This window comes from Elgaria multicarinata, chromosome 2 (assembly GCF_023053635.1).
Source record: "Elgaria multicarinata webbii isolate HBS135686 ecotype San Diego chromosome 2, rElgMul1.1.pri, whole genome shotgun sequence".
NCBI lineage: Eukaryota > Metazoa > Chordata > Lepidosauria > Squamata > Anguidae > Elgaria > Elgaria multicarinata.
In genome coordinates, this window is record NC_086172.1 from 95,285,026 (window position 1) to 95,573,383 (window position 288,358).

General features: G+C 42.0%; 3 protein-coding genes across 5 annotated transcripts; 2 read left to right on the forward strand and 1 right to left on the reverse strand.

Annotated features, from left to right (window-relative positions):
- Positions 1 to 219: 219 nt before the first annotated feature.
- On the forward strand, positions 220 to 53,987 carry RRAS2 (RAS related 2). The gene is made up of 6 exons (XM_063117240.1): positions 220 to 603; positions 45,118 to 45,205; positions 46,140 to 46,242; positions 46,704 to 46,812; positions 49,438 to 49,556; positions 52,620 to 53,987. Exons 1-6 carry the CDS (start codon positions 499 to 501, stop codon positions 52,705 to 52,707), a joined length of 612 nt encoding a protein of 203 aa, XP_062973310.1. The 5' UTR covers positions 220 to 498; the 3' UTR covers positions 52,708 to 53,987.
- Positions 53,988 to 73,549: 19,562 nt separating this feature from the next.
- TUB (TUB bipartite transcription factor) lies at positions 73,550 to 222,818 on the forward strand. 3 transcript variants are annotated; one of them, XM_063117244.1, is made up of 12 exons: positions 73,550 to 73,781; positions 183,565 to 183,616; positions 185,134 to 185,296; positions 195,757 to 195,894; positions 203,435 to 203,599; positions 206,183 to 206,304; positions 207,376 to 207,567; positions 210,048 to 210,160; positions 212,107 to 212,221; positions 215,257 to 215,355; positions 218,857 to 219,028; positions 220,760 to 222,818. In XM_063117244.1, exons 1-12 carry the CDS (start codon positions 73,726 to 73,728, stop codon positions 220,891 to 220,893), a joined length of 1,521 nt encoding a protein of 506 aa, XP_062973314.1. In that variant the 5' UTR covers positions 73,550 to 73,725; the 3' UTR covers positions 220,894 to 222,818. The 3 variants fall into 3 exon arrangements, with proteins under 3 accessions (XP_062973314.1, XP_062973315.1, XP_062973316.1); XM_063117245.1 differs by having other exon boundaries at positions 195,760 to 195,894; XM_063117246.1 differs by lacking the exon at positions 195,757 to 195,894.
- Positions 222,819 to 238,481: 15,663 nt separating this feature from the next.
- On the reverse strand, positions 238,482 to 255,146 carry RIC3 (RIC3 acetylcholine receptor chaperone). The gene is made up of 6 exons (XM_063117248.1): positions 254,996 to 255,146; positions 247,786 to 248,027; positions 246,285 to 246,363; positions 243,253 to 243,346; positions 241,143 to 241,291; positions 238,482 to 239,773 (listed from the first exon to the last, which is right to left on the reverse strand). Exons 1-6 carry the CDS (start codon positions 255,144 to 255,146, stop codon positions 239,265 to 239,267), a joined length of 1,224 nt encoding a protein of 407 aa, XP_062973318.1. The 3' UTR covers positions 238,482 to 239,264.
- Positions 255,147 to 288,358: the final 33,212 nt, after the last annotated feature.

The window sequence follows — 288,358 nt, forward strand, 5'->3', positions numbered from 1 at the left end:
TAGAGAAATGTACGTGCGGGCCCATGTGGGAGGGGGAATAGGGCTCTCCTCAGCCCCCTAGTGCGTGTGTAAACAAGATCGCTCTTACCAGGCAGTGCTCCACTTCTTGCGGGAAAGGGAAATCCCCGCCCAACTGATGAATATTCATATTTATTTGCATACCTGCCCCCTCCTCTCGACGGCCATTTGTAGCCGAAGCGGGGCCGCTGGTGCTTTCACTCTGCTAGTAGCAGCCGCCGCGCAGCCAAGGAGGCGTCGGCAGCGCCAGTCTCCACTCTCTCCGAACCGCGGGCTGCGCTCCCGCCGCCTCCCTTCGCCGCTGTTGATTCGCCGCGCACCAGCGGCCGGGCCTGTGGCGGTGGCAGTCGCCTTAGCTGCGAGGCGGAAGCGGCGAGAAGCAACCCACACCGCCGGGCAGGGAGGCACCCGCGGAGCCGGCGGCGGCAGCAGCAGCAGCGGTGCGCTTTGCTCGCCTCGCCTGGCCTGGGCTCCTCCTCGATGGCCTCGGGCTGCAGGGACGGCCCAGGGCAGGAAAAGTACCGGCTGGTGGTGGTGGGCGGCGGCGGCGTGGGCAAGTCTGCGCTCACCATCCAGTTCATCCAGGTGAGGGGCCCGGGAACGGGGTGGCGGCGGAGGCGGCTCTTGCCTTTCTCTGCGAGCTCTCCGAGGGTGGGGCAGCAGCAGCAGCAGCTCCGCCAGGCGGCTGGAGCCCCCTCCTCTTCCTCTGCCGGGCGCCGAGGCTGGCCGCGCCGCCTCTGGGTGGGGTGTCTCCCGGTTAGCCCCATCCCACCGTGGAGAGGGAGTCTGAGTGTACTCTCCCTCCCTCCCTCTGAGCGAGGGAGGCCTGGCGTGGGGGTGGGGGGGTCTACCCCTTTCGTCTTTGGGGGAGAGGATCCTGGCGCTTTGGCGTCTGCCCGGGGGGCGGGAGGTGAGACGAGAGGGAGCGGCTGAAACGGTTCTGGGCCCTCGTCCGCGAAGCCCTTGGCGTGTGGGGCGCGGGCACTGGGTCCTCCTTTTGCTGTGCTAATTTGCGAACCGTAGCGGTGGATCCGAGGGTTGTAACGCGAGACGCTTTCAAGACCAGGCGTGCTCAACCTGGGTCTAAGAGGGGTAGTTCAGCTTCTCGCCCCTCCAGGGCGCCGCCACTGTTGTGTCTGGCGCTGCAAATGTCCGCACGCTTACTTGGGTGCAAGGCTTCGCTTTACTTCCGAGGAAGCGTGCTGCGCGCGTGACCGGCGGTGCAAGAGCGCGAGCGAGGTGCGCTGATGCTTTTTCGTAGCTTCGGGCTCCAAGTCTCTGTTGGAACGAAATCTCTGCTCTCTGATGCCTTTCCAGGAATCTTGGCTTGCAACAGGTCGGTTCCCTTAATCGGTGCCTAGAAACCAGCAGCCTTTGTAGCCGGCGGGATTTTTGCGTGTATAATAGGTGTTTAACTTTGCTTGCAGCCGATGAAAGGAAATTCGTCCACGTAAATACAACGGGTTAAAAAAAATCCGCTCCCTTCTTAATTGTTTCTGGCACTGAAGCTGGCCAGATGACTTGTGCAAGGACTTGTCCCCCCCCCCCCCCGTTAACCCCTCTTATGGGAAGTACTTCCTATGCTCTAGTTGATCAATAGCACGGTGAAAGTATTGGAGTCTGGTTGAGAGAATATGCTGCCTAAGAATTGTTTCCTTACTCTTACTCCTGTTTACTCCATAGCTGCCTTATGGCAGTGCATGTGATTGTGTGTGGGAAAAGCTTTCATGCAATTTAACCCCAATTCTTTAAAGCTGTTTATTGGATGAAGTCTGAGAGAACTGAGTAGTCTGAATGAAAATGCAAATCTGGGTGAGGAGGTTATAAAAGGAATGAGGTTCTAGTTCATGACAGCTGTTAGCCTTTTCAGTGATACTCCTTACATATACCTCTCTCTTATACACAGTTGTCTTATTAAAGAACAATTCCTGAAGAAAAATTGAAGCCAAGCACTTGCATTGCCCTGTCCTGGAGACGGGGAAAGTGTTAAGATTACTAATTGTTTCACAGATCATGTATGAGGGATCACCAAATCCATCTCTAGCTTCTCGCTCTAAAACCTGTAGACTAGAACTACTGTTTAAGACTGCAAGCCTGTGTACATTTTCCTGGGAATCAGCCCCATTGAACACAGTGGTACTTGCTTCTGGGTAAGCATGCATAGAATTGAGCTGTAAGTGTATCTGACAATTCTTGTGTTCTGGTTCTCTTCTGATGTCATTTGGGATGCCAGACTAATGAAACTGAAACTGAAAGCCAAAGTGCAATCATAAAAGTATCCATTTACATCTCAGTCCTGCTTTGGGTTAAAGGGTTGTTTATAGCTATCTCTCTACACATAATGTTGGGTTTGTTTATCAGTTTGAATGTCTACTGTCTTCTGCTGCTGCTGCTGCTGCTGCATGGTAGTGATGATCTGAATAGCTTGCCTTCTCTGAAATGCTGGGGTTAGAATAATTGTAATCCTATTCTATTAGGCTTATTGGTGGATCTTTGCCAGTGGATGAAGATAATTAGTTTATCCTTGCATGGCTGAAGCTACAGTTCACAGATTACCATCCAGACTTTGTATAGTTTCCATAGATAGCGCTGTCTGGATGCTGACTATGGCTGTATATGCCCTGTGTGGTTTTAAAGTCTAGAGAGGTGGCCATGTTAGCCTGTTGTAGCAAAAACTGCATTCTGTGGCACCATAAATACTAACGTAGCATGATATAAGCTTTTGTGAGCTAAAGTCTACTTAAATGCATGACTTGGTCTCTGAAGTTTTTTTTTTTTCATCCAGTAAAGCCAAAATGTCACAGGACACTGGTGGGTGTGTCATACCCATTTCATTTGCACCCTGCAGAGAATGAGCATCTTTAAAATGAGATGAGGACAAGTGATTAGCCATGGTTGTAGACCAAAAGTATAGTTCCACAACAGTGCCAATGCTTTGCCTTCAGTGATATTGGCATAAGGTCAGCTAAAGAGTCATAGAATTTTTAATCACTGTCTCTTAAAGTTCAGTTCCTTTGGGGAAAGAGAAGGACTTGGGTGTACATAAATGGAAAAGAGAAAGTCTTCTCTCCCAATTGTAGAAGTTGTCATGTTGCAAACTTTTAAATGTTCTTGTCTGTTTATTCATTCATTTAGGAATATAGTGTTTAAAGTTAGTATTCATCTTTGGAAATCCTGAGGTTTATCTTGATTTTACAGATTGGGAAATGGATTCTGTAAACAGCAGGCTTTTGTCCAAGGCCTTCTAGGGCTGGACTGGGGACTACTTGGCTACATCTGACTGACTGCTTAGGCCTGTTCAGGTGTTCTCACTCTCCCTAGTGCAAGTAACATTTAGAACAACCACACTAGCGCCATCTCTCTCCATCACTATTCTCAATGCCTTTAAAATCTCTAATTTACCCACCTGCTTTTCTCAAGATACATGTGATTTCAGATGGTCACAGCAGCTGTCTAGTTACTGGGTAGATTACTTGCATCAATTTAATTACTGATATTTTGAACATAACAATCTCATGGTCAGTCAGAGTTGCTTTACAGGTAGAAAGTGCTCGGGTCCAGGTTATCTGAAAGACCGTATTCTCCTTTACGAGCCTGCCTGTCCTCTGACATCTTTAGGGGAGGACTTTCTCTCTGTCCTGTCACTGTCACAGGCAGGCCTGATGGGAACACGGGAGAGGGCCTTCTCGATGGCTGCCCCCAGGGCTTTGGAACTCCCTTCCCAGGGAAGCTAGACTGGCTCCCTCCTTGCTATGCTTCCGGAGGCAGGCAAAAACATTTTTGTTCTGGCAGGCCTTTGGGGAATAGTCTGGACCTCTGCTTATGTGTTGTTTATGCATTTGATTTTTTTAAAATTATTTGTTTTTTCAATTTTTAATATTGCAGCATGTTTAATTATATTTTTTAACTTTTGTATATATCTCTCTGTTTTAACTGTACATGTTTTAATTTGTAAAGCTGCCTTGAGTCCCAGTGTTGGGAAAAGATGGGATATAAATATAATTATTATTAATAATAATAAGTGGAAAGTGAACTATTCTATGTTTCTTTATTTTTTTTAAAGGAGAACTAAAATGCGTGCATTAGGTTTCAGTACATATTCTTATCAGCTGTGTAGAATTGGCCCAGAATTCCTTCAGACAGACATCATAGTTGACTTCAAATTTGTATGCCTCGCCTTAGCCAGTTGAAGTAGTATAAATAAAATTTGCTGTCTAGACTTGAATTTAATATGTCTAATCTTACTGCTGACGTGATGTCAAGTAGCACATGGTGCAAATAGAGGGTGTGAATTCATGGTACTGTGGTACAAGAAGAACAGATTTAGTGGTGAAATGTTCTGCCTTGCACCAGGGCAGTTCTTACTCAGGCTGCTGGTTTTATTGGCAAGCAAATAGAAATGTGTTGTCCTTCCATAACTGCTTGAGCAAGAGTCTGAGAATGTGGCTGGTAAGGTGATTGCAGTTTCATATCAGTTGGGGAGCTACAGTAGTTAGTAGATGCCTTTTCAGTAACCAGTTCTCCTGGCTGATCAGCTGTGAAATAACATGTTTTCGAGTGTCTTTGTCTTGTCACTCACTGGTGAAGCACTGGGGGTAGCTAACAAGATTTAATTGAACATGATGACAGTTAAGCTTCAAATTTATTCACACTACTTTCAATAAGTGGCACAAGCCAGAGATAGTTGACACAGTGTCCTCCAGATAGTTTGATGACAAGTCTCATAATCATTGGCCACACTAGCTGGGGCTGATTGGAGCTGTAGTCCAAAATATCTGGAGTATATTTGGTTGCCTACCCTTGGCAGGCCACCTGTGGGAGTGGGATTTGGTTGAGGGCATCATGCTCCCACACCCACTATAGGACTTTGTTCTGAAAGTGTGCCTACCAGTGTAGCTATACTCACTTTGGCAAACCCTGCTCTGAACCACACTGAAGCATGAGTGTGTGCATACGTGTGTTTGCAGTTGCTAGTAATGGCAGTGCTTAGACCCAAGCTGCACATTTTGAATGAAATAATTGTTGTGATGAAGCTCCTGTGATGTCTCAGCTGAGCTTCTTTCTCTCTACAAGCACTGCCCTCTCCCGCAGTCAAAAGTACTTAAATATTGCAAGGGAAATGCCTGATAGCATGCTGAGTAGCTTCATAGTAATAGCAGAGGAATCTAGATCAAAATGTATATCCTTAATTATGCCAAATGTTTCCACAAGCCACTCATTGTCCAAGTCGCAGGACCCTTCATAGTTGATGTTGAAGCAGTATAAACATTCATTTAATTCCTGCAGTAAGCCAGCGTTGTTTTAGAGCTAGATAAACTTATCACTACCATACAAATTGACTCCAGCTCCTTTTTTTAGGAAAGAGAACTGGGAGGGGAAGGAGGAAAGAGCCACTGTCATCTTTTCTGGCAAGAAGGCAAGAATGAACTAATGGTGTGAAATCTCTCTGGAATGAGTAAAACTTGGCATTTATTAAGCAGTGTCCAGATCCAGATTATAACTTCTAATAATGCAAGGGATATATTCACCATTAGGTGCACTTCGTGTTGCTGGAGTCAGAGGTAGATATGCCTTTAGTATATTAAATGTTGCACAGATTGCAAATTCCGTTATATGTGCAATCTGTTTTAGTGGTGGAACTCTCTAGCTTCCAACTTGTCCTCAAAGTATGTGCACATGTGCATGCTAGCAACCCCAATCAGATCTTTCCTTGCTGCACTTGGTATCAGGGTCACTGGGAGTGGAGAGCCTTTCCTGAACCATCTCACCTAGTGATTCCAGTAATCCTGTTATGGATTGTTCTTTCGTCACTGTTGCTACCGGTGAGGAAAGCATGATCCACAGGGGGGAGAAGACTAATGATCAGTAGCAGCAGAAGTGTTAGTGGTCATAACTACAATAATACAGTCAGTGGAAAATTGGGGGATTCAATGTCAAGACACCCTCAGGGAGCACAATTAAGGCCTTCAGGGCTACAGGTTGCGCACCCTTGGTGTTTCTTTGGTGAGATGGAAGGGGTTTAATAAGTTGATACAGCGCAATGTTTATAGTGTTCCCTTTCAGCCCTCTATTCTAGTAGATTTAAACATTCTCTAGGCTTAGGCTGTTGGTCTTGCTCAGTTCAACAAGTACTCTTAATTAATTGCACTTGAGGCTGTTGGTACCATCTCCCTTATGCTAGACTTGCATGCCATTTCTCATCAGAGGTACTTCTGTTACTTTCTTTTGCTGTGAAGAGTAGGAATTCCTGTTGGTACACAGCATGCAGTCTAACATCTTGCCACGGTCAATGATTCATGGTTGTTGTAAAACACAAGCTTGTTTTGTTCTTGTCCATTGCAAGTTAAGCCCAGGAAGATTCTGAAGGTGTGTAGATCCTTGTATACTAATTAAGCAAGTATTTCCCAAATTGAACATAATAGTGTCCTGTGAACTGCTAACATGCCAGAAGTAATTAAGACTCCAATTCAATACTAATTGGGAAGTAAGCCTCATTGGATGCAGTGGGATTTGCTTCTGTATTTTATTTATTTTTATTTATTTATTACATTTTTATACCGCCCAATAGCCGAAGCTCTCTGGGCGGTTCACACAGTTTGTATAAATGTGTTTATGTTTGCACTGCACTTGTTTCCCCTGTGAGTTCAAACTACTCCACCCACAAAGGAGGATGGCTGTGAGTTCTGCTCTTCTGATGTTGCCTTACTCCATTCAAGGAAGCACATTTAGAGCAGTGATGCATGTGGAAACACAGGGGATGGGTTCCTCTGAAGGCAGGTAAATCTTCTTTACTTGCACCCACTCTCTGTATTTCGGCAAAGTGATCTGTGCTTGCAATTTTGATTCAACAAAAAAGTGTTTTTCTGTTACCCCAACTTTGGAGGAAAACATTGAATTAACACTGCTGTGACAAGGTTAGTTCTTTCAAATTGAGGGGCTGAGTGCAAAGCTGCTTAAGATGCAACTGGCTGCTGAACTTCTTGGAAGACCCAAATCCCAGCAAATTGCTTAGAAAAGCAATCTGAATAAACTGCTTTAGCCTGGAATCAGGTAGAAATGAGTTGCTTTGTGTTGTGAGTTGTGAGATAGAATTGTGTGCAGCTGCTGCTGCAGAGCTTCCCCCCCAGCTGTCGCACACTGGCCTGTCACAATATACTCTGCATTCTCTTCCCACTTAACCCTCTTAACATTCTGTGTCCAAAGGAATGGAGCTTAGTGCATCCTTAGCCATTTCTGGCGTTTTAAAAATATTAACAGTTGTTTGCTCTCTAGATCTTTTAGGCTTAGGTTGAAGAACAGTCTGTAGCTATTAATTATTCTAAATGTGCCAGAAATATACTGTCAGTGTATAAACAGTGTTACAAATGTGTTGCTGCATGTTTCATTCTTTATGTGGTATGCAGAACAGGAGTTAAAGAAAAAGGTCATTGTCTTTACTTTATTGAACAACTCCAGCTAATTTTGGTGTAGATGAACCTTCCTGACTATAGTGAATCTGCCTTGCCAAGAAGCAGAACATTTCAATTATATGAAAAGCCTTTTTTAAAAAAAATTAAAAAAGGTTTTTTTGCCGCTTAACTTAAATTGTGATCATCATTATTGGTGCACTGTAGCATACTCCTAATAATAATAATAATAATAATAATTTCTTGCCTGCCTCTCCATTTTGATTGAGGCGGGGAACAGCAATAAACGATAAAGTACATAATACCCAATTAAAACAAAATATACATTGTTAAAAACATCTTAAAAAACATCCTAAAAACATTTTAAAAACATCTACACAAATGAGATGCTGTTTTTTCTGTTTCTGAAGCAGTTAGTAATGTATATTTATTTATTTATTGCATTTCTATACCGCCCAATAGCCGAAGCTCTCTGGGCAATTTACATATGCATCAACTCTGTTGGACTATTGAGAAGAATGAAACACATTTCTTGGGTTTAAAAATATATATTTCGTACCTTTCATTTGGCCTTTTTAAAGCACGTTGTTTTTAAACTATAAACTGGGGTGGGTGGTTTTTTGGATAGATTTAGTGTAATATGGTAGAGGAAGTGGTAAAAACTTGTTAAAACATAGCTAAAAATATCAGTGGGAGTTTTGGGCTGTGATCCATGCCTCTCATAATGACACTATGACAGCCCATATCAAACAGCACTGATGAAAATACTTTAATTAGTGCTGTTTAAAAAATAAATAACAGCTCCCAACATCCCCAGCCAGTCCAAAACGTCTGGAGGGCACCAGGTTGGGAATGCTGACATATGAGTTGCCACTCAAACTTGGGTAACTATGGCAATAGCATCAAAGAATCATTATTAAAGACAAAATGAAAACTTCTGTAAACCGCCCAGAGAGCTTCAGCTATGGGGCAGTATATAAATGCAGTAAATAAATAAATAAAATTATCAGGCATATGGAAGGGCATGTCCTGCTGAAGAAGAATCAACATAGCTTCTGCAAAGGCAAGTCCTGTCTCACTAATCTTTTAGAACGCTTTGAGAGTGTCAACAAACATGTAGATAGGGGAGATCTGGTGAACATTGTTTACTTGGACTTCCAAAAGGCTTTTGATAAAGTTCCTCACCAAAGACTCCTGAACAAACGTAGCAGTCATGGAATAAGAGGAGAGGTCCTCTTATGGATCAGGTAACTGGTTAAAGAACAGAAAGCAGAGAGTAGGAATAAATGGTAAATTCTCCTGATGGAGGGAAGTAAATGGTGGGGTCCCACAGGGATCGGTATTGGGATCAATTCTTTTCATCTTGTTCATAAACAATGTGGAATTAGTAGTGAACAGTGAAGTGGCCAAGTTTGGTTGTTAAAACACAAAGGGATTGTGAAGAGTTCCAAAGGGATCTTTCCAAGCTGAGAGAGTGGACATCCAAATGGTAGATGCAGTTCAATGTAAGCAAGTGTAAGGTGATGCACATTGGAGCAAAAAAAACACAACTTCAAGTATAACCAGATGGGATCTGAGCTGGCTTTGACCAAACAAGAAAGAGATCTGAGAGTTGTGGTGGACAGCTCGATGAAAATGTCAACCCAGTGAGCAGCAACTGTAAAGAAGGCAAGCTGCTTGTTAGGCATTATAAGAAAAGGAATTGAGAATAAAAATGACAGTATCATACTGCCTGCATACAAATCTATGGTGCAACCACACTTAGAACACTGTGTACAGTTCTGGTCACCAACTAAAATGATTAAGGGGCTGGAGCATCTCCCCTATGAGGGAAGGTTATAACTGGGATTGTTTAGCTTGGAAAAGAGGAGGCTAAGGGGAGGCATGATAGAGGTGTACAAAATTATGTATGATGTGGAGAATGTGGAAAGGGAGATATTTTTCTCGCTCTCTCAAAATATTAGAACCTGGGGTCATCGTATGAAGCTGATTGGTGGGAGATTCAGGACAAATAAAAAGAAGTACTTCTTCACACACACATAATTAAACTATGAAATTCACTACCACAAGATGTAGTGATGTCCACCAATTTGGATGGCTTTAAAAGGGGGTTGGATAAATTCCTGGAGGAGAAGGCTATCAATGGCTACTAGCCCTGATGGTTATTTGCTACTTCCAGTATATGAGGCAGTAAGCCTATGTGCACCAGTTGCTGGGGAGCATGGGTGGGAGGGTGCTGTTGCACCATGTCCTGCTTTGTTGGTCCCAGGTCAACAGCTGATTGGCCACTGTGTGAACAAAGTGCTGGATTAGATGGACCCTTGGTTTGATCCAGCATGGGACTTCTTATGTTCTCATGTTGATGTTGCATTGGGGAGAGATTTCTAATAAGCTAGTATCAGAGGGCACAGAGCTTGCAGGTAATATTTCATGCTTAGGATTGCCACAGATATACATATATGTGTTTTGCATTGTACCAGTTGAAAAATCAGATATTTCTCATGTTCAAAACCTGTATATAAGTGTTTGTGGTCTTACTATAGTCAGTTTATATTAGAATAAAGCAAGGTATGAATTACATGCTTTAATCTCACAGGACTACTGCTGAATGAAAAGAATCCTGATTGGTTTACAGATTCTTGAGGACTTGGCATGTTTAGAAATGATAGCAAATTTGGAAAGAAATGGTGTGCCATTCTAAATGAGTGCTGCCAGAATTGCATTAACTTATTATAGATACCTCTCAAAAGGTTAACACCCAAGTAAAACAATCGAGAGATGAACAATTAGGAATTCTTCTTTAAAATAAATTATTCAATTCTCTCCAGAAATCAATTATAATTCATCTTGTATTCTTTTCTCTGTTCTTGCTGAATACTGCTCAAACACAGCTGAAATCAAGGTGAAAAGTTCCAGTTTGGCCACTCCACCCTCCACCCCCAAGGAGGCAGGTGCCAGAGTGGCTATGCTGTGTCCTCATAAATGACTATCCTGCTTTGAGGTCTGGTTGTTGAGCATGGAGTGTGGTTTCCTGAAAACAATGGTGATTTTACAAAATCTAGAAGGTACAAATGGTGTGTAGTGCCAGTGTGCAAGAAGGCAATGGAAAGCATTCCAGGGAAAATATTTGTGTGTGTTCTTATGGAAAACAAGCAACTAAAAAGTTGTTCAAGCTGAAATCTGTGTTTGCATGTCACAGCCATTTCAATGTTAGCACAAATAATATATAAAAAGGTTTATCATCCTCCAATATTGTTGGTTTTATACATGTTTTATTTTTCGCTCCCTTTTAAAAAAAGCATTGGCTATGTGGAGAAGGGAGGGGAAGTGAAAAGTATAGCTGGTTAGTCCCCCTGTCCTTTTTTGTTTTTGTTTTAGCTCTGGATATAGCTGTGAAGGGCCTGTCAGGGGCTAGGGCTGGTGAAATCTGCCCCTGGCCTCCAAGAAAGAATAAATGTCTTGAAAATGAAGGGCAGCCATTATATACTCAAGTGTCTGAGGTAGATTAGGCCTGTTCCCCTTATAGAGGCCTAGCAGCAGTAGTAGTGCAACTGCTTATATCTGCTCCTTACAAGGCACTCAGCACCCCTTCCCTTATGAGGTACAATATTGAAGGGTGATAAAAGCCAAACACCACCATTGAGGCTGAGCAGTTTTGAACTAAAGGGAAGCAAAATGAAGAAGGAGGCCACTCTCTGATAGAAACAGACAGAAACAGACATACTATGACTGCTAAGAAATGAGGCTTAAGTGAGAAACAGGCCTAATCAAGTTACACCAGAGATAAACAATGTGGTGCCTTTGGGCACCAATGTGCCCTAGACACCTTTCTTGGTGCCCACCAAGGTGCCCTGATCCTCAGACAACACCTTTGTCTTACATACCATCCTTTCATCAGGTTACCTTTACCATGCCTCCCAGGGCAGCTATTTTGTGATAATGCACAGGACAGTTGATCAAATTGCAGGATGTGCCCTCAGCCCCCAAAGCTTATCTCCTTCCAAGTTACACCATTCAAATATAATGGTTGCCCTTTATTTTCAAGACATTTCTCCTTCCTTGTCAGAGAATAGGGCCAATTTCACCAGCCCTGCCAGCTGATAGAAGCCCTTCTCAGGTATTTCCAGGAATAAAGGCAGTCTTTTGATCTTTGTAAACCACCCAGAGAGCTTTGACTATGGGGTGGTACATAAATGAAATAAATAAATAAATAAATAAATAAAATAAAAATAAAAGGGGCAAGGACAGTGGCAAACCTCTGTTCACTCCCCTGGCCTTCTCCATGTAGTCTTCCCTTTTTAAAAGGCAGAGACAAAACAAAGCAAAAAGTAAACCTTCTCCTCTATACTGGCATGCTAAATAATAGGGTGATTGTTTGCAAGAATTTGAGTTACAAAACCAGCTCTAATACTAACTTTGTAGTCTTCACTCCTTTCATTTCCACTCCTATGTAATCTTCATTGCCACCAAAGAAAGGTGCTATTTAACTATCTACAAATGGTAGATTTCCGGAATCCTTTTTCAGTCATTTCAATGAACCAGCGCAAAGCAAACAAGCCCCAGACTCAGTCAGTTCTTTCTACATAACTGTGCAGGAGAGAACAGTGAAGTTGAGCAGTGCTGATGTCATAATCGCCTTAACCAATGGGAGAGCGTTTTTGTTCTGCTTGGGAAATCTGAATCTTTAAACAAGTACTGCAGGTAGGACCCAAAAGAATCATAACACTAACTCCTGGTGAGCTGCTTAATGGAGCAATGCTATTAAAAGTGTAATATGAGATTCAGGAGAAATCCTTATTGGAGAGGATAAATAAAAATACTGCTGCTAAGGATGTGGAACAGTGGATAATTACAATGGAAAAGGTGCCTTCTTGTTGCTGGTTGGACTTACCTTTACAACACACGCTATATGTCCTAGAGATTTTTGTATTTAACAGAACTTCATTCATGAATCAGTAAAATATGTTGGATTACAGCTAAATAGAGCCTTGTTGTACCAGGGAAGGTACATATAATATCACATGACATTCCTCATGATCTGTCCAACTATAGTAAGATGATAACGAGGTACTAGTTGCACATAACACCACAACATCTATTTCAAAACATGAATTGGTTTCTCGCTTTCTTGTTATAGATGCAAGAATGTTGCACATGGCTGTTCACTTGTACACTTTCTGGAAAGTGCTTTGAACTTTCCAGAAGCAAGATCTGATAGTGAATGGACAAAGCTGTGTTTTTTCATGAAAAGGGAGATAAATTGTTTGGTAAACCATATTCTTACAGGGCAATCTTTACCATGTCCACTAGGAAGTGGTCTCCAATGAGTTTAGACTAAGCATGCATAAGATTGCAGTATTAATTGACCTGAGCAAACTGTAGAACATAGGCAAAGAGTTTGCATGTAATGACAACCCATTAGCTTAAAAACTGATGAGTTGTTGTTCATGAGTGGGAGAAAGTGGGTGCACTGTCTGCAGTGTACCTGTCTCTTCTGCTTCTATTCTACAGCCCATAATCTGCTCCTTCATAGGTTGTGGACCGTGATATCTGAACCTGGACTGCTGGGTTGTTTAGGTGCTAAACATCTCAGCAGTTAACCCACCAAAAACCTGAAACCCATGGTCCGAATTTCCACACAAGGTCTGATGTCATGATGAATTTGGGAGGCTTTCAGAACGCCTCCAAAGCACAGTGGAAGGGCAAACTGTCACTTCTCCCCTTTCCAGCTCTAAGCCAAGTAGGACTAGGGTTATCCAAGTCCTTATGGGGAGGGGGTATGTTTACCGTGCAGAATGAGGATAGAACACACTATATATTGAAACCACTTCCCTTCTGGTTTATCTGCTATCTTCCCAGGAGGCTGCATTCCATGCATTTTATAGCTTACTGCAATGTGTCCTTCTATTACTCTTTTAACATGTATTGCAGATGGTTTGGAGATTTGGGGATCCTGCCTTCGTGAAGAGGCCTTTCATTGTTAGGAAGGGAAATTGATAAGGATAGCAAGAGAATGCTGCAAGTCTGTGCTACTTCGTAGTAGGGATGTGCTCCGCTTCTAATCGGACCAGCGAATTAGAAGTGGAGTGGGGTGCTTCACCTCCCCTTAAGGCGGAGGTGAAGAGGATTGGGGGGCCGGCGGAGCGTGGCGAAGAGGATCGAGGTGAAGGTGGATCCTTCGCCTCGATCTGGAGCTCCGCTGGAACGGTAAGTGGGGTTTACCAGGCCCTGCCGCTGTCGCTGTCGCCCATGTGGCGACAGCGGCAGGGCCCGGTAACCCCCCCTCTCCCTTACCTGCCTCCGTCCGCGGTCCGTCGGCTTCTTCAATTGAGCCCGCGGTTCAACCAGGAAGTCTGGGCCGCACTTGCGGCCCAGACTTCCTGGTTGAACCGCGGGCTCAATTGAAGAAGCCGACGGACCGCGGACGGAGGCAGGTAAGGCTCCCCTCCCCCTTGGTCCCTTACCGGGCTCTGCCGCCATCGCCACACGTGCGGCGACGGCGGCAGGGCCCAGTAACCCCCACTCCTCTCCCGGCCTTACATGGCCCCACTCCCCTCCACTGCGGAGCTCTGATTCGGAGCCGGAGCTCTGCGGTGAAGAGGAGCGGAGTATGGGCGGAGCAGCACGGAGCAGGCCGAAATTTTCGGATTGGCTTGCGGGGCGGAGCGGGGGGTCCGTGCACACCCCTACTTCGTAGCATGTTCTTTGTGGCTAGCAATGCTTAACAGCTGGGGAAGTAAATTTGTATTTGTGGAACTTGTAACACAGCTCTGAATGTGTCCGGATTAACTCTCAAAGCTAAATTTGACTTAAAATATTGCTGCAAACTCTTATATATTCCTGAAAGCTAAAACTATTTTAAAACATGATATAAAGTCGATATAACAGTTATTTTTGAGAGGATAAATTGCAATTGCCTTTCTACTAGCCAACCTGGGACTCAGTAGAGGGAGCAAGTTGGCCGTTCTACCTTGAGGCAAAGTTGATGATCTGCATAAATAACTAAAGATCGTAGAAAACACCCTATATGTGCTTGGCTGCCATTCAGCTAAATGGCGTTTCAGTGCACATATCTGTGTGCTGGGTTGCAATGGGGCAATCAATTGTAGACTTCGTTACACAGATAGTAGTGTTTATCCTCACAAAACCACAGCACTTATCTGAATGCAGGGGGGCAGCTGTTGCAGTGCTTTAACAGTTTGTTTTCCTGGCCTATAATTACAGCAAACCTGCTGTTAGAGAGAGGACAGCAGGAAAAACAATCCTCTTCTCCTTCCCCCACTTCTCCTTGGTATAGTTATGGACGATCAATCTGTCAAGAGGCTCGGCTTCTACCCACATTTATGAAGTAAGGAGATAATATAGCAATTCTTGACCCCATGTATCTTCTGGAATGTCATGGTGTGGAAGAGAATGAACTTGCCTCATTGCAGCAATGTGTTAAAATACCTTTCTGAAAAGTGCAATATATAGAAAACATTTTTTGGATAATGGCCCTTGAGTATGTGATGGATAAGAGATGTGCCACAAAGAGTTCTTTATCTGTGATAGCAACGCTCCTGTAGGAGTTTCTTGGTGGGCAATTGGAGGGAGAAGTGAAAGTGGGTGACACGGATACAGAAGGCATTGCTGAAAAGGTATAAAAATGGTGAAGACAAAATTACCCAGTTCACATGTAATGGTGGCAGATCTTGAATGAATTCACCTATGATTTGTCTGGTTGCATGTGTGATCTCCTTCTGCTTTGCACAATCAACTTCCAATTGGCCCTATCATAGATTGTTGCATGATATGTGAATCTAGACACTATGGGTTGTTCATGGGTTAGACAACCCATAGTTAACATACGATTAGTTCTGAGTTTAAATTTGGGTTATTTAACTCACAAATAACCTATAGTGTCTAGGTTCATACATCATGCAGCATGATTAGACTGATTGGAGGTTGATTATGCAAAGTGGAAGTGGGTCATTCACATTGTGGAATAGAACAATTTCTGTTGTCCGTGCCCAGCAGAGGATACCCTTAACTGTATCCTGTCATATCAACTAATGAACACTGAGAAAATCTGTCTAACATTAACATGAAAACAATGTAGGTGCCCTTTGAACTAAAATTCATTTTAATGTGGCCTTCCCCCGCTTTGTGCCCTCCAGATGTTTTTGACCACAACTCCCAGAATTCCTGACCACTAATAGGGGCTGATGGGAGACATTGAAAGCACAACAGTAAAAGAAATACAGGGCCAACCACTTAAAACTGTTTTAAACTCTCATATATCCCTGCCCAGACCATAAGTTTGTCTTCAGCTGTCCTTTTCCAGGAGCCCACACCAAAGGAAGTGAGGATGAGTGGCTACTAAGAGGACTTTTTCTGTTGTGGCACCCCCGTTGTGGAATGAGCTTGCCATAGAGGCTCACCTAGCTCCTAAGTTGTGATCTTTTTGGTGCCAGGTAAAAACCTCCTTATTTTCCCAGGTATTTTATTCTTTTCAGTTTCTGTTGTTTAAAATCTGTTAAAGTAATTAAAACTTCGCAGTGCTGCTACGTTTCATTTTTGGTTTTGTTTTATTTTGAAGCATTTAATGTTTTATATTATATTTTATATTTTTAATTGTTGTGAGCCACCCAGGGAGCTTCAGCTATTGAGCAGTACAGAAATGTAATAAATAAATAAAATAAACCTTCAGCAACAGGCCAGCTTACATGCCAAAGCTCTGGCTGAATAAAAATGTTTTTGCCTGTTGGAGGAAAGGCAACCTAGCCTCTCTCCACAGGGAGTTCCAGAATCTGGGAGAGGCCAGCAAGAAGGTCCTCTTTCATGTCCACACCAAATGTGCCTCTGATGGCAGCCATACTTAGAGGGGTACTTCCCCAGAAGATCTCAAAACCTGGTCAGATCCATATGGGACAGGACAGGGTTTCAAGTAGCCTAGTCCCAAGCCAAATAAGGCTTTACGGATCATAAGCAGTACTTTGAATTGTGCCTGGAAACAAATTGGTAGCCACTGGAGCTTTTGTAACAAGGGAGTCATGTGCTCTCTTTAACCAGCCCCAGTCAGCAGTCTGGCTGCAGCATTCTGGACCGGCTAAAGTTTCCCAATAGTTTTCAGAGATAATACCACTGTTTATATCACACACCCCTCTCTAAACCCCACTGTATTGGATATTTTAGCCAGTCTCCAGTATTCTATTCTTGGCAAATTGCTGGAGTGTGTGGTAGCTCCTCAGTTCCAGGGGTTTCTTGATGAAGCAGACTATCTAGATCCATTTCAATCTGCCTTCAGGACTGGTTATGGGACAGAAAATGCTTTGGCAGCCTTGGTGAATTATCTATGGCAGGACCTGGAAAACTGTTGTTCTGATTGACCTTTTGGTAGCTTTTGATACTATTGACCATGGTATCTTTCTGAGGTGTCTGTTTGAGATGGGACTGGGAGCAGCTGTTTTACACTGACTCCAGTTATTCTTGGAAAGGTGATTTCCAGAGGTGGTGGTGTGGGATTCCTGTTTGACATCTGGAGGGCACCGGGTTGGGGAAGACTTCTTTAATATATGTAGCTGCAAGTTTGTGGATGTTTTGTCACTTGCAAAAATAAGCAACCCTAGTTTTGTGGCTTAAGTGCACACATCATGGTTCACCAGATGTTTCAACAAAAATAGCACTTGAGATATATATACCCTGTATGCATTTTTTAAATGGATACTTGTATAGAAAGTAAACATGCTAAAAAACTGTAGACAAGCACATCTAAATTTCACACATTGAGGTTCTCGTTAGTGTTGTAAAATTACTTTTGATGCATTTTAAAGTAATTTAATTTTGAGTTCAGTCATACGTATAGCCAGCTATGTAGCTGCTCTGGCAAACTTCTGACAAACAGAAGTTCTATTTAGCTTGAGAGTCACTTACCTTGGGGCTATGTTTTTCTGCTTTACTCATGGGAGTTGTCTGTACATAGTAGCAAATGTGTTATCTCCCAGGTCATTATGACTCTTTGCTGTAGAAATCTCTTATGTGCTGACTACTCACACACTCATACATAACTATAACCCATCGTTTATTTAGTCCATGGATTGTTGAATTCTGCTTGTGATGTGCACAAGCAACCCAGAAAGCAAGACCACAGTTTGTTGTAGGTTGGGTTGTTTAAACCATGGGTTGCCATTACATGTGAACCCAGGACCTTGGGATGTTCATGGGTTGTTTTGCTTGGCTACAGGGACAGTAGGCAAGAGTGGTCCAAAAAAGGAGCCATACTGCATGCCAGTACTATAGTATTGCAAAGGCATTTAGGATACAGAGAGGGACTGGGCAAAAGAGGAGGGATGCCAATAGCCCAGGGGTTGAGAAAACAAATTTCAGTTTGTTAGATCGCCTGCCACACAAACCCTGGGTAAGGCAATAAACCATCAGGTAAATAAACCATTTGTTAGTGTTATGTGCAAACTAGCTTATTGAGTCTTTCTAGAAGAATATGTGAAAATAAGAGCCCCATTGTTCTATAACTTAATTATTTCTCGTTTTCCTGCTTTTCTTATTTTTATTGCCTTTTCAGTTAGCTTAGCCCTTGATGCCAAATACCTCTGGCCAGGACACATTACATCAGTGCTCCAAAAGGACCATCATACCAGATGTCAATGAACTGCCACACAGGGACTGACGAGTAGTCCGCCGTAGTGTTTGCAGTAATCCTAGACCAGTTGTATGGCTTCCACTCAGTTATTAGATTCATCTAATGTTTTTGTAGTTTAATATGAATAGTAGTTTTGTATGTGCATTTGTTAAAATAGTCAGTGACAAAATTATTGAATTTCTACACCTAGAAGTAATGATCCCAAAGATTATATGCTATGCTGCATGAATTTAGTATTTGCTAGCAGTCAGTTTTTGCTAAGTACTAGCCAATCCAAAATTTAGAAGGTGGAGGGCTTTGGGTATTCTGTCTCTTTAAAGAAACACAGAGATCACTATTCATTTAACGAAATAAATCCCATTCCCAGTTACAAGTTAAATAGCATGCTTTCATTCTCATGGATGATTTGATAAGGTACTGCTTTGTAAACTTGCAAGTTTGAATACTGAGCCATCTTAAAAGTAATTGTAGTATTCACATGCTTTTGCATCCATGCATTGTTTGTTATTCACCAAGCAGATGGTGACCATTCATACTTCCTTCTTGCAGTGCCTTAGGAAGGCTTTCATGCAGTTTATTTGTAACCTGAGAATAATTCTCATGTGAGAACTTATTCATGCAAATAACAAGAAATGAAAATAAGTGGGGACAGAAGGTACCGGAGGGGAAGCACCGTGCTGGAAACCACCCCCTGCAGAACGTATCTGAATGTGCATGTGCTATTAATTCATTTTCTCTTAATTCAATGGCATATCCTTGCCACCTGAACTCCTGAAGAAGGGGAGTCTCTAGTGGAGTCTTGCAATGCAAGTTTCATATATGGCTTATTTCTGGAGTCTAGTCTTATCTCCTTGCAGCTCTGAAATTCATATATAGTTGACATTGCTTTCTTTTTTTTATATAAATGCAAGGTTATGTTACTCTTTATTTCTATGCAACCTTTCAGCCAAAAGCCCCCCAAAGCAACTACAAAAATATTCAAATACAATATTAAAACAATACACTAAATAAAAGTTCCAAGCAAAAATCTCACAGCAACTATTTAAAAGTAAATCCAAAAAACTGAAGTCCGAGCACACCTTCATATCCAAAAGGCAAAAATTAAGGAGAGCTGGAATAATCCATGGCTCTTTATAAGGTTTCCAGACAGGTGGGATGGAGCAGAGCAGATGAGATTTTTTTTTTGCCTTGGTTGGAACAGTGTCTCAACCCTGAAGCAGTGCCTCCCAATTTTCAGCTCCAGCATTGCTTTTTAGGACTCCAGGTGAGAGGGTGGGGGAAGCAGGCAGAATAGCTCACCCTTGATAGAACAGCACCTCTCCCCTGAAAATTCATTTGGGCTGTTCAGATATATCTGAGAGGCATTTGATTTATTTGATTTATTTATTGCATTTCTATGCGGCCCAATAGCCGAAGCTCTCTGGGCGGTTTACAAAATTAAGACAATTCAAGTATAAAACAACAGTATAAAACCATAATATAAAATACAATATAAAAGCACAACCAAGATAAAAACAGCAGCAATGCAAAAATACAAATTTAAAATACAAATTTAAAACAGAAAGTTCAAATTAATTTATAGACTGTTAATACTGGGAGAATAAAAAGGTCCATGGTTTAATCAATTAACCCATGCTTTGCAGGGATGTGTCCCACTTCCAGTTTCTGTTTAAAACCCCCCAGCTACGAACACTCCATTCATAGGGTGTTAGCATGAGTTATTTGTGGGTTAAACAACCCAAAGTTAACCTAAGAACAAATCATAGGTGAATTTTGGGTTGTTTAACTCACAAACATCCCATAATTTGGACATCACCCTAATGACCTATGAATGAGCTGATTGAATATTGTTCTTTTAAAGTGGAAGTGGTGCACGGGAGACAGCATGATCATTTTTGCTCAACACCCATGAGTTGGGTTGTTACATGTGAATCAGGTCACAAGTTTAAATAGGGATGGAGGTGGGCATTGCTGCCACATTTACCTTGTAAAAAGTTCCCGTCTTTAACTTGCCCCAATTCATATCAATGCTCTTCCTCAGTGGAGCTAGTTAATGAGATTTGGCCGGGTGGCAGGGAGCTGTAGTCAATATTTACAAGTGTTCCCATGACATTAACTTTGGCCATGGTGGAAGTTAATGGTGTCCAGTGCTGAAATATCTATGTAATGGTAAACTGAACTTTTGGTTCAGCCAAAAGTTGGCTGAACCAAAATGGTTGTCCAGCAATCTTGTGCATGTATATGAATTACAGTGTTGTTATTGGTGATGTTCCCTGTCCTCACCTTGCCCTTTTATTCTGGAACTTGGTAGATGATAGGAGAAAGTGGTGTGTTTAGATTTCTACACCACCTGCATGCAACCTTCCTGTGCATATGTTCGAGCATAATAGTTTTACTTCACAATTATTTGTATGTGGCTAATTGTATATGGGTAAAAAAATTTTTTTTATATAAACAAGAAGCATACATATTTTGTTTTTAGATGATAGATAGATGTATACATTATCTGGCATTCTGTCGCAATATAGAGTTTGCCATCCACAGTTTTAAGTATTAATAATATTTTCTAAAACTAAAAACTCAAGCCAAAGATCCCAAATTTCACTTTCAAAACTCAATCTTATGTACAAGAACAAAAGTATACAAAAACATAGAATCATAGAATAGCATAGTTGGAAGGGGCCTACAAGGCCATCGAGTCCAACCCCCTGCTCAATGCAGGAATCCACCCTAAAGCATCCCTGACAGATGGTTGTCCAGCTGCCTCTTGAATGCCTCTAGTGTGGGAGAGCCCACAACCTCCCTAGGTAACTGATTCCATTATTGTACTGCTCTAACAGTCAGGAAGTTTTTCCTGCTGTCCAGCTGGAATCTGGCTTCCTTTAACTTGAGCCCGTTATTCTGTGTCCTACACTCTGGGAAGATCAAGAAGAGATCCTGGCCCTCCTCTGTGTGACAACCTTTTAAGTATTTGAAGAGTGCTATCATGTCTCCCCTCAATCTTCTCTTCTCCAGGCTAAACATACCCAGTTCTTTCAGTCTCTCTTCATAGGGCTTTGTTTCTAGACCTCTGATCATCCTGGTTGCCCTCTTCTGAACACGCTCCAGCTTGTCCGCGTCCTTCTTGAATTGTGGAGCCCAGAACTGGACGCAATACTCTAGATGAGGCCTAACTAGGGCTGAATAGAGAGGAACCAGTACCTCATGTGCTATACTTCTATTAATGCAGCCCCAAATAGCATTTGCCTTTCTTGCAGCCATATTTCTGTTGGCTCATATTCAGCTTGTGATCTACAACAATTCCAAGATACTTCTCATTTGTAGTATTGCTGAGCAAAGTATCCCCCATCTTGTAACTGTGCATTTGGTTTCTATTTCCTAAATGTAGAACTTGGCATTTATCCCTATTAAATTTCATTCTGTTGTTTTCAGCCCAGCACTCCAGCCTATCAAGATCACTTTGAAGTTTGTTTCTGTCTTCCAGGGTATTAGCTATCCCACCCAATTTTGTGTCATCTGCAAATTTAATAAGCGTTCCCTGCACCTCCTCATCCAAATCATTAACAAAAATGTTGAAGAGCACTGGGCCCAGGACTGATCCCTGCGGTACCCCACTCGTTGCCTCTCCCTGGTTTGAGAAGATTCCATTGATAAGTACTCTTTGAGTCTGATTCTGTAGCCAACTGTGAATCCACCTAATAGTTGTTCCATCGAGCCCACTTTTAGCTAGTTTGTTAATCAGAATATCATGGGGCACTTTGTCAAAAGCTTTGCTGAAGTTAAGATATATGACGTCCACAGCATTCCCACAGTCCACAAGGGAGGTTACCCAATCAAAAAATTAGATCAAATTTGTCTGACAGGACTTGTTCTTGACAAATCCACGTTGGCTTCTAGTGATCACTGCATTGATTTCAAGGTGTTTACAGATTGACTTCTTTATAATCTGCTCCAGAATTTTCCCAGGGATGGATGTCAGACTGACTGGTCTGTAGTTCCCTGGTTCCTCCTTTTCGCTCTTTTTGAAAATAGGGACAACGTTAGCCCTTCTCCAGTCATCCGGCACCTCACCCGTCTTCCATGATTTTGCAAAGATAATAGACAAAGGTTCTGAGAGTTCTTCCGCTAGCTCTTTCATTACTGTAGGATGCAGTTCATTGGGCCCTGGAGATTTGAACTCATTCAAGGAAATTAGGTGTTCTTTGACCATTTGTTTATCAATCTCAAACTGCAATCCTGCCCCCTCAACTTGTGCTTCACTTTTTCCAGGGGGGTCATAGACCCGCTTTTGGGAGAAGACTGAGGCAAAGTAGGAATTGAGCACTTCAGCCTTTTCTTTGTCGTCTGTTATGAATTTGCCATTCTCATTAAGCAGTTGAACCACCATTTCTTTCCTCTGTCTTTTACTACTCACGTATCTGAAGAAAGCATTTTTATTTCTTTTAGCATCCCTTGCTAACCTCAGCTCATTCTCAGCTTTGGCCTTCCTGACGCCATTTCGGCACTTCTGCGCCACCTGTCTGTACTCTTCTTTTGTAGCCTGGCCTTCCTTCCACTTCCTATATGTATCCTTTTTTGTTTTCAGGTCATCTCTAAGCTTTTTGTGGAGCCACATTGGTTTCCTCTGTTGTCTTCTATCTTTTCTCTTTGTTGGAATTGTTTGTAACTGTGCCTTTAAAATTTCCTTTTTTAAATACTCCCACCCATCCTGCACTCCTTTTCTCATTCGGCTCACTTGCCATGGGACCTTACTTATCATAGCTCTGAGTTTATTAAAATCAGCTTTCCTAAAATCCAGGGTACGTGTATGCCTACACTCAACTTTTGTCTCCTTCATAATCAAGAATTCAAGTATGATGTGGTCACTTTCCCCCAGAGTTCCGTAACTGCTACTTTATCCACTAAGTCATCCCTACTGGTCAATATCAAGTCAAGGATTGCCAATCCTCTAGTTCCTTCCTCCACTTTCTGTAGGAGAAAGTTATCACCCATACATGTCAGGAATTTCTTAGAAGGGCTGCTTTTGGCAGTATTGGTCTCCCAACAGATACAGGGTAATTGAAGTCCCCCATCACTACTACATCACACTTCCTTAAAACACTGGCAATTCGTTTCTCAAAAGTTTCGTCCTTGTCTTCTCCTTGATTGGGTGGTCGGTAGTAGACTCTGATTATCATTTTCTTTTTATTCCTTGCCCCATTTATTTTAATCCAGGTGCTCTCGATGGGGCTCTCAGTCTGATCCTCCTGTATTTCTGTGCAGGGATAGGTATTTTTAACATATAGTGCAGCTCCACCTCCCTTTCTATTTCTTCTGTTCTTTTTGAACAAGTTATATCCTTCAATTGATAGCAATTGAAGGATATAACTTGTTCAAATAACGGACATAAAGTTATAACGCCTTCAAGTTATATTGAAGGATATAACTTGTCCACACAATGGACATAGGCCTTTCAATAGATTCAAAGGAAAGGATTACCTTAGTGGTGGCTCTTGTATTACATTACAAAAGAATAGTTTTTCAGAGTTTTCCGTTTCCTTCAGCTCTATCTCTGGGCAAGCATCTTGGTTCAAACTATACAGAGAACCATTTGTTTCGAGCAAAAGTCTTTGTGAGCTTAACATTCAAGATGGAAATGTCGACATTTCATATTTAGGAGCATATAACATGGCAAAAAGTGTGTCAGTAGATATTGTTACAATTGGGCCTGGGTTATCTAGATTCACATCTCCCGTTCAATGCATCGGTAGCTTTGGGAAAGCTTTGTATATGGCTAAAAACAATGTATGCATTTTTGAACAAGAAGCATACAAATTTTGTTTTTAGATTATTCAGATATATCTGAGTGGCATTTGATGGCAAATCACAGGTTAATTGATTGTATCGTATTGATTAATGCAAAACAGTATCAATCTTTTGGAATTTAACTACAGCAGGTTTCTTTTTTTAATGTCCTGCAATCTTTCAAAGAATGGTAAAGTGTGTGTGTATTTTGTTTTTTGCTGTGTTTGTATGGTTTACAGTAGATAAAGGTTTTTGCACAATTTTGTGGTAAGCAAGCATTTGTGTTTTTTAACAGCAGCATGTAACATGGGGGATGAGGGAACCATTCAGTAAAAGAATAAAGCTTCTTGATAACTCTCAGCCTCAGTGTGTGTATGCTCTTAGTCATTGAAATGCTAGAGTAATCTCTCTGATTTGTATATTTATCTCACTATTGTCTGTCTTGTGTCATCAGACATTGTTTGAACACCTTTTGTTAACTTAATCTCTGTGGTTACAGTCAGTTGAGCAAAACCAAACCCAGCAAACAATAACCAACTACTATTGAGACTTTAAATATTCTGCATTTAGATCAATACAGTTTTCTACTAGTGCTCAGTCATTCCAGATATGACAGTTATTCAGGGGTGTATAAAAATATAAAAAGCAAGCATTGGCAATAACTAATCTGTTCTGATTGGAGCATAATAGGTAGGATTCAGTGATCTTGGTGATGACTAAACTATTCGCTGCTATTTACGCTGCCTTTAAGAGTAAAATTTAGCATATGAAATTGTACTGTTTGGCATATTTATTCCATTTTCTGAGCAATTTTATTTAAATATTTTTAAGCTGCCTTTTAGGGTAAAAAGCTTCTCAAGAGGGATTACATAAAATAATTCTTCACATGTTTACTCAGAAGTAAGACCTAGACCTGGTTCAAACGTAACAACCCAGAGTACAGGTTGAATATGGCCTAATTCACTCATAACGACAGCCAAGACTAAACTATTTATTTATTTATTACATTTCTATGCTGCTCAATAGCAGAAGCTCTTGCAGGCTCAATGTTTGATAGTGCTCCCCCGAATAGACCTATTAAGAAGTAAGTCCCATTGAATTCAGTGGGACTTCTAGGTAAGTATGTGTAAGGTTGCAATCTTAGTTTTTGTACAAGCAAACTTGCAGATATACTCAGCGCTAGAAAAAGAGTGCTATCTAACACATGTATCTTCATTACTGCCATCCGAGAAGTAGGGAAACAACTGAAAATAGAAACCACATTTGTAGTAAACAAGTCTTGTTCACAGTACTGAGGACTAGCAACATATTTGGATATAAAGCTAAATTTTGTAATAAAGCATTGAACTCTCCAGCAGGTGTGAACACCCTGTGGTCCTCCAGATGTTGATGTACTGCAACTCATCAGATCTAGCCAGCATAGTCAGTGGTCAGAAATGGCAGGAGCTGGAGTCCAATAACATGTGGAGATTGCTAACCTTTCTCTGTTGGGTAGATACAGGAATTTTTATTCATGCTATCAATTATCTTACACAAAATTCTTCGTACTCTGCGTTTTGAGTGAGTAAAACCTTATTTTAAAAGTCAGAGTGTTCATTCAAAAAGAGGATTTCATATGAGGTTACTGTTCCCCAAAATTTCTAATCTTTCATTTGGAGCTGATGGGAGTAGGAGTAGAACAATGTGTCAGAGAGAGAAAAAACTTCTTGCTGAATTTCCTCCCCACACACACCTTCCCAGGGTTTTTACATAGCTACCGAAGACTCTTTGGTCCAGTGTAAGCAGAAAGTGAGGGAGAGAAGGAAGCATTTTTTTTCTGATTTCTCCCTTCACCCCAAATCTGCTCCAGAGGCTTGGAGGACCCATTGGAACTGTATGGGAGATGGCCTGGGTGGTGGTGGGAGGTGCAGAAGAAATGTATCAGCTGATGAAATAAATCATATTTTATTTATTATATTTATGCATGCTACCTTTCTGGGTAGAAAGACCCTTCAGGGTGGTTTACAAAGTAGAAATAAACATACAGAAGTGAAATACCAGCAATTACATTTTCAAAAAATACCCAAGTAAGTTATTCTTATAAAGTTCTCTGTTCCAAGGGAGATTGTGTCTAGTTTTCAACAAGAGGAGCTGTTCTTGTTCTCTTCAATGCTACTTGTGTGATGAGGTTATTTCTCAGATCTGTTCTCAAGTTACTCATTAATTTAGTTAGAAATAAGTCACTTTACCAAGTGCCTTTACATTCCAATTTTTAGAAGTCTTCAGAACTCATGTCAGGTGGCTTCTAGTAGACTTCATTTTGGAGGGAGACTGGAGCAGGCAGGCACCATCGGGGCCTGCTTCAGTTGGATCCCCCCCCCCCAGGGCTAACATCTTCACCTTGTGGGGAAGAAGGAGCTGTTGGTTTGCCCCTCCATTGGGAGATGAGAGGATGGAGCAGGGCCTTCCCACCAGCCTAAACAGTCTCCTTAATTTCTTTTTATTTTCTCCCTCTTCCCTCCCCATCCACTTTTCCTTGTGTGTCACGTCTTTTTTTTTAGAATGTAAGCCTGAGGGTAGGGACTGTCTTCTTTATTGATACATTGTAAGCCACTCCGAGATCCTTTTGGCTGAGGTGCGGGATAAAAATACTCTAAATAAATAAATAAATAAAATAAATTTCGTCTTATAACTTCACTGATGCCCTGTCTGGTTCTCTACTCATTTTTACTAGATTTAAAACTGACTGGAATCACACATCTTTGTATGCAGTGCATCCATTAGCTACGGTATTTTGTATATAGGTGGGATATAAATTGAACAAATTAAATATAAGTAATAATAGATAAGAATTCCAGCTTTCAATTAAAACCGTATATTATTTTTTAATCTTTCATTGCTGCTATGAACCTTAGGCAGTGTTTCTTGGAAGGGTCTGAGACTGGAGGGTGGATGTTGAAGCCTTCCAGTAAGTAGACCCAAATAACCTTTTCAACAGCTAAGGCCCTCCTACACCTCTGTTGAAAGTCACAGTGGTTCTCTTGACAAAACCAGAAGTGTAAGGTGTACTCACTTCTCACAGCTACTTTCTTAGACTGAAATTCCACAGTGGTAATTAACTTCTCACCATAACGATACACTTATTTATTGCTGAGACCTTAAAGCAGAATCTCACACTCTTCAAAACAAGTCAGTAATTTCCAAATGTTCTCAAGGCTTACACTGCAAGCTTAAAAAAAATCCTTACTGTACAGAACATGAACAACCCCTTCAGAGTGAAACATCTGCAGTGAATAGTTTGATGTATTTTACAGTGCAAGTAGCATACCAGTTCCTCTGCAAAAGATGTAATGTCCAAGACAGTTTTTCAAAGGCTATGTTGTGAGAACAGCACCCAAACATGCATATAGAACGTCCAGCTAAATGCTTTCTGAAAGGTCTTTGCACAATTATGCTTTGCCAGCATCTCATGACTGGTTTTCGGTAGGCAGCAATAAATATCTCAAGGCAAATACTTTCAAAGCATGGAGTAGACTGAGGCTCTTGACGTAAGTTTCCCTGCTGGCTGACGACTGGCTTGTTCTGTGTAGAATACAGCATTGATGGTGAAATGGGAGAAAGGCATATAACTACATTCCTAGGGGTATTTATATTTCAGAAGCCTCATTGTACATGGTTTCGAGTTCTCTTCACTGAAGAGATGGCAAGCCCATCCAGTTTTCTGAGACTAAAACCCCCAATGCATGGCAGGAAACACTGTTTTGTTCCATCAACATTTAATTAATTAATTAATTAATTTATATCGCATCCTTTCAGTAACTTGTATCAGATTCAAAGTACGCAATTGCTCTAGTTTTACCACCAACGTGCCTCTGATAATAACAGTTGCTAGGGTCAACAGTGGGAGAGGGCTGTGGCCCTCATGTCCTGCTTGTGAGTTGGCCACTGTTGCCCTCATGTCCTGCTTGTGAGTTGGCCACTGTGGGTTAGTGGATTAGTGGATGAAATAGGCCTTTGGTCTGATCCAACAGGGGTCTTACGTTCTTACTCTTGTTTGGTCATGGCCACACATCTACCCCACTATGTAATCATTGGTGCTGAGTTTGGGACTTGATTCTAAAACATCCAGCTCAGCTATAAGGACTTGCCTGAGCCTTCCAGTGATGATTCTGTCAGCACTAGTTCACCATCTAGTACAAATACAACTCTCAAGATGGTTACAATAGGTAAATATATTATCCAGCCTGAACCATTTGAAGTAACTCAAACTCTGTAACTAAATGAGAGCCAGTGTAGTGGTTAGAGTATTGGACTGGGAATCAGAAGATCCAGGTTCTAGTCCCCACTTGGCTGTGAAGCTCACTGGGTAATTTTGGGCCAGTTGTTGATTCTCAGCTTAACCTACCTCACAGGATTGTTGTGGGGATAAAATAGGAGGACCATGTGAGCCACCTTCCGTTCCTTCCAAGAGGAAAAAAGACTGGATAAAAATGTAATAAATAAATGCTGCATTTTGGATAAGATGGATATTGGATTCTTTTGAGTTTTGAAGTTTTGTGTGGAGAAACAATTAAGACTTTACATTTCACTATAGGTAATATGTCCTATATTCAGAAGCATTAGTCAGCTTCTGCCCTGACGAACTGCAACTCCCAGCAGCCTCAGCCAGCCTGGCCAATAGTTGGAGATAATGGGACTTTTGTCCAAATCATCTGGAGGGTACCTGGTTGAGGAGAGCTGCAGCATTGGGGGCAAATGGTGAATGCAGCATCTTCCATATCTCTTCAGAGGAAAACTAACCAGATGTCTCCTCTATGTGGAACGAGAAGCGACTGGGGTTGCAGAGAACCATGGAATGGTACAAGTGACTAGTGTTCAACATTGTTCTTCATGCCCTATGTGTTTTAAACTTTAACAGGCTTCTAACTAAGCACCCTCTAATTCTCCTAGTGCTCAAGCAGGGCTGTTGCATGGTAGGGACAGATTTTAAGAAAAATAAGAATAGTTTTAAGACTTTAGATCCAAAGTGTATTAATCCTTATGTCACCTGTGTGGGGAATACTTGGGTAAATAATTGCCTTGAGCTAACTGGGTCTGGGTAAATTTCACTTTGTGCACATACCCTTGCATAAAACCCACCCCCCAGTGTAGCTCAGCAGATTCTCTGGCAAGCTGGTTATGCCTAAATACCCTGAAGTGTAATCTCAGACTACTTTTGCTCCTTCCTGGTAGGAAAAGGAGGCAGCAGGGATTTGCCTTGGCTAACTTTCTCCTTCCTTTTGCAGGGTTGTGGGGGAGGCTCCTAACTTTAAAAAGCAGCATAGAAACTTTGTATGTAAGCAAGTACATTATAATAATTCCCATATCTCTGTCTCCAAATCATCCTTTTAATTATCCCCTTTTCTGTTGTGTCTTCCAGATTATTATTATTATTATTGCCACAAGAACACATCTCTGGATCTTTAAAGCACCTAATATATTTCTAGCAATTGTTCCAGAGATGATCACTTCAACTGCTGGGGAAACCATCCTGAAATTATGTGGCTTCTCATTACAATAAACATTTAGCAAATGGTTTCATGCTAAACGATAACCTATGAACTCCAGAGGAAAGATGCTGCTGCCTCATGTTGTAGTTGGATGAGGCTTCCTTTCTAAGCTCTGCCCACTATGCAGGCAGGCAATGCAGTTCCCACCCATAATTTATGTGTGTTACTGTTCTGGAACATCTTCTGGAAAGAAGGAAGGAAAGAAGGAAGGAAGGAAGGAAGAGAATGGGAAATGACAGTGGAGAGGAGGGCAGTAGGCAAAGCCCCTAAACGGCTTGGGTCCAGGCTACCTGAACGATCAACACTACTATTATTATTATTATTTATTTATTTATTTATTTATTTATATAGCACCATCAATGTACATGGTGCTGTACGGAGTAAAACAGTAAATAGCAAGAGCCTGCCGCATAGGCTTACATTCTAAGAAAAAAAAATCATAATAAAACAATGAGGGGAAGAGAATGCAAACAGGCACTGGGTAGGGTAAAACTGACCAGACACTAAAATCAGCTTCAGCAACCTCCTCCAGGAGCCCTGCCAAAGGAAGTGAGGTGGGTGGCTACTGGGAAGAGGGCCTTTTCTGCTGTGGCACCCCAGTTGTGGAATGAGCTTCCCAGAGGGGAACATTTTGCTCGTTTTGGTGCCGACCTTTTAATTCTCCCAGGCGTTTTAGTTTTTCAGTTTGTTTTTGTCTGCTACTGTATTTCGGGATTTTTTTTTATTTTATTTTTTGCTGCTAGCCTCTCTTTGATTATTATTTTTATATATTTTAGTTTTGAACTTTGTATTTTATCATAATATTTTATTGTTTTGTATTTTATGGTTTTAATTCTGGTGAATTGCCTAGAGCGTTTCAGCTATTGAGCCATATAGAAATGTAATAAATAAAATAGCAAGAAAAACAGAGGGGGAGAAAGATGGATAAATGGAGGTGCATTGAAAAGAATGGTGATAAAGGGAAACCTCCCCCTTCCCCAAACTTAAGAATGATGCTATTAATGATTATTATTCTATTTCTTAACTCCCCCATCAATCTCTAGCCTCATGCACAAAAATGTAGTTCCCGCTGCACTATTTCACCCCTACTACATGAAATATGTCTAGCTGCACATTAGAATAGACTCTGGTTCAAGCCAGCATTTTTGAAATTCCATTGAGGCTAACTGGTGCTAATATAAAAGATTATTGACATAATCATGTTTTGGCCCTTATGGTTTCAAAGCAAGGCAATTACAACCAAAAATGAGATGTTTGCTTTATCTGTAGACTTGAAAGCAGGCAGAAGTGGTGGAGCAAGCTTTACATGCTCTATAGATAAAATACAGGGATGGGGAGGGCTAACTCCTGCTAGCACCCTGATCCCTAAATGAATGTGAACCTAAAATTGTGCACCTGATTTATTTATTTTTTAAATAGAAGAACTTCCTTTTCCTTCCTAACCTACATCTGTCAGGTACTGGTGATCAAAACATCTAGAGCTTTTGTGTGTGCCTTTTCAAAGCTGTAAGCTTGGTTAGTTCTCAGTTTAAAACTTAGTGAGGCTAGATTTCTGCTTTAGTGGAATCAAATTGCCCTTGATATACTTTGCCAAGAGGGATGGTGAAAGTAAACAGACTGCTTTCATAGCTCCTGTAGCCCGATATTCATTTGAGTAGCATCCTCAAGGTGTGTCTTTATCTGAGAACTTGACTTTAATAATGGTGTATAAAGGATATTTTTTTGGTCATTGGATATGTATTTTAAAAGGTGTTTCCCAAATACATTCCTAGTGCCTTAGTTTGCAAAGTGAATACTCATGACTGCCTATTGCTCACCTCTTCTTCTTGCCTTCCCTGAGATAGTCACTGGCCTGGTTGCCCGGGACAAGTAGGAATTTCCATTAGATTGGGAAGGTTATGTAAAGTTGGTGGGCGGGGGATGATGACACACTGGTTCTTATTCTCTCGATTGCACCCACCCCTTTGAAGCTGTTAATGCATTTCAAACAATGCGGGCAGGTTGGTCTAGTAAAACTTCATGAGCACTTACTTTCAAGGGTGCTCAAAAATATATTTCAGAGAAGTAGAATGTTGATTTCAGTTTGTTTGAATTAAACCGTGAATAAAACATTGAATTATATACTGACAAGTATGTATCTGAAGCAAAGGATGCATTCACAGAAAGGGAACTCGAACTTGTGTGTGCTCTGGTTGGAGTGCTTCCCCATGAAGAAGACTTGGGTTCAGTTTTGGCTTCTGATTTGGTTCCTGTGCCATCAACCTGAAGATCGAGGGTGAGTGGGAGGCTGTATTCCCACTTCCCAGGAAGAACATCATGGCAGGGGAAAGACCAACCTGGCCTCATGCATCAGCCAGAGAAGCAGCAGCAGCAGGGAGCTTGTCCCCCCCATCTGCCCCCCCCCCATAAAACACCTTGAAGAACTTGGTAACTAAGAAGTAGTGCCTGAGTTGGGGGTTTTCCTCCTCTCTCCCAATCCTTTTTCCTTTTGTATTGCATCTGTTTTTTCAGTTTACGGTTTAATTTTTTTTACAACTAATCTTTATAAGCTGCTCTGGGAGCTTTTTCTGGCAAAAGGGTAGGATTAAAAGGCATTAGATAAATATCTGAATACAGCCATGAAAGTAATTCTGTTTACCAGCCTGAGAAAAACCTGGAAAATGCAATTCTATGTGCTGATCCTCTTTGTGAGAGTCATAATAGTAGCCCTGGTTGGAGAAGTGTGTTCTGCTTTTCTGACACCCCTTCCTAAATCAATTGGAAGTGGGCCTATAGCCAGGGCTGGGCTGAGGTGGGAGCTGCTGCCCCCTCAAATTTTCTCTGCTCCCCTAATTAGTTTTACAAATAGGTTTTTTTTAAAAAAAATACAATTTTGTCTTTAAAAGACCTGCAAACCAGATGAGCTGCCTCCATTTTTTTGGTGCCCCCACCCCCTTGAACTTTTAGGCTGGCTACAGGCCTAATTGGAACCTTGGCAGCCTCTTGCCATTCTGTGAGTTGGGTTGGAGCGGGCTAAGGAAGCAATATAGGGAATGGTTGTCCCAGCTTTAAATCACTACCAGAGCACAAAACAGAAACTTTAAACTGGTTTTTTCCCCCAGTGCATAACCCTAATTATGGCTTTCTTCTTACAAGTATATTTAAACTGTCTTTTAAGCTGTCATAAAATGGTGAGAGATGTGGACTTGAGGTAAGACACAAACACACGCAGTTGTGGTTCTTGCAATAGAATGAGCCTGATTTCCCAGAACTCAGGTGCCAAGTTGTGATAGCTTGTCTCTTGCCTTGCTCTCATGCTGATTTGAAAAAACAACATGCAAACATTGTGGCACATTTTTTGGCAGGCTGCACACTGTTTGAAATCCCCTTTACTTTGAAGTTGTCTTAAAATATCAAAGGTAGGTTGTGGTGCTTACTAGCTCTAAAGTATGGGTTTTCCTGCCATTTCCATGGATTGTACTTTTAAATGACAAAAAATTCTGCTTGAACCAATATGCTTTAAAATATTTCAGTGTGTGTTTTGGTAAGGGCCCTGTGAAGTCATCCTAACTTAGCTTAGTTTAGCTTTTGGGCAATTACGCATGTGTCTTCTGGTTGCATGCTGCTGTGACAGTAACTTTGCTTGAAGATGAAAAAAGGCTTATTTTATGGCAAAGCTCTTGGGTGGAGTAGAAGAAGTAAACCTGAGAACAATGAGAGAATCACTTTGTTTTTACGTAGACTTTGATCTGGAGTTGGATGAGTGTAGTGTTAATATAGCTATCCATTGCGTTGAAGCTGAAGTATTTCTGAGTCTCAAGTAGAAAATGATAAAAGAGTGAACGGTAACTGTAGCTAATGGAGAATATGCTAGTGTTGGTGAGAACAAAGTCGACATGGTGGATTAATAGAATATATTAAGTAGCTTCAAACTGTATTGAAGCTACTTAATATTTTATTCTGTTGGTTTGGGAATATTATATGTGCTCATATTCTTGTGTTGTTTTGCTGGTCTTGTGACCGTAAATAAAATTCATCATCATAGCTTCAAACTGTATAAATTAAGGAAAACAAAGACTTGAGTTTAAGCTAAATTTCCTACTTCCTAAACTAATTTAAGACGTTTTTCTTAAAATTAGCTCAGGCTTGAAAATAAGTCCACAAAGATTAGCTTACAAAATCTTTCTTTTTTCAAGTAGGTTGCCTACTGATGCATAGGTGAATATTTAAAGCTGTATTTTTGAAAATAGCTTCAACCAGCCTTCCCAATTAGATATTCTCCAGATGTGTTGAACCATATTCTCCAGATGTGTAGGGCTATCCTTACCAGCTGGAGGCCATGCTGGAGGGCCGCAGAGTAGGGAAGGCTGACTTAAACCTTCAAGTTTAAGACTTTAGCTGTTCTGGGATTACAGAATGAAAAGGGAAGGAACAGAGGCACAGATGGGGGACGACCACAATGGCCTCAGTTTTGCATAAGAACCTTTCATTGATTGTTTCTCCTGCATTGATTGCAACTTACCAAAGATGAAACAAATTCTCTGTCTGGTGTGAAGAGCTTAGCAGGTGAATATGCATATCTCCCTCTTTCCTTGAGACAACCCACCACCACCTTTGTATTTAAGGTAGAATTTAAGATCATAGAACTCAGACCAGAACTTTGTTTTCAAAGGTCAGCTCAAGAAGTTACGAGATAAAAGTCCCTCAGGTAAAATGCCATTTTTTATTTCTAAAATTTAACCGTAAGCCATGTTTGGGCTGTTTTCTCCGAAGGCACATGCCACTTGTACAGTAAATGCAAATGGTTACTAAGAGTTTGTATCACATCTTTCTCTCTGACTGGGTTCACATGACAGGACAGCCTACCACGGGCAGCCAGCCATGGTGGCTCGTTGTGTTGTCTGAAGCCAGTGCGCTGTCTGCATGGTGGCTTAATTTTCGCAGACAAGGCACCCTGAGAATCCATGGCTTGATGTAGGGTTGTTCATACCCATGGTGGCTGTCATGTTAATAATTATAATAATAATTAATAATAATAATAAATTTATTTGTTATCCGCCTCTCCCTCTGGATCGAGGCGGAGTACAACACAAATGCAAACATCATATAACTAATTAAAACATTTAAAACTAATACATTATTAAAAGCAACACATTATTAAAAGGCAAATTTAAAATTCAACTCCGTAGGCCTGCTGGGGTGGTGTATTACATTTATATACCGTCCCATAGCTGAAGCTCTCTGGGTGGTTTACAGATTGAAAACATTGAACATTTAAAAACTAATATACAACATTTAAAACCATAAAAAGTATAAAAACAGACTACATACCAACTATACAGGAGTCAGTTAAAAAACCTCAACATATGCTGTTAAATGCCTGGGAGAAAGGTCTTGACGTGGCCTGTGTAAGGCTTTATAGGTTAAAATCAGCACCTTGAATCGGGCTCGGAAACATACAGGCAGCCAATGCAATTGGGCCAGAGTCAGTCTTATATGTTCGAACCTTCTAGTTCCTGATATGAATCTGGCCACTGCACTTTGCACAAGCTGCAGCTTCTGAATTGTCTTCAAAGGCAGCCCCATGTAGAGCACATTATAGTAAACTAACTTGGAGTTTACCAGGGCATAGACAACTGAAGCCAGGTTATTCCTGTCCAGATAGGGGCATAGCTGGGCCACCAACCAAAGTTGGTAGAAGGCACTCCATGCCACCGAGGCTACCTGAGCCTCAAGTTCTAGGAAAACCCCAAAGCTATGAATCTGCTCCTTCAGGGGGGAGTGCAACCTCACCCACAACAGGTTGAACACCCTCAACCTGGTCAGCTGAACCACCGACTAACAGCATCTCAGTCTTGTCTGAATTGAGTTTCAGTTTATTAGCCCTCATGCAGTCCATTGTTGCAGCCAAGCACTGGTTCAGCACATCTACAGCCTCACCTAATAAAGATGAGAAGGAGAAGTATAGTTGCATGTCATCAGCATACTATATTCCACCCAACGGTTTCATGTAGATGTTGAACAACGGGATAAGACTGACTCCTGCAGGACCCCATATTGGAGAATCCACAGGGCTGAGCAATGTCCCCCAAGCACCACCTTCTGGAACTGACCCTCCAAGTAGGAGCAGAACCACTTCAATGCAGTACCTCCCACTCCCAACTCTGACAGTTATCCCAGAAGAATACCACGGTCAGTGGTATCGAAAGCCCCTAAGAGATCAAGGAGAATCAACAAAGTCACACTACCCCTGTCTTTCTCCTGACATAGGTCTTCATACAGGGTGACCAAGGCTGTTTCCATGCCAAAACCAGGCCTGAAACCCAACTGAAATGGATCCAGATAATCAGTCTCATCCAAGAGTGTCTGGAGCTGGCCTGCAACCACTCAATCAAGGACTTTGCCCAGGAATGGAACATTTGCCACCGACTTATAGTTATTAAGATTTTCCGGTTCCAGGGAAGATTTCTTCAGGAGTGGTCTCACTACCGCCTCTTTCAGACAGCCTGGGACCACTCCCTCTCACAGAGATGCATTAATCACTTCCTTGGCCCAGCTGGCTGTTCCATCCCTGCTAGCTTTTATTAGCCAAGAGGGGCAAGGATCCAATACAGAGGTGGTTGCACAAACATGTCCAAACACCTTGTCCATGTCCTTGAGCTGCACCAACTGAAACTCATCCAAGAAAACAGGACAAGGCTGTGTTCTAGATACCTCGCTTGATTCACCTGCTATAACACTGGAGTTGTAAGTCCTGGTAGATGCCAAAGATTTTATTCTGCAAGTGCCTACAAATTCATTACGGTGGGCCTCAGATGGTTCTACCATGTCCTTGGGGCCAGCATGTAATAACCCCTAGACAACTCTGAAAAGCTCCACTGGAAGGCAGATTGATGATTAGGTAGTGACAGTAAGGAATTATTATTTTTTTGCTGCCCTCACTGCCCCTGAATATACCTTACTATAGGCACTTACCAGTGTTTGATTGCATCCACTAGGAGTTCTGCCCTCAAGCCACGTTCTATTTTGTTTCATCTCTCTCAGCTCTGGGTGTACCATGTAGCTGTAGGAGCTCTACTCAGGAGAGAGTGTTCAGAAGCAATCATGACAACTGCCCGGGTCATTTCTGCATTCTACAAATCAACCAAGGTTTCAACAGGAGCGCCAGCCCTATCTGCTGGAAAACTCCCCAGAGCTCTTTGGAAACCATTTGGATCCATTAGTCTCTGAGGTTGGTCCATCTCTGGTAACTTCCAAATTAGATTACTGCAATGCCCTCTACATGGGGCAGCCTTTGAAGATGGTCCGGAAGCTGCAGCTTGTGCAAAATGCAGTGGCCAGATTGATAGCTGGAACAGGGAGGTTTGAGCATATAACACCAATTCCTGCCTGCTTGCATTGGCTGCCTATATGTTTCCGAGCCCAATTCAAGGTGCTGGTTTTAACCTATAAAGCCCTACATGGCTTGGGACCGCAATACCTGATGGAACGCCTCTCCCGACATGAACCTACCCGTACACTGCGCTCAACATCTAAGGTCCTCCTCCGAGTGCCTACTCTGAGGGAAGCTCGGAGGATGGAAACAAGGGAGAGGGCCTTTTCAGTCGTTGCCCCCCGACTGTGGAATGATCTCCCCGATGAGGCTCGCCTGGCGCCAACATTGTTATCTTTTCGGCGCCAGGTCAAGAATTTTCTCTTTTCCCAGGCATTTTAACAGCATTTAACAACGTTAAGTTTGTTTTTAATGGACCCCAGAATTGTTGTTTTAAATGGATACTGTTGTTTTTATACTGTTTTTTATGGTTTTTAAATTTTGTATACTTTTAATGTTTACTATTTTTAATTGTTGTAAACCGCCCAGAGAGCTTCGGCTGTGGGGCGGTATAGAAATGTAATAAAATAAATAAATAAATAAACCTTGATAGAACCTTCTATCAAGACTACAGGCCTTATTTCTCCACCTCCCTTACTGTCCCAGCTGCCTGGTTGCAATGAGTGATTTGAGCATCAATGGAATTGTATTTTTTTGAGGAGTAGAGCTGTGCTGGGGAATGTGTTGCAAATCAGCAGCTTTTAGAGCCACCCTGGTCAATTTTGTAGCTACCAGTTGTAACCAGGGGTCAAGTCTGGATTAGTAGGAAAGTTGTTTATCATGTTACAAGCTTTTATTTTTTTTAAAGACTGGTTTTGACACTAGGGTATACAGTCATAATGCTCCTGCAGCCCACAAAACTCTATACTTTTTACTGACTCATGCTAACCTTTGAGAGCAGCAGTACTCAGCATCCCACTCAATAGTTTGTTTTGCCATTTGAACATCTATATTTCTGAGATGTGAGATGCTAATGTGAGATGTGCATTTCACAAGAAGATATTGCCAGAAGATGCATTTTAGTCAATTCAACTGGCCCTGAAGCATCTTTTTCGATGCTTAAAAGGAAATGTACTCACTGTCATTCCACTGAAGTAGACTTCAGTGACAATATTTGCAGCTTCCCCCCCTTGCCTAAGAAAATTGTAAATATATAATTTAATACAGGGGCTAGGGTCATATACTAACACATTCATAATTGAAAATTTTAAGTTAAAGAATTCATTCTAATGGTTTAGGAAAACTAGCCAAATTTATAACAGTTAGGCTTGGTCTCACTTTCAGTGTTTGTGTTTGAGTGTATGTGTGTGTGGACTGAATCTATAGATGCAGGAGCAGGATTTCACCCATTGTTCAACATTTTCAGCAGAAGGTATGAAAGGGCTCCACATGTGTACAGCTGTGTGTAGGCTATTAGGAACCCTGCGTGAGTAGGATTCTCGATCACACCGGAGAGTCCAATCTGAACAACAATATGCACATTGAGACATCTCTCAGATTTTCCATTGTGTGGCAGTCCAGTAGTGGGATTTGGTTTCCCTAGGTTGTCCCCATGCATTTACATTGACCTGTTTGGCACAATCAAAACAGCCCAGTGTGGGTAGTTTAAGCCACAATGAGCTGTGGCAGCTGGCACTTTGCATATTCAAAGTGGCCCTATATGTGTATATTCATGGAGGGGGGGGGAACGGGTAGTCTCCTTGATTTAGTCTGTTGTTCGGTTTTGGGGATTTGCATAACTAAAATGCTTTAATTATTCTCTGGCTGGATGCTATAATCGAGTAAGGTCTCTAACGTAATTGCTCAAACTTGAGGTCAGTGATGTACTGCATGTGGATAAACAACCTGAAGCTCCTTGTAAACAAGATGGAAGACTTTTGATTGAGGGAGGATTCTGCTGAATTTGGTTAGTTGTTCAGCCTATATTGGACAGAGTTGCATTCATTCTTAAGAATTGGGCATGTGGTTTAGGGAGTATGTCTGGATCCAACAGCTGTGAAGGGAGTCACTTTTCAGCAGTTTCAGATGGTACACCTGCTTTGGTATCTACTGGTTGGTTTATTAGTTGGTATACTTGCTTTCTGGAGGAACCAAACCTGGCCACAGTGATCATCCTCTAGCTGTGGCCTGATTGGACTATTCTAGTGTGTTCTACTTGGGGCTGGCTTTGAGAAGTGTCCAGAAACTTCCATTGGTTCAGAATATGGCAGCCAGATTAACTGGTAGACAGCAGATAATCGTTCTGTTCAAGCTGCACTAGTTTCCAATGTGTTATTCAAAGAGCTCATCATAACCTTTACATAACTAATTCAAAGAGCTGATCATAACCTTTACAGGCTAAAAAGTCTGGGGCCAAGGTACTGTTTTAAAGACCACCTCTTTCCATATGAATCTACTCTCTGCTTGGGTGCTTTGACTAAACAAAGTCCTTTTATTTGTCTCCTTTCCTTCTGAAGTGGTAGGGACATAAGATAGCATCCTGGCCAGGAGGAGGCAATCTGGTACCCTCCAGATATTTTAGACTACCGCTCCCACAATCCTTGACAAGTGACAGTGCAGGCTGGGGCTTCTGGAAGGTGTTTGGTTGCCTGGCCTTGGCAATTGCAGCACCCAGACTGGAATGCCTACCTCCAAGGGATCTGTACATTAAGAGCAGCCTTCCCCTTCATGGTGCCCTCCAGGTGTGTTGGACTAAGACTTCCAGCCAGCCATGTTTTAGCCACTTGCTGGCAGGACCGCAGCAAAGTGACATTTGGCTCTTCAAGAGAGTGTTTGGGCTAACTTTAATTGTGCTCCTGAATTGTCTTCAGTGGCTTTGTTCCTTCTGTCTCTTGGTTATTTTAATTTTTGTTATTATAAGCCAGCTTCAGGGTTATTATTGGAAAGGTGTGGTATAAAGGTTTAAATAGAACTTTTCATAGGAAAGCATCTTTGTAATATTGACACATGTTGCATAACACATGGAGTTCTGTCAATAGCATTCTTAAAGCGGCTTTGAAGTTGTCATTTGACTAATTCAAGAAGTTACAGTCTGAAGAATGTGTAGTTTCCTCATTACCCTACGAGTATTACTCTGAAATGAAAGCTGTAGTAGAAACATCTGCTCATATCCCTGTTGGTCTGAGAATTCACAGAACTGTTCAGCTCTTCTGGAATCATTTGACAGGTCTGAAAAGCTGTTAAACATTTTCTTTCCTGTTTATCTGCCCAAAGTCATGCTATCTCAAACGGCATAATAGCTTCTTTTATTCAGCTCCTAAATTGCTGACTCATGTCGAGATGCATTTGTAGGTACTGATTTTGTTATAGCTTATATCTCTGTTGTACTGAGCTCCTTCTTCAAAGCCTAGGTCTACCATCTGCAGAATACTAAACCTGAGGGAGGGAAAGTGTATTTCTGCTTTGGGCAGAAGACAAGAGCTGAAGATCTTTCTCTGCTTAAACATTCTGTAGAAAAGTGCATGGAACTGTCATGGTTAGGCAGTTTCTAAGACTGGAAGTTACACATTTTACTCTTGGTGAGAGGATTGCAGCCTATTCTTTTGGATTTAGAGTTCTGTGACCAACAAAACATCTAAAACTGCTAGATGCTGTACAGAAATTAAAATAGTTCCTGCCTGTAGGCTTACAATGTAACAGGAAAGTTGAGACATTTTATGGTGGAAAATGAGGTCCATCGGACTGGGGGAGCCAGGGTGAACAGCTAAATGTAAAAACAGGAAAGGAGGCTAAGGTTATTGGGCATTACAGTGATAGAGAGCTGCATGAAAGAAGGACACAGACCAGGAATAGAGAAGGTAACCTTAAGTTTAATTGGAAGGTGTGGTACATGCAGGGTGATGGATTCAGGGAAAAATTCACACATAGAAGAGCAAATAGAGCTACAGCAGCAAGGTTATGGAGACATCTGAAATAAGGATGAGAAGTTTTCAAGTGAAGAAGATGGTTCAAAGAGTAAGATTTATCCATCCAAGTGGAAAATATCTAACAGCAGCGTTTAAGAGAGAGGCTTAACAGTAGAAGGAGGAAGAGGAATGCTACAGTCAATGCAGGAAACAAGTGAGCAAATGAAAACATTGGCAGTGTCCATTGGGCATAAGTAAAAAGGAGAGGAAAGAATCCCATTTGTCTCAATTATGAGCTTGAGAAAAAACAAAAGCAACACTTTCAAAATAAAGAAAAAAGTGATGTTGAGAGAGATTGAGGGTTATGAGGGAAAAACAGAGGCTCTGATTTTCATCATTTTGTCTTAGTATTGTTGAAATGGAACTACTATAATGCTCCCAGGCTGCCTTTTGAAGGGTGTTTGAAAGGCTTGCCACAGAATGGTGGCCTCCTATCTCCTAATTGTGGAAGCAGTTGGTCGAGTACTAAAACATCTGCGCTGGTTCCTTATTGTCTACTGGTTACAAAGATGTGGATAAGTTTCATAGTTCGCATTGTGTGAAACAGCTTGTTGCCCTATATTCTGCCACTGTTTCTAATATCGTCACAGGGCAAGCCTATGTATGAGATCTATAATGTTAGGGTACACTGCTTTGTATTGGGTTCAGCTAAGTGCTGTTTTTTTTAAAAAAAATTTAAAGGCCTTCCTGCAACTCAAAACAACTTGTGGTTGCCGTAGAATCCTCTTATCCAGGTTCATATGTGTGTGGAGTTTGGGATATAGAGAGACTCAGAATGTAGACACTTGTACTTCATGTTTGTATGGCTTTTTGTAACATGAATTAGAAGAAGGCTGGGGTTGACTGACAGCCAGCCACGTTAGGAAAGTCCCTGTCTAATAATTTCAGTGCTGAACTAATTCGGTCATTCATCCAACATCTGCTCTGAGTAGTTTAGTCAAACAACTTTGTTTAAATGACTCATTAGCACTGATTCACTATTTATGGAGTCATAAAAATGAAGCTATAAAAAGGCTTTGTAGTTACAGTCCTTTGGCTTGGGGAGGAGGGGCTATCGCCACCATCTTTCCTAGTCAAATAACTTTAAGATCATTGTGACCCATTCCATTTCCACCTGCCCAAGTTATTGACTAGTTCTGTTGTTTTGCCCTTACCTTTATCTATTTAATGAGTGCCCAATAAAAATAAGGTCAATAATAATAATAATAATAATAATAATAATAATAATAATATCTTACCTGACTCTCCTGGATCAAGGCAGGGCACAACACAAATACATAACAACATAGAATATAATTGATTAAAAACATATAAAACTAATACATTATTAAAAAGCATCTTAAAATTCAACTGGGTAGGCCTGCCAGAAGAGATCAGTCTTTATGACTTTCTTAAATTCCGGAAGACTGTTATGTTGACAGTCTTGGCAGGCCATTCCACAGTCTGAGAGCGGTAGAAGAGAAGGTCCTCTGTGTAACAGTTGTCAGCCTAGTTTTTGCTGATTGGAGTAAATCCTTCCCAGAGGACCTGAGCGTGCTGGGTGGATTGTACAGGAGAAGGTGATCCACAGGTAACTTCGACCCAAACCATGTAGGGCTTTAAAGGTAATAACCAATACTTTATACTTCGCCCAGAAACTAATTGGCAGCCAGTGAAGTGATTTTAAAGCTGGTGTAATATGGTCACCCCTAGATGTACTTGTGACCAACCTAGCTGCCATATTTTGCACTAGTTGAAATTTCTGGACTAGACACAAAGGTAGCCCTATGTAGAGCGCATTGCAGAAGTTGAGCCTCGAAGTTACCAGCATGTGTGCTACCATCTTTAGGTCTCTAGATTTAAATGATGATGATGATGATGATGATGATGATACGAATTAAATTCCAATAAAAATAGTCAACAATATAAAGCTGATAAAAATGCCCACACAGTATGAAATATAATATCAGATATATGAGGTGAACCCACATTGCAGTGACTAAAGTAATAAAACACTAAAATATTTTAAAGAACATTTTAAAATCCTGGAAGAACATTAAAGTCAGCCTGGTGCCAGAAAGACAGCAGTACGGACTTCTTATGGGAAAGCATTAATCTCATTTCATCTCCATGATCTTCTTTTTCGGGTTGTTCCTTGCTTTGCAGCCTGGTTTTGATGTAGAACTCTCAGGCTTGCTTCGGAGGTAGGTAAGGGTTGTACTGCTTTTGCACAGGGGTCATGTTGGCCATGGACACTATCACACCCAAAGTAAAATAGATTATTAAATAAATAAATAAAGGCAACACTGTACTGTCCTGGTACTCATTTTTAGTGTTGTCCTGCCTTGAATGTCAGGATGGGAAGGAGAAGTGGTTTCTCCTCTGGAGAGCTTGTGCCAGGTCCTAGAAACATGAAGCTGCTATTGTTCAGCATCGGGGAGGCATTGCAGTGTTCTCACTGGACCTCACAATCTCACACACAAATGGAGAATAGATGGAGGCAGGAAAGGGAGCTCAGTCTCTTGGCATGGGGTGCTTCACTCATTGGTATGGATTCTGTGGAAAATTTTGAACTAGAAAATTGTCTGGTTCCCCAAATTGATTGAGATCTTATTTAGCATGCCACATTAATTTTATGTGCTTTATAAATATCTGAAGTTTGTCCAATAGTCAGACGTATTTGAACTGAAATACCTGTTTAGGGAGGGAAAAGCTGCAATGTGCACTTAGTGTAGTATAAATGTTATATTCAAACAAATGCAAAGCTTTACTTGGGCATCTAGTTTTATTGGAATATTCACATTTAAGCTTTAAGAAAAAAGCAAAAGCACTGAAAACTCTGAAGAAACTTATTTTAGGGATCTAGGAAGCTGCTTTATACCGAGTCAGAGCGTTGATCCATCTAAGCCCAGTATTGCCAACACTAACTGGCAGCGGCTCTTCAGGGTTTCATGCAGGAATTTATCCAGCCCTACCTGGAGACACCAGAGATCCAAAGCAGGACTCTACCATTGAGCTGTGGCTCCTCCCCTTAGCATAACACAATAGCTGTGCACAAGTATATGTGCTTCCTAGGGATGGTCAACTGGAAAAACCCACAACTTTGATTTCATATTTGGCCAATACTGTATTCATTCCAGTTTTTCAATTTGACATATATGTCAAATTGGAGAGCCAGTGTGGTGTAGTGGCTAAGGTTTTGGACTGGGAGTTGGGAGATCTAGGTTCTAGTCCCCATTTGGCCATAAAAACCCATTGGGTGACTTTGGGCCAGTCACAGGCTCTCAGCCCAACCTACCTCACAGGGTTGTTGTTGTGAGGATAAAGTGGAGAGGAGGAGGATTATGTATGCCACCTTGGGTTCCTTGGAAGAAAAATGATGGGATATAAATGCAATAATAAATAAATAAATAAATAAATTGTATTCATTCATTCTCTTATTGAAATGGGGGGGGGGGAGAATCCACCCCACATCACTGGCTTCACTTCAGTAGTAAAACCAGCCCTTCTCAAAAGAAGACCCTAAACTGCAGTCTGAAAAAAGGGTGAGTGGGATTTTATAGTGTTGCCCAATTGCCCTTTCTCTAGTACATAATTGGTATTAACCTCAGTGGAACAAACTTCTGTGCCACTCCGATATTTGGATAGCAAGTTTGCCTTGCATAAATTCCACTCCGGTTCTCTGTACTGAATTCCTAATTAAATGTAAAAAAAGAGAAAAGAAGGACATAATTACAACAATGGTTTTTCTTTCCCATTAACCTAGGATGTATCTGCAAATGGGTTTTTGCTGCTTCTTCCACCCTGATCTTCATAAAACAGTGTAAAATTTTCATGTCTAGAAAGTATGGCAGCTTCTTACTGCACAGCAAAATAAAACCTCAAAAGTACTTAGCTTTAGATAAATGCCCTTAGACTAGATAAATTGTGTGACACGTTGCACAGAAGCACTGCTTTCCTGATCATTTAATGCATGTGTTTTAGCCATAATCTAGTTATAATATAGTCACTAGATTCTGGTGTGTTCAACAACGTAATGTGAATTACCCTACTAAGAATGTATCCCAACTCACGAGGTGGTAGGCTGCCAAATTCTGAACCTGCTAATGGTTCTGTACCACCAGTAAGAGTGGTCGTCTAACCCAAGAAACAGAAGTTCATGAATGTCCACAATTCAGGAATGTTCACAACACATAAACGTGGTGCGTTTATACAGCATCACTTGGCAGCCTCATAGTTGCATTAAGCAGTAAGGAGAACAAGATTGCCTCCAGGAAAGCACTGCATGATTAGTTCTAATTCAGCTAATTGTGGGTAGCTGTGATATGAATATTCTGCGTTCTAACCCACTAAAATGCAGTTGGTCATGCGAACATAGTTGCTCAGAGGACGATTGTATTAATTCTCTTTGAGGACTGACATTATTGATGAGGAAGAATGACTTGATGGATCTGAGGGATTGGAGAATAACTCTGGGTTTCAACATCCTTTTCTTCTTTTCTCTCTGCAGTCCTACTTTGTTACCGATTATGATCCGACAATTGAAGATTCTTACACAAAACAATGTGTGATAGATGAGAGAGCAGCAAGACTGGATAGTAAGTTTTCTTTTTTGTTGTTGTTCATGTTTTTGTCAGACTGTTGAATTTGTTTTGGCTGCAGAATGTGGGAAGGATCCAATAGTGATCATGTGCTACCACTTGATTATCATGCTAGTGTAAACCAATGCTTGTGCAGTGTTGCTTGTGAGTGCGACAGAATTCCCGGGAAACCTGTTGGGCTGAATTTTGACATTTCACTTTGATTTGTGATAGCACAACGTCAATAGCAGTGCCACACAGCCACTGTAGGATCCTTCCCTGTATGTTTGGACTCTTGTCCATACTGGTGCTGACTCTCAATTTCCTTAACAACTATTACATGTTATAAATATATAACTATCTCATGTGATGTTGAAGGCCTCCCTGCCTTTGTGGTAGAGACTTCTACATTGTCGTATGGCCCCAGGGAAAAAACAGATGTATGTACATGTGTGCGTGCATGTGTGTACTATACGTGTGCTTTCCAGTTTGCCTAGAAAGGGGTGGTGGTGTCATTTTTAAGATTAAAGAAAGCATGCAGCAGATGGGGGTAAAGCCTGCCTCCTCAGCCTTCCCACATGTTGTGGCTTTAAGACTTTTCCTTGTGGCTCACTTCCGTTTTTGAAGCTGGGCTGGGGAAAATGCTTTAAGACAGTGGAGTGTGTTGGTGAGTCATGGGAGGGGCAGGTGTTGGTCCCATTTCTTACATGCTCTGATTAATCTTAAAAGGGAACCATACCTCACCCCTGCCTTATGACCTAACTATCACACACATTTGTTTCCTATCCATGCATCTGTGAGGATGTGAATATCTCAGAAACTTGGTCACCAAATAAGGCAGCCTTAACTAATGTTTGGAGCATGGCAGGATGGAGGTTATAGCACAAGGAGAATGTGCAGCTTCTCTTGACGTACTTCATCTTGGGAAGTAAAATCAACCTCTCAACTCTAGTCCTAGACACAGCAGGCCAAGAAGAATTTGGAGCCATGCGGGAACAGTACATGAGGACAGGTGAAGGCTTTCTGCTCGTTTTCTCGGTCACAGATAGAGGAAGGTAAGGCAAAAATGAAATCCTCTGAAATATATATCAGTACCATAGAATGTACTTACACAGTGGCAATAACTAGAATAAGTAACATTGACATGTATTTGGCTATGGCTTTCAGCATCCTGACTTAATGCTAGACTAGGGTCCAGAGAACCATTCAGCTAGTTCTACTTGCCCAAGAAGACTGTGGACTTGTGTTCCTTGAAAAGTGGGGATTTCAAAAGCACTGTTGGATATTTCATAGTGAGCTCCATTTAAAAGGAAAATTTAAAAAATTCTACTGGACAAATACAAGCTCTTGGGGTACCAAAGAGTATGGACTGGGTGGCGGCGGCTGCTTTCAGTTCATGTCTCACCTCTGCCACAAACGTCTTGCGTGGCCTTCGGCAAGCTTTCCCCAAAGTTGGGACTTCATAGCATGCAGTTGCTATTCTAACGGATGTGTTTTCCTTTCCTCACTCCTTCAGCTTTGAAGAGATCTATAAGTTTCAACGGCAGATTCTTAGAGTAAAAGATCGTGATGAATTTCCTATGATTCTAGTTGGTAATAAAGCAGACTTGGACCATCAAAGACAGGTAACATATGTGACAGTAGTTAAATTCTAAAAAGACCTTGCATCCCCTTCTTACGACCATAGCTCGGTGGTAGAGTATATGCTTTGCAGGCCAAAGGTTCAATCCTTCGCATTTCAGGTGAGGGCTGGGGAAGCTTCCTGTTTGAAACCCTGGGAAGCTGCTGTTAGATAGCGTGGGCAAAACAGAACTAGATTTAACCTGGTGCTCTTTACTTGTTATAAGACAGCTTCCTATGCTGACTACTTTAAGCGGTTGTAATATGGCATAGGTGGAAGTTGACCATAGCAGCATCTGCTACAATCAAATCGATTTGGCCCTCCTTGTTAAACCTTGGGCAGAATCACTGCTGTGGTTTACCCTTAAAAAAAAAAGGACCATTTTTAAAGGGAGGGGGCATTGCATTGATGAACAAATTCCTTTCAGCAATAGCATCTTTCATCCAGATGCCCTAAAGGAGATCAAGCAGTCCAGCTTTACAGGAATGTTGCCAAGATAAAGGCATCTTGAACTGAAAACAAGTAGTGGATAAAAATTGTAAGGCTATGGGATAGGAAACTGGCTTACCTAACTTACTGAAGCATTTTTACATAAACCAACTTCTCTGAGTAATGCCATATGAATGTGATTCAGGTCAAAATCTATGAAGATGAGACACCGATCCATGACATCATTATCAAGGCATTAGTCTCTTTCCAATTATGTTGACAACACTTCCCGTACCAACAATGACTCACCATGTTGGAGAGTGCCCAGAAGATCATCCTCTGTTAACAGAAGTAGCAAATCTCTCCAGAACAGACACTAACTAGAAACTTACTATTATTTATTACATATTTATATTGCCCAACAGCCAAGGCTTTCTGGGCAGTTCACAATTAAAACAGTTAAAAACACAATATACAAAGTCAGAATTTAAAACTTCAAAAAAAATGTTTTTAAAAAATGTCACATAAAACCAGGAAAAGGTATAATCCAGAGAAGGCTTGTCTAGAAAGATGTGTTTTCAGGAGGTGTTTAGAAGATGTTATATTTTTCACCTCTCGAACTGCACGCAAGAGGGCTTTCCAGAGGGTGGGTGCTGCTACAGAGAAGGCGGGCCGTCGAGGTTCTTCGTGACAGCATTCTGTTAGTCTTGGAATGATGAGCAGGACCACCTCTGATGATCATAAATGTTGTCTGGTCGTGTATAAGGGAAGGTGGTCTGCTAGATATCCTGGTTCCAAGTTGTTTAGGGCTTTTTAAGAAAATAGCATGACCTTGTACATGGCTCGGTAGCTAACAGGCAGCCAGTGCAGTTCTTTTAACACTGGTTTTATGTGGGCAGAACTAGGCATCCCGGTGAGCACCCTAGCTGCTGTGTTCCGCACAAGCTGCAGTTTCCAAATCACACATGGGTAGCCCACATAGAGCGCATTACAGTAGTCTAATTGTGAGGTTACCAGTGCATGAATGACCATGGCTAGGCTATCCCTATCCAGGAACGGGCCTAGCTGGCAAACCAACCCAAGTTGATAATGGGTGCTCTGGGCTACCGAGGCCACTGGGGTCTTCAGTGACAAAGATGGATCCAGGATGCACTTTTGAACAAGTATATATTTTTTATCTGTTTGGATATTGCAAACAGGATTCAAACAGTTAGTCTACTTGCAGCTTTAAAGTACTTTACGCGTGAGTGAATGATCAAGGCTATTCCAAAACCCAGTTGTGGCAGTACTGAACTGACATCTGTGTACTATGCTTAGCTTTGTTCTTGTACCTCAGGGATGGCCAGCTTGTAGGCCAAAACATCTGGAGGGCCACAGCTCTCATCAACCATCGCCATTGGCTATGCCAGCTAGGACTGATGGGAGTTGTGGCCCTCCAGATGATTTAGTCTAGAAGTTGCCCAGCCCTGTGATAGCTGAACCCATCATGGTACACATTGTGCTGTAATTTAATACAAACAACATTCTGCACAAATTCATGTGGCTCCAGGTAATTTGATTTAGGGAAGTGTGTGATTGCACTCGAGCTGCAGTAATACAATCTCCAGATTCAGATACCATATGTTACTAAATACCAGGTGCTGGGAGCAATAACAGAGTATTACAATCTGCCCAGAGAATGGCCATTATTGGTGGATTAAAAATATAATAAATAATGATTACCTTCATGCCATGCTTGTGGGGTTTGCAGAAGCAATGGCCTGGCCACTGTGGGATATTATGTTGGACTAGACAGGCCATTGGTCTAATCCAGCAAGGCTCTTCTTATGTTCTTAGTGTTCTTTCCCATCAATGAGGCATTATGGCTACTGGGCTACGCTACGGCATATGGTTGTAACACTTCTGTGTCACAACTCCATCTTCTAATTTTATGTAGAAACAAACTAGATACTTGGTCTGTGTCTTTGCTTTGTTAAGCATTTAGGGTATTGGACTCAATTTTTTAAAACAGCGTTTCTATTTAAAGCAACATGTTGACAAAGATCACAGTTGATCGAGCATTCGATGCATGGCATTGCATTTCAGCAGTGTGCAAGAAACTGCTGTATGTGATGACAGAGCATGCATTAGGTAGGTCAGCCAATTGGAACGTATCAGTAGATTGCTGAATATCTATCATATCTCTTATCCTTGTTTTAAGATAACACAAGAGGAAGGACAGCAACTAGCACGGCAGCTGAAAGTAACATATATGGAAGCATCAGCAAAAATACGACTGAATGTAGACCAAGCTTTTCATGAACTTGTCAGAGTTATAAGGTAAGTTTCATACTGTAAACAAGATTCCCACCCACCCTGTTTTCATCCCAAAGTTGGGGGATGGAATTTTGGGATGAAAACGGAGGACGCATCACTCCCCTCTTCCCAGAGTGAAGCGATCCAAATCAGGAGCGTGCATGTTTACACTGAAATAAATAAGCCAATCAGGCATAGCAGAATGCTTAGTTACAGATGTTGAGCAATTATTTTTAAATCTTGTGTAATTGTAGCCATATCAACAGTGTTACTGTGTTGGGGTTATTTATCAGAACCATGTCATAGGAAATGTAACGTTGCCTAGAACCCCAGCATGAATTATCCTGTATAATTTCTGTACTCTTTAGCTTTCTAGACAATGCATTATATCCACTTCCTCCAGTACTACACGTTTTCTTCAGAACAATCATGTTTCAGTTCACTATTTAAATACATTTTCTAAAAGAACCTACTTATTACTTCTGTTAGCCTGGCATACTTCGGAAAGCTAAAGTGAGCACTACGTTTGGCCACAAATCTATCTGGATGGAAAGGGATCCTTTCAAGATTCAAAGCCTCCTGTCTTTACTAGTAAAATGCAAAGGCAGGAGTAGACTGCCTGGAAAAAAAATTAATTGGGAGGGGAGGGGGAATTGAAACAAATTGGGAGAATATATATTAGATTTTTCAAAAATCCTTGAGAAAAACTGGGCATTGTAAAATTTGTCTTGACTCCACCGTGGCTCATTGCCCATTCCTCCATGATGGGTTGGCATGTCTGGGTTCAGATGACATGCCCGACCATCATGGGTACAACAGCTCCAAGAGCAAGCCATGGGTTGTTGCCCACATGCAAGCTGCGCTGTGGGAATTGTTCTGGGTTTGAATGACACAACAACCCACCATGGCTTGGCACTCACTTGTTCAACGCTTCCCCCAGTCTTCAGCTATTTGAGAAAGGGAAGATCTACCCCACCTTTTTGTGGCTCCCATTTGGAGCACTTACTGCTGCGGTTGCTCTAAATGGAAGCTTTAAAAAGTCAGAGCGAGGGGGAGCCTAGATCTTCCCATTCTTGAGTAGCTGGAGACTAGGGGAAGTTTTGAATGGAAGCAGGACACAGACAGGTGCCAGTTAAGCTCTTAAAACCCCAAGGATCACCTTGTTATGCTAAGGGGGCGATATTGTCCCCACCTTCATTTTGATGCACTTAACCTCTCCTGATCTTTCCCACTTTTCCAACCTTGCGCTGTCAACAGTGCTCAAAGTCGCCTGCATACAGTTTCCTCTTGTCAGTTTCCTTGTATGTTTCCTACTGCATTTTTCTTCCCTTTGACAGCAGAAAGCATTGACAAGGCAAAGCTATACACATTGGACAGCCACAAGTGCTCACTTGCACATCTCCAAGAGACCCATTTTAAAAAATAAAATAAAATAAATTGTGGGGCCAAAACCTTAAAAAAAACAACCCAAAAACCTGGAAACTGAAAATGGGGTAACGATCAGAATGGGGATGGGGATGGGATGGGCAGACAGGACGGATTCTGCCATGAAGGACACTGTAATACTGGCTGGAGGTCCGAGGGGAAAGGAGGAGGAGAACAACCTTGGTGAGCACACAGTGGGTTGTGCCCCATACAACCCACACCATGAAGCTAAGGTCCTCTTCCGGGTGCCTGCTCTGAAGGAAACTCGGAGGACGGCAACAAGGTAGAGGGCCTTTTCAGTGGTGCCCCCCCACAATTATGGAACGGTCTCCCTGACGAGGCTCGCCTGGTACCAAAAATAACTTTGTTATTTTTTCGGCGCCAGGTCAAGACTTTTCTCTTCTCCTAGGCGTTTAACAGCATATGCTGAGTTTTTTTCTTAACTAACCCCAGAACAGTTGTTTTTAAATGGAGATTGTCTGATTTTATGCTTTTTATGGTTTTAAATTTTGCATAGTGGTTTTAATTTTTGTGAACCGCCCAGAGAGCTTCGGCTATTGGGCGGTATAAAAATGTAATAAATAAATAAATAAAAATAAATAAATAAACAAACAAATATTTGTTTTCAGTGCTCACTGTTTTTAATCTTTGTAAACTGCCCAGACAGCTTCAGCTATGGGGCAGTATATAAATGTAAATAGTAATAATAATAATAATTAATTGCGGAGTGGATTGTCATGTTGTGTGAAGGTGGGCATAGATTGGTGAGGGGTTTTGTTGAACTATGGGTTGTCTTTGAAATGTGGGTTTTGTGAGCCCAGCCATCCTAAAAAAACACCCCAACATTGTTTGTTAACTGTGTACAACCCACAGTTCCCCACCCTGCAACAAACCATGGTTCATTCATGGTTAACAAACCATGGTTTGTTAGCGTGGCTGGATTCGCACAGTACAACAACACACAATGGTTCATTGACAACCCACAGTCAACCCATACTCAACTTTGAGTATGGGTTATCCTGTAGAATAAATCCAGCCATTATGCTAGTCAAAGAAATTGGGAATATTAAAAGGAAAATAAGTTACAATGAGACATTACAAGTACTGCCAATAACAAATTTTCCACAAAGCATGAAGCAGCCAGCTAAAAACATCATTCTGGGTTAATCCCTCTGGAGCTGGAATGATCGCTTTTATGCACTTTTATCATAGGGTGCAAATGGCAGATCTGTAGCTCCAAAGGCTGGATTCCTTAAAGCTGAAATTTGCTTCCATCTTGAGTCCTATAATGATAGCAAGAATTGAGAACTTGTGGCTCTGCCGCTATTGCTGGGCTGCAGCCCCCGACAGCCTTGGCTAGCATAATGGAGGGGGCGTAGCTCACTGTGGTAGAGCACCTAATTTGCATGCAGAAGGTACCCAGCTTTTCCAGGTAAGGTGAGGAATGGAATCCTGCCTGAAACCCCGGGGAGCTGCTGCCAGTCAGTGTCGACAATACTGGGCTAGGTGGACCGGACTCAGTATGAGGCAGCTTCCTATATTCCTCTCCCTGTTCTAAACAGATTTTTAACAGAGAAATTTGTGGCCAATTGAGAACTTAAGTGAGTGCAAATTGTATTGAGCTGAAGGCTGAACTTAATCTGCAGTTTTGTTCCTTCATAGGAAATTTCAAGAACAAGAATGCCCTCCTTCTCCAGAGCCAACAAGGAAAGAAAAGGACAAGAAAGGGTGCCATTGTACTATCGTCTAAAAATCCTTTGAACCAAGCTATTGACTGCCAGATTAATTCTCTTCACCTACCTTTCTATGTGTCTCGGTGTTTTGTCTAGCCTTATATGTGCATGTTGTATAAAATGGTCACCAAAGTAGCCTTAGTCTAGAAGAACCAGACTGACCCAGTCCTAGAAGACCTCTTAGTCCTCTCAGGTCAGATGTCAAAACACTAAGGCTTCTTTTAATATTCCTGATTTCTTTCTTCTGTTGTGTAAAGAAGCTTGCACCTTGTGGAGTTTTATTCACAATAGAGACGAAACAATCTTAGACAAGGTATTGAAGTCAAGCTTAAAAGTTGCTGTATGAGTATCCCCCCCCATGCACACACACACACACACACTTGTGACATCTTTGTTAATCACACTCAAGAGGGAGTCCTCTAATCAAAATGTAGAGTATTTTTTTAAAAAGCGGATTTGGAGGTTTTACCCTTTGATTAGGCTAGACTTCAAAATTCAGCTTGCCTTACAGGAAGCCAATACACTGAATTTCATTGTCAGGAGAGTTCTGTGTTTCAGCTCTTGTTTATGCTGCAGCTTTTTTCAGTGGTCAACAGTCTACTGTATTTATTTTATGGCTCCAGTAACAGCTACAGGATTATAACAATTAAACTATGTGGCCAAATACCTGGGCTCATTTCTGGACTTGAGCATTTCAGTTTTAGAAGATTTTACAACATGGTTTGGAATAATAATAAAAAGTGTCTTCCTTTTGTATCTCCAGGTAAGGGATTCAAGAAAACTAAACCTGTAGCTGATTTTGTTTTTTGTGTAATATAAAAAGATGAATTTGCTCTTTTCATTGTCAGATGATTAAATGTTTTTTGCTATATACTTTTATACATTATTTTCTTATCAAACTAGTTAACAAGTATTTTTATATGTTTGTAAGCAAATATGCTTTCATGGCATAACTTGTGTATATGTAAAGATGAGTATTTAATTCTCACAGTACACTTTTAACTGACAAAATTAATGCAGGTTTTGCAGAACTGTGGTAGAACTTCTTTTCTGTTCCAGTTGTATCCAGCAGTGGCCAACCATGTGCCTGCCCAATGTATCTGTGAAGTGTCATGGTTTTCCAAATTGCCTTCCGTATCCTTTTACAAATGACTGATCGATATGTGACAATTAAACTGTACAAACCTTTCACTGAATGTTCAGTTCAGTTGTGGATTCTGTCAGACTTTCAATTATGCAAACTGTGGCTAAGCTATTCAGGACTATCCTGTGACATTAAATATTGAGTGGTATTGATGATTTGTCATCTTCCTGAAAGTGTAAAGCTGTTCTATGCGGTTTGGTTATTAAACATACCTTTGTATAACTCCAGGTCCCAGAATTAACGGTGTTGGTTTATGGATCCGTGGTGGGGAGGGGAGGAGACTAGTAGCTAAAAGGGCAATTTTACACAATGCTCCAGAAATGTTGGACTGCATCTCCCATAATTCCCAGCTAGCATAGAAGATGCAGTCCAATACACCTAGAAGTCACTGGTTTGGGAAAGTCTGTAATATAGGTTGCTGAAATTGCTTGAAAAGCTGACTAATCAAAACATAACAAATCCATTTAACATAAAATGATGCAACATGACTTTTTAATTATGCTGTGAGATTCCTGATGACTACTAAAATGTAACTTGAACATCAGAATGTTTAAACAGCACACACATCCTATCACACATGGAGGCTGTGTAAATGTTTCTACCCCAGTTCAGTTGCTGGTGCTGCACTTACATGGCCATGTTCAGAGAATCTGTAATCATACCAGTCAGGTTACTTGAGAAAAGAGAGTTGGGAACTAGATTTAGTCCCGCCTGCTTTTCCTTGCATAATAGCTGATTTAGCATGCATACATATGTACAACTAGATTGAGGTCTAATTGCAGATTACTGTTTGAAGCTTTTCCCTATTTGCAAAACCCATAATCTCACTACAGTGGTAATAGGATTTCCTTAAGATAACATTGCACAAATTGGTGTGTTAAATTTATGAACAGTTAAAAGGCATGTGGTCTGGAATGCAATGAATTCCTCCTCATGTGCAGACTTAACAAAACATGTCTCTTGCTTAGCAACACCAGCTTGATGAAAGCATAGAGAATGTATCCAGAACCACATAAATCAGGTCCAACTTCGCAAGTGCGCCTGACATCTGAGGGCTTTGCCATGTTGCAAAATTGGGGACAGCTAGAGCAGTGAATGTCCTCAAGCAGGGTATGTTTGGATGAACCTTCTCTTTCTTCTGGAGTTAGCTTTGAGGAGACTTTGGGTGCATATACTTTCTTTCCAAACCTTATTTGTGGTCCCTCTCTCACTGAACTGAAATAAATGAATTGAGGTTTATCTTCTAGGGTCAGAAGATCATGATTTTGTAGTTCTCTTTTTCTTGCAGTGAGAGGAGGAGGGTCAGTGTGGGATCCCCAAACCCACTTTCCAGAGAGAAAATAATATCTGAACAGACCTTCACTTTAGAGAAAATACTGACGCAGTATGGAAATCAGCTAAAGCGTATTACCTAATGGTATCTCTAGTTTGTTTACTTTTTGCTGAAGTCCAAAGTCTCAGAATAGTAGCCTCGTTCTGTGATCTGCCTAATTTTACACATGGATATCATTAAAAATTAGATGTTGTGTGACTGTGGGAGAGATGAATAATATCTGTTAATAGTCGGAGCTGTCGTGTAAAATATATACGCTTGCGTAACTACTGTAAATGTTAACACTATTCCAACCCCCTTTGCCAACTTCACATACATAACTAGGAAGGCACTGCAGGATAGCTCTGGTTTGTACTCCTGGTTTTTGATGTTAAGGTCATCTGGCAACTTCTTGTTCAATTCCTTTTCTAAAGAGGTTGTTTTTGTTTTAATAGAATCCATTTTTATTTCAGAGACTTACTTTGCTCCTGAGTTCCATCAGGTCTGCACCTTTCAGTTACATTGTGAAATATGAAATGTTTTTTCCCCCCCTAGAGCCGGGAACTGGGTGCATTGTAATAGGAAAATGACTAGTTGGAAGTTTTAGGCAGGAATCTGTTTGGCTCCTTTCCCTTTTGTAGCACTCAGTGCACTCTGCTATTACCTCCCAGTGGTTGTGGCAGGCACCACTGCCGTTTAGGTTGCTCAGTGAGGAGTAGAGACAGATGTCCAATCGTTCTGTTTCCAGTGCTCCTTCAGCTGGCCAGAAAGAGCAACTGGTATCCTAGTTGTGCTCTTTCCTCGGCAACCACAGGAACCGGCTGCGGCTTCGCTCAGTCGCTTCGTACAGGGTGGGAGAGAGAAACAGCCAGGAGCCCAGCTGTTAGTGCCAGGCAACTGTAGCAGCACAATAAGTAAGCGGGAATCGGCTGTCTCCTGAAGGAAGCCCAAGACGGTCAGTTGCAAGCCTCACCAGAGACCCGAGCCAAAAGTTACAATGAAAATTATGTTAACGGGCAAATGGCTTCATTTCCGCTCTGCATGCCCAAGGGGGGATTGTTAAGATAAAAAGCGCTCTGTAGAAGCACAACTATTTCCTCTACACCTGCCTTGTTTTTCAGATTTGGCACTGGGCCAGAGTTCACATCTTTTCACTGAAGTGCCAGTTGCTACCCACTGTTTGGTTCGTGGTGCCGGCTACGGTTGCCAGATACTTTTTGGTCACAGTTGCCAGATACTTTTGGGTATACAAGGTACCCAGATTCTCTGAAGCAGCATTGTGACTGATTGTTGGATGGATTGTTATTGGAAATGAGAAATAGCAGAACAGGCACCTAGAGGTGGAATTTGTTCAGGTTCCTAATTCCTACCCTGTTCTCTAAGGAAGGTATGGACCAGCCAAGGAGGATCTAACTTATTTTTGCTAGCTTCTTTTTACTTAATTACATTTACATCCCACCTTTTTTCTTCTTGCAAGGAACCCAAGGCAGCTTACATAGTCCTCCTACTCTCCACAACAACCCTGTGAAGTAGGTGAGGCTCAGAGTCAGTGCTTGGCCCAAAGTCACCCAGTGAGCTTCATATTTGAATGGGGAGAGAACCCAGTCTGACACTGTAACCATTACAACACACTGGCTGTCAGCCAGGATGACACTTGCCTCCAACTTGTACCTGGTGCTGGATCCAGCCATACTGCATCAAACCAAAGGCACATCTAGTCCAGTACTCTTCCCACAGTGGCCTATAGGGAGCCCACAAGTGGCATTTGAATGCAATAGCACCCTCCCACGAGTGTTCCCTAGCAATGGTACACAGCGGCATACTTCACAATTAGTGGCAACTGATAGCCTTATCCCTCATGAATGCATCTAATCCTCTTAAAGCTGTCCAAGTTGGTGGCCATCACTATCCTCAATAGTTCTGCTGGTGTTACTTCTGTCCTTTTTCCATGTCAACTGTTCATATCCATCAGTATAAGTGCAACGTCTTCCCCTCTTTTGTTAAAGGAAAAGAGCTAACACTCTACTTCATAGTGTGGGGTTGACTGCGCACGTAATAGGACACAGATAAGTCATTTTCCATTCTAGAGCTATGAGGAAGGCCAAGGTGATTTGCTCTAAGTGCCAATAAGTCTGCTAATGCAATACAGTAAGCCTTTAAAGCTTTTAAAACCTATAGAAACTAGAAATTCCATGGAATTCTAAAATTAAGATGGAATTAGGTGTTATGAATTAGGCAGCTGTTGCCACTCCATGTACTTTACCTAGTGATTTCTAGTGGCAACCGTCACCAGGTGCAAATTTTATGGGACTCTAAGCTGGTGGAAAGAACACCTTATCTGTATCTTCTACAAAAGTACACAAAGATTAGTATTTGTACGTATGCTGTTTTGAGTTTATGATGTTCAGCAGTCTGGCTGTTCAAAGAAAAATACTGAAGAAAGGATTGGGATAAAATTAACTGGTACAATTGTTGGAATCATTTTGAGCTCTGCAGCAAAATAGAAAAAAGAAACTATTTGGATACTTACATTGAAATTAACAAGGGCATCAACATATCTCAAGAGAAAGTGGTTCTGTTCATGAACTACCTTCCTCCCCAGGCTTACTTATTCCAGATTTTCTATGCTAGGTCTGTGTGTGTGTGTGTGTGTGTATGCACTTTACACACATACCTACTGCTCTCTATATTAAAGGAACGTTAGCAAAGAAAATGCCCTATATTTCTCTGTTGGTGATGGTAAAACTAGTTCACTTTGAAGAGGGGTGATTTCTTATTTTTCTCTAGAGTCTTCCTGTTCTACTTTGAGTGATTGAAGAGCCCTATCGTAGTTTGTCGAATATTGTATCCCAGTGTCTCTTTGGGCCCTTTTCACATGACACCAGCATTCTGCATAGCCCATAATAATTGCAGAGTACTATGGAAATTGTTTGTGCTTGCCTGGCCTTTTCGAGGGTGTGTGTGTACACACACACACTGTCGCCATACTATTTCTCTTCAATTTACCACCAATGTAGGTCTATCTCAGCTGCAATTGTGAAAATACTGGGACAGCTTAGTAGAACAGTTCTGCAAGGAAGAAAAATGTTTGGATAAAGGGACTTCTTTTTTTTTCTTTTTTGAGATTTGTTGTTGCCTGACAAACTTTCAGTGGAAATTCTTTTTTAAAAAAAATCTCTTTTCAGTACTGCAAATGGGGCCTCCCAATCCTTTTGTTCAATATTTTTCTTTTCTTTTCCATGCACCAATGGTTGAACAGGTGCTGCTGTTTTGAGATTATCATGTATATTCAAAGATTAGTCCTTGTATCTGTTCTCAGACAATCAGATGACTTGATGTATTTCTCCTTTGTTCCTTGAGTGGTCCCCCCCCCCCACTTAACAAGATGAACTACTTCAAAAATGGAATCTGCCTGTCTGACAAATTAATAGAACTATTAAGGGCGGAACATGTGAAAAGCACCAGTCAGCAGCAGTTTAGATGGAAAATCGCAATCAAAAGCTGGGGGCTGTCTAAATGCCATCTTTGCCCTGCAGTGCTTGCAAATTGACGCTGCGTTGGTTACATGACACAGCCGCTGATTAGCTGTGGGGCACAGAGACAAAGATGTGCAACAGAAAAGTCAGGAACTTACCCTGATTTTTCCTGCTGGAGTGAGGTCAGCCATCTGTCCTTGTTCCGGCGCCACAATGGGGGCGTTCCCAGGCAAGGCAACCTCCCATTGGTCACTAGAAGCCAGGCAAGGGGGAGGGGAGGGGCCCGGCCCGGATGGCCACCAGAAAGCCCGTGCTGTGGGCATTATTCGCCACCACCCTGCAGCAGCAATACTGCAGGGTTTGGCAGCAGAGCGGCGTCAACACTGCACCATAAAGGCAGGGCCCTACATTAGGATATTTTCCAACAAAGCTACGCTTTTATTAATATTAAAAGTGTGTTAATGATAATATTTATTTCTTACCTGTCTCTCCCTCTGGATTGAGGCGGGGAACAACATTGAATACAAAAATATAAAATACATAAAACTGATTAAAAACATAAAACCAATACATTATTAAAATCTCAAAATCTTTTAAGACATTTTAAAATTCGACTGGGTAGGCCTGCCAGAAGAGATCCATCTTTATAGTGTTTTTAAATTCAGAAAGACTGTTTAAGCTAGCGGATCTCTCCCGGCAGGCCATTCCACAGTCTGGGAGTGGCAGAAGAGAAGGTCCTCTGGGTAATGGTTGTCAGCCTAGTTTTCGCTGACTGAAGTAAATTCTTCCCAGAGGACCTGAGTCTATGGGGTGGATTGTATGGGAGGTGGTGGTCCCGCAGGTAACCTGGACCCAAACTATGTAGGGCTTTAAAGGTAATAACCAACACTTCATACTTTGCCTGGAAACTAATTGGCAGCCAGTGAAGTGATTTTAAAGTTGGTTTAATACGGTCACCCCGGGTGTACCGGTGACCAACTTGGCTGCCATATTTTGAACTAGTTGAAGTTTCTAGACTAGGCATGAAGTTGTAGTTCAATGCATCTGGAGAGTGCCAAGTTGGAGAAGACTGATGGATACAGATGACAAGCAATCTGATCAGTATTCCTTTAGGGGACCAGTTAGGCAAGCAAGCAGCATTCTGAACAGATGAGTATATAACTGGATTCATTGGCCAGTGCCCTCAGAACACACAGCCTGGGCCTGTATGTATGTGTGGGTGTGTATGGGTGTGGGTGTGGGTGTGTGTATATTATATATATATATATACACACACACACACACACACTGTCCTGAAGCTGGTATGGTGTGAAAACAGAAGGTCTTTTACAGTAAAGATTCATGAAACTCTTTCGTAAGGAGTAGGTGCAGGCAAGATGGACCTGTGGTCTGATCCAGCATGGCTTTTCTTTTTAAGTTGAGGGGGCAAGGAAAGGAATTCTTAACAATGCCCTTTGTGGTCCTTTGTCTATCCTACATGAGTACTATGTCTCACATTTTACACCCTTCCCTTTGGTGAAACCAGAAGTCTCCTACGGAAACTACAGCACAATACATGCAACTGCATCCATGCATATTTGTTACTTTTGCCTTAATTCTCCTCCTGTCAAAATGTAGATTGTAGCCTCCTTGAGGCAAGGAGCTGTCTTTTTGCTGATTTTGTTGATGTTGTATAAAAATAAACTGAAATCACTGGCTTGCCTGATTTTACAGAAATGCTGGTAAAATCTTCTTCCCCACTGCTCCCCATTGGTGTTTTCATTTTGTACAGTATGTCAGCTAATCACCCGGATCTACCGAAGGAAAAACTCCCTCCCTGTGTATGTGTTTTGTTTTGTTTTTAATGCTATGATGTTCAAAGAATGTAGGAAAAATGACTGAAATCTGAAGAATTAAATCCTTGAAGGCTTTAGCTGTGTGGAATGAGGAGTGTTTTTCTCTTCATCTTGTTCTAGTGTATTCTGTCAAATACAGAAGTTAAAACTTCTGGACTCGGGAATAAGCTCATAGTGCTAGTTTGAAGGAGACTTTTAAGTGTGATGAGATATCCTGACCTTTCCAAACAGTTGCAGATGACCTCTGGCACTAACCGCTGGTGTGCTTTTATTTATTTATTTTGTTCTTGTTTGCTGTACTTTTCCCTAATGAACTGGGAAAATCTAAAGTTGTTCTACATTGTGAATAGTTAGGTCACCAGTTTAACTTCAGAGACTAATAAAGAACCTGAGTGAATGTTCAGGTTCTCAATGTAAGTTTCACTAAATAAGCTGGTACAATAGCTGTGACCGGCAGCTTTAGCAATAGTTCCAAAGCTCAAGCTGAAAAAATGCCTCAGTTTCAATATATGGGCATGAGGAAGGATATATTTGCCAACTCTACCAGATGAAATATTGCTGAGGAGAATCGGGCTTTATTACAACAGTTGCATATCTAGGCAGTGAAATTAAACTGGTAATTAATGTGAATTATGTTTACATGTGAATTCACCTGAATACAATGCTGAGAGGTGTGTTTTTTAATGGTTCTGTTTAATTATAACTGCTTGACTAATTGCCAAGATGGCTCCCCGCTATATATTCATCCAAACTCATGGCCTTCAACGTAGCTTTTTCAGATTGCCCTATTTTCTCAACAGTTCTGTCTTTCTTGTTGGACGTTGTGAACTGGCAACCCTAGTTTCCAGAGCTGCTTCATGAGTTGCTTCTAACAGAGCAAGCACTTCGTTAGGAGCTGGAGCTGCCGTCACACATGAATCTCATGAAAGGCCAGCATAGGGCTGTGCCAATGGCACCACCTCCAAGGCAGACAGCCTCAGTGTCAACACATTGGGCATGGTTGTATCCAATGTTTGTCCTACTTAGAGTAGACCCAATGAAATGAATGGGACTAGCATTGCATACAACCCCATGTGTGTAGACCAGAACATGTGCTGGAACTTTGGTTATGCACAGTTCTAGCTCACATGAAAAACTTATGCATGTAGGCCAACCTGATGCCTTCCATATGCTTTGGACTTCAACTCCCATCTGCCTCAACTAGCCTGACCAATGGGCAGGAATGCTGGGAGTTGTAGTCCAAGACATCTGAAGGGTACGAGGTTGAAGAAAACTGATGGCTGCTTTCCCTTTGTGATGCCCACCCCCCAATGTGTGGCTGCCTGGATCAAGGGAAGTCATGTGACCTGGGGGGGCAGGCCCAGTGGCCTGCCCTTTTGGTACCTAGTGTTGAGGCTGAATTTGGAATGGCAAGCATGATTGCATGTGGGTCTGTTTTGTTCTGTGTCACAAGCACCGAAAAGCCACTGCCAACCGTACACTCACAGTGCATGTCCATGCAGAGACACAATGACCCTGGTCAGGCAATGCGCCAAGCCATGGTGGTTAAGCATTTTGAGCTAAACGTTATGGCTTAGTGTGCCATGTGAACCATTCCTATCCATAGTGGCTACATAACTATGGTTCAAACATGCTCACTAACCCTTTGCTGCAAGAGGGTTAGCAGCCTAACCATGGTTTAGTGTGTAGCCTGAAGCAGGCCCAATATGTTTATGACCGTGTCCCTCAAGCCCACTGTGGCTGGCGTCATTTGAGTTCTTTCCTCCTGCTGTACCTGCCATGCGAGTGCTTGCTTGAACCCAGATGTATTGGTGCTCCTACAAAGGAATAAAAATACCAAAAGTAACAATTGTAAATTGTAACAATAATGGTAGAACAATACAACTATAAAAATGGAGTAGCAGAATAAGAGGTTTTTAAAGGCCTCGAGGGCAGAGAAGAAGTCTTCGCCAGATGCTGAAAAGAGATGAGTTCACCTGAAAGTTGTCACCCCAGTAGCACCTGCATAATAGCCAAAGGCAGCTGGGGACACACACACCTGGAAAACAACCTCCAAAGTTTATCTTGACATACAGCAAGTTCATGTGCAGAAGATGATCCTTCTAGATACTTGCGCTCAGATTTAGACTGGCAGCCGGTGAAACTGTTTTCAAACCAGTGGGTTATATTCCCATCAGCCAATCCCAGTTAGTAGCTGTGCAGCTGTAGTGTAAACTAATAGTAGTTTCTGAGCAGTCAGATCACCAACTCTAGAACAAGAGACCATTCCTGACATACCCACAGGTTCGTCTGTCCAAAACTGAAGGCACTTCAGCGAGGGCAGGGGGAGATTTTGAGAACCTTGTCCAAAAAGGGTGAAAATTCATCTCTATTCTCAGCTTCAGTGCCTCCATGTGACATCATATGGCTGTGCTCTGTCTGTAGGAAGTCCCTTGCTTTTGTTTGCATTCGGCACTTTCATTGCCATGAGAACAAGTGGACGGATTAGTCAGCAGACAACACCTTTATGCAGTTTGATAAAAAGGGCTTACAAGGACAGGACAGTCGAGTGGGGATGGGGGAACCAAAGGCTAAAGAAAGGGGATTATTTCATTCAGACGTCCCTCATAAAGGTCTTGCAGCAGGTGTGATCTATAGACCAGACACTGATGCAGGAGACTGGGTAGAATAGGGCATTGTAAGTGTATTTTGTCCCTGCCCCGCCCCCAGCCAATCACAGCTGCCTTTGTCTTATTGCTTAGCTACAGCATTCTTTGCATTGTAGAGTGTGCCGGGAACTCTGACTCAATTGTTTTCTTTAACTGTTGACAGCTGAATCAACAGTTTGTCCAGCAGAGGGGGCCTTAAACGTACTGCAGGCAGGCAAATTTTCGCATAATTACATAGGGGGAAGCAGCTTGGACGCCTGTCAGATTTGGCTGAATATTTCCAGTGCTAGTGAACAGGAGTGGGAGAGGGGGAGGTGCAGGCTGGCAAGTGAGGGTAGGGAGTATCTTCCATTCAGATTCTCTCTCCCTCTCTCTCCCTCCCTCTCTCTGTGTGTGTGATGGAGCTGCCTTAAAAACAAAAGGTCTTGTTGCTTGGGCAAGGCAAGGAATGGGATCAATTCCTTATTTTTTTAGGAGAGCCGTTTCTGTGCTGTTCAATAGCTTAGGCATAGGCATGCATAAGGGGTGTGCCGGGTGTGCCCAGGCACACCCTAATGTCTCAAGCAATAAGTGCTGGATTGCGGGGGTCATTGAGTGGGGATCCAGACACAGTGGGAACGGCCCTCCAGCTGCCCTGATGCCATGCCAAAGAACCGCAGTCTCCTAGAGAGCATCATTGCTGGTGTTTGAAGAACATCTCATTTCCCACAGTCAGGCAAGCTGAATACAGAGTAGGGCATCAGTGTCTACAGTGTGTAATAAATAAATGAATAAAAATAATGTCCATTGTGACTGAGTATTCAATAAATGTTCCTCTTTTTTAAAAAAAAATCCCCTGGTGCACACCCTGATGAAATGTGCTGTGCATACCTATGAGCTTAGGTTGCAGACATATTCAGAGTTGCTCTTCTGCAGTTCTCTATCGTATCTAAGCCGCCTGCAGTAGTGGTGCAGCTAGGGCTGGACTTCGGGGCTGAGGTACAGGGCCCCTGCTGCCTAGGGGCCTACCAAGTAACCATCCAGAGAGCAACAGGTGACAAGCAGGGTCAGGCATGTGGAAATAATTGTGAAGCATGGAATGGCAGGGAGGGGAGAACTATCTGAACCAACGTATGGTCACCTAACTCTAACTAGACTGAGTTAGCAAATTTTTCAAACGTTCTGCCTGCAGTTTATTATATATATATATATCTGAAGCATCAGATTATTTTGTCAGATATATATATATATATATATAGAGAGAGAGAGAGAGAGAGAGAGAGAGAGAGGGGAGGAAGGAAGGAAGGAAGGAAGGAAGGAAGGAAGGAAGGAAGGAAGGAAGGAAGGCTGTTTTCCTGCCACTTAAGAAATTGTCTGCCTCGTAATTATTCTCCAAATTTAAATCTGGTGTTGTAATATTGCTGCTTCTCTCCAAACTCAAACCTGCTAAGGGGTTCTTCTTCCTAGTCACAGTGGTATCAATCTCTGCCTAATTGACATGTTCAGTCTTCTAGACTATTTGGACAGTAAAGGAAATGTTTGTGACAAGTCTGAGCAGAATAGTGAGCCCTACAGATTTCTGCAAGTGAACCAGAAAGCAAGTATGTGCATTACCTGTACAAGTCTGGAGCCTGTTGCATTTCAAGATGGTGGCACATTATGCTGGTTTGTTGCCATCAGTGAAGCTATCAACAAGCTTTGACCTAAAAAGTAACTCCACCTGCTCATCATCCCTGTAATATAGAGAGGGAAGAGGCAAAGGTTGGAAAGACTATCAGTACAGTGATAACATTACGAGTAGACCCATCTCAGCTTCCTGTGGTTTGCTGTTGTACTCATGTCCTTCTTGTAGTTCCCTGGTTGACAGCTGGTTGGCCACTGTGTGAACAAAATGCTGGACTAGATGGACCCCTGGTCTGATCCACCATGGCTCTTCATATGTTCTCACATTGGTGGAAGCTTCCAATGTTAGCCTCAGAGTGAAACAATAACTGGCTTGCTTGGCCTAGTTCCACTGAAATGTTGGCCATTCTGATACTAGCACATATGTGGCTTCATCCAGAAAAAGTTTGGGTGCCTGTCAAATTCCTTTGTACAAATTCAAATGAAATTAACCTTTTCCTTAAGAGCGTTCCTTGGACAGAAGGTGAATCTTGAGCACCAGCACCAAGCTCGACATGCCTGTGATTTTCTCTTCTTCCTCCGCTTCTTCCTCCTCCTCGCTTTGTAATCTAAAAAAGCTTCACTGGCTACTGAGTCAAGAAGAGCCTTCGGGGGAGTGTTCAGCAGTGTGTAGGACTCAGGAGAATGAAAGAAACACAAGAATGATTTCATTCCCTGGCAGGCACCAGCTGAAAATAATAAAAGTGTGTGTCATGTATCATGAGAAAACACAAAAGCACCGGTTGTGTTCACAGCGTGATGCATTATTTATAACTGCACTCCTGGAGAAATTCTAGATCAGTCTGGATCTCATTCCATGCAGGTGGCTAGCCTGCTGTAAGTTATTGATAACAATATGGAAGGATGCTGGTGAAGGAAGCAACCAGGTGTTTGGCCTCTCTTCTCTGATTTTCCAAGTCAAACATTACTAACCATACCAGTTCTGGAATATAAGGAATTAACCCTTGGAAGTAAGCCACATTGAACTCTGCGGGATTTACTTCCCAAGTTGGGGGATTGTACCGCAAAAGCTTCTTCTCACTGGGGCAGCTGTTATTTGACCATGATCAAAATAATAAACCCAGGAAAGCAGACTATTATATATAGGGCCTGTTCAGATGCTTCGCTAAGCCTTGGTTAGGCCGCTAACCCTTTTCCAGGAAACGGTTAGTGAGCAAGTTGAAACCATGTTTATGTAGCCACCATATTTAGGAATGGTTCACACGACACTGTAAGTCATGGTTTGCATGACATGCTAAGCCATAGTATTGAGCTCAAAATGTTTAATTACTATGGCTTAGTGTGGCATCTGAACAAGGTCATAATATATTGGTATTTGTATCTGTTCAGCTTTATTTATCACATTTCTATCATGTGTTTGTTTCAAGGACTTCTAAGTAATATTTTAGCCTCATGACAGCCCTGCGTGGTGTGACGAGGCTGATGTTAGATTGAGCTGCAAGGCTGGACAGAGACCTGAGCCTGGATTTTCCTCATTCAAAACCAACACCATGTTCCTAAACATATGTTAAGAGTACATACAAGATTCGGATGTCAGATTTTTAAAGTTCTATTGTACTTTGGGCATTTCTAGCTTGTAATGCAAGCAAAGATATGAGCTAAGAAGCAGTTCACATTTCGCAAAGTATAATTTTTATAAAGGCTAGGTGCTCTCCTTCCTCACTGTGTTGCTCATGTTTGATTGATATTATTTTATTTATTTTTTATATTCTTTTATTACATCTTTCTCACACATTTTTCCTCTTGTAAAGAGCCCAAGGTGGCTAACATTGTCCTCCTCCTCTCCATTTCATCCCCACAATAATCCCACAATGAGGTAAGTTGGGCTGAGTGGGGGCTAGAATCTGGGCCTTTCCAGCCCTAGTTCAGCACTCTACCCCTGACACCATACAGGCTCTCATTAGATTGCAAAGAAGCCATCTAGCAAATGCCTCTCTTGAAAAGCTTAGCTTAAGGTGTGATCCTATGCCTGTTTAGGCAGAAAGAAGCCCTACAACTGAGAGTTGTAAGGCTTCTTTCCATTTAAACATGCAGAGGATTGTGCCATTAATTGTCTGTCATAAGGATTGAGAGATCCCACCTAGACTTTCAAAGATGGGAGGCAGCAGGAAAGGAGCTTGCAGCTCCCAATCTATTCCTACTTTTTCCTTTCTCCTGTTGGTTCCCAAATTGTTGCAGAAAGGAGAGTGTCATTTTATCCCCACAGCAACACCCTACTTATAACACTGGGAGGCTCCAAGATGAAGCTAACTAGGACAAACTCAACGTTGGGAGGTCGGATTTCAAAATAGACATGCCTGTTTAGAAAATGGAGCAAGTTGCTTAAGAGAAGTCATAGACACAAAACTGGGAAATAGATATGCCTCAGTAAGGTACAATGGCAGAAGCTGTTCGCCCACTGCTGAAATCATGTGATGTCAACGATGTCACACTCGTATTCTTGGCTTTATATTTGATTCATCTCTCTCCTTTATTCCTCATATCGAGGCAGTAGCTAAATCTTGTCGTTTCTTCCTGTATAATATTGCCAGGATTCGACCATTTTTGTCTGTCTCTTCTGCCAAGACTCTCATTCACGCACTGGTTATCTCTCGGTTGGACTACTGCAACCTCCTTCTCTCTGGCCTCCCCTCATCTCACATCAGTCCGCTGGTCTCTGTCCACCACTCTGCCGCTAAGATCATCTTCCTGGCCCGCCGCTCTAACCATGTCACTCCGCTTCTGAAATCTCTTCATTGGCTTCCAATTCACTCCAGAATCCAATATAAACTTCTCCTGTTGACCTTCAAAGCTCTTCACGGTCTAGCTCCTGCCTATCTCTCCTCTCTCATCTCACACTATTGCCCCGCTTGCGCTCTTCGCTCCTCTGATGCCATGCTTCTCGCCTGCCCAAGGACCTCCACTTCCCTTACTCGGCTTCGTCCTTTTTCCTCTGCTGCCCCTCATGCCTGGAACGCTCTTCCAGAACACTTGAGAACTACCAACTCAATCACAGCTTTTAAAACTCAGCTAAAACTTTTCTTTTCCCTATAGCTTTTAAACTTTGAGTTTGTTCTGACTCTATACTGTTAGCTTCACCCTACCCGGTGCCTGTTTACACTTCCCCGTGCCTGTTTGCATTCTCTTTCCCTCCTTATTGTTTACTACAACTTTATTAGATTGTAAGCCTATGCGGCAGGGTCTTGCTATTTACTGTGTGGTCTGTGCAGCACCATGTACATCGATGGTGCTATATAAATAAATAAATAAATAAATAATAATAATAAGGAGGGCAGCTTAAAATAGGGAATCTTCTGCTCAACCTGCAGGCCTCCAACCACCTGGTGACTTCTATTTCCTATTTGAAAACTTCTGCATTTGGCAAGTTGTAAACAGCAGGAGTGGGCAACCTGTGGCCCTCCAGATGGTTTGGATGACAAGTCCCATCAGCCTTAGCCAGCATAGCTAATGGTGAGTGATAATGGGAGTTATAGTCCAAAACATCTGAAGGGCCCACCCCTGTGTACAAGAACAAGTAACCCTAGGGTGACTATATGAAAAGGAGGACAGGGCTCCTGTATCTTTAACAGTTGCATAGAAAAGGGAATTTCAGCAGGTCATTTGTATATATGGAGAACCTGGTGAAATTCCTTCTTCATCACAACAGTTAAAAGTGCAGGAGCTATACTAGAGTGACCAGATTTAAAAGAAGGTAGGGCACCTGCAGCTTTAACTGTTGTGATGAAGAGGAAATTTTACCAGATTCCCCTTATATACAAATGACACCTGCTGAAATTCCCTTTTCTAGGCAACTGTTAAAGATACAGGAGCCCTGTCCTCCTTTTCATATGGCCACCCTAAGTAACCCATTCTGAGTCATCACCAATGTGTGCCCTCCTACTGTAATGCAACAGGCATCTTAATTGTATGGGATATGCTTTCAAAAGGTTGTCGAGATTGACCAATTGATTTGTGGATAACTTAAAATGGTCTTCCTCAACCTGGGACCCTCCAGATGTGTCGGATTACAACTCCCAGCATCCCCCAGCCAGCATGGCCATGATGATGGGAGTAGTAGTCCAATGAATCTGTAGGGCACCAGGTTGGGCACCATGCGCAAGTTATTTTCAAGGCCCACTAGAGTTTATACCCTACAGCCAATATCAATCTTTCCCAGCTTGGGGCTCTCAAGATTTTTTTTTTTTTTAAAGTCACCCAGTGAGCTTCCATGGCTGAGTGGGGGACTAGAACCTGGATCTCCTGACTCCCAGTCCAACACTCTAGCCACTACACCACACTGGCGTAGATGTGTTTGTTTGTTTATTTATATTTACACTATGATTGTCATCTGAGACCTTCCTTCAAGTGCTTCCATCGATGGAGAGGATGCCAACAAGGGAGAGTGTCTTTTCTGTGGTGGACCCCTGAGAGTCCACCTGGTGTCAACATTGTCATCCTTTCAATGCCAGATTAACACTTTCCTCTACCTCCCAGGCATATGATAAGGTTTTAACCAGTGGTTATTTATTGTTTTAAATTGTTTTGTATTTACATTATTTTTATATTATGTTTTATATTGTATTTTTAAGGTTTCAATTAATCTCTGTGAAGTTTTGGCTATGGGGGGTGGTATAGGAATGTGATAGATAGATTTGTATACCGCCTAACTGCCAAATGACCTCAGAACAGTTTATTATTATTATTTTTTTATTATTTATTTATATAGCACCATCGATGTACATGGTGCTGCACAGACCACACAGTAAATAGCAAGACCCTGCCGCATAGGCTTACAATCATAGAGCTCAACAACAACAAAATTACAAATGAAACAACAATATCAACCCCAAAACAAAAACAAAAAATCACCTATTAAAATTATACAATATTAAACAATAAAACGTTTTAATTTTTTTAAAAAATATTGAGGATCCAGTAGGAAAATCAACAATCAAAGATTAAATGCCTGCTTAAGGAGGAGGGTCTCAACCTGGCATCTAAATGTGCACAACAAAGGTGCCAGGTGGATCTCCCCGGGAAGGGAAAAGTCTATAGATAAATCTGTTTCCTTGGTAGCTACTACCTGCTGTGCCACTGTGGGCAGTGGCAACACCCAGAGAGGAACCTGTAAAGATTGTCTTAACAATTGGGCAGGAACATGCAGGAGAAAGTGCTCCTTCAGATAGGCGGCTCCTAAGATGTTTAGGGCTTTACAAGTCAGCACCAGCATTTTAAGTTGGACTAAGATTACAACTCCCATAAGCCCCCACCAGCGTGGTCAATCATCAGAGATGTTGGAAGTTGCAGTCCAAAACACCTGGAGGGCATTACAGCCTATCACAGCCTTCTCTAACCTGGTGCCCTCCAGATGTGTTGGATTACAAACCCCATTATCCCAAGCCAGCAAGCCTATATCCCCTGTATTCACCCATGTTTCTCAGACCCAGTAACACAAACCCCAATATGTGAAGCCTTCTATGTGCACAAGAGTACGAGGAGCTGCATTAATTCCCTCTCTCCTTCCGCTCCAGGTTCTGTGGAGCCGAGCTATTGTCATTAACAGAATTAAATTGTATGCTTGACTTTCCTTTTTGCTAATGGGATCTAAAAAAAACCCCAGTTCCAAATTCTGTAGTCTTGCGTGTGGACTGCCTGACCCTTAGGCTGTGCACTTCCCCTTTCCATCAGTGATGACTGGCAATCGTCACTGGCATTTTCAGGAAGGATCATCAGTTGCTGTGGAAATCGACCAAAGAACGGCAGCACGGTTTAATCTCCTGAAAATGCCTTGGGAGAAATGCGTTGCATGATCAGATTAGCATCCATGATACTCTGAGTGATGCCCAGCGAGATCCAAATTGGACTCATCATTTCCATCCACTTTTTGCAAACAATAACACGCCCGGCAAAGGGAGAACAGAAATGGTACAATTTGGATCTCCATTAGCAGATCCAAATTCGACCATTCTTGCTGAATAGGAGTTGGTGCCATTGTGGAGAGAGCAGTAAATAGGGCCTGTTTGCACGAGTTGTTTACTGAGTCCCCGCGTTGATTTGAGGCTTCCGCTATGTGTGTCCCAGCTGTATTCTTCTCAGTCAGAAACTCCTGAGGATTGGTGTTGGTGCACTCTTACAGTGCTGAAAGCTGTACCGACATGAGGATGGGTTGATTTCCACGCACAGACACACAGAAATAGGCAAAATTCCTGCAAAGAAGGGCTGTCACTTTCTCCGGAGTGGGAGAGGCTTAATTTGATGTAGGGCTTAGCAGACTTATGGTATACATATACATATGGTAGGGTGACCATATGGAAAGGAGGACAGGGCTCCTGTATCTTTAACAGTTGTACAGAAAAGGGAATTTCAGCAGGTGTCATTTGTATGCATGCAGCACCTGGTGAAATTCCCTCTTCATCACAACAGTTAAAGCTGCAGGAGCTCTGCTCTCCTTTGTATCTGGTCAAAAGGGCAGGGCTCTTGCAGTTTTAACTGTTGTGATAGAGAGGGAATTTCACCAGGTGCTGCATGCATACAAATGACACCTGATGAAATTCCCTTTTCTATACGACTGATAATATTTCTATACAACTCTGGCGGAGTTGCTTTCTCCCGAGGAGACCATTTTTACAACTGAGCAATTTTTCTTACAGGAGGCCTGCTGGCTTGTCACTTGAGGTGATGGCGCTCCTGAGGGTCAGGGGGTTGCTCTGTCTTTGCTCCAGAGTCAGAGTCCCCTCCTACTGTCTTGATGCCACAGTTATTGCAGAGCCTGGGGAGGTGTCTGGTCATGTTTTCTGGGATCAGTTCCAGTTGGGGCTGCCTGATGATGTGGACAAAACATTTGAATCAGTCTGTCCCACCACATGTAAGCTTGATCCTTGCCCATCTTGGATAATACGATCCAGCAGATGTGGATTGATTGGGTGGGTCCAGGGCATGGAAAATGCCTCACTTTGTCAGGGGGTGGTGCCTGCTGCCTTGAAAGAGGCTGCAATGCACCCTCTCCTGAAGAGGCCCTCCCTGGACCCAGAGGTATGTGAGAACTACCATCTCATTGCTAATATCCCTTTTTTGGTCAAGGTGCTTGAGTGTGTGGTGGTTGGGCAGCTTCAGACATTCTTGGAAGAAACTGATTATTTGGGCCCATTTCAGTCTGGTTTCAGGCCAGGGTACGGCACTGAAACAGTCTTGGGACTTCTCTTGACACTGGAAAAGCCCCGGAATGGATCTGCAGTGGTGTTAGGTCATTTATATGACACAGCAGCCATTGCAGAGCCATCCCAGGGCTTTCCTCTGAAGCTCTGAATTTAAAAAGTTGGGGACTTATCCCAACTTTTTAAATTTGGAGTGAGGCAATGACAGCATCTGCCTCTCTACCTTGCTCTGAAGCTGCATTGGAGGCATGCCACAACCAATGCTGACCCCGATTGGTCACATCTGCTGGAGAGGGACGGGGTGGGTCAGTGAGCCAAATGGCCGCTGGACTGCCTCCCCACCTCTACGTATCCTCCAGAGAGAGGCAAAGATCTGCCACATCCTTTGGGGAGAGCCAAGATCAGCCCCGTCCTCTGGGGACAGCGAGGTAAAGGGGGTGTAACTGGGGAGGGAAGCGCCAAGCTGCAGCGGTGCCCATCCAGTGGTGTGGCAGACTGGCTCTTCCTTCCCTTCCTCATTACAACCCCCATGCTGTCTCCTTTATGTGGGGACAACACAAAGGAGCGCAAACATGGGAGCTTGAGGGCTTGCGGCGCCAATGCACCACAGTCAGGACATGACCTTGGTTGCTCCGACTGATGACCTACTCCGGGTGAAAGTCAGGGGAAGGGCTACCCTGTTGATCTTCCTGGATCTCTCCATGTCACAGCCAGGTCACAGGAACACCCAGGATTTAATGTGGAGGCACGGGGTCACTTTGCAGAGCAAGTGCCTGGGAGCTGCCTTAACTAAAAATAACAGAGCGAAAGGACTCTCCAATACTGCAGCTTTTCCAGGCACAAGCAGCTGGTTGGGAGCATGCTGGCCACGATATCATGGGCCACAAATGGCCTCTCAAATGCACCCAAGCCACAGGAAAAATCCCCAGGTCACAGACTTCTCCACTGTGGGGAGAAGTACTGTATCTCTATCAGTAATTACTTCCAGCTATACATATACATTTATGAAAATCTCTGTCCTCTTTCCTCCTCTTTTCAGTGGTAGATTTCTTCCTTTTGGGCAGCGTGCAAAGAGCAACCCTAGTTCTTACTGGAGCAACGAAAGTAATGCCTTTGCTGCAGGTCTCATTTTACTCAGTCCAGAGTGCCTCAGAATGGTCACTTAGCAGCAAACAAACAGAGTGATCTGCATGAAGGTAAACCCCGGAACAAGTTGCACTTGGAGGTTGTGGTTCATTACAGCTGTATGCAGAGGACTTCATTATTGCATGTCTATCTGAAGACAGTGTTTGAAAGATCTAGGGACTTTTCAATTGGCCAGTGAAAAGTGATGTAAAAGAGATGGAGCTGTATCTGTGGAAACAGGGATAAATAACAAAGGCACACTGTAGCAGGAGATGCATCCCTCCAATCAATTGCTGCAGAATTATACAACGGCCTTAAAACACATTGGCATATGCCTATTGTCTTCTGACTAAATATTGCTTTCCCACACAAACAGCTGAAATTATATTCCAGATATTGGTGCAGAATGTATGGATCACAGCTCAGGAGGAACCCCCTGCTCTTGAAAAGACAATGGTACATTCCTTTGATTGTGAAGCTCTACTAAATTGGTTGCTGTGCATTTAATTCTAGCCGCACCTTTCTCTGCTTAGAGGTCTCGTGCAGCATCCTTCCGATTGGTCTGGGTTTTCAGAGACAGGTGTCTCCATTTTTTATTTTTTATTTATTTTGGGGAGAACAACAACTCTTTCAGCTGCCCTTCTCATTCGACAACCAGGCAGACTGCAGGAGAGTGCAGGCAAGTGCTGAGCTGCAGAGAATGGATGGCGTGAGTGGAAACAGGACCATGTCTTACAGTCGGTGGAGTTATGACAGGTATTGTGCATCACATCCATTAACATCTCCCCCCTACACACACACATACACTATTAGATTGGGAAATGATGCGAGGTGATTCCTAAATTGATTGCTGCCTGTTCATTAGAGAAGCTTAAAACCTCTTGCAGCTGTCTTATAAAACCAGACTTGACTTTAGGCAGGTACTTTCCTTCATTACCTACACAGACCCTTTGGCATTTCGCTTGGACTGTCAATGTTAGATTACCTGTTTGTTCCCCTCTTGTCGGCTTTTCTCACTTCTTGGTTGTAATGCCAGCGGTGAGAAAGTTCCTAGAGATGTGCTTATATTTCCCTGTCTTCCACCGAGGTGGTTTCCCCAGGGCCAAGCGCAAGGAAACGCTGCATGTTTAATTATGACTTGCAAGAAGGTGCTATAAAGTTCATTTGAAAAATTGGCATTAGATGATCTGTGGGTAAATTTAGGGTGACAAGTCAGGTAAGGAGAAAACTGTGACCGATTTTCTGATGAGGGCTTTGCAAAACGTCCACGGAGCTGTGAGAGGGGAAAAAGCTCACTGTGATGTTCCTTTGAGAATGCTAATATGTCATTACAGTACATCTTGCAACAAAAGCCATTTCAACCCCTGCATCACCCCACCCCCAATAATTCTGGTAACATTTTCTGTTCTAGCTAGCAACATGGATGTAAGTAAAATTATACAAATAATCCAACAAAGGGGTTTCTTTTTCAAGGTTTATCAAGTTTTAGGTTCCTTTTAAAAAAGTAATTACATCTATAAAGTTAGGTTCTCCCTATATAGCAATAGATATATCATAAAAGGTCAATATCTGACAGTGGTAAAGCCAAGTGCTGCCTCCCAGTATGCTCTTGGGTGTTGAGGTTGCAGTGTGTGCTTTGTAAAGTGAAGTGAATGACAGTCACACAGCAGCCAGAGGCAAATGAGTGACTAACCTTTTGTACTCTTTTGAAGAGGTGTAGGGGAGTGTACAATAGCTGTAGCACGTATAGCTGTCGTCTTGTTACCATCTTTCCCTGGCCTGGGATCTACTTGTTTCTTTTTGATAAACTGGCAAGCTTCTATCAGCTGCAATACACTAATGTAACAGCAAAGGTGATAGCAAAATAGCTTTCGGCTAGCAATAGGGTTGAATTTCACCTTGTTTATTTGCTATCAGGCTGAAGAATCATTGATCATTGATGGGTGCTGTGTGTTGACAACCACTTTTTTCTCTCTCTCTCTCTCTCCAACCCACCCCAACCCTGCTTTTTGTTCTGTAGGGCAGGACCTCACCTGCTTTTAGCTGCTTTGGTAGGGGTAGGGAGGGCAAAAAATATGGTCCATATATGGTTCTGTCACCCCATATACTGTGAGGTTGAGAAATGGTGCAGAGGTCTTCCTTGCTTATTAGAATTGTCCCCCCACATACATCCTGCTTGACCAGTGCAACTTAGATAGATTCTTTCTAACATTTGAAGCAGCTTTCTGCTGAGGACTAAAACGATGGGGCTGAAAGAACATGTTGCATGTTGGACAATCACTTAGAGCAAAAGGTGTTAGAAGAAGAACAGTGGCTGGATTAGCACAGAAGCACTCAAAGAAATAAGCAGGACCTGTGCTTGTTAAAACCTTGTTTGGATTGATGATGTTTTTACTCCTAAGGGTTCTCAAGTTTGTTTCCCCCTATTTATTTGTTTAGAAAGCCATCAAATAGGAGAGTACTATATATACACCTCAATAGTATATTTAATCAATAGTATATAATTATACAGTTGTGTGTGTGTGTGTGTGTGTGTGTGTGTGTGTATATATATATATATATATATATATATATATATATATGAGATGTACAGTAAATAAGAGTATATAACATCTGTGTAATACAGATGTTCTTTTTGCATATGTACTTTTCCTTAAACATAGCAGTATCAAATATAATGTTGGAATGATGAACTGAAACAATCCCTTCTGCCCCCTGAATGCTCTATCAAACAGTAAGAAGCAGAGATTCTGTGCTTTAACGTTACCTGGATTTTGTAGGTAATACATCAGTCCACATATTTGTACGTAATGACACACCTGAGTACATGTGCTTCATACCTGTGAAGCCCTTGCTGCTAGCTGGAAGCTGTAATTATGGAGCTGGGTGTTATGATTATTGGTACTCAGGTGGGCCACCCATGATGTAGATGTTAAGTAGGACTGCAGCAAACACTTTCTTCTTTTGATATTCCATTCAAAAGTAGCATATTTAACACTGCCAAACAAATTCTTGGGCGAGGAAGGGGGCTGAATACTTAATTTGCCAAGCGTTTGCATTGTTTCAATGTTTTTCCAGTGCCCTTTTGCTCTTCTGGATGTTGCTTCATAGCAGTGCTGTTTTACATTTTTCTTCTTCCCCTATTAACCCTTTGATCCAATGCAATGTACACATATTAGCTGTCCACATTACATATTGACAAACTGAACAGAAAGCATCAATGAGAGTGATGACAAAAAACATTCCACACAAGCCTATGCCTAATAAGACAGCAAAAAGTCCTACAATTCCCAGCATGCCCCAGCCAGTCAAGGTGGCTTGAGAATGCTGGAAGTTGTAGGACTTTCACTGTCTAAACAGGCATAGGCTTGTGCCTTTAATCCCCCTTTCCTATCCACATATTTACCTCATTTTTCCACCCATCCAACTCTGCTGCCGGAACTATACCATAGTTTTGTTTGCATAAATGATTGCAGTAACACCTATGGCAAATGAAATTAACTTAGGGTAGAAGAAAAGTGGAACATAGAAAAAACAGCACTGAAATGGTATTGAAGCCATTGAACTTGTGCTGAGTAATATTACTGAAAGTAACTAAACTCAAAGTTACGTTCTTTGGCCACAAAAAAGAACCTCACATGGGGTAAGAACACGCTGAGGGATAAACCCCATGAGGTAGAACAGTAGTAATCTAATCCCAGTTTTTGATCCCACTTAGCCAAATCCCTTTGGTGATTCAGGAGAAACCTAGGGTGGTAATGTGTTCCGATTGACAGATAGCATTCCTCTATTTGAAGATGTCCTGCATTTGAAGGGCAGTTCAGTCCAAGCCTGGTTTAAAGAAAAAGAGTAATTTAGGATGCAAACCTATGCATGTTTAGACAGAAAAAAGTCCTACAATTCCCAGCATAACCCAGCCAGCATGATAAAGCGGGGCCCTTGAAGTTACCCACGGACGATAGATTGAGCTATGGAGAGATGTACTGTATTTCTATGTAAGTCATAGTAATCATTTCAAAATTAGGTTAGCATATGTCAATTTTATGCAAATTTAGAGTAGCAGATGTCAATTTTATGTAATTTTATGGTCCTCTTTTTTGTAATGAATTTCCTCTTTTGGGGGCTATCTGTAAGTAGCCATCCTAGCTGATCCATAGTGCTGAATGTCAGTGAAGTCCAGACGGAGGACTACAGATGAAAATGCAGGCGAGGCTCTGGGCTGGGAGGGGGTGGTTGTGGTAGAGCAGATCCCAGAAGGGTTATCTTGTCTGGGGATCCCACTCCCTCAGAAGGGGGGCTGAATGCACCTGAATTAGGAGCCATGCAAGCCGACTATATTTTTCATGTTGACCCTAGGCCAGACTCAGACATTGACCTGAGCAACAACAGTCTTCGGCCAGATCTACACCTTGTGTCAAATCATTACGAATGTGGAATAAAATGCAGGAAATGACACTATGAAAACAGTATATGGAATGTGATTGTATCCCATGAGTTATCGGTGTACTTCAATACTGCTATAAAGCAGTAGTGTAGATCTAGCCTTCAAATGGTGGAGAATCAGGCCCATGTCTTCTGCTCCTCCAATCATATTCCAGAATTTGTGATGCAGATGCTCCTATACAGAGGCCAAAACATGCTCACCTTCCCCCTTTTAAGGTTAAATTTCATGTGAACCAGGCCATCACATCTATATACACGGAGCTCCCATATCATAGGTCACATGATGTTCGCGGTGTAGCTGAGGGACACGTACAGTACCTATCCTGTACCCATGAAGGCTGTTGCCACACTTGTAAGTGCTTGTACCAGGCAATCATTTACAACTTCTTAGGACCTGATCCTGGACAAATTCCTAGGCCTTTACTATTAGATGAATCCGTGTTTTCCTCCCAAGCCTATCTTGACTTTGTATTGAGGAGACTGTCTGCCTCTCTCCCAGCTTGCCAGCAACTTGGCATCATCAACTTCACTGTTACTAGGCTCACCATCTTGGCTTACATTAGTTACTCTTTACCAGCTCACACCTTGAGACTCTTTCTAAATGTTCACTGTTTTAACTTTTGTAAACCGCCCAGAGCGCTTCGGCTATGGGGCAGTATATAAATGTAATAAGTAAATCAATCAGTCAACAGCAAACATATTGTAGACTGCTGTGAGATATTTGAGATTTATATAAGGTGGGGCTGAGGCTTCCGAGTTGCCTTGTACCATGTCCTTACGATTCCCCAGGTCTGGCAGGCATCTTGACATTGGATAGCTTCACTTATCATGATATTTTGTTATGTCAAATGCTCTGTTATGTTCAACATGTGGATATGACAGGATAAATTCTAATTTATGGCGAATGGCTAAAATAATACTACTGCATTGCAATGATACATTAAAATGCTTTGAACATTTTTTTTAAAAAAATCGCCTCCTTTCTCTGCTTGCAGTCCACCCCCCACCCCACCCCAATATTGCTGTCAGTGGTAAAGAAAAATGAAACTGAGTTTTATCAGCATCACACTGAGGCTGCTGCAGGCCTGTAACTTTTCTACTGGATATTGTTTTCATGTGCAATAAGCAGGGGCACTCCATTTTCCATCTCCATCTTGCATCCTTTTACATCCAATCTTTTACCGTATTGCAACTTAATATTTGTAATCTTTTTATACCAACACATTTGGAAAGGTTTGTAATATATTCTAATATATGCTGGCAGTTTATACCACCACTGGGCGTTGTAGATTCATACTTTTCTGATGTTCCATTGCCCACAATTATTTATTCAAGAAAAGAGTACATGCCTATAGGTCTACGGTATGATTGTGTGAAGGCCTGGATAGCATGTGTGAAATTTAAAAAGTCCATTTTCAAAAATATTGCTAGTGTCTTTAAAAAAATCTTGGTTTGATCGGATAGTTTAATTGTTGACTCAATTAAAACATGGACTTTAGAGAACAAGTTACAGTTTTTCATTCATCAAGAGTGATGTTGAGAAGATGAGCGTGGATTATTGCTAGTTTATGACATCTATTGCCAAGGGTACAGAGTGTGTGTGAGAGAATACAAGTTAATAAAGTTTGGATCCTTTCCCAGTATTACTCATTCAAGCAGCATTAATGTTGGACTCACCATGGACTCAAACTGATTTCACACTTGCCACTTAAAAAACACTTGCGTCTCTCTCCTGCTGCTTGTCTGCATAGAGCTCTGTGATAGAGCACATGCTTTGCATGCAAAAGGTCCCAGGTTCAATCCCTGGCATCTCCAGGTAGGGCGGAAAACCCTGGAGATCCGCTGTCAGTCAGAGCTCGATGGGCTAATGGTCTGTCTGACTCAATATAAGACTCCTATGTGCAAAAGACAGAAATAAAAGTTTCTGGCCCTGTTCAGATGACACGCTAAACCATGCTGCTTAGCCACAAAATGGAATGCTTAACCATGGTTTACGGTGTTGTCTGACACACGTTTTCCCTAGCCATCTGCCCTGTTAACAACATTGTGGTTAGGCTCACTAACCAAGTTATGCAACATGGTTAGCGGCACTAACCATGGCTAACGGTGTCATCTGACATGTGTCTGCGGTTAAGGGAGCATGGTTAAGGGGTTAAGGCATAGAGCTTCCACTACAGAGTTGCCTAACTAGGCAGGGCCACTGTAGGCTTTAGGGCTGCTCTGGACTACTGATTGATACGCTCACTGCAGCTGCCATTTTGTGTTTCGCATTAGTTTTTTGAAGCGTTTTTTTGCTCTTCTTAGCAGAGCATGCTTACAGTAGAGCATTTTAAATCCCCGCTTGCAATTTCTCCATATGAAGCATCCATTTCTCCTACCTTGTTGAAGCGCCATTACACCCCTCAGGTTCCGATTACTGTGGTGGCATTGCCTGATGGTACAGCTAGCATAGCTGTCCCAGAAGACTTCCACCTCCCCTGTGAGGCACCTTGCACCCGCCTTTGCCTTCCTTCCCAGGGGTTGCACAGGAAGGAAGTCAGGTGTGATTTCTCCCAGAGGTTGCTCGGTCCTCCACGTATTCAGACACTTTAAAAAAAGTTAAAAGAAGGAACCGGGGGGGGGGGGAAGGAAAGGAACGGGGCCATCCCTCCCCCCCTTTTTAAACGTAAACAGCCAAATCTGTGCAGCTCCGCATGGGGGTTGCCCGGTCCTCCCAAATAGGTTGGAGGTTGCCCAGTCCTCCCAAATTTATATTTGTTTCTGTGGCACTCCACAGATTTAAAGCATAAAATAAAAAAGGGGGGAGGAATGGCACTGTTCCTCTCCTCTCCCCCCCCTTTTTATGTTTTTTTTTTAAAATTGGCTTTTTAACAGCTGCGGATCTGCCTCCACTGCCCAAAAAAGTTGGGGTAAATGCCTGAATTTCTTGGAGTGGATTTTCCAGGGTTTGCCCTTGGATGGCTTCGCATTTGTGGCTGCATCATCTGTAATTTTTTAAAAAAGAATCTGTCCTAAGATGTGAAAATGCACATTTTTAGCACAGTAAACAGCCATATGGACAACCCCCGGGAAGGAAGGCAAATGTGGGTGCAAGGTGCCTCCCTGTGCCAAAGTGCCTCCGTATAGCTGGGGGCCTAGAAGTGCATATCCTGAATGTATTTCTTCTGCTTGGTGCTTTATTTAGTTATCTACCCTTCAGTGCTCCCTCTGGTTAGTTATAATAAATTTATTTAAATCCATTAAAAGAGTTTGTTGATTTTTACCTTGGGCTTCAATTTGGATGGTATAAACTATCATAATATTGTAATTAAAGTATAATGTTTTTGTTGAGTACTTGTTATTTTAATTTGGCTTTAAACACTCTAGGATCCATTGATGAAGGAGCATTTCCAGAAATATAAATAGAAATATATACATATATAAATGTAAACAAACAAGCACAGCCCCCTTGCCCAGGTTTAGCCCCATGCCTCCCCCCACCCCGGGAATTGAGAAGTCTATGTCCCTGTAAGGCCTTTTCGGCTTTCTTGCTGAAATCCCCCCAAACAGAAAACTTAATAAAACCTTGTGAAATCTCCTAAGAGCACTATGGGTAGCTTAGCAACCATGCGGTCTTGCACATGGAGAATATTTTAGTGAGATATTCCCTTTTAAAACAACCCAGCCAAATGGCAAGTTATAAAAAGCAGTTTATTTGGGGAAAGGGGTTAAAAAAGAAAAGAAAAGTTGAAGGAAACAACCACACATGCAAAATTCCAAATAAAATCAATAACATTAGTCTGACTTAGCTAGTTAGATGTTATCAATGGGCCTGCTCAAACAATACGCTAAGCCATGGTTAGGACACTAAGCCTTTTGCAGCAAATTGTTAGTGAGCATGTTTAAACTATGGTTATGTAGCATGATGGTCAGGAACAGTTTACACGACATGCTAAGTCATGGTTCACATGACACACTACACCACAATGTTTATCTCAAAATACTTAAGTACTGTGGATTAGCATGTTGTCTGAACAGGGTTTATTTGAGAAGAGTCATGGGTATCAGAGCATTTGCAGAGTGAGTTGCAGAGAAGATGGTCAGAGAGAGTGCATCTTTGGCCTCCTGATTGGATGCCCATTTCTGATGTCAGTGGTCTAGGCAGCCAACTAGAAAATATTTATATGCTAGGTCTACCTGCTTAATAACACTGAGCATATATATCCAAAGAGCTGACTGGCTTCACATGCCTACAGTTTTGTGGGAAAGGGATTATCTTCTGGATGCACAAAGCCAGGGTGCATGTTTATTCAGGCGTTCTGAAAATCCCAGAAAAGATGGCAATGTTGAGCTACAACAGAATATAGGGGTTTGCCAGTTATTTCCATCATGGACAGGCCACCAGGCCTGACCCAACTTATCTTGCTCCCTGAAATGAGATACACGCTGATTTGCACCCCTTCCTGACTGTGAGGCTCTTTCGTGAACTCACCCGTGGCCCGGGAGAGCTTTCTCAAATTCTTGTGGCACCTGCCCAAACTGTTGCAATAGTTTGGGTGCATTCTTTCAGGGTCCAGCCACAGCTGCAGTCAGGAAGGTGGGAGGCCCATGATGGGTAGGTGCACAGGTGCTCCAGAGAGCCCTGCCACCCATTCTCTCACTGTGGGAAGTGCCACAGCAGGAAAGTGAGCTTCTGCATAAAAGCGGCAGGAGGTGGTGGTGGTGGTGGGCCCTTCTGGTGGGGTTGTGGCCCAGTTCGCCACTCCCCCTGCTCGGCTGTCTGATGTGGGCACATCGGTCCATGTCATGGCAGGACCACTGTGGCTCACCAGCCTAAACTGATGAAAGGCACTCCTTGCCACAGAGGCTACCTTGGTTTTCAGTAACAAAGCCAGATCTAGGAGAACTCCCTGACTGTGAACTTGATCATTTAGGGTGAACGCAACTCTATGCGACTGGGCTAGGTAGACAGAGATATAGATTGATACACTAGTGCATTGATGCCAATGTTACAAAATATCCAGTATGGAACCATGTACTCTGAATGGCCCTGTATGAATGAATGGGTTAATATAAAGCCACAGTGGGAGAGTGGGTAGAATATTGGACTAGGTTGCAAACACAGGAAGCTGACTTATATGGAGTCAGGCCATTGGTCCATGTAGCCCAGTATTGTCAACACTGACTGGCAGCAGCTCTCCAGAGTTTCAGGCAAGAGTTTCTCCAGCCCTACCTAAAGATGTTGAGGATCTATGGCCCTACCTGTAGCTCTATCACTGAGCTACAGCTATCATAGGTTCAAATTCCTGCTCAGCCACAAAGCTGGCTCGGTGTTCTGATAACCAACCTCACAGAGTTGTTGTGTAGGTTGGGAGGAAGCAGCTACACTTTCTTGAGCTCCTGGGGGAAAAGCAGGATATAAATGTAGTGCATGATTAAAAGGAAAAGATAGGCAGATGCACCTAAGTATATTGTGTAGCGTTGGCTTTAGTCCAGCCACATTATGTCATAGCAGTCATAAGAACATAAGTGCCATGCTGGACCGAGGGTCAATCTAGTCCAGCACTCTGTTCACACAGTGGGCAACCAGCCATTGGCTAGGGATGAACAAGCAGGACACAGTGCTACAGCACCTCCCAACCATGTTCCTCAGGAACTGGTGTATACAGGCTTACTGCCTCTGATAATGGAGGTAGCACATAACCATCAGGGTTAGTAACCATTGATAGCCTTCTCCTCCAGGAATTTATCAAACCTGCTTTTAAAGGTATCCAAATTGGTGGCCATCACTACACCTTGTGGTAGCGAATTCCATAGTTTGACTGTGCACTGTTGTCAAACGAGATATGAGTTGCAGAGGTTTGGTATAAATATCAAGGACTATCTTTAGGCACTGAAGTTCAAGCCTAATTGTCACTAAGGTAGTAGAGGCCAGGGGTTCCCCTTCAGAATGTGGCTGGGGGCTCATGAGATTGATTGAATGTTCCTCTGTAGAGAGAATGAATGATCCTCCAGAGAGACAGACACAGACAGCGAGAGAGATCCCTCTAGCAAAGCCAGCACCCTGACATACTAGTTTTCCATTTCCTGGGATTCCATGAATTGATTGCATGGGTTGATTGTATGGGGAACATGCATGGATCAATTGCATGGATTGATTGTATAGGGAGCACGCAATCTCACGAGGCCCTTATTTTTACCACCTTGGTGAGAACTAGGCCAGCCTTAGTTCGATCTCCTCCTGTGTTGCACATTCAACACACATGTCAACCAGCTTTCCCAGACTACAGCAACAGAATCTGAGTAATACTATGTGTGGCATGTTGTGTTCATGAATATATCTTCAGCAGGGCTGAGTGTGTTTCTATGCCATGTAATTTCTGCACCTCCAATTTTAAAGCTTAGGATCAGCTACTTTTCACTGTTGAGAAAATTCTGTACATGATGCTTTTCTGGGACTTGTTGACTTGTGCTATGAGCTTCCCATTCCGTCTGCATCAAAATGCCCGGCGTTTTACTTACCACCACTGTATTTGTCCTTGCTGCATCTTATGGCAAACAGGGCCTGATCTACACCAAGCAGAATATAACACTTTAAAATGGTTTGAAAATGGTATATGTAATGTGTCCTGAACAGTTGTCATAACCATTATAAGCAGTAGTGTAGATCCTGCCCTGGTGCAGAGTTACATGATCTTGGCTCTGATGAGAACAGAAGAGTGAAGAGGGGGCGGGGAATCCTCCTTCCTCAACCTTGAAACATGGAGGGCAACCATCAGCACCACCTTCTCCAGCCTGGTGCCCTCCAGCCAGGGCTCACAGGGTCGCAGCACTGGCACTTTTTGATTTGCAGGGATTCTGATGTCATTTGCCACCCCCTCTCAGAATTCCCTGTTCCTTCTGAGCTTAACTACAATCCTTACAGTAGCTGGCAGTGGCGGAGGGGGGGGGACTATTCCCCCTCCCCCAGCAATAATATATTGCTTCCTGTTGTAATGCAAAGAATTTTGGGGTGGCCTGGTCTTGAATGGGCTATGAAGACCCAGAAGACTCTGGGGAGATGTAAACTAATCAAAACAGCTGCCTGCATTTGGTATTCTCCTTGGGCTGGGTGGCTAAGGGCTGCCATGATGTGTATCTGCACCACTGCCTCCAGATATGTTGGGCTACATGGTGCTATCATTCCCAGCCAGCAAGGGAAAGATGTGGATGGGAAAGGCTGCATCAGCACAACATGGGTTTCAAGAGCTTAGGATATTCCATGGCAGCGCAATGTGGCTTATAGCTTTCAGTGTCAAAGCTGTATGACCTGCTGCTACTGCTGCCTCTGTAGCTAAGGAAGTTGCCCAGTGCCTCATCACAATTCTGTGGCAAAGCCATTTGCCCATGAGGAAGACTGCTTTGTTACAGAATTAATATGATAGATTGGAAAGTGATAGCATAATCATTCAAGACTCTGTGTTATTACTGTGTTAGCTCTTTTGTACTTCTCTCTAGATTTCTCCAAGGTATTTGCCTCCTCCACCTTCTTCCTTCTGTCACCTTCTCTTCCATTCTTCCATTTTCTACATAAGAGCCTCTTGATCAGCAGCATAAATGCATAGCAAGAACTAAGAGTAATCACCCAGAGCATTTCAGTAACAATTACCTCTGCGTAAGACGATAGGTTTTAGAATGAACAATATGTCTGTCTGCAGATCAGCTCATTTTTGTTCACCATTTTCCTGTACAGGCATTGAGCCGTAGACTGTGCCGTTCCCTGTATTAAATATGTGCCATTCCCAAAGTATATTAACTGGAAGCAAGCCAAACAAATACAGACTGTTATGTGAATACACAGTCATTTCCAGAAACCATGTTCCCTTCTGGCAAGGTACAGATGCTGTCATAGCTAGGCACAGAAAGTACCTGCTTGATTTTCATTACTCTTCATTTCCTCTTTAAATAATACACATCTCAAACTAACAAGCTAAGGAAGAATTGCCAGGAAGCATTTTTTTAAATCAGAAATATTTGGGTAATGTGCTGCTCTTTTAAAATCAGTGTAAACTTCTAACCCTTGATTAAACATGGCAGCTCTCAAAGGAAATGGCTCATCTGGAGTTGCTCCCCAAAGGACAATAGTCAATAAAACCAGAAGTGTAGGCCTATATAACTTCACAGGCCCTCTGAAATGCGAAACATGGCCTCAGATTAAGGGCAAGTTCAGTAGCTGTCCCCAGTCTCTGAAACACTCTCCCCACATGAGGTTTACCTGTCTTGTTCTCTTGGCTTTCTAGTGGTGGATAAAGACTTTCCTTATTTCAAAAGGCTTTTGCTGCCATAGTAATTTAATTGTTTATCATTGCTGCCAATATTTATTTAGCTGTTGCTACCTGCCTATTTATTTAGTGTTTTTAATGTTATTATGCTGCTGTGGGGTGCTTTAACTGTAGGGTGACCAACTCTCTGGTTTTGCCCGAATACCTCCGGGTTTCTGTGCCCTGGGGGGGGCTCCAGAGGGGATTTTGAAATTGCTATAAAACCTTCGGGAAAGGCGTGGGTGGTGGGAGCAGGTCATGTGTTTTCCAGGCCTTGGAAAAGTGCATAGATTGGCCAAGCATTAGCCTGGCAGATATCCTCCAAGCCATGCTAATGGTATGGGCTATCTACAGTATGTACTTTCCAGAGGTCTGGAAAATACACTCTTTTTCCAATATGCCCCCGTGTCAATCAAGGGATGAAAGGGCCTCTTAATGCAAGCATTAAGAGGCCCTTTCATCCCTCAATTGCCCCTGGGGGTCAGAGCAGGGCGCACAGATCACCTTTGCCATTAGTGCGGCTGTGAGGATATCTGCACATGTGAATGGGTGAATCAGCCATGCGAATGGGTGGCTGATCTGCACAGTTTCCATAGGCCTGGAAAACGCATGCCCGCCCACACCAATCGAGGCTGAAAGGATCTCTTAATGCTTCCTTGTGCTCTGACCTGCTGCCTCCTGAGCTGATGACTTCTGGGAAAGCTGGGGAATCCACCAAGCACCTTTTGCCTCCATTTCTAATCTTTCTTTACCTAATTGTTCTTGACTGCATATTTCCATTTTTCTGTTTGGTCTAGTACTGGTGTACCCCCTCCTAATCACAGAGTTCTTTAGTTGTTGTTTCTCCCCCCTCTAATCCAGGACCTGTTTTCTTTAGAAAAATGGAAAATAATAGGTTTTCTTTGCTACTGATATTGTATGATGACAGCAAAAAGAGCTACCACAAAGAAATTTGTAAGCAACTAAAAATACATGGTAATTTCAGATACATTGAATGTCTCACTTGTTCTTTATTTCAGTGATTTCAACACAGGTTTGTCTTAATTGTGAGCTGTAGAATCAGACATGTGATCAAGGGGGCAGGATGGGGGCATCCTGCCCTTGGGGGCAGGATGGGCCCACCCCCTTGGGGCCTGAGTGTGTTGGGTGGGCACACCTCCTTGAGGGTGGGCCGTGTTATCCTCCTTTTTTGTTTCCAAAATATGGTCACCCTATTTAACTGTTATTTTATACATGCGCTTTTAACATATTTCTTCGCTGACTTTGAACAGCATTGCCTGGTGGCTTACAATATAACATTGTAAAATTCAGTTCCAAGAAATTATAAAATCACCTTAAATTTAAAGAGTGATTTCATCTATTGCTTTAGTTCACAGGCAGTACCACACAAGCTTTTTTTGCAGTACCACACAAGCTTCAAACAAGAGGCTTCTTGAGTACATCATGATGGACTGCATTTGGTTGGGTGGTTCACAAACTCTATGGGCCTGCAGCATTGGAAACTGGACACAAGGCTGGCCTAAGACCTTTTATTGCTTGAGATGAAGCACAAGATGGTGTGGGTGGGTGTGTCCCCATTCCACAAACAGAAGGCAACCAGATTGACAGTTGAATCTTATTTCAAGTCTGGCAAAGTCTAGATTAGGGGACACGGGGCAGGCTGGAATTATTAATAACAGCTATCCTGATTTGTAGCCATTGTGGCTCTGTCTATTTCTTTGGAATGCTAGGCCTTGGGAGATCTGCTTAGCTCTCTCACTCCAGAAAAATGAGGCTCTCTGGGGCAATTGGGACTGGGCCCCAATTTACTGGGAAGCGAAGGCCCGGATCAATGCTGGGAGGGCCTAGAAGGATGCATTCTCAGAAGTCTGGGAATGCCTCCTTCAGCCCCCCCCCCCCAGCTGATCCAGGCCTTCTCCTTGGCCTGGCATGGTTGCACCAGGCCAAGGAGAATACCAGAATGGCACTGGGAGGAGGATGTATTCCAAGAAGTCCAGGAATGCCTCCTCCAGCCCCTCCCCGGCTGATCCAGGCCTTCTCCTTGGTCCGGTGTGATCGCACCAGCCAATGAGGAGACCAGATTGGCACTGAAGGGGGAGCTGGAAGACGCATTCCTGGAAGTCTGGGAATGCATTGTTCTCGGCCCTCCCTGAGCTGATCCTGGCCTTCTGCTTGGCTGGTGCAATCGCGCCAGCCAAGTAGAAGGCCAGATCAATGCTGAGGGTAGAGCACGCATTCCCGGAAGTTCAGGAATGCATCCTCTTTCCCCTGGTAAATTTGGGCCCAGCCCCTGTTGCCCCAGAGATCCCCGTTTTTCTGGAGGTCTCCAGAGTTTTCTGGGTCTTCTGGTCACCCTATTTAATGAGCTGTGTAAGTGAACATGGATAGGATACTGTCATGCAATAACAATATCATCCTGTACAATACAACTCTATTCCTGCAATTGAATAGTATCAGTAGAAATGTTTTTATAACCTTCTGCCAGTTTGATGTGACCAGGAAATTTTACAGGGTTTCATGTGTCACATTTTCTGTGACTAACAAATTTATTATGGCATACGCTTTTCAGATATCTGTGAAAACAATCCATTGATATGTGATAGCTGTTAATGTGCTTCTTCCAAGGCTGCATGCTACAAAGCTGAACTGAGAGGGATAGGATTTGTCACAAGTTAGCTATATTGCATAATGCATATTATGGACCCAGTCCAAAGACATTTACATATTTCTCGTTGAAGTCAACAGGATTTGGTTTCACTGATTCCATTGCATTTTCTAGCAGCTGGTGTTTTGTTTTGTTCCAGTACATTACTTAGTACTGTGACAATGGTGCAAACCCACCATAAAGCCAATACAGGGAGACAGAAGGTCTGGGCTGTGAGATCTACCCAGTAAAATCAAATGGTTTTCAGAACTGAAAAACTGAAGATGAATTTAGCTTTGTTTGATGTAATGGTATAGAGAACTAGAAATGGTGGGAGAAATGAATATTCAAATAAGCTCTTAAAACAACGTTGACTGTAGAATCTGAGTCTGCATCCTTATTTTTAAGGGAGTCTAAATACCAAATCCTAAAAGATACAGGCTAGTCTTGAAATGTTTAGACAGAAAAATCCCCACAATTCCCAGCATTCCCTAGCCTGGGAATACTGAGAGCTGTAGGAGTTTTTTCTGCCTAAACATGCATAGAATTAAGTTGCACTCCTATGCACACTTACCTGGAATTAAGTCCCATTGAGCATCGGAATAAACATGTACAGGATTGCACTATTAAGCAGATAATACTGATTGTCTCCTGTGTTTGAAGAATGCTCGGGTATAAAAGTGGCTAAGGGAGCAATTCTGTGTCCCCTAGACAGCATCTGGGGGGGACAGGATTATTCAGTTTCCTGGCTCTGAGCTCATAGACTCGTCTCCGAGCTGGGAGCCAGGAAACTGTGCTTCCAAGCCCTCCAACATGGAGAGAACTGCAGTGGCAATTTCTTCATGCCTGCAAAACAGAGCATGGAGATGGGGAAAAGGAGGGGTTCCTGTGGGCGGGGAGGGGAGGAGACTGGTGGTGTGGGACTGTGAGCTATCCCCAGTTGTCCTTCCCACCCCTCCCCAAAGCCTCTGCTAGATGGGCAAAATTGCCCGTCTAGCTAAAATGCAGGGTGGCTGGAAAATGGTGGTGAAGATCACCTCCCTGCTGCAATTGTCCAGCATTGGATACTTGGCAGCTTCTGAGTTCAGAGGCTGCCAACTGTCTTTATAGGGTTGTGATCTAAACTAGCCTTCTAGAACAGAGTAGTTTCTCCAGAAAAAGTATATATTGGAGGGGTGAAGTAGGGGAGAGTCACATGGGAGAGTGTTAGTGGAAAACAAAGATTTGAATCCACATGTAGTATTTATTTATGAATTTATTTAAAGCATTTTAACTCTGCTGTTCAGCCAAAACATCTCCCAGATCAGTTTACATAAAACCCATCACAAAAAAGACAGTCCCTGTCTGCAGGCTTACAATGCAAAAGGAAAAAAGACACAACACAAAAAGGAAAAAAAAGCAATGAGGAGAGAAGAGGAAAACAAGCAAACTGAGGCACCAACTCTACAGTTACACAACTGATGTTAGAATGACCAGATGGAAAGGAAACAGCCCAGAATTGAGAATAAATCTGCACCTCTTTATTTCAGGCATCCTTCAATGTTCCTTATGACTTTTTTTTAAATTAGCTTATTTGAGTCTTTTATGCATTCTCTAAGAATCATTCATATTTAATGCTCAGACTGTTTCATCGTTGGTAGATAATTTACAAGATACTAAAGTGCTTTTTAAAATGATGTTTTCATATGTTTTCACTGACCTGCACAAGGTGTTCAGTATTAAAGAAACCACATTGGAAAAATACTGAGGAGTCTTGATTAACGGGTATAATAAGAGGAACGTGAAATGCTACTCCCCCCCCCCCCGCCCCGTACTTCCTACCTGCAAACTGCCTGTCCTTCCTTCCCCTCAATACCTCACTCTAGGGCATCCCTCGTGAGGACAGGGAAATGGCTGTGGAAACCACTTGTGGTATAGCAGCCCAGGCAATCCCCAGAGCCATCTCCCTGCTAATGACTTGCTCTTACAGAGGACCCATCAGAGCGAGGGGCGAGGCAGCTGCCTCTGCCTGCCCTGTACCTCACTCTGACCCAGGCATCAGATGGGCACCTACTGGCAGGCCTCCTTAGAGCATCTGCCCACCTATTCCTTACTCAGTGAGGCATAGGGTGGGTGGTGGGGGTGGTAGTAGCAGCAGGTCCAGAGAGCAGGAATGGTTGCTTTCCTGCTGCAGCACTTGCCGCAACATGAGAATGGCTATTAGGACTTTCCTGAGGGGGCCCATGCTCTATGTTTAACTTTGAAAGGCAAAGGGTAACAGTGGTGTCAGGACCCAGGACCCTGCTGATGCTGGAGTGTGCAGGATCTGCTGCTCTTCCAGATCTGCCACCTGAGGCAAGGGATTCACCCCATCTCATGGGAGGGCTGGCTTTGGCCAGCAAAAAATTCCCCCACTGTAGTGCAGGTGATATTCTGGGACATCCCGCTCAGAATGCCTGGCTCTGAGGGAGGACCTCCAGAGCAAGGCATTTGGGCCCTGCTAGCTTTCTGAAAAGATATGCTGGCCACATTTTGGGGCCAATTCAGAGAACCCACCCTCTGCCGTGTTCCGAGGGCTGGCCCTGGCAAAGTGACACATCAACTAGTTTCCAGCCATGTGTTGCGTGGAGGAGGGTAAATTAAAACACAGGGCATAACTTTATGTCCTCCAGATGTTTTTGATTCGGGATCCAGCCTTATGATTAGACAGAGGCCTTAGCTAGACCTACCTGAAAGTCCAGGGGAGAGGAGGGGAGACCTCGCATTGTGAATAACATGAGATCTCACCCCCATTTACATATACGGTGCAACGACCTCAGAAGGAGAGGCATTGCGCCTGCCATTTTTTTTAAAGAGATAGGAGCGCACGAGCACTCAAGCGACGCCAGGTAGGGTTTTTTTTTATTTAAAAAAATACTTTCCCCACTCTAACCCTGATGGGCGCAGCGCTCCTGAGGAGCACTGCAACCCGTGCATGGCTCCTGGCTCCGTGCGAGTAAACCCATGGAAATGGGCCACACGCTCCGCGATCTCGACCAGGGGAAAAGCGGGGCCAAAGGGTAGGGCTGTATCCTGGGGCAAGGATGGGATGATCCCTCCCTGATCCTGGGATCCCCTGTGCGTCATGTGGATGCACAGAGATGATCCCGGGTATCACCCTGGGATATAGCTTGGTCTAGCTAAGGCTAGAGTTACCCAACTGCCTCCTCCAGAGTTGCCAGCAGTTTCATTGTTTAGAGGACAGAGCTGTGGATGCCACACAGCCTGCCATGGGCTCCCTCAAGTAACCTACTGCCTCGGGTGCAGAGGAGGACACTGGCCCGTCCTTACACTTCCACAAGACTGTGGTTTTGGGATGTAATTATCTCTTTCCCTCTGTACCAGGTCAAAATGCAAGTCTGAACATATGATCTGACTTGTAGCCTCTAAGCCACCTGCTGACTGCTTAGCCTCCAGGCTGATCTTTTATGTGTGATAGTCTTGCAAGTCCGCATTAAAAGATAATACCATGATTATCAGTCCATCTGCAATGGAGGCAGAGTGGGGGTGGGGAAAGCAGGAGTGGTCTTGCTGAGATGAACTGTTATGTTGCCTCTACTTTTCTTCCTTTTTAAATAAAAACACAGTGTGTATTTCAGCCATTCCATGCTCTCCAAGAGCTAAGTAAATAAAGGTATAGCGCAAAGACCTTGGGAATTTGGGCATTTCTATAGATGCCAGTCCTTATATCATGCCTCTTCCATTTAATTCTTTTCCAAACAGGGAACCTTGGTCTACTACAAATACTGCCGATACGGAGATTGTACCTGTTGGAAGAAGTTTTTTTCAGTGTAACCTGTACAGTACAAATATCTTTGGCAAAGGGAAGAAGTGAATAATCAGGCAATTTGATCCCTTTCTCACAGTCAGCTCCCTGTAGCCTGCCTTTAATGAGAATCTTGCCATATTGGCCCCCTGAGTGCAATTATGTAACCAAGTACCATTGCTTGTGTCAGCTTCAGCTATGTTGCACAGAGTCCCAAGAACTTGTCATAAAATTTAAATTTGTGCTGATTATTATCTGGATCTGTCCTTCTCTTGTAAATGCTTGGGATCCCTTTTTTTAAAAAATACCTCCATATAGGAATCCACCTTGAAGTGAATATATATTGACGGAAAGGAGACCGAAGAGAGACAGAGAAAGAGAGACAGTTCTCAGAGACATGTATTTGTTTCTAGAACTGGGGCTGCCTATACAGCACCAAGTTGCCACTGCATTAAACAAAACCCCGCACTTTCTCTGCTGCAGAGTGGTGGCAGGCCCCCTGCCCTCTGCCTGGGTCGATGGTGACCAATCAGGGGTCGCCACCCACCGGGAAAAGCCTCCGCCACGATGCCAGAATAAGGATAGATGGCAGATGCACCATATTCACCTCACTCTCACAAAAATGTAGGGGTAAGTCCCCGACTTTTTTAAATAGCAGAATCACCGATTTGTGGAAAGCTCCACAATGGCTGCAAGGTGGCTGCTGCATCATGTAACTGACGCAGCGCCGCCGTGCACCCACCACACGGCTTTCAGAACATATAGGCATCATGTCGCTGAGGTAAATAGAGCCCGGCCCCTGGCCATTAACAAGGGGACTGAGTGGTTGCCTTAACTTAAAAGAGAGGACTGAGATATTTCTATATATACTACAAGTAAACACATTAGCCAAATGTCCTCCCTCCCAGCGGACTGATTAAATAGCTTCTGTTAGCTGAGGGATTTTTCTTTTTTGCAAGCTTATCTCCACATCCCCAAGGATCACTTGTTTCTTTCTTCTATTTTACTTTTGCCTGTATGTGTTTGTGTGTCTGTGTTTATCAACATACATAGCAAATTATAGGGGGAAATGATCCTTACTTGAATGTCTCCAGCAAAGAAAATTAACTCGCCTGGGAAATACGAAGTCCACATGTTCCCAATGTAATTGTTTCAGATGTGTGGGTTGTGAGTTCCAGGTCAACAGAGTATTTAATATTGATTTATTAGAAATATTTCTATATTGCTTCTCATTTGCACAAATCCCAATGTGGTTGTCAATGTCACCATAAAATAGTGTGGTTTGATTTCTAAAATCAGGAATGAATCAGATGAACCTGAGCAGATAGCCTGTATACACATTTTTAAAGTAAAAAAAAAATAGCCCTTCACTTCGCATTAGACGAAGCAGACACGTGAGAAACAAATATGGCCGAAGGCTTCATGCCTAGTTTGTCCCTCTGCCACAACAATGATCAAGCAAGCTAGCCCAGCCACAGGTGCCAGCCCTACAGTTAGTCAAAGGGAGCCGACCTCATCCAGCAGCTTATGCTGGGGGACGGGGAGTGGTTGTGCAGTGCTGGTCGGTAGAGCTGCCAGTGCCCCACAGGGCCAGCCCTAGTCTGCTGAACAAAGCTAGTCTGCTGTCCTCAGCCTCAGGTATGGTGCAGGATGCCATCCCATTGCCAGTGTTGAAATAACAGCTTAGATTGCAGTTTGGATTACTGCAATGCATTGTATGTGGGGCTGTCTTTGAAAATGGTCTGGAAGCTTCAGCTGATCCAAAACAGAGCAGCGAGATTGTTCATGGGTACGTTATGTCAGTTTTTCCAGTATGTTTCTAGGCTCAGTTCAGAGTCCTGGTATTAATTTTCAAAGGCTTAACCCGAGGGTTCCCAACGCGGCTCCCTCAGGCACCTCCAGTTGTGCCTGCAAATGGGTTCCCAATGTGGTGCCTGTGGACAACTGATTTTTTAAATTTTTTAATCCCCCTCCCCATTTTTAAAATATACATAAATGGATTTGTATGAAATGCATACAACTTTCTGGCAATTATACATGGGCTGCAGCAAAATTGGAACAAATATCTAAGAAAGTATCCATTTGAAGGTGATGCCACCCTTTCAAATATTGAAAGCATTGTAAGGTCTGATTTCACCCTTTTCAATCCATTGCATTATGGTTTATCCTTCCAATGTTTGTGGGGGTGCTCGCAGCAGTTTCTCGAATTCCTAAATATGCCCATGGGTAGTGTGACCATATGTCTGGTTTTGCACGGACATGTCTGGACATGAGGGCAGGGCTAAAACATGTCTGCAGGGAAATCTCAGTTTCCCCCCATTTTGTCTGGGTAAATGCTATAGCAAAAAAATAAAAATAAAAGTGGGTTTTAAGGCTTTGTCACTGTGACGTTGACCAGCCCCCGGATGGAAGCCTGGAGGGCCTTAAACTGCGCATTTCCAAAATGCAGAAACGCACAGGTTAAGGCCTTCCAGGATTCCACCCGGGGGCTGGACAACATCACAGCAGCAACAGAGAGGCCCAGATGGAAGCCTGGAGGAGGGCCTTAAACCATGCATTTTGGAAATGCGCAGTTTGAGGCCCACCTCCAGGCTTCCATCCGGGCTCTCGACGGTTGCTGCTGTGACGTCACAGCTCTCCCAGAGCTGCTCTAGGTTTCAGTTGGGCGGGTGTGATGGCATCCGCCCAGCTGAAGCCTACAGCGATGCTGGGGGTGGGTGGTGGTGCACGTGTTCTCAGATTTCTGGGAATGCGTGTAGCAGCCTCCATTCCCCCCAGTGCAGGAAAAGGGTGAAATCAGCCGGGGGGGGGGGAGAAGAGGACATGTTCTGTCCTCCAGCTCCTCCCTCCCAGCGTGATTTAGCCCTCTTCTCCTGGGCTGGTGCAATCGCCAGCCGAGAAGAAAGCAGGAAGTAGCAGCAAGAAGAAGCCAGCAGCAGGAGGAGGAGGAGGTAAGACTGATGTGTGCGTGTGTTTGTGTGTGTGTGTGTGAGAGAGAGAGAGAGAATGGGTGAATGGGGTGCATGGGGAGTTTGAGCGAATGGATGTGTGCATGCGTATGTTTTGGAGTGGAGAATCCTGAATATGTGTTTGTGTGTGTGCGCGCATGCACACGTGTGCTGGCAGTGTGAGTGTAGCGATGTCTGAATGGGATGCCTGGTTGTTTGAATATGAATGGATGCAGGGCATGTTTGCAGTGTGTGTGTGGGGGGAGGGCTTTAGTTTTCTGTGAGTTGGCGGGATGATTTGGAGATGATATTCCTAGTAAAGAATGCATTTTAGACCCATAGACCTTCCTTTCCAATTTGTTTGATATATTGGCATGATGTATATTTTGTAACAATGGCTTCTTAAAAACCTTTGAAAAAGTAACAGAGTTGCCATCATCATCACCATCATCATCATCTATCTCTCTTTTCTTGCTTGTGGTGGTTTTTCTCAATCAACATGATAGGCTTTGCCAAGTCATGCTGTCTTTTACTGATTCAGAAATTTCTTGACCATTGAACATGTTTTAAGTATGACTGCTTTTTTGATGTTGGCATGCATGTATTTTGGTAGGCCTAATTTCTGAAGGGTTTCTGTAGAAAAAAAAAGATGTGATGCTGGTGACTGATGTCACTAACGGAATATTTCTAACATTTTCCTGTTACCATAGTTCTTTAACTTACATAGCCAGAGGTGATATTTTTCTCTCTTGTCCTCTTTATTTTCTGCAACATTTTTGTCATTAGGTGTTGATATGTCAATGAGGTAGGTGTGTTTTCCTTGGTTGTTTTTGACTGTTATGTCTGGTTGAAGTTGAAATGAGCCAAGAGGTGCTAGTCTTTAATCCATTTTGTTCCATGGCTAATGTTTGCAGGAGGATAGTAGTTTATACTCTTTCTGAATGCTTGGTTGCTGGTTTGTTGTACTAGATTTTTCTGTACTTGTCAAATGCTTCATTTGTTCAGTGGTAGCAGTATGCTGAATCTGTGAGTATGGATATGAGAAAGGTGATGGGGAAAGAGTGTTAAATGTTAGGAAAGGTGAGACTATGGTAATCAAGTAAAGGACTTGCAGTCAGAAAAGATATTTGAGGGAAGGGGAGACTATATCACACAGAGTATAGCAAAAGCTACAAAAGTAGGAATGAGTGAAGTTAATTTCAGATACATTGAATGTCTCACTTGTTCTTTATTCCAGTGATTTTAACATTAAAATGTTATGTAGAACAGGTTTGTCTTGTGTGCTGTGAAATCAAACATGTGACCAAGGCCATGTTTGGGTGGGCACACCCCCTTGTGGGCTGGGCATGTTGGTGGGCATGCCCCCTTGGGGGTGACCATACTGTCCTCCTTTTTGATTTTTAAAATATGGTCACCCTACCCATGGGTCCAAAAAAGTCAAGGTGGTATAGAAATGTAATAAACAATGATTAATAAGCTTCAGATGCAGTCTGGTCAGTTTCTGTACATGGAATGGGAAAGAGGGCCATCATTTTGTCCTTTACCTCAGGTTTTCTTTCCCTTTTCTTTTTGTTGTATTTGTGTATAATAGCAATTTGCTAAGACACAATTTTTGTGAACTGCCCAGAGAGCTTTGGCTATTGGGTGGTATAAAAATGTAATAAATAAATAAATAATGGTTGGTTGACCTTTGCTTCAGGAAGTAAAATGTCTTGGGACAGCCCTGCTTAGAAGAAATGTATACCTTTCCCTCTATAGTTTGGGTTTTTCTCCTAACATGTATGTCACTTATTGGGCATCACAAAGAATTCAGTACCCCACCCCCTTTTTCTTCTGCATACTTGTGATTTTTAAATGAAACAAAAGCCAGGTTGGGTTCACCAGGTTTTGTTGTGCTGGTACTTCAGCCAATCTGACAGCCAAACACACATCCCCAGGTGTTTCCATCCAGGCATGAAAGCAACACAGCAAGTTTGGGGGTAATTATTAAGGGCCCAGATATCTGTGCCTCCCTAGTTCCTCAGGTGTTAGGCCCCACAGTGTTTCCCAACCCACTTTCCAGAAATGATTCAAATGTATTTGCCCCAAGCTGAATGGCACGTTTGCACAGGGTTGTCAACATTTTCAGAAAGAGCCAAGCAAAACTAATATTTGCTCATCAAAGGGGAATGAACGAAAGCACTGCATGGCTAGCTGACTCACACTGAAATTCTTTCCATTGGCGACTGGGATGGAAGGGCTCAAAAAATGTCTCTTATCAGCTTACAAGCATTTCCAGGATCCAGGCCAATACAAGCAGGCAGGGCCCGAGCAACAAGCTCCAAGACCCAGCAGGGCCAGTCCCAGGCACAAGGAAGCCAACAAGCACAGAACAGGGGCAAAGAGAACACAGAGCAGTTCACAGATCATTCTACAATCACAGGGCTTCTCTCCTATGACAAAATGTATTGGCATTTTTTAAAAGGTTTTGCAGAGGTATTTTAGTTACTGAATATTTTCTCTGTCTTTTTTTCTTTATTTAATCATATAAAATAAAATTTAAAAATTCACATAAAGATCCGCCCAATACATACGTACTTCTCTTTCAACAACAACAAATATCAGATCAGGGAATACAGGTGTGATCTCTAAATGTATCATTCCAAAGCAAGACAAAGATGCTTAATCTTTCAATAAATCTATCTTCAAATGTTTGTTCTTATCTAGCGCTTGTATAATAAGTTAATTTCATCATTATTGCCACATCCCAGATTCTAAATTTTCCTACTCCTCTCTAGCAAGTTATCATGATGAGATCATTGGTTTAATGCTCTAATGTTCTGCTTTTGGCTTTTCTGATGCATTATCTATTGAATCTTGTCTACTGATTCAGGCTGCAATCCTCTGAATGCTTACTAGGCAGTAAGTTCCATTGAAATCAGTAGATTTTGCTTTTGATTAAATGTTCATAGGACTGCACAGTTGCATGGCTCCATACAGGTACTGGTAACAGTAACAAGCTTCTTTACCAGGGTTATATGCAACTGCCTGACAAGGCTCTTTAACACAGGCTTGTAGCATCCAGGGTTTTCCTCAGTCTAAGGAAGAACGAGACATGGGAGGCTGGAAGCTTGGATGTGCTTAAATGGACAGAGTGCAGTTAAGTCACTGAGTCTGAGTTCAATATATCTGTCAAAGAGCTGCTGTGCTCTGCCATGGAACCCCTTTGCATTACAAAGGATTCTGGGGCATAATCTTGGTTTCATATACTCAGTTCTCACAGGGCACCAGCCCAACCTGTTAGGCTATTACAATGTTCTGTTGGATAAACTGAGAGTCTGCCCTAGAAAATATGTCAGTCACTCCCCAGTGGGAAAAGAATGGGTCATGGTGGGGAGGCTATCTTTCAGGGAAGCTAGTCCACCATTCCTGATCTTCTCAATGAGGAACCTCCAATAAGCCTCCAAGGACTCTCAGGGTTACCCCAGAAATAAGTTAGTTAACTACTAGTCTAAGTGGTGGCTTATAAACAATCTTCCATGGATGGTCTTCTTGCCCCTATTCTGTAGCTGGAGCCAAACTGGTATTCCAGACCTAAATTTATTTAAAAGATTCATTCATTCATTCATTCATTCATTCATTCATTCATTCATTCATTCAAATGATTTAAGTCCTACAGCTACGAGCATCCCTCAGCCAGCAGTGCTGTCTCGGGACTGCTGGGCATTGTAGCACCCTTATAAACCTAAGGCAATGGCCAACTGAACGGTAAAACCAGAAAAACATCTGGTATAGTGGCTAGACTACCTACCTCACAGGGTTGTTTTTGTGAGGATAAAATGGAGAGGAGGAAGATTATATACGGCACTCTGGGTTCCTTGGAGGAAAAAAGGCAGGATATAAATGTAATAAAATTAATCTATATAAATAAAAATGTAAATGTTCGTTCGAAACAGACGTTATATCTCCGAAAGTTCTTCACTGATTGCTTTGAAATTTTGACACAACGTTGCATTCGAATACGCGAGCATTATTATGTAACTATGTTCTATATGGGGTCAAAAGTTTGTCTTAAAATCGAAGAAACAGGCCACCTAAAAACCAGTCCTGCTGATCATTGTGACATCGCCAAACAGTAGGCCAATCCACTGCCTCTGCCTCCTCTCCTATTTGCATGTTCTCTCCTATTTGCTCTTATAGGTCATTGTGACATCGCCAACCAGTAGGCCAATCCACTGCCTCTGCCTTCTCTCCTATTTGCATGTTCTCTCCTATTTGCTCTTATAGGTCATTGTGACATCGCCAACCAGTAGGCCAATCCACTGCCTCTGCCTCCTCTCCTATTTCCATGTTCTCTCACAATTGGCTGAGTGAATATAGATGTCACACCTGTGACAGTTACACGTTCTGAAGAAAGGTAACTGCCAGGAGTTTCCACTAACCTCACCGTAAAAACATCCTTTTTTATAAACCAAACAGCAGGCCAATCCACTGCCTCTGCCTCCTCTCCTATTTGCATGTTCTCTCACAATTGGCTGAGTGAATATAGATGTCACACCTGTGACAGTTACACGTTCTGAAGAAAGGTAACTGCCAGGAGTTTCCACTAACCTCCTCACCGTAAAAACATCCTTTTTTAAAAACCAAACAGTAGGCCAATCCACTGCCTCTGCCTCCTCTCCTATTTGCATGTTCTCTCCTATTTGCTCTTATAGGTCATTGTGACATCGCCAACCAGTAGGCCAATCCACTGCCTCTGCCTTCTCTCCTATTTGCATGTTCTCTCCTACTTGCTCTTATAGGTCATTGTGACATCGCCAACCAGTAGGCCAATCCACTGCCTCTGCCTCCTCTCCTATTTGCATGTTCTTTCACAATGGGCTGAGTGAATATAGATGTCACACCTGTGACAGTTACACGTTCTGAAGAAAGGTAACTGCCAGGAGTTTCCACTAACCTCCTCACCATAAAAACATCCTTTTTAAAAAACCAAACAGTAGGCCAATCCACTGCCTCTGCCTCCTCTCCTATTTGCATGTTCTCTCACAAAACTTTGCAATGGCACGCAGCTTGCAGTAAAAAAATTACTGAGCAATGTCATAGAAGGAACAATCTTGACAGGACCTTTCAAAGGTGAAGATGTCCTCATTCCTCGCATTCCTATGATTCCAACAGATATGCCATTTCAATTTAAGAGATTGCAATTCCCAATTCGATTGGCGTTTGCAATCACCATCAACAAAGCTCAGGGCCAATCTTTAGAATTGTGCGGTTTAGATCTAGACACAGATTGCTTTCTCACATGGACAATTATATGTTGCGTGTTCTAGAGTCGGCAAACCAGACAATCTCTATATCTACACAGACAATGGAACAACTAAAAATGTATATCCACAAGCATTGTGAAATTAAACATATTAGAAATATCCGCTTTGTCTTTTCTTTCTTTTCAATTTAACCAGACTGAGCCACAGCAACGCGTGGCAGGGTACAGCTAGTTAATAAATAAATACATAATTGAACAATGATAAAAATAGGAAATCAAAATTAACAGTTAAACATAGACCATATACACACTGGTCCCAGTAGAATTCTAGCTCAATTATATGCCAAAGTAAATAGATGAGTTTTAGGGCCCTTTTAATGATGGGTCCTAGTAGACATTCATTGGAAAAGAGTTCTGCAAGTAGGGGCCACCATTGAGAAGACTCTATCCCTCCTGCTCACCAGCCTAATTCCTCTTACAGGTGGGGAGAGAAGTAGGGTCGCTGACACTAATCTCAAAATACAGAAAACTTGGTATGGGACAAGTAACATGGATCCAAAACACTTAGGGCTTCAAAGTCTAAAGCAGCACTTTGAATTGGGGCTGTGAACATACTGGCAACCAGTGGAATTGGTACAATAAAGTCGAGCCAGTTGCACTGGTACCTACCTAGCACTTACAAGTTTTTTGTACCAGTTGAAGTTTCCAAACCATTTTAAAGGCAGCCCCACATCAAGCGCATTACAGGAATCCAATCTGGATGTCACTAGAGTATGGGTAACTGAAGCAAACTCCATTTATGGTAGTGGATGCAAGCAAAATGGGTGCATGTGACACCAGCAACATAATATCGGGTTTAGCAGTGTAGTGACCAAAGCAGAGAGTTTGCTACATTCTAAATGTATTTTTGCTGCTACTCCAAGCCTTCAGCTCAGTCTGTTAGTTGATAACACACCGGAGCAGTGTCCCTTTGGTGTGTATGTAGGGGAAACAGTTCTTTCCCCAAACTGGTATTATCAGGACAGTCTGCAAAACATGCCTTTCTGACTGGAGAGCACATTTGGCAAACCTCGGATATGAGCAAGTACTATAGGCTTGATGATTAGTTATTTATGAATCACAGATTTGTTGCCACGGCAACAGCCTTTGGCTCTGACTAGAAAACGTTGATCGTATGCCAGAGCCTTCCAAAAGGATTCAAACGTCTCGCGGATCCCTCCTCTTGAACGGCAATTTTTGTCCAAGCTGTCAGAGCACCGTAATGAAAGAACCGTGAAGATAATGGGAAGAAATTGGAATATTAAGAAATCCTCACTTATAACTTACGAATAAGGTTTGCAAGCAGTGTGTAACACTTGGAGAACGAAATGCTACCCGGAAGGCCCTCTGCTGTCCTTCGAGAAGAACTGTAAGCTTTTCATTCTGCACATTACAGTTGCATTATGTTGCACTTTCATTTCAGGACGGTTCCCTTATACCTTTTATAGACCAAGAAATAGTTTTATTCCATAACACATAGATGAGATGTACAAATCCGAGTGTCAGGTCCCTGAACTGATTGGATACCGTGATGCTGGGAATGGTGCTTAAAATGTTTGGCTCTTTGGTTGTTGCCACTATAAAACAGTATATATATATAAACCTAAAAATGAGAATAATTCAACACCTACTTAGAATTTAAATTCGAGCTGTGCACAAATAGCACCTCGAAGTTTCTCAGCCTATCTGTGAGCAGGAGACTTGAGGAGGTGTGGGGGGGGGGCACTCCAGGGAGAGGAGAAATTGTCCAACAGTTTCACCATCAGATAGGGCTCTCCATTGGCAGGGTTTTTAGCATAGCTTTTTTCTTTTCTTTTTTCCCCTAAGTGTTTTTTTCCCCTCTTTGCACTGCCACTTGTATTACAGCATCAACTATGTTGGCAGCGTGGTTCCCATTTTGCATCCTCTGCAATGCAGGCCTGGGTGGGGTGGGGGGCACTAGCTTTACCTCTCCAGGTATAGTTAGTGCTCTGCCAAAATCTCTCCTCTGATTTGCATAATGTTTTCTGAGTGCTGTGTCTGGCCCATAAAAGGGGTTTCCATTTCTTGGTCTCATTCTTATGGCATTTTATAATTTATTTTGAATTTCTTTTAGTGGTGTTTTTGATCTTTACTGACCACTGTGAAGTGGCTAAGGGTGCTCTCTCTCTCTCTCTCTCTCTCTCTCTCTCTCTCTCTCTCTCTCTCTCTCTCTCTCTCTCTCTCTCTCTCTCTCTCTCTCTCTCTCTGTGTGTGTGTGTGTGTGTGTGTGTGTGTGTGTGTGTGAGAGAGAGAGAGAGAGAGAGAGAGAGAGAGAGAGAGAGAGAGAGAGAGATTTTATTATGTATCTCTCTATTACTAAGCAGCCTCCTAGGCTGCCTGCACTTCCTGAACTGAAAAAGTCCTATGGGAAGAATTACCTCATGGTGTCTTCCTCTGGGGTTTAATTGAGGCATGGGAAGCCAAGGATGCTACAAGCTGCCACAGAGATGATTGTACAATGAAAGACAGGACACTTGCGTACTCCCTGGCTACCTCAGAAATAATGTAAGCACAAGAACTCTGAATCTAACCCATGAGAATTTCTCAGGCAACCAACCTTCTCATCCTCCCTGCTGTCACCCCCAGCCCCACACAATCTGCTGTGAAGGGTCCCTAACCCTTTAGAGCAGATTTGGGGGCTGGGGTTGAAGGGATGCAAGGGTAGGGGAATCTATTCCACTGGTGAACACCGTTCTGTCAGCAGAGCCTTTCTACATAAGTCTTTTTTGTGCACTTGTGATTGCTCACTCACGGTAGTGCTTGACATGATGTCGTTATCCTCCAGGGCTTCTCCCCACTCTTTGTAACCATTTCCTTGGCTTTTTTAAATTGAGGAACGTGTGGTATTATTTAGAAAAGATGGAATGAGATTCTCATGTATTTGCACAATTCTGCTACACTACAATGCCACCTAGTGGTTGTGTAATGGAACATAGAGAAAGGAAGGTAAAGAAAATCCTCAGAAAAAAAATGTTAAGGACCCGATCTTAATCGTGCAAAGAATCTGGAAGCAGAAGCACTAAAGGTGTGGTTTAAAAGCTTCATATTGAAAAGTCCTGACAGAACTGTATTCCATCCTTTGTCCAGTGCAAATGATAAAGAAATATATGGAACTTATATTAATCCCCTTTTTCTACCCACATCATTACCCCACTATTAACCCGTTCATGCAATTATGGCATAATTGTGCTTGCATAAATGATTCTAGTAACACCTATGTATAACTGGCCACTCAATGACTATAAAATGTTTTCTAACAAAATAAGGAGAAAAAAAGGCAAGCAGAATCAGTTTGAGTGCGCCCCAGCATGCCCATGCCAGCCCAGGTGCCAATGTTTGCCCCTGCTCCCATCACCTGTTGCTCTCAGGGTAGTCATTTGCAGAGTGGAGGGGCTGATATGGGCTGTGAGACCCTGGGCTTCAGCCTTGACTTCCAACCCTAACTGCACCATTGATAAGATAATGAAAATTGATTGAACAATGGTCATTCAATCATATTTGGAAAGCACTGTGACTCAGAAATTGAATGAAGTGGCTGTACTGTCTCGGAGAGGAAGGGCTAAGGTAGTGGTATCAGTTGGTAGCTGGTAATGAGAAGTATGGTGCAATGGCTTTATCACAACCACCTCTAGATATTTTTTGACATTTTAGTCCATCTCAAATTGTTTCATTTGCTTCAGCCTTTTGTAACTGATACTGTACATGGTCCTGCACAAGGTACGGGCATGGTGGACGGGGGGAGGATGGGCAAGCGAGCGGGCAGGGGGGCATCAGACATCGTGGGGGGGAAATTGGGGGAGCGGGGAACCCTTTATTTTTTTTTAATAAACACTTACCTTTTTCGTGGGTGCGCTCCTGCACACATGGCCCTTTAAGAGAGAAAAAACTGGAGCACGTGATGAGGCTTTCCTTTGCCACCTTGCGTGTTTACGTCTAGCTAGGGGCGACGGCGTGCGCTAGCTGCAGCACGGCCTCGCCCCGACTCCCAACCGGATTATCTGGTAGGTCTAGCAAGGCCCTGAGTGAGACTTAAACTCACAACTTCCTTTTTTTTAGTTTGGAGTTTGGCGCCTCCAAAGTCGGCACCAATCAGGTATCAACACACTTTTCCTTCTAGACATGCTTGTACAGAAAATCCACATAGATCTCATGTCGCCTGTGGTAGCTGGAACTGCCACCCCCATGTCTCGCACAGCATGCTCCAGCCTCAGTTGCTCATTGTGGAGGAACCCTGCTTGAATGTACAGGACTGCATCACTTAAGTGTGGCAATGATGGCTTAGTTTTCGTAAAGGCTTATTTTTGTATATAGGTATAGATATTTGCGGGCTTCAAGGCATGTAAGTGACTGAAATCAAATGAGAATACAATGATATAGGATAGTATTGATGATTTCCAGGTCTGCCTCCCTGGAAAATCCCACTTTCAGAAGGCAATTGCAACATCCCAAAATCTGCACACTTGCACATATATATGTGGGATATGGAAGGAATCCACATGGAAGGACCATACACCAGATGTACCTCTTCAGCCAGGAACATTGTGTCTGATGTTGCAAGAATAACTGATTGACAATGGAAAGGATAGGTTTGTTGCTCATCTGCTACACAAAAGATCTATAGTTTTTTACTGATTTTGAAATAGGCTGGAGATATTTTTGCTGCTGCCTGGCATTTAAACCAACAGCTTTGCATATTCTGAATGTAGCCAAGCATTGACACAGATGATACTCAACTACACACTAAATTCCTGCACATACGCTGTCAAGATGTTTCGGTGTGTGCTTAGTATTCATTCAAAGATGCTTAAATGTCAATCTGCAACTTTAAAATGACACTGTTCAGCAATACTTATTTGATTTATTTATTTGATTTATATCCCATCTTTCCACCCCAAAATGGCTCTCAAGGCAACTAGCAACAATGAATGCATCACTTATATGCTATATCATGCTGCATATAGAGCGCAATGAACAGGCCCAGGTCCAGTTTTGAGAGGGCACCAGAGGGGTTGTTCCGGTGGGCCCCTTCTTGTATTGGTGCCCCCTGGCAGGTTTAACTAGCAGCCCGTGGCAGCCAGCAGTAGCTGCTGTCAGTACGTTGGGTGACTAAGGGCCACTTTAATTTCCTATGATGCCCCTGAGGGTTGCTACAACAAAGCACTGTGGGAAATTAAAATGTCAGCTTGTCTCAGCTGCCTGGTGCCTCAGAATAGTGGGCCAGTAAAAGAAACTAGGGCAGGAATTAATGGAGGGCCCTACAAGGGTGCTAGCAGCTGTCGCAAAAGGCTAGTTATATTGATGCTAGCCCTGGCAATAAAAATCCAAGTTATACCAAATTCACATCTGAAAATTCAGAAGGGGATAATTTAGCCTCCAAGATATTTCACACACATAATAAAACTAAAGCGAGCTAATTAGGTCAACTATTTGGATTATTTCAGATTAGACTCTTCAAGGCATGCCACCAGCAAAAACACCATGTTACTTTCTTAAAAGACTAAAATCTTTCTGTTCTGCCTAATTTTTTGCAAAGCATATCTTACTATGCATATGTTATTTTATTTTTTTGTTAATTAGCCTCCAAAGGAGGGAAACTTTTAAAGGAGCACTTTGCTTTGATTCTGCAACTTGGTTATCTCAAAGCTCACCTTGCTTATCCTAAATACCAGTGATACTACTTAGAATATCTCAAATAAATAAACACTTCAGATCTGATCAGTCCTGATCCAGTCTTGCTTATTTGCTTGGTTGATTTATTTATCTAAAAAATTTAATGCTCTGCTCTTCAATCTCAAAGATTTCCAGAGTGGTTTACACTACTACTACTACTACTACTACTACTACTATTACTAATAATAATAATAATAATAATAATAATAATAATAATAATAATGGCAGCACAACACATAAATGCAAACAGCATTGGGAGAACATTAATACAGAAGATCTGGGACAGCCTTCCCCAACCTGGGCAGGATCTACACTACTGCTTTAAAATGGTTGTTAACAGTAGTGACAACTGTTGAGGCCCAGGACACACTCCCTATTCAGTCTTCAAAACATTTTCAAAGTGTTATATCCTGCTTAATGTAGATCTGGCCTTGGACTTCAATTCCCATCAGCTCCAGCCAGCATGGCCAATGATTAGAATACTGGGAGTTGTAGTCCAAAATAACTGGAGGGCACCAAATTGAGGCAGGCTGGTCTGCGAGAATAGGGAGAGAATTCTAAAGCTGGGTGCCACCACTGAAAATATTGTTTCTTATCAGGTGTGCCTCCAGACTGAGGTACAACTCCCATAATCCCTGACCATTAGCTGTGCTGGTTAGGGCTGACGAAGGATGCAGGGATGGGGAAACTGTGTTATGTCATGTAGTTCCACAGCAGTAGTTCCAGCTTTTTATAGTTGGAAACAAGGACACTAATGTACTTTTAATAGGGACATCCTTGTGTTTTTGTTTGTTAAAAATCTACAAGAAAAGCATTATTTTCCTGTCATGTGTTATCAACAGCTCAGAATGAATTTTACAGATCTTTAAAATAAATAAATAATAATTTCTTCCAAATAGATGATTGGCCTGGGGTTCAGGGGGTGGGTGGGGGTGTTTCTCCAAAATTGAATACTTTTAACTCCCCCCTCCCATTCTAAATGTTTGAGAAACATTGATGTAAACAGGTACGGCCTGTTGCAAAAACAATACGTGTGTGGCACCTTAAAGACTGCTGGATATCATGGACGACTCTTCAAGATGTATGCACATTTTGTTTCTGTTTGAAAATCCTGTGGAATGTCCTGTTCTCAATCCCAAATGTGAGCAGGAATGCAAAGTGTGCACCTCTGAAAAAATACACACAGAAATGCATGCTTTCCTCATTCAAAATGTGCTCTTTCCCCATTTGAATGAAGGGGCAGGGGAGGCCACAAGTTGAAATGAGAACAAGCCAAAATGAGCATCAAAGTGATTATTTTGGGGGGAGAATTTAGGTGAGTCTGAGAATCACTGCTTCTTTCATGTTGTTTTTATACTGTTTTTATGTTTCTGATGGTTTTTTAAATCTTGTATACTTTTTAATGTTTACTATTTTAACGTAAACTGCCCAGAGAGCTTCGGCTGTGGGGCGGTATATAAATGTAATAAATAATAATTCATCCCTAGCTACATCCACTCTTTCAGATGTGAGACGTGCATTAGCTGGTTTGTGTGTGTTTGCACACACATTCATACCCACCTATGTATAAAGGCACAAAAACCAACAACCTTGTAAATCATAGAGTTATGTAGAGAGCACTGTCCTTTCATGTTGAAAAGTACAGAGTTCTAGAGGTTTCTTTGACATTTAGAAATGATCATTTTAAGTGCGTTCTCCAATTGCCTTCACCAGGGCAGGATCTACACTACTACTTTAAAACAGTTTATAACAGTAGTGACAACTGTTGGGGCCCAGGACACACTCTATATACAGTTTCTAAACCATTTTCAAAGTGTCATATCCTGCTTAGTGTAGATCTGGGAAATCCTTTCTGAAATGAGTGAATGAACAAACAATCTTCAGACCTTTATGCAAAGCAAAACCTAAATACAAATTAGGAACTTCTTGCGTCTTCTCCACAATATAATTCTTGGCCAAAGAGGAAGTTGATGTAGGGGGAAACCATGCCTGACTGATGTTGTGGCTGGTGTGCTCAGATCGGGTCTAACCGATTGGAAAACATTTCCTGACCCATCTATTCTTATTTAATGATTAGCTGGGCAATGCTGACAAGGTTACTGTCTTCCTGGCTTATCTGTCAAGCAAATACTGGAAGAGCATCAACTTAATGTACTTAACTTTTAAAGTTACACAGAAATGGCATATATTGTCATGGAAACTCTTGGGTTTATTTTCCTTCAATATCTTATGTAGGATACCTTTGAGGCAGTAAATTGGCTGTTGTGCTTCTAGAAATCCACCTTTAATATGATATTTTAGTACAGGGAAGAAGAAAATATGGCAACTTTTACATTACTAACCTATTGCTCTGCACCACCACAAAACATTTTTTTTACAACCCATGACACAATGTTTCTCATAAGGATGTCAAAACTGCTACTGCATCAAACAATGAGATATTTCATTGGCTGGTGTATCTTTCTTTCTCAGGACAACTTTGGCATCTTTTGGTGGGTGAGGAGTAAAGGTGGACACATAGACTCAGCAATTTGAAAATTTTCCATAAATAATATGCAGGATTTATATGCAGAATGCAGCAATTATATTATGCCACATAAATGAATTATGCTATTGTGAGCATTTTGAGTGAGATAATGCAGAAAAGACCAAATTCATGATGTTGACCAACATAAAAAATAAAGATAGTGTTCTCTCCTTCTCTTCCCCATCATGGACATCTCACCTTGCCTAGGGTTGCCATATTCTGAATCCGCAAAACCGGGACATTTTTTGGGGGGGGGTGGGGGTGGGGTTAGGATTTTTTTTTTAAAAAAAAACTTAGGAATATATAAAGGTCTAGGAAAAGCCCAATTTTTCAATCAACAACTGTAAAACCAGACATCTTAAATTCACTGCATCTTACTTTCAAGTAACAGATTTGAGGCTTGCAACCCAAATGCAAGGAGGTGGATTTTTGAAGGGCGTTTTTCACCCCCGCATCCCCCACTTGCTCCCTCCCTCCTGTCCCCCACAAAACTCTCTTTCTTCCCCCACAAATAACCCAGCAGCTCCGCCCCGCGCTTACCCTAAAGGTCTGACCACAACCAGCCAAGCTCACCAAACTCCTTTGCATTGCATGGGACTCAGGTAGCCTGAGAGCACTGCGCCTTTCCTTGCTTTTGTTCCTCTTCTACGCATCCACAGGCGCAATAAGGTGAGTCACGCTGAGTGACTCAGATGAGCCTGTGGAGGAGCAGTGATGCTCTGGAAAAGGCGCCAGTTTGATGCATCTTTTTCTCTGCTGCTGCAGCTCCACTGAGCAGGCTCAAGGCACCACTTTGGAGGTCAGAATTTCTCCAGCCAGCTGGACCAGGAATCTGGGATTCTTGCCCAGCCGGTCGGGACATTTCAGAATCTCCTGGAAATCGGGACATTCCCGGTTTTCCGGGATGTATGGCAACCCTAAACTTGCCTAATGGTAGGGCCAGCTGTGAGAAAATGATTTTGGGATTGCTCTTCTGAAGGTAAACATGAAATACTACATGCATTTCCAAATTCCTTTTCATACACATGCTCCTAAACAGTGCAATCCTATGCACCTTTATTCAGAAATAAGTCACAATGGATGGTGGTTACTCCCAATACAGTGTGTATAGGATTGCAGTCTTAGTTACAGTAAATTTTTTCTTGCCTAGTTTTTTGCAAGTTAAAAGTTTGCTTCATATGCCTGCTTCTTTTTATTAATCTGATAAGGTTTTGTTTGTTTGTTTTAAAAAGCTTATATCCAACCTCTTTGCTTGAGGCAATGAACAAAACCAACAATATTCAAAACAACTTTCAAAAATGCAAATAAATGAACAACAATAATAATAAACTTATAAAACCAGCAATTAATCACAAGGGCTACAATATCTTCCTTCCCCACCCCATTGCAGAAGTCATTAGTCTTCTGCTGGTTGACGTGGCTCTACCAGAAATCTTTGTATGTAGAGTAAGCATCATTTGTTGGCCTGAAGGTGAGGTATCATGGCACACAGGAAGACCCATATGTTGCAAAAGGCTGGGGGAAAGTTACCTTTCCCCAGCCTCATTATATGAGGCTCAGAGAAAGTCATTTTTAAGACCCATATTACATTTCAATTGAGCGCTTTGTATATTTCGGCTTCTCAAGAGAGGCTGACATTGTATTTATCATTTCTGTAATATATCAACCCTCTGTGTGGGGCTGCCATTCAGAATGCAGCAGCTTGGTTGTTGCTGGGATCTGTCCCTTTTCAGTGCGTAACACTCTTGCTGAATTTACCTTGCCTATTTACTATTGGGCCAGGTTATTTTGTTATTGGCATATAAAGACCTAAACAGCTTGGGGCCGGGACATCTGAGAAAGTTCCTTCTCCCTTTCTAGCTTGCCTAAACACTGAGGTTGTTAGATGAACAGTTATGGTGGTTCTGCATGGACTGCGGTCCTTTGGGAGTCTACTCAGACTAGCGTCTACAGCCTTCAGTGTATTGGTCACTCTCTGTGGAATTCCCTGCCTGTTGATGTTACGCAGGGACCTACACTGTTTTGCTGTGAGCACCTTCTTGAAGACGTTTTTCTTTAAACATGCCTCCTGTGACTGATCAGCCATGGTGTTATTTAGGGTGACCATATGAAAAGGAGGACAGGGCTCCTGTATCTTTAACAGTTGCACAGAAAAGGGTATTTCAGCAGGTGTCATTTGTATACATGGAGTACCTGGTGAAATTCCCTCTTCATCACAACAGTTAAAGGTGCAGGAGCTATGCTACAGTGACCACATTTAAAAGAGGGCAGGGCACCTGCAGCTTTAACTGTTGTGATGAAGATGGAATTTCACCAGGTTCCCCATATATACAAATGACACCTGCAGAAATTCCCTTTTCAATACAACTGTTAAAGATACAGGAGCTCTGTCTTTCTTTTCCCTGTCACTCTATGTTATTGGCATAATTTCATTTCATGTATTTTAATTCTTTAGTTTGATTTGACCCACCTTCATTTTATTGTTCATTGCTCTGGACTTTTATTGGATGTAGAGTGGGATATAAAACATGTAAATAAATAAATAAATAAATAAAGTGTAGCATTATGCTGCAAATACAGTTCACAAAAATAATGTGCTTTACTGTGGAAGAACAATGGGAACTGATAATTAACACCAAGAACGACCCTGTTCAGATGACATGCTAAGCCATGGTGGTTAAGCATTTTGAGTTAAACATTATGGCTTAGTGTGTCCTGTGAACCACTCTTAACCCATAACCATGGTTTAAACATGCTCACTAACCATTTGCTGCAAAAGGTTAGCAGCCTAACCATGGCTTAGAGTGTTGACTGTACAGGCCCGTTGTGTACTTACTGATTTGTTGAATTGTAAGAACTCATCTGTGGTTCTGTATATTAGTGCTGATGACTTGCTTGACTCTAGAGAAGCCTTATAGGTCACATCAATGTCCCAGATTCAGCCTGCATGCCAAATCTGACTCTCTTCTGGTCTCTTAATGTGTATCATTGATCCCAATGCTATTTATCTCAGTTAATAAACTTGCTGGCTCAGTTCTCTCTCCTAGGGCTGATTCACTCACTTGATTACTTGCTGGGCTAATGTATGAACTTTTCTCATGAATAAAAAACAATACATCTGTGGCAATTAATGTGATGAGTGGGTCACATTTCATTACCTTTCATGCCAATGGCAGGTATTTTGGGTGAGCATCATGCCCATTACTATTTTTCTTCTTTTTCATCAAGATGAAGGTTTGCTTCAAGATGCACCTACAAAGGCCATTTATTTATTTATTTATTTATTACATTTATATACGGCCCCATAGCCAAAGCTCTCTGGGAGGTTTTGTATCCAACAAAACTGGAAGAACTTCTGAATTCAAGTAGATTATTAAAGCATTTATATAGACTATTAGAGGAGCTGGCATTTTTAACAGACCTCTGCTGTAGAAATCTTATGAAAATCTCCCCTTCTCCCTCAAGGTAGCCCTTAAAATGCTAAAGATGGATAAGGATCAATGTATCATTTTTTAGCTGTTATAAAAACAACAGTGCTTTAGAAGGGAAGGTGTGCAAATCTGCTGTCAAAAATGATGAATTTTAGATTTAATGAGGAACTCTTATTCATCACTCAGTACAAGTTAACATACTGATTGCCCTCTAGTGGCCCTCAAGCATCGAATCTGTTGGAATTAGAAATATGAAATATTTCCTAAGGGTTGGATCAAGATTTAGGGATACTTGGAGTAGACCTATTGAAATTAATGGAACTTAAGTTAGTCATGTCTAACATATTTCCTCTAAGTAAGACTAAATCTGGATCTAGCTCCAAATATTTATGTAGATATTTGGATAATATTCTGTATCAGTGTCTATGTATGCAGCAGAATTTGGTGGGTGGGATGAGAGAGCAGAGAATCCATTTTAATCATTTGCACTTTGAAGTGGAGAAGAATAACACAACAAGAATGTAACCATGACATCTCACACTAATGATAGATGAAAAATCTTTCTTGAATTTTATTAGTATAATATATAAATTACTCCTGAGGATTAGACGTAGGGCATGTCTGGAGGGGGCAATATCCCAGGGATCATCCCAGGATTGTCCCTGTATGTCCACATGACGCACAGGGGATCCCAGGAGCAGGGAGGTATGATCTCTCCCTTTCCCAGGGATATGGCCTTATACTTTTATCCTGGTTTTTCCCACGGTCCCAGGATGATCCCGAGACCGTGGGAGGTGTGGCTGAGCATCCTGTTTTTGTCCTGGCTCCTCACGAGTAACCGCGAGGAGCTGGGAACTGAGCATGGGGCACAGAGCTCTTCAGGAGCTCCGTGCCCATCAGGGGTGTGGTGGGGTAGTGGAATTATTATTATTATTATTATTATTATTATTATTATTATTATTATTATTATTATGTGTAAAAAACATGACCCTTTGCACTCCTGTGCTCATCTTTGATTAAAAAAACCGAACAACCAAAATTGCGGGCATGACGTCCTCTGTCCTCCCGGGATGTCGTGTGCTGTGTGTAGACTGAGGGGGAGAATCTTGCAATCATCATATTGCGAGATCCTCCCCCTCCAGGCCCCTGGTCTAGACATGCTCTTAGAAATCCAGGTCCAAGTTATTGCTCAGCCATAAAGTTCATGGGGTACCCTTGGACAAGGTCTTCTTTCTCAGTGTAGTGTATCTCATACGTTTCTTGTGACAATACATATTGTTAAGTGTCATGGAAATGATGCATCAGGGAATGTGCTTCCCTCCAGATGTTGGTGGATTGCAACTTGCATCTGTTCTAGCCAGCATATATAATGATGAAGTTGTGACATCTGGAGGGCCACATGTTCTCCACCTTAGTGCTACATCATAACATTAAAGAACACATAGTTAAACTATGGAATTTGCTACCACGAGATGTAGTGATGGCCACCAATTTGGATGGCTTTAAAAGGGGGTTGGAAAAATTCCTGGAGGAAAAGGCTATCAAGTACTACTAGTCCTGATGGCTATGTGCTACCTGCAGTATCAGAGCCAGTAAGCCTATATACACCACTTGCTGGGGAACATGGGTGGGATGGTGCTGTTACATCTGTGTCCTGCTTATGGGTCCCTGGTCAACAGCTGGTTGGCCATTGTGTGAATAGAATGTTGGACTAGATGGACCATTGGGCCATGGCTAGACCAGGCCTATATCCCGGGATTGTCCTGGGATCATCCCTATGCTCCAAATGGGATCCCGGGAGCAGGCAGGGACGACCCCTCCATTTGCCTGGGATAATCCTTAGGTCTAGCTAAGGCCTTGGTCTGATCGAGCATGGTCTTATGTTCTGAGTTCTTATTCAGTTATTGATATGGCTTCGTGACTGGCAGTAAGCAAGCTGATATATAGCAACTTAAACGCCTTCATCAATATTTTCATATGTTTGTTTCAGCTTGGTAACTTTATTTTAAAGATAAATGATGATATAAGGATAATACAATACTAAGGCAATAATTCTATTTGTGAACACATGTTAACACTATAAAAGTAGGGCATTCTTCTGCACATATTTTTCATAACGTGTTACCATGGGAACATCCCGCTGCAGTCATGCAGGCCTTTGGTATTTCCATGGAAACTGGAACCATGGTGCCACCGAGTGGAATTGCTGCATCCTTGCAAGAACCTGCAATTATCATTTGCAGTTCTTAGTGGGCTAAAACAATTATGCCGGCAACGTTTCTGTGAAAGGCTCTGACAAAAGCCTTTCTAAGTAGGAAAATGATTTCTGTTTCACGTTCCTCCATTAAAAATATACAAACAGAATCAATGGTGTTTGCATAGTCTAGAGTGGAAGGGGATTTTATTTTGTAAAGATTGAATTGATCTTTTGTAGAGCAGGGGGCTGTCTAAATGCATGGAAAGCCCTAGGGTGGGTGTGCAGTGGAGCTGCCCTCTTTTGTATCTGGTCAAGAGGGCAGGGCTCCTGCAGCTTTAACTGTTGTGATGAAGAGGGAATTTCACCAGGAGCTGCATGCATACAAATACCACCTGCTGCTGAAATTCCCTTTCCTATGCAACTGTTAAAGATATAGGAGCCCTGACCTCCTTTTCATATGGTCACACTATGTAAGAGGGATTGCCTCAATCATTTCTCCAGCCACATGGCTGATTTGAAACACCTACCTTTAGAGTAACAGTAGGGTATTATTCCTGAGTCAGTTGAAAGAATTGCTGATATATAAAGGTTTAAGAACAGCAACCTATATTGAATGGCTGCGTCACTTTTTCTGATCCAGGCCTTCGAAATTATTATTATTATTATTATTATTATTTATTTATATAGCACCATCAATGTACATGGTGCTGTACAGAGTAAAACAGTAAATAGCAAGACTCTGCCGCATAGGCTTACAATCTAATAAAATCATAGTAAAACAATAAGGAGGGGAAGAGAATGCCAACAGGTACAGGGAAGGGTAAGCAGGCACAGGGTAGGGAAAAACTAACAGTAGAAAGTAACAGTAGAAGTCTGCACAACATCAAGTTTTAAAAGCTTTAGGAAAAAGAAAAGTTTTTAGTTGAGCTTTAAAAGCTGTGGTTGAACTTGTAGTTCTCAAATGTTCTGGAAGAGCGTTCCAGGCGTAAGGGGCAGCAGACGAAAATGGACGAAGCCGAGCAAGGGAAGTAGAGGCCCTTGGGCAGGCGAGAAACATGGCATCAGAGGAGCGAAGAGCACGAGCGGGGCAATAGTGTGAGATGAGAGAGGAGAGATAGGAAGGAGCTAGACCGTGAAAAGCTTTGAAGGTTAACAGGAGAAGTTTATATTGGATTCTGAAGTGAATTGGAAGCCAATGAAGAGATTTCAGAAGCGGAGTAACATGGTCGGAGCGGCGTGCTAAGAAGATGATCTTTGCGGCAGAGTGGTGAACAGAAACCAACGGGCTGATGTGAGAAGAAGGAAGGCCAGAGAGAAGAAGGTTGCAGTAGTCCAACCGTGAAATAACCAGTGCATGAACAAGCGTCTTGGCAGAAGAGACAGACAAAAATGATCGAATCCTGGCAATATTATACAGGAAAAATCGACAAGATTTAGCTACTGCCTCAATATGAGGAATAAAGGAGAGCGAGGAGTCGAAGATAAAGCCAAGGCTACGAGCTTCCTTGACCGGAGTAAGCGTAACATCATTGACAGTAAGAGAGAATGAGAGATGAGGAGAAGGTTTAGGAGGAAAAACAAGCAATTCAGTCTTTGCCATGTTAAGCTTCAAGCGACGATGAAGCAGCCAAGCTGAGATATCTGAAAGACATGCCGAGATACGATCGTGAACATCAGGAGAAAGTTCCGGAGATGACAGATATAGTTGTGTATCATCGGCATACAGATGATATTGGAGACCATGAGATTGAATAAGCTTGCCCAAGGGCAACATGTATAAGGAAAACAACAACGGGCCAAGCACCGAGCCTTGCGGAACCCCTATTGAAAGGGGAAAGGAGGAAGACGAGCTGCCATTAGTCAACACGCTGAAAGAGCGACCCGCTAGATAGGAGGCAAATTGTGACCAGGGAGAAGAAACACAAGGTTTCTTCTGAAGCAAGCTGAAGTCAGAATGCACAACACACTGGGTTGTAATAACTTAGGGCCAAAACAGACACTACTTTAAATCTGTATCTAGCATCTCTATCTTTTTTCCTTTCCTTTCCTTCATTTTTACTCTAGAATAGATGCAGGGCCCCCAGTCTCGACTGGGATCTTACTGGGGGCGGGGGGGGGTAGGGGAAGCTATTAGGATCAGGATCAGCCCCCCCTGTGCCAGGTCTACAGTAAAATGGAGGGGTGTGTGTGTGTGTGTGTGTGTGTGTGTGTGTGTGTGTGAGACATAGCTACTCATTATGGATTTAAAACAATGTCTGCTTTGCTCCTCAGGTTCAATGCATGCAACCATTTTTCCACTTGTTTCCAATCTGGTTTCCCATTATCAAACAAACACAAGCCAGGCTCAAATATATATATCACATAAGACCACATTAAGTCAAGAAATTGGCACGGGCAACAGGACCGCACAGAACATCTACACAAAGATTCCATGGCTTGGAGCAAATCCTCTTCTTATGAATTTGGGACATAAGCTCTGTTCAGGCTGTCTGATTCTGTAGAAAGTAAACATACAAAGAGAGGGAGCATGCTAGCCCCCCTTATATTTGGGATGCATTGATCACCATGGACTAATGGAGGATGCCTCTGTGAAGAGGAGAGCCTCTTGTATCTGTGGATGCTCTCCATGTGATTGGGAACACAGGAAAAATCTGCATTTTGAATCATGCAGCGATCCTCCACAGACAGCTCCTGGCATGTTTACTTTACCCAGAATCGGATCATCTGAGTAGTGCTAATGTCGTAAATGTGATGAATTCTTCAAGCAACAGAAGAATGCAAGGTCTTAGTGTACCCAGAGCGCATGGTCAAGTTTTTGACAACCTGTCTAATAACTAATTTCCAGTTTTATAATCTTTGGTAAGCATTTTTCAAACACTTAAGCTAAATCATTTCTATAACTGGCAGTTACTGTCATCCAGATTTTCCCTGACCTTGCACATCCATTACGTTTTAGAAGATACATGCTTTTTCTGTTGACCTAGATAGTGTTCGTTACCAAAGGCCTCCACCTTATCAGCAACTGAACTTTAACGTCCAGGCATGCTGGGGAAAAGCAAAGAGAATATTTGATTGAACATTTTCAGGTAATGTTTCTGAAACACAGTTTCAAGTCTCAAAGAAAACTTCCCAGATCAGACACAAGCAGACACCTTTCTTGCCTTGCACTCTGCCACGTTTATTTAATTTGTGCCCTAGCTAGAACAGGTTGGGCTGGTGTGGCTAGAGAGATGGGGGATTCCCACTTTTAAATCTTTGCTCATTTTACCACCCCCATTTCTTAGGGATATTGTGTGGATAAAATGGATGTGTGTGGGGCAGAAGTGGGAGCGGGAAACCATGTATGCTGCTGCTCTTCCTGGAAGGAGCTCTTGAAAAAATAATAATAATATATAAATACATAATAAATGCAAGGCGATATCATGGCAGGTCAGTTTTAGTACTGCAGCCTTTTTTCCCCTTCTCCTTGGCCATTATCCTGTTTCTTTACAGCCCATGGAACCAGAGGGTGTAAAGTTGTTGTAATGGAGGGGAAACTATAGTGCGGTGTCCAGCAAGCATATGGGCATCTTTTATATAACTATACTGCTTGCTCACGGGCAGTGATGAGGGTCAGTGATTCTGGAATTAGTTGTCAATGGCTGCTCAGAGCTCACTGGCATTTAATAACCGGAAGATGTTTCTTTGAATGAGCACAGAGGTTTGATGGCAACTGTCCAGGTCATGCCCCATGTGCTCAGGTGGGGGCTTAAGGGAAAATATCTGGGAGTTGTACTGTAGCCAGCAAAGGAGACAGAAATCTTAGCTTTTCAGCCCCCTGGAAAGAAATAGAACTTGGGGGGTCTCCGAGGGTATGCTGTTGCTTTGGAGAGATCTGATACTGTTTTAGAAATTAGCAGGGTCTCTTTCTGCTTGCCTACTCTCTTCTCCTGTTCATAGTGCATATTTGTAGACAAAAAGGGCCATAAGCCCCTATTTCCCTTTCATGGAAACAGACCCTGTACTTATATTTAGGCAATACCTTTATTAAGCCAAATATGGATGCTGGAATGTTTCTTATGGCGAACGCGGCTGCCTTTGCTTTTCGTGAGGCTCTGTGCTGTTGCTCCACTTGGCAAGATGAATGGCTGATGCTTGGCTGTGATGAAATAGCAATGGCCACTTATCTGATTTATTTATTTATTACATTTTTATACCGCCCAATAGCTGAAGCTCTCTGGGCAGTTCACAAAAATTAAAACCATAATAAAACAACCAATAGTCTAAAAACACAAATACAAATACAGCTGGCGACGAAAGGAGTACAGTGTAGGCGCCAGGCAGACCTCTCTGGGGAGCTCATTCCACAGCCAGGGTGCCACAGCGGAGAAAGCCCTCCTCCTAGTAGCCACCTGCCTCATTTCCTTTGGCAGGGGCTCACGGAGAAGGGCCCCTGTGGATGATCTTAAGGTCCAGGCAGGTACATATGGGAGGATGGGAGGAGGCGTTCCTTCAAATAACCTGGCCCCAAACCATTTAGGGTTTTGAATGTTAATACCAGCAATTCGGGATCAGTTGGCAGACTGTATTGATGGGGCCACTTAGCCATATATGGCAACATCTCTAATTCTGAGTTTGGCCCTGAAAGTAGATTGAGGCTTAGAGCCGGCAGCTGGGAAAGACTGCTTTTCCCTGCCAGGACCTGAATGCAATCCATTCGAGCCAAAAGGTAAGGTTCCCGTCACAGCACACACACACCCCACAACAAAGGAAAACATGCTTAGGGAAAATAATCCAGACTTTAGCCGTTCTAGGAAAAGACGGAAAAGGCTGGGGAAGAGGCGGGGTGTCAGCAGGACAGGCACGGCATCATGTGAATACCGTGCTGCAAATCTGTGCTCCAGGCATGGCGAGAGTGCACCAAATCACTGGTGTGATGGAGCTCTAAATGTGCATAGGATTGCATCCTAAGTTAGTTCAATTGGAAGAGAAGAACCATCATTTCTATTATTTTCAAGGTTAAATTTTGAAATAAAAATCCATGATGCATACTGAATCTGGGTTGTTATTATTATAGCATTATAAAATAGACCATAGCATCCTGCTGTTTAAAAGTATGTAAAAATAGCATACCTTTTTCTTTGGGTTGAAAAAATATTTTCCTTGGTTAGTCACTCTGGATAGATTTAAAAAGCTTCCCCTTTAACTATCTGGCTCCCTATACATCACTCTGTCACCTTGAAGTTTGACTTTTGGAAGCCAGATAGTATTTGTCATGCTAAAAATGTTGCCCTTCTTTTGGTTGAAAAGATAAGATGGAACTGAGATTTGACTTGGCTTATCAGACCGCCCTGAGGATTAATTTTGGGTTAGCTTTATAGCACTATATAGGGTGTGACTAAAATAGAAAATCGATTTTGAAATCACAGTAAAACTTTAGCAGCCGAAAGGGAAGCTGTCTTTAAAAGCAGCAACTTAGTTGGATCATAACTTATTGGATTCTCTCTAACAATGAGGTGTTGCAAGATTGGACCTCACCCCTTCCTTTTCCCTTGAAGCCCTTATGCCTCTTTCAAGGAATTCTGATCCAGAGATGAATCTACACAATTCCTCTGACAATGTTCCAATAAGAACAAGGATTCTTAGAGGCCAGCAGACTCATGGAGTTCTGAATCTGAAAGCTAGAGAGCTTGGCTATGCACCCTGGTTCCAAAAATAATCATACTGAGAGAGGGTTGGGGACCGAACCCAGTATCAGCGACGACTGACATTTGGAGGATCAAGATAAAGGAAGCTGCAGGCTTTGACTTGTAAAGTTTCCCAGCTGGCTACAACCTCACTATTTTGGGAGTTTCAAAAAGTTTCTCCCTCTCTCAAAAATAATACTAGAACACAGGGCCATAAAGGTGATTGGTGGAAGATTCAGGCTAGATAAAAGTACTCCTTCATATAGGGCATAGTTAAACTATGGAATTCGCTTCCACAATATGTAGTGATGGCCACCAATTTGGATAGCTTTATAAAAGCGGGGTAGTCAAATTCCTGGAGAAGACTATCATTGGCTACTAGTCCTGATGGCAATATGCTACCTCCAGTATCAGAAGCAGTATCACTATGTAGACCAGTTGCTCAGGAACATGGGCAGGAGGGCACTGTTGTACTCATGCCCTCTTGTGGGTTTCCGGTCAACAGATTTTTGGCCACTCTGTGAACAGAATGCTGGGCTAGATGGACCCATGGTCTGACCCAGCGTGGCATTCTTATGTTCTTAAATATAGTTGGGATGAATAAAAGGACTAACAGAGAAATCCTATGGTCTCTGAGAGGGTATCTGAATAGTTACTGGATATGGTAGATCTAGACAGAGCTGTGACTGGGGGGAGGGGAGGGATCTTATTTTTCCTTTGCCCCTCCCAGCCACTGAGGATAGCTCCACGGTGGCTTTCTTCTGAAGTCACTATTGCTGATCTCAAATGAAGATGGAGAGGGAGGGAGAGGAGTGTGCTAGTGGGTGGGATGGAAAACAGGAGACCTGCCAAGGATCTGCCAGATCAAAAGGGCCCTCAGACCCTGACCCCAGCACTACAAGACAGCTAGATGGGCTCAGAGACCTATCTAGTGAAGAGAGTCTTTTAGGAGGGCAGGGAGACAGAAATTCCTTCCTTCATTCCTTCCGCCAGCAGGTTATACATTTTTTGGAAGCTTTGGACAGCCAACAATTCCATAGCATTGTGCCCTAATTTGTGATAACCTAACCCAACCCAACCCAACTCAATCATCTATTGATCGATCAATCGATAGATCCATCCATCCATCCATCCATCCATCCATCCATCCATCCATCCATCCATCCATCCATCCATCCATCCAAGCAAATTGTTAAATGGAATATCCCAGGTTTTATTGGTTCTTTAAGCCCCTGTAGCCTTTTCTTCCAAATCTTTTGCAGCTCTTTGAAGTCTTAGAGAGAGGACAAGTGAGGTATTTATCAGCTGAAGAATACTGAATAATGCAGGTCATGATGCTTTTTTTTTTTAAGAGGGAGGTTATCATGCAAGCCTCAAGACTTGTGGAAATAGCTAACTATATGTTCTTTCTCATCCTCATGTCTTTCATGATAGAAAAATGTTTTAAAAATACCTTTAGCTCTCTGGGGCCAGCTCTACACCAAGCAGGATATAGCACTTTGACAGCGGTTTGAAAATGGTTTATGGTATGTGTCAATGGGCCCCAAGAGTTGTCAGTGCATTTCAATATTGTTATAAAGCAGTAGTGTAGGTCCTGCCTCACTGTGATTTTAGTGACTGTGGTGTGCTGCCTCAAGTGTAAGATGAGCAGAGATAGACCCAGTTCCCACATCATGGCAACCCAGGTTTGGCATGGCTCTATTGCTGGAACCTAGGTTTCTAACTCTGGCTTGGTAGGGGAGAGACAAGCCAGAATTCTGGATTCGGACATCATGCTAAATGAACCAAGGCCAGAGTCTCCTGGGTCGTTTAGCTGCTCCCGCTGGCGGGAGGAGCCAAGTAAGACCAATCAAGCCATGTTAACTTGCATGCTGGCTTGGTCATCATAAACCAGGGTTTTAATAAAATATAACAACAACAGCACCTGAACAGTGGACTATTGAAATCTTTTCAGAAATGGTAAGAGGAAGAAAAGGAGGGGTTTGGGGGTGAAAGGTGAAATGGTGCAGTATGACTTTGACTTCAAAGGGAATGGAGAGAAGAGGAGGGTTGCTTTTTGAAAAGCAGCTCGAAAGAGAAACAGTTCAATAGGGAGAAAAAACTACCCATCTTTCCTTTATACTCTGTCTGAATACAGGGGGAAGGTGCGGGGATCCAAGGCATTGCGGTAAATACAAAAGGGCAGAAAGCAGAAGTTTTCCTCAGCCATTGAAAAGCTTTGCTGGGTACAGACCACTGAAAATGGGGAACAAGAGCCGGCACCGAGCCGGGGGTTCAAGGGGAAATAATTTCATTTCATTTATTTCATTTAAATCAGGCAGTGTCTGCCAGCACCTGAAGAAACACAGGGAGGCTTGAGAGGGAAGAAAGAGTTCTGCAGAGTTCCAGGTAATTGTGTAGTCTTGGGTGGCAAAAGACTCACAAAGGATGGGGGGTTTCCAGGTGAAGCCAAAAGGAATGACTACTTAAAAGAAAGGCATTGTGATTTTAGTGACTGTGGTGTGCTGCCTCAAGTGTAGGATGAGGAGACATAGACCTGGCTCTCACCTCATGGCTACCCAGTGTTGTCATGGCTCGATTGATGGAACCCAGGGTTCTAACTCTGGCTTGTTAGGGGAGAGACAAGCCAGAGTTCCAGGTTTGAACATCATGCTAAACAACCCAGGGACAGAATCTCCCTGGGTTGTTTAGCTTCTCCTGCTGGCAGGAGGAGCCAAGTAAGAGCAATCAAGCCATGTTAACTAGCATGCTGACTTGGTCATCATAAACCAGGGTTTTAATAAAATAAAATATGGAATGTGTATCATGGCCCCCAACACTTGTCAATGCACTTCAATACCATTATAAAGCTGTAGTGTATCCTGCCTTGATTTATAGTGTGGTTTGTTGTACTGCATTGGAAACCCACATAATAATAATAATAATAATAATAATAATAATAATAATAATATTTCTTATCCACCTCTCTGTTTGGATAGAGGCAGGAACAACAATAAGTATAAACACATAAAGTGATTTAAAACATAGTACACGTTATTAAAACATCCTAAAAACATCCTAAATTCCACTGGATAGGTCTGCTGGAAGAGATCAGTCTTAATAGCATTCTTAAAGACTTTTAAGTTGATGAGTCTCCTGCAGCAGGCCATTCCACAGTCTGGCTTACACTTACAATATCAGGGCTTTCTGTAGCCAGTTCAAAGGGTGGAACTGTGAGGCTTTGACTAGATTCAGATGAAGGATGGGTGTTGATAGTCTCACACTAGCTGAACAGTGGGTGGGCCCACTCCCTTGCCAACAGAAGACTTTGGTGGGAAATGTTCAAGACTGATTTGCCTTAGTTAGCTAGGTCTCCTGTAGCTCATCTTCCTCCAAAAAAGGGAACCTTTTGAGCCAAGACATCCATGGAAGGGTACACAAAATATTGGCAAACTTTGCTCACCAGAAATGCTTCTTCCAGTAATTAACCATCAGTTAGGATGGCATGCTGTATAAGTTACTGCCTAGCAGTTGCGCTAGGTCTGAGTCTCTATTCCTCACACACCAAACCAGATGGAAGTATTGTTAATAAAGCTATGGCCTATTATTCACCCAGCTCTGTATGTTGCTCTGTATGTTCCCCTCCCATAAGCTAAATGGGGGCTGGGAGGGTGCAATTTACAATGGAGAAATTTTGAGTAGGAAGAAAGAGGGCACTTAAAACCTCCCTCATGCACCGGTTTCCCTTTGCAGTTTCCCTTACGAGTTGGCTTCCCTGAACCCTTCAGCTGGCCTCAGTGGCTTTAAGTGAGTGGGAGCAGAGCATTCAAACAAATGTAAAATCAAAGTTACTATATTTAGGGTGACCAGTGGAAAGGAGGACAGGGCTCCTGTATCTTTAACAATTGTATAGGAAAAGGGAAATTCAGCAGGTGTCTTTTGTATGCATACCGCACCTGGTGAAATTTCCTCTTCATCACAACAGTTAAAGCTGCAAGAGCCCTGCCCTCTTTTGTATCTGGTCACTCTAGTATAGCTCCGGCAGCTTTAACTGTTGTGATGAAGAGGGAATTTCACCACGTGCTGCATGCATACTGATGATACCTGCTGAAATCCCCTTTTCTATACAACTGTTAAAGATACAGGAGCCCTGTCCTCCTTTCCTATGGTCACCCTACTATGTTGATAAGGGGACTAGACAGCCACTGGCTTTTCAGAAACACATTTAAGTGTCTAGGAAATCTACAGCTGCATTCTACTTCTCATAAAGACCTCATCAAGTCCCAGGAAGGATACAACTTACCTTGAGAATGTAATCCATTTCAGTGTCTTTTTCTGTCTCTGTCCCAACTAATCACTGACCCACTGTGGTTTAATTATCTCTTGGCAAATACAAATATAGTTTCTAATTCAAGTCCAAAGAAATTGGTGTCTAGACACTGTTCTTCTGATATCAACAGAGTTACAAGTTATCTATCATATATATATATATATATATATATATATATATATATATATATATGAAATTTTAGGAGGGAAGTGAATGACTTGAAATTTCAATTTATCATTGCACTGATATCCTTCACAAAGGGCATCTTCAGTGTGGTAATGTGTTGTTTACAGCCAGAAAATCCCCCCAGACAGCCATTAATCTTCAGGACCTGTGCATGGTTACTTATTGCTTAATTAAATGAGCACTTTAAGAAACATCCTTAATATTATAAAAGGTAAATTATGTGTCTCCAGGAAGTACTATATTTACTAAACACACAGTAGTGAAAATAGGAGTGTGTGCGTTTAAAGAGTTTCAAGTTGAGTATTGCCAATAGGGATGCTTTTGAACATAATACTAAGCCGTGGTTTAGCAGTATGAAAATTAGCCTAACCTTTTTCCAGGCTTGCACATTTCCCCTCCCTTTTCCTCTTCCATCATGGCTATGAGGAAGCGATGGAAGCTTTTAGATCACTCAAACTTTAGTGTGTCACTCTAAACTGAGGTTAAACTCAACTACGGTTAGTAAAAACAAGCTGGTTTCATAAACTATGGTTTGAAGTTGGCTTCCCCCCCCCCACTAACCATAGCTAAGATTAATTAGTATCCAGCTGTGTCATTCTGTTAGCGCCAATGATGTTGTGCTAGCGGAAACTACATTCTGAACCTTGCGCGATAGAAGAATCCAACTAAAGTTACATTTGTGCAAGTAGAGTTGCACAAATGTTTTTACATTATGCTTGTGCAACATGTTGTGCAACTCATTGTGCAACTAGTTGCACATAAACCTGGTGCAACCTGTTATGCATTCCGTTTGGCAACCTATTATGCAACTGCTTGCACCTATTGTGCAACTCACTGTGCAACCTATTGTGCAACCATTTTCATTTGCTTTGCACACATTGTGTAGCCTGTTGTGCAACTGGTTGCACAATGGCTTGCACAACCAGTTGCACAATTGTAATGGGCAATGGACAGAATCAGCAGAGGTCCACTAGTGCTATTTGAGTTTGTGGAATGTCACTGTTGGATACTGCCTGATTCATCCAAGTGCAAACACAACAAACTGCAGTGGAAGTGAAAGCTTCTGAACACCTCCTTGCAGCTGTGCCAGAGGAGGAGGGAGGAGATTAGGCTCCTCCTGAAATGCTAAACCAGCCCATTGAATATTGCAGAGTAAATCTAAGGTTATATACAGGACCAAAGGTAAAATGGGGGTGATTTCTGCAAAGTACATTCTAATCTACTTTAGGAATCGGCATATGTAAAGCTTCTTGGAGGCACCTATACTGCCAATATTTCTATGTACTTGCTGTATAAACTGAAAATAATATGAGAGAGTCCAGCCAATATCAAACTCTTTGAAATCCCATTAAAATCATGCACCTCTCCAGATGAAATCAGTTCTTAAGGCTGCAGTCATATACACTCTTATCTGGGAGTAAGTCCCATTTAATTCAATGAGACTTTCTTCAGAGAAGACATGCGTACGATTCTGCTATAACTCTGGGTGATCTTCGCCATGATGTCTAGACTGACTTTGTACTTTCACATCAATATAATACAGCACTATTTTCTATTACCGAAACATTTGTAAATATTTGAAACTTAGTTAATTCTCCAGTTTCACCACTCATATTTTGAATGACAAATTTTTGGTTTGATCATGATTTCTTTTTCTTTTATTCAGAATTTGAATGCGTCCTATTGGCATCTGTTGATAATTTTTATCTTCGCAGGCTTCAAGTATGGAATCTCATAAACTGCCAACTAATTACCATTGCATGTTATCTATCAAATGCTGTCAGATACTAATTACTATTATGTGTTATTAGCAAACCTATGAGAATAAGCAAAAATCCATTACATGTTTACAAGCTAATGTTAATCCCATTGCATCCTAGCTATCAAATACTGTCAAATATGATTTCCAAATGGTTGTCCAACTATCTTCTGGGGAATCCTTTGAGATCTTTGGAACCATTCCTCAGATCAAGTGATCACATCTTCCTTTATAATGCACAGTTAGAGGATAGTGTTGGCTATCTTTCAGGACACAGTCTCAGTTCACAATATGCAATGGTGAGGCCTAACATTGTCCTATGTAAATTGAATATACACCCAGGAAAATGCTCTAGAATCCAATGAAATGTGCAGTAATTCTGTGATGGATCCGGAATGGTTCCTTAGGAGATATCCATCTTGGAAATGTTCCCCGAAGGGAAAAAGTTTGTAAACCATTGTGATGATTCCATTGTGAATCAATACTGTCAAATACTGAATGCTATTGTGTGTCAGCCATCAAATACAGCAAAATACTGTTGGATAGAAAATATTTCAGTCAAATATAATTGGGGCCTAATCTACACCAAGCAGGATATCACACTATGAAAGTGGAATGAAAGCGGCATATGGTATGTGTCAATGGGCCCCAACCGTTGCCAGTGCACTTCAATACCGCTATAAAGCAGTAGTGTGGCGCCTGCCTTTTATATACCGCTTTCATAGTGGAATATCCTGCTTGGTGTCGATTAGGCCTGGGTATGAAAGGGAGACCTCCAGTATTAAAGAAACATTCAAGTAGGTGTAGAACAGCTGGAGTATATATAAAATATAAAATTGTATATACAAAATATAAAACCAGGCTCCTACACATCAACGAGCAGAAAGGACAACAAGCGGAAAGCCCTATTCAGGTGTTATTCTTCTGTATTTAAACAACACGTAAGGGGTGGGGGAAATGAGGATGAAAACCTTAGTTCCGCCCCCTCTTTGTCACCTTATGTGGAGTAGAGGGGTAACCTCTGCAGTGAGAAGCCTTTTCTACTCATGCAAGCTCCCCTGCATGAAAGAATCCTGCTTTTCTATTTTGGGAGTATAATTAGAATTAAACAGGATGCTTCCCCTATCATATACCAGCTTTTCCCAAGCCAGTGCCCTCCAGATGTGTTGGGATGGAAACTCCCAGACAATGGCCATGCTGGGTGGGAATTGTAGTTCAACACATCTGGAGGGCACTAGCGTGGGAAAGGCTGGGAAAGCAGCTGAAGTAGTAGACTGCTTGATCCTGGTTCTGTAAACTCCCCCCCCCCCACAGAAAATCAAACCAACAATGACTTTGCGTCCACCCTCTCTAAGTATAACTGAGTTGAATCTAGAGGTGTGAACTCCACAAACTGGAAGCTATGAGGACAGAAGGATTGGCAGAGAGTTTTGGTCTTTTATGTTTCCAGCAACTGTTAAAAAACAGAATCAAATGCTAGTAGGTCCAGCTCTACATACAACTGTTTTCTTTTGCTTCTTTGACCAGAAACTATCAGCTGAATTATCATGTCGATTCCATTCAATTGCCAGCCACAAATTCTGTTATGATTCATTGTTCTGTCTGAAAATGCAGCGGGACTGAATAGGGTTAAGCCCACTGGAGCTGATGGATGGATGATAAAAATGCAATGAAGAGGAAGCTTCATTTATTTGGTTTATTAAGGAAAAGTCATAATTGGACAAATGTATAAAATGAACAAGTTGCTTTAATATTTGAGAAGTCAAGATCTGGATGCAGGCTTGACTTAGCTTTGTTTGCTAAACCCTGATGTCCCTTTTGAGGTTGTTTACTACATATTCATCACCTTTCTTCTTGTAATCTGCAAGGCCAGACTGGATTTTGGCTCACCCACTTCATCATATGCCTTGCAGTCACTTTTCTTTTCACTCCCCTGTAGGAAGGGAGTCAACCATATCTATCGGAACTAATGAAATTATATTTCTCAGAAGCATTATATGACTTTTTCTCCCCAGCATACTCACTAGAGTTACAACCAAGGCTGACCCAGGCTGTTTCAGTTTTTATAGGGTCTGTGCCAAAATACTTTTCATTTCATACTTCAGTCTCCGAGGGTAGAGGTTTCCTAAATGTGCAATAATCATAAGAACAACCCAGTTGGAACAAACCAAGAGGCCAGTTATCAGGAAACCGAGGCAGAGGAACTACCTTTCCCTGTCAATCCATGCCAGCAAGGCAGAAGCTTTTATGGCATTTTCATGATGTATTTTCCCTCCAATGGTCTCAATGGAAAGGAAATAAACTATGCCAGTTTTTTCCCTGTTCCACACATTTGTGTGTAAGAAACAGGAGGGCTTTGGATCCCTACATCTTCTTTAAGCACTCTTCTTTTTCAATACATTTCCCTTGGTGCTAATGGGAGATTTTTTCCTAAGCTTAGCTGCCATGCAGGGGGGGAAAGGGAATCTCTCTACATGACAATTAAGCTCGGAGTTTCCTCCATTAATACCAATGGGAAGATTGTGCCTAGCAACATCCCTGCAGTGCCAGGTTTTTTTAATTTTAAATTATATATAATTTTGTAAACTGCCCAGAGAGCTTCGGCTATGGGGTGGTATATATAAATACAATAAATCATCATCATCATCATAATGTAACTATGCATTTATATAAAGATAATTTCACCTTACAAAAAAACAATATGCATTTTAAAACTGTTTGCAATATGGGATTGGTATGGTGTTGCTGGTATAGATCCTGGCCAATATGTGCTGCTTACCATAACAGTCTTTTCTGCAACCCACTGGAAACTTGCTGAACTAGTTTTTTAGAGTTAGTTTGAGGATAAAAGAATCTAAGTGCACAACAAAGGCACTTTCCAACCCTCTCTCCCATTTCTAAAATTGTATTATCTATCTTTGCCCTTGCTCTTCAAGATCTAATCTATTTGCTTTTAAGTGCTTTTTTTTTGCGTGTGTGTGTGTGTGTGTACACATTTGGATACTTTTTGGATAGGGTTGACTTCCATGCCTTAATGCATATGGATTTTCTTTCCTGAAAAAAGCCAACTTGTTAGAATAGTAAATGAAGATTCTGATAGCTTGAACATACTGAGCAGTTTGAAAAACAGTGCAATTATAGCAGTTGGGCACCGGAATGATATGCAAACATTTGTCTGCTTGCTGTTTATGTGAGCCCTTAAAATGCCAGAGCCATTAAATTAATTTCCTTAAATGTATAAATATTAAAAAATCACTGGAACCAAACCAAGACAATAGCATTTGGGAACAGCTGCTCATGCAATTTCTTTTTGATCCAAGATATACCGAACATATGATGCAAAAATCAATGAGACACTAACGCAATGTATTCAGCGTAAGGGATACTGTTTCTGTGGCAACTAGTGTAACATTTGCTACAAAATGCATACCTAGGCATCCCACTTGGGGATTTCTGCCCCAAAACTGCATGTTTTCAAAGTATCGATTTACAGTGACTTTTACCTTTGCTCCGAGTTATCCAGTGGGCGTTGTGAAAAAGCTAATGAAGATGGCAGAGGCAGGGGCTGAATTTTTTGTTGTTGATGATGGGAAAGTGTGGGAATGCAGGGCAGGGGGCAGGCTTTTCCAGCTGGGTAGCCCACAGGCCTTCCTGCCCCATCTAGCTTTATCGATTTAGCCTTGTAACAGCAATGCTGTGGGTTTTTGAGCTGATCCCCTTCCAAATTACCAACAGATAGACACTCCCCACAGACAAGGGATGAAAAAGTAATCATGGTTTCTAAAAATCCCCACTCCCCAATTAATGGACATGATTCTCAAGAATATAGTGCCTGTTGATGGAAACACATGACTGATATTTTCTCAGGACTATTGAATCGTGGGGTTGAGCTAATAATCATAGTTAAACCTGTCATTCTAAAAGCACATTAAAAATGATAGAAGGTAATGCACAAATGGACTAATGCTATTTGACCCGTATCAGACATGTACCTGTGTTAGCCCTCAAACCTGAGGGCTGGACAGGCCGCTCCCTCAGTGTATACTTTGCCAATAAACACACCGGGTTGGAGAATGCAAGTTAAAGTTTATTCGTAAATGTTGCAACATTGGAGCTCCAGCGGGAAATGCAAATTAAGAGCTCCCCGAACAAAGGGATCCTCTGGAATATATAGGCTCTGGTTACATCACTCGTTAGTAACATAATTGGTCAGTGCTCTTATCTCTAATGGACTTTACTGGTCCGTGCTCTGTTAACAAACTAGGTTACATTGCCAATACAAGGTAAGGTGAATACAATTCATACATCACAGCTTACATTCGACACTGATTGGTTGAAAGTTTTTCTTTTGTCTAAGATGCACCTAGAATCCGCCATGAAGGAATGTTGGGGGGCAGTTCTTAACCTTTTACCTGGAGCATAGACTAATCTAACAGAATTAAATTCCCTTTTACACACATCACCTGTACAGTTATTTAAAAAGCTGCAAGTAGCCCAAGGTAGACATTGCTTAATTCAGGAGAGATAAAACCCATCTATTTTTCAGTCTTTCTGGAACATACTGAGCAAATGTTTTGATAACCTTGTCTCTGAAAATCTCAATTTATTTAGTAGTGTGTTTAGGTGCATTTTCAACAAATTACAGATTCTTATCAGGATCAGGAGGAAGGTAAAATAGAAACAGCCATTACCAATTTTTGGAAATGCCTGGTTGCATGTATAAAGGACTTAAAAATAAGAGTGTATCTTCAGCCATTCTCACAAGATGCTATATTTATTGTACTAATTACTACCATTTGTGCTTTAAATATTACGGGTTTTTTTTGCATGCAGCTATAAGAACAGAATGCATAGTGGACACCATTTGCACATACTTAGTACCAGTCAGTCAGAATCGGAATCTGTGTCTAATGTCAGCAGTTACGTTTCACCTCTTCTTTGTACATAAGCCTCAAAAAGGCACTTTCATTGGCAAGGGGCAATTTCCAAGTTATTTGATTTGAATTAATACATTAAGCAATTCTTCTTTTTTAAAGCTGCTTAGATTGTTGTCCTATGCATGTTTAGACAGAAAAAGTCCTACAACTCCCAGTATTGCCCAACCACAATCCAAACATGCATAGAATGGCATTCTTAGCCTAATTTTAACCCCCCCCCCAAAACTTCTACAATTCAAGAGCCCTCTTTTGCACCAAATAAATGTTCTTGTGTTCAAAACAGAAGTTCACACAGGAAAAAGTATGCAGTTATTCTCAGAGACATTGAAGAATAAAAGGTAAGGTGGAAACTCTCACCAGGGAAATTAGTTTAAAAGTTACAAATGTCTCTGTGAGCAAAAACATTGACATGTGTCCTTCAGAGATGTTCTAATGGAAGTGCTTTACAATACCAAGGGGAGGAGTTCAATGTGAACAGGATGATAAACCAGTGCAGTTAGAAAATTATTTTGCAGGTATTGGTAGGAAAATTGCAACAGAATCTGAAGACTTATTTTTGGACACTCTTGGTCAAAAGTCCATCTCAGCACATGTAAGGAAGAAAGCAGAGAGGCCACAAAGACGTATTTCCACTTTCCAGATAAGATGGCAGAATTTAGTTCCCAAGATCAGGGCTGATTCAGTAATGTAGCATTGGGGTCACTACATGGAAACCTGTTGGAAATGTTTCTGTAGGCTGTACTGCAGCTGCTCCACATTGAATCATGGCCTGTTGTTACATATGAGCCCCGCACTATGGTTTAACAATGGGTTGTTAACCATGAACAACCCAGAAAGAAGACCTATAGTTTGATGTTGCATTGTGAACTCTGGGTTGTTTGTGGTTAACAACCCATAGACAAATCATAGTACAGGGTTTGCACAGAATGACAGCCCACAATTCAACAACAACCTATACTCAATCTATACTCAACTCATTTTCTGGGTTGTTGTTACATGCAAACCAGGTCAGTGAGTTTAGTGCTCTCATGATACATTTGTTTAAATGAATTTATATCCGTTCATTTCTTGTGAGGAATGCAAAGCCGTCTTCACAGAAAGGGAAGGGGGAGTTTGAATTCAGTTTCCAGAGTTTTGCTGGCCTAAAAAGACACACCTATTCACAAAAGTGATTGATAGAGCTGTTAAATGGAGGCCACTTCAATTTATATCTAACAGTTCATTTGGGGGAGAAAACATAAGTTTTGACAAACATTGTGCTAAATTGTGCTTGACCACTGAAGCAGTTTCATTGATGAAGGAAAATGCCATTGGTCTCGACATAGGTTATCCAATAATCAGCCAATGATGCCCTCTTCGTAATATTTCCAGGGAAGTTCCCATACTGACACAATCCATTGCCCTTGAGCAATACACACTGTAGACTAACTAGGCACATTATTAATATTTATTATTTATTACATTTCTATACTGCCCCATAGCAGTATAGAACAGTATTGACAACTGTTGGGGCCCAGGACACATTGCATATAACATTTTCAAACCATTTTCAAAGTGTTATATCCTGCTTGGTGTATATCTGGCCTTAGTTATTTTGGAATGAACTCCCATTGGAGTTTCACCATGCACCATCCTTGCAGAGTTTTAAGAAGACCTTGAAAATATTTTATTTTACTGTGGCCTTTTCATGATTATGAGTCCTGTTGTTGCTGCTATTGCCATTGTTGTTCTTGCTGGTTTTTATTGTTGGCTTTTGTTTGTTTTTAATTGCTGTTTTATTGTGTTTTATGTTTTTATTGCTTTTAATATTTTAACTGTTCTTATGAATTTTATGGTTCAGGGCTTCTGTCCTGAATGGCGGCCAAGAAAGGTTGTAAATAAAATGATTAAATAACGAATAAGAGATTCAAAATACAGCATGCTGATATTTTTGGGGTCTTGGTCCCGCCTCTTTTGGCTTTGGCCCTGCCCCTTTTGGCTTCAGTCCTATCTACCACTAGAATGTGCCATCCCCCCAAGCTTTTTAGAAATTGAATTAGCTTTCTGGCTGAAAGTGATTCCTCAGTCCTGTCCTAAATAGAGCTTGCCAGCTGGTCATTTGATCCATCTATGGCTGTATGCAATGGAGTTGTATCTAAAGGTGGAAAGGAACCACTGGTGGAATTGATTACCTTTCTCCTGTGCAGCCCCCTTTATACTCCCCAAATCTGCTCTGGGCAGTTGGGGGACCCCGTGGAGCAGATCTGGAGTATGTAGGGGGGGGCTGCAGGAGGGAGGAGAGGACAAGGACGTCCTGTCATGTGAGTGAACATCCGCTCATGTGAGGCTTGGATCCCACCTTAAGGAAGGAATGGGTCCAAATTCCCACACTGGGAGAGGCAGTGATTTGTGAACAGCAGTGTGGGCAAGGGGTAGGGAGTTTGCCCTGTCCCTCTGCCTGTTTTTCCAGGTATGAATCACGTCCCCCAAAGCTGCTGTAAGCTTTCCGTTGGGGAAAAAAAATACAGGAACCTCTGTCTTGCCAAAACTCATAGCAACTTTGTGGAGCGATTTAGAACTGGAAAATGACACAGAGGGGAAGTGTTAGCTTTGACCACTGCTTTGATCAAAATTGGAGCCCCCTGCAGCTGTTTTAATGTTTCAAAAATGTCAAGAGAGGCAATAGTGTGGATTTCCTGTGTCGCCTCTGTGGTTGTCCTTCAAAGAGCAAATTGTAAAGGAAGAGTAGATCAGTATGGCTGATTGCTCCAGGAAACCAACTGGGCACCAAACACCAAACAATTCCAGATCATACCATCTTCATTCACCATTCAGTTATTGGGTGCTTGACTGTGCTTAATTTTGTGACACTACTACACACAGGGAAATTTCCAAAAGTCTTTCTTTTTAACATTTTAAAAAGCATTCTAATTCTCATAATTGCAATTGTTCCAAGCAGTATGGAAAGTGCTTTATAGTGATTTCATTTTCCCTCACAACAGCCCTGCAAGGTAGATCATTGATTTTTGTATTTACATTTTAATTGTTTTATTCTTTTTTTCTTTTTCTTTAAACCGCGGTGGTATAAAAGTAGTTATGTTAAGTAAATACTTCATATAAATATGGACGTTTGCAGGTAGGGCATGTTTAGAGTAACTTGTCCAAGGTCACTCAGAGTTTCATCACTGAACAGGCATTAGGAACATATGAATCTGCCTTATACTGAGTCAGACCATTGGTCCATTTAACTTAGTTGTCAACTTTTCACTCATCATTGCATTTACACAGCCCAAAATGTAATTGGGAGACAATCCAGAAATACATTTTTTGTTTTGTTTAAAAGCTCCAAACCTTCACAGCTAAACACTGCAAATGTCTTAAAATCCTGAAGGCTATTAAGATGATCTATTACTCTGCAAGATGAAATCCAAGGAAACAGCATCCCTGATAATCTGTGGCTTGTTTGAAAAAGCCTGGGAGGCAAACTTCCTCTTTCTTCTTCTTCTTTTTTTTAAAAAAGGGTTTAAGTCCCAAAATATAGTGACATTGGAGTGAGCACAGAAAAGAAAGAAGAAATACCTTGAAGTCAATCTATAAAGCATACTGTGCAAAAAATACAATGCGGTGATGAAAAAGATACAAAGGGGACAAAACACAATTATCCAATGTTATTCTTCCACCAGTGGAATGGTGGACCTAATTCCCCACTGCCCCAAATCCGCTTCAGAGAGTTGGGGGATCCTCCAGAGCAGATTTAGGAGGCTGGAGGGGCAAGAGAGGAAGGTCAGCTCCCACTATGTGAGCAGGAGACAGCTTGCATAAAGTTGGATTTAGACCAATGGGCTGGATTCAAAGTTGCATGAATGGAAGGCAGCTCACACAAAGGAGCTTTCCAAAACAGTCATCCCCACTGCAGTCACCCCCAACCACTTCTCCAAAGGCTCGGGACCCTTCCCAATGGCTTTGGCTGTGGTGTTGGGGGCTGCATTGGGAGAAAGGAACTGCCAAAATTTGGTGGAGGTACCTAGCACTCGTGGTGATGTATTGCTGGTGAGCACTTACCAGTGTAGTTGTTTTAAAATGGAATGACTCATTACACTGGCCACACAGCACCATGGGATTATTCCTGCAAAGCGTTGTGTCCACCATATGTCCACCTGCTTTCACATCCTGGCTCCTCCAGTTGTGTTGGAATACAACTCCCATCATCCTCAGCCAGCATGGACAAGTTGGGGAAAGGCTGGTTTAGCCTTTACTCCAGTGAATACTGGTAAGTGGCAGGATGACTCAGTCAGCATCCTGAAATGTGACCTTTTAAGCATCTTCAGACAGGGGGAAATAGTGTTTCCTCACCATCGCGTACCATTGCTCTTTATTCCTGCTTTCTTCTTCTTCTTCTTCTTCTTCTTCTTCTTCTTCTTCTTCTTCTTCTTCTTCTTCTTCTTCTTATTTATTTATTTATTTATTTATATAGCACCATCAATGTACATGGTGCTGTACAGAGTAAAACAGTAAATAGCAAGACTCTGCTGCATAGGCTTACAATCTAATAAAATCATAGTAAAACAATAAGGAGGGGAAGAGATTATGCAAACAGGCACAGGGTAGGTTAAGCAGGCACAGGGTAGGGTAAAACTAACAGTATAAAGTCTGCATTGGGAATGAGTTGAAATTACATGGGGGAAAGAGAAAAGAGACCATGTGGCCCATACAGATATATAGGAACAGTGCCCTCTAGTGGGCATTTTATAGCACAACTTTCCTGCACACAGCAGGAAATACAGTCTTATTTCTAAAAAATTGGCTTTTCTGTGGATTAATTTACAATGCTAAAACTGGGAAATAGTGCAGGAGACGCACAGGAGGATCACTGCATGGTCAAAATGACCTGCAAAGTTCCATGAGTGTCTAGTTGTGAGCGTGCGATAAAACGCTCAACTGAAGAAGCTCCTTTGTTTTGTCTGAGACTTTGAGGGGAAGAATCAGGCTGAAGCCCATACAACTGGATGAGTGAGGCCCTCATTTCACACCTGACCTTATGCACCTGGTAGCAGGGAGTGCATGCACTTGCTCAACTATGGAAAGAGGATTGATGCTGGGGTGGATGTATAAACTAGAATGTTAGAGCTCCAGTGTTTGCCCTTGTATTATCCCCCTCCGTTTACTTAGCATTTGAAAGCCTTACGTTTCATTCATCTTCACACCTCTCCTCGGAATCACTGTTTCCTCCCACCCCACAGATCTCTCCTTTCAATCTATTGGTTGTTCGTAGGGACACCCCCTCCCTTTCATCAGCAATGCCGCCCACCCTCAGAACATCAGATTGAGTACGATGGGATAAAAATACATGTAGAGGGTCGAGCACATTGCTGGAAAAACCATTCCTTCTCTGCACTTGGACACCTCGCAAAGAGGGGGGGTAGAGGTGAGATCAGGGCAGGACATGTATGACATCATCTGAGTCCTTTGTATGCAACACACTGTGACAGTGGGCTATAACACTGGTGTGATGGAGCTCACAGTCTGTTGATGGTCTATGCTGCCAGGGCAGTTGTGCCCAACTCGCTCTGCTGTGCCGGCACAATTCCTTGGTGAACCGATGACTCTCGAGCAACATATGTTGCACCAATAATTGCATCATTTATAGTGCCTCATCTGAACTGCTTCTCTGGATCATGGGGACATGGCTTCCAATTACTCGAGATAACACACATTGACCATTGAAATGAAGGAGTCATTTCTTGTTTACATCAAGCCTTCGGATTCTGATGTTTCCTGCAAGCTGATAACATGACTTCCACTGATATATACATAGACATGATAAATAGTTCTAATCTTTTTCCCCTAATTATTTCCATCCTCTCTGTTCCTTTAATCTCTCATTATTTTTCTCTCACTTACAATATTAATTTAGTTAATTACATTTTTTAATGAAACCCTAGCAATGTTTTCACTTTGGGCTTTGTTCTTTCTACCTCTTATTATTATAAAGAACTAAAAAAAAAATCCTTTTGTGGTTTCATTTGGCGCCTGTGAAGAGGATGGGCGTTATTGTTCTTGGTGGCTCTTGTGAGAGGGAGATTTGACATGCAGGCTGAGACTGAGGCATGAAAAGGGAGTCTCTCCCCGCCTTGAGAACTGAAGTGTGCAAGCAGCCTCTCATTCAGCATCATTTTCTAACACTGTGTTCAAACAATTACTACATTTCAGAGGACACAGCAGTTCCGACAATGGAAAAGCCTGCCAGCGAGAGCAGCCACTGGAGAGGGGAAGTTGATAAATATGTCTACAAGGCAATGTGAAAGCATATGGGTTCTAATCTGTTTCCTTAAAAGCAGCGATGTCCCTGGGAGATAGATGAGAACACAAAACCATGGAATATTATTCTCTGCCACAGGGGTGTTGAGCTTGTTTCAGCACGTGGGGCAAATTCAATTTTGGAGAAATTCTCTGGAGCCACATTCCAGCTGTGGGTGGGGTCAAAGGCAGAAGGGGCGGGGCCCAAAGTACCCAAAATACCAGCATATTTTTGTTTAACACTCTTCCTGCCAGTAACTAGGTCTTTCAACCTTTCAGAATGGGGATGGTGGAGAATGGGCAAAAGCAAGGCAACCACCAAATGACTGGCAGATGGGGGGAAGGGGTTGGAGCCAGGGGGTTTGCATGGCTGTTTGCGGAACCCCAGAGGGCTGCATTGGGATCACAGGTGGGCCATATGTGTTCCACGAACCTGAAGTTCCACACCCTCGCTCTATCCCATGGCTACTGTGACAGACTGCAGAACATTACAGTGGGATTTTCTTTTTTAGCGTCTGTGTGCTTTGCTTATGTCAACCTTCACTGGCATAAGTCCTGATCAAAGGGATGCTGAAGGCAATCTAAACAAGAGGAAGTTAGAATATCAAACAAATGCTTTCCTAAGCAATCATAGTACACTGGCTTCTCAGGTGTAGAGGAACTCAGATGTGAAGAGGTTATCTCTCTAGATCCCACTAAAGGGGATGGCTTACACTTTATTGCCTTCAAGACCTCTTTTATGGTTGGTTTGGTCCTTGTGGGAAACCACATTTTCTTAAATTATGACCAACAAAAGGCAGGATGCTTGAAAGGCTTCCAGGCTAAAGCTCAGCTGCTACATTTGTCCTCTGTGGTCATAATGCATCAATCCTAGATGCACACATATAGCAGAGTTATGGCTGTAGTTGGGGGTTTCTTTGAAATTTCCACCACAGCTGCCTGGATTTCTGAAGAAACATGCAGTTTTTCTGTTTAAATTATAAGGTTGAAACTGAGAAAGTGTGTGTATGTTCCTCTTCAGAATGTGGAGGAAATGCTATTTACTGTTTTACTCTGTACAGCACCATGTACACTGATGGTGCTATATAAATAAATAATAATAATAATAATAATAAAGTTCCAGCACATACAACATTTTCCTATGCTGCTGCTGCTGCTTTTGTCATTGCAATTTTGTGACCTTGGAGCCCATTGGTGGTACCTCTTTTAATACACTATATGGGTAGTTTCCAATGATAGTCGTACTTAGAGTGGATCCACAGAAATAAATGGTACTTAAATTAGACTAAGGCCTTAGCTAGACCTAAGGATTATCCCAGGATCGTCCCGAGGTCGTCCCTGCCTGATCCTGAGATATCCTGTGTGTCATGACCCCGGGATGATCCTGGGATAAACCTTAGGTCTAGCTAAGGCCTAACATTGGATACAATCCAATGACTACCTGAATGGCAAAAGGGCAATGTCTTCTATTAGCTCTGTGTTTGCTTATTCTGAGACTGATGTGGGAAAAAAGCACTCGTTGGTTGTTATTTTTCATATCCACTACTGCCTTCCTTAATTTTGTGTAAAAGGGCAATATATCCACTTATGGCAATTATCCATGCTTAGATGAATGGGGTGATTCTTATCTGCACTAGTTAATGTACGAAAATAACAAGAAGGTGATGGGATATTATCTGAAACATAAAATAGGATCCCATGTAATCCAGATTATTATAGAGTGCTATATGCAACAGAGCAGGGCATAGGATGCCATGGCAGACCAGTCACTTACTGCAGGACAGGAGTGGGCAGGGCTGACCCTACCATTAGGCAGAGTGAGGCAGCAGCCTCAGGTGGCAGATGCTGGGAGGAGGCAGCGATCTATTGGAGAAGAGAGCTGTGGGCCACATGTCCTGTGCATCCCAACCTCACCTGCTGCCTTCACGTGTGGTGGAGGATGCTGTCCCATTGCGAGTGTTGAAGAAAGGTTCAGCTATCAGTCAAGTTGGGTTTTGTATATGGAATGGGAGCAGGGGCAGCTTGTCTTTTGCCTCAGGCAACAAAGTGTCTCGGGCTGGTCCATCAGATGTTGTTGGACTCTTATCTCCATCAGTCCCGGCAAGCATGGGATGATGAGAGTTGTAGTCCAACAACATCTGAAGGGCTACAGGTTCCCACTCCTGTTTGTTTGTTTGTTTGTTTTTCTTTTCTTTCTTTTTCTTCATTTATTGCATTTTTCTACCGCCCAATAGCCGAAGCTTCTGATCATTGGGCAGAATCCAACAGGGTGCTTACTCTGCCGATTCCCTTATGCCCCACCAATTCCTGTCTGCAAGCAGGGCCCACCTCTTGCAGAAGAAAGACTTTAGCACTTCTGGGACAACCAGAAATCAGTGAAAATGCTCATTTCTGGAACAGGGCCGGCTGGTGGAGCTGGCATAAGGGAGCACCACCAACCTGCCCCAATCGAGAATTGAACATTTCTGCTCATTTCATGGTTTCCTCTTGTGCAAGCAGTGGGGTCCTGCCCACACAATGGAATCAACAGGACCCACTGCTTGTGCAACAGAATCTGCAAGACAATTGGCAGAGACATAAACGCCCCATTGGATTCTGCCCATTGAGAGATCTACCAAGAGCAATTATATCGTTTATATTTGAACTTTAGTCCATTGTCTTCAGAAGGCAGAGGGAGGAGGCATACATTTCTTCTTTATTATTGCAAATCCCTATGAGGTATTATTCCCTATGTCACAGATGAAGATTGGGGTCAACAGCCATTACAGTGTTCTGCATATGTCAATATATGGCTTCAAATGACACTGCGGAACATTTGATTGTTTACTTTGTTTCTTTCTTTCTCCTTCTAAAAGTGCTGGGGGAAAATATTGATATTATCTCTTTCCTTGCAAATCCCCCCCTCAAAGCAAAACAGACAAACAAAAAACCCCAGGAAATCCTTCTCTTTACAAGAAAGTTACATTTTAAAGGAAGAACATAACTTTGGTCATCTCTCTGCATTATGTGCTCCCCACACTTCACTTTCTTTGGAAGTCTGAATACTGACTGCTTAATTAAGTTGACAAAGGGACTTAAAGACAATAACATGGGTTCCTGTTTATATAATGAGAATTGTAATAGAACGTATTTTGTAGGAAAACCTGCTCAAACTATTGATGCCTGGTGACAGAGTCAGTTGCATGGATGATGATTCATGATAGCCATCTTGGCTACCAGGTCCAAAGTGCTCAAAAGGGCCTGAATTAAGGGTTAATTGTAAGTGCAGAACAGCTCGATAGGGGCAGGGGCAGTGCCAGACTATTTTGTGCCCTAGGCAAGGCGAGCTACTTGCACACACACCCCAATTACGCGGAAGTCTGAACGTGTGTGCCGAGTGGAGAGCTGGGACTGGCTCACTTCGATTTGGGGCCAAGCCATCTGGAATTCACCGGGACTTACTTCCACGTGAACGCAACCCACTATACATCCTGGCGTCCTGATCCCCTCCACACGTTTACTCGGGGGAATACGGCTTCCAAGTAAGGAGGCATAGGCAGATCGGGCCGCACTGGTGCCTCCCAGTGCAATGCTTTCTCGGATGCAAGTCCCGTTGATCCATGCGCGCAGGATCAGGAGGCAGGAGAGTTTGCCTTGCGAGGAGTCCACAAGTCCCTAGCTTTCCTGGGGGAAGGGAGAGGGACATCGCCTGTACATCGCAGCCTGTTTGAGGAGAGAGGCAAGGCAACCCAGTGCCCTTTCCTCGGGACTAAGGCAGAGGCTGGCTTGGGCCAGAATCGAGCTCGCCACGTGCTTTTTCTTCTTCTTCTTCTGTTGGTGGCCTCCTGGCTCTGGGAGGGCAGCTTCCAGGCGGCTCGAGCGGCTCTGGGAGGGCGGCTTCCGGGTGGAAGTCTGAACGTGGAGCCCCACCCCCCACCCCAGCGTCCCTGGCTTTGCTTCTGCTGGGCGGGCGTGGGCCAACAACGCGCATGAGTGCTGCGGCGTCCAGTGCCCCTCTTAGCTTAGCACTCTAGGCGGCCGCCTGAGTGGCCTCTATGGTAGCACCGACCCTGAATAGGGGCACCTGTGTATTCTGAATTGACAGCCGTTCCCGAGTTATTTTATTTATTTTATTTATTTAAAACATTTCTTAACCATCTTTCAGGGCAGAAGCCCTCCCAAGGCAGCTTACAACAATACATAAAAACAGTATAAACATTAAAAACAATAAAAGCATACACAGTAAAATATGAGTTTAAAAGCTAACAGTAAAAACTAACAATAAAAACATCAAGAACGACAAACGCAATAGCAGCAAAACAGTATTCATGTATGAGAAGGCCATAGTAAAATAAAACATGTTTAAGGTAGGGTGGCCATATGAAAATGAGGACAGGGCTCCTGTATCTTTAACAGTTGTATTGAAAAGGGAATTTCAGCAGATGTCATTTGTATATATGGGGAACATGGTGAAATTCCCTCTTCATCACAACAGTTAAAGCTGCAGGAGCTATACTAGAGTGACCAGATTTAAAAGAGGGCAGGGCATCTGCAGCTTTAACTGTTGTGATGAAGAGGGATTTTCACCAGGTTCCCCATATATACACCTGCTCAAATTCCCTTTTCAATACAACTGTTAAAGATACAGGAGCCCTGTCCCCCTTTTCATATGGTCGCCCTATTTAAGGCTTTCTTAAAAGCCTTCAAGGATGGTGTGTGGCGAACCTCCAGTGGGAGTTCGTTCCACAGGTGTGGGGCCTAATCACCTTGCCATATAACCCAAAGGATGGAAACACTAAAAGTTTTCTGTTACCTTTTTTCAAAGTATAAGAGAGATTCATGATGGTTAAAACAATTGAACTGAAAAGTGAACTGCTATATTAAAAATAAAGCATAATTTATTTGTCTCCTTTCAAACCTGAAGACCCTTTCCTTCCATTGTCCCCAGTTTAGTTCCCTCCATAGTTTCTGAAGGGAAGTTACAAATGAGCATCCCAGGAGCCATAGGATAGCTTGGATCACCTCCTCCAAAGTCAGAGAAAGCACTCCAACCTCAGAAGGGGGAGTTGGAGATCTGACCCCTGAAGCCAACCCCCCACAGCCGGTGAGGAGACAACCATGCCAGATGCCTCTCTGAGAGGGGGGAAAGAGGAGTGTTTTGGTAAATGAGTAGAAGAGAAGACTGGAGACGCCAGGATATGATTTATTCTGAGCCTTCTCCAGCCTTCCCCTCGGAAGTGCCCTTGCTAGGAGGGCTGAAAACCTGTCTAGCAAAAAAAAAAAAAAAAAAAAAAGGCCAAGATCAGAGGACAGGGAGGCAAATATTGCCTCCACCCTTCTTCCTGCCTGCTGGTTTCAGCCCCACAGGGCGTAGGAATCTTGGAAAACTCTGAGATTTTTAATGCCTTAATTCTGTTAGAGGCATTTGGGTTTTCTTGTTATAAAGGTGAGCTATGAATATGAGCTCCATCCGACGAGTGTTTTACTGCACGCTTGTTAATGGGCGCTCACGAATTACTCACATGACGTTGTCTGCCTCTCGCACTTCTTCTGCCCCTTCTGGCCATTATTGCACTGCAAAAAAAACCTCATTAAGTCTGGTTGCTGCTCTCTCCTACCAGACTGAATGGGGCTAATTACTTCCTGTTTACAGGAAGCGACGTGGGAGCGGTGACAGAAGAAACGATGCGAGCCACACATTGGACTAGATGTGATGGGGCTATCTGAAATAAATAAATAAATAAATAAATAAATAAATAAATAGAATTAACAGTATAGCATAAATATCCAGGCCACTTAATCTGAAATATTTATTCTGTCATCTATTTAGTGATTTCATTTAGTTATCCAGCTTCGGCAGGAAATATAAAGGAAGATAAATGTTGCCTATGTTTTTCACTGAATTTGATGACCTTGTTTCAGTTAAATAATGTGAAAAGGCTGCTTAAAGTTGTACATAATTGCTTCTTTCATCAACAGATTGTTGTTAGTACTACTACTACATATAGTACTTTAAGTGTAATGAGCCAAATCTATTCTACAGTGGATTTAGCAATAAAATGGGCTCCATTATTTTCATTGTTCCAAGAGCAATGTGTAGGGTAGTGAAAGAGCCATAATTGGGCCCATTATTTTATAAGGCCAAGTTACTCTGGATTCTAGTTAAAATTAAAGGTTCCCTACGTGGACTTAAAATTGCTTAGTCCGTAAATAATTTGAACAGTATGAACACAATAACATAATTGTTTGTTCATTTTTAAGAAAAAGAGCAAGAGAAAAGGAAAGAAAAAAATGAGACCATTAATCTTATCTCATTCAAGTCACAATCCCATGCAAGTTCAGGCAGAAAAAAGTCCTGCAACTCCTAGGTTTCCTCAGTCAGTTGACTGGGAATGCTGGGAGTTGTAGGTCTTTTTTCTTAAGGACTTGAAGGTATGTAATTCATCTTATACACTAACAGAAATATCTTGTGCACATTTTCTCCAATTGATTTTAATAGGGGAAAGCAAATCACATGCGTAACACTTTCATTGAAAAGCAAATCACACGCTTAACACTTTCACTTAAATTTGGCTTGTCAGTGTTAATCAATTTCTGGAATGGGAGTTGCTCAGACAGGGCGGGTAATGCTGTCAAGCCACCAAACGGTGGGATTTTAAAAGAGGTAACTGTTGGAGCCAATAGGTAAGGTCAGTGGTGCCAATATAAGGACTAAAAGCTTTTATTCTATAAATAGGTTCAGTTGTTATAAAGAACTTCTTCAAAGTATATATAAGTCATTATTTCCCCCTTTTGCTAAGAAGAGTGCACAGCTACCTACACAGTGTGATCATTTATGGGGATGGAGAATACATTCGAGGGAAGTGATTAAAGTGAGGATTAGATAAGAAATAGAGATCTCTCAATGAAATGGCACCTGTAATAGGTTAATTTCACTTGCAGCAGTGGAGACTGAGCGACTGGCAGTTCTGAAGGATCTAAGATAGGGACATCACTGACCATCCTGCTGCTTCATTATCCTCAGGCTGAATAGCTTTGACACCTGCCTGCATGAACCACTTTTGTCTAATAGAAGACAATTGTGATGGGTCACACTGTGCAGTGAAAAAAATGGACTAATGAGTAATTACTCCCGTTTCTATAACTAGTGACAAGAGCTATGCTTTGTCACATAATGGGATCCTTTTTGTTTTGTTTTTGCCATTTTTTACGTTTGATGTGACTTTATTTCTTTTGCTTTTTTTACTATGCTTTTTTTTATATAACTAGTGACATTAGTTATTTAAAAATAATTAGTGGCAACGGCTATGCTTCGTCACGTAATTCAAGACTTTAATTAATGAAGATTAAATCACAGATTCCAAATAAAAATGGAAACACATTTTAGCTGTATGCATGTGTTTGCCTCTCCAGCAAAGGAGATCGTTACCTTGCCGTGGTGCTGGAGCTTGAGCACCTCAAGGATGCCATGAGCTAAACCGTGAAGGGATACCCAAGACAGGACGGTCATGGTAGAGAGGTCAGACTAAATACGATCCCTGGGGAAGGTAATGGCAACCCACCCCAGTATTCTTGCCATGAAAACTAAATGGATCAGTACAACCAGATATGTCGGTATACCATCGGAAGATAGGACCCCCAGGTCGGAAGATGGTCAAAATGCTACTGGGGAGGAACAGAGGATAAGTTCAACTAGCCCCAGACGTGATGACGCAGCTAGCTCAAAGCCGAAAGGATGGCTAGCGGCTGACGGTGCTGGTGGTGAACGACGAATCCGATGTTCTAAAGATCAACACACCATAGGAACCTGGAATGTAAGATCTATGAGCCAGGGCAAATTGGATGTGGTTATTGGTGAGATGTCAAGATTAAATATAGATATATTGGGTGTCAGTGAACTGAAATGGACTGGAATGGGCCACTTCACATCAGATCACCACCAGATCTACTACTGTGGACAAGAGGATCACAGAAGAAATGGAGTAGCCTTCATAATTAATAATAAAGTGGCTAAAGCAGTGCTTGGATACAATCCAAAAAACGATAGAATGATCTCAATTCAAATTCAGGGTAAGCCATTTAACATCACAGTGATCCAAATATATGCCCCAACCACAGATGCTGAAGAAGCAGAAGTAGAACAGTTCTATGAGGATCTGCAGCACCTATTGGATAATACACCAAAAAGAGATGTTATTTTTGTTACAGGAGACTGGAATGCTAAGGTGGGCAGTCAAATGACATCTGGAATTACAGGTAAGCATGGTCTAGGAGAACAAAATGAAGCGGGACATAGGCTAATAGAATTCTGCCAGGACAACTCACTGTGCATAACAAACACTCTCTTCCAACAACCAAAAAGACGGCTTTATACATGGACTTCACCAGATGGCCGACACCGAAATCAGATTGACTACATCCTTTGCAGCCAAAGGTGGCGGACATCTATACAGACAGTAAAAACAAGACCTGGAGCTGACTGTAGTTCAGATCACGAACTTCTTATTGCACAATTTAGAATCAAACTAAAGAGAATAGGGAAGACCCACAGATCAGTTAGATATGAGCTCACTAATATTCCTAATGAATATGCAGTAGAGGTGAAGAACAGATTTAAGGGACTAGATTGAGTAGACAGGGTCCCGGAAGAACTATGGACAGAAGATTGCAACATTGTCCAAGAGGTGGCAACAAAAAACGTCCCAAAGAAAAAGAAAACTAAGAAGGCAAGATGGCTGTCTGCTGAGACACTGGAAGTAGCCCAAGAAAGAAGGAAAGCAAAAGGCAACAGTGATAGGGGGAGATATGCCCAATTAAATGCAAAATTCCAGAGGTTAGCCAGAAGAGATAAGGAATTATTTTTAAACAAGCAATGTGCGGAAGTGGAAGAAGACAATAGAATAGGAAGGACAAGAGACCTCTTCCAGAAAATTAGAAACATCGGAGGTAAATTCCAGGCAAAAATGGGTATGATCAAAAACAAAGATGGCAAGGACCTAACAGAAACAGAAGAGATCAAGAAAAGGTGGCAAGAATATACGGAAGATCTGTATAGGAAGGATAATAATATCGCAAATAGCTCAGACAGTGTGGTCAGTGAGTTAGAGCCAGACATCTTGAAGAGTGAGGTTGAATGGGCCTTAAGAAGCATTGCTAATAACAAGGCAGCAGGAGACGACGGCATCCCAGCTGAACTGTTTAAAATATTGCAAGATGATGCTGTCAAGGTGATGCATGCCATATGCCAACAAATTTGGAAAACACAAGAATGGCCATCAGACTGGAAAAAATCAACTTATATCCCCATACCAAAAAAGGGAAACACTAAAGAATGTTCAAACTATCGGACAGTGGCACTTATTTCACATGCCAGCAAGGTAATGCTCAAGATCGTGCAAGGTAGACTCCAGCAATTCATGGAGCGAGAATTGCCAGATGTACAAGCTGGGTTTAGAAAAGGAAGAGGAACTAGAGACCAAATTGCCAATATCTGCTGGATAATGGAGAAAGCCAGGGAGTTCCAGAAAAACATCTATTTCTGTTTTATTGACTATTCTAAAGCCTTTGACTGTGTGGATCATAACAAACTGTGGCAAGTTCTTGGTGGTATGGGGATACCAAATCATCTTGTCTGCCTCCTGAGGAATCTGTATAACGAACAAGTAGCAACGGTAAGAACAGACCACGGAACAACGGACTGGTTTAAGATTGGGAAAGGAGTACGGCAGGGTTGTATACTCTCACCTTATCTATTCAATTTGTATGCAGAACACATCATGCGACGTGCTGGGCTTGACGAATCTAAGGCTGGAGTTAAAATCGCAGGAAGAAACATTAACAATCTCAGATATGCAGATGACACCACTTTAATGGCTGAAAGCGAGGAGGAGCTGAGGAGCCTTATGACAAAGGTGAAAGAAGAAAGTGCAAAAGCTGGGTTGCAGTTAAACCTCAAAAAAACCAAGATTATGGCAACCAGCTTGATTGATAACTGGCAAATAGAGGGAGAAAACGTGGAGGCAGTGACAGACTTTGTATTTCTGGGCGCAAAGATTACTGCAGACGCTGACTGCAGCCAGGAAATCAGAAGACGTTTACTTCTTGGGAGGAGAGCAATGACAAATCTTGATAAAATAGTTAAGAGCAGAGACACCACACTGACAACAAAGGTCCACATAGTTAAAGCAATGGTATTCCCCGTAGTAACCTATGGCTGCGAGAGCTGGACCATAAGGAAAGCTGAGCGAAGGAAGATAGATGCTTTTGAACTGTGGTGTTGGAGGAAAATTCTGAGAGTGCCTTGGACTGCAAGAAGATCCAACCAGTCCATACTCCAGGAAATAAAGCCAGACTGCTCACTTGAGGGAATGGTATTAAAGGCAAAACTGAAGTACTTTGGCCACATAATGAGAAGACAGGATACCCTGGAGAAGAGGCTGATGCTAGGGAAAGTGGAAGGCAAAAGGAAGAGGGGCTGACCAAAGGCAAGATGGATGGATGATATTCTGGAGGTGACAGACTTGACCTTGGGGAAGCTAGGGGAGGCGACAGCCAACAGAAAGATCTGGCGTGGGCTGGTTCATGAAGTCACGAAGAGTCGGAAACGACTGAACGAATAAACAACAACAACATGTGTTTGCCTGCTCACATGTAGTGCTAAAGTGGGTGGGGTGGGTAGGGAGGACATGGAACTGAGCCTTTGAATTGGACCCAGAATTGGAATTGGTGCCATTGATATAATTCATAATACCCAGTCCCAGTTAGTAGCCTAGCCACCACATTCTGAACTCACTGGTTTCCAAATTGTCTTCAAAGGGAGCCACTCATAGAGCATAGTATAGTAGTCCAACCAGGAGGTTACCATAATATGTATTTCTGACTAGGTTGGGTTGGAGCTGGTGCACCAGCCTTTACTAGTCTCCATAACTGAGAGTGTTTTCTTCTTTCTCTTTCCAGAAGTCACATCTCAGGTCTGCACTAATTGGCCAAAAAGCTCACAACAGTTTAAAATTGACATGTGGTTGCGTAAATGACATAAAGTGAATGGAATAGCACTCTTTTTCACGGGTCATTCTTTTCTTTGCTCTCCATCGCCAGCCTCACTTGAAGAGCAAGAGAGGACCTTATTCTCCTTCTCTTGTCTTATGCATCAATGACTCAGATATGGGGGAGATGCTGTCTCTATAGACAACAAGACTAAAGTCTCCTGTGCCATGACATTAGGGCTGTGCACGAACCCCCCGAACCGCTCCGTGGCCCGATCCACAACTTTTGGATTGGGCCGACCCTCCCCCACTCCGCTCTGTGGAGCGAGATCTGGAGGGGCAGATCGACATTTTGCCCCCCTTCCCTACTTACTTGCCTCCATGGCAGATGGCGGAGGCAGGTAAGTAGGGAAGGGGGGGCAAAATTGGGGTTGAATAATCCCCCTCCCCCCTTACCTGGCTCCGCCACTGTTGCCGCACGGACTGCGGTGGTGGTGGTGGCAGAGCCAAGTAAGCCCCCCTCCCCCTACTTACCTGCCTCTATCGTGGTCCAGCACAGGCTTCGACTGAGGGTCAGGCCTCAAACTGGAAGAGCAAGCTGTGGCCTGCTCTTCCAGCTTGAGACCTGGCCTTCAGTTGAGGCTGGTGCTGGACCGCAATGAAGGCAGGTAAACCCCCCTCCCCGCTGCCCCCTTACCTGGCTCTACTGCTGTCACCACATGGACTGTGGTGGCGGTAGCGGAGCCAGGTTAAATTCCCCTCCCCCCCCACTTACCTGCCTCTGTCACGGTCCAGTGCGGGCTTCCCCCTGCCCTCTTACGTGGCTCCACCGCCATTGCTGCACGGACTGCGGCGGCGGTGCCAGGTGAGCCCTCCTCCCCCCTTACTTGTGTTCGGAGCTCTGGATGGAGGTGAACCGCTTCACCTCGATCCGCAGCTCCCCTGACCCGATCCGGATCTGCCTTTGGCGGAGGCGGATCGGGTTGGACCACTCTGGATTCGCTATCCGAGTTGGAGCGGAGCACAGCCCTACATGACATGCCTAGTTTTAGCTGAGGATGGGGACTTCTCATTAGTGTTTTCTATATCAGTGCTACAATGGGAGTATTTGGAAAATAATACGTAGAAATGGGAGGTTTGGGTTCTACAGTGCAGGAGAAACCTATTACATGTTATTAGCACCAGACAGACCAATCAATGTCTAACTCCTATGCTTAACATGAGATTTGATGGAAAACATATCTTGCAGCAGGAAATGTAGAATAATTCAGCTTAAAGCATGCAAGCCTCTAGCTATGTCATACGGATTTTGGAGAATGTTGCTTTTGCTTTGTGATCTCATTCTATTGAAATGCAGAACCTGAAATGGAAATGGGAAAATAATTAGTGCACATGGGATGGGCATTTTAATTAGGTTAGGAAGCCCCAATTAGCAGAGGACAGGTAAGGTGTATGGAAAATGCTCAGAGCTACAGTGATCAGAGGCTCCGTCAAGCCTTGGTAAATTAGTTGTGTACAATGACGTTCATCCAAGCTTAAAAAACACACACCAAAAGGCTATTTAGTAGAAGAGAAGAAAAATAATAAGAATATGAATGAGATACAAATACCCTGCTTAAACAATACTTTTGATTTCCAAGTATGAACAGATCTTCATTGTCTGTCAATAAGGTTGCATTATCTCTTGGTAATGCTGTATTACAGGGCTAGAGTATTTAATTTTTAATTAAAAGCATATCTATATCAATTCTTTATATTAAATCCTGTTTAGCTTATTCTGAGAACAGAGATTGTCTTCTGATGCTTTCATGCTGGCTGCTAAAAAGGCTTTTGTTATTAACAAGTGCAGGTGTTTTGAAAAATTAGATAAAGATATGTTCTATTATTATATCAGTCACAAAACATGGACAGTTCACCTTTAATGTAGAATGTAGTACACCCTCTTACCTTGAGCCCAAAGAAAGTGTTGGGCTGGATGCAATTCAATACCCTGTTGTAAAGGATACTCTTCTAGATGTGTAGGTGTATGAGTAAGGTTGGCTCAAAGCTTGTTTTGGGATGCACAGATCCAGTTCCACCTTTAGTAGTAGTTCCACCTTATTTACATATAGATAGTCTATTATTGACATGGAAGCACCATGCTTGACATTGTCTTCTGCCCAAAGAAAGCATTAGGGCAAATGAAATGTGGTGCCACCTCATAGAGGACATTGTCCTAGACATTTGGATGGATGGTTTGGGGTGGCCCAAAGTTTACTGTAGTGTGCATACCCCCATTTCTATATTCTTTTAATGTCTTCTGGATACTGTGGGCAAAGAGTACCATGTTTGACAGTATCCTGTGCCTAAAAGAAGCATTGGGCTGGATGTGGTTGCATACCATCTCATAAAGAACACTCTCCTAGAGGTTTGAGCAGAGGAGGCTGGTGGCTCTTCTGTCAGTGGGGTAGTGAATCCACTCTGGGTTTCAACCAAGGTGCTGAACCCATTTTTGTGATAGTACCTTGGATAGATCCTTTAAAGTCCTGACTGAAACCTAGAGTGGATTCAAGGCTCCACTGGTAGCAGCCACCAGCCTCCATTGGGCATAAATGTATGATTTGGGGTGGCCCAAAGTTTATTGTGGTATTTGACCCCCTTCCCACATTTCCTCATCTGTAATCATCATCTGTGGTCAATGCGTGTTGTCCAAAAACAACTGTTTTGATAGAGAATTATTGTTTATCTTGATAGGGATAGTCCCCCAATCAAGAAGATATATGATACGAGGTAGCTAAAAGGTTATTTTGGGGTGTAGCATGTAAACATTACGTCCGTATTCAGTTTACTGACTATGCTGTTTTAAACATCCATGGAAAGAAGGAAGTGGGAACTAATAACTAACTTCTACATCATTGCTGAGCCTGACTCTGGAGAAAAGGGGCAAAGGACAACCGATACAAGTGCTAGTGAATTATTTGTTCAATTCTTTATTTATTAACAATATGTATACCCCTTTTTTCCCCTACCATTTCTACAGGGTGGCTTAACTAATATAAACAAAAGGACTGTAAAATAACAATACATGAAGAACGGTACTGTAGAACCACCGGCAACACACTTAATTATCTAAGGACATAAAGACAACTAATTATCCATTTCCCCCAAAGCTGTCTAAAACCCATTAATGTGGGTGTCAGGCCAGTCTCCCTCAGAAGGCTATTCCACAATTTAGGTCCTGTGATCAAGAAGGCACTATTCGTATAGCCACCCATTGTACATTGACAGAAGAAGAATGTGAACCAAGGCCTCAGACAATCACCTGAGTGGTTAAGTGCATATGGGACAAGGCAATCTTTAAAGTGACTCAGCCTTAGACTGTTTAGGGTTTTAGAAGTCAAAACAAGTACTTTGAATTCCAACAGGAAGCCAGTGAAGTTGACTTAAAATCAAAGTAGCATGCTTTATGTGGCCAGTTCCAATTAATGGGATTGGGGAGATCCAGATTCAAATCCTCACTCAGTCATGAAGCTCACTGGGTGGTGTTAGGCTTGCCACTAGGGCTGTGCTCCGCTCCATTTCAGGTCGTAGAAGTGGGAGTGGAGTGACCTGCTTCACCTCTGCCAAAGGCGGGTTGGGGGGTGTGTGTCAGTGGAGCAACACAGAGCGGTACTTTCATTTGTGGAGCGCTCCACATGTTTTTGGAGCTACAACTGCCATTTTGGACTTTCCCCCCATAGGATTGCACTGGGTAAAAATACACCTATAACTTATTTGTTTTTAAAGCTAGATCCCTGAAACTTACTGTGCTTAGAGATTGATCATTGGGGGTCATTTGTGTAGATTTTCAGAAAAAAACGTGCAGCGGTTGGGTTGCTATTAATTTTTATAGAATGGGTAAAGATGGAGGGGGGAACCTTTCCCCGCCCCCAGCGTTGATAGAAAGGTTTATCTCCCAATCATGACCACGTATGATTGCTTGAATTTTCCTCCTATGTTCTGTTCAAGGTCTAATGTTAACACATGTCCTATTCTTGCTCTGATCTTACTCCCTTTTACCCTTGATTTTTATGTATTAAAATGTATTATTATTTATTATTGCATTTATATCCCACCTTTTTTCCTCCAAGGAACCCAAGGCAGCATACATAATCCTCCTCCTCCTCTCCATTTTATCCTCACAACAACAACCCTGTGAGGTGGGTTGGGCTAAGAATGTGTGACTGGCCCAAAGTCACCCAGTGGATTTCCATGGCCGAGTGGGGACTAGAACCCAGATCTCCCAACTCCCAGTCCAACACTTTAGCCACTGGAATGACTGTACCTTTCTTTTTCTGGTCTATTGACTGTAAATAAAGGATTGATTGATGATTGATAAGTGATCACTTGATGTGAAGCATTCTCCAATCCCAATGTTGCCGGGGTGGTGGTGGGGCTAAGCCAGAGGCACCAAGAGACACTTTTCTCCCTGTGCTCATTTTTGAAGTGTTTAACCTGAGAGGAAAATTATTTAGATTTATCTTTAAATATTCTCCCAAATATTTAAATATTCCCCCAAAATCAGGGCATGATCTGATTTCCTTCAAAATGGGGATGAATAAGGATCTATGTGGAAACTCTCATGGTGCCCTGTTGCATGTGTGTATCTGGAAAAATGATGGAGATACATGCATTTCTGTAAATGGGAAAAATATTTTTAAAATTCACTAAAAATCAGGGCATGATTGGATTTCCTTCAAAACGGGGATGAATAAGGATCTGTTTAGAAGCTATCATGGTGCCCATTTTGATGTTTCTAACTTGAAAACTAACAAAGTTATAGGGGGTTTGACATTTTCAATGCAGGTCTATGGAGGGATAAAGCAGAGCTCCGGAACCGGATCTGCCACAGAGCAGACCGGACCAGAGACAGATCATCCCAAAGTGGAGCAGACCCGATCTGAAAGTTGCGGATTGGGATCCGGATTGGAGTATGTGTGTGTCCATGCACAGCTCTACTTGCCACTGTCTCTCAATCTACTGTACCTCCACTGGGGTGGGAATAACCATGCCTTGAGTTGGGATGGGATATAAATGAATAAAATTAATAATGAGGTAGGATGGATAAGGAGGAGAATAAGGAGGGGGGAAATAGAATAGAAATAAATGCAGAAATGCCTAGAAGAGAAACCACCATTCTTCTGTCTCTCTCCCACATGTACTGGCACTATTAACTTTTGATTGTTGTTCCTCCTCCTTTACAAATTGTGTGCTGCCAGCCCTTTCTTTAAGATAGAAAAAGGCACTCCTCTTGCATTCTAGTTTTATTTTTGTACATAAAACACTGTCTCCTACTATTAGAACAATGCACACATGTCTACCAGCTTAAATAGCTCACTTCAAAGAGATCTTTTAAACTTTGTGAATGAATCCATCGAGAGGGCTGTTGCACTTAAGGCACTTCACATTCCTCTGATAAAAATCACAACTCCTGTGAGCATCTGACTCCAAATATCTCAAGGAATTCTCAGAACGAGGCAAGGTTAAAAAAACAGTCAATGCTGTGCAGCACATCTGGTGCTGCCTAACATTCAAACAAAAATAGGGTTGTTGTTGTTTTACTGGTGGTGTGCTATAATCTATAAATCTAGCTAGAAGGCAGGCTTTATTGCCTAGGTTTCAAGTGGCCTTAAAGTGCTAATGCAAACTGCTGGCATGCCCACTCTGGTGCTAATCTTCATGGGCTCCCCATATATCTCTTCCAAGAAATCAGGCTTCTGTTGAATCAGTGTTGCTGATTCAACAGATGCCCGATCACACTGACCTTGTGCACCAACAGCAGTGTACTCAAACTGCCACACTAAATTTGTAAGGTGAACCTTGAGATGGATTATGAAGTAGCCAAGCATCATAAAGCAGTGGTGTTCAGCTTCTTTTAGACACAGACTGTTGTGTACAAGGTGCAATGCCGTATTTCTACAATGAGGTACAAGCAAGTGAAACACCAAACCACGAATGCAGTGTGGGGACTGTACCACTTTCTTACTGAGACAGCATGACAGTCTTCTGATTTGAATGCACACTTCCAACTTATGCTGCCCATCCTTATATTGCAAAAAGCAAGCTAGTCAAAATCAGGAGAAACAGTAGTTAGATTTCAAAGAGAATATTAGTATCATTGGTTCTAGACTTGATTTTCACACTGCTTGGACTAACCTTGATGTATGTATAATTTGTTCAAATCTCCTCCACAGCAAGGAACAGCTGTGCTTCCTCTTCAGATGAAGAAAAGGGTTTCCTTCAGAAGAGGGTTTCTAAGTGCGTTCAACTGAGGGTTCCTGAAAGTCCAATTATCTGAACAGATTTGAGTAGATGTTGGGAGACCCCAGTCGTAGAACTGTGTTCAGGTGAATGCCTGAACATGCCATCTCTCTCTTAATAGTATTAAAGCACCATTAGATGCCCAGTGTAGAGATTGTGATATGCTTCTAAATAGGTGTGGTTCCTGGCACTTCTTCTCTTAGACCAGGCTTCCATGACTGGGTGGCTTCCAGAAGCTTTAGGCTACAACTCCCAAAATTCCTGACCAGTGGTTGGGGCTGATGGGAGTATAAATCCAAAACATCTGGCGGGCATCAGGTGGAGGAAGGCTGTTTTAGATATCTGCCATGCCCCCACCAGATAAGACCAAGGGTCCATTCAGTCTAGCATCCTGCTTCTAGCTGTGGCCAACCAGATGCGTCCAGGAAGCCCACAAGGAAGGCATGAAGGCAGTAACCCTGACTGAAGTGGAATGGCTGGATCAGGTTGCTTCCAGATGAAATGGTCTTAGGTGCTAGCTCAAACAGCTGGAAGGCATGCTGCAGCTCTTCCACCTTTTTTTCCTTAACAGATTTTCTGCACAGTAAGAAAAAAGATGGAAGGAGAGAACATGGGAAGACTACAAGTGTGAAATGTCATCAGTCTGGACCCTGCGTAAAATTCCATGAATTAGGCAGTGTGATGGTGTGATAAAGCCTCATCTGGAATCACCCAAGGTGTCTGAAACAAGTCACAGACTAGATGAGGCTGAAGCTTAATCCTGACAAGACTGTTAGAGCCTAGTTTAAGCTCCATCCCACAAGTGTTTTACTGCACGCTCCTTACTGGGCACTCACGGATCGCTCATATGACATCGTCTGCCTCTTGCCTCTTCTGGCCTTTGTTGCACCCCCCACCCCCGAAAAAGTCCGGTTGCTGCCCTCTCCTACTGGACTAAATGGGCCTATTACTTCCTGTTTTCAGGAAGCGGCATTGGAACATCGACAGAGAAACTATGGGAGCCACGTGTTTCAACCTAGATGTAATGGGCCTTTTTGTCTGGACTGATGTTCATCCTATTCTGGTTGGGATTGCATGTCCACTAAAGAATCAGGCTAGCAGCCTATGAGTGCTGGTAGATCCAACTTTGCCACTTGAAGCCCACTTTGATGCTCATGTCCCAACTGCTGCAACTGCTCCTGGCCAGAGAGGGTGGCCACAGTTATCAGCACTTCAGAAATTGCAATGTCCTGGAAATGTGTCCGTGCCCCAGATGTGAGCTGTGGTCATAATGACCCCCTGACCCCACCACACCTCATTAGAAATTAAGGGAGAATGAAGCAACGCGCCAGGGAAGGCAGCAGCAAGACTTGAGGAAGTTCATTACTTACTCTAGAAGAGTTTCAGAGCAGCAAAACCAACCCAGGGTCCAGAGGCTTCTTAAAAGGCGAACAGACATTAAAACAACGAAGAGCTGTGTGGCACCTTAAAAGCTAACACATTCTTCCTTATTTTTAATATTTATTTATTTATTACTTTTTGAGGTAGAAGTTCGTGCGGCGGGCTCCTACGACAGAGAGGAGCTTATGCCATTAATAAACAAGACGTTGAGTCTTGAACATGGTACAAGCAGGGCTGGTGCTCCCATAGAGGCCACTCAGGCGGCCGCCTAGAGCACCAAGCTAAGAGGGGCACTGGGCGCAGCACAGCACTCACGCGTGTTGGCTGTCAGCCAGCCTGGCCCGAGGATTCAGCCGGGCCTGGGCGGGCGAGATGGTGGGGCGGCTCCATGTTCAGACTTCCGAACGCGCCCGGAAGAGAGAGAGAGAGAGAATGTAAGGGTGAATGGGGTGCAGGGGATCTTTGAGTGAATGCATGTGTTCATGCGTGTGTTTGTTTGGAGTGAGTGATGCTGAGTGTGCGTGTGTGCATGTGCGTGAGCTGTGGGGGATGATTTGGAGGTGATATTCCAATTAAATAATGCATTTTAGACCCATAGACGTTCCTTTCCAATTTGTTTGACGTATTTCTTGCACTCTAAAATAAATTTAGCAGTTTCAAGTTTTGTGCTTCTTATTTTTTCCAGGCAACATATGTTCTTAAAAATCAAAGTTGGCATTTTTGGGGGGTGAGGTGGGGTGAAAGTAGCTCACCTTGCCTAGGGCGCAAAATAGTCTGGCACCGGCCCTGGGTACAAGTTCTTCATTATTTATTCTCTTGCGCGCGCCCGCCTGCCCGCGCGCGCGCGCGCGCGCACACACACACACTCGGTCCCCACGCTATGCCTGATGCGCGCCATTTCCAGCGGACCCCAACTCGACGGCTTGCTCTCTCTCCCTCCGTGCGGCCAGCTCGTTCTTTCTCCACTTCCAGCCCTTCCCCGCCGGCTCTGAAGTCCCTCCTCCCCGCCCAGAGAAGCGGCCGCTCTCTCCTATTTGCCTCGCAACCACAGGGCGGCAGCGGCTGCTGAGGAAAGGGAGGAGGCGGAGGAGGCGGAGGAGGGGTGGTAGCGCGCCGCGCATGAATCCTTCTCGGCCACGCTGACGGCCGGGGCGGGGGATTCCGGCGAGCGGGCGAGCTGTGACGCTTGGCCGACGAGGGGCGGCTGACTGGCTGGGGGAGGCGCTCGAGGCCGGGCCGGCGGTGTCCGTGCAGTGACCGCGCCTCGCCGCTACTGGGGCAACGGCGTCTCTTTTGCTCCGCGTCCAGCGCGCGCCCTGCTTGGAGAAAAAGAGCAGCCCCCAAACCGGGCTGAGGGGCAGCGGCGGCGGCGGTTTTCTCCTTCTCCACCCCGCCAGGAACTGCTTGGTTCGCCCGTCCGGCTTCGCCCACCCGCTTCAGCTCGAAGGGACAGTGGCCGGGAGCGCCTCCTTCTGCGCCCTCCGTGCCGTCCTGCCGCTGCCAGGGACCCTCCAGGGGAAGATGAAGCCGCCGCTGTAGCCTCCGGAGCGTCGCTTGGATCACCCCTCCCCATGTTCTTGCCGCCGCCGCTTCTCAGGCCGGATAGAGGATGCTGCCCTGGTCAGTGCGGGGCTGCGACCAGGCGATCGGCGGCCGCTTCCCTTCCTCCCATTTGGGCCGTTGGCGCTCCCGCTGCCGCAGTTGCTAGCTCCTTGGGCGAGCTATGACTTCAAAGCATCAGGCGGACTGGATTCCTTACAGGTATATCGCCAGAGGCGCCAGGATTTTGTGCTCCCTTTCTCTCCCCCCCCCCCCCGCTCTTCCAATCTTCGCTGTGACTAGAGGGGCAGGTTAGAGCTAGGTCGGGGCTTCAGGCAAGCAGCCCACCTTCAGCGAAGTTTTGTTTTTATTTTTTAAGGGACGTTAAGGAGTGCTCCCTTGTTTGTTTTTAGGCGTAAAATAAACGCCTGCTCCTTTTGGCGAGGTGAGGAAGACAGACCCAGCGGAGGAGAGTGGTTACTAAGAAGAGAACAAACAGCCTCATTGTAGGGAAAAGAGATTCCCTGAATAAAACAGACAGAGATGTTACGGCCATTAAGTTTTACAATTTCGGATAGGTTGCATGCATGGGCGTTGTGTTGTTGTTGTTGTTGTTGTTGTTATAATTGGAAAATGTTTTTCTGTAGAACATGAATTAATAATAATAATAATCATAATAAAGATACCCCCAAATTATTTTAAGTTGGTTCTTCACCCCAGTCTGGGCTTTGGGGAGTGTCAGAAAAACTCTTTGTTTTCAGGGCTGAAACATGGAGTCAATTGGATTGCTGCCTTTGTTTGGTTTTTGCAGGGATTGTTTTTTTTGGGGGGGGGGCAGTAAAGTGCTTCAGGTTTACTATAGTAAGTAAAATTATAGGGTGGGCAGTGCCCTATATTTTTTTTTATTGACCCAGTTTCCCTCCAGTTATTAACAGGAGTATTGGGGCAAAGTGATGTCTCGGAACCATTCCATTATGCACTGAAATGTGCATCTATGGTCTCCTTTTGTGTGTCTTCAGTTTCATTCTGAGTATTTTTATGACAACTTGATAATTTTTTGTGTCACTGTATCATCCCTGACAGTTGTGAAACTTGCTTTTTATTTTTTTTATAAACTCTCCAGTTTGAAAGCTTCTTGTACACGTGTCACCAGGAAGAAAGTCTTTTAGGGGGCAGCCTTGAACATTAATGTAAGATCCTTGATCTCTGTTGTTCCTGGTGAATTGCAGATGCCAACTCTTGCCCTGTATCTGGAGTTCAGCTCTGCTCTGCAGTATTCCACACAAGACTATTTTCTACACTTAAGTCACTTCTGTGTCAGAAATTGCATGAAACCTGTCTGCAGTTTGTCTCAGGTGATAAATGCCCAGGTGTCTTGCCACAGACACAGGACATCCATCCTATGTAATAAATGCACACATGTTTCATGCCATTTTCGACACACAATTGGTCTCTGGAATCTAGGAAGCTTCCTCATACTGAGACAGAACATTGGTCCATCAAGCCTGGTGGCTGCCCAGAGTTCCAGGCAGGGTTTCCAGCCTTTCCTAGAGATGCCAGCTGTTGAACCTGGGACCTCCTGCATACAAAGTCTGTGTTCTGCCACCGAGCTATGCCCCTTCTCTGTAGAACTAGCCTTGTGTAAAGCATGCCTTTCTTGCAGAGTAGAACTGAACTCCAAGTATGGGGCAATGCCTGTTTTTCACTGTGTACAACAAAGATCAAGTATCTCACCTTTCCATGTTAGAAATGAAGCAGCCTTTATTGGATGAAGAGAATCGGTGACCAAGATCCTATCAAATAAAAAGGTACAGTTGGGGCTGGAAATTAGAAAGCCTTGTTCAGAAATAAGTAGCTGGAGTTTTATCTGTCCGGTGAGATTTTTTTTAAAAAAAACGTTTTTGTAATGTAGGCTTTGAGGAAAACGTTGGTCGGGATGGGGGAGAGCACAGTAGCCTCTTGCTTAAGGTACCTCAAATATTTCTACTTCCTCCCCCCCTTGCCCCACTCTTGTCTACCCAATATCCCAAAACCAGCATGGACCATGCAGTAGATCTGCAGTCAGCATAACTGATCTTCCAGATCTTCCTGCTGCCGCTCTTGCTACCATGGAGAAGAGCAGGGATCGCCATGGCAGCACTAGCTGCTGTTGCCTGTCATTGGCTCCTTGGTTGCCATAAGCTACCGAAGCCACTGCTAGTTCCTTTTGTGGGGAAGTGTGTGCGTCAAAAGTCTGGGGAGCAGCACTTGTCAGTCTGGGCTATTTCCCCTGGTTCATATTGCCTACTGATGAAGCCGGGAACCTAATGAGGTGGCATAAACTAGATCACATTGTGGAGCTGGGTGCAGGGCAAACGTAGATGAGAATGATAGCAAAGGACAGTAGATCCTTGTTCATGCTAGGAATCCAGTGGTAGTTTGGAGTTGGCAAAAGTTTGGGAGTACAGTTTTTGATGGACACAGAATTATGCTGATAGCCAAAGCTTTATAAGGTTGTGCTTATATTTGCTTTGTTGCTTGCAGTCTTGTTAGACTATTGCATTTGATTTCATCTTCAATTAGACACATAGGTGTGTCTGAATGCTATGGTTATGGAAAGAACAACAGTGTTTGTGTTGAGGTTTTTTGTGGTTGCTAGGTTTGTCCGCAAATAATATCTGTACTAGATAAAATTTGGCAGAAGAAAAGCACCAGTCTAAACTACATAACTAAAGAGAACTGAACATCAGTTGTTAAAATAACTGCATATTTTATCCTTTCCGATTTCTTTTGTAGAAAAATGTCATTTTGGAATTATGTAACTATTTGGCAATTTATTTTCATTTTTAAAAGTCATAATGACACGTTGGGTCTTAGGCCTTCAGTTCTACCTCCAGTATAAGAAGCAGTATGCCTATGTATGCCAGTTGCTGGGGAACATGGGTGGGAGGGTGCTGTTGCACTCATGTTCTCCTTGTGAGTCCTTGGTCAACAGCTGGTTGGCCACTATATGAACAGAATGCTGGACTAGATGGACCTTCGGTCTGATCCAGCATGGCTCTTCTGATGTTCCCATGTATTGTTGTCCATGCCCTGATAAACATTAAATTGGGCTACTGTAATGCACTATGCTTGAGGCTGCTTGTAGGGGCATTTCAGGAACTTCAGTGGGTCCAGAATGTGGTAATCAGACTGGTAATACTTCCCAAGCATCAAAGATGCTGGAGCTCCACAGTTACCAATTTATTTTTAGATGAATGTCAAGCGGCTGGTTCTTATCTTTTAAAGCTGAGGTGCAGAAGGCCTTTACTGTGCCCCCCAGGGGTGCCCTGACCCTGCCGCCAAAGCCCCCTCCCCACTGCTGCCTGTACGCTACACTCCCTCCCCCGGAGATCCATATACAGATCAGTCTTTCCCCGCCACTGTTAGCAGCAAGGCAAGAGTTATATGTGTCAGGATTGCATGTGCACCCCCAACCCATCATACGTGGCCAAAAAGATTGAGGCCAAAAAGATTGTGCAGCCCCTGGGACCAGTATATCTGAGGGTTTGTTACTTTGTTGTTCACTGAGGCCCAGTCATGAATCTTTGCTGCAGGGGCTACCTCTTTCAGAGAGTTGATAGTCCTCAACCATCAATAGAGGATTTCCTCTTGCTACCCTGTATCCAGTGGAGGGTGGTTGCTCCAATTTCAGTGGGGCAGCGAATCTGCTCTGGGTTTCAGTTAAAACCAGCCATAACTCTAAAGGAGTGCCTTTAGAGTTCTGACTGAAACCTGGAGTGGATTCACCGCCCCATTGACATCAGAGCCACCAGCCCCCACTGCCTGCATCTTAATGTTTTGGATTTGAGACCTTGACCTCTTTAGAGGGGCTATTTTAGCTTTTCTTCTCTTTTTTAAAAGAAGACTTTTAACTTTTTAACTTCTCTGCTCTTAAAATAATACTGCTAAATAATTGTGTATGCTTTCTTTAGGTGTTGTTTTGATTTGTTTTTAATATTGTTCGTCACTATAAGAACTCAATTGAATTTGACTTGAGAAAATTGAAATGTCTCAAGTTGTAACTAAATAAGTGGTTATGAAAGGAAAATGTATTCTAAGTTAATCTTGTATTGACGTCAAGTAGCTTTTGTCATTGCTATTTTTCTGTGCTGCATGTACCGGGTCCTGTATAGAAAGAACCCCAGACCAGTTATATTTTATTTAAAATGCATTTGAAATATTTACACATGATATTTCCTGCCATGGTGCATGTATAAAGGGTTTTGGGGGCTGAATCTTAATATTTAAAACATTTTTTACAAATAATATTTGAATAATACATATCTATGCAACATCTTAGAGAAAAGTATTTTTCCTAAAGCACGACACAATTTTTCATGTAACTTTATAGACATTTCAGTGCCTATTCCCCACAGGGAGAAGATGAACTCTAAATGCAAGGCGAACAAATTGATTCTCAGCATGTAGCAAAAATAAGTAGGGGATGATGAAAGCAAAGATTGTAACATGCTGGTGTTTACTTTTCTTTTTCAAGGAGACACATGTTGATTACACATGTAAGACACAAAGCCCAGGGCATGATTTGAAGGCACATGATGCAACAAGCTTGCTGAAATTAAGAAGGCCTGGGTCTGCTTAGTGTGTGGGTAGGAGACCAGCTAGAAACTCTGTTTATGCTCCCTTGAGTTCTTTAGTTATATTTAATATAACTAAATATTCCTGTTAATTAGTAGTTTAAAAGTTATCATACTGTCTACGAAGACAGTAGTACCACTGTCTCCTCCAGAATATTTCCTTGGGCATGTGCAAGTCAAGCAGAGAATGGAAAACTCCAGTCTCCTTCTCTCTTTCAGTCTAAAACAGCCTTCACCAACCTGTTGCCCTCCAGATGCTTTGATTATTTATTTATTTATTTATTTATTACATTTTTATACTGCCCAATAGCCGGAGCTCTCTGGGCGGTTCACAAAAATTAAAACCATTCAAAGTATAAAACAACAGTGTAAAACCATAATATAAAATACAATATAAAAGCTCAACCAGATAAAAAGAGCAGCAATGCAAAGTTACAAATTTAAAACACCAAGTTAAAATTTATTTATAGTCTGTTAAAATGCTGGGAGAATAAAAAGGTCTTCACCTGGTGTCTAAAGGCATATGATGTAGGTGCCAAGCGAACCTCCTTAGGGAGCTCATTCCACAGTCGGGGTGCCACAGCAGAGAAGAACTGTGCACAAGTAGCCTCCCAAAATTCTCCACTCTATTTGTGGGTAGAGAAATTGGGCAGACAATTTCACCGAATTTCTTGGAGGGGGGAAAAGAAATTCTCTTAACAATTTCTCACTGGTAGGCATCACCATTGGCAAGTGTTGTAGTGCAGCTTCTTTCTTTTTTTCCCCTAAGGGTTTTTGGGTTTTTTGCACTGCTACTGCAGGTGGCAATGGCATCAACTGTGTTGGCAGCTGGTTCCCGTTTTGCATCCTCCACAATGCCCCATATACCAGGGCATTGAGGGGGAGAAATGCAGCCACCACAGACACACAAAAAGAGTGAAGAAAATGTGGGTGGAAATTCTGAAAAGTGTCCTTTTATTTCTAGGAGCTAAGAAAAGAAAAAATTCAGGAATTTCCTGAAAGTTTTCTTTCCCCATGAAAGGGGCTTCTGTTTTTCTGCCTCATTCTCAGGGCAGTTTATAATTTATTTTGAACATGTGTTGGTAGTGCTTTTGACTTCAACTAATCATTGCAAAGTGGTTGAATGTGCTGTCTATGTTTTTCTTTTTATTACACATCTCACCATTGCTCCTCCATCTCCCAGGCTGCCTGCACTTGCTGAGCTGAAAAGGCCCTACTGGAGGAATAAATTTATGTCTTCCTCTGGGTGGAGAGTGCAGGAAGCCAAGGAGGCTACAGACTGTCAGAGAGGTAACTGTACAATGAAAGATAGGACTCTCAGACACACTCCTCTGTCACCTCATAAGTAAGGTAACCACAAGAACCCTGAACCAAACCCATGAGAATTTCTTCAAAATTTCTTTTCCTTCGAATTTCTTTTTGAAAACAATTTCTTTTCTATAAGATTGAATGAGAATGGTTGAAATTTTTGTAGGATAATTTTTGTTAGTCCATTGTGCAAGCACCTTTGCATTGTAATATGCTATCACATTAGGAAATTTCAGTCCTCCTTTATCGTAAGGTTTTCTACGAAGTAACAGCTATGCCATCACTCTGGCAGCCCATACTTTGCAAATGGCTTCATAATACATACATACATACATACAAAAAAAGACAATTCATCTTGCTTTCTCCTGCAAAATAATCTTTTTGTCCTCCCTGTGCTCTGCACTTCAAAGCCACGGAGCCCTAAGTGATGGTTCTTATTACTTGCCTCTCTTTGATCTCTGTCACTGTCTCTCTCTTTTAAAATGTGTGTGCCTTACAGCATATTAGCCTGCAGTGACTCAAAAACAAATGCAGTGGCTTCTTCTGAGCATTTAAGAAATTATGCTAAATATAATCTAAATACAAAACTTTTCCAGAAAACATAAAGTCCTTTTCAGTTCTAGTTGATTAAAGGCCAAATTCTAAGTGATGCTGCGTACATTAGATGTTTAAAGTCTAAGCCTCAAAATGTAATGGCGGTGACCAAAAAACCATGCAGCTAGTTCTGCACAGCCAGAATGTGTGTGTGTGTGTGTGTGTGTGTGTGTGTTTGTACTTCTTCAACAGCACCCTCCTCCTGTTCTGTGTCTCAGAGGAAATGGCTTTTGAAATTGAGGGGAATGTTCCATGCAGTTTATGATGTAGCATTAGGTTTTACTGTTCAAAGAAAAATAATGTCCATGCCCAAGTTCATAGGTATGGCTAAATTGGATGTTCTTTGGATCCAGACCAATTTATGTGGTTTGGTACAGCCCTGAAAGTACAGAATGTGTCTCTGAAAAAGGCAGGTAGAGTTTCCCCCTGCTATGCCCCACTGGTAAATGCAGAAAGCTGGCCATGCAGAGTGGACAGTCTACATTGATCCTGTGTAGCGGCTCCTGTCACTGTTGTGGATGGGCAAGTAATCTGTGTGGATAAGACCTCCTACCCAATATATATGGAGTGAGATTTTGATGCGTCCCTAAGAGCATTCAATCCCCAAACTAAGTGCTCTGTAGGTGAACTTTGAGTAGTGATGTGCTTTATTCTTCTGCAGAAAATTTTCTGCTTCGTAAGTTTGTTAATAACTATGAATGGATGCCAATTACAAATACAATATTAGCCAAGTGTGGTAGTTTCAAAGTTGTAATTATCCCTAGCAAGTATGTAAGAGAATACATACATGTCATTGAAATACATTTATGTCTCAATGAAATGGAGCTAACCAATAGTGACAGCGAAACTGAAGGTACCCCAACAACATTAGTGGAAGAGAGTTGAACACTTTTGTCACTATCAGCATAGCATGGGCAGTTCTTTGGGTTGCTAAAAAATTGTTAGTGTGTTAACAGTTTTCAGTACCTTTCTTTTTATCTTAAATTTAAATAAAGTAAGGGAAATACATGCTATTGTGTTTACATTTTAGAAACTGTTCCAATACAAAAATCTACATATAATATATACATATAATGTATAATATCACATTAAATGTGTTTTAATTTCCCCCCTCAAATATTTCAGGTGAAATACTTGTGGTGTGTTGGGACAAAAAAATTATTTTGAGGTACTTCTCCCCCCCTTTTTTTTTTAGCTTTGTTGTTTACAAAATATAAGTGTGCTAAATTAAATCATTGTAGGGTAGGGTTAGGCAACTTGTGGCTCTCCAGATGTTTTGGCCTACAACTCACTTCAGCACTAGCCAGCATAGCCAATGGTGAGAGATGATAGGAGTTGTAGGCCAAAACATTTGGAGAACCACAAGTTGTCCACCCCTGCTCTAGGGCAGCTGAACAGTTTCTGATGTAAACTGAACATTTACCATCGCAAATTAACCTAATTTGTATTAGAAAATTTTCTGATATGAACTGAAAATTTTCCTAGGCAAATAACCCTATGCAAATTAATTTAAAAAGTGGAAAAATTCCCAGAAAACCTACATCACTGATTTTGAGATCACATTTTAAAAAATGGAGTACAGAGCAGGAATTACTGCATTTAATAGCATCTGAAAGTGCCTGTTGGTTGCTGTTTAGCACTTGCGTGGTATATATTGATGTGCATAATTTGAGTTCTCCAGAAGCTTAAACACTAGTATAAGCTCATTGTAAAGATCTACATTTTCTGCTGTTTGCACATTAGCTATATTTTGACAGAGCATCAAACATGAATAAAATAGCCCAGTTGCAATGCTGACTGTGTAGAACTCTTGATTCAAGACGATTGAAGAGATAATTTCCTCCATGGTGTCATAATATCTCAGTAGATGCAGTGCATTTGATTATTTTTTTACATGTATGGAAAATTGTTTGCATAATATGCCATTGAAAATTAGGCATATATAAGTTCAGCAGGGGATAGTTGATAGAGATCTAAGAAGTATTCTCCGAATGTGCTGAGCATGGGGAGAATTATATCATTGCTTCCAAAAATTCTCAGCAAGCCCTGTATAATCTGATTAGCAGCATTCAGCATACTTCAGAACAGCAGATGGTGTGCATAAAGTAGCATACGTATGCAATACCCAAACCAAATGATGAAGTAGGAAAAGAGAATACATGGATCCAATCTTCAGTGTTTAACTTACTCCAGAGTAGTTCGATTAACATCATCATGACACCTTTGTGTTAATTGCAAGAGCATAGCATAAAGAGGGACAAACAGCACAATGGCATCCCTTGGTTTATTGTGGTATTGTTACTGTTGCATCTGAAGTGAGACTGAGCACTGCACTTTTTGCTGTTATTTTTTTTTTAACTGAATTTCTATACTATCTTTCTCGAAGCAGCCAAGGTGGTTTACAAAAATTCAGAAAACAAAAATCATAAACAAATCAAAACAGAGTAAAACATCAAAAACAACATTAAAAACAATAGCAGCAATTTAAAAGGCCAAATTAAAAATATTTGTTTTGACCCCCTTCCTGAATGCAGAGAGTGAGTTTATTTATTATTAAATAGACACACTTACAGAAAAGGTAGTCTCTTCACCTGACACAATGCAATGCCGTTCTTGTTATACTAATCCTGCATTCTGTAGAAAATAAGGTTTCGTTGTGTCAAGATTTTCTCTTGCTTTATTGTGTTCATGAGATTTTAAAAGTAGTGTTTGAATATTATGATCATAAAGCAGTTGTTTTCTAAGAGACATCAGTCATTTATAAAATAATTAGATGACTAAATAAAACATGCATCTGGTTGATGCAGCATGTTGAAATCTATTGCTATTAGGAATTCTTGAAAGGATCTTAATAATTGCCGTTTTTGTGTGCTGCATTGCTACTGATGAGGAAAACCAACTGATTATGTTCAGTGAGGTGAAAGGATTGGCTTGAGCTTGTAGAAGAAATAAACCAAAGGCACTTGTCATAAATACACATAAATCTTCGAAGTCCCTTTCAGGGTTGGAGCCAGAAACATGGTCATGATTGTGACATGAAGATCAGCAATATCTATAACTTATACATTAGATTGAACCAGGTAGTCCCTGGTTTGAAACTGGGTAATGCATGTGAAGCACTTTGAATACTGCTTCTTGCCTGCAGCTGCCAGTTATCCCACCCCACTTTGTGTTTGTCACTTCCCTCGACTGGTCTTCATTGCTAACTGTCAGATTTACACACAGGTTACAGAGCAGTGAGCGGGATCGCTACACATATGCAAATCTCATGGCAGAGCAGTACAACGGAGGGGAAAATTGCACAAAGGTCATTACAGAGCAGTAACATTAAGGGCAAAATTGCATAATTCTCATAGCAGAGCAGTATAACGGAGAGGAAATTGTGCAGATCTCATGGCAAAGCAGGAGAACCAAGGGGGAAATTGTGTAAATATCATGCTAGGGCAGTAAAATGGAGCGGAAAATTATGACAAATTCCTAGCAGCGGACATTTGCTCTTGCGCAAGAATAAAAAAAAATCACGAATGCATTCTGGATGCTCTCTGGTGTCCTTTCGTCAAGATTCCTAAATACACACACACACACACACACACACACATTAAAAAATCCATTGCAACACTGAAAAGGGGTGAGGGGAAATGGCATTGGCACTAGCAAGGTCATAAGGAATGGCAGGGATTTTCGCTGTTCTTGTCAGGTGGCTCTCTAGTTGTTCTTGACACCCATTGAAAAACATGCCTTGTTGGGTTCTGATGTCACACTATGCCTCCCTAAAAACAACCCACCCTAACCAACTCTACTAGGAGCCATAGGTTCTCAGGGTGGCTTGATTGCATAAAACTACCCACAACAGGAAAACCGCTCAAGGTTCAGACCACATTCAGCCACTCTGCGACCACCTACAATAACAACCCATCGTGGCTTAGGGTGATTGGAGTTTTTCACCACATAGCTAGCCACGTAGTGCTGAACAAAATAGCACCTCCAGCTACTAGTTGTTAGAACACATCAGAAGATGTTCTAACAGTGCAGTGTCCTGTGATCAAAGGTTAAAGTGTGTGGGCAAGCAGAAACGGTCCTTAATTTGGATGTATGTGGAATGTCAGCTTGCTTCTGAAAAGGTGTGGGCAGACTCTTTTTCCAGCTGCCTGTTTAGCCAACCCTTAACAGATTTGTATTTTTAATCTGAGATTATGTTCAGTAACAGAATCTTGCTTTTCTCCTTCTGGAGTGATGAAAAAAAGGTCATTTCTGTCTTCATTTGAAAGAATGTTGATGTAAAAAAAAAAAGAGAGTGTGTGTTAAACAGACAAACTGGCTTTCTTCACACGTTCTTTCTAGCTGTAGGGGAGCCACATATCACTTTATTGATTGGCTGAATTTTTTGGCACTGGTCATTTATTTCTTCAGCACTTATTAAATGTTTCATGATGCTTGTTTATTGGAAATCCAAGGTATTTGTTTGCTTTACTTTACAGATGAGAGCTATCATTTTGTTGGTTTTTTTTTTACTCTCATCTATAATGTTGCAATCCTTTTTATACTTGCCTAGGAGTAAGTCCCATTGAACTCAATGGGATTTGCTTCTGCGTTGACATGCTTAGGTTGCTCTGTAAATGTGCCAGACTGAGACATTTTTATTTCTGCGAGTGAGTGTTAGAATTCAGGTGTTTGTTTTCCTAGCAGAAAGTTAAGTATCACATATCTCTGTTAAATATAGGACAGAGATAAAGATTTATTGGCTGGATCTTTTGCAGTGACAAAGGATCATACATAGAAATGTATTACAAATCAACATAACTGTCAATTTCCTCCCTTCACACCCCCCCCTCCACAAAACATTGACCTCTTTACATTGATTTTGTGGGTATAAAAGTCTTTGGCTGTGTTTGGACAACACAATTGTCAATGGTGGGGGTAATAATCAACTCAACAGTTGTTTAACTAGGGAGTACTCCTCACACAACATGCTAATACCTCAACCGTGGTGTGGATTAGGACCAGTGTTGAGTTGACTATTAGTCCACGCTAACTTGACTCACTAATCCCCCGCCTCTCTCCCCACTTCGGTATTCCCACTAGTATCCTATTAGCCATTGCTACCAAAATTCTGTCCTGCTGGCTGAACGAGAACAGCAGCCACCACTTTGGCCACTCTTGCCTTGTGACTCTGTGGCTAACTAAATAACCAATGGTGCCCTCCACACAACATGATGACCAGCAGTGGTTCAAATAGCCAACTCTGCACAGCATTGGTTATATGCATTGGTTATTTTGGCCAAATAAAAAACCATTGGTTAAAAAACTCCTGTTACACAACACGACAACCTGAAATATCAGGTTCATAGTTTGGGGGTACTTCTAGATCCATCTTTGTTGCTAGAGGCTCAAGTGGCTGCTGTGGCTCAGAGTGCCTTTTACCAGCTTTGGCTGGTTCACCAGCTACAGCCTCTCTTGGACAGGGACAGCTTGGCCATAGCGGTACAGGCATTAGTAACTTCAAGACTGGATTATTGCAATGCGCTCTATGTGGGGCTGCCCTTAAAGCTGCTCCAGAAGCTGGAACTAGTGCAAAATGCTGCCGCTCGGCTGTTGTCCAGAGCTGCCCCTTTACAGCATGTAACTTCTTTGATGAGGGAACTGCATTGGCTGCCTATTTGCTACCGGGCCAGGTTTAAGGTTCTTGTACTAGTGTATAAAGCCCTAAACAACTTGGGACCAGGATACCTGAGAGAGCGCCTTCTCCCCTATCAACCTGGCTGGGAACTGAGGTCATCTGAGGGCATGCTCCTGGTGGTTCCACATAGACCTATTGTGTGGCTGGAGGTCACCAAGGGAAGAGCTTTCAGTGTGGTGGCCCCTCTCCTATGGAATTCCCTGCCTCTGGAGGTCAGACAGGCACCAACTTTGTATTCCTTCCGGCGCCTCCTGAAAACGTCATTGTTCCAGGAAGCCTTCCCTTAGTGACCTGCCATGGTTTATTCTGCACTTTATTTCTTTTAAACTGTACTTTTAATGTGTCTTTATTCTGTTTTTAGTCTATTTTATTTTGTCCACTGCTCCGAAATTCTGAATGGGGAGTGGTATATTAATATTGTAAATAAATAATAATAAATAATTGTGTCAGAAGCTATGGTGGGCAAGAAAGGGAAAAAAAAACACATCCTAGTGAAATTTACTGTCTAACCATCAGCAGTATTCAGTGGCTGAATGTGCCTTGCTGTTTTAGGCTATCAGCACAGAGTCCACATAAAACTGCTAATCTGTCTGATATGTTGCTCTTACTAGTTATGTCCCACTTCTCTGGACTTATAAAATGACTTACAGGTTCATCCAGGCCAGCCTTGACCAACCTGGTGCCCTCCAGATGTGAAGTTGGGGGATTCTGGGAGTTGCAGTTCAACACATCCGGGGGGGGGGGGGACCAAGTTAGGAAAAGGATGCCTTAGACGTTCTGCACTTCATGCCCATCTTGCCCAGCCCTACTTACTCTATTTTGTGTCTTGGGTCATTATTCTATAGCTTACTTTGTACAATGGCCAGTTCAGTTTCCGGCTGTACAATTCAGTGACATGTGTGATTTTGTTCTGTCACAAAACAGGAAAAGTTTGAAAAACCGCACTTGATAGTGGCTGTTTCCTATTACATTGACTGGGTTCAGACAACACACTAACCAATGGTGGTTCAAATAGTCAATGGTTGGTTATTTAACCCACCATGGGTTATTGTTCTGTGTGGAGGGAGTTTTTTTAACCAATGGTTGGTTATTTGGCCAAAATAACCAACGCAAATAACTAACGCTGTGCAGAGTTGGCTATTTGAACTGCCTTTGGTTATCGTGTTGTGTGGAGGGCACCGTTGGCTATTTCCTTGACCTCTGTTGGTTATTGTGTTAGCCATGGATTCATAAGGCAAGAGCTGTCAAAGTGGTGGCTGCTGCTAGTCCAGCTGGCAGGATAGATTTTTGGTAGCAATGGCTGATGGGATACTAGTGGGAGGACTGGGGGTGGGACTAATAGTCAACTCAACGCTGATCCTAATCCATACCATGATTGATTATTATCATGTTGTGTGAGGAGTATCCCCTAGATGAACAGCTGTTGAGTTGATTATTACCTCACTGTTGACTATCGTGTTATCTGAACACAGCAAGTACAAATCAAGAATGACTGTTCTTAAATCAACATAAAGGAGATCAGAGTGGATCCATGTGGGAGGTGATGCTGCGGGCCGCACAGGTAAAAGCTCCTCCAATTGGCAAAAATCACCACCCACCCTCTTCCTCCAACATCCCTTTTCTTTCTGTCTGTTGAGGAGCATGATGTCTTGGGCCAAGCCAATGTCAGTTCTGTTCACTTTGTTCAGATTGAATTGCTAAAAAACCAATATGCTCATCTTAGTGATTGGGAGGCAGGATGACCAGTAGGCAGGATGACCACGGTGGACATAAACAATATGGTTATGCTATATACTTATGCCATGCATGCTATGTGGTAGACTTATTCATGAAAATGCCTTGGAATGTGCAGCCATGTGTAATCATTTGCAAAACACAGCCAAACAATTAGGCCACATTTCACTTACAAATAGCAGGAAATCTTATTTTGGCTACATAAACAGTACAATTTGGGAAAATAAACATAACATTTAGAAATAGCTTCCCACAGTGCCAGGAAAGGCATAATTATAACTGGTAGTATTATAAATAATCTAGGGTTCTCTTCTCTTCCATTTCCAGCACAAATGTTGCTAAATGATGATTTCAGTCAATGTACTGAGTATCTTCAGAGGATATGATGCGGTGAAGCATTCTTCTTGCCCAAACCTTTGTCTGCTTGGTGTACACGCATATTTCCTAAAAATTATAAATGTTTTGGACACCTTTCATCAGAAAATCTGTTCACACATTGCAAAGGAAGAGATGATTCTCTTATCTCTGTATGATATAATGCACATGACTTGGTATAGTTATAATCTTTTTCACCATTATATACTGGCAGGTTTCATGAGTAAGCTTAGAAATGTGGCCTAGGCGATGATCCTAATCATACTTACTTAGGAGTAAATTCTATTCAGATCCATTCAAGATAAGAAGCATGAGCAATCTTTAAATATACCAGAGTACTGGGTCCTCAAATTACTAGCAAGTTTGTTGTTCTTTATTTTACAACTATGGGATGACTAACTGCTGCACAGGATGGACAGCTGAGGTTGTGAAATAACCACAAGGTGATTTTATTCTTAGTCATTTGAATGATCTTGTGCTATGCAAAGAACCAACAAGATTGCAGACACTACCACTTTGTGTAGAGCTTCAGAAGTTGGAGTAGAAGTAGGAGGTGGTGATCCATGATTCAATGATTAAATTTAAGCAGCTGGATTTGATTAATTAGGTTATTTGTATCATTGTTTTACATGGCTGCTTTATATTGAGATTAATTGATACTGTTACATATTCTTAACACTGTTGTAGATACTTGTTATTGTTTATAGTGTGTTTGAATTGTTATATTTATTATTGTCCATTTGGTATATTGTAAGCTACTTTGGGCACAATCTGTTGAAAACAACAGTATTCTTCTCCTCAGCTGTTCACTTGAGTCTTCCCATGAAACATTTCATTGAGATGAACCTATAAAATCTGTTTTAGCATGCAATGTGTACGTGTGTGTGTGTGTGTTTGTATATGTTTATTTGTTCATTCTTGTATTCTAATTGCTTCTGTAATTGCTTCATATCTATTCCTGGTAATATGCATTTGCACATTTGAGAAAGCATTATGTGGCGGCTTTAATTTTGAACATCTTTCCGTTGGCAGATATGCATCCTAAATTTCATTTAACACTCCCAGTTGGCCATGTAATATGCAATAATGGGTTGGATCCAGAAAAAGCCTCCAGTAGATAGAAGGGATCTATCCATTAGTAGGAGGCTTTTTGATCCAGCAGAGCTGCTTCATGGGCTAAACAGGGAAGGAGGAGGTCTTTGTCGTTTCCTTTCTCCCCCCAAAGCCCTTATTTCCCCAAAAATCTGCTCTGGAGTCTGGGGGAATTGTCCGGAACAGTGAGGGAGGTGGCACTGGGTCTTCAGAAATGAGGGGGAATCCACAAAGATCACCCCTGCCAGTGGGAGCATCCTGTGTGGAACTCCAGATGGGGAGGCTTCTGCTGGTGAAATAAAAAGTCTAGATCCAACCTATGAAACTTATCCAGAATTATAAATGGGAAATTGCTAGTCTTTTACTCCAAGAGGACTGCATTCCTAGGTTTTCAAAAAGTGTTCTGGGAATAATTGAACTTTCTCTGTGTAGTAATGTTAAATGATGCCCGGCTTAATTGTCTGTTAAAAAAAAGTTCTCCATGCCAGTGAGATGAGTAAATGAGGCAGCAGAAACTCTTGGTAATTTAGTTCTGTTTGTAGTTTTTGACTCTGTGATCTTCTGTTAGGTTATATTTCCTTTTATTAGCATGATCTTACATATACATCTTATGAAAATGTAGTGAGAAAAGGCTATCAGTGGTGATTAGTCTTTTCAGTTCATTCAAAGCATTTTGCAAAATGGCTTAAAAAATGGAAACAAATGACAATTGAATAATAAGGGTGAAATATATAATGGAATAAAATTGTGGGTTTTGGTTCTTTTTCCTGCTTTTCTCTGATATTTTTTAGAATGAAAGGAAGTTGTATTCACTAGATTACTGTGACAACTGGGGAAAGCCACTGGGGAAAACTTGTGTCTTTACTCAATGGAGCATGTTTACAAGGCTTACATGCTGTAATTTTCAATTTGTGATGCACATCTTGTACAAACTGCTGTTGAGAATAAAATGTGTTTTTGTAGAAGGTTTACTGCAATTGCAAAACAGAACTATCTGAAATGCTGTTTGGGCAATCTAATACCAAGTTGACATGTAATTTCTAGCGCTGTCACTTGAATCAAAGATTCTCAAAGTGCAATCCTATGCATGTTTAGACAGGAAAAAAACCTAAAATTCTCAGTTTGGAGTTGTAGGAATTATTTCTTTCTAAACTTGCCTAAGATTGTGCCCTTAGATGAATAATCACCCAGGTTTTGGTCAATGAATTGAATTAATCTGTTGAATTTGCAAATGCATAAAATTTTAGTTTCTCAGAACATTTATGCATAAATTTCTATTTATGAATAAATATCCAGGAACTGGCATTACACACACTTTACTGCTGCTTTTTAAAGACTTCATTCTCTGCCTGCTGCTCATCTTCTTCCTGTGATCTGCTGCTTCTGCTCCAATTACACATGGGGCAGGCTGGGCTGGCTGAAGGCAAAAGGAAGGGGATACTTCCTGCTAGTGATGGCTCCAGTGGCGACTGCCAATTGTAGAGGAGGTGCCTGGTGTGAATTCTAGGAGAGCAATTCTATACTACTCAAAATTAAATCCCACCATAATCATATGACTGGGAAGGGGGAAGAGGAGAGATTCCTCCTCCCATGGCCCACTAAAGTCCCCCAAGGGTCCTTGGTGGTTATGCCTGGAGCTAAAGTGGCTCCTGCTTGAAAAATAGTGAAGATCACTGTCCTGTGTGCATGGGAAAGATTGTGATTCCTCAGTGGAAGAGGAAGGATGGTGTGAATATTTTCATAGACACTGTCATTTATTATCTTCATATGTTCCAGGGTTCTGCTTCTGGTACAGAAAAGCGATTCTCGGGCTGAGCCCTGGCAACCCAAATTAAGCCCTGTTCTGAAGATTACCATAAAAATGGCTAACTGATTTTTTAAAAATATCTTGCATAGGAGAAGCTTGTAAAACATGACATTGTATACCAGAAGCAATGTTGAAAAGACTCTGATGGGAATAAAAAATGAATTCACATTATATGGAAAAAAATGCTTTTTCCATCTCAGCAAAAAACAGACTGTATAATGACAAGGCTAGTTTGGCTGTCAAAATATGTAATATCTTAACCTAATGCTCAATAGGAAAAAAATGAATCTTTTGAAGCTGTTTTCTAAAAGCAGACTTAACTTCCCCAACACGAAATAAAATCTAATGATGTATCACTTTTCAAATGTGTTGTGGCATTGCTTTAGTTCTTACTGTACTTCCATTCAGCTATGATAATTTAAATAGGTTCAGATATAACTAGCACATTTGTTCTGTCTTTTTTGTTTTCAGTGGAAAAAAGAAATTTTTGTCTCTGACCCCCCTTTGAAACATCCTTTGAAAAAGATTGGGTAAAATCTAGGGAATGCTGCTGCTGCATGATGAGTATTCATCATTCCTTTTCCCTCACCTCTCCTGTGTCCACTTTGAGGGTGACAGTGAAGGGCTTTGAGCTGTATAATATTCATGCACAAGTGTGGCAATTCAGTTTATGACAGGTTTTCATTACTTCTCCCTACTTCCCCTTTCTGTCCAAATGCTATTTCCGCTATCCAGATGAAAGAACCTATGTGGTACCAGACCAAATACAGTTTGATTGGCTCTTTCTGTTTCTAACTGAATGTTCCCATTTGAATTGGTGATCACTGCCAGGAATATAGGGCTTGCCCCACAGATGTGTGTGGGGTACACTCATAGGGCAGATATCAAATGGGCACAGTGTCAAGGGCTCTGTGTTTTGGGGAAGGTGGCTTTCTGTTTACAGTCAGTTGGTTTTCCTATAAGTTCCCTTCCTCCCCAGCTACCCCATAACCGCTTTTGAATTTTCTAATGTTACACTCTTATAAACCAAACTGCATCATTAAATTTTTGCATGATTTGTTTTTGTTTTAAAATAGCATCCATGTGTGTGAGAAGGAGAGAGGAGGGACTGGGACCAAGAAGGAGTGCTTTAATCCTTTGTCTACACCATGGTTACACTCCAGATTGGATCCCCTCCCCTCTCCCCCGTGGTATTTTGCTGGCCTGACGCATCTATTTTGATGCTAGGCATTTATTTGTATTACTTTTTAGCTTTTTGCTGAATGGTACAGTATCAGCTATGCAAGTGTAGTATTCCCATCAGAGAACAGATTCTGAACTGAATCTGTTCACTCATTAGTTCAATAGTCCTGTCTAGGCAAATTGTGGCAAAGAATAGCTTGTTCTTTCATGGATTAATCCATTATCACCTATTAGGTCATTTGATAACCTAGCTTCTCGGTGCACATATTGGGTTGGTCATCTAGGCTTTGTCAGGGGATCAAAGATGTAGCTCTTTGATTTTTAGTCCGTTGTATTTGGCATGCTTTTAGGGATGACTCCATATTTATTTATTTATTACATTTTTATACCACCCAATAGCCGAAGCTCTCTGGGCAGTTCACAAAAATTAAAACCATAATAAAGCAACCAACAGGTTAAAAGCACAAAAACAAAAAAATACAGTATAAAAAGCACAAACAGGATAAAACCACGCAGCAAAATTGATATAAGATTAAAATACAAAGTTAGAACAGTAAAAATTAAATTTAAGTTAAATTTAAGTGTTAAAATACTGAAAGAATAAAAAGGTCTTCAGCTGGCAACAAAAGCAGTACAGTGTAGGTGCCAGGCGGACCTCTCTGGGGAGCTCATTCCACAACCGGGGTGCCACAGCGGAGAAAACCCATATGAGGACTGGGTGTACCACATTCACTGTGTGTGAGTTTGTAGCCCAGATTATAAAGTACTTTTCAGCCTCTGCTGATTCCCCGCCATTTTTACGCAGCTGATGAGAACTGCCTTGAGATCAACATGGAGTATGGAACCCACATTGTTCTCTTCTTGTTATGAGTGAGTGAGGGCCAGCTGGGGATGGAAAAAGGTCTGCCTTCTAATCTGAAAACTTCCTGTACTCTTCTAGCTTTCATTTATTTATGTCCTTCCCAATAGTGTGTGTCCCTGCAGGAGCAGTCTCCTTGATAGAAAATGCTAATTACAAATAAACAAATTTATAAGGCAGTGACTAGAATAATTATATGTATCTCTGGGGTTTTTGATTGCAATTAATTTTTGGAAGCATCTTCTCAGAATTGAGAAAATAAGTGGCAAGATTTTGATGCGAGGCCCTTAAACTTTAACAAAATCCTTCTCATTGGTGGCATGATCTGTGAGAAAAGTGAAGATGAGCTGGCTCATTGACATTTTGGTTGTGTTTGCTCTATGGCTCTCAGAACAAAGTGTTGCTAAAGGCCAAAGTTGTTGCTTGTTCAAATGTTAGTACCAGGAATGGTGAAGGAGGAGAGACAGCTGCTGCTTCCCTCTTCATTGTGTCCTGCGTCTGATTTACAAGTGCAAGATTCTGTATATTAATCCCAACTGACAAATACTTGAATACTGAATTCATACAAAACATGACTTTGGTATTTATAGAATGCAGCATAACTATTCAAGGAACAGGCCCTGCAGTCAGCATTTCAAGCGGCAAACTAATGAGATCATTGACAGCTTGCTCACTCTGGTTTTTAAAAGTTATTCTGTGTGTTTGTTTCTTGGAGAAGTAAACCTCTCTTGAATGAATGTATTCAATTGACTGAGCTTGACTAAACTATAAAGAAACATGCAAAGCCAGCATTATAACCCTGCTTCGTTTTCCATACAGTACAGTTTTGTTAAAATGTAAAGTCTTCAATGGCATGCAATGCTATTCTGATCCACTGCACTCTTCACAGTTTTTAACACACATAATTTTTCTCTTTTTTGGTGGCATTTTCTTTAACCAAGGACATAGTTATCATGTGTGGCTATGTTAGTGTTTATTTACCATCATGGTCAATTTTTGATTTACCTGTAGTGAATTACCCCTAAATAGAGTAGATATAGAGCATAAAGGTTTTTTAAGCCTCCTCTTCAGCCAAGCTTACAAAGATCAGAAATAGGAAAGTCCCTCCTATAGGCTTGCCATCTAAAAGACATGATACAAAAGGAAAAGATATTGGGAGGGAGGACGGGAAAAAAAGGCAAACTCAGGCACTAGAGATTCTAAAGTTCAGCAGGTCATGGAGCTGGAACTAAGCACAGTGGAAGGGCTGCTGCTTCCTCACCATCTGATGGCTTCAGCTATGGCAATTGGTAGGAGGAGAGTAGGGGAGGGTTTCTCAGCTGGAACTATACCCAGGCAAAATGGAGTGGGGTCTGACTGCTGCTTCCTCTCCCTCTTATGGCCTCAACAGGCATAACTATTGCAGTTATCTAGCAGCTAGGATTGCTATCAACCCAGAACTCTTGTCTAGCTCTTTAAAAACTCTGAAGCGACAAGAAGGAATGCAGCCACTGTTCTTTGTGCTCTATTCCTTCATTTGCTCCTTCATCCTCTCACAGTGAAAAAGAAGACAGGGCTTCTGCACCTTTCATAGTTTTGCACAACAATTGAAGGTGCAGGGGGGCTGGCCTCTTTTTCATCTGGCCATGCCCAACCCGCCTCCTGCCACCTATGCTTGTTGTAGTAAGGATCGCATTGTCCCACAGCAGATGGGAGAGATGGGGTGGTGAAGGGCCAGTAGAGGAAAGAGGCATCCTTTCTTGTTCATTCATTCCTTATATTTCTATACCGCCCAATAGCCAAAGCTCTCTGGATGGTTCATAGCATGGTAAACATAGTATAAAACCTTTAACATTCAGGAATCTAAAACAAGCTTAAAATAAGTTATAAACAATTAACAGTAAAACTATCAGGATACGATAATAAACTAGAGCTCCACCATTATCTGCTATCAAATGCTACTGCTTCAGACCTTTTAAAGGGACAAGCAGGTTCTTTGGGATTAACAGTTGAAAAAGCAAATTCTAAGAATGCTTTCCTTACTCTTTATCACTGGTACATCTCTGAAAGTCCACGTGTGGAGATTGAAGAATGCACCACTGTGGATGGATTTAGATGCCTGGGAGCTATGGTGATGAGTGGTGTTTGACCACACAGTTAAGCCCAGCATCACTAATCTCTCTGCAGATAGTCGGAAATACCTCCCCTCCCCTGCAAAGCTCACTTGGTGCTGCTCCCTTGCCACATCCTGCAAGATAATGAATAATTGAGCATTGGATTGGCTGGTCCATTTTCATCTTTGGTTGCATAGTTCTGAAGGCATTTTTCAACTTCACGGCTTTGTTGACCCTGTGCAGTGCTCCCAGGGTCTGACTGAATTATGGCACCCATGTACAGCTTGTGCTGGCCCCTTGGTAGTCCATATGGCTCATTGGGTGGGCCATGGCATCTGTGTGGGTGGTGAAGTCTGCACAGGAAAAGGCCCACCAAATGTTCTACAGCACGATACCACATTATTTTGGATACCGCTTGTTGCACTGTGGGAGGTCCTAAAGTTTAGAGCTTATGCTCAAAATGCAACTACAAATGTGATTTTTGCTCTAGGCCATTTGCTCAGCAGGAGCTGGCAAAACTGCTGTTGTTTTAAGAGAAGATGGTAGTGATTCCCTTTCTATCAATGCTTGCGAAGGTTCAGAGGCTGTTGTTCTATGTACAAAAATGGTTCTCTCTCTCTGCACTTCTGATTTTGTCATCCACTCATTTGATTGCTCTTTTCCTTATGCTGGGCAAATCCAGCTTCTTCAGCAGAAATGGCACAATGATGTTGAACTGTGGCCTACAAGGGTTTGGCTCATAATGTAAACTGGAGGTTGAGATTTACATTCCCTGTGACAATGCAGTTCTTGCCTCTCTGGGCTGCTACTGGTATTTTGGAGTAATGAGGCCACAGTAAAAGGCAAGGAGTGAAACTGTATTTCACTTCTGGCAGCACTTCTTGGCATCTGTACCTTCCTATGACAATATGTTGAGTGGCTTTAGGTTTATCTCAGGATGAGCAGATGCCTTCTAAATCTGGTCCCTTTTCTTCCTTCCTTCCTTTAAAAAAAAAGAGAGTAGAGACATATTAAGAATAAAATTATGCTTCTAAAACAGCTGTAGAAGCATTCCCTCTAGAAAATACAGTGATTAGAAGTTCTGTTAAATCAAGGATGTTGCAATTGCTTCTCACACTATTACCTATTTGAGTAGAACCCTCAAGATAATCTAAGGCCTTAGCTAGACCTAAGGTTTATCCCGGGATCATCCCGAGGTCGTCCCTGCCTGCTCACGGGATATCCTGTGTGTCATTTACATGAACAGGGATGACCCCGGGACAATCCCGGGATAAACCTTAGGTCTAGCTAAGGCCTAAGACAAATTTAGCTAACTGAGGAGACCATGCAGAATAGTCACAGGGCCTGCTAACCTTCTATGACTCCTGTTGACTCAAGTGGGCTTGGGTTAGGCCTTAAAGTCTACCAACCATTCTTTGGTTTTAAATGCTGTTCAGAGTAGAGTTACGTGTTGCATATATCAAACTCTGGTCATACCTGGAAGTTGCACTGAAGACAAAAAGGAGTTGAGAGATATTGAAATGATGTGGGCACAATTCTCTGAACTGTACTTTCTGCATAAAAGTTGGAGTCTCCTTTCTGTTTCTATGCTTGATGAACATTTCTGGAGAGATTTCTGTGTACAATAAACTGTATATGGCACCAGCAAACTTGCCCTTCATCTTTATATATAAGCTAGTGACCCAAGAAATCTTTAGATGTGAAGTTTGTCTTGTCTGGAGGAAATTCTTACTCATCATCACAGATGGCTACCTAACTACAAGGCAGTCTTAGAAGTTGGTTTACTTACATATTCTTCTAAGATCATTGATACAGGGGTGAAATGGAAAGGTAAAGTTGGGACTTTTATGTCAAGGATTTCTAGGAAGAGAGTCACTGATGACAAAGTTCAATGAGTTTTCAATGAGCACTCTGAGTGGTCAGAAAGTTGTTCACTTTCTTCAGTGTCTTATGGGAGCTTTGCACAAAATTTGGCAGTTTTCTTAGACAACAGTATTGCAGTATTCCCAATGCTTCTGTCACAGTATCAAACGTCCATTAACTGTAGCTGCCAACAAAGCAATGAAACACTATTCCTGTAGTTTACAATGTGACATCAGCAGTCTTCTTCACGGTAAGTTGTTAGGGAGCGTGAGACACCTGCTGGTTTTTTCCTGCAACATTCCATGAGGGAAGAGGGGTGGGAGAATCACATCCCACCAAATTTCTTCACATTCAGCTCAGGGAAACATAAAGACTCTTAAGCAGAAGCTGCAGCTGCTGCTGTTCCAGTTTCCTGCATCCCACAGGGCGACTCCTCAGCAGACCTGGCAGCCTGGGTCATCTATCAGTGTGTGTAGGTTGTCACTTTACTGGCAGAGGTTTTGCGCCAGCTGATTTTTCAGCTGTATCTACCAAACACTTTCGCAGATAGTGCAGATATACAATACTCTTCCCATAATTATCTTTGTGGATATTTTCTGAAGATGCAACATGGGGCCTCTTTTAGCATCTGAAAGCTGTACCTTTTAAAATAACAAACATCCTTTCCTTGACTCATTTCGCCAGTCCTTGAATCCCAATCTCTGCATCAGCAACTCCAGGAAAATGAAAGGAAGAGTCATTAGACTCTAGCTCAAGGTGGAATGGCTGTCCCTTTGATGATAATAATGGGGTAGTAGCTTCCCTGCAGAGAGTGACCTACTAAAATAATGGAAATGTACTTAAGGCCAAATTCTAACCTCATTTTCGCCACTGTTACTTACAGGGCACAAATATTTTCAGCACATAACCTTTTGCAGGAAATTATTTGGGAACTGGTGGTCAGATACTTAGCAATGGAGATTTGCTGTTTGATAAATGCGGTATATTATGTACAGTACTATGTAAGACAATGGTAGCAATAGTTTTATACATTTTGTGGATATATATTTACATTGGAGCCTTCTGGCAGGAAGTTTTACAGTTATTCAATTTCTTACTGGCCATTCTATCTCTTTGGACTCCCAGCTTGTGATACTAAATGTCAGCTAGAAAGAAGTTCCATTAACCATGTAAAAATTGTTGGCAGCAAAACTTTGCATTGCACAACAATGGCAAGAACTAGCAAATTCAGCAAAATAATGACTCCTTCGCCAAAGTAGACATGACATTGGAAATCTGTGAATAGGATCTACCACGTATTGTTTCTTTAAAGTGTTAATAGTTGAGTTGCTAAACAGCCTTTAATCTGTAACATGTTTTTAAAAATGATTCTTTCTTTTGTATTTGACTTTGAAGTTGGCATTGACTCAGTCTTGTATTTCAGAAGTTTGGTTAAGGGTTTTCTGTTTGGGTGAGCTGTCATTTTGTGGTTTTCATTGATTTTTGTTGTCTGGGGAATGTAACATTTTTAATTTGCTTTGAAACGTTATGAATTTTAAAAAGCTTGGCCCAGTTCAGATACACTCTCCTTTACCTTATCTGTATGGTGGAGGAGCTATATTCACATGCAGGTGAAACATTTGAATAGGAAATACATGTATTAAGTCCAGTGCATGTAGTCTCAAATTGCATGGTCCGTTCCTGGATTCTTATGGGGAAACTGACCAAGTAGTTTGTACCAATTTATGTTGATTTTATGCATATTCATCCATGCATCATATTTAAACTTTATGTCTATAAGTGCATATATGGTGGAGGAAGGTTTCAGAATTGTGGGTGGGTGAGTTTGGTGCATAGGGTGGAAAGTTGTGACCTCACTGCCCCACCATATGTAGGGAGAAGGGAAAAGAGAATATCATGCAAACTAGGGCCAGATCTACACCAAGCAGGATATAGCACTATGAAAGCAGTATATGGTATGTGTCACGGGCCCCAGCTGTTGCCATTGCACTTCAATACCTCTATAAAGCAGTAGTGTGGCTCCTGCCTCTTATATACTGCTTTCATAACACTTCCATAGTGCTATATCCTGCTTGGTGTAGATCTGGCCTAGGATGTTGTGAGACACCTCAAATGGTGTGATCAAATGACATTATCATTCCTGTTGTTATTGTGTTAACTTTCTCAATCCAGATATTGCAGGGCAACAGTTCTTAAATGTGGTTACCAGGATGCCAGTAGTGAACCAGAATCTTTTTCTGGAACCATTTTTCCTGAGGATGCACAGCATGAAATGATATATCCTTTCCCCTGAACTCTCTGTGCACTGCAGGGAGTTCATTGGTGGGGAGGGTCTCTCACTTTGGCAGGACTGCTGATCTCTGTCCCATCCCAAGCCCTCTGGCACACACAGCGAATTCTACAGTCTGGAGAGGTTGTTTCACCATACTGTGCTAGGCTAGAGATGTGACGGCCTGGAAAAAAACCAGAAAAATTAGGAAAAAAAACCCTGCTTTCCCCATTTCCCTACCCCACCCCAAAGCCTTTTTTTGTTTTGTTTTGTTTTTCCAAAAAATTGATTTTTTTTTAAAAAAAATTACATCTCTATGCCAGGCTTTGACGTTCTTGTTGCTTTGGAATCTCAATGGAGGGAAGGGGACAAGATCAGTGGCATTCTCAAATAATGGCAAGCTAATAGATTCCCCGCTGCAGAGTGTCTGCACAAGGTTCCTTTGAACTACAATAGATAGGTAGTTTTTCTTGGGAAACAGCTGCAAGGTTCTCCTCTATGGTTAGACTAATAAACTCTGCTTTTGTTTTATTTCTTACCATGGCAGCGTATTAGATGATGAGAGCAGCAATCTACGACAACAAAAGCTTGACAGACAGGTGAGTTTGTGAAGCTTTCCTGGTTTTAAAAAAATACTATTATTATTTATTTATTATTTGTTTATTTATTTTGCTTTGATAAATGGAGCTTGCTTAACATTTTTTCAGGATAGGAACCTGGTGGCAGGGAAACCGTTTACATGATATAACTGTCATATACACAGTTGACAGTTGTTATAAATTTTTAGAGCAGAACTCAGTGTTAAATGATTACTTGCTCTGAGCAGTATCCAATGCCGCCAGTCTGTTAGTGGGGCCCAGTGCTGCTTCCATTCTGCAAGTGGCCAATCCTGCTGCTTCCCTTCTGCAAGCTGCACCCATTGGAGATTGAGCACTTCTGGGGGAAGCCCCAAAACTAGCATTAATACTCATGTCTGGAATGGGGCTGATCAGCAGAGCTCCCTTATGCTAACTCTGCCAGCCTGCCCTGTTCCAGAAATGAGCATCTCTGTTTATTTCAGGTTGCCCCTGGAAGCACTAAATTTCCTTTTGCTTGTGGAAGGGAATTGGTGGGGCAGGCCGCTCATTGGTTGTCTCCATTGGATATTGCCCTCTGTCTTCCAGGAATGTGTGCCTGAAACTACAAATGGAAGCTTGCAAGGGTTTATGGGAAGGTTGATTCTAGATTCAGGCATCCCCATGTCACTGTATTCCTTTCCACCAATAGTATAGCACACCCATGGGTGTTTTGAAGTATTCCCTTCCACCAATAGTATAAACACCCATGGGTGTGCTATACTAATGACAACTCATCTTGGTTTTTCACAATAATAGTGCTTATTAGGAGATGTAAATAGTCCTAAGGAAATAGAAGGCATGGGTTGGAGGAAAGTTCTGCCTTCTGTGAGAGGAAGGGACCTCCTGTGAGAGGAAGGGACCTCCTCCCGCCTAAAGTATACAATGTACGTTTACCCCCCATCCTCTCTCATTGTTTATGCTTTGTTTATTTATCAATTTCCTTCTTAATTGAGCTTCTTCATTACAGGGAAATTGTTTCAGATAATGTGAATTGTATGTGAGTTCAGGACACCAACTTGGGAAGACCTGGTTAAAATATATATAGCTTTCAGTATTCACCTCTTTCCATTCTACATGCAGTAAAGGAAAGCTACAGACCACAAGAAAATTAATCTACAGAGCACAGTAGGGGAAAATATGGCACTGGTCTATTTAAACCTGGATATGTGATTTGATCAAACTCATCAATATATGTTATCTGCTATTGCTATCATAATACCAGCATGGAAACACTTGAAAGGAGAGATCCATACAGCTGGGAAATAAATTGCAGTATCTCATTGCTCGATTAGTTTTAGTAGATCTTGGGAAGACCTTATCTTTTTATGTTTTATAGTGCAGTCTTATATATGTCTTTACAGGGCTGTGGTGGGTTTTGGTGTCAAAAGTACTATCATTGGTTCAATACATCTTACTGATGGCCATAGGTTTCTATAATGCTGTAGCATTTAATCTGACGCGGAGCTCTTTTTGTATGTGTGTCTGTGTGTTCTTCATAGCGAGCGTTGCTAGAGCAGAAGCAGAAGAAAAAACGTCAGGAACCACTGATGGTTCAGTCCAATGTGGACAGCCGCACAAGGGCACGCAGAATGAAACAATCGGAAGAACAAGCACCATTGGTTGAATCTTACCTCAACAGCAACAGCAGCACCATTTATCATGGTATATGCCAATTTATTGCAACAAGTTGTGGGGGAGCATCTACTAGTTAATTTATTTATTTAATTTCTATCCTGCCTTTCTGCCAAAAAATAAAATAAAAATATGCTCATTGTGGCTAACAATAAAATCCAGATTATTTTTTAAAAAATTAAAACATAGTATAAAAACAAATAAATTAAAAACACACCTAAAAACACAATAATACAAGAAATAAGCAGCACCAACCAATTTAAAAAATCTCTTAAGCAACAGGATAGCTTAAAATACCAAAGACCTGCTTGAATAAAAATGTATTTGCCAGTTGCCGGAAAGACAGCAGAAAGTGTATGGGGGGGGGCAACCTAGCCTTACTCCAGAGAGTTCCAGAGCCTGGGAGTGGCCACTGAGAAGGCCCTCTTGCATCCCCAACAAACATGCCTCTTATGTCAGTGGTACCGAAAGATGGGCTTCCCCAAAAGATCTTAAAACTCAACCAGGCTCATATGGAAGAAGGCAGTCTTTCAGGTACCATGGTCCCAACCTATATAGAGCTTTATAGGTCATAATCAGCACTTCACATTCTGCCAGGAAATAGACTGGTAGCCAGTGAACCTGTTGTAACAAGAGAGTTACATATTCCCTGTAACTGGCCCCAGTCAACAGTCTGGATGCCGCATTTTGGACCAACTGAAGTTTCCGAACAGTTTTCAAAGACAGACCCATGTAGAGCCTGTTTCAGTAGTCCAGGAATGTGTGACCATAGCCAGATCAGGCACCTCTAGGAATGGGCACAGTTGGTACACTAGCCTCAGATGTACAACCACATTCCTGACCACTCTCAAAACCTGGTCATCCATGTACCAATAGATGTCTTTGAGAATATGTTAACCATAATTTTAGAAAAAGTCTAAACATAAGCACTAATATTAAAAGTATCCAATATTAATTTGTCTGTTTTACCACTGCTGTGTGGTTTGCCCATATTTTAATGTCCCTCTTAATCTTTTTTCAATATTTTCAATATTCAAAATAATCAAAAGAGTATTTTGATTATTTTTCTCCCAATGGAAAACAAGGGAGAGAACATTATCTCTGAGATTGGCAATGCTGCTAAGAAAATAGCTATTCAACAATCTTTCTTCATTTTGAAATTGTTCACAATTTGTGGGTGGTTTTCTGTTAAAAGTTGTAGAAGGTGCTATGTGTTTTTTTTAGTAATGAATTTCTAGTGGTTTTAGGAAGAACCTAAAACACTACATTTTCGCAAAATAGAAGAGGACAACTTGTCAACAGAATTTATATTTCTTTTCCATGCTCTGTAGAGAGTTGACGGTACATAAAACTTCCAGATATTTCTTGCTCTTTCATGATAGTTAACTCTCCGTTCTCCATTTGCACAAAAACATAGCTTCATTGGTTGAATGTCTGGGGGAAACAACTTTTTGGTATATATAAGTTATTCTCAACCTTTTAATCTAGATAAAGAATGGCAAATCTTTATGTCTGTCAGTAAACTTTCTGTGCGACTTCTTGCAATATCATGCACACCAAATGATATTAGTGTGTAATGGTATAGTGTATGAATTAATTTATATGAACCCCCTTTTATTTTTCTTTTAATCCCTTTTTATACAATCATTTTCTTAAAATACAATACAAATCTGAGACAGCTTCCCTCACTACTATACACAACCTGCTTGTTGTAAGCAAAAGCCTTAGCTTAGTTCTATTTAATTATCCCATAAAATATTTTATATCTTGCCAAAATGTTCTGTGAGGAACATTATTTTCAACAATAATATTTTCAGAAAATTGTATTGTTTTCTTTTCTTCTTTGGCTTTCCTCAAGAATGTGTTGTTGATCACAACATCAAAGAAGATTCTGAATTCCATTTGCCATTTCAACTGCAGTTTAACTGCAGTTGAAATATACATAGTCAGATGCTTGAATATTCATTATATTGGATTTTTAAAATCTTAATTGCTGTCTTGAGTTATCCTGAGTTACAGTTATAAATTAAAAATCACCTTCTGCAGAGAACAGTTCCATAAAGGGGGAAAGTGGGCCATTGTCTCCGAGCCCACCCTGGCTGCCATATTGGGGATGGGGGTTAGGGAGGGATGTCTGTAGAGGGAAGTTTGTTGCACAAGTATAAGATCCCCCAGGTACAAACCCTGCTAGTACAGGTTTCCACAACACAGGAGGAGCATATGCATGTTCAGTGGACTTCAACAGTGGACTTCAGTGGACTGATAGGGATGTGATGATGGGAGGCAAGTGGGTATTGACCCACTTTGCCCCTCTGTGCAATTCTTAATCATGTAAGTGAATGGTCAAATTGAGTCGTTGATCTATTGCCCTTGAATCATATTTTTATATAAACTATAAGGAGGCCAGATCTAATTAAAGAATCATGCTTCCAGAAATTTAAACACAGGGAAATGTAAGTTGTATCTATAAAAATCTAGTGCAAAATGTGAAGCTGTATTAATGCCATTTATTGGGTGCAGCCTTTGTAAATTTGGAATGGTAATCTTTTCAGTTCATAGTAGCTAACACATTTTTATGCATGCAATTGCTACAGCTATACAGTTTCCAGTTTTAAAGGGTTTTTTCCACCTCACAAGTTGAATCAACTACTTTTTTTTTTGAGGTTCAATTGTGAGGCACCTGTGTGTGGTACACAATTGGAAAATATATTTGATTCACACTTCAGATGATGTATTTTGGATATTGTTAAATTTGGAGTGTCATTTGACTTTGAGCTGTAAATACACAGGTTTCCACCAAGTCACAAGCTGTCAAATTATAAAGTAACAGCCGTTAATCATTCAATTGACATGTGCATTTGAGCATTCTCCATTAGTTACCACTTCATATGCTTTTCACATTTTTGTTCACACAATCAGGGTGATTTAACAATTTTAACCTGGTGTTTATGGGGTGGAGGTTTTATTTGCATTTCAGAATGTAGGAACATTTCAGTTTAAGTACCCTATAATTAAAAGCATGTATTAATAAAGAATTAAACATGCACTAAAGAAATGACACTTTTGCATCTTCACATTGATTGTGCAAACAAAAGTACAGTTGAAACATATTACCTGTCTGGAATGAATAGTGAACAGTTTTAACAGCTTGTTGGCCACTGTGTAAGCAGAGTGCTGGACTAGATGGACCCTTGGTCTGATCCAGCATGGATCTTCTTATGTTCTTAACAGGTCATTGGTTTCATAGGAAAAGGCCTAGAACGAAATTGTGTTCAAGAAAAGCCTTCCCTATAGAGGCAAAACCAAAGCTAAAATAATAGAGGATTGTATCCAATGAGAGTCTCTCACTGATGGAATGGCTTCCATCAGCAGGACAGATTCCCTTTCCTGTTCTGCAGGTCTCCATGCACTGCTGGGGGGTTGGCACTCTCTTGAGCAGACTGGGGGGAGAGAGCAGCAGGGGGAGGAGAGAAAGGGAAAGTTCTGTTGCATGAATGAAAGCCTTCTTGTGCTATATTGGATTTAATCCAGTGTATTTTTTCTTTTGTGAATGATACCAGTGTCAGGAAGATAAAGCAAAATGTTATCTTGATAACAACCAGCCACCAATTGTATCTGTACTTTGAGATGATAATGCTTCAATGTTTAGTTAAGATTCCACTAAAAATCAGAGATATTATCAAGTGAGTTAAAATGCTATTTACCCCCACCCCAGCACAAAATAGAAAAAAATCGAAGAAGAAGAAGAAGAAGAACTCCTGCCCCTCCTCATGTTTCGATCTGTTTTTAATATAGGTTCCTAGATTGGTCCTTAATGTGATGTACAGGGCTAGGTATTCCTAGGAGCTCATCCTAGGAAAAACTAGCTCTATTTATCACACTAATTAATTAATCAGCATCAGCTTCACAGGTTGATTCTTGGATACACAGAATTGTGTCTTGTTACATATGTGCCAGAACAAAATGACCTGTCAAACCAAACACTCCAAAGTTATGATATGTCCTTAGAAATCTCTTTGATACAAAGGAAAACAAAGACATCTCATTTGCGCTTAATGATTTTGCGTAGCTTCTGTTCTACGGCAGTTGCTCGTAGTCGAAGAAATTCAGAATGAATGAGTTCACAAGTCTAAAACTTCTCTTCAGGGAAGGGCAATTGGATTCTATACTGCTTCCACTACTGTTTTTCATCAGTGTAATTCATGTTTTACCAATCATGAACTCTCAGCTGGCCGCTCCCTGTGCAAAAATGTGAGCGCAGGGGCATCTCTTCATGCTGCTTCATGCTGAAATTGGAAGCTGCTAGGCTAGAAGTGGGTGGGGTGGGTTGGCAGACAAATATCCCCTGTGGTCTCTTCAAGTAGGGAGGTTGCCTGCACAAGGAGTGATCCCTGCTGTAGGACTCCGCTGCTGAGGTAGGCAGAAGTGGTTGAAGAAAATTGTGCCAGGCCTGAGGGTCATGGGTGGATTTGCAGCCATTCATTCTTGTTTCTTCTTATACAGAAGCGAACACACACATACACACATGGAGGGAGCGACCTACCATTACCTATGCTGCCTGCCTGGGATTCAGGAAGTCTCCTGGGTCCAAAACAGGTAGTAAAGAAGCTACTACAATAAGGAAGGCTAAGGAGTCACGTGTTCTGTCCACAATGCTCTTGCAAGTGCTGCATGACGCTGCTCTCCAAGGTGTTGATCTGACACCACAGATCAGCACAATGTAATGTACATAAAACTACTATCTCTTATATTTTCCTGCAAAGAAAGTACAGTAGCAACTTGGACCATTAAACCACTCAGGAATAAAGGTAATAATATATATGCCCCGTGTTTTATTCATTTATTCACTTATTGTAATTGTTATTATTATTGCTTCCCATCACAAAAAGCAATCTCGAAGCAACTTACATACACAGTACAGAATCCATGATTAATATAACAGTAAAATCCCCCAAATCAATATAAAGTATAATCAGCACAATAGTACAAATAAAAACACACACCATAAGAACAGAATCTAAAACAATACGATATGAAAAGTGTTCACCCACTATACACAGACTCTCTCTCCCCACCCATACATGTTTGCCTGGTGCCAGAAGCGGTGTTTTATTTTACAAATATTTATGAGCTGCTCTTCAGTCCGAAGACTTTTTTCAGAGTGGCTTATGAGTTAATGGCAATGACACTAGTAGTTTAAAAAGAGTAGCACCAGCTCAAACTCTTAATAAAAGCAAGTAAAGCTCTATCATACATTTAAAGGGCACAGGCAAATAAAATGGTCTTCACCTGGTTTTATTTATTTATTTATTACATTTCTATACCGCCCAATAGCCGGAGCTCTCTGGGCGGTTCACAAAAATTAAAAACTAAAAAGATGTCAGAATTGGTTACAGGCAGAACATTCACAGCTGGGGTACCACAGCAGAGAAGATCATTTCTTGGTCACCATTCACCTTTTTTCAGAATAGTCTTGGATGATAGTAGAACGGGCACTTCGTGCTTGGATGCCTGATTGCATTTTCTAGAACTTCACATTAACGCAGATTATTAGAACCACAGATCACAATTCTAATAATCAGATGTTGGGTCCCAATGTATACCCCCTGTTTTAAAAAATGTTTATAGCTTCAGAATTGCCCCTATACTTAATTTCAAATCTACCTACTTACTTCTGTTGTTAACCTCATATAACAGGCTGAAGAATGGTATTTTGGCTGACAAGATAATTTGTTCCTCTGTGACTTTGCAGTGATTCACAAAGTTAGAACCATATCAGCAAAGATGATTGTACAGAATATGTGTTACACAATGATATATATTTTTACCAGCACTTATTGTAACGCAGGCATTCAACTGTTGTCAATATTAATCACTTTTTGTCATGGTAGAAATGTCACACCTTCCACTTATTACATTACATTATTGGTGATCCTTGCAATCAGGAATATTAATTAAGAACATAGTTCATTTGTTCTGAAGAGGTGCCTAAGCCGTTTTAGTCAGAGAGGTAAGGTATGCATTTAATAATAAATAGAATCAATAAATTAACTGTAAACTGAGGAGCAATGTAGTTGTATAGTACTTCAAGGCTGCATTCCTGCACCCATGTGTCTGGGAATAAGCCCCACTGTACTCAAATGGAGACTTCCTTCTGAGTAGGCATGCATAAGCTTGTATTGTAAATGTCTCCCTAGAAATGGTAATCATTTAATTTTTTTTTTTAATTTAGGGAAACATTCACTATACTTAACTAGCAGCTGACTCATCAGTGTTTCAACCCCATTTGCTTATGGCATGGAAAGGAAAGGAACCTCTCGTGCAAGCACTGAATCATTACTGACTCTTGGAGGGACGCCAGCTTTCGCTGATGTTTTCTTGGCAGGCCTTATAGCGGGGTGGTTTGCCATTGCCTTCCCCGGCCATTATTACCTTTCCCCCAGCTAACTGGGTACTCATTTTACCGACCTCGGGAGGATGGAAGGCTGAGTCGACCTGAGCCGGCTGCCTGAAACCAGCTTCCGCTGGGATTGAACTCAGGCCGTGGGGAGAGTTTCAGCTGCAGAAACTGCTGCTTTACTGCTCTGCGCCACACAAGGCTCAACATAGAAATTATACGGAGTCAGGCCATTGGTCTGTCTTGTCCAGTATTGATGTCACTGACTGGCAGCAGCTCTGCAGGGTTTCAGACAGGGTCCCCTCCCTCCACGGCCAGCTATTCCTGGAGCTGCAGGGGGATCGAACCTAGGACCTTCTGCATGCAAAGTAGGGGCTCAGCCATGGAGCCACAGCTTTGTTCATGTGAGAACATTCTTGTGATGAATTTGCCTATTCATGTAGACAGCTCCAAGTCTTTTCTAAATTGTTGCTATATTATTTCCAGCTAGCACATTGCAGAAAAGCCGTGGTTGTTACCTGTGAAGAGCTGAGATCACACAAATGTTTTTCCACATCATCATGGATGGATGTGGCCTAGCAGGGGCTGTGGCTGTGGCTGCATACATCTCAGGGAAACTGAGGCCTTAGCTAGACCTAAGGTTTATCCCGGGATCGTCCCAGGGTCATCCCTGTTCATGTAAATGACACACAGGATATCCCGGGAGCAGACAGGGATGACCCCGGGACGATCCCGGGATAAACCTTAGGTCTCGCTAAGGCCTGACTCCCTACATTTGTCTTAGATCTCATTTGAAATGGAATAATGGATGGTTAGAAGAGAAAAGGTTGTGGTATTTTTCGATATGCCACTTTGGGTTAGGTATGACTTTCTATCTGATATGGAGTGGAATTCATATTCAAGCAACGGTTTATTACTCTACTCTAAATCTTTCATTTCTGTCAAAATTATCAAGCACTTTGTATAGCTTTTAAAAATAATAATAATCTAATTTTACTGCTTGTATCACCAACAATCCAATTTTTAACATCTCCAATACTGAATATGTAGGTTCAAGATAATAACTAGAGTATGCATTAGTCCTGAAGCATAATAATGTGGATTGTTTAAATTCTTGCTTGACAAGGTCACATGTATTAAAATAATGGCTTTGACAACTGCTTGACACTTTTCTTTAGGACTAATTCTTCAATCTGTAGGTCACATTAATAGCTTTTTTTATAGCTTCATGCTAATGCTAGTTCGATAAACACATTGCTGATAGGAAGGCAAATGGTATGCAAATAATATAAAGCGTTTGCATTTCTTAAAATAAGCAATATAGCAACACATACAAATCAATCCGTACTTTAGACACTTCAATTCATATTTAAATATTTGTAAGGACTCACCAAGGCGCAGTCTTGGAGTAGTAACAAAGGAGAGACTGCCTATGAACACATATAGTCCTGGCTCAGATGTTCCAGGATATGCATGAGCTTCATGCACCTGCATGTAAGCCTTTTACTTTTGTTTCGCTCCTTCGTTTGCAGAAACGATGAAACAAATCAAGAAGCAATAGTTAGCTGTAGCTTTTTGTTACATCCAAACTAGGAACTATGGTTAATGGCTTTCAAACAAACCAGAATATAAAATGGTTGAAAGCTAGCTTCCGAATCCATGGTTGTTTGGAAGCCATTAATCACAGCTACTGATTCACAAGTAAAAGGGAGTTACAATTAATGAGCTTTCCTGGTTTGTTTCAGTGCTTACATGAAAGGAGAAGCAAAACAGCAGCAAAGGGGCTGCATGTGAGTATACCACATATACTGGCTTAGTAAACCAGGATTAAATCATCAAAATTTGGCAATGATTCCCTTTTCAAAAATTCTGGGTTTCTACACAGCTGAACAACGTGAGAAGGATGTCCAGGTTACAAGTGTGACTTCAGGCAGGTAGACAAAGTTAGAATGCCCAAATATATGAGTCTGTGTGATCTGAAGCTAAAATCCCATTGCTAGTAGATGCTACAAGCTACACACACCAGATATCATGGCCTACCAACCAGCTAATATGTATCTTCATTTGGACATAAATCCCACTTATTTCAATGGGCTTTTGATATCCCTTTAAGAAATTAGAGATTCTACATATCATTAAAATGGACTCCACACTAATTCCATCTGCGTTCTTAAATTTAGATGTAGCGACCTATTTTTTAAAGGATGTAATCTAAGTGCTCAGATACTTAAGCAGCCAAAAAAACCCACCCCTTTTGAAGAAATGAGATCCACATGGTGAAGCCTTGAGAGAAGAACTGGCATACGTATGAAGCCACTTAATTATCTTTGGAAAGTTCCAAAGCTGCAACAATGACTAGAAATACTTACAGGAAGGGCTCCTCCTTGACAAAGAAGATGACAAAGGGTGGTGTTCTCAGAAATGGGCAAACTTGTGGCTTTTCAGGTGTTTTGGCTCCAACTGCCATCTAACCACACCATTGGCTATGCTGGCTGGGGCTGTTGGGAGCTGTAGGCCAAAACATCTGGAGATCTGCTGTAGGACACCCTGAAGCCTGGGTGTGCTGTGAGTGTGTAGAATGTTACTATTTAATTTTGCTTCCTTTTGTAGATCCAATTTTTAAAAATGGAAATACATGCATCCTTGTGCTTCAAATGAGCAGTCATGAATATATTATGAAACCACAGTGATTATCACTTACTTTACATGCTGGTTAAATGGCTAGTGCTTCAATCCTGTGCATACTTTGGAATAAGCCCCATTGAATTCTGAGAGATTTGCTTATAAATAGACATGCACAGGATTGGGCTGCAAGTAGCGAATATGTTGTATGCTGGCACAAAACCTCCTGTGTTCAAATTTTGTTTTGTTTGGATTGCGTTGCCCCTCTTCTGTTCCTGTGCTCCTCTTTTGCACATTTGTAAAACATACATGCAAAAAGCAGCAGAGGAACAAAGAGAAGATAAGGGACTGGGCATGTTTAGCCTGGAGAAGAGAAGATTGAAGGGAGACATGATAGCACTCTTCAAATACTTAAAAGGTTGTCACACGGAGGAGGGCCAGGATCTCTTCTCGATCCTCCCAGAGTGCAGGACACGGAATAACAGGCTCAAGTTAAAGGAAGCCAGATTCCAGCTGGACATCAGGAAAAACTTCCTGACTGTTAGAGCAGTACGACAATGGAACCAGTTACCTAGGGAGGTTGTGGGCTGTCCCACACTAGAGGCATTCAAGAGGCAGCTGGACAACCATCTGTCAGGGATGCTTTAGAGTGGATTCCTGCATTGGGGTTGGACTTGATGGCCTTGTAGGCCCCTTCCAACTCTGCTATTCTATGACTCTATGACAAACCAAAAAAATATGCTTGTGGTAAGCATACCAACTTGTCATATTGGGTGGCTTGCTGGTAAACTTACTTCCTTATAGGGACTTCAACTCTCTGTTTGAAAGGGCAAGCTGGTGCACCTACATATAAATGAGTTAATTTGCAGGTAAGTGCTGCTGCTTGGAATTTGCAGTGGCAAGTTTTATGGGGACAGTGTTCCTGCGAATACTGTCGTCAGACAGTATTAGCAACACTGCAGGGATGCTGAAAGCCTTCTTTTAAGTTGCTGTTTTTATTTACCTATGTATTAGATCTTCAGTCCGCACAATAACCAAAGTTCTCTGTACAGTGGAGAGATTGAAAACATAAAATAGAAAGTAAACCTTAGAAATGGAGTCCTAATTGAGAACATCACAGGGGACTAAGTGCAATTGGCACCATCAGTTCCCATTATGCCCTTGGACATAGTTAAAAACAGCCAAGGCTGTTTTACAGTATCAAAATGCCAGCACAAAGTGACTAGCAGTTTTTTGACCAGCACTTTAATTCTATAGAACATGAGAATCCACATGTAAACAATTCAACTATAAACCTGAAGCCTTTTTGTCCTATACCGTTTTCTTTCTGCTGAGCTAATAAACATATACTTTTACAATCAACATTCTTTTCTTACTTTTCTTGTGGCTTTATAGATTTCTGATTTCTTCTCTCCTTTGTTTTTTCTTTCTTGTCTTTTTTGGGGGCTTGGGGTGTCTTGACTCTCTCAAGCAGTACAAGAAGCTGATCAAGAAGACATAAAAGTGGTAGCAGACCCTCAAGCTCCGAAATCAACTAAAAAAACCAAGGCAGCTACAGGAGGCTGCCAAACTGGCAACACCAGAAAGGAGAAAAAGGGGAAACACAAAGGTTAGCTGCATGCTGCTAATTATTAAATAAGAATGAGACAAGTATCAAGATACGTATATAATTTTATGGGGATTGTTTGTTGCTTATGATCTTGTTTAAGCTATGCTTTGTCCAAAACCAATGGTCTTCAATAGCATTTTGTTGATATGTGGAGTTTGCATTAGTCAGTTGAGGTAGCCTGTATATCCAAGTACTAATATTCCAATTGCTTTGATTAGTGATGTTAAGTAGGGATTTGTTTACCACTCTCTGGAAACCTCAGAGAAGTTTATAATGTGTAGGAAACCCAAAATATAAAATTCTAATAATGAAACAATGTTGGAATCCATGCAAATAAACAAAATGTAAAGTCCCCAGTGTTCACTGCCTTCTCAATCCTAGCTTAAACCCAGCCACCAGAATTTATTCAGTTTTATATATTTCCCTATTTGCAAGAATGTACAAAGTTCCATAAGGTCCTCTGCTAGGACAGATGACTGTTCCTAATTGTAACCGTTCTCCATTATATGAAGTGTTAAAGGTATGGCTATATTTATATCCAAACTTCTCCATTTATTGTTTTATTCTATCACGTTTGTAGGAAAATTCTTTCCTGTCCCACCTAATAAAGATAAAGCCCCGTGTTTGATAGTACATTTTTGGATTCACCTTTTTGGATTTGGGGATGGACTCTCAAGAAGCTTTCAGATCTGACTGCATCCATCCCTACTGTACCTATTTCTGCAAGTGTCTAGAAGGTGCTGAATTTGTACACCTCACTCTGGGAAAATCTTGCATATGGAGTACAGAGCCACAAGGTGTTCCCCCCACCCCATGGTATGCCATAAGGAGGGAGGGGCTGTAGCATATGCTTTGTATAAGTCCGAAGTTCAATCCACGGCATCTTCTGGTAGGTTAAGAAGGAATCCTGCCTGGAACTCTAAAAAGCTGCTGCCAATTAGTGCCAACAATACTCGGCTAGATGGATCAGTGGTCTGACTCTGTGTGTGTGTGTGTGTGTGTGTGTGTGTGTGTGTGTGTGTGTGTGTGTTGTAGATCTACTTATCCAAAATCTTCTGACTCTCTGAAAATCTTCTAGTTTATACAGAAAGATGACATTATACTGTGCTTGGCTAAGGAAACAAATACTCATTTGATTCGTGAATTTGAAAAGGCTATTCATTTTAGCTGAAGCGCTGGTGTACTCTCTAGCTCTGTATACAATAGACCATACAAAATGCCCGTTCAATAATTTGTGTATCTCCATCATGAAAGGACCCTCTTACAAATTCGCTAGGATAGAGCCAAATGCTGCAGGTGTTCTCCTGTGTGTCATTTTCTCTTACTGCAATGGTAGGCTTGGTTGAAAATTGCTGTAGACCTAATTAATTAAATCTAGACCCAATTTCCTTTTTTCTAAAAACAGTTTTTGTATATGAATATAGAGTTTACTTAACCTAGATTGATATGGGCTGCATGCTTAATTTCAGTGTAGGGCGCTCATAAATGTGAATGCCTAGTTTGTATTTCTAAAAGAAATTTAGAAGTGTTCTATCTATTTCTAAAATAAAATCTCACAAGAGACAAAAGTTATGAAAAAACATAAACACAGTGCTGCTTATGATGTGCAGATTAAAATAAATAAACAAGCATAGTTCATTTTTTAATTTGTAGCTTTGCTGATATTAACTTGGTTTCAATATATTTATATAAAACCTCTACAATGAATATACCTAATGTTTGTGATCTAAAAATATTTTAGGATTATGGGTTGTGTTCAGCTGTGTCCATCAGCTAGTGAAATGCAGGCTCCCCCTGGTTACGCCAAACCCAGTTTTTCAATTTATGGGTGCCAAAGAACTCTGTCAATGCAGAGGGATTGGGGGTGGGGAAGGGAATCCAAACGTTGTTAGGATTTTTATAAATGTGCTTCAGAGCCTCAATCCAAAAATGGACCTCAGTCACAAGGGCACTGAGGGAGCATTGTCGTTTTCCAGGGCTCTGCAGTGTACACTTGAGCTCCATGAGCACATTCTTCTGCTCATACAGACTTGCACTCTCTATCAATGTAAAGGTCCATCTGCTCAAGATCATCAGATCACACACATGGCTAATATTTTATGTTTTGTGTTTTTGAAAAGCTGCACATAGAATCATAGAATAGCAGAGTTGGAAGGGGCCTACAAGGCCATCGAGTCCAACCCCCTGCTCAATGCAGGAATCCACCCTAAAGCATCCCTGACAGATGCTTGTCCAGCTGCCTCTTGAAGGCCTCTAGTGTGGGAGAACCCACAACCTCCCTAGGTAACTGATTCCATTGTCGCACTGCTCTAACAGTCAGGAAGTTTTTCCTGATGTCCAGCTGGAATCTGACTTCCTTTAACTTGAGTCCATTATTCCGTGTCCTGCACTCTGGGAGGATCGAGAAGAGATCCTGGCCCTCCTCTGTGTGACAACCTTTCAAGTAATTGAAGAGTGCTATCATGTCTCCCCTCAATCTTCTCTTCTCCAGGCTAAACATGCCCAGTTCTTTTAGTCTCTCTTCATAGGGCTTTGTTTCCAGACCCCTGATCATCCTGGTTGCCCTCCTCTGAACACGCTCCAGCTTGTCTGCGTCCTTCTTGAATTGTGGAGCCCAGAACTGGACGCAATACTCTAGATGAGGCCTAACCAGGGCCGAATAGAGAGGAACCAGTACCTCACGTGATTTGGAAGCTATACTTCTATTAATGCAGCCCCAAATAGCATTTGCCTTTCTTGCAGCCATATCGCACTGTTGGCTCATATTCAGCTTGCAATCTACAACAATTCCAAGATCCTTCTCGTTTGTAGTATTATCTTCAGGAAAAGGTCGGAAAGGAATATGAATTCGTAAAAGAAAAATACGTGTAGAATATATGTTAGCATTAGTCCCCTTTAATACAGATACAAAATACAGTATAAAAAGCACAACCTATTGGACATCCTGCTCTCGTAATGCATGTTAATTGACATCCTGATTTCTTAATTATTTTTAAGACTCCATTTTGTAGGCAGGGAAATAGCAATTGCAATAATTTGCAATCACAAACTTCATTATGTCTCAGCTGTAAGAATATAGTGACATTCCTGCAAGCTCTGTGCTTAAATCTATGCATTTGTGTCCTGTATATCTAGTTACACACTGTAAGATGACTCATTAAATTGCCCTTTGCCCTCAGAGCAATTAGATTGTAGCAATTATGATTTCAGAAATGAGTTCTATTTCCAGCTCACTCAATTGTTGGCATACTAATTAGAAAAATACAAGGAACTGCAAAATTTGGACATTAGGAGAACTTGTTAACCACTTAAAATGTAAATGTGCAGCAAAATGAAATTCTACAAGTGTCTTTCCACAGTAGTAAATTAAATGGAGCAAATTACTATTCTAATACAGTAGTTTCTTCCTACTATGACAAATTATATTTTGTGATATTTAGGACAAATAATTAAAAGGTGAGTGAATAAGTGTTGCTGTCATTGAAATAGTTTCTTAGCAAGTAAGGAATTCAAAACATTTGTCTACTTTGCCCATTTAGTTTTCAAATGTGGATCTCTCGGAGATCCGAGTTTGGATTAAAGGGAAGTCTTTACAATGTATTTCTCGTAAACTATATTAAGAAGGAAGATTTAAAAATTATAATAGATAGTGCCTTCTTTTACTGCCAAGCTCTTATTCTTCTTAATTTCAAAGCAGTCCAGTGTTTCTCTGAAGTATTACAGTGCCAACTTTTCACCAGGGTTGGCAATGATGTGGGGTTTTTTAGTGGTGCTTCTGAATTCTAATGTGCAGATGTCAGTCCACTGTACACACTAGGCTTTTGAATGTAATAAATCCCTGAAAAAAAGAGCAATGCATTCAACATCCGATGAGACCCATTGGTTTGTTTGTAGTCTTACATGCATTAGGGCTGAGGTGAAACTGCTCACACAATTTCATTTTTATTTTTATTGGAAAAACACCTAGAGAATGTTTTTAAAAAGTGTTTAAGGGTGCGTTTTTAAATATAAATCTGACATTTAGAATATACAGTCATGTGAAAAAGAAAGTACACCCTCTTGGAATTGTATGATTTTACATATCAGGACATAATAACAATCATCTGTTCCTTAGCAGGTCTAAAAATTAGGTAAATACAACCTCGGATGAACAACAACACAAGACATAATACACCATGTCATGATTTATTTAACAGAAATAAAGCCAAAATGGAGAAGTCATGTGTGAAAAAGTAAGCACACCTTATGATTCAATAGCTTGTAGAACCACCTTTAGCAGCAATAACTTGAAGTAATGGTTTCTGTATGACTTTATCAGTCTCTCACATCGTTGTGGAGGAATTTTGGCCCACTCTTCTTTACAACGTTGCTTAAGTTCATTGAGGTTTGAGGGCATTTCTTTATGCACAGCTCTCTTAAGGTCCCGCCACAGCATTTCAATCGGGTTGAGGTCTGGACTTTGACTGGGCCATTGCAACACCGTGATTCTTTCTTTTTCAGCCGTTCTGTTGTAGATTTCCTGGTGTGCTTGGGTTCATTGTCCTGTTGCATGACCCAATTTCGGCCAAGCTTTAGCTTTTGGACAGATGGCCTCACATTTGACTCTAGAATACTTTGGTATACAGAGGAGTTCATGGTCGACTCAATGACTGCAAGGTTCCCAGGTCCTGTGGCTGCAAAACAGGCCCAAATCATCATCCCTTCACCACCATGCTTGACAGATGGTACGGGGTGTTTGTGCTGATATGCTGTGTTTGGTTTTCGCCAAACGAGGCGCTGTGCATTATGGCCAAACATGTCCACTTTGGTCTCGTCTGTCCAAAGGACATTGTTCCAGAAGTCTTGTGGTTTGTTCAGATGCAACTTTGCAAACCTAAGCCATGCTGCCACGTTCTTTTTAGAGAGAAGAGGCTTTCTCCTGGCAACCCTTCCAAACAAACCATACTTGTTCAGTCTTTTTCTAATTGTACTGTCATGAACTTTAACATTTAACATGCTCACTGAGTCCTGTAGAGTCTGAGATGTAACTCTTGGGGTTTTTGCAATTTCTCTGAGCATTGCACGGTCTGACCTTGGGGTGATTTTGCTAGGACATCCTCTCCTGGGAAGATTGGCAACAGTCTTGAATGTTTTCCACTTTTGAATCATCTTTCTCACTGTAGAATGATGGACTTTAAATTGTTTGGAAATGGCCTTATAACTCTTCCCAGATTGATGGTATTGTAGGTTAATAAGTCACAGAATTACTGTTCGGCCAATAATGCAATATCTTCTGTATAACTGATAATTAGTTTCATGAGATGACCCCATGTTCTAATATTATGAGGGAGGGAGAAAAATGTCTCCCTATCCACCTTTTCCACACTATTAATAATTTTGTACACCTCTTCACTTGTATTTTCTCGAAGCTACACAGTCTCTAAATTTGGGTATATAGTTCTTTTGATATGTAGGCCTGGCATATAGAGCCCACTGATTTCAACTGCATATAGAAACTGCATATATCCCACTGATTTCAAGTGGTGTAGAACTTGACTGTTGTATATTTAATACTATGACTCTTTCCCCTTGAAAACGGGGCAATCTTTGAGTATAAAGATAGACAGATCCGCATTGGGACACATTCAAAGGAAGATGGTCAGAGATGGTGTGGAAAAGAAGTCCTATGAGGAAAGATGGAAGGAATTGGGTATATTTAGCCTGTAGGAGAGAAGACTGATGGGCAATATAATAGCACAAGTGGTGCACAAGAATTGTTCTCTGCTGCCCCAGAGGGCAGGACTTGATCTAATCGTTTAACATCAGAGAAACTCTTAACATTAAGAGAAGTTTGACAATGGAAACAATGATCTAGAGGGGGTTTGTGTGTTCTCGCTGGCTGGAGGTCTTCAAGGAGACGCTGAGCAGCCATCTGTTAGGAATGCTCTCCCTCAGGATTTCCTGTTTCGAATAAAGATTTTGCCTAAGGCCCCTTCCAACTCTATGATTCTATGTGTCCACCCACATCGTTTTTTACTTTGTATGCAGAGTGGGAGGCGTGTCTGCTGTCCTGCTGTGCATAGAGGATTCCTGACTTAATGTGTGTGCTAAGCCAGCCCGGTTAATTACTATGCTGTATCGAATCAGTGGCCCATTATATGCACTGTTTTGAGTCTGGCAAATCTCCAATAAAAGAAAGTGCTTAAAGGGAACTATCAGGAAAATCTACATTGTAAAGCATGAATTAGTTTCCATGGCTACTTTTGCTTCATTAGTTACTTGTAGAATGATTATGGGTATAGTGCACATAATTGTTTTTCTAACAAAAATATCCTCATGAAGATTTTGAAGATCTGTTTTGCAATGTAAGGCAAAGACAGTTGCAACTTAATTCTTAGTTGAAGATGTCAATACTTAATTGCTCAAATTTAAAACAAGCCTGTGCAGAAATACACATTGTTTTTATTCACTTTTGACTATGTGTGAGAATGAATTAATTTTCCTAATTTAAAATAAATAAATGAATGAAGCAAATTAATGTTAATAACTGAAGAGGGCATTAGGGAATGTGCCCTGTTCTGATTTGATTTTTTTTTCTATTTGTGATCAATCTTTGCAGAAGCTATTAAGATGTTGACATTTTGCAATAATAACCAATTGTACATTAGTAATGGATTTCAATTTCTGTTTTCATTAGTTCGTTTTCGGGCTTATATAATGGGAAACATGTAGACTATAATACAAAGAAATCAAATTTTACAGCTTGTATCAATACAAAAGCAATTTTTTTAAGCAGAAGTGTGTACTTGCATAATATCTTAACATGGAGCTGAAATCCATTTAATTTTTTATTTTGATAACTTGCATCATAGCAAAATGCATCGTAGCAAAAATGAAATGGACTTTTTCACTTTTTTTAAAAAAAAATGAACTGTTATCTCTATAGTTTGAGTCTGATTTGGGAATCAAGCCAATCACTTCCATTTGGGTGTGTGTGTGTGTGTTGGGGGGTATTTTTAGCAGCTTTGTGGATGGGGCATTGTTTCACATTCAGTGGTTATGACAGGAACACAACCCATTTCCCCCTTCCTCCAACTTGCCTGTAATGGGACTCAAGTGTTCCTGAGTCCAGGCTGTTGAAAACAGAGCAAGTCCCTTTCATTTTCTGTGTGTGTGTGTGTGTGTGTGTGTGTGTGAGAGAGAGAGAGAGAGAGAGAGAGAGAGAGAGAGAGAGAGAGAATGCATGGGCAGCAATTTCCTACCACTACTTGCTTGTTACCCAAGAGGGCTGTAGTGGTAATTTAACACCTCTTTAGACTTCATTCCAGAACTAACTGCTTGGTGAAACAATTGCCTATATCATTGCTGTCTATACTTTTTCAGATCACTGCTGCTGTTGTTGTTTTGCTAAACAATCCAGAGTCAGGCCACAAACTATTTTATTAATTCAAAATATAATTGAAATTGGCTGCCAGTTTTGACTTCTTAGGTAAGCTGTGGTTGAAGAATGTGTTCTTCTTTTTGACAGTGACACAATTCTTTGACTTTTCCTGCTTGATAGGAATTGACGGCCCAGCTGCTTTTCAAGATGATGTACAGGATGTAGGGAGCCGAGTTCAAATTCTTACTGTTGGAGAGGCTTGCCAAGATGAGGATGATGGTGAGATAATAGCTCCTAGTCAACAACAAGGCAAGCAGGACCTTAGAGTAACAATGCAGAAGAAAGGTAAGGATCCAGTGAAAGTTGCTGATGTTCTTGGCTATTGTTCTACTCTATAAGATCTACAGCTCAACTCCCCCTGGTTGTGAACTAAAGTCCAACTCATAGAATGACCAAGAAACATTCACCAAAGCAGGGCTGCTGCAGTTCTGAATGAATTCTATAGGACAAAATAAATGGGTTGCAAAATGGGACGCAGTTGAGATGGGGCAAAACTTTTGGTCCAGACGCTGAAATGACAGATTTAGCTCCCACCCGCAATGGACATGGCTTGACTCTGTCCATTTTAAGTATCATGTGTACTGCAATTTAGGACAATATTGCAGTGGGGGAATATCCAGCCCACCAATCTTTGATCTTGCGTGGCCTCAATACGTCTAACAAGGATTTTCTCATGGGCAGGGAGTAATGGCCTTCCTCTCCTTGATTTTTTTTATTATTTTTTTATTTAATACTTCAACATCAATACAATCAAAACAAATCAATACATCAATACAAATAAACAATACTACATAATACACAATAATGTAAAATAAACATTGATAACATATATTCTAACTTAATTCTAATAACATAATCATACTTAACATAAAAGTGCCTTCCTCTCCTTGAGGCATCTCCAATATTGCAAGGAAAGGCTATTACATTTCTGATTCTGACACTTCCAATCCCACCCAGAAATGTTTGGGAAAGAGAGACACTTCTTTTACTCTTCCTCTGGACCTTTAGTCTATGTTCAGTGTGAAGAACAAGTTGTAGGGCCAGGTTTGGAAAAGAAGATTTTGTTCCACCCTTAGCTGGGGGCCTGTAGACTGCAGCAGAGATAGGGGAGATGGGTTGCGGGAAAGACTAGGGTTCTCCACCTTCCTCCCTCTGCCACCTGTCAAACCTGTTGGGCCTCTAGCTAGTTTTGCAAGAAAATACAATCACTGGCAAGCTTTTGGCAAAATCCATCATATTTTTGGTAGTTTCAATATAATTTGTTTTTCAAAAGTCAAGTCTTGGTTTACTGTACACCTAATGCATTTTATTAATTTTAAAAACACAAGCTGACACTTTCATTTGCTTCTTCTTGCTGGAATTTTTCTTAGAGAAAGACAGTAATCCTGTTAAATATGACACACTTGTTTGGGGCCCATAGTGACAGTTTATGGGGAAGTATTCCATGAAAACATGGAGGCTTGGCTAAATGACACCTCTTCACATGAACAGATTATGCCTAGTCTCATGTAGGAATGAGGCTTAGCTGTGTGACCCCACATAAAGATAGTTGTTTATATCATGTTCTAGAATGATTAAATGCCTCAGACAGCTGGTTTTACTTGACTGGAGGCCTTGAGAATATTTCTCTCTATAAGCCAGTTTTGCCAACCTGATATGCAAGTTAGGTCTTTGGTAACCAACTAGTTCTCTCTCCCTCTCTCTCATTGCTTCTGGGCTGCCTTTAAGGGTGGAGTCCATGTGGATTCTTGGAATATGTGTAGTTCTTTCAAAACTTCCTTTCCTCCCGCAGCAATTTAATATTACTGAGAAGCGATAAGCCACCGAAGGGGATTACTAAGATGCCTGGCAGGAAAAGGCCTCTGCCGATATTTCTTAGAATTGTTTGGCCCTGGTTTGAACTCACTCTGCTCAAATTATTTGATAGCAGCAACTGTGCACTGTGTGCCTAACGTTAACAAATTCCTTGCTTATTTCCCGGAGAGCCTCTAAAAAGTTTATTTTGTTCTTATAGGTATCTTAAAAGTGTACAAAAAATATATGCAAAGAAATGCCAACTGTTTTATTTGATACTATTTTTCAGGGTACACTGCCAGCAGCATCAGTTATTGGGAAGTGTTCTGCCATTTAGATTTCAGTGTTACTTGTCAGCAAATGGAGTCAAGTGGGCAGTACAACCATTCCTTCCATTTTAGCCACCATTCTGTTTCTCAGATGCTATTAGTACCATTAATGCCACTGAGCAGAAGCAGCTTTTAATAGTTCTTGAGCAGCGTTAATGGCATTGTATTGATAGGCAGAAACTGCACTGTAGTAATTCTGAAATGAAAAGCATTGCATATACAGATTTATCTGTGGAGTTAAACCTCTGGAATTCACTGGGACATAATTTTGAGTATATGTGCTGTAAAACATGTGTATTTGTGGATACGTAATACACACACACACACAAGTACTGAGGGGAGGGGAGGGGGAAAGGGAGCATCTGTGTCACTTTTTTCTCGTGTACCTGCATGCATTTAAGGATGAAACATAGGATGGAGAAGATATTATACTAGAGTATGAGAAGATACTGTACTAGAGACTTGCCGTGCTGGTTTGGACCAATGGTCTGCCTAATTCAGCCTTCTGCCTACTGGCCTTGGGCAGACAGATGCCTCAACAGGGCATTGAAGCAGTTTCCATCTTTTGTTGTTGATACCCAGAAACTGGTCATCAGAGGTATGCTGTCTCTGGCATTCAAAGAATGATGGATGTGGAAGACCCAATATAGCAAATGAGATATATGTTCAAATTAAGGACTGCAAGAGCAAACAACTTGAATATCCACTAGTCATACTTGCTGTAAATATTCTGGATGTCCCATAGGTATTTCAAGTAGCATGAATTTTGATGAAGAGGAGGATGAGGAGGATGAAGACAGCTCAAGTTCCTCACAGTTAAATAGTAATACCCGGCCAGGTTCTGCAACTAGCAAGAAATCAAATAAGGTGAGAAATCTGGTGTGATGTGACTAAATCGTGGTTCAGACATACGCCAAGGGACATCTAGCTCAATTGCTTGAAACAATAACATCCGTTAGACTTAAGAGTGCCTAAAAGAGTTCTCCAAAAGATCCCATACTTTCCTTATGCTGTTTGCTCTATTGTGCAGACAGTCCTACAGGTTGGAAACAGTTCCTAATATCCAGCCTAAGTTTGCTTTGCCGCAATTTGATACATTGACTGACTCTTTCGAGTTGGTTAAATAACTAAGAGGCCTGTGTGAGAGTGTGTCTTAACAGTAGCTCCAATCCCAGCACCATAGTGTGATATCCTATCCCAAGTGGATGTGCAAGTGCAGCAGGGAGCTGCTTTCCTGCATGGATAAACTCTACCCCTTGCACTCCACCCATCAGCAGCATAAACATGTATTTGGCTTTTTAAAAGCCCCCAAAGACCGAAATTGTTTATAAAAGGAGCAGAAGCTTCACAACATGTGAGGGCATTGCTATACATAGTAGCGGGGGTGAGATTGCTGACAATCCCCCTTTCTTGTGACAGCTGCATGAAAGTTGTAATACTTGAATGTGGGAGCATTTTAAAATCCAACATAAACATTAGAAAAAGTCACAAAGAGATAACACTTCTACAATCGCATTCTGCCTAGCACACTCCAGTACAATGTCCTTCAAGATCTCCTGAATTGCATTTTCCCAGTAAGCCAAATATTGCAGTGTAAGCGCTGAGAAGTTGCAATACCAAATACAGCCTTGAAGAAAAATGCCAGGACCCCGTGCAACAACTGAGTTACAATTAAGTACACTATTGTTAGCACTAGACATGCAGTGTGGGCATGCACGTAAGTGCCACTTGATCTTTTATTCACGTATGGCACCCTTTTCCGGATTGCACCTGGGTGCGCTATTGAGCATGGTAAGTTAGCCATGTGGATGGCATGGTTCCCCCTGGTTTTCTGATACAGCCTCCACAGTGCCAAGCTTCTGCTCGTGGTTCCTTTCATAGTGATCTGATTCTGCTGTTTGTATTTCCAACACATTGTAGCTTTCCTTCCTCTTCTAGGAGACAGCCTCAGGGCCCAGCCCTTCAACGAACAGCCCTGTAATAGATGTGGATGACCTGGAGGAGTTTGCTGTGAGACCTGCTCCTCAGGGTGTTACTGTCAAATGCCGAATCTCAAGAGACAAGAAGGGAATGGACCGCGGAATGTACCCCACTTACTACCTCCACTTGGAAAGGGAGGATGGTAAAAAGGTCATAAGGCATATTTTGCTAGTTGCATGTGTAACAGCAGGACAAAACAAGCAGAAGTAGAGCCTGCATAGTTGTAGAAGTGCCCATCTTTTGGGTCCTCCATCCCAAATATCCCTAGATGTGACACTGTATCGCTGAAAGTACAGTATGTTCTACAAGCAGAAAGGATATCTGAGGGTGGGGAAATAACATGTTTATGGACAATCCTATGCACACTTAACTGAAAGTGATACCCATTGGAGTCAACGGAGCTTACTTCTGTGAGGTATATAGAACTGCACTCTTGGAGAACAATTTCTGATGTGTGTCATACAGTCTTCGTGATTAGCAATAGTGTAAGTGGCCATTGGACTGTCCTCTAAATATCATCTTCCCAGTACTGAGCTTGCACAGGTTTGGTTTATCTCATTTAATTCTAATTTTATTCTAATAGTTCCCCTGTGCTAAGATGTCATAATGAACAGCCTTGATAATGGTACTTCCTGCACATGGTATTAACTGAGTAGAGAAGTTTAGAATCCCAATCTCATTAGGAGAAGCGGTGGCCATATTCCAATCCTCAGCAATATGCAACTATCCAAATGGAAGCAGGAACAGGACTGATGGGGGTTTTCTTAAAAGTCTCAGATATGAGTGGTAAGATATTATCGTGCTGCTGAATGTCACAGCCATTGAACATCACTTCCAGGGTTTCATGCAGCTGAAGGAACATCTGGAATCAGCTTCCCATTGTAGGTGCCTAAACTGCATATAACTACATGCAGAGTGATCATGTGCATGTTTACTCAGAAGCAAGTCACACTGAATTCAATGGGACATATTTCCAGGGAAGTGTGCATAAGATTACAGTCATAGGCCCATAATATCACAGGACCTCAGGGAAATGCACCCCTGGTTTGGGGTATTTGGCACATCATCTGGCTAATCCATGTGGAAAACCAATCCCACTTGTTAATGGTAGCTTCCTGGAGCTGTGAGTATGAAGGGATTTTCAGAAGGACCAGCAGCATTTTAGTAGACCATAGAAGAACATTGTTTTGGGTGGCTTCCAAGGCCTCTGGGAAGGTGACCCTGATGACCATCCTGATGAGATGATGACTCATCTAGTAAAGAAGTTATTTTTGGTCAGCCATTAAGGAACATTATAAGCTGCGTTTTGCAGTGTTAGGCCATTGGGCCACCTAGCTCAGTATTGACTAAACTTTATTGGCAGTGGCCCTCTGGGGCTTCAGATGGGAGTTTTCCCTCCGAGGACTGAACCTGGGACCTTTTGCATTCAAGCATGTGCTCTACCACTGAGCTACGGCCCTCCCCCCATTTTTGAATGTTCTGATGATACACCAGAGATGTGGTAGACTAAAATTGCAAAGCTATTCATGCATAAATTAGGATTTTAGGGTGCCGTCCTATAGGATGCGAAGCTTACAAGTATCCTCTGCAGAGCAGGAGGCGCCTAGCACCTCCAGCTGTGCATTTAAGTTAAACGGGCAATTTTGCCCAGCTAGTGGAGGCTTCAGGGAGGGGGAAGGGAAGGAGGCTGGGTCAGCCATAAGACTTGTCATATGACTGCCACCCTGGTCTCCTCCGCTCCCGTCCTCCAGGAATGCCCCCTTTTCCCCTTCTCTGCGCTCCACTTTACAAGTGTGGAGAGGTAGCTGATGCGGTTCTCTCCATGCTGGCTAGGGGGGGGAGGGGGAGGGGAGTATGGTTTCCTGGCCCCCAGCTCGGAGCCCTGTGTTCGAGCTCAGAGCCAGGAACCAAAAAATCCTATGTCCCCCACCCCACCCCAGCCTAAGGGACAGAGGATTGCTCCCTCCAACTGTATTGTACATTGATACAGTTGGTGGCCTGATTTAAGTCTGAAAGGAGGGTTCAAAAGCAGCAAAACTAAATAAAACAAACCTTGTGTGGGGCTTTCCAATCACGAATGACGTGCATAACCCATGGTATTGTAGGCAGTGCACAATCATTATCACACAAAATGTGCCAGCTTAGCTTGTGTCTTCTTGCTTTTCTATGTGTTTTAGCAAAACCTATGTTTTGGGCTCATTTTTGAGGAAAAACAAAGTCCCGTTTATTCCCACATGGCTTCAGGTATCCCTCTTAGTTTGTCCTTTGTCCTCAGAATGCATCACTCCTGGAGTCTGCCGTTGTTGAGCCACTGGGTTCCATACCACCCTTCCAGCTGAAGTGGCATCTGTTTTCCCTTCACTCAAAGGAGTCTGTTCCAGCTCAAATTAAACATTTAACAAAGTGTACTCAGTTTAATTATTTAAACCATAAATAATGGATCGAAGAGAGTAGTTTCCTCTGCAGGTTTTTTCTTTAAAAAAAAGTCCTTTTTTGCTAGCTCCCATTATGACCATCCACATTTTTGCTGATGATATTACGCTGCAAGTAAATTAGACGCAGATTATTATTTTTAATGGTTCTGTGAGATTCTGTTTCAAGTGTGACTTTTTTTGTTTCAAATTTCTTAGGTTTTTTTGCTAGCTGGAAGGAAGCGAAAAAAGAGCAAAACCTCAAATTACCTCATCTCCATTGACCCAACAGACCTATCACGAGGAGGAGAGAGTTTCATTGGAAAACTAAGGTAAACGTTTATATATTTAAGGTATATGCTAAAAAAAAGTAGTAGTAGGCGGTATTTGGGTTAGGGTTACCTCTGAAAGCAAAACCCTTTGATGTTTGTACACAATCATAGTCCCCAGATATGTTCCTACCCAACAATATAATAAATTCCTTTACTCATAATGAAAAGTTACAATACCCTGTTCAGACAACACTCTAAGCCATAGCTAGGCCACTAACCCTTTGCCAGCAAATGGTTAGTGAGCATGTTTAAATTGTTGTTATGTAGCCACCATAGTTAGGAATGGTTTGCATGACATGCTAAGCCACAATGTGTAGCTCAAAGTGTTTAACCACCATGACTTAGTGTGTCATTGTATAGCAGTTCAGGCAATAATTAAGCAATCTCTGTTTCTCATCTTACACCAACCTTCCCCTAATGGCCGTACTGAATGGAGATGATGGGAGTTGTAGTCAGGTTGGGAAAGGCTGTTTTATACTAAGGGGGCAGTTGGAAGTTTTCCTGACATTTTTTTCCTGCCCATTCCCACACTGCAGCCACTCTTTGGGATGTTTGGAATATCACTTAACTCAAATTAATTGCCCCCCTTAATCCACTTAAAATATTCTTTTATTTATACAATCTGGAATGATTGCAGAGTGATAAGAAACTGCCCTTATTCCTTCCTCCAAAGAGCAATGGGAAAGAGGATGCCAAGTTGGAATATGAGAGCCAATGCTAGCCATGTCGTATATGCAGAAGTAGGAGGTCTGCTGTGTGCAGCTGCTTCTCCGGAGGTCCTGTCTTCCTCAGAGTTTTGCTGATTTTGGTGCACCTTATACATTCTTTCTCCAAAGTCTTTGAGCATTGTGGAAAGATACATCTTTTGACTATATGTCCTGGTTGTACATTAAGTGGGGTCATCTTATCGCTTGGAAATTTCTCTTTTCAATGCCAAAGGACATCACTTTTCCCTCAGAGGACTTGACCGCCACTTTATCTGCTGGCAACATTCCCAAATTATCCGACCCTTGACTCAGTTTTTGGGCTTGTCTTGGAAGTTTCTTTGTCCAGCATTTCCCCCACAAACTCAGCTAATTACATGCATCTTATTCACATTGCACAGTGAGCTCTGCACATATGCACATTTGTTTCTCCCAGTTCTTCAGCCTTTTTCTTCTGGTAAAGTTGCACATTCGTTTGGTAACTTTCTTCCATTCAGACCTCAGGAACCTTTTCACACAAAAAGGGGGACCATGATATGATTTTACATGACAGACTTCTGGGTGACACACTTAAAGTGTGGACATTTGTCTGGACATTGACAAACTGGAACATGTCCAGAGGAAAGCAACCAAAATGGTGAGGGATCTGGAAACCAATTCCTACCAGGAATGGTTGGAAGAGCTGGTTATGTTTAGCCTGGGAGACAAGAAGGTTAAGAGAAGACATGATAGCAGCCTTCAAATATCTAAAGGGCTGTCATGCAGAAGATGGATTGATTGGGCTTGTTCTCTATCGCTACAGAGGGCAGGACTAGAACCAATGGATGGAAATGGCAAGGGAGCAGATTTTAGCTAAACGTTAGGAGCACCTTCCTAATAGTAAGAGCTGTTCAGCAATGGAATGGTCTGCCTCGGGGGGTGGAGGGAGGTCTTCCTTGTTAGAGGTGTTTAAGCAGAGGCTAGACAACCATCTCTCAGGGACGGTGTACAGCAGCTCTTTCCTAGATTGCAGATCTTGCATTGAGCAATTATCAGAATTGTATAAATAATGGCAGTGCCGTCTGGCAATCTCATTATATCTTGCCTTTCAGAGCATTGTTACTGTGTGGTATTATGGGATGGCTACATATAATATTATTTCTAATATTCTTGAGTGCTTGAGGCTCAGCTGATGATAAGTAAGAGAGTGACTCAACCCATGTTGGGCAATGGAAGTAATCTACTGTTTCTCCTCTCTAATAGATCAAATCTTATGGGGACTAAGTTTACAGTTTATGATAATGGAGTAAACCCAATGAAAACATCATTGAGTTTGGAAGCAAGTAATCTGCGTCAGGAGCTAGCTGCTATTTGCTATGTAAGTACCTTTCATAAGCAGAGGAAGCAAACCCACTGAAATGCCTGGGATGTAAGTTAGTCCTGACTAACTTAAGTCCCATTCATTCCAGTGGGTCAACTCTAAGTAGGACTAACATTGGATACAAGCCACTGATTGGACATCTGGGCCTCCCATGTAAACAGCCCATATTTTACAATGTATTGAACCAAGCGCACTAATCTCACTATAAAACCAGAGTAAATTAGACTAGTGAATGTGTCCATTGAGTCATTCTGGCCATACGACAAAGGAAATCTGCATTAATTTGTCAATGATAGTGAAGGTTGTTGCAATGAGTCATCCAGCTACACCACAGATGTTCTCAAGATTTCTTTACCCTCGAATGACCCTTTTCCGCTCACATCCTGGGTTTCCCTTGAGCAAAGATGACTCGCTGAAATGAGCATCTGATATACAAGATGCAAAATGCTCAGATCTGTGCACGGCCATCCTCTTAGCTCATGCTGATCATGTGCCCCTGTGCTGTGCCTGGGTCAAGCAAACCGCTGGTTCCACTCTGTTTCTGAGTCATCCAGCCCATGTTTGCCTTACTCAAGCAAAGTCAAAGGTTGGCAATTACTTCACACCTTATTGCCAGACATACCGAAGAACCACAGGGCTGGAGAGGGACCCTAGTCAGCATTTAATTTATAAAATTAGAGGGGCTTGGCCAGGGAGACCTCTCAAACCTGCCTCCAAATCACCTTCTCTCCCTAAGAAAGGATTGTCTCTAATCCGAGACATAGAGGACTCGGCTGAGATTCTTTCACTGGTGAAAGAAAGTCCATCTGCACATGACCATGGATACTCTCTTCTTTCATATGTTCCTGGGTACCACCCTGATATTTCAAATAGATTCCTAGGTACCTCCCATCTCAAATTTAGGCCTGCATCTAGTTCAAGCCCTAAGACAAGATCTTTAAAATAGCACTCCCCACTTCAAATCCAGATGAGTAGCAGGAAGCAAGAGGAAATCAGGTACCCCTCGTGAAAAGAAGTTGGTTTTAAATCAGGGGTGGGCAGCTTATGGCCCTCCAGATGTTTTGGCCTAGAAGCCCCATCAGACTAGCCAGCACAACCAATAGTGAGGGCCAAAACATCTGGAGGGCCAAAGTTGCCCACCCTTGATTTAAAGTATTTAAAGGCTGTCTTTCCACCAAGATAATTAAGGTGGTTTTTGTTAGTGCAATTCAAGGACTGTTTGAGTAAAAAAATTCAGGTGTGTTTTAGTTTACACATTTCAGGCCTACTTTGTACTAATGGGTGGTTTGGGAAATGTTCTTGGGCGTATCCACATGGAAAACATTTTGTTGGCATATGTCTTGCGCACAGTAAGCACAGGATCCAGCTGACACGGTCATATGCAAAAATGTAGCATGACCAGATGTTCCATTACGACAAAGCATTTCACCATGCAGGTATAGCTAGGAAACTTTCCAAAAGTCATCCACTCCATGGAAATTGTTGCATTAGGAATAGCCACAAACACATATTCAGTACTTTCTAGGCGTGTACACCTTTCATAACATTTTGTAAAACTCATTACTTAATTTAGAGCCAGCTAAACTCCTGAATGGCTTTGAATGTTTTGCGGTCCCACCAAAACAGCACTGCTGGCCATTAATAAATCTGCAGCTTCACCTAGTGGTCACTGTTTGAATTGCAGAAGGACAAAGATTCTGGCCAGGTAGTTAGAGATACAGCTGTCAGCTTGGAGGAGATGACATCTGTTGTTGGTCTCTTGACCATTTATATGCAATACAGTTTCATAAAAATGTGACGTGGAGCTCTGTTCATAATTAACAATCTGGGCTGCAGATCTGTGCCTCAATTGAAATAAGCGTGTGTGACTAAGAAAAATATACACCAAGGTTTTGCAGTTATGAAAAGCTAACTGATAATAGGCTACAAGACAGGTCCTGGCAGTCTCTGGGCAGAATCTGAAGGGCAGAGGCTGACAGAGGACTGAATAGAGGAGAATTTTGTCTCCTTGCCTCCACTCTGAAGCAAATGAAGAGAGGCACATGAGTCCCTTCTCTGCACACCCAACCCTCCCCCATTAAACACAAGTTTGTCAGAATGGACTCTTCCAGAAGTGGGCATCTAAAGCTAGGGAGGTATTCACTCAGTTCACTCACCACAATAGCCCACATTCAGTGGTGGAGTATGGGTTGACTGTGGGTTGTTGTTGAACCGTGGGTTGTTGTTGTTGAACTGTGGGTTGTGGTGTTTTTTGAACCCAGCACGTTTTCCACAGGTTGGCTAGTTATCCATGCAGGCTGGCTTGTTAGCCACCTTGAACAACCCAACAACAAACCATGGGTTCTCAAGGTGGCTTGTTTGAGAAAAATAGACCATCCTACATGGTTAACAAGTCACCCTGCAGAAAATACGATAGGTTAAGACAACACGATAATTCACAGTTCAACAACAACGCACTGTTCAATGACAAACCACACTTAACCACTGAGCGTGGGTTATTGTGCAAATGCAGACATTATCATGTAGGGGCTAAGGTACTGGCTGAGTATTGGACTGCAATTCTCATTAGCTATGCTGGCTGGGAATGGTGGCACTTGCAGTCTAACACATCTGGAGGGCACTGGGCTGGGGAAGGTGGCCTTACAACTGTTGTTGTTGAACCATAGGTTGTTGTTGAATTGCTGAGATATGTATGCCAAGCACTTTGAAATACATATTCCCTTTTAGAATGATATTTCATTAATCATAGAACTGAGTTCTAGCCATTATTGATTTCTCTGCCCATTTATAAACTTTATGCCAGGTCTGCTTAATTCAAATTGTACACTACCCTTTTTTCCTGAGCTTATGAGATAAAAAAGAATGTTTTTGGAGAGTGTTGGTTAACAGTAGGTTGACTGTGTAGCTAGTTACAAAAGAGTTTAGTAGGCTAATTACTGTTTTATCATTAGAGATTATATGTTCGGAAAGAGTGATGCCCAAGATAGAGATGTGTGATATTCAAAGTGCTACTCTTATTCATTTAAAAACAGGAAACAAATGTTTTGGGGTTTAAAGGTCCTCGTAAAATGAGTGTCATCATACCAGGGATGAATATGGATCACGAGAGAGTTTCCATCAGACCACGCAATGTAAGTCATTACATCTGTTTAAACACCATAAACAAGCTCAGCTACAATGACTGGGGGTTCATTTATTCAATCACATTTAAACATGCAATCGTTTGGCCCAGGAGGATGTCCCAGGGGCCATAGGATTTTGCAGATCTACCTCTCCATGGGTGGAGTAGGAGATCTGCCCAGTTTGCCAATGGAAGTCAACTCCCAGCTGTTTCACAAAGGTCTAGTGCTCTTGTTCCTTTGCCACTGATGTTCTGATGGTGGAGATGGCAAAAGTGTGCGTGTTGGGGGGAGGCGGTATGGATGTCCAGGTTATGTGAAATCCATCCCGTGCGTGTTTTGCAGATTGTGTGGTATTGTTTCTTCCAGCGTCCGTTCACAGGTGGATTCCACCCACCCACCCCCCAAAAAAATAATGCCGAAAAATAAATAGTTCCATAAGAAAGTTTGCAACAATTTTCATAATTTATGTTAGTACGTAACATTTAGCGTATTGTCCCCTGCTCCATTCAACTTTTCACCCTGTATATTTTCCAGCATGGCATGTATCTCAGCAACAACATGCATATTTTCTTGCAAATAAATTTGCATGCATTTCAGGAATATTTTTTTTAAAAAAAGTCCTCAGACTCTGGCCTGGGGAGGCTGATCAACAGATCATGCAGGTCAGACTCTTAGCCCCCTTGAATTTCTCCAGGATCCAACTGTGGGGCAGGAGGGAAAAGTATGCTATCCCTTGATCTGGCATAGTTGATTTCCCTTGCATTAAGAGCAATGGGAGAATTTTTTTTTTTAAAAAAAGGGAGGGGGATAAATGGCTGAAAAAGCTGCCCCACCCCACAAAGAACTTGAGAAACACACAACTCTTCTTTCTTCCACCCAGCAGGGCTTTGCCTTCAGCAGTACATCTGCCACATCTTCTCCCTCCCAGGACTATTTGCTATGCAAGTCAGGGATTCTCTAGCCTTGCCATAATGAGCCTCCATGACTCTAGTGGTGGAAAAAGACACAAAACCAGGTTTTATTATTATTATTTTAAATGTGTAAAGTAATATTACGTTTGTTGAGAGAAGAGAGATGGAAAACCCAAAAAGTAGCCACAGTAAGGCAGTGGTGGAGTACATGCTTTTATGCAGAAGTTTGCAGGTTCGATCACCAACATCTCCAGGTAGGGCTAGGAAATACCCCTGCCTGGAGCCCTGGAGAGCCACTGCTGCCATTCTCTATAGACCAGTAGTCTTCAACTGGGCCAGACCTAAGACCCGCTCCAACTCCCAACCTGCAACATGGGACCCACTTTCATAATTTCAGAATTGCCCAACATGGCGGCAAGAGCTGCGACCCCTCTGGACTGATCATGTGACCCACTTTGGGTCACAACCCACTGGTTGAAAACCACTGCTATAGACAATGTTGAGCAAGATGTGTTTCCTACATTCCTAATTCAAATATGAGTTTCACATATGGGGTACATGGGTTTGATGAAGCTGTGGGTTGTCGTATTAGGGCTCATTCTCATGACTACTGCAGGCATGTTGATTTCCCAGCATCCCATCTTTGGAAGCAGTTATGTGAAACCCATTGCCAGAGACAGAACACTGTACATGGGCCACAATCCAGTTGATTGGTTGACCTGCGTGGGCTGAATCATGCTTCAGACAGTGGCTCTTGACTTTGAGCATGCCAGCGTGAGCGTTGGGAAAAGCCCAACAGGGGCATGCCAAAACCCAGTGTGCAGAGCTCTGTGCCCAATGCTGGGGTCCTCATGACTTTCTCTGAGCAAGATACTGGTGGTGGGAACCTTGCACACATAGTAATTGTCATGCTAGTTAAACTCCTGAGAATGGGTGATTAATATTGCCCTAATGATGGTTAAAACACATACAAATACAGACACATACAATTAACACTTTTCACATACTAAATATGGATCAGACAAACCTCTCAAGGTATTTCCTGTGCTCCATTTTTGTTTTTCCTTTACCTCTTTTTTTCTTCTTCCACTTGTTTTGCTGTTGTGTTTGTTCCTCCCTCATCGGTCCCTCCTTAGGGAGAGACCAGCTTTGGCAACTGAGGACATAAACAGTAGCATGTAATGTTAACTGTTGATACCACTTGTTAAAATCTGTGAAGCCCCTGTCATAGATCTGTTAAGCTTTGAGGTTTCATTCTCCTCGCGCCATCTGACTAGCGAAGTAAAACGGGGCTTAGGAGCAGGGATGGGGGAATTCTGTCTCACAGCAGACCTGTGACAGTGATATGGCACTTTCAAGCATTGATCATAGGGAATGTGACATCGCTAAAATTGATCACATTACTCCAACCCTACGCTTTTGTCTCCACTTTATCATTTGAGTATGGGTTTATTCCTCCCATTGAAATTGATGGGGATTTACTTTTCTTGGATTGTACCTTTGTAGTTTCAATGCTTTGGTTTCCTCTGTTCTGTATGGGAGAAGTCCCAAATCTTCTGTGCCTTCCATCAAGAAAAAATGTGCTTACAGCAAGATTCTAGAAGTGCTTTGGCATTCCTGTGACTTTCTTGAAGGAAGATGTAGGTCTTAGGGCTTCTTCACGGAAGCAAAATAAAGTACACTTGTGGCTGGCCACTCCCAGGTCCTTTTGATGATGGCGGCTTCAGTCAGGATGTCCCCCGCAGCTTCCCCTCCCCCCTTATTACGTTAAGATCAAAGAAAAGCTGGAATAAACCCCAATGCTGCGAAACCGGCAGTGTGTAGAGCTGAGGTTGCGCTAAGAACCTGCCAAGGAAGGGCTTTCCTGTGTCTGCAATCGAGGGAGGCACCCCACCAAGAGCACCCCTTAAAGTTCAGTGGGGCTTACTCCCAAGTAAATGTGCTGAGGGTCTCATGTCTACTCAGAAGTAAGTCTTGGCTTTCCTGGGAGCTGCGAAGAAACAGTACAGCAGACCTCCCCTCATTTGCACACATGCCAGGGAGGGAGGGAGCCGCTCCCTTGATTCAAACCTTTAAAGGAGTAAGCAGGATTTTCCGCCTTGTCACCCATCTCCTCTGGTGTAATCAGCTCATATCAATCACGCCGAGAACCAGGAAGCCCTGGGTAAACAACGCAATTTCCTTTAGTGTAGAGATGCTCTTAACCTTTCCTATGTATGTGCAGCTTACGTTCATTTATTAACATATTCCAGTGCTGCCCTTCACCGAAAGGTGATTCCAATAATTAAAAATACAAAACCCTCTTAAAAATACAGCACCTAAAGCATCAGTGTACAGCAGCTCAAAGATCTAGCAATAATATTCAAAATGCCTGGGCAAATAAAAAAGAGTTTTAACCATGTGGCGCCAGGCCTTTGTTTACCTCAATCTCACCTCCAACCAAGGAGGCATTTGAAGGAGGGCTTGGGAAGGCGGCAATACAGCCAGGTGGATGTGGAAGATACAGGGGTTACATTTTAACACAGGGCTGGCATGTGGGGGGCATTCTTACAAAGGGGGCCTTTGGCTGAACCTAAGCTGGCATCCTTGGTCCTTACAGGAACATGAAACGCTCCTCTCAAGGTGGCAGAATAAAAACACGGAGAGTGTCATTGAGCTGCACAACAAAACGCCAGTCTGGAATGATGACACCCAGTCTTACGTTTTAAATTTCCACGGCCGCGTAACGCAGGCGTCGGTGAAAAACTTCCAAATTATTCATGATAATGATCGTAAGTATGGATCGTCTAGCTAAACTGGTTGGCATTGCTGTTCAGTTGTCTGAAATCTGATTATTTATTTAAAAATGAAAGAGAGATGTGTTGGGTTGCTTACGCACATTCAGAACAATTACAGCTACCGATGTAAAGTGGACATAGAACCCTGCGATTCTATTATGGATATAGATTGCTCACTTCTTACTGTCTCATCCTCAAATGCTGCTAACAGATATATGGAGAAAAAATGTAGATGAACGTCATACTCCCTGGGGACTGGAGAACGCCCCCTGCCACCCCCACCCCCATTTTGCGTTTTGATGCTTTGTAGAGTTTTTCGCAAGAACTTGGGCTAGTGCAGCGTTCACCAGCCCGGAGTCCCTCCTTAACTTTGGACTTCATCACCTAATATACTGACCATTGTTCATGCTGGCTGGAGATGATGGGAATTGTAGTCCAACATTATCTGGGGACCCTGGGTTTGTAACAGGTGAGCTAGTGGATGCAAAGAATGAAGAGAGGCATGAAATGGAAGATGGGGAACTAGGGCTTTAATAACTAGTTCTCAAAGGTAGCCTACTAACAGCAAGCAAGCAGACTTAACAGTAGAGCTTAGTCCTATCATAAGAGAAGTCTTGACAGAGCTGGACGCTTTGTGATAGAGGCAGACATTTTTGGAGATGTAAACACCCATTATTATTATTTTGGTTCCATTGTTGTTTCCAGCTGAACAGATTTTGTAGGATTTTTTACATGTCTCCAAAACCTGTAAAACCTGAAACAGAGGATTAAATCCAATGTGGCACTGGCGGGCATCGCCTTGTGCAACAGGACTTTCTCCCTTCTCTTCCCCCCAGGAGTCCTCTGCAGAGCCAAAAATCTGCTCCAGGGGGTCTCCTTAACTTATTGCACCATTTTGCAGAATACCACAAGTAAGTTTTGTACATTAATCTCCATTTTGCATAAATGGCGGTCATAAATGGCCCTATTTGTGGCCGCCATTTTGCACAAAATGGGATTTACGTAAAAAGCTTACTTGTGTTTTTCCACAAAATGGTACTCTTAGGGAGGAAGGGATGCTGGGATCAGGTAAGTGGCAGGGTCTGGTGAGCCACGTGTGGGGCAGACATGGAAGTGACCCACAGGTAATGGCAGAGGCAAACTACATACGCTTAATATGCTTCCAGAGAAACAACCCGGGTCTGACTAAAGACATCCAGAAATACTCAGGAAACAAGCACTCTCCTTATCACTGGCCTGGCCACTGCAAACTGTCTTTGCTCCAAGGTATTAACTTGGGAATGAAGCTGAACAGTGTCCCAGTAATGATTGCTGGAAGAATGCTATAAAGGAGTTCCCTCAGGGTAGCAGGTCAGGGAGCTGAGGTGGAGGAAAAGGCTGATTTGCCCTGTCCCTTCCTGATGAGTGCAGCTGCCTTCCCTTTCTCTATTCATCCCATCTGCATCCCTGTATCCGTTCCTGTTTCCTGACTCTGCCCTTTATAAGGACATCCGTGCGATGTGCGGAGGTGCCAGATAATTCACAGCTGGGCAGCATCTCAATCAGACCTCTTTCAACTCTGTGAAGAAAATGGTCTCACAGCCTAAGTTTCAGCTGATCGTTGGGGAGGCAACTGATTTCCCCCTCTTTCCCTGTTTTTACCATTTTGTTCATGCCGTGCACAAATTTCAAATGGGCTGAAAGTTATATTGATGTGCTTCTCCATTTCTTTGCTGTTTCTTTCAGCTGACTATATAGTGATGCAGTTTGGCCGTGTGGCTGAAGATATTTTCACCATGGACTACAACTACCCAATGTGTGCACTGCAAGCCTTTGCTATTGCCCTGTCTAGTTTTGACAGCAAGTTGGCTTGTGAGTGAACCTCAGTACAGCCAAAACCATGTGCCACCGGAAGAAGACAACAAAAGTTCCACATTTTCTCTGGTGTCAACAGTGGTTTCATACTCTTATGGGGCAGGTAAAATTTGTTTTCCGAAGGACCAACCCTTTTTCTGGAGAGAAAATATTTTAAAATTCAGGACTTTCAGGAAATATTTTTCCCCCATCTATTCTCTATTTTTCTGGAAGTGGCATCAGAGATCTGTAAATAGAAGTCCTATCTTATGTCCTCAGTTATGTTATGAAAATGTGCCATGATGTACTGTACCGTGGCTTAAGTAAAGCACCCCTGAGAGTGGTGTGTCTATTTTCTAAATCCATGAAAGCTGTCACAACGCAAATCTGTTTTTGGATTGAAGAAGTATTCAGAGGCTGTACGCATACCTCAAGATTACATTAAATACCTTGAGAGCATCACGTCACCCACCTTAGAACCAAGACCACGAGAAAAATGCACTTTTTTAAAAAACGAAAACACAAAAACAAAACACAGATGAAAGTAGCATTCAGCCTCAATGCCAAGACTGAATTTGATTTGCAATATGGTTTACCAATTTTTAGTTCTGGCAGGGGATGGGTGGGGGAGAAGCAGGAAGCACAAGTTATTGTTGCACAAGTCACTTGTATTCCAAGGCGTCATAGTATAGACTGTGCTTTAAGTTCAATTTCACTTTCAAATGCAAACTTGTTTTTGTTTTTTAAAGGGAAAAATTGAATCCTGCAATATCGCTATGTGGATGCTAGAAATAATGTTGTACTGCAATAGTAATTCAAATTTGGGGAACTGCCTTATTTCAGAGAGAGAGAGAGAGAGAGAGAGAGAGAGAGAGAGAGAGATTGAGGGCACATGTGCTTTGCCTGCATTATGTCTCAGGGTCAGTCTGTGGCAACTTCAATTAAAGATTCTGAAGCAGCAGGGCATAGAAAGGCCCTTCTCTGCCTGTGACCCTGGAGAGAGACAGGGCTGCTTGCACAACACAACAGACCATCATGGCCACTCACGGTGAGGCTGTGGCACATGCAGCCAACATTTTGAATATACAACTGCTGCTCAGGGGTTGCCGTGGCATGTGAACCCAGCAAGCACGGGTTATGCAAAGGTTAAACAACCCTTGCATAATACATAATCTGTTTTTGGTAAAAATTATTTAACCATCACGTAGCTTGCACTAGCCAGATTTGCACAACACGAGAACCCCCAATTGGGGGATGGATATGCATCCATGGGCACCACAGCTCATCACTGCCTAGTCACTGCCTGGGCTAGACAGATTGAGGTCTGACTCAGAGACTGGATTTGGATGACACGTTGTGGCTTGTCGTGGATTATTTAATCCATGATGAGACGCGGTGCCCATGGACACCAACTTGCATATGCACCCCCCACTCGGGGGTTGTCTTGTTGTGTCAACCTTGCAAGCATGGGTTATATGAGGGTTAAACAACCATTGCATAACCCTAAAACAGACCATAACCCACACTCACCATGTTCCCACAACATGACAACCCCCAAGCAAGGGTTGCATATTCAAAATGATGGTCATACACACTCTGTAGCCTCACTGTGGGTTATTTAACACCGAAAGCCCCAGAATAAGGCAGCCTTGTGCATTCTGGTGCATTTATGTCAAAGACAATGAATTATTTGGATAACTTCTTCATTTGAAGTAGTTGTTTAGAAGATACTGGAACTATTTTAAAATGTTATTACAAAGCTTATCTTACCCTTTTGAGCATAAAACATGGGCATTATCAATTTCCATAGAAATAACTATTAGTTTTGTATTGATTTCAGTATGGAAGTGCCTCTGACTGAGTCTGAGCCAGTTTATCTGCCCAAATTTATTGGAGGTTACATGCAAAGGGAACTTGTGAAGGACATACAAATGTTCTTATTTTTAGATAGATAGATGACACGTAGATCAAAATATCTCAGAATACAATCTCTTGCATATCCCATCTCACTTCCCTTTTAAAAAACTTAAAAATACTTTAGATTGAGTTGTAATTCATTTCTGAAAAGGAAATTGACCACTTTACCTCTAATTTAGAGGCAGTTGCATGCAGTAAGGCATTACATGCAACTGGCAAATACAGTACATGGGAGAAAACAAGGTGCAGTGGTCTCAAATGTTATGGAGGAGGGTACACATTTCTGGATACATTAGGCTGGTAGTAAGCTCTTTCTCCTAAACTGTACAAGGCTTACAGGTATCACTTTTGGTGACTTGCATGCACGTGTTAGTGAGTGGGCAACGCATATGTGTATCCAGTCCTGCAGAGCTACACTCAGTTCTGTGCATGTGAGTCCGGTTCTGCCAATGTGCTTATGCCAATGTAGGAATGCAGATGGCTGTTCTTTGAATCTGCCCTTTAATGTATTCAAGGTGGCATTCCTGTTGTGGACCTCTCTGTGGGCAATATATGATATCTGTTCTCTAAACATCTTTGAAATTGCCCCTTCCCTCTAAGTCAAAGCATGTTAGCTGTTCTAGTATCACATGGCAAAGAAACTAGTTGCGGAGAAACCTAAAATAGGGGTAGTTCACCCAGCCAGGAGTACAATGGTTTCAGTATGAAGGTGGATTATAAAGGAGTCTGCTTTCATCTGGCAGGTAAAGGGGAAAGTGAGATGGATCTAAGCCACTGTATAATAATAGTAAAAAAATAAGTTCTAGGGCTTTTGGACACTATGCTCTTAATTTGCCGCATCTACTTTTGGTTTCATCACAGAATTGACATCCAAGCACTACACAAAGAGTGTTTCCTTTCCTGTGTTTCTGTTACATAACCTCTAGATGGCACTGTGGTATAACAGAATAATTCAAATACACAAGAGGAAATCACACTTTTTTTCACCATTAGAAATAATACCCTGTTTTCCATGCTCTAATCCCCCCCCCCATGAAAAGTGCTGTTTACACACAAGTGAAATTGGAGGCTCACAGTCTTATCTGAAGAACCCATAAACAACCGTGAGTAAGGAATAACAAGTGCACAACAAATGTCTAGTGTTGGAAAACTCTTGCTTTGCTTATAGTTTTTTAGTGACTGGAAGGGACTGGCTATAGGGGCAGCTTGTGCTTATTTGCACTATGTACATGGTTACAGATAAATAACAAATAACTGCACTGTACATTTTGCCTTCTGGAGGCACAAGGAGATTTCAGTGGACAAGTTTATATTTGGATTATTCCTGCTTTTTAATGACTTTACTTCTTATATTATTTTGGAAAGGGAAGACCGCCTCAGTGGAACTATCAGGAGCAATGTTTAGCCAATTCAGGTGGTCTCTTGCTGGTAGAGCAAACTCACGGGCGGAGAGAGCATTCCAGCCACACCTCCATCATCACATTTGTTGCCCTCAACTTGTTGAGGGTGTCTGTCTGAAGAGGAGAGGCTCTCCACGTGAGCCAGAACGCTGGCAGTTCCAAGTTCTGGCTCTCACAGAGAGCCTCCATGGCTACAAAAAGCTCTCCTCTTCAGACAGTCGCCCTCCACAAATAGAGGGTGATGGATGCGACAACGGAGGGGGAGCAGGGCTGGAGTGCTCCCTCTGATGTGTTTTCTGGACCCGCTAATGGACCACGTGAATAGGGCTAGAGTGATGTGAGAAATGGGAAAGCACTAGACTTGAGAGCTTGTCTGTTGAGTCAATCCATCCAAATGTTCTAAATAATGCCACAGGATTCTTTTTTCACGATCAGTCATTAAAAAAAAAAAGGTACTTCTTCTTGTTTACTACAGCAGGAGATCCCATATTTTAGCACCAAGGCACTCCAGGATTTAGATCAAAGATTGGTGTTCTGGGATACTGTACATGTTTTTGTGGGAATGGGAGGGATAGAGCGCAAGATACAATTTTTGTTACTGCATTGGCTAAAAACCAAAAGAACTGCCCAAAGCAAGCCCAAGTGGATCCCCCTCCCTCGACTTGCCAATTTGGACTTTGAAATAATTTGAAAAGATTCTTGCAGCCTCAATGCAGTAGCCCGGAGTCTTAAAGAGATGTGTGGTTCCACCCGCCTCCTCCAGCAATAAAACAATAATGCTTTGACTGAAAAGCTGTTCTTTACGCTTGTATGACTCTAAGTGTGTTATGTCATTGCCAGTCATTAGGAGGTCTTGAATAAGTCAAATATTCAAGGGCGGGGGAAGGGGGAGACAACAAAAAGGGGGCATGATAGATGGTTGTAAAACTATGTATGGCTTGGAGAAAAATGGATGGAAGTAAGTTTTCTCCCTCATAATACTAGAATGTGGCGTCAGCCGATGGAATTCATTGGCAGTAATTCAGGACAGACACAAAAGAGTGTATTTCTTCATCCACAAGACATGGTGATGGCACAAGACACAGTGATGAACCTTGATTTTTGTGGCTTTTAAAAAGGATTAGCCTTTCATGGAGGAGAGGTCTATCAGCGGCTCTGAGGGTCAAAAGAGGCATTACCTTAAATGTGTGTCTAGCACAGTTATGTCCCATTTTTGTTTTCCCTCTAGAGTAGGTCAGGGGCCCTCAGTCTAAGGCTCCATTCAGAAGACACCTTAAACCATGGCTTTAACCATGGTGGTTAAGCCAGAAAGCCGGGCTGTGTTCAGAAGACACCTTAAACCTTGGCTTTAACCACAGTGAATAAAGCAAAAAAAAAAAAAAAAAAATTATTCACCATGGTTTAAGGTGTCTTCTGAACAGGCCCATAATCTTTTAAAGAAAAAAACGAGGGTCCCAATCCAGACTGGGAGCCTGACACCTACTCTAGAATAAAAATGGGAGGGGGGAGAAAATGCCTGCTAGACATACATTTAAAGTAATGTCTCTTTTGGTCCTTAGATGTCATAGTGAAATAGGCTGTCCGGGTGCAGGTGCAGTATGCAACTGAATGGGCCTTTCCACATATAGGTAGGTCACCAAATAATCCCTAGTGGTCTGGGTTTGTAGTGTCAGATCTGTCATCCGTAATATCACCTAAGCTTGCAATGTACATTCATTTGCTCTGATGTGTATTTGCTGTATACCAGTATACAGGTGGAGAGGGCACATTGTAAGTTGCTGGTTCACATTTTTAGTCATAAGGAAATAGTAACCAGTTTTTGGTTGTTGTTTTTCCTTTTAAGGGTGTTCGTTTCCACTGCACTAGAAAGTGGATATTGTGATATTTCTAAGAGAGCAAAATAAAACATTGAAACATGCATAGTGTAGGATAGTATGGCATCACTTCATTGTTGGTATTTTTGATGGCTTTAATGTCTCTAGCAAAAGGAGCTTTAAAAGCAGAGCAGCTAAGAGCCCACACATTCCTTTTCATGTTAGAGCCAGACAGTGTACATACATGTGTATGTAAGTAGGTTCATTGAGGTCCCCTTGACAATCCTTAGACACCTTCCTTAACACTAATTTCAGGGGTTCAGGAAAATGCCACATCACTTCAATTTGGATTTTTGCCAATTATATTCCTGGCAGCTGTTTCCTTAAGCAAAGGTGGCTAGCGTAGAACAATGAGAAATGAAAGTGATGCTACCACTTGGACCTTCAGGATCCCTTCTTTACAGGAGATAGTTTGGCAGTAGTAAAAGCAGAGTGGACTAAATAATGACTGGGTTCGGATGACATGATAACCAACGGGGTTGGTTGTTTTTGGTGACTACAGAGTCCCTTGGCAAGAATGACCAAGGGGTACCCCCTTGATAATCAACGGTGGAGTTGACTATTAACCCACCATTGACTATTGTTTTATGTATTTTATATTTACTGTTGTTCCCTGCCTCAATCAGAATGGAGAGGCAGGTAAGAAATAAATTTATTATTATTATTGTGTTGTCCGAACGCAGCCATTGTCTCGAACATAAGCATCCTTCTCGCCCCATAACCTGCCCAGTTCTTGCTCCTTCCTTCCTACCCTATCAAACCCTGCAAAGAACTAAGAGCGAAATTCTCAATATTATGCAGAAGTACCAGGAGAGGGAAAAAGAAAGGATGGTTGGTTATAAATGTTTCTATACTTTCTGTACTCAGAGTGATTTCTTATCTCTGCACAGTTTTCATCCAGAGCAGCAGAAATATCAAGGTGATTGTTGTGTAAATGTCAGGGAAATGAAAGATTAGGGTGGGCATAGCTCTGTCGCTCTACAGAATGAGAATAAAAATGAAAAACAAATAAATTAAACCCAGCTTATAAAACTCTCTAGAAATGATATTCCATTTCAATCCCTCCTATATTGTTCCAAGAATTATCATTAATAAAGTTTATGCTGTAGCATCATGCATATCCTTTTTCTCGAAGCCGGAGGCTGCCATCCTAAAAATACTTACTAGGGAGTAAGCCCTAGGGAGCACAGTGGTTCTTACTTCTGAATAAAACAGCCATATGACTGCACTGTTGGTATAGTTTGGTTCTCTTGCACAGATCTGACCTTGAGACTGACGAGGTAAGCCTGGTTCCAGTCACCTTCAAAAGAAAAGAGGCCAGGCTCATGCTAGTATGTTTACAGACTAAATGTTTACATAGGGTGACCTTATGAAAAGGAGGACAGGGCTCCTGTATCTTTAACAGTTGTATTGAAAAGGAAATTTCAGCAGGTGTCATTTGTATATATGGAGAACCTGGTGAAATTCCCTCTTCATCACCACAGTTAAAGCTGCAGGTGCCCTGCCCTCTTTTAAATCTGGTCACTCTAGTATAGCTCCTGCACTTTAACTGTTGAGATGAAGAGGGAATTTCACCAGGTTCTCCATATATACAAATGACACCTGCTGAAATTCCCTTTTCTATGCAACTGTTAAAGATACAGGACCCCTGTCCTCCTTTTCATATGGTCACCCTAGTTTACAATACAATCCTAAGCATCTTTATTTATAGGTTCAATGGGACTTCATCTCTAGTAAGTGTAAGTAGGAGTGCAGCATTACTCCTGCACAGAAAAAAGAAAGCAAAAAGGATAGTATCCAATGTACCTCCTATGGTCTGACCAGCATGGCTTTTATTATATTTTATTCCTAGGTAAGCATGCACAGCATTGCAGACTCAGGCATTGCTCATCTTAAAAATGTGAAAGTATCGGACTTTGTGTGTGTGTGTGTTGGGGGGAGGCATGGCAGAATGGAAATGCAAGTTCACAGGTTTTTTCTCTGCCATATTCTTACACCTTCTCTAGCTACTCCTGGTTCCCGAGGAATCACCTGCTATGTAAGAGGTGTGGACTTTTTGTTTGTTTGTTTTAAAAGATGGTGCTTGCCCTCTGTAGTTCTTACAAATACTTGGAATATATGTGTGTGTGTATCTATCTATCTATCTATCTATCTATCTATCTATCTATCTCCAGTTGAGAGCACCCTTTTAGTTGACCAGAAATCATTTAATTAATCTAACCAATTCATCCATTAAGCATTGCCATCTTAACCGTTTCATACTTTTTTGTTTTTTTATGTTGAGGTCACCCTGTAACAAAAGGTTCACATATATCTCCTGTGCAACTTTTTCTAGTTGCTTTGTATGTATGTGCAGCAGGACTTCTGTGCCACTGCCTGTTCGCTCCTGTTCATGCAGCAGGTGCAGATCTAGCACATTCCTAGATTCCCACTAGGCAATTGTTTCTTCCTGACCTGAAGTCAGGTGCCGTTCGTGTCCATCTGAAGTCTTGTCAGCAACCACGTTATATAGTTACAGTAACAGGCTGATTTTAAAAACAGGTACATATACGTCCAGACACACCACGGTTTTTGTCTGTGCCATATAAACTGTTGAGATTTGCCTCAGCCCTTTTGGACTCTGTTATTGCCCGCACACACTCTATTCTTTTAGGATTTTTTAAAAAACTTTCTATCACCCCAATCCAGCAAGAGAAACCCACATGCAGCTGCCTTCTATTGCTGTTGACTATGCAGCAGTGCATCTTGGACAGATCAACAGCTCTTAGTACATTTTATACTCTGTGCAATGCACGGCGAGCCCCATCTCGGTGCCAATCTAAATGCTACATGCAAATGGTGTGAACTCACCCTTGGTGGCCTTTCTTATTTCCCCTCATTAAAACAAGAACCACCCAGTTTTGTGACTGAGTGGAGAGATGGCCCTTATCCCTTTCCCCGCTGCTGTTTCTCCACCCCAAATGTTGCCTCATCACTGCCACTTTCCACACTTCTGATAGGATTCCAAGCACACATTTTGGAGGGGTGCCTCCTACCACTGCTGATCCGCATCACATCTCCATCTCCCAAAGCTGCTTTTTTTTTCAGAATAAAAGGATGGTGCTGAGAGTGCAGATAGGAAGGGCTCGAGGGTGGGGACTGAGAGCGAGACAGACAAGCATGGGGGATGCAGCCTTGAGCACTACCATGATGGAGGGGGCACTAGCCACTCGTGTGTGAAAGCTAAAGACCACTTTCCTTTGAAACCAGTCATGTTTTCCACATTTCTGAGATTTCCCTGCCCCACCCCTGTGTGCAAGAACAGTTAATAGGCTCAGCTTTGCAAATGGAGCCCTCAGTTCTTTCAGGGGTTCTCTGTGCCTTCTGACATCCAGTAAAGAGAAATTGGGATAGTTCTTAACTGAAGAAATATGTTGTAATGAAACCAGGAACTAAGTGAACTCAGGCTTGAATCCCTTAACTTATACACAGAAGTGGGGGAGAGAGAGTGAGTGAATATACTCAAAACCTGAAGCCCATAAGCACGCTTGTCTGTGAGTAAACCCCATTGAACACAGTGCGACATCTGACTACAGGCATTTGACAGTCAGAAATTAAGTGATAGTGTGATGAGAACCATGTGTAGGATTAGTGTGAGCAAGCCATTAATAAGCAGAGTAGGGAGTGCTTTTGCCCCTATGAAGAAGGGTGGGGGGGGAGGGGAGGGGAGGGTTGTGTGTCTCCCTACCAACGCCCTTCTGTGGCTTTTTGTTGTTGCTGTTGTTCATTTGCATGGTCTTTCATTAAGTCACACATTTAAAAAAGCGGGACACTGATCATAATAACACTCACTCAAAATAAAATCAGGCACCAGGAACTAAAAGGATATCTACATAATGGACTTAAACTGGATTAGCACTCCTACCCTCAAAAAATGGAACTAGGGCTATGGTGTTTTTCAAACACTGCTTCAGGGAACTCCTCAACAGCTAATCAAGAGATCAGTAATGGAAGACAAGTTTCCCCAGTATGTTCTAGTATGTGTCCCAGAATGTTCTGCAACACACAGGGCTTTTGTGACAGATGTGCAGGGATTCCTCATCAGACATATCTGTGTGGAAACATTTTTCTGATTGAAAACCACTGCTCCTAGAGATGTATCAGCACCCCCAGCAAACAACAGTTCCCAGGAACTGCGCTATTCAAACTATTCTCAAACTATTTTGAATATATATATATATATATATATATATATATATATATATATTATTATTACACAATTTGGCACCAAATTACTTGTGCCTTTTTCATGAGAGACTTAATTAATTCCTGTACTATTGATAGCTATGCAACTTTTGTTGAGAGTGAGGTCATGGTTTGGGGACAAAACATATCAACAAAGAGGCAAATCACTCCCCAATTTTGAATATTGACACTGTTAAGACCTGCACAATAGACAATTCCTTAAAAGACTAGGAACTAAAAAGGTTGTGAAAAAGCAATTTCCTTTCTCTTTGAAAGCATAGGGCTATCGGCATGAAATGTAATGTAAATTGGATTTCTTTTCAAAGTAACATCTGAAACTTCTGTAAAATGACAAGTGTAAAAGTGCAGCTGTTTTAGCTATACAATGTATAAGTAGCACAGAAAAAAGCCTCTGCAAGGCAAAAACATTTAAAAGCTACAAGGCTAACATATTGTGTAGACAAATGTACCGCATTAAGTGGTAGAGTGCATTCGCTTTCCCTAAAAATAACTTGCACAGAGCTTTTGGTTACAATAATAAGCCTTGAGGCTGTACAGAAAAATGTAATACCTTGGATGGTGGAGGAATTTCTTATCAAATAAAGGAAACACAAATATTTGGTGGGCCATCACCAAAGGCTGATCCATTACAATATGCATTTACATGCCTTTGGTCCCTGGGAAGGGCCACCGGATGTATCAGATTTTCCACTCCAAGGGTGGAGAGAGAGGTCTGCTGTCAAAGGGGGGTGGGGGAGAGGTCTGGCTTTGGTACCCACTCCCAGGCCACTGCAGAAGGGCTGTGGGGAGCGGGGGAGGACATGTGCAGCCCTTACATCTCTGATTTTGGAGAAGGGGGAAAGGAGACGTGCCCAGGGTGTGTCACTGGGTGTGCTGAGAGAGGCTATGGATCTGCAGGATTGTGATGTACACCAGCCCTGGAGCTGACTTAGTTCAGTTCCCTCCTATTAGTTTCAATGGGAGGGAATTTGTACCAGAACCAAACAACAGCCCCCAAAAGAGTAAAAACAATGGAAACTGAGCTCCGTCCTCCTTTCCAAAATGAGCTTTGGAGGCTCTCCACAGCTAACAATTGTGTTGCTCTGCCATCCCACTTCAAAACCGGTCGTCTGAAGGACTGGTTCCGATACTGAAAGCATATGGAAGCTGCTGTCTTGTTGGACCATTTAAGCTGCCATAGAGCTCCATCACACCGCGGGGGATACGACACACACACACACACACACACACACACTTCCTATTGTTGCTTCTCTGCCCATGTTTTCGTTCCTCAGTTACTTCCTCTTTCAAAAGAGGACGTACACAACGAGCACGAGGCCCATTGAGTCTGCTGTTGGAATGGCGCTGCTTCTCCTGCACACAGCAGGAGAGAGCAGCAATTCCCTGTTTAAAAATGCATCAGACTTTGTGGAGAGGTTTTTTGTCACGCAAGGAAGGCCAGAAGGGGCGGAAGGCAGACAATATCTTGTGAGGGACCTGAGCAAACTCTCTGAGTGCCCAGTAGCGAGCGTGCAAAAAAAGGCTCGTCGGATGGAGCTCTTAGGAAAAACTACAATCTCAAGCTGCAGGTGGGGGGGAATCACATCCTTGAAATCCCCCCCCCCCAAGAAAAACATACACAGGGAAATATTGGCTAGAGCGCCTCCTTCTCTTAATAGCTTTGGGGTGCACACAGATTTATTATCATCATCTCTCTTTTCTTGCTCATGGTGGTTTTTCTAGATGGACATGATGAGCTTTGCCAAGTCATGCTGTCTTTTACTGATTCAGGAATTTCCTGACAATTGAACATATTTTACATATGACTGCTTTCTGGATGTTGTTTGTTACTATTATTATTATTATTATTATTATTATTATTATTATTATTATTATTATTATTATTATTAATTTTAGAGAGGGGGGGACCATCAATTATACAGTGTTCTCCTTCTCCTCAAGTCTAAAGTAAGTTCCGTTCAGGAATTTTTTTCTCTCATCACCTCCTGCTTCTTAATGGGGATTTATCTGCTTGTGTGATTGGGCAGATAGGAAATATTTGCTTATTCTTGCAGCTAGATCCCATGCAGATTCAGGCATGCTGAACCAAAAATTTCACCCGGTGGCCAAGGTCAGACAAAATGAGTTCAAACCTCCCTCACTTCCTCTTAGCATCCCAATTTTAATGACATCTAGCTAGCATTGGGGGTGGGGGTGGAGAACCAGGGTTCAACTTAGAAATTAATTCTGAAAGAGGCTGGCAAACACATCTTCTGTATTTTTCCATGTTGGTTACTTTGAATATTGTTTAAAAGTTATGGTCAGTCTTCGTGTTTCTCATGAACTATTACTGGCTAAACTCCCTCTCTCCCCCCCCCCCCCCTCTCTCTCTCTCTCTCTCTCTCTCTCTCTCTCTCGACACTCAGGGCATTTGATTGTCAATGAGGCCTATGAAACTCAGTGCAGATTTCTTAAAACAAATCAATAACCAGGGCTTTCCTATCCTGGGTATTCAATACAATTACAGTTTTTTACGTCCATATGAAATACTGAAGTAAAACTGTAACTGTAAAAACAAAAGGACGCCCTCGGAAGTTGTAAAAACAAAAGAATCGCGCCCTTGGAAGTTGTCTCATTACAGTTTTATACAGCCAAATTACCATTGTCCCTTGGCTTAAAAAAAAAATTGCCAGCAAAGAACAGGAGGGTCCCCAATTCGAGAGAGCCCAGCCTATGACTGAAGTCAAACTGGCATAAGTACCCCGTGGTTTGTGAAATATACAATATATATAGCCAGACATACACATTTGTAGGATTGAGCCCAGAATATCTGGAATATTTAACATCAAAGGTGTATTTTATTTTTAATTTCAGCTGACTTTTCAATTGTAGAAAGCAGAAACTGGAGGTGCTAAGTGAACAACGTTTGCTAGCAGCGCTTTCTCCCACGGCTAACATTTTCTAATCCATCACTGTGCCTTTCTTAAAACAAACCAATGATCATTCTAGTAGGATTTGACAATGTTCCTTGTCTCAATTTGTTTTAAATTGTGTTTGGGTTAAAAGGAAGGGGGGAGGGCTAAGAATAATTAGGACTGAGAACAAATATTTAAACAGTCATATTTTTGCATAATGCTTAGAATGTGTTATGTCAATTTGCACAAGACTGTCTTGTCCTGTTTGAACAGTCAGGCATTTTTTTTTGTTTCAAACTATATGGAGTTTTAGATAAATCTGAGAAAATGTGCTTTTATGAAGTCAATTTTTAAAGAAACACTTTGGTATTCTGAAGCAAATGTATTTATTTATCAGTATGTGTATAACTAATTTGGTATTTTCACATAATTACATTGTGTATGTTGTAGAGATTACAGTATATGTCAATACAGAAAATCGGTGGAAAAAAAATAAAACTTGAATTTGTTTCAAGGAATTGTGCATTTCCCCCCAAACTTGAATTTGTCTCTTTTTCAACTATTCCTTATTTTTTTACGATGCATACTAAAACTACTCACTCTTCTAAAGATAACCTCGTCCACCTTAATACTGGCCCCTTTTTTCTGGCAGCATCCCTGTCTATTTGATGGATATGAAAATCTTCTCCAGTTGAATTTCTGCCTAGCACCACAACTGTATTCCTGTAAAGGATTCACCTGGGAAAAATCTGCCAGTCATGTAGCTGTTAAAAGCACAAGAAGAAAAAATGGAAACCATACTCCATCTCAGCTATTAAAAATGTGGAAAATGTAATAGTCTACCATTGCTTAAATATCTCAGAAGCAGGAAACCAGCTAGGGAAGCAGTTGGACTGTTGGATAACAATGGAGTTAAGGGAGTACTAAAGGAGGGCAGGGAGATTGCAGAGAAGCTGAATTAATTATTTGCTTCGGTATTCACTGCAGAGGATACAGGACAGATGCCTGTGCCTGAACTAATGTTTTCAGGAAGGGAGTCTGAAGAACTGAGGCAAATAGTGGTGACAAAAGATGAAGTTCTAAACCTTATTGACAAATTGAAAGCAAATAAATCACCAGGCCCAGATGGCATCCATCCTAGAGTTCTCAAAGAACTCAAATATGAAATTGTGGACCTCCTCACAAAAATAGGCACCATGTCCCTAAGCGCAGCCTCCGTACCAGAGGACAGGATGATGACCAATGTAACACCAATTTTCAAAAAGGGATCCAGGGGGGATCCAGGAAATTACAGGCCAGTTAGCTTGACATCTGTTCCAGGTATATTGGTTGAAAGCATTATTAAAGACAAAATTAGTAAGCATGTAGAAGGACAAGTCCTGCTGAAGAAGAATCAACATGGCTTCCGCAAAGGCAAGCCCTGTCTCACTAATCTACTAGAATTCTTTGAAAGTGTCAAACAACATATAGATGGGTGATCCGGTGGATATTGTTTACTTGGATTTCCAAAAGGCTTTTGATAAAGTCCACCACCAAAGATTGCTGAATAAACTTAGTAGTCATAGAAGGAGAGGTCGTCTTATGGATCAGAAACTAGTTAAAGAACAGAAAGCAGAGAGTAGGAATAAATGGTCAATTCTCCCAATGGAGGGAAATAAATAGTGGGGTCTCACAGGGATTGGTATTGGGACCAATTCTTTTCAACTTGTTCATAAATGATCTGGAATTAGGAGTGAGCAGTGAAGTGGCCAAGTTTGCTGACGACACCAAATTATTTAAGGTTGTTAAAACACAAAAGGGATTGTGAAGAGCTCCAAAGGGATCTCGCCAAGCTGGGAGAACAGCATCCAAACGGCAGATGTGGTTCAATGTAAGCAAGTGTAAGGCGATCCATGTTGGGGCAAAACACCCCAACTTCAAGTATAACCTAATAGGATCTGAGCTGGCAGTGACCAAACAAGAAAGAGATCTTGGGATTGGGCTGGACATCTCGTTGAAAATGTCCACCCAGTGTGCGGCCGCTGTAAAGAAGGCAAACTCCATGTTAGGCATTATAAGAAAAGGGATTGAGAATAAAACGGCCAGTATCATACTGCCCTTATACAAATCGATGGTGTGACCACACTTAGAATACTGTGTGCAGTTCTGGTCACCACACCTAAAAAGGATATTATAGAGCTGCAAAAAGTGCAGAAAAGGGCAACTAAAATGACGAAGGGGCTGGAGTATCTCTCCTATGAGAGAAAGTTATATAAACTGGGATTGCTTAGCTTGGAAAAAAGGAGGCTAAGGGGAGACACAATAGAGGTGTACAAAATTATGCATGGTATGGAGAATGTGGATAGGGAGACATTTTTCTCCCTCTCTCAAAATACTAGAACCTGGGGTCATCCCATGAAGCTGATTGGTGGGAGATCCAGGACAGATAAAAGGAAGTACTTCTTCACACAGCGCATAAATTATGGAACTCACTACTACAAAATGCAGTGATGGCCACCAATTTGGATGGCTTTAAAAGGGGGTTGGATAAATTCCTGGAGGCAAAGGCTATCAATGGCTACTAGCCCTGATGGTTGTGTGCTTCATCCAGTATTCGAGGCAGTAAGCCTGTGTGCACCAGTTACCTGCTTGTTCAACCCTGGCTGATGGCTGGTTGGCTACTGTGTGAACAGAGTGCTGGACTAGATGGACCCTTGGTCTGATCCAGCAGGGCACTTTTTATGTTCTTATTGTTTTTGAAAGATAATACGTTCCAAATAACTTACATAGATACAAAGAAAAAATGTACTGGAATGTTGTCCCACACTTTACGCAGATAAATAAATAAGTTTAAAATAAATATCAATTAAAAAGAGAAATATGCTTACAATATTTCCTCTACTGTATTCCATTACTTTAGTACTGCAAAATAATTAGGTTTCTGTAAGCCACAAAACAACTTCACAAAAATAGGCTTTGTTGAAGGCTTGGATAATTGGAATTACCAAAATCCCATATTCCTGTATCAAGAACTGATAAAACAGAAAAAATCGGCTGGTGAAACCTATCATAATTCAGTCCCTGGTTATGAAAAGCTTGGCTGTTAACACAAGGCAGACTTTCTGGCAGCTGAAGCTACAAATGTTACACACACACACACACACACACACACAGAGAGAGAGAGAGAGAGAGAGAGAGAGAGAGAGAGAGATCTTTTCTTTTCCTGCTCTACCTCATCCTTACCAACGAAAGAAGAAATAATAACTAAGCGACTTGTCTTCCCTTTATCCCTCCCATTTTTCTGTTAGATGTGTAACTGCTGAAATTCTCCAACCAACCTAAAATACAACACTTTGAATGAGCCAAAATAATTCTATCTTCAGTGCAAACACTGCATCCTAACATATTCCCAACAATACTCTGAACAACTGTTACACATATGATGTATCAATGTGTAACATGCCCCACTATGACCTGGTTCACATGTAATGGGTAACTATGGGTTGTCTAACTCTAAATAAGCCAGTGTGCTGGGTTCACATGTCATGACAACCCAGCAATGAGCATTCCTTGGTTATTTCAGAAAGCAGAAGTAGGCAAGTGGGCCGGAATTAGCACGCTTCCTCACTCATGCTCACAAACAACTCATGGTTTATTAACCATGGGTTGTTTGATTATGTGAACTGGGACTATGTTACACAACAACCATGCAACCCTACACATGTCTATTCAGAAGTAAGCCACATAGGTTGCAATGCTATACCCACTTAACTGGGAGTAAGTCTCATTGAATTCAGTGGGACCTTCTTCTTAGTAGACATGAATAGGATTGCCTGGCTGAAACATCCATACTTTCCTGAGAAAAAGGCCCACTGAACACAGTGGAGCTTACATCTGAGTAAACATGCATTGTAGGATTGTGCTGTAAAAAAACTGACATGGGGAAAAGTGATTTTTCCTTCTGTCTTGTGCATCCCTTTGAAAACCAAACACTCAAAAAGGAAAATAATCCTTAAAAGTGCTGTTAACAAATAATTATAACTTATAAAATATGACTAGATACTTATAAATAATTATAATTTATAAATAAATACAATGTATAAACAATTACAGCCTTTACTAGAAAAGACCCCATTTTTGTGTGGAAAAACTTCATATGGGAAAGGTTAAGACCCTCTCCCTCCTCGCACTGGTTTTTCACCCCAGATGGCAACCTCTGTGGGTGCATTTGGTTTGTTTTTAAAAAGTGGGGGAAAGCTGCAATTAACTGTGACTGGGTTTGGACAACATGATAACCAAAGGTGGGTTAAATAGTCAATGGTGGGTTGTGTTGTCTGTTGGCACTTTTTCACACAACAGTTGGTTATTTGGCCGAAATAATCAAGGCAAATAACTAACACTGTGCAGAGTTGATCATTTGAACAACCGTTGGTTATCATGTTGTGTCTCGGGCACCACTGACTATTTCGTCGCACACAGTTGGCTATTTTCAGAGGCAGAGTCCCCTGGCAAGAGTGACCAAAGAGGTGGCTGCTGCTCTAGTCCAGCCAGCAGAACATGCAATGGCTGATGGGATACCAGCAAGAGGACTAGTGGGGAGGGGAAGAGAGGGCAGGGGATGTCAATCCAACACACCGTTGACTAATAGTCAACTTGACACTGGCCTTAATCTACAACATGGTTGATTATAATCGTGTCATGTGGGGAGTACCCCCTCGATAATCAACTGTGGAGCTGACTATTACCCCACCACTGACTATTGTGTTGCCAGAACACAGCCTCTGTGTCAGGTGTAATTTGAGCCTCAGAGAAGAAGAGTTGTTACTTCCCTGAGTTGCTTAACCCCCGGGTGTCCCCTTGATTCTGGGGTGTTTCCCTGTGCTAGTGAAGTTCTCTGGTTTCTTGCATATGCTTTTTGCTTCTCTATAATAGCTACTGGCCATTGCCAACTGGTTTGTTTCTCCTCCCTAATCCATTAGTATAGTTTTGTTTATACCCAAGGCAAGCATAATTAGACTGAAGTGCATTTTGAAAATATCGGCCATAAAAGTTCAGGAATTGCGTGGGTACAAGCTGTGAGCTAAAGGAAGGGATGCTAATGCTGAGCCACAGGTGAGGTGAAATAGCTCACTCCCCTTAAACACGCGTTGGTGACATAGGAAAAAGTTCCCGTGTTCTCCGTTAATTACAGAGGAAGAGAAAGAGAGATGGTCACTCAGCAAATTTATACAGGAGCTCCTTGCCTAGACGATCAAGTAGCGTTTACATGGAAGGGACAATATTAAAACACAGAGGGGGGGGGGAAATCACATTGCACCACTTACAGTGGTCAAATATAATAATGGATAATTTGCTGCCCTTTTGCAGGTACCATTAAACAGGCTGCCTCAACCTGCCTAATAGTAGGACCAGCTCTGCCCTTAGGAAAGAAACACACATACCTGGTTCACATGATTTAAGCCATGATGCTTGAGGGTTGCCTATTCAAGCTCCGGACACAGCCTTTGTCATCCGAACCCAGGTGGCAGGGTTTGTTTGAGGGTTAAACAACCCTCAGATGACCCATGATCTGTTGTAGAGTTATTTGAAGGTTGTTTAACCCTCAGACAACCCATCACCTGGGTTTGGACGACACAACAAACCATGACAACTCCCTGCTGGGGGTTTGAATATTCAAATGGCCACCCACTCACCCCACAATCCTTATTGAAGCCATGGTGGGTTGGAGTGATTGTGTGAACCAGCCCACAGGTTAAAATTCCAATGGGCAATTTACCTGTTCTTGGAGAACTCTTTGTACTCCTTAAAGGACTCAAACCAGGAGACCAAACAAACTGAAAGAAACCACATGGGGAGATCATGAGGAACTTACCCTGTTTTCAAATTCCTTGAGGGGCTAGTGCAAGCTAGGCAGTTTTTATTTCAGTTATGGGCTAGCTAACTTGTGGGCTAAGGGAACCACTATCTTTCATTTTAAAGAAGCAGCAATTGCTACGGGATTTCAGCTGGGAACACAACGGACAACATAAGCCTTTGTCCTAAAAGCAAAGATCAACGTTCATAGAAGTGGCACGATGATGCACGGTCCTCAGTCTCCCTGCAACTCAAGTCCCTTTGTGTTTCGCTTTCTCAGAATGCCGATTTCATCAGGATTTCCATCCTTTTGCTCTGTGGGATCCGCTTTTTCATGGTCGGAATCCACCAGCTGCTCCTCCTCCTCCTCCTCTTTGACTGGCTCTTCTGTTTCGCTGCAGCTATCGGAGTAGAATCCTGCATTCTCTGCTATGACGGCAGGATCATCCTCTTCGTAGTAACAGCAGTAGCATTTCTCAAAGTTGTGGCCAGCCCCATTCTGGTCACTGAAGGAGATATGCCGTTCCTTGTCATGTCCTGCTGCCAAGCCATCGTTCACTATGGCGAGAGCAGACAAAAGGGTTTCACTACACAAACAATCCTCATCGTCCACAAACTCCATTCTCTCTGCTATCTCTTCAGCAGAAGGCTGGCTTGGGTCAGGGTAATCCACAAGAATCGTGTCCTGTCTGCGCTTGAAGCAATCAGAATTATCATAGACAGGATAGGTCTCTTCTGGATAACCTTGGGACATAAAATAAACTTGTCTTAGATAACACATGTTAACTCATAACATCATCAGATCTGTTCAAAAAGTTTCTAAATTTGACTAACACCTTTAACTTCAGCTGCACATACTTTCAACTCGGTGTGCTTAGGACTGCAATCCAGAAAGGATCGTTTAAGCAGTGAAATGCAGTTAACAGATTGGAGCTTCTGTTTTTAGAATGAGTTCCAGTTCTCGGTGGGGTTGGACTCCCAAGATCCATATGGAACTAATCTAGAAATAATTATTAATATAGAAATAATGCTGGATCCCTGCTAACCACGTCTAACAAAATGGGAGCTAGCTTTTAGAGTGCACACTGTCCTCCTAGAGCATATCTGTCCATCCCCTGCTTAACTGTGCATAACAGTTCATTAACATGTATATTAACAGTAGTCCAGACTAAAGTTCCTTTTAACCCAACCTTCCTCAACCTGGTGCCCTCCATATGTTTTGGAGGGCACCAGGATTCCTGACTATTGACCATGCTGGCTGGGGCTGAGAGGTTGAAATCCAAAACATCTGGACGGGATCAGGTCGGAGAGCATTCTGCAGGTCAGGAATGATTTACTCAGGATCATTCTTCAGCAGAACTGGGTCACACAGCCTTGCAACTTGCATGGGACTGTTTGTCAGCCTCAGGCCCACAGAACTATTGGACCAAATGGAGGGACTGGAATGGGGGGAGCTATGAAAGGGACTATGCCACTCGGTCTCTGGGAAGACACTGGAGTGGTAGTCAGGCTTGTTTCAGGGTCTACTGTTAGGCAACCACCTCAGTCCTGGGATTGGGGCAGGGGAAGAGCAGTAAGGTGTTTGACAACACAGCTGTGTGTGCCACACAGCTTGCCCGATATTCCTGCCTTCAGGAACACTCTCCCATCACCAGGGTTGACATAAGATTCAGCTGCCAGTCCAGTTGGCTAGTCCAGGACATGGAATTGGGGCAGGGGGCTCCATCTTGCCCTTCACCTTAGGTAGCAAAACACCTTGGGATGGCGCTGGTGTCAACACAGGACAAGGTGGTCCTCCCCACACCCATTGGGAAAGCTACCTTAACCTCAACAAGAGCCCCAGATGTTACCAAGGGATTCTCTTGCCCCACAGCTTTGAAAAATAGCCTCATACACTGCTAGGCACGTGCTACAACATGCCACAGTTAGACAGCCTGAGACACTTAAGTAACTGATGAGGTTCTCCCTTCTTCCAAGAAACAGCCAGGTCCTTGGATTCCTTTGACTGCTGAATGGCTTTCTGTGACAATGGCTTCCTCTCCTTTACAAAGGAAAAGAACAGAACAACCCCTCACTTTTCCTTCAGACGGAATCGAAAAGTCTTCTTCCTTACCTTCCCAGTCCTCCATATAAGGAGCCTCTTCCGCTTCTTTCTCTGGGGAGATTCCATCTATGAGTTTGCCTTCTTTCATGACCTTTGTAATTTCTCGAAGTTGCTGAAGCAGCCTTTTCTCTTGGTCAGTTGTGACATTTTGGGCCTTGCTATGGAACAAGAATGAAAAACAACACAGTTCAAACCTACCGCTGCTCACGGTTGGCAATGTGTGAGTTTTTAGACCAGGGGTGGGCAATATTGAACACCTTTAAAGGCTTGTACAGAAGATTGATGATACTTTCTCTAAATTTTAAAGTCTAAAACGGGTGGGCAACTTGTGGCCCTCCAGACATTTTAGCTTACACCTCCCACCAGCACTAGGCAGCAGAACCATTGGAGAGGGATGCATAGGACACTATGGCAAGAATCCCCAACCTTTTTGGACCCATGGGCACATTGGGGATTTGAGAATCTACTTGTGGGCACCACCACAAAATGGTTCCCATGGAATGATTCCCATGGTGGCTACTAGGAAGAGGGCTTTCTCCACTGTGGCACCCCGGTTGTGGAATGAGCTCCCCAGAGAGGTCCGCCTGGCGCCTACACTGTACTGCTTTTGTCGCCAGCTGAAGACCTTTTTATTCTCTCAGTATTTTAACACTTAATTTTAACTTAAATTTAAATTTTACTGTTCTAACTCTGTATTTTAATCTTATATCAATTTTGCTGCGTGGTTTTATCCTGGTTGTACTTTTTATACTGTATTTTGTATTTGTGCTTTTAACCTGTTGGTTGTTTTATTATGGTTTTAATTTTTGTGAACCGCCCAGAGAGCTTCGGCTATTGGGAGGTATAAAAAATGTAATAAATAAATAAATAAATAAATAAGATGTGGCTAGTCGCATAATGGCTGCTGTGGGGACCTAGATAGACAAAAGAGGTGGAAGGGGGAGATACATAGTGAGGCTGGGAGAGGGGGAAATCAAGTCCAAGTCAAAGGGGTAAAGGGGAGACAAAGAACAAGGCTAGGGACTAGGAGGGGGAGAAAGAGTGAGGTAAAGAGGTGGTGGGAAGAGGCTGGGAGTGGAGAGAAACAGCAAGATAAAAGGGTGAGTGGGAGAGAAAGCAAGGCTGGGGGCAGGAAAGGGAGAGAAATTGTGAGGCTGAGAGTGGATTGTCTGAGAGAGAGAGAGTTTTATGGGGATGGAAGAAGACTGGGTGGGCCCAGGAAATAATACTTTCGTTCTCTTCCTACCCACTGAACAGCTGATTTCCTGTTCCTGGTTCATGACCTATTGAATTTAGTGGGTCTTACTTCTGAGTTAAAATGCTTATAGTGGAAACCAAGCTTAAAGGAAAGAGAATTATAGTGATTCAGGGATGGAAGGCATACATCAATACGATCTGCTTTGAGTGACAGCAAATAGGTTATTCTCATCAGCACAGCACAGAGAGGAGGAGGCAGCATCTCCAGTTCAGTGTTTATACATATTCTTACATTAGTACGCAGTAGGAATGATTCTAACAAATGTTGTTCAGCCGAATAGCTCATATACTTACTAAGACTAATATAAAGTATAAAAGGTATATCTCTTTCGTTTTGATCTCCCTAAGCAAGAGATTTCCAGTCTTCTTCTTTGCCCCCTGCCACTAAATTTCCATATAGTGAAACTCCCCATCCATCCACTATGGACAAAGAGAATAATGCCTAAAGATATAAATATAGGAATTTCTTCTTAAATAGAATTTCAGTAGAGAATATTTTATAGAAGCGAATATTTTATAGAGGTTCATAATTCAGCACTCAGAAAGGATTGGTATGATCTCTTTTCAATCTCTGGGTTTCTCAACAGGCCCACAAACTAGTAGAAATACTACAAGAAAAATCACGGCTGCACATTTCCTCCAGGCAAACTGAAATTCAATAGAAAAAGGACGTGCAAAGGAAACTATGATGAAGTAGTGACCAAAAAACTGCTGCTTGAACATCATCTAGAGATTTATCTTTTGATTTGAAAGCATATTTTAACTTGAAAATTTAAATTTGCTGTCTATTCTGCAGAGAAATACAAAAAGAAATTCAACTTTTAAAACTGTCACAAAACCAAAGCAAAACAAAACTGCATACCTTTCGCAGTTGGGTCCCACTCGATTGATTAATTTTTCCATGGCCTCTTCAGTCTCTCTCAGCTTATCTTGAAGTTGGGCAAGCTCATAGTCAGCTGTAAAACAAATCCAGCCCCAAGAGGCATCAGTGGCAGCTTCTCTAGCTACTCACTCCCCTAAATCAGCCTGCCTTGTCTTGAGCGCATACCAAGCAAAACTGGAACTCTTTCCAAGGGAGCCCCGAGCAGTGACTGGGAGGGCTTTACCAGTAAGCAGGACTAATGTAAATCATCTTTTATTCTTCCCAGGCAGAATGAAAGGGAAAAAAGAATTTCCCCGAAGGCTAGGAGAAGCAGACATAATGCACCCAATAGCTCATAAGCAGCTACCTGTGGAGTGACTGGCTGATGGTAAATGCCCAGAGTTGGGAAAGGCTGTGACATAGCAAGCTGCACCATCTCACGACCCCGCAGAACAGGAACGCTAACCATTCATTTGGTCAAGAAGAAGGCGATCAAGAATGCATTCTTATGCATAGTTTTTGGGCTGTGAGCCCCACTGACTGGAGTGGGATGAAATTAATGGAAAAAATAAAGAAAAGGGGGTGTTAAGAATCCTTCATAGCTTGCATCAGTGTTTAAGCATTTTAAAAATGCCAATTCTCTGGGGTACCAAAGTAGCGGCTTGTATCTTAGAGTCCTACTCAACTCCTAAGATCTTCAGGGGAGGCCTTGTTGGCTGTTCTATGACCGTCAGAATGTTGCCACGTAGTATCTCGAAAGAGGGCCTTCTCAATAGTACAAAAAGAAATCTAAAACACCATCTCCCATATGGTTTTGAGGGGCGGTGAGAAAATGTGGTGTAATTTAATGTACTTTACACAAGCTTTCTCTGTCTTATAATTGATCATCATGATGCTGCCTCATTTTACTGTCTTGTTTCATTGTTTCTTTTGATCTTACATGCATTGAAATGTTTTTTGTATTCTATTCTATGTGTATTTTTAACCATGATTTTAATGAGTGGATATAAAATGCGTAGAGATTTTACTATAGCAGTATACAAGTAATACTAATAAATAAATAATAGAATTCTGGGCCAGGATCCAAAAAGCATCCCACTAGAAGTAAATGGTGCTTTTTCTGAATAGAAATGTATAGGTTTGCACTGTAAATATGCAGCTGAAAGATATTCTGTTATATGAAATTCATTTGGGTCCTTGAATTTTACTCCTGCGATATTTGACAGGGTAGATAAGAAAAGACAAAAATGTGATGGTGACCTATATGTTAGCAGGGGGAGGGCAGAAAGTAGACCACCAAATGTTTAGAACTTCAACTCCCAGCATTGCTGACCACTGGCTATACTGGCATGGCCTTCAGGGAATTGAAGTCCAAAACATCTGGAGATCTACCTTCTGCCCACCCCTGTGTTAGTTACAACACTTAGTGACAGCACTGATCAGGTTTGCAAAAGCAGGGAGAACAGCTCAACTTCCATCCCTACAATTATGGAATGATAAATATGGAATACTGTGCTGATGAGCAAAGTCACTTCATATATATATTTTTGGGAAGGAAAAAATCAGACCACAGAGATGTTTAGACAGAGGTGGACTACTGGACTCAGATGAGGTCTAGAGAACAGATTGTTCAAGATGTCTTAGCCATGGTGTAAAACAAGGAAGAACATGCTGTGGGTATGTATAATTGGAATCAACTTGTCTCCAAGCTGGATATATTTTCTCTCTTTATAATTTAATTTATATATTAATAAAATTCAATTAAAATGCTGCTTAAGATGATCAGAGCGAGAGTAGGAAGAAGAGAGCAGAAGTGAATTATATTTTATTGATCTATGTGCGGTGCCTCCTCTGACTTCACCACTTTCCACAACTACACCATCAATCTATTTTCCAATGCCCTAGTAAGGTATGCATAGTAAGGTAAGAACCAGGTCATACAGTGTAAGCAGTGGGGAATCCAGTCTGTCATTTTCTGTGCTTGTATCACATAAACTGGCAACATGGATCTGTTTTGATATGCTATGCATTGAAAGAGGCAGCTCTTGCCCTGAGGTTTTAGCTGTCTGGAACCAGATTCCACAAAGTTTCATATGATTCTGCTCTGTGTGCAGAATAGTCAGAACCTTAATAAAAGATACTGATAGGTAACATGAGTTGTCTCAAACCATAGAGTGAGGTAGGTCAAAGGCAAAATAGGGCAAAACCCTAAATGTCCTACTTCCCATCCCAGTATTATACCACATAAGTGATGACTGTATATTGCTTTTAAGCTGGTTTGGAATGACCCTTTCCTCTTCTGGGTGCCTTCTAGACATGGGGTGGGCAACTTGTGGCCCTACGGATGTTTTGGCTTACTACCCCCATCTGCCTTAGCCAGTATAGCCAATATTGAGAGAAGATGGGAATTGTAGGCTAAAATGGGACCACAATGGGACGACAAGTTGCCCATTCTCGTTCTAGGCAGATGGCTCCTAATATTACAGTCAAAAGACACTATTCCTCCCTCCATGACCCCTAACTGTTTTTCGTGGAAAGAAAAAAGACAGAAGAAATGGTGGGAAAACACAGGAGGGTTATAAGCTCCATCCAACGAGTGTTTTATTGCACGCTCGTTACTGGGCACTCAACAGTGTTTGCTCAGATCCCTCACATGATGTCGTCTGCCTGCCGCATGCCTTCTGCCCCTTCTGGCCTTCCTTGCGTGACAAAAAAACCCTTCGTTAAGTCCGATGTTTTTTTAAACATGGAATTGCTGCTCTCTCCTGCTGTTGCAGGAGAAGCAGCCCCATTAGAACAGCAGACTCATAATTAAGCCTGATCTGGAAGCGCCTTAGGATGTGTATTTTGTTAGCTGATTTATTAGTTGTGCAATGCAATGAGTATATTTTTATATAGTGAATCTAACAACAACAACAGAAATAGAAACAACCTAAATCCCACTGCATCATCCATTACAATGCTGGGTTTATTTTCCAAGTGAAAGCCAATTCTGGATGTAACTTCAAGTCAGTCTTGGAAATGCTACTTACTGATCTTCCTGTTTGTATTTCCAGGTGCTGAAGGAGGACACTTCCATTCAACTGTTGTGGTTTTCCCTTTGGAAGAAAGCTGTTAATTGGAAATGGTTACTATTGTAGGAAGAGTGGTAAAGGTGTCTCTAAAAGGCATCCAGAAAAAGAAAACGGCTCAGCTCAGACATAATGAGAAATCATTTCCCATTATGTGAGTGAGCCTTGACAAGCTTTGGGCTCACTAACTCTGCATAGCAGAGGAGGAGACAGTAAACTCCCACTTCTGGTTTTCAACTAATCACCATTCCCCATAATGTCCAAAGTCAAAGAATTATGGTTTGTTTAAACTCTAGTTAGTGAACAAAACAGGCTCAGCAACTATGTTTTGATCCTGGTTTATTCTTACTAGAACATAAATAAACCACCCTTTGAATATCAGAGGGAACTGTGGTTAGCTGAAACTGAAAGTTTTCAATCTTCTCCTTTGCTGTGAGATATCCAGCTTTGTGTGGGCAAAAGGCAGATCCTGCAACAGATCTTTCCCTCCTGTCCTCCTCCCAGAACCTGCCAAAGCCTCTCCAAAGGATCAGGGGGACCTACTGAGCCCTGTGGGCAGTGTGTGTGTGGGGGGGGGGGGTGGAGTGTGGTTGTCCAAAACTGGGCAGAAAAGCCTTGCACTGCTTGCACAAGGTTCCTGACTTCAGTGTTTTCCCCTCCCACTGCTGCCACATAAGACACAGTCTACAATGTTTGATATGTGCCCTCATCCTTCTGGAGAGGTTTTTGGGAAGATACAGAGGAGGGGATGAAAAAATCCCACCATGTGAGTTTTCCTTTCACTTGTACGATGTTGGATATTACCCAATGTAAAAAAACACATGCCAGAAGTGGAAAAACACTGGTCTCGCCTTATTTATTTATTTATTGCATTTCTATGCCACCCAATAGCCAAAGCTCTCTGATAGAAACTATTGAAATTCAGATTAATTAAAATCTAACAAGAAATACTTAGTGCAATTGATACGAGACATTTTCAAAAACTGGGATTGTTCTAAGGTAGCCTCCCTATCTGATATAAGAAGAATACCCACTGCAACGGGAGGATAGATTGCAAAATGACTCTCTTTTTAAATCCAAGTGAATTTATTTTCCTTTGTGTGGCAAAAATAAACTAAAATAAAAGCTGGCTCTTCAAAGCCTGACCCGAGAGCACCAGAACTTGCCATACAGCTGTGTGCCTTCCACTTGTCCAAAGGCTCAGTGATGGCTATTTATTTGTACTAGCACAACTCAGCTTGATTCCACAACCCATGACCAAACCATATGTTGTAGCAAAGTCGATTAGATGGAACACACCCGTCTATTGCTCAGTCATTTTATTCTTTCTCATTAATTTTCAACAGGGTTGAAATAAATACAGCTTTTACCATGATGACTTTTAAAGCTAGATCAAAATTCTGAAGTGATCATATTGAAGCAACTGTAATTTTAAGGGTTAAGAATTGTATAACCTTCTTACCTTAAAAAGAATGTACAATATGTATAAAAGGATCCCAAATCCATATATTGGGATGACTTGTCCCACAAGACCTCTCCCACTGCCACCTCCGCCTCCTCCTCCTCCTCCTCCTCCACCACCACCACCACCCTTGGCCTTGGCAACTGCTTCCGCAAGATGAGATCTTGGAAAATGGGTAGCAGGCAGTTTGACTTCAGGAGGTATCTGGGGATGCACTGTTGGAGAAAACTGGCTGGTCTTCCCTGAAAATTAAGGTTAAAAAGATCCATTCTGAAACAAACATGTGGTGTTTTAACATTCTTTCTGTTCTGTGAAGAAAATAAACCTGAATATGGCATGCACATAGCCATGTGTTCCACATGCGCAAATATTATACAACACCTGTTTGAAATTTCAAGTACATGCCATAGGCCAGCCTTCCCTAACTTAGGCCTTCTCTAGACCTAAGGTTTATCCCGGGATTGTCCCGGGGTCATCCCTGTTCATGTAAATGACACATAGGGTATCCCGGGAGCAGGCAGGGACGATCCTGGGATAAACCTTAGGTCTAGCTAAGACCTTGGAGTAGTATCTAACATTACTCCTACTTAAATAGACATGCTGAAATGAATGGAACATAGATTAGTCATGATTACGTTAAGTCCCATACATTTCATGTTAGTTCTACTCTAAGTAGGACTAACACTGGATACTACCCTTGGTGTTCTCCAGATGTTTTGGACTACAACTCCATTGGGTTAATGGGAGTTGAAGTCCAAAACATCTGGAGGGTGCCAGGTTTTAGAAGGCTGCCATAAGCTTCCATCCCCCATCAATAGAAAGTTCATGAGAATCATACTATATGATGATCATCGTATGAATAGGTGAAATGAAACCCCTTGAATTAGCATTAGATAACTGAATGTACTTGGAAAGGTTTAAAATGATTGGAGATTGCTAAAACAAACATTGCCAGCTATGTTAAACACCGCTACACCCTCCGGTAGCAGAAAAGTTAAAGCTGAGGGCAGAACCTAGAAATCTGTATACAGAAATATACTATTCACAAACCAGAAATTCAGTTGGTGTTTTGGAACTTTATTGTTTCCACTGTCAAAGAGACACAATACTTTATTATTCTTAAAGAGCTAGGCTCTTTGTCAGTGGAGATTGCACTGCAAACACTGCTAATGAATCTCTGGTTGAGTAAACTGTTGTGTGCATGTGTCCCCCGCCCATTACTGCTGCCCTGTTGGAGCCCAATCTCAATCTGTTGAGTACTGTGATCACTCCGTGATTATACAAAGGCGTCAATATACACCTTGCAGAATAGGTTTAGCAGTCAAGTTCCAATGCCACTGAATGTTACCATCTCTTTCTCTTATTGTATGGGAAATTTATTCTCCCAACATTTTAACAGTCTATAAATAAATTTTAACTTGGTGTTTTAAAATTGTAATTTTACATTGCTGCTGTTTTTATCTGGTTGAGCTTTTATATTGTATTTTATATTATGGTTTTATACTGTTTTTTTATACTTTGAATGTTTTTAATTTTTGTGAACCGCCCAGAGAGCTCCGGCTCTTGGGCAGTATAGAAATGTAATTAATAAAATAAATAAATAAATAAATAAATAAATAAATAAAAGGTCACCATAAAACTTTTGCGGATTTTTATTCCTATATGTTCCCATGAGGCAAGACAGATATAATAGTTGAAAAGTCAGTGTTAATTTTTAATGGAAAATATTCTGGGATGGCAGCTGTCTTGCTAAGTTTGTAAGAACAAATAACAACAGGAGACATCCATATTGGTGATATTTCCCCGGAATACTGCTTGTGTAAACTTGCAGCTTTACCCAACTCATGAATATGCGATGTAAAAGGCACCTACGGAATTGTCACCTAGGTGTGGGTTATTATGCTAATTGATGCACAGATGATCAAAAATAATTAGACAAGAGCATCACACCTTTACACACCACAGAAGTTAGCATATGCTAAATTTAGGCAAGAAGTAGTTTGAAAAGAAGTTTTGTCTTGACTTTCTATTATTATTGAAGACCAGCCTTCCCTAGTCTGGTGCCTGCTAGATGTTTTTGGACGACAACCCCTAGGATTCCTGACCATTGGCCATGTTGGCTGTGGTTGATGGGAGTTGAAGTCCAAAACATTTGGAACACATCAGGTTGGGGGAAACTGAGGCAGACCCTTACTCTAAAATTAGTTTTTCCCCCTTACACTTCTTTTGCAATATGGAGATGCATTTTTCAGTTTCCAAAAACATAGATACAGCTCTGATTCTAAAAGTTTTCACTCTTTCTTTGCCTAGGCAGTTCTTGAAAAGCTCCTAAGTCTATTTGACTGAATTATTTAAAAAAGTGGGGCCTGCCTTCTTTCAAAAGCTCCATTCCCTTTCCTCACTCTCTCTCTCTCCCCGCCCCTGCCCCCCCCCATCCTCTCAGTATGCTGTGACCACTCAGCATGCTTGGTGCTCACTGGGCTACTTCTGGGTGCCCCTTAGAGTTTCCTCTCAAGTTTTTTTTAATATAGTTATGCAAATCTTGGGGTTCCCCAAAACCTGCTATCACTCTCTTGTGTGTGGATGGTGCTAGTTCTGCTATAAAAGGGTCAGCATTCAGAGAACTGAGTTTGTTATTAGTATGTAGGACACATCATGCAAGCTATGTCTTATTTACAAGGAAGCCTCGGTGATACAGCAGGACTGCTTTGAAATGAATGATGGCTACAGAAGCAGTTATAACAAATACATCAGCACCATCACTTGCTGGATGGATTAAACAGCAGGAGATGAACTTTGGAAATGCATGACATGCTCATGAAAATGTCTCTTACAATGGAAAGTGAACAAAATGTACTAAATCAGCAGGGGTGTTTAAAGCAAACTGTTTATTCAAATCTCCTTTGCTTTTCCAAGCTTAAAACCACACTCTCACAGGTTGATGACTACGGTAAAGAAGAAATCTCATAACTGAATAAAAAAATATTAGGAAGATTGCATCTTGGATGCTCTTTTCTGAATTCTTAACAAGTAGATTCTTTGATCTAGTTATTCTTAAAATGTGTTTGCTAGTCTGCTGCATTCATGTTAGGGTGGATCTTTCTTTGAACCTATTCAAGCATGCAGAAACAGCATGTGAGTCTGACATAGCCCTTCTTGGATTAAGACAGTATCATACAAAAAACACCAAGTGAAAAAGTTACCATGTCACATCCTAAATCAGGAGTGGGGACCATGGATTACTCCCACCCTGGCCAAATAAGTGGGTAAGGTCCCACCCATGACATCAGGGATGGGGGAGGGGACACCTCATGTCATCAGCCCCCTAGGTGAAGCATTGGCTAGAGCTCCTCCAGTTGGCACCTCAGTCAGGGACCCAGCTTCACCTTGTCAAGGGTTTTCCCATCCAGGGAGGGCCCACCCAGCTGCTAATTCACTCCTCTGTCATTTTCCTCGTGCAGGAAAAGCGATGGAGGATGGGAGCAGAATGAGCTAGCTTCACTACTTCTCCCTGTGGGGAAGGGCCTTAGCTGGCTCTGTTACTCTTCTGCCCCCTCTTCCTTCTGAGGGATGGAGCCTGGGGCAAGAGGGGGAGGCCTGGCTGAAGGGTCCCCAACCTTGTCCTCAGCAGGCTCAGGTCCTTGAAGTCTTATCCCATAATGCAGAGGGGGGGGGGCAGAAGGTTAGGATGGATCTAATGATAAAACTCTGGATAATTTGCAGGATTATTTATGTATTTATTGCTGGTTATATTTATATACTGCTTCTCATTTGAGCAAATCTAAAAGTGGACTGTAATTTAAAAACAACAACCATTTCCTTAGAGATGACAACTATCTTCACTAACTAACAAAACCTAGCAAATCAGTAGGTGTTACAGCTTGTATGGATAAATTTTGAACAACAGCATGGAACCTGCAGAACATCCACGGGCATACATCCCACTACTACCCATTGGGCCAGTTTGCACAATCAAACAAGCCACAGCAGCTTGTTTAAATCCCCAGCATATGCTGGGCACCATTTTCCTTATTTCCATGTTCAGCTTGTTGTGTCACCTAAATCTAGGCAGCATGGCTTGAGGGGGAAGCAAGCCTCAAGTAATCCCCCTCAAACAAACCATGCCACCTGGTCTCGGATGATACAAGCTCCAGCTGGCACTTGCTGGTGATTAAAACAAGCCACAGTGGCTTGTTTTGGTCATGCAAAGCAGGTCATTGCCTACATCTTTGCAGTAAAAGTGGGACTGTAAAAAGGTGAAATGAGGAAGTAATGATATGAGGATGAATGAAGCAAGGCCAAATATAGATACACTTTAAGGAAGGGGTGGGGAATTTGTGGCCCTCCAGATGTTTTGGCCCACATCCATTATCCCGTATCACTGGCTATGCTGACTAGGGCTGATGGGAAGTGTAGATCAATAATATCTGGAGACCCACCAGTTGCCCATCCCAAATTTAAATAGTAGGATCAACTACAAATAAGCTGTGATGTGGGGCAGAAAACTTTTAGTGCTTTATTTTTCCATGGAAATTTTCCCCATTTCGTAAGTTCATTAGTAACAAATGGATGCCAATTGCAAATACAATATTACGCAAGCTTGGCAGCTTCAAAGTTGTAATTAATGTTTTTTAGGTGATTAACCCCAGCAAGTATGTGAGAGAATACCTATATGTCATTGAAATACATCTATGTCTCAGTACCAAGTGGAACTAATAAGTAATGACAGTGAAATTGACGATGCCCCATCAACCATAGTGGAAGAGAGCTGAACTCTGTTGAAACAGTTGAATGGTTGTCAGCATATCATGCACAGTTCTTTGGGTTGCTAAAATTAATTAGTGCAGCCTTCTCCAATCTGGTGCCCTCCATGCTGACTGAAAAATGGTGTGAGTTGTAGTCCTTTCTATCTGGAGGGTGCCAGGTTGGGGAAGGTTGAATTGGGGCACAATCCTATACATGCTTAAATAGAAAAAAGTCCTATAACTCCCAGCATACTCCAGCCATTCAGGCTGGTTAGGGCATGCTGGGAGTTGTACGACTTTTTTGTCTAAACGTGTGTAAGATTTTTGTAAACCGCCCAGAGAACTTCGGCTATGGGGCAGTATATAAATGTAATGAATAAATAAAATAAGTAAGATTGTGCCCTTATCTTATTAACAGTTTTCAATGCCTTTGTTTCATTTTAAACAATAAGATAAGTTATTATCTTTAAATGCTATTGTCTTTAATTTTTTTTACCAAACAATGTTTTCATAATATAACATTTAAGTCACATTATGTTTTAATTTCCCCCTCAACGTTTCGAGTCACATACTTGTGGTGCATTGAGACAAAAAAACAACATGGAGTCCTTTTTTAGGTTTGTTGTTTATTTTACTTGCATTTAGTGAACATGCTAAATTAGATCACTCTCTAGTGATTTTCTGATGCAAAATTGAAAATATTCTGATGCAAATGACCCGATGCAATTTAACCTAATTCAAAAATTTTCAGAAAACCCACATCATTGCAAATAAGGCAATTAGTTGCAGATATACTGCAATATTAACCATGATGCTGACTCTAACCATACATGAGAAATTCTTAATTATCATGTAATTCCTCATGTACAATCACAGACACCCACTAAAATAATGAAAATAATGACCATGATATGTTTGATGCAAAAGTTGGATGCCCAGCAGAGAACTGGAGGGATGGGGGAGAGAAATTGCAGTAAGCAGGGAAAAACAAAAGTAGGCAGTTTAAATTATCTTTTATTTTATAAAATATCCAAAGCATTTTATAAACAGTAAAACAATTATGGACATGGTAATTTTAAAGTGTATAACAATATGATGACGGCAGTATGATGGCAATCTAATGATACAAGGGATGGCTCAAAAACTTACCATACCAATGAAACTAAACCATATTAGTGCAATTCTATGCATGTCTACTTATAAGTAGTCTCCAAATTCAATGGTACTTACTCCTAGTGTTTAGGATTACAGCCTAACACAGATGTAAAATAAATGCAACTGTACCACGGATGGTATGAAAACCTTTGAATTCTGAAACTTCAGCTCTAAAGTTCTGAGACTGCCTGCAGTAATTTACAAACAAGTTTGCAATTTTACTTTGATAGATCACAGCTAAAACAGAGAAATGTAAAAAACAACCACCAGCAAGTAGTACTTTAATCAGGAGAAACAGAACATGCAATGAAACCTCAGTAAAACATTCTTGTACCAACATTCTTGCACCATGCCAGTCAAAAGGTAAGGTCTTAAGCATAATTCGTTTTATCACACAGACACCCCACAGAATTTCTTTATTTAGGCCTATACTTAAAGGGTGTCTTTGGTAAGTTCATTTTCCTAGCAGAGAAACAGCTTTGTTGTGAGGATGAATGACGTAGGATTTGCATTATTTGTAGACTAGAATTGTGGTTTGTTTCATTCAATTTGTAGCTCACCTCATCACAAGTAGTGACACACTATAAATTAGCAACGATCACCTTTCTGAGCTTGCTGCCTTCCAATTCCACAACCCTTTCAAAATTCCTGGGCAGGAATAGCAGCTACTACTCCCATCATCATTAGAGGTCATCAGGTTGGGAAAAGCTACAGCAGAGAATAATGCTGTGTGGGGTGGCTTTGCAAAATAGTTTCCATGCACATGTGTGTTTTGTACCTATGCTTATATTGAAAACTTACCACTTCACTAATCTTACACTGTTAAAAGAAACACTGTAAAATTAATTTGATGCATGGGCATTTTACAGTTAACCCAACCAATCAATACCCAGTCTAGTTTTTTCTACACTGCTGTATTTGTGTTCCTTAAGTGCCCAGACACCACCATGTGAGGATGAATGTTAAGAATCAACAAGCATCTAGTCCTGCAGCTTCAGCACCTACATGAGAGCCAGTGTGAGTATTGTACTGGGACTCTGGAGATCCAGGTTCAAGTCCGCACTCGGCCATGAAGCTCACTGGGTACCTTCGGGCCAGTCACTGACTCTCAGCCTAGCCTGCCACACAGGGTTGTTGTGAGGATAAAATGGAAGAGGAGGACCGTGTGAGTTCCTTGTGAAAGGGGGGGGGAAGGCGGGATATGAACGTAATAATAAAATAAAACCAAGAAAAAACAAGCCAACTTAGAAACAGGAGGAGGAGGGGATTAAGGGAGGGGCCGCCCGGTGGCCCTTAGAGGGGCTGCTTACCCTCGGGCATGGCAGTCGGTGTGGGCGGCGCGTCGGCGCTGGGCTCCTGCCGCCTCCAGCCCCGCGAAAGGAAGACCTTGGGCAGGAGCAGCGACACGCACAACGCCAAGCAAGAGGCCAAAGCCACCTTACGGAACGTCGAGTACGCCATGGCTGGCCAACGCGCCCCCGCCTCGGTACCCAGCGGAAGCCGCAACGCTTCTCACGGCAACGTCACATCCTCCCCTCGCTCTTTACCATCGAGTTTAGTATCTTGGGGAGGGCACAGAGAGACGGGCGCATGAGTCTTGAGCACGCGCATTGCTGCTGCTGAAGACCCTTTCTTGCCCACACTACGGCTGGGAGTAGGACGTTGCAGCGGGAAGAGGGGGGCGCGGCCGAGAGTAAGAGCTCTGCTGTGATTGGGCAGCTCCAGCATCCCGGGGAGACCCGGCGATCTTCAGCCTTAGCCGGTTGCCGCTGCAGAGCGGAGGCCCCTCCGGGGCGTTGGGAGCCCCCTCGGGCGGCTGGGCGGCCCCGCCTTCTTTCCTTCTGGGCGGCAGCGCTGCCTCTTCTTGTCCCTCACCTGCCCGGAGGGCAGCGCCGGTGCCGAAGTGTGAGGGCGAGTGGCAGTTGCAAGGAGCCCGTTTTAATGGCTTGTTTTTGGTTTTTAAAAAAGTTGCTTATTGTAATTGTTTTCATTATCTACCCTGCGTTTTGTTTTTAATTTACAAAAATATAAGAAGAGCCTTGCGGGATCAGACCAAGGGTCCATCTACTCCAGCTCTCTGTTCACAAGCTGCTGACCAGGGACCCAACAAGCAGGACACAGGTGCAACAGCACCCTCCCGCCCATGTTCCCCAGCAACTGGTGTCCACAGACTTACTAACATGTAGATAGGTCTCAGTGTTTATGCATGTGTACTACGGAGAAAACAAATCTGGCTCCTGCTTAGATGTATCTTTTAGAAATCTATGGGGTTAAAACTGAACAATAGTAAGTCACAGAAACAATGCTTTAAAAGGCATCACCAAAAATATGAACCAGAAAATTGCAGTTGACCTGCAACCACTAAGAGAGAGAGTGTTTTTGTTTTACACATTGTCGGAGTTTGGACAACACACTTATCAACTGCGGTGGGTGGTTAATAGGAACTGAATAGCACACAGAAATGAGAAGATCACATAAAAAGAAGTGTGCATATGTCAGAGCCCAGATTGAGAGGATGACAGTGTCATTCTCCCTATGTGGCCCTGCACTTTTCTCTTGGTTTCTGCATTCCTTCTTCACCAGACCAGGGGGACACCAACCGTGCTGTTCCTAAAATATGAGTTGGCCCAGCTCTTTAGGTATTTTGAGTTTTTAAAATAGCTCTGTTCTTATTCTGGATTATTGTTTAATTTGGTTTTAATGCTTTGTTTCGGGGCACTTTATTAGGGCTGAAAAGTAGTTGATAAAAACTTTTATAAATAAATAAAATTTTATTGGTTTTAGTGGAAAGAGGTAGTGTTGAGGCATGATGATATGTAAAGGTCAAGATCTTGAATAATGCCTAGGAAGGTTTGAGTAATGAGAGTGGACTCTAACCTAGTTTGCATGATCAAACAACCCACTGTGGCTTATACCATGGTGAACTGCAGTGTATCTAGGTGGCCATTTTGAATATTCAGTGCCCGACTTCAGCATGTCATGTTGTGCTAATTCAGGCAGTGGGGGTTGTGTGGGGATTAAATAACCCGGCAAGTGGTTGTTCGCACAACACGCCAAGCTGTGGTTGAACGTTGAATATGTAAATCCTGTTCAGCACGGGCTGCATCCCACCAGGATGGGCTTGTGATGTTCAGCTACCTATTATGTATTAAATGTAAATATATGCAAAGTTAATGGTTTATATTATGCATAAAGTTCCAGGAAGTAAATAGGCCTCAATGTACTTACAATTTCTATGCACAGGTTGGGTTCGTAAGGGGAGATTGAATGCCTGAGTGCTGATTGGATGGTGGAGGGGGGTGATTGGATTGGCTGTGTGAGAAGGGGAGGAGCTGGAAAAATGTAGCTATATAAGAGACAGAAGGGTGTGTGTGGGTTAGGATTCTGTGAAGTGAAGCGTAGAAGTGGGGTAGAGAGAATGAAGGAGTGATTAAGGAATGTGTATATAATTCTGTGAGGAGAACGGTGATATATGGGAGAAGTGGATGATTTTAGTATTCTATAATGGCACCTTGTAAGAAAGAACTGACTGAAACAGTTACGCTTAGGAACCTTGTAACTATACGCATTTGAACTGAGTAAACCAATAAGCTTATGTACACAAACTTATGTTAATGCATTCTAATTACTTTTAAACAACTGGTGTGGTCTGTGGAGGAGTGACTGAGGAGAAAACAATTAATGGTGGCAGTGGAATGGGAAACTGAGGGCTACATTGGTGAGCTGTGGGGCCTAAAGAATCAAGACGAGACAGGCGCAGCAGCAGTAGGCCAAAACCCTCACACACTTGATCAGCATAGTGGTCCTCAGTGCTAGTGGAGTGGATAGTCCTGTCAGGTAGCTAGTGGGTGTCTCATGTGAAGCCAACATGACACAGGTGGGCAGGACTACAGAGCTGTTCTCCTGATTTGGTCATGTGAATTGGGTCTTTGTGTGGACACTTCAGTAATGTGCTTTGATGAAGGTCACCATTCAGCACTAGTCTCGTCTTGAAGCCCCACGTAGAGAGCTGATGACAGACACATTTAGAGGTTAGGATGATAACTTCACATCTGATAAAAAGATTACTACCCTATCACCAGATGGAATCAGTGGAAACCTCCAGTAGTCACTTGCAGCTTCTAAAAATTACATATGTAATCTTGGAGCAGGAGTAAGACTGTAAAGCCGGGCTTCAGAAGCTACCCCCTATTAATGGCTTGTATCCTACTTCTTCCAGGTCACAGAATCTATTTAATTGTCTCATTTTTGTCTGAATTTGGATTCTGCTAGTTTCTCCTTATCTACATTGCAGTCCCTCTAAAATTCAGTGAATGAGGCAGGAAAATTACACAATAAAAGCTTCATCTAGAAGCACCCTCTATAAATGGAATTAATTTTCTCCTAGCATATTGTTGACAGTTTTGTGCAAACACAGAAAAATAAGAGTTTTGACAGTTCTGGGAATTCTGGACAGGAATTCAAAGGACAGGAAAGACCAAATGATGGAAACAGCCTTTGCACAGGGATGTGAAGGAAGAGTTAAAGACCATAGTGAGATAAGTACCTGATTATTGCTTATCCCACAAAAGCTTTCTTAAAGCACTGCTCTCATTTAAAATCTTTCTAGGATTATGAAAATTATAAACTTGTTCCATGTAGTCCATATATCATCCTGAACTTGCTATATGAGATGCAAAAATGACAATGCAGAAATCTGGATGCCCTGCTTAACAAGAACAGCCCTGATTTACATGTAGCTTGCACTGACTCAGAACCAGACCTAAGAATCCTAGGCCAAACTATATTTGGAGTTCTTCACTTCTTTGAATCATAAATCATTCCATTCTCTTCTGCCTGCATTTCAATGGCTGAACCACACAAAAGCTGTAGGCTTACACCTCCCTCACTCCCACCTAATGCTCTCCTCTTGATCTTGTAATCAATTTGCATGGCTTACTACCTGTGGCAACTATTATGAGGTCCCTGGTGCCCTCTCTTCCGTATTATTAAATGTGAGGGTATCTAGTGTTATTCATGTGTTATTCACTCATGGAAACCTAAGCATAGAAGGAGTTACCCCGACGTCCATATGTTGAGAAGAAGAACCCCTTCACATGATTGCCTGCTCAAGCATTGGAGTTCTTCAGGTGTCCATGCTCAATGTGTGGAGATCTGGATGGGACTCCTTCTATTTGTCAATGCTCTACATGCAAGTAACATGCAAACAGTGCTTCTCAGATGCCTCTGTGTGTTCCCTCCCCACTGCTGCTTCTCTCTTATTGCTTGACATTCTCAGTCGTCCATGTTTTAGATTGTTTTGCACTTGGAATAAAGGTTTGTATTCTCTAAAACCGGGCTGGCCAACTTGTGGACCTCCCCTGCAACTCCCATCAGCCCTAGCTAGCATAGCCAAAAGTAGTGAGGCATGATGGGAATTGTAGGCCAAAACATCTGAAGGGCCACAAGTTGCCCACCCTTGGCTTAATACTGTATCTTTTCTACTCTGTTGCCAATTTTGTTTGTTTGCCTGTTACTACTGAGTAAAAAGGGGACCCAGACTTGGATTCTTGGGTCATTTGGACACAAAAATAAAGAGCATAGTCTGCTCCAATTAATTAAACAAACTGATATAAAATGCCCCTACTTAAATTGTACTTTGCATATCCATAATCTCTGCACTACATTTTATGTATACTTTACCCTTGGGTAAAAAATTGTGAGCATATAAATGCTTTCTCACATAATCTTGCTAAAGCACATTCCTGCCTATAAATATTCATACTACTGCCAAAACATTTACAAGGTTTCCCCAAAGGTGAAATATGTGTAATGTACTTTGCCTTCTGGGTATAAATATTATCCAATACATTTTGGTTAATATGAATACACTAATTATTCTTGTAACCCTTTTTAAAAGGGTCATCGTCATGATGTGAATTTTTTAAAAAATGTAATTACAGTAATTGGATACTTAATCTAATTAAAATTGGCTTTATCTTTAATGGGAATTTTTCTAAAGACACAGAATGACAATTGACTTTTTGATAATCACTGTTTTTCTTTCTGCTGGAGGATGCATTTAGGATCCTAGAAACCAGAGAACACAGCCTTCGTACCATCTGCCAACTGCCTTTGGAGCCAGACAAACTATGGTTTTATCCATTGTAGGCAAAACATTCATGTTAATTATGAGACAGGGATATTCCTAAATTTTATGATGCTATTGATTTTCATTGAGACACAGCTATAGTTGATTAAAAGGACCCGAGTACTGTTGACTGCAAGATGCATGTTTCCTCCACATAACCTTATTTTTGGGGATGGGGTGCATCTAAATGTAAGTTCATGTCAGTCTAAATAAACTTTATTTATTCGTTATTGAAACTAAAGCCAAGAAGGCTTCCAAAGTTCACCAAAAATGTTGATATGTGGAGTAGGGCTTAATGGACATTTTTGTATGAAAACCCCTTGAAACTTACCCTCAGATAACATTGTTTGGTAGATCTACAGCACGTTTCCGAAGTACTGGAAGTGCTTTTCATAGATTCTTTTAGTTATTCTTATAAGGGCCTGTATGAATATCCTGATATTTTAGAGGTGAGTTGCTTCATCCGCATAATATTGCAAACCACATCTGCAATATGAGGATATTATTGCTGGGCTGCCTTACATGTTGACTTCCTGTCTGTAAGAGGTAAGGCAGGAACCAAGCTCTTTCAAGGTTCACAGCTCATTCTTTAAAGCTTTATCTTATACTAGCTCTGATAGCTCAGCTCCACAGATTGAATTAATCTTTAGTAGCACAAGCAATGATTTCAACTTTTGTAGCTAGGTACTAATTGCAAGCATATTTCTTTCCCTGCTCAGTGGGGGTGTCCTAAACTCTAATGGGTACTCTCCAGATGTTTTGGACTACAATCCCCATAAACCCCAGCTAGCATGGCCAAAGGTAAGGAGTGATGGGAGTTCTAGTCCCAAACATCTGGAGGGCACCACATTGCTTCCCCCTGCTTCAAACTGTCAAGGATTCCCTGCTTTCAGGCTAGCATTTCCTGTAATTAGCTCTCATTCTTGAAATGTGAAAACCATCCTGTGCATATTTACTCCACTGTGTTCAATGGGGCTTAGTCCTTAGTAAGTGTGTTCACATTTGTAGCCTCAGTCAGCAATTTGCCTAAAAAGGGTAGCCAGCAGCAGCACTAACAATTACAAAAATGGAAATTCACCTCTTTCTACAAAATGCAGCTGAGAATTGAGGCAACAGAACAGAGGCAGAGGAAATCTTTCCAAGTGTCTTACATAGGTTAGTTAAAGGGAACAAACTGGAAACACTTCATTATACTTAACTGAAAATGATCCCAAGCTAACAGGTGAATTTTATTTAAAGTATTTATTTATATGGCCACCATGATTACCACCATAACATTTTATATTCACAACTATATGAAGTAGTGATGGTTTATCTTCTCAGTTTTGCCAAGCAAGAGACAAGGCATAGAGAAATAAAGTGTGTCCATGAAGGGAATGGAAGGTAAGTTGGAAATAATGGCTATAACTCCAGTATTCATTTTATTTATTTATTGGAAGCATTTTTATTCTCTTCAGCTGAAAAGGGGTCCCAGAGTGGCTTACACATATTAATAACAAAACTGTTCTTGCCTTCAGACTTACAATTGAAAAGACACAGCACAAAAGGAAATTGTATTGGGAGGGAGGAGAAAAACAACTCAGGTACTAGCTCTTAGTTACACATTTTTAGATGTGTTCTTTCTGGGTGGGGCAAAACAGCTGCTTTTTCTCTGCCTGATGCTTGGAGCCCAGTTGATCTCCCGTTTGCTGCGTTGTTGCTTTGAGGCAGGAGCTTCCCAGTGGCTCTTGGTCCTCTGGCCAATTATGAGACTAGAGTGTGCAGTTCCAGGGTGAGTATCTAGTCAGGGACAAGTAAAACAATATGCCAGGACTCTCACCCATACCTCAAAAGCAAATTAAGAATTGCGAGCTTTCTGATAATAAAGCTATATCTTCAAAGCAGGGATATAACTGCTTTGGATAACTGGCTTTTTGACAGATTTTATTCTCTCTTAATTTCTAGAATATAGACCACATGCCTGTCCATTTTTTCATACTGTTCTGAGTCCAGAGTCAGACCTTTTGGGAGGCTACTTAGTGAGTTATACCTCTGTTGCTCCCATGAGTGTAGAGAAGTAAATACGACTTAGATTAGAGAAATTGCCTTCAGTGCCTTCAGACAGTTTTGAAGAATGGAACAGGATAAAATCTGTGTTTCTTCTCCCACCCACTCCACACCTTAGGACATCTAACACCTGCTTTATTTTTTTACAATGAATAATGTAGAATGGGGAGTGCTACATCATCATTCTGTTTTATTTTTTTTAAAGTTTCTCTCATTTTGGATGAATGTAGCCTCCGTGACTGTAGTGATGCCTGCTCAGAATTTCACCATGAGAGAGCTTAATAAAATGGAATCTCTCAAAACTCATTTTTGGGCCACTGTCTGCAGCTAAAATGACATCCAGTGCTAGGTGGCACACAATTAGACTGAACTTATACTGGCTGCCACTCATTCTTGTGGTTGGGGAGGGAGGAGGTTTATTGCTACATCCTCATGCTGGTGCTGGGAAATTGTGGTTGCTCTAAAAGACATTTTGATACCATGCAAGGTACCATAGGTGACCCTGGCCTCATCCTGAGGAAGTACCACAGCTCTACTGTGCAGTGATTGGAAAAGATGCAGCATGCTGATCAATGGCTGCTCAGGTGTCTCCTTGCTCTAACCGTGGCATCATAAGGTCGCAACCCTTCCTGGAGTAAGTCAATGGGATCTAAGTTCGAGTAAACATTCTTAGGATTGGATTGTTACTTTTATATCACTCTAGTGTTGTTGACATTAGGAATAGGCTAAAACATTTTTTTAACATGTAATATACTTTGCTCTCTCTGTTCTGGTGTAGTATCACATTCCTTATTCGTTTACAGTACATGTGATTATTTACACCTGTTGTTTTCCCCATTGTTGGTCTTTAATTGTAAGCTCTTTAAGGACAGGAGGCACCATGTAGGCTGGTTATGCTATTATTATTATTATTATTATTATTATTATTATTATTATTATTATTATTTCACAGAATTTCTACACACTTCATTTATAATAATTCCAAAAATGTTTACAAGATAAAATCATAGCAAAATATGATAAAACCAATAATTAAAACAATAAAACAGTGGTAAAAGAATAACATATTTTTAAAAATAAACAGGGTTAGCTAACAATCTTATTGGTCAGGGAAATGCCTGGGCAAACAGATGTATTTTTAAGTCGTCATCATCAGAGGCATTACTCACTAGGAGCCCTCCTGTTTTCAATGGAGAGATCGTTGTGGATGCCACAACTGAGAAGGTCCTTCTTCACACCATGGCCAAATGAGGCTCATTTAGCTGGGATAAGTTCAGCAAAGCTTCCCTCTCTAGAATGCAGAGACTGGGGTGGCCTAAATGGAAGAAGGCGTTCTCTCAGATAATAACAAGTACATGAACTACTTTTCCATTCTGCTTGATGATTTCTGCTTAGCTTGAGTGTTTTCCTTCTCCAAAACAAGAAGAAATTGATCCAATAAAAGTTCTGAATTTTGCTATCTAGCGGGGGACCCCTTCAAATGACAGAGATATATAAAATGACATATGGTGTGAAGAAATGGGAGACTACTCCCAGCAGATGATGCACACCAACTTGTATATCCTTAAAGGGGGATTAGACAAATTCATGATGGCTATATCCCAGCTCCAGGATCAGAGGCAGCGTACCTCTGAATACCAGTCGCTGGCGAACAACAGTGGGAGAGGACAATTGTCTGTGTGTTCTGTCTGTGGGCTTCCCATAGATAAATTTATTATGATCATAGATCAGAGCACAGGGCTTCCCATAGGCTCCTGGTTAGCCACCGTGAGAAACAGGATGCTGGACTAGATAGGCCTTTGGTCTGGCCCAACAGGACTCTCCTTATGTTCTTATTAAATATATTCAGGTTCCAAATTCTGCTTGATATCCATTATTTCTGTAGTCCAATCACTGTGTGGATCTACACTTCTGCTTATATCGATTTTTTGAGCCTCTGTAACATTGTAACTTGTATCGCTACCTTGTATACCGTTGCTCAGTAGCATTACTTACCTTTTCTTGTAACGTTGTTGCGGAGCACACTGTTCGTTGCCCCATTGTCTGTGTTGTTGTTTCTTCTCGTTTCTGTGATCCTTGCAATTCCCAGACTGTCCTTTCTCTGCGCCTCCCACTTCCTTGTTTTTGTATTTTCCGCGCCTCTCTAGCTAACATTCCTTTATGCACATGCTCTTAATTTCAAATCTTTGTGGTGGGAGTTCTTCAGAGAGAGTGGTTTGTGGATTGTCGGAGTTGTCTGTCTCTTGAGGAAAGTGTAGGGATGCCTGGTCAACGGAATGTGTTAAATCTTTCTCATTTTTTAAACATTATTTCTGTGGCATTACATGCAACCTACCTCAGGCAAAAACTTTTTTTAAAAAAATTAAATTAAGGATGCGCATATGTGCATCCTTTAATAATTTTTTTTAAAAAGTTTTTACCCAAGATAGGTTGCATGTAATGCTACGGAAAAAATGTTTAAGAAATGAGAAAGATTTCACACATTCCATTCACCAGTTCTAACAACGGTTACTGACGGCGCGTAGAGGAAGTTACATCAGACAGGAAGCCCGGTGAGGGATCATGTGACATTAGTTTTGCAATGCGACACAGAAGACATCATAACAGAGCACATTGAAAGAAGTTTAATGACACAGAAGTGTTACAACGAAAGGTAATATGGTACAAAACCTTTCTGTATAACGTCATAAGGAACATATCACGTGATCACTGACGTCATCCAGAGCTATCTATAACATTACAGCTACAGTAATGTAGATTCTGCTACTGTGAGAAACTTTTAATGAAATGCCCATTCATGAACCTATCGAAGATCCACAGAAGCAAGATTCCCGGCTTCCAGCAGGTGGCAGCATATATCTAGCGAAACATCCAGGAACCATTCATTCTAAGATTTCTCTGCTCTATAATCAATTGCCACTGAAGCACTGATATCTTAGAGATCCTAATTCCCCCCCCCCGCCAAGTTTTCTTTTTAGAGAGATAGATGATCAGATAATGGTACCTCGATGATTGTCAAAAGCAATAATGATAGCACCCATTACAACTTTGAAGTGTGCCTGCTTTCTCGTGGGTTCATGGGATTTGTTTAATTCATCCAAATGGAAGCTGGAGACATTCTCTAGCACTTACTCCAAAAAGCCATTTCTGTCTCAGGTAACAATCACAAGTATTAATGTTAACTAAATGTCTTCCAATTGGGTGCTTGATTGCTTTGGTCATACCTCCCATGCCCATTTGCTCAAAGTTTCTCAGATTCGTCATGAATTGGACACCATGCAGTTCCACTAGTAGAGGCGTTCAGAGCACCGTCTGGCCCAGTTTTGTTGAATTAATTTCAGTTATTGAGGCCCGAGGATGTGGACAAAGTGCTTGGCCATCTCCGGTTAACCACCTGTGTGCTTGACCATTGCCCTTCATGGCGCATTACATCAAATAAGGCTGGGTCTAGGAGGTTGTAAATTCCTCCCTGAGAGAGAGAGTGGAGCCGGCCACTTTAAAAGAGGCAGTAATCAGACAAAGCCTAACCTGGACCCAGAGGATGTTAACATTGATAGGCCGGTGGCTAACGTTCTCTTCCTCGGCAAGGTGCTTGAGTGGGTGGTTGCAGGATAACTCCAGGCACTCTTGAATGAAACAGATTATCTAGATCCATTTCAGTCGGGATCAGAAACTGCCTTGGTCACCCTTTGGGATGACCTTTACCGGGAGAGGAACAGGGGGAGAGCAACCCTATTGATTCTCTTGGTCCTGTCGTCGGATTTCGATACCATAGACCATGGTCTCCTTCTGGATAGGTTGCCTGGGCTGGGAGTTGGAGGCACTGCATTGCAGTGGTTCTGCTCCTACTTGGATGGCCAATTCCAGAAGGGGGATTATTGCTCTGGGCCATGGGGTTCCACAGGGTTCTATTTTATTCCCTATACTGTTCAACATCTACATGAAACTGCTGGGAGAGGTTATCTGGAGACGTGGGCTGAGACACCCAGCCCCAACTCTCCTTTTCATTAAAACCCAGGTGAGGCAGTGCTGATTGGAATCAGTGCCTGAGCACAGTAATGGAGTGGATGAGGGCCAACAAACTGAGACTCAATCCAGACAAGACAGATGTACTGTTAGCGGGTGGTTTGCCTATCCAGCTAGGTGATGTTCACCCTGTTCTGGAGGGGGTTGCACTCTCCCTAAAGGATTAGGTTTGTAGTTTAGGGGTGCTCTTGGATCCAGAACTGTCACTTGTGGTGCAGGTGGACTTGGTGGCCAGGAGCACCTTTTATCAGCTTAGGCTGATATGCTAACTGCACCCTTATCTGGACAGAGAGAGCCTAGCTACAGCTAACCATGCTCTGATAATCTCTCATCTGGATTACTCCAATGCGTTATTAGTTGGGTTTTCCTTTGAAAATGGTCCGGAAACATCAGCTGGTACCAAATAGGGCAGCAAGACTGTTAACAGGGACCGGACGTCATGACCACATTATGTTAGTCCTTTTCCAGCTTCACTGGCTGCCAGTGAATGTATTAACATTCAAAGCCCTAAACAGCTTGGGGCCAGGTTATCTGAAGAAACGCCTCTTCCCATATGTACCTGCCCGGACCCTAAGATCATCTTCAGGGGTCCTTCTCTGTAAGCTCCTACCAAAGGAAGTGTAGGAGGAGCACCTTCTCTGCTGTGGCACCCTGGCTGTGGAATGAGTTCCCTAGAGAGGTTCACCAGGTACCTACGTTGTACTCTTTTCGATGCCCTTTTTATTTTCCTAATATTTTAGCAGTTTATCATCTTAGTCTTTTAAATTTGCTGTTTTAAATCTGTATTATCTTTATAAATCTCTGCATTGCTGCTCGGTTTTATCCTGGTTGTGCTTTTTATTGTACTTTTATATTGTGTTTTGAATTGTATTTGATGGTTTTAACTTTTGTGGACCACCCAGAGAGTGTCGGCTATTGGGCGGTATAGAAATGCAATCAATCAATCAATATATTTTTTAAAAAATTATACCCTGCTTTAATGCTAAAAATAGTGCTTATGATAATAAAAGACAGATAAAAGACAGAATTGTAATTAAAACATATTTAATTGTAATTAAAACATATTTTCATTAAAAACAGATCAATAAATAAAAGAAATAAACAGCACCCACCATTTAAAACCCACTTCAGCAGACAAGTCAGCTTAAAAGCCAAATGCTGGTCTGATTAAAAAAAAATTTCCCCCCTGCCAGCAGAAGGACAAAAAATGGAGCTAGTCTGGCCTCCCTTGGCAGGGAGTTCCAGAGTGTGGTAGTAACAGCCACAGAGAAGGTCTTCTCTCGGGTTGGCAGGAAAGAGAGAAGGGCCTCTCCTGAGGATCTTAAAAACCAGGCAGGCTCCTATGGGACTGTTCCCATAGGAGCCTGCCTGGGAAATAACCTGGTCCCAAGTTGCACTGTATTTCCATGTATTTCCATGTCGAACAACACAATAGAAGTATTTACAGTAACAATTAAATGGGAATCAACATTCAATCCCATCTGGAAGTACGGACTAACACTTCTGGCAAGGCATGTGAAACTTCCAAGAAAGTCAGCCAAATGTTCTGAAAACTAATAAGGAATGTGGCATCACCCCAGCAGCATCAAATATGCTAAATATGTTGCTAAGTAGACTGCAACATGCTGATGAGGTTGTCTGAATTATTCCATTTGCTTTCAAGAACTGCACAAGCTTAAATCTCTAATGTTTAAGTTCAGACTGATTTCTGATTAATAAGTCACAAAGCTTTTCCATGATTTTGCATACACTTATATGTAATGTAGTGAAAAAGTAACGGAACAGTAAGGAAAGGCAAAAGAGTATGGCCTGCCCTCCCCATCCATTTCTTTGCCTTTTATTTGATCAGGGGGTGGGCCACTTTGGGTATCTGGAGACCATTTTTTGCCTCTTTGGACCTCGGCCTAAGGGCTGTAGTCTTCCAAACATCCCAAAAATGAATAATAAAAAAAGTTTTTTAATGGGGAAAAATGGCATCAGGAGCAATACCTAGCAGCAAAATGTCCAATCTAGCTTGTTTGGAAGGAAGCTAGATTTGACATTTTGAGGACTCCATAGTGCTTTGAATGCCATCTTTTCCCATCCATTTTTTAAAAAAAGAAATAAAAATTTTAGGGGAGGATGTTGGTGGCAGGCCCTTAGGGCACCACTGCCCTGCCAGTCTGCACACACCAAGACCTGCATGTGGCTACGATATGGTGCTTCTGGGGGCAAGCTCTGATGCATGCAAAAATGCTGGTTTCCTGAAGGGCACAACCTGTCCCTGCCCCATATGTGTGTATGCGTGTGTGTGTGTGTGTTTGTGTGTGTTTGTATAGAAGCTTTAAGTTTGCATGAATTTCAGGCCCATGTAGGAACACATTTAACTTGGGGAGACATGGCCATTTTGATGTATGAATTCTATAGTTGTCATTTCTATAGTTGCCAGTGGTCGGCCACTGTGTGAACAGAGTGCTGGACTAGATGGACCCTCGGTCTGATCCAGCATGGCTCTTCTTATGTTCTTATTTTCCAAGATGGCTGACATGGAAACGAGGCTATGTAGTAATTCATGAACAAATGCTTCTAGAAAACTCATTTTGATGGCAAATTGTAGTGGATTTTTTAAAAGTCAAGATGTAGAACTATTACTAGTCACTGTCACTACCTGTATGGTCTAGTGGATAGAATGCCAGACTAAGACGAGCAAAATTCAGGTTCAAATCCCTGCTGAGTTATGGGATTTACTCGATTGTACTTTTAGTTTCTTTGGACCGTACCTATGGAGCCTGTGTGGACTACCATGATTGTGAATGTATTGTATCTGCATCTAATACCTATTTGCATTAAACCTCAATGCAGATTTGTCCACAATGTTGTCCATTGATTCCTGCCTGGCTTCCTATTTATCCAGCTTATGAGATCATCTTTAAATAAGTTCATAGTTGACACATTTAGATGTGTGACATTATTTAGATTTAACATTTTTATGTATGTATTTCAGCTAGAATAAATCCAAACGACAGTGGATTCACAACATTGCAACGAGGTAACAGAGTAGTAAATGACCACCTCCTATAAAGGCTCTGAAATGCCTTGAATAAGATGACAGTTTTGTTTGTGTGAATTCACATATCATACGATTGATCAAACCAATGAATATCTGTGACATCAAGATGCACAAATGATCAACCTTTTAAAAAAGACATAATAATCATAATGTAAAAGTAAGAATGACAAGAAAAAATGTGCATGCTACATCATTTATTGTTCCTGGAATATTACGTATGTGGTCTATGTGGTCTTTTTCATCAATATATAATTTTTATGGCTGAGAATATAGTAGTTATGTTTTCTGCAATATTTGGTAAATGCTATGTATAAATTGCAAATGTGGATGATTTGTTAGAAAATGATCCCCTTTAGGAAATAAAATTTAAGCCTGTCATAGACTTAACTAACAGTTGCCATACCCCCACTCCCCCTGCCTCTCCCATGAGGATATTGTCTATATTGTTGATGGAGTGCTAAAATTTCCCATTAACTTCTGTAGCAGCTCAGATTATGACATGAAGCGAACGTGTGTGTTTTAAAAGTTGCAATTCCATTCCAAGAATCCTTAAGGCTCCTATTCTATGATAACAAAAGTAATATTGCAAATGCTTCTGCCTGAGGTGGATCTTTGGGGGCGGGGGGATAGATGTCTGAAAAGCCACTGGGAAAATGCTTGGGGCTGTGTGTGGCTTTCCCTGGTAGAAAGATGTTGAGTTGTGGCAGGCCATATTGACTTTGCAGTAATACCATAAAGTAATTGGTGTGTGTGAGCGCATGCTTCTAGTTTCAGATCCTCTTCTTGGTAAGTTTGAGAGTGACTCATAGTTGCCACATATCGCCACCAGTGTCCCCCACCCAACTATGAACACAACAAGCACATGCTGTCTTTCCTATAGCCTGTTCATAGCACATTCATTCTATCTTGCTGCTTTGTTTGTTTGTGGGCATACTGAAGTTGCTTCCACTAGCCTAGAGCTGGGCAATTTGTGCTCCCCACCCCAGTTTTTCAGCCTAAAACATCCATCAGCCCAAGCCAGCACAGCCAATGGTAAAGGATCATGGGAGTTGTGGCCCTCCAGATGTTTGGGCCTACAAGTTGCCCACTCCTGCTCTAGTCCTTTTCTCCAGAAGTGACATTCTTCATTCACTCCAGTACTACAGAGAATCCAGACGACATTGCTACCCAACGTTGGCATTCTAGTGTTTTCCCTCTTCTGAAAGACCTACTTTGTGATTATTTTTCTGCCTTGCAACACAGTTGAAGCCCCATCTATTGTGACCTGGCAAAGCACTGTTGATGCACATGGAATGGTCTATGGCATGGTGTTGACCTGCCATTTCCTGGTTGCACATCATATTTCCTGCAACTATGGATGTCCAATGCTGGGAAATCCATTCCATTTAAGCATTTCTGGTCTGTTAAGCAGGGGTGGACTGAATCAGCTTTTTTTTGGGGGGGGGGGATTCTGGGAAAATTTTGTGAAATTTCCCCTGGCTCCGCCACTTGCATGAATTATAACTTGCACAATGTTTTTAAATTTTTCAATCTTGAAATTTGCACAATTTTTTCCCCTTTAAAACAAACAAACAAACAAAAACTGCTCTTATGCAGCTGGACATGATCACAGCCCCACCTTTCCACTATGTAGTCACACAGAGGCATATCCCCTTCATGTCAATATCCTTGTCAGTTTCATCCACACTTTACTTCCTTTAGCTCAGCAGAGCCATATTCTGTATTTGTCAATCGATTTGTCAATCTCACTCCCTGCTTTCTTCCTTCAGCAAGTACTGCTGCAGTTACTACAAATGGGACCTAATGAAAAGGCGGGAGGCTACATCTGCGTTAAAAGCACTTGTCTGAGACTCAGTCAAGTGTGCAATGGAAGAAGGGTACCCCCAAGTGTCAGTTCAGTACTTGAAACCCTGAAAATCAAGTTGCTAAGTGGGCAATCTGGTCCCCTGAAAGGGCACCCTTGGCCACCCACAGCTCAGCCCCAAGCCATACCACCAGCATGACACATCAGTTTGGTCATGTGAATTGCCCTCCAAAACATACAGGGATAGCATGCATGTGTAAAGGAGAGCTATAGACAGGGACAGCCCTATCATTAGGCAGAGTAAAATGGTCATCTCAGGTGGCAGATGCTGGGAGGTAGCAGCAAGAGAGACCTGTGTCCCATGCAGGCTTCAGGTGCAGTAGAGTATCCTGTCCCATCATCAGTGTTGAGGACAGATACATCTACCATTCTAGTCCACTTTTTTACATTGAATGGGTGGGGCGCCATCTTGCTCTTTGCTTCGGGCAGCAAATATCTTTGGCCAGCCCTGGCTATAGTTCAGCTTTCCCCTAACTAGCCTGGGCCCACGAAGAGCCAAATGACTTTTCTATCCTTACCTCCAAATGTCGAGGGGCAACACATGGACAGTACTGAAAGGATAGTATAAATGTGGGAAAGGTGGTTGGAGAGAGGGGTCGAACATACATATATGATTGGATACATCAGGGAATGAGTGGGAGGAGATGTATGTGTCAGCATTGCCCAGCTTGGTGCCCTCTACATGTGTTGGACAACAACTTCAGCATCCCCAGCCAGCATGGTTGTCTTGCTGCCTGGGAATGATGGGAGTTGAAGACCAATAAGAGAGAACCAGTACCTTGGCATATTTCCATTTTATGAAGGAATACAGTGCTTCCAGAGAAGCTTTTCTCAAGCGAACACCCTGCCATTCATGGAATTTTATGGGCTGTCCAGACATTGTTGTCTTCCAATTGTAATCTTCCGGTGTTTTCCCTCCACTTTTCCCATTGTATTTCTTACCAGAAAAAGGTCCATTAAAGGAAGAAAAGATGGAACAGCTGCAAAATGCTTTTCAATTTGCAGCACTGGAAGCACCCTCTGTTGTCATGTAGGCCCAACAGTATAAGTACTGGGAGAAGTATAAATATACAAATGGACAAATGAAAGAGAGAATCGAAAATGTAGCCTGACTCTTCATGCATGGTATAACTCTCATTCTTACCTTGTTTGTGGGTTCCAATCTACCAGCTTCAAAAGTCTACCTGTTTTACTTCGTGTGGGACTTCAGAATTGTAGTGCTCCTTTGGCGGGAAAGCTGGTACATTCGTGTGCTATGGTGTAAGTAATCTCATGAACAACAGCTGGATTCTGGACAGTGACAGTGCTTCTAGATCAGTCTTGCCCAAGCCATGGCCAATGGGGGATTATGGGATTTGTAATCCAACATGTTTGGAAGGGACCAGCTTGGTGGAAAGTTGTTCTAGGCACTGTCTACAAGCACATTATTTCAAAGAGCAAAGTGTGCGAGACATTTTTTTAAAAATAATTATGGGTTCATTCCATCATTGCAAAATGCTACTTTGAGGAGAAAGAAGGAAGAATCTTCATGATTTTTTCTGTCCACCCAAATACTTCAAAACTAACTTTAAATGACTATTTTACTTTCCAAGTTTTTTTTAACCCACCACAATTTTAATTATATTGCGTTTGCAGCTAGTAACTGTCATGAAGGCATTGTTTGTAAAATTTCAATCTCTCCCCCACTGCTCTACACTCCACACTTCCTATTTTCATGACATGATTTATTGTTAAGCAACACATTCTCCACCGTAGAAAAAGAAGAGGGAGGAGGGAAAAAAATAAACACCCAAACTCCAGTGGCTGTATTCAAAAAAATGTAATGCTTCTTATCACAAATAATTTAAAAAATGCAAGCACCCCAATTTGCAGCTAGGAGGCCCACTTGAGGGATCAGTTAAAATTTACTCCTTTATACACATGCCAACTCTGACTTCAAAAAGACTTTATTCCCAAGGATAAACAACCCAATATTTGTGTAATATAATTAAGTGAAGGCATCTTTTAAATGTCATACCAGCTTGTGCCATGCTTTAAATTGTTATGCATCAACAGAATTTAACGAGATGGCCAAGGATCCTGCTTCCTGCGTGAATGTGATAAGCCACAAATACTGTATAGCTCTTTAATAGATTGCCAAAATAAAGCATTTTGTATGCAAATTATTCATGGAGTAGCAGAGCTAATACAGTGCCAAAATTACGCCCACTGGTCCCCTGCAATTAGCAGTTAAGTTGAAGTATCTTCAAACTGCAGAATTTCTTTCAGTGTCTCCCAATACTTAAACATCTTTTCGTTTATGGAAATGTGAAAATGGAGCTTTCATTCCCCCCCCCCCCCCGTTCAGGCTTTGGGTGCTTGAGCTTTACAGCAGAGAGGTAGCAATTGGCATCTAATCTGAACGACTGCACAGAGGCTCTGTCTGAATTAAACACAACAGCCTGGTAACAACTTGCAAGGGCGGGGAGACAGCAAGTTTTTTTTGTTTTGGGAAGAGTTTTTCTAAAGCTTTATATAAAAATAAAATAAAGACAATAAATTGAAACTGCTGCTTGTCAGGGTATTTGGCTTTTCTTTTTCTTTTTTTAAAACTGTTGCTCCCCCTCTAAATTCCATTTCTAGCCTCTTTCATATTTTCCCATGTCCAGCAAGTATCTATCTGCTGGTAATTATTTCAGAAGAAAAGTCTCCTTTTTGTGTATTATATAATAATAATAATAATAATAATAATAATAATAATAATAATAATAATAATAATATTAGCTATATTCTGTTTCACTGAGAGGCAGCTGTAAGAATTTAAGAACAACCTATTCTGGATTGAACCAAGGATCCATCTAGTCCAGTGTTCTGCCATAAATAGGAACCAATTGGATGTTCCCAAGAATCCCACAAGCATGGCCATTCCATTCCTTGGCCCCAGTACCCATTCAAGATACACTGCTTCTGAACATGTAGGTTGCACTTTGTTATCCTAGTCATCCATGGATTTGTCTAATTCCGCCTTCACCAAACTGGTGCACTCCAGATATTTTTTTGACTATAATTTCCATCATTCCAGACCCTTGGCCATACTTGCAGGGGCTGATTGGTGTTGGGGGTCTTGGCTGGAGAAGGTTGGTCTAATCCATTTTATGACCCTCTTGGCTAAAAAGAAAAAGAAAAAGGGGGGTTACTAATGGAGGCTGGTGGGTCCAATTTCAGTGGGGCTGTGCTTCCATTCTGGGTTTTAGTTACAACCAGCCAGGGTGCAGAAACCTATCCCCAAAATGGTTTCAGCACCTTGGACACCTGGTGGTTCTGACTGAATCCCAAAACAGGATCACAGCCACACTGAAATCAGAGCCTCCACTAGCCTCCACTGGCAAAAAAATCCATATGGTAACATTAAGAACATAAGAACATTAAAAGAGCCATGCTGGATCAAACCGAGGGTCTTCTAGTCCACCACTCTGTTCAGTGACTAATCAGCTGTTGACCAGGGACCCATCAGCAGGACACAGTGCAACAGCACCCTCTCACCCATGTCCCCCAGCAACTGGTGTACACAGGCTTACTGCCTCAGATACTGGAGGATGCACTTAGCCATTAGGACTAGTATCCACTGATAGCCTTCTCTTCCTGGAATTTATCCAACCCCCTTTTAAACCCATTCAAATTGGTGGCCGTCACTACATCTTGTGGTAGTGAATTCCATAGTTTCACTATCCACTGTGTGAAAAAGTATTTCCTTTTATCTGTCCTGAATTTCCCACCAATCAGCTTCATGGGATGACCCTGGGTTCTAGTATTATGGAAGAGATACAATTATCAAACCCCTGAGTATTCCAATAATTTAAATATAAATTAACAAGTCATGGCAGTTATCCAAGGTGAACAGGTTGTACACAATGTTAGTCCTACTTAAAGTAAAACCACAAATGAGTTTTAAGTGAAGATTAACATTGGATACATCTCATTCATTTGGAATTGACTGATGCACAAACCCCTCCATCTTTCTAACTTTGCCCTGAAAGTTAAACTATACATGACAGCAACAGCTATGAAGTCTGCCATTTAAAAATGCCTCTACATCCTCACAAAATTCTTTAAAAATATTTGTATTTTCTCCTCAGCATTCACATAAGGGGTGGCAGGGTATGTGTATATGTGTGTGTGTTTTCTTAGTCAAATACTTCTGTCTCTGACGTGTCTTCCTTTTTTCAAATGTCTGGAAATCTCCATAAAACAAAGTTGGTCACAAAATGTGCAGGCACTGGGAAATAGGCATGTGCTCCGCTCCGATTAGAAGCGCAGAAGCAGGAGCGGATTGGCCTGCTTCACCTTGCCCAGAGGCGGAGTAGAAGCGGACCGCGGACCCCTAGAAGCAAGGCGAAGAGAAGCGCCCATTTTTCGGAGCTCCTATTTCAGGCGGACCGCTCCGATCGCCATCTTGAAAACATTTCGTCCATAGGATTGCATCGTTCTGAAAATTCTTGTGCTCAGAGAGTCGTGGATGGGGGTCATTTTGAGCCTACTCTCAACTTTCTGCATCCTGTAGTTCACGTGCAATATTTTTTAAAAAAAATCGGGTACATTTACAATACAAACGGTAGGGTAAACCGGCTGCGGCGCTGCGGGGTTTATTTGAAGCGATGACAGGCACATTCAACTCCCAATCCTGATTAGAATTGATCACCTCATGAAGCATCCTCCAATCCCAGCGTTTGAGGGGAGGGACTAAGCCAGAGTCACCCTCACAGTCAGAGCTCTCAGCGTCTTGTGGGTTTTGGCGTTCGTGGGGATAGGAGGTAGTTTTAGCTGCTGCTGTGTTTGGACTTTGGAGATAGGATTTAGCTTGGCGTGTTGTTTGTTTATTTCTGACTTTTTGCTTAGTTTGCTCTGTGTTTTTCCCTTACTTTGATTTAATATAAACTTTATTTTTAAATTTTGGAGTGTGTGTTTGTTTGGTTGGTTCTTCCCCCTCCCCTCTCTTAAAGCCTGATTGTGTTTGATCTTCCTTGTTCCTTCTATCTATATACAAAAAAACCCCAAAAATACAAAAAAAATATATTTTTCTCTATTGCTCTGTGTTACTTGGACTGTGAGTCTGCTGTGCAACAGCCACAGATAGAGCATTTAAATCAAATCCTGTTTGGGCAAAGCATACACACACTTCTTGCCCCATTTCCCTACATATAGTATTAAAAAGTTTAAAGCCGCACCAAAAATCAGGGGATGATGGGATTGCCTTGAGTCTGGGCGTCCATGTGGACACATGGATTAGCTTTCATGGTGCCGAGTTTGAGGTTTCTAACATGCAAAATGACAGAGCTATGGAAAGGGGTGTGAATGGGGTGCCCGATTTTCATAAATTCCCCAAAAATCAGGGGATGATGGGATTGCCTTGAAACTTGGCGTCCATGTGGACACGTGGATAAGCTATCATGATACCGAGTTTGAGGTTTCTAACGTGCAAATTGACATAGTTGTAGAATGGCACAATTTGGGGTGAGTTAAGCCGCGCCAAAAATCAGGGGATGATGGGATTGCCTTGAGTCTGGGCGTCCATGTGGACACATGGATTAGCTTTCATGGTGCCGAGTTTGAAGTTTCTAACATGCAAATTGACGGAACTATGGAAAGGGGTGTGAATGGGGTGCCCGATTTTCAAAAATTCCCCAAAAATCAGGGGATGATGGGATTGCCTTGAAACTTGGAGTGCGTGTGTATACGTCCATGAGGTGTCATGGTGCCAAACGTGAGGTTTCTAACTTGAACAGAAAAAAAGTTGTTTACTTTTTTAGCTTTCAATGCAACCCTATGGGGGAAAAAAACGGAGCTCCGATCCGGATCCGGAGCTCTGAGCAGAGCGGAGCGGACATAGGCAGAGTGGGGGCAGGGCGAAGCGGCCCAATCCACAAATCGCGGATCTGGAAGTGAAGCGGAGCGGGGGGTCCGTGCACACCCCTACTGGGAAACATCTTTTGGACTGCATAAAAATGGAATGTTTGGAATTACTAATCATTATATGCTAGTTCCCTTTAAAGTATATGTTTGTGTGTGTGTGTGCGTGCGTGCGTGCACACATGCACACTTGCATGCACATGTGCATGTGTGTCAGGATGGGTTGGTGGGGATTTGCAATACTGAGCTAAAATAAGACTTCCTAAAGGCTGGTAGGTGAGTACTGTAGATCCTGTTCATTTCCAGTAGTGTTAATGCTGACTATATTTTTCATTTACAATCTAATCATCAAAAGGGTATATTACATGTCAAGGGGTTGTGACAGTGATTTAAGGTGACTATGTCAAACTGCTTGGACCTAAATGGCCTTCCTAAACTAACCTGGAGGATTTACTACCAACTAAACAAAAAACAAACAAAAACACCCTAATTCTGATGACAACTATTTTATAAAATTTTGTGGAATGCCATAAACAACTGTGTACACTCCAGTGAACTCAGAAAGTTGTAATAACAGTCTTCAGATTTGTATTAAAAGAAATTACTCCCAACTTTCCTGGTTTGATTTTTCAGGCATGAAGGCAACAGCTAGGTCCACTACAGAATCACTAACCCCTCTGCCAAAGACCAGCTGTCCTGCCATGGCTGGATCCAGCTCAGCATTAGGGAGAAAAGTCTGAGAGGTCCACAGGTGAGTAAGTAGCCAAATAGAAACACAATCCAAAAATCACAGATAAGCAGGATTCTGAAGGTCAACAGCACAGAAGTTCAGAGTTTCTCTACATGAGTGATTTATTGTACACACACAATTTGCTACTTATGGAAATTTTGGGGTCCTTTACATGATGCCGTCAACCTCTAGGACATCTCCTGCACTTTCCCCCAGTACTTTCCCCCAGTAATCTCACTTTTTTTAAAAAAAATGGAGATAATGCAGTATTTAAAACAATTGTGGAATTAATTCTGCCACTAGATGGCAATGGCAGAATCTTCACTGCTGCTTTAAAATGGTTTATAACTGTATTAACAATTGTTGCGACCCATGACATACTCCATATGCAGTTTTCAAACAGTTTTCGAAGTGTTATATCCTGCTTCGTGTAGATCTGACCAACGTTTCATTGAACTTTATAGATCATTGCCCAGAGGCTAAGTTTTTAATTACAAATCATATGGTTGTGGTTGTTTGCCATCTAAAGCAGCCCATAGTGATCGTGGAAAGACCAAACTGGGGGAAAGCCTGGTAAGGATCTGGGTTTTTTCTTAATGCAGAGACACCTTCAATCACAAGGCACTAAAGCTGATTTTTTTTTTTTTAAAAAAAGATGCTGCTTCCAGCTGGTAGCCAGTTCAAATTACTGGCTTGTATATTGGAGCTTCTAGAAACTCACCCAGGACTCAGACGCATCACATTTAAAGGCTTCTGAAATGTCCTCCTCATGAGTAGGGCCTTGCTCATGAAGAGTCTTCACCTGGCCAACATCCTAGCCTGAATCATAAGGTGCACTGAATCTGGAAGAGGCAAATTTGAAGGCATCACCTCTGAGGACCAATACCATCTTGGATAGTGCCAGGATCCTATGAGGTGACCTGCTTCCTGGGGACATTTGGCTCTGAATGTTCAAGCTCGTCCTCTGAGGATGATTCCTACATGACACCCCGGACTAGGACACCAATCATATACATATTTTTGGGCTGCCTTTAAGGGCAGAAACTTCCTATCCTGTCTGTCTGTCTGTCTGTCCGTCTAGATTAACATCAGTAGGGTAAGTACACATGACATTGATGTTTTTAAAAGCCTGCCCAAACCTTGCAAGTCATCATATTGAGTGAATTCAGTAGACTGCACAGGGGAGCGGAGTATTCATGGGATCTGCACATGAAGGAGGGTACTTGTGAATCTCCATGCCACATGATATCCCTTTGGTAGTACTTATTCCTCTTGGGTAGTATCCAATGTTAGTTCTACATAGAGTAGACCCATTGAAATGAATGGGAGTTAAGTTAGTTGTGACTAACTTAAGGCTCATTCATTTCAGTGGGTCTACTCTACATAGGACTAACTTTTATTTATTTATTTATTTATTACATTTTTATACTGCCCAATAGCCAAAGCTCTCTGGGCGGTTCACAAAAATTTAAACCATTAAGAACATAATAAAACATCCAACCTTGTTCCTAGGTTTTTTCCTCTGGATTTGCCACTCTTGGGCAGGTTCTACACTGCTGCTTTATAACAGTTTCAAAGTGCACTGACAACTGTTCGGGCACAATCCATATTCCATATAACATTTTCAAACTGCTTTCATACTGTTATATCTTGCTTGGTATAGATCTGGCCTAGGTCCTCACACTTTCTTATGAGGTATCTGCATGGCATTATCTTCAAATTATTAAGTCCCCTCCCCCGTGGTTCTTCTTTCTCTCTTAAGAACTCACAAAACCCAACATTTACTTTCAATAAAAGACTGGTCACATAATCTTCTTAGAGCAGAGGTGCAGAACCACAGACCCTTGGACGAAATCTGGCCCATCCGGGGTCCCAATTCAGTCCTCTAGGTGTCCCAGATTGCCATGCCCCTTTCCCCTTGCCCTAGCCAATTCTTTCATGATTTCCCAAGTTGTGCATGTTTCCTCCCCCCTTTTCTAAAAGGTTGAAATGCTTCTGCATGGTACAAGAAGTAGAAGAAGTAGAGGGAGGAGTCAGGAAAGGGAAAAACAAGCATCCCAGTAATCCCCTCCCACCTCTTTCAGGTACACTTTAACTCTTTAGCAGCAGGTTCAGTGACCTGTAATCTGAGTTCTGCTAACAAATACACACACACCACATCTGAGACATACTCTTCTTTCTTCTTGAACAAGTGTGGCTTTGACACATTCAGTGATGGAGCTTGTCACCATGCTGCTGCATTTTGGCACACATTCACTATTGCCTTTCCAGTCTACTCAACTTTAGCAGTCTGTTTATTTTATTATCGATCTGTTATTGTGCTAAAGTGCCGTTCTAACTCCATTTAATGGGGGATTTTTTTTTTACAACAGTCCTTAAATGGAAAACTATTTTAGCACAAAATCATAATTGATTAAGAAATAAACACTAAATTGTTAAAAAGGCACACTCAGGTATATTGCCACTCATGTAGCCTTGTCATGACCACTAATGTGGACAGAAGTATCTTTATAAAGTGTGCTATCCCGCCCCCCGCCCCCCGGAAGTGTGGAATTACTGGGCAACACTGAAAGCCTCCAATTTAAAAGCGCCCTAAAGTAGAGGTGAGCAACTTGTGGCCCTCCAGATGTTTTTGCCTACAACTCCCATGAGCCCTAGCCAGCATAGCCAAAGGTGAGGGATGATGGGAGTTGTAGGCCAAAATACCTGGAGGGCTACAAGCTGCCCATCCCTGCCCTAAAGTATCAAACCAGGAATGGTGGGTGTGATGTTCTGCTGCCTTATATGCCGTAAATATAAATATATGCAAAGTTAATAGTTTATATTATGTATGAAGTTCCAAGAAGTAAGTAGGCTTCAATGTACTTACAATTTGTAAGGGGTGGTGGTTGAATGCCTGAGTGCTGATTGGATGGTGAGAGTAGGAGGAGCTGGAGAAATGTAGTGCACTTTATATAGAGACTTTGAGCTGACAGCAAGACAGTTAAGTAAGGAGTATGATAAGAGACAGAAGTGTAAGATTCTGTGAGAGAAGTGTATGAGACAGAGAGTGTGTAAGTTATGATTCTGTGAAGTGAAGGGTAGAAGTGATTGATTATAAGAGAGTTAAAGTGTATGATTCTGTGAGAGGCAGATACTGAATAGAAAAGTTTAGGGTGGGTTATTGTGTTTTAGAATAGATGGTAGTATTCTATAGTAAAACTTGTAAGGGAACAAACTGACAGAAACCAATACGCTTAAGAACCTTGTAACCATACACATTTAAATGGAAGAAACCAATAAGCATATGTACACGTACTTACTTAAGTTAATAAATTCTAACTACATTTAAAAACAACTGGTGTGGTCTGTGGAGGAGTGACTGGGGAGAACAATGAATGGTGCCAGTGGAATGGGAAACTGAGGGCTAGGTTGCTGGGCTGTGGAGCTGTGGGGCCGAAAGAATAAAGGCGAGACAGGAGCAGTAGCAGTAGGCCTAAACCCTCACATGCGTCATTAGCACATGGGTGGGGGAATTAAAATGGTCCTGGGTGCTAGTGGCGTGGATAGTTCTGTCAAGTAGCCTGTGGGTGTCTCAGGTGGAGCCAAGATGACACAGGTGGGCAAGATGTCACAGTAGGACAGAACCTCCACCACAAAAATGAGTGAAGGCAAAGCTGTAAGAATATGTCCCAGCTCTAGACTAGAGCTAAGTTTTATTAATGACCCACAAATTGGAGGAGAGAAAATGGTGTGTCCTCTATGAAAGTGCACCCTAAAAGAATGTCTTGTGTTGCATCATGGGAAGGCCTAACCTACACACACATTTGCCCTGTGAAAATGAGCTGGAAAACAAATAACACAACATACAGAACTCTAAAAGAAGTCCATCCTACCCACTATTTCACCTCAAAGTATTTGCTGTTGTAAACAAAGCATGTTTAATCTCTTGCCAAACTTTTTTTTTTTTTTTTGGTATGAAGTTTATTGCTTCATGCACATATGAAGGCTCTGAATTCTGACCTGATTGTTACGTACAGCTGGGCTGCCATGAATACTGGATTGATTCTATTGGTCAGAATCTAGCCCTGACAGGTTGTCCCTGACTTTGTGAAAGAAGAAAAAAATAGCAGCCAATGAAAATCCATCTTCTGATGCTCCACTGCTTTAAATACCAGTAGAGCAAACAAACAGCCCTAAACAATATAGCAGAAACCATATATCAATTACGCTAAATGCTCAAGCATTTTTACTTCACAGCCTGCAACATCCAAATGTAGTATTCTCACCCACTGCAATGAGATGATAATGGTCCCGTATTGTTCTAAGACATCTGGCAGCCAGATAAGAGCTGCCTGCTCTTAGATGATAATAGAAGTGGGCAGACCTTAACATTGTGATTTGAAAATTTCTTGGGTCTCAGAAAAATGTTCTATTAAGCCCACTGACCCCAATTGAATATTAATTAGCTAATTAACGGATTTATTGTTCCACGCAATTTCTGGAGAGGCAATTTTTTTTCAAGTGCCATTATTTTTTTTTAAATTATTTTTTGCATTGTGTATAATTGAATCTTTGCAGCTGCCAGCATCTTCTGCATGATTTGGCAAAAGAAGAAGAAGAGAGAAAAAGAAGCCAACCCAGAAAGGAAAAGCACTTGCGTGTGTGTGTGTGTACACACACACACACACACACACACACACACACACACACACACACACACACCACAAATATACCACAAATGTTTCCAACCCCTTTAGTTAATGTTTGGAAGGGAAGGAGAGAGAAAAAGCAAAAAAGGTACTCTTACAATCATAATAATAATGTAAAGCTTGACTTTAAAATGATTGAAATCTCCATCCTATGCTGCCATCATGATTCGATGTTTTGGGGTTTTATTTTAGCCTGAGGCAACTATGGAGAGCATTCGTTAATCCCAGTAAAGTCAGACAAATAATAATTTCTTATTATTTTAACTTGTTCCTAAAAACTCACTGTTATTTACTTTTTTGTTTTAGAGGGTTTATTAGTATCTAGTTTAAGGGCTTTGGATTTCTTTCTAACTACTTTGGTGCCATTTGTTTGACCAACAGGAGGGGCTCTTCTGTGACAGTGATAGCTTTCCTACAGAGCAGCATTATTATACAGAAATCACAATAATGGACAAAGACTTCGGGGATGGAAGGAACAAGGCACAAAGCAGCTCTGAATGGAGGCTCCATTGTACCTAGGGATGTATGGATTTTAAATCCCTTCTGTCTGTGTTTCACTGATTGTCAGGTGTCTTTCATTCCATCATCTGGATATATAAGAATTTGGTTTCACTTGCACAAATGGACATTAATGCTAATGCACACTTGTGCTAATGCTCATTAGCTCAAGTGTGAATTTGTGCAAATTGGGGGTGGGGAGAGTAAAAAAAGTAAGAAAGAAAAGGTAAGCACAAGCTGAGCCACTGCAGAATCCTCAGGTCGGATTCATAGAAATCCAAACTCGTTTGAATCTGTTGCTGATTTCTCCATCATCCCTCCAACAATTTATACCTAAACATTCCTGACCGTTAAAGCCACAGAGACAAAGTCAAAGAGGAGGTAGCAAGGCCACATATGTACCAAGTCAAAGGTGTCTAGAGGACAAGGTGTAAATAATAAGACTTGGAATTTGCAAGATACCTTCCAGATGTTCAAGTTGCTTTACCATTGGTTAAAGTCATCCTTAGTCAAGGTGATCCTTCAAGGTTGGTCAGTATTATGGTTCCCCAAATCACAGTATTATGGTGGTTTGAAACTGGGGATAGAGTACATACTTTGCATGCAAAAGGCTCCAGATTCAATCCTGAGCATCTCTGGTTTAGGCTGGGGATGACTCCTGTCTTAAGTTTATAAGAACATAAGAAGAGCCATGCTGGATCAGACCAAGGGTTCATCTAGTCCACCACTCTGTGCACACAGTGGCCAACCAGCTGTCAACCAGGGAACCACAGGCAGGACAAGCAACAGCACCCTCCCACCCATGTTCCCTTGGAAAGCCAGTCAGCATCCTTCCCCAAACTGGTGCCTTCCAGTGGATTGAAACTTCCCTCATTCCCAGCCAGCATGACCATTGCAGTCTGCACCACACCCAGACCTTAAGAAGACCCATCCTTAGTCAGAGGTGGGAAAGATGTGTCACCTTCCCTAAGCAGTTTTCACATTCCAAGGATGATTTCTGTATAGCTCAACCATTAGTTCTCACTGAATGAACATCCTGAGCCTTAAGAAGCAGTTTCCCCTGCAATTATAACAATAGGTAGATTCCATCCGTAGACCATGTTTTTCCCCTAGACCATTTTCTGTAAGGGAACAAAATACACAAGCTTTGTTTTCCACTGATGCACTCTTGAAAGAAAGAAATCTATAACAATAGGTTGAGTAAAAAAAAAGAAAAAAGGTGAGCACGTTTCCTAAAGTGTTATCACTTGTGTTCTGGGACCATCCCATTATGGATTCTGCCAGTTCTGACAAATTCAGGCCTTAGCTAGACCTACCTGAAAGTCCGGGGGAGAGAAGGGGAGACCTCACGTTGGGATTAAAGCGAGATCTTGCCCCCGTTTACACGTAAGGCGCAATGACCTCAGGAAGAGAGTCATGCCTGGCTTTTTTTAATTTTTAAAGGAGACAGAGGACACAAACGCTCGTGCGTAAAGGTAAGTTTTTTTTAAAAAAAATTAAACTACTTTCCCCTCTCCCCCCCCCTACCCCCAATGGGCACAGCTCCCGGATCCGTGGTCTCGGGCTGAGCCCGAGACCGCGGAAAAAGCAGGCCCAAAGTGTAGGGCTGAATCCCGGGGCAAGGGAGGGATGATCCCTCCCTGATCCCGGGATCCCCTGTGCGTCATGTGGATGCACAGGGACGATCCTGGGGTTCTCCCTGGGATATAGCCTGGTCTAGCTAAGGCCTCAGATTACTCAAATGAGCCAACTTACAGGCTGCGTCCCATGAGACTTTTTCTCTTTGAATACAGGTATGCCGCTACAATTACTTTGCGTCACTTGTGAACAGCACTTGCTGTTCCCACTTTTTGGAGAAAAATCTGTGGGAGCATTGATAGCAATCTATGGAAGGTTCCCCCCCCCCCATGTTCCTGTTAGCACCTACCCTCCATCTACTAATCCAATAACAGAATTGACCTTCTACAGTAACATAATGGCTAGGATCATTTTATAAAGACACAATTTGAATAACTTTCCTCTAGGAGAAAAAGGGAAGCCTTTCTGTTGCTGGAAACTGGAAAACAAAATGTTTGATTGAGGTCATCTTGACATCCATTAGTGTGATAAATGAAGTGGAATTCAAGGTTGTTCTATTATCAAGGTTCATTTTCGTTTGTTCTGGACTCCCCCCCATCCCATTTTTAAAAAACAACATTGCCTCAGACTCAAGGCTGATTACGGTAATTATATTTTCTACTCATAATAATACAAATGATTCAAAGAATTATTCACAATGTTTCAATGTCAGCACTTAGATAAATGCCCATTCTTTCATAGGGATTTTCTCCCCCCCCCCCATTTTTTTTTTTTTATGCAGAAGGTTAGTTAGTAGCTACAATAACAGTCTAGCTGTCAGAAACCCCCGGATTTACGTGGCCAGGAACTCTACTCGCAATTGTTTGGAGCTCTGCAAGGCAACCAGGCCGACTGGGATACTGGATAATTTATAACTACTCCCTGCTACAAGAAGAACAATTATATTGTGTGCTGTATAAAATGACCATTATTTAGCTCAATTTTAAAAATTATTTGAAGAAAATGCCTATCCTTTCCAGGCCTATTTTCTTCCCAGCTTCTAATTAGATACCCGAGGAATACGGGAAGTGTAAATTCTCACAAGAAAATATATTTATGGAATTTTAATTTGCTTCTTGTATACCTCGGCCATAAAACTTGTGAGTCTCTCCCCAAAGGTTTTTAATCTGAAAGGGAAAACAACATAGAAAAGCAATCTCTTTATAGCAACCAGCCACACCAAATTTTACTATGACAGTAATCTTTGGCCTAGACTCAATGGTGAGAATGTCCCCCCATCCCCAACAACCAAGGCATTTATGATATGAGTTGAATTTGGATTTTAGAATTTAGATTTAAGTACTGGCTCTACAAACCTTGCTAGCCTCAGGTCAAGACCTTTCTCTTCTCCCAGGCATTTAATAGCATTTAACAACATATGCTAAGTTTGTTTGTTTTTTAATGGACCCCAGAACTGTTGTTGTTTAAGATGGATACTGTATACTGTTGTTTTTATATTTTTTGATGGTTTTAAAGTTTGTATACTTTTTAATGTCCACTGTTCTTTAACTTTTGTAAACTGCCCAGAGAGCTTCAGCTATGGGGCGGTATATAAATTAAATAAATAAATAAATAAATACCCCATGTGTAAAGGGGGAATAATAGTGATTTACCTCACAAGTCGTTGTTATCATGAATCATAAAAGCATTTTTAATAATAATAATACGTAAAGGATAACTGCCCAGCCAATTTATTTTTATCGGGATCTTAATGATCTTCCCAGTAAGGCTCGCCTGGCGCCAACGCTCTTCTCCCAGGCATTTTAAGCAGCATTTAATAACGTTAAGTTTGTTTTTAATGGACCTCAGAATTGTTGTTTTAAATGGATACTATTGTTGTTTTTATACTGTTTTTATGTTTTTTAAAAATTTTGTGTACTTTTAATGTTTACTATTTTTAATTGTTGTAAACCGCCCAGAGAGCTTCGGCTGGGGGGCGGTATATAAATGTAATAATAAATAAATAAATAAAAAATAAAATTTTAAAAAACAAAAAACTATCCCACATTAGTACTCCTCTCCCAATATTTATTTCTTTTTGTTAAAATCAATAAACCACATTGCATTTGTATCTCATCTTATCTCTAAGTTCTTCGGGCTGAGATATATGGGGTCTGTTTCATTTTTCCTCTCAATGACCCTGTTAGGTAGGCTAGACTGAGAGTGTGTGCCTTTGCCCCAAATTACAGGGGAAATATTTGGCCTAGTTGGGGTTTGAATCCAGGACCCCGCAATTCAACCTCAACACTCTAATCACCACACTCTGGTGTGTGATTAGTATGGTCCTGAGTCCCCTGGAGAAGAGGCTGATGCTAGGGAAAGTGGAAGGCAAAAGGAAGAGGGGCCGACCAAGGGCAAGATGGATGGATGATATTCTGGAGGTGACAGATTTGACCTTGGGGGAGCTAGGAGTGGCGACAGCCGACAGAAAGCTCTGGCGTGGGCTGGTCCATGAAGTCATGAAGAGTCGGAAGCGACTGAACGAATAAACAACAAAATGTCTTTCTAAATGATGTTTTATGGGTTTGAGTTCCTGATATGGATAAATTACTACATAACATGCTTTGTTTCAGTTTGAATGTATACACCAGGGGTCTCCAACCTTTTGGGGTCATTTGGCACATTTGAAAATTTGGCACCATCACAAAATGGCTTCCTTGGGGTGTCCATTCACAAAATGGCTGACATGGTGTCTGGTGAGGGCATTATTGAAATTATTGCATCTGCTTTTGGCACTATGTCACATGGGTTGCTATGTGCAGTTTCTCACAGGTAGGGCTCACCATTGGCAGGGGTTGCAAGACAGCCTCTCTCTTTTTTCTCCAAGGCTTTTTTTCCCTGCTGTGTTGTCAGGCTGGCTTTGTTTTGCATTCACCACAATGTCTATCCCCAGAGTACAGGTGGAGCTAGTGCTGTACTAAAATCTGTCCTCTGATTAGACTGGGGAAAATTTGCATTTCCTTACCATTGCTTCCTCCTGCTCCTGTCCCACAATACTACCTCTTTCTTTACATGGAGAAGAAAGAGGAAATAAACAATGACCACGTGGCCCATTCAATGGGTGTTTTTATCCCACTGCTTCTCCTGCACACAGCAGGAAATAGCGGCACGATTCGCTACGGCCAAACAAAGTTGGATTTTCCGGGTCTTTTTTTGCAATGGGAAAATGAGCAAAAGGGGTAGAAGACACACGAAAGGCAGATGGTGTCATCAAATGGACCTGCGAAAACCATGAGTGGGCAGTAACAAGCATGCGACAAAACATCTGATGATGCTCTGACTTTCTTCGGCTATGGGGCGGTATACAAATGTCACAAATAAATTATTATTATTATTTATTTATTTATTTATTTATTTAGCACCATCAATGTACATGGTGCTGTACAGAGTAAAATAAATAAATAAATAAATAAAATTTCCCCAGGAAAAAGGCTTCCATCGTCCTTCCCCATTCTCAAGGTGTTTTATAATTTATTTTTGTGATGTTTTTGAACTTACCTAATTACTGTGAGGTGGCCAAAGGTTCTGAGTGCATGTCCTCTTTCTATTAGACAGCTCTCCATTGCTCTGCAGCCTTCCAAACTGCCTGTTTCCTGAACTGAGAAAGCATTATGGGAAGAATTACCTCATGATATCTTCCCATAGGCTTCAATCGAAGTACGGGAAGCTGAGGAGGCTACAGACTGCTGGGGAGGTGATTGTACAATGAAGGACAGAGCACTTGCATGCACTCCTCAGCCACCTCACAAGTAAGGTAAGCACAAGAACCCCGAACCCAAGCCATGAGAATTTCTCCGAATTTTTTTCTTCTCCTTTGAATTTCCTTTCGAAAGCATTTTCTTTTTTATCAAACTGAATGAGAATGGTAAAAACAAATGTAGGAGATATTTTCAGCTGAGCACTAATCTTTATATTTTCTTCTCTAAAAATGTCATTTGCTACGTGCAGCCATCAAAATTCACACTTCCTTTTCTTTGTATGGTTTATACAGATTCCTAATCATAGCACCATGGTTGCTGGGCTATCATAACTACAGACAAATTATGCAGACTTTGGCAGTTCCTGTAGAAAATCCACCAAAAATACTTATGATTTCAAAATCCTAAGCACTAAAAACAGCAGCTGGTAATAAGCTG

Bases quoted from the DNA above. Each gene is read 5' to 3' on its own strand.
- RRAS2 (XM_063117240.1), top strand. From the start codon at position 499: ATGGCCTCGGGCTGCAGGGACGGCCCAGGGCAGGAAAAGTACCGGCTG. The intron at 604-45,117 runs GTGAGGGGCCCG...TTCTCTCTGCAG, and splicing joins TCACCATCCAGTTCATCCAG to TCCTACTTTGTTACCGATTA. The intron at 45,206-46,139 runs GTAAGTTTTCTT...TCTCAACTCTAG, and splicing joins GAGAGCAGCAAGACTGGATA to TCCTAGACACAGCAGGCCAA.
- TUB (XM_063117244.1), top strand. From the start codon at position 73,726: ATGGATGGCGTGAGTGGAAACAGGACCATGTCTTACAGTCGGTGGAGT. The intron at 195,895-203,434 runs GTTAGCTGCATG...CCTGCTTGATAG, and splicing joins GAAAAAGGGGAAACACAAAG to GAATTGACGGCCCAGCTGCT. The intron at 203,600-206,182 runs GTAAGGATCCAG...GATGTCCCATAG, and splicing joins AGTAACAATGCAGAAGAAAG to GTATTTCAAGTAGCATGAAT.
- RIC3 (XM_063117248.1), bottom strand. From the start codon at position 255,146: ATGGCGTACTCGACGTTCCGTAAGGTGGCTTTGGCCTCTTGCTTGGCG. The intron at 241,292-243,252 runs GTATGCAGTTTT...CTTGTTCCATAG, and splicing joins GTGGGACCCAACTGCGAAAG to CAAGGCCCAAAATGTCACAA. The intron at 239,774-241,142 runs GTAAGGAAGAAG...TTATGTCCCAAG, and splicing joins TTATATGGAGGACTGGGAAG to GTTATCCAGAAGAGACCTAT.